Source organism: Sciurus carolinensis, chromosome 6, assembly GCF_902686445.1.
Source record: "Sciurus carolinensis chromosome 6, mSciCar1.2, whole genome shotgun sequence".
Lineage (NCBI taxonomy): Eukaryota > Metazoa > Chordata > Mammalia > Rodentia > Sciuridae > Sciurus > Sciurus carolinensis.
The window spans coordinates 33,399,463-33,623,566 of record NC_062218.1 but is presented as its reverse complement, the minus strand read 5'-3'; the positions used below and the strand labels follow the sequence as shown (position 1 = coordinate 33,623,566).

General features: G+C 36.4%; 2 protein-coding genes and 1 non-coding gene across 3 annotated transcripts; 1 reads left to right on the top strand and 2 right to left on the bottom strand.

The window, feature by feature from the left end:
- The first annotated feature begins 1,687 nt into the window (after positions 1-1,687).
- Rictor (RPTOR independent companion of MTOR complex 2) lies at positions 1,688-127,767 on the top strand. The gene is given in 59 exon segments (XM_053743412.1): positions 1,688-1,770; positions 1,942-1,989; positions 56,596-56,693; positions 68,834-68,898; positions 69,976-70,107; positions 75,971-76,034; positions 80,434-80,560; positions 83,765-83,934; positions 89,095-89,162; positions 90,172-90,239; positions 93,813-93,895; positions 95,039-95,126; positions 95,625-95,715; positions 95,827-95,893; positions 96,032-96,112; positions 97,817-97,917; positions 99,852-100,017; positions 100,286-100,387; positions 100,502-100,548; positions 101,627-101,762; positions 102,139-102,338; positions 102,780-102,906; positions 103,303-103,467; positions 103,636-103,712; positions 104,271-104,349; positions 110,449-110,455; positions 110,458-110,529; positions 110,532-110,556; positions 110,859-110,946; positions 112,139-112,201; positions 112,203-112,232; positions 112,629-112,641; positions 112,644-112,697; positions 112,700-112,733; positions 113,224-113,237; positions 113,240-113,281; positions 113,284-113,321; positions 113,323-113,352; positions 113,354-113,398; positions 113,400-113,457; positions 114,571-114,592; positions 114,594-114,684; positions 114,686-114,765; positions 114,767-114,900; positions 114,903-114,981; positions 114,983-115,037; positions 115,039-115,068; positions 115,070-115,174; positions 115,176-115,274; positions 115,276-115,296; positions 115,298-115,347; positions 115,349-115,570; positions 117,952-118,129; positions 118,873-118,957; positions 119,678-119,911; positions 124,253-124,408; positions 124,691-124,814; positions 126,293-126,431; positions 126,573-127,767. Coding segments are annotated over 59 exon segments (5,091 nt in total). The 5' UTR covers positions 1,688-1,721; the 3' UTR covers positions 126,648-127,767.
- Positions 22,416-22,489, bottom strand: Trnag-acc (transfer RNA glycine (anticodon ACC)). The gene has a single exon. It is a non-coding gene; the product is annotated as a tRNA-Gly (tRNA).
- A 7,918-nt stretch (positions 127,768-135,685) lies between the features above and the next one.
- Osmr (oncostatin M receptor) lies at positions 135,686-199,133 on the bottom strand. The gene is given in 19 exon segments (XM_047555389.1): positions 135,686-136,144; positions 136,577-136,649; positions 137,107-137,188; positions 140,071-140,238; positions 140,745-140,834; positions 140,837-140,917; positions 142,440-142,544; positions 143,546-143,731; positions 146,614-146,836; positions 147,966-148,042; positions 150,855-151,008; positions 151,341-151,483; positions 165,188-165,339; positions 166,255-166,390; positions 167,633-167,908; positions 169,681-169,852; positions 175,086-175,258; positions 184,536-184,621; positions 198,626-199,133. Coding segments are annotated over 18 exon segments (2,379 nt in total). The 5' UTR covers positions 184,609-184,621; positions 198,626-199,133; the 3' UTR covers positions 135,686-136,129.
- Between the last annotated feature and the right edge of the window lie 24,971 nt (positions 199,134-224,104).

Sequence of the window (224,104 nt, the reverse complement as noted above, 5' to 3'; positions counted from 1 at the left end):
ACTTAGAATATACAGACAGTGGGTTGAATCCTAAGGAAGCAATGTTCCTAATTTATCTTCCTGGTGATGCTCCTTTTCTTTTCTTTTTTAAACTTTTACTTACTTTACAAAAACATACATAAACAACAGGACATTTAAACGGTATAGAGGAGCAAATAAGCAAAAACTGCAAAATGCAATCACAACTGAAGGGAAAAATAAAATGACATTTTAAATATTTAAAAATACATATCTTTGCAGACATTTTCTACTTGCAGGCACGTATAAAACATTTTCTAATGTATACTGTTTTATATGTATTTAAACATTTATAAAAACAGTAAATTTATAATCTCTTGTGATTTAATATCATGAACTATCAACACACTAGATCCATATCATCATTTTAAATGACTGCCATACTTTACACAATTTCTACCTTTGGTCATTTGTTTCTAATTGTTCACTACTGTTAATAACTGCAGTAAGTATCTTCAATATTGTTTGCTTCTTTGTCTCTTTTTTAAGCACGAAGAGCATTAAAACAGAGAAGGAATTCAGGGCTTTTACTCATCCAACAGCTATTTATTGAACCACTATTTGTGCTGGTCATGGTATTAAGTAGGAGCAGGGAAGAGGTGGACAAGGCAAGCTCTCCATTTTCAATTAACTTTCAGTCTCCTGGAAAATAGGAAGAATTGAGGAATAGGAGGCAACAAATGCTCACCCTCGCCTTAAAGTAAATGTAGTTTAAGTGAAAGTTGTCGGGGTGCGACCCAGGTGTCTATCTACTAATTAAACCGGCTCTAGAATTAAAATCCCTACCATTAATAACTGTTAGGCTTCCGTATAGGAAATGTTCACCCACAACATCTACGTTGGCCACTTCTGTAGGAGCGCAGACAGAAGACGCAGACACGGCCCGGCAACCTCTTGGTTCCAGGCTCAGAGGAAACCCTCTCCCGAGGCCTCCTGGCGCTGGCGCGCGCGGGGAGCAATCGGCGCCGGGAACGGCCGCGCTGCTCTCCCGGCTGCTTCACCCCCTTCTCGCCTTTCATGACAGGCGGTCAAAAACAATACCCCCCATCCAACCCCTTCCACTTGGAGAAGGCTCCTGGCTGAGGGTGGCTTTGTCGATGAAGTGCAAGGCTGCTTAGCACAGTGGTCAGAGCGTGGGTGGAAAACAAACTTTGTTACGTGTTAACTTGGTTGGAGCAAAACGATTCTGGGAAGGGATTTAAGTAAGACTAAAACTGTGCGCGGCAATGTCTATAAAAATCGTTTCCAATAATGAAAAATGAAGAGCGGTCGTCTCTTGCAGGGCTCGAAAGCAAACCCGAGACTGTGGCAGGACGGTTTCAGCAGGTGGCCAGCCGCCCGCATCCCGGACTCCTCCACCCCAGCTACGTTCGGACTGCGGATTCCGCGGCGGCTGGAGGGGAAGCATCTTCCACGATGCACACACTCATCAATGGGATTTCCTTAGTGGAAAATGTTCTCTGCCCGCAGGCGTGTGCCGGGACCGCCGGGTAGGCGCCGCAAGCCGCTTCCAGTGGGCGTCACACTCCCTCCGCACCCTTCGGGGTGCGGGCACCGCCGCCGCCCGCCGCCCGCCGCCCGCCGCCTGCCGCCGCCGAGGGGCGGGGGAGATGCCGCGGGGGGCGGGCGCGGCGCGCAGGGAGGGGAAGGGGTTCTCGCGCGATTGGGCGAGGTTTCCGGTGTTGTGACTGAAACCCGTCAATATGGCGGCGATCGGCCGCGGCCGCTCTCTGAAGAACCTCCGAATACGAGGTAAGCCTGCTGCAGCCCTCACGCCCCACCACCCGGCGCCCGCCACCCTTGGCGCTTGCCTTCCCCAGGCTCTGGGTGGGGGAAGCGAGCCGGGGCGCTGGCCGGAGCCAGGGCAGCCGCCGCTGGCCTGCGAGCGAATCCTAATTGGGGCTGTGTGTCTGTTTCGCGCAGGGCGGAATGACAGCGGCGAGGAGAACGTCCCGCTGGATCTGACCCGAGGTAACGCGGGGCGCCGCGGGCGGCGGCGAGGGCGCGTTCCTGGGGAGGAGCCGGGGCTGGGGGCCGGGGGCAGGAGGCAGGGGCGGGCCCCGCACGGGACCGGCGGGGGAGCAGGGGGCAGAGCCCGAGCCCCGCCTGCCGGCCCGCGGGAGCCGAGCCCGGGCTGCCTCACCGGACCCATCCCCCTTTCCCGGTGCCCACTTGGCTCGCCCGAGCCCTTCTCCGGGTCTTGGGTGTCGAGGAGCACGGAGCGGAACTCGGCGAGCCGGCGACCCCTCTGGGTTCCGCGGACCCCCGGGAGCGTTCACCTATCCCGGAGCTCGTGTACCGAACCCTGGGGCGGCGGGAGGGAGGTAGAGGTTGTTGTTTAGGTTGCTAAAGGGTGTTTGTGGGAACAGCGACCACATCCTGCCTTCCCCGTTCCCCGGAGGAGATGCCGGACCTGCGTGGTTCTTACTGACTGCGTGTGACTTCTTTTTTCTTTGCCCACCGTCCCGTGGGGACCTTCAGCATTGATAACTCGATAGTGAAAACCGGTCATTACTGCTAAGTGTGTGTTTTACTCTGTATTTCCCTCTCGCTTCCCTTTCCTGGGCCGCTGGTTTGTAGTTGGCAAAAGACCGCCCACTCACCCTGCTGCAGGTTCATTGTTTACCTTCTGCAGTGGAGATGGGTTTGTTTACACCTTCCGAGCAGAGTAAACCCGGGTTATATTTTTAAGGCCCGAATCCAACTACGTCTTTTTCCGTCAGTCACCGTACTGGAGTTTTTTCGACAGTGACTTGATGAAGAATTTGTAGTTGCATGCAAAATTCTTTTCTCTTTCATGATAAGCAGGATTTGGTCTACTGATTCCAACGGTCATATTTCACACCGGCTATAGCTTGGAGTGTAATCTGGTTCATTTTACAGAATCAGTTTCTTTTTGCGATCTGTGGAACACCTTAGGAAGTTTTTTAAAAAAAGGTCGTTGTAAACATTCCATGAGATCAGTTTATACCCCGTGTTGTATCAATGCAATGAGTGTTATTACAGTGTTTGTTAGACATGGGTTCATTGTTGAGGCCCATCTCTGTATTGAAAGCATTCTAATTTATTTTGTATATCATAATGTAAGCTTACTGGTATATAACAGGCCAGTTTTCATTTACTACAAGAGTACATTTTTGCAACTTAATATTTTATTCTGAAAATTTGGGGACTTGGCTTTAGTGGAACCAGATCCTTTTAAAGGCAGAAGAGTTTTTTTAATTGCAGTATAGTAGGGCATTAAGTACTGGAAATGGCAACTAAGTAGATCACCAGTGCATTAATTTGGAACATTTTTTTCAGCAGATAGATTTTGAGAATCAGTAAAGAAAAATGTGAAGTTTGTGATTTTTGTGCAAGTTTGTAAACTGTATAACACATGTATGAAAAAGTTATATAAAGTAGATTTTCTAGTAAACTTTCTTATAAAATAAAAATAATTCCTTATAGACTTGAAATTTGGCATTTCAGTTCTCTAAGAAATATAGTTTATTAGTGATCCAATTTATATGCAAGCATGTGTTTCAGATGGAGGCAAAAAAAAATAGGTAAACTTGAGACTAGTTTCTACCTTAAAAACCTTGGATATGGTGCTGGAAGTAAATTATAGTTGCACATTGAGTTGAGTTTGTTGAGTGATTTCTCTGGTTAGTGTCAAAATTTTGGGTTGTAGATGAGCTTGTATACAAGATTGATTGATACCTATGGTTTATTCCCCTTTTACTCAAGAACACAGATAACACCAAATATTTACTGCTTAAAGTGCTACATTGGCTGACAGTAAACACCTGACTATGACCATAGGTGTTTCCAGGATTATATATAAAGTGTAGAAAATGCTATTTTTTCTTGCCCTAACAAAATGTACTTCAGTTTTGAACAATATATACATAGCCAATTGAAACTGATCTCAAAAGCTGGATACAACCAAGAATGAGAGGTTACATGAGAACTGAATTCTAAATTATAAGGAAGTTTAGAATAAAAAAGTAATCTGAGTTAGTCATTATATAGTGACACTATTGTTTAGAGAAACTGTTATTCTGACAAACATTTCATTGTTCAAAGGCTTGTGGATCTAATGTGAAAGTTCATGAGGAATTAAACTGTAGTAATCATTTAAGAACTGTGAGGAGCCCTGGGTTGCAGCTGAAGGGCAGCTGTTTACGTATTGGATTACAGTATGTAAAAATATAAAGTTTGGGCAACCAAAATTTTTGTTTAATACTAAGGTTAGTGTTTGCTCTTACTCTAATTTTTTTTCTGTAATTTTCAAGAAATTAATTGAGTAGATATTCAATAGAGTTCATTATAGAGACTAGGGTTATTGTAATCTCCAAAGCAGCCATCAGTGTGTAGTGAAGAGAGAGCTAACTATAAAGTCAAATAGTTCTGGGTTGTGATCTCAACTGTCTCTTTTAACAGCAACCAAGACAGTAAACATTTTTATTCTTACTAAAGGAAAGGTAAAGGGATTAGATTATCAAAACTATAAAGCTCAGTAGTACTTTTAATAAATTTTATTCCAATAATTATATTTGAATACAGGTTTGTTCCTGTTCTGGGAATTCACTTTGCATTGTAAGAGGGGCTTACCCAGGAATAACACTGTGTCTATTCAAGTTAGAGTTCAGTTTGAGGGTGATTTGGGGCAAGTTACTTGACCTTGCTTAACCTCTGGTTTCCTTATCTTGAAAAAAAGCCATTACTTCAAAGAGTTAGTAAAAATGTTAGAGGTAAATGAAGTAGTTCTTAAAGTATTCAGTATAGGATTTTATGCTTTGTGATATTTAATATTAGTTGCCTTCCTATATAGTAAAATCAGAATTCTTTAAATCACATTAAAATATTTCAAATGATTATTTTGATAATTATAAGTTTATTAACAAGGAATCACAGAATTCAGACTTACTTTTGAGACTTTCTATTGTATTGATAGCTGAAACAGAGTTTTGAACATAACAATAGAAAGCAAAACTTTCAATTTAAAAGTGATTACCAAAAAATAGAGATTACCAATAAATGAAGTCTAAATAAAGCACCTTCTGTTATATGCTCTTAAGATAGAGTATGATGTGTTCTTTTACAGGACCTCAGAATTTATCTCCCTGACTTTGGAAAATTTCTTTCTAATAATGACTTGACTAACTTTTCAAACTTCTTAGGACTCAGGAAAGTTCTAAGGGTTTTTTTGGGTTTCTTACTGGTGTTACTGCTGTACTTCTTACAGAGTTCCTCAATGAAGATTTGTTGATAGATTTAATTTTGACCTACTTTAGGAACTCATTACAGTGAATTTTATAGTCAGCTTTCTGGTACTTGTTGTTTTCAGTTTTGATCAGACACCTACTCTGTTTAATTTGTAAAATTCCCCAGTATTGGCTGTTAATATATTTAAATACTTTGTACATTTCATGCCAAAATATTATTTGAAACCCACATGCTTCTGTTAGCTACTTCCACAGAGGGGATAGACTTTTCCCCCCAGTTTCTACAGTAGTGCATCTTTTCCTGACATTGAACTCTCACTTGAAAAAAGTCAGTGTTATTCCTGGGTAAGCCCCTCTTGTTATAGTGTTCAAAGTGAATTCCCAGAACATAAACACTTATGTATTCAGACATAATTATTGCAATAAAATTTGTTCAAAGTACTGTTGAGTTTTATAGTTTTGACTTTCTAATCCCTCTACTTTTCCTCTAAAAGGAATAAAAATGTTTACTGACTTGGTTGTTTTTTAGTACCTAGAAGAATAGGAAAGTCATTCGAAATTATGTAGATTTGGACACTTAACTTTTTGTTTTCTGATTTCTTGCAGTTTCATTTATTAATTGCTTGCTTCAGTTAGACAAAACAAACATTGACTGAAAGCCTATTATATACTAGATGCTGAATTGAGTGCTGGAGGAATAAAATGAGAAAGGTTTTATCCCCTTTTGAAGAGTTTATTGGTACAGACATAAAGAAGTGTTCGGGTTATGGAACAATAAGTAATCGAACTATACAAGGAATAGAAGTAGCCCAGTAATAGCCAGAGAGAATGATTGACTGGTAAGTAAAGGATCAGAGAAGTCTTACAGAAATGACTGCATAAGAATAGTAATGGACAAAGTGGCTGTAGGGAATAAACCACACCTTTGTAAAGGGAAAGTTAGGAGATAGTGAAACTAGTTAGGGGGCTTCTAATATAATATTAAGAGACACTGGAGGACTGGACCGGGCTGAAACAAAATGAAATATGTGTTAGAGTGGAGGAATCAACTAATTTAATTTCTTTGGATTCCAGACTGATTTTGTAGTCCCTCTATACTGTGTAGCTAACTGCTTTCTTTCTTCTCTCCCCCAGTACTAGGGATTGAATTCAGGGGTGTTCTGCCACTGATTATATCCCCCGACCTTTTTCACAGGCTAACTGTGAACTTGCAGTCCTCCTGCTCCCTCCTCATTTCAGCCTCCTAAGTAACTGGAAATACACACTTGTACCAGCACACCTGGCTATTGTTTATTAAGAAGGTAGAGGCTGTCTAATGTGAATTCCGTACGCTTTTCTTCTCCTTATGCTTACCTTCTCTTTTCCTGAGTCAGATAATAAAGCATCTCTGTTACTAAGAGTAATTTTATGCTCTTGATACTGTTTCCTCTAAGATTCTTTGTAGAACTAAGATTTTTCTTTTATTTCCTTTCTTCCTTCCTGTTGGTTTAGTTATTTTCGTGTTCAGCAAGCATTTATTGTATCCTACGCTGGGCATGAGCTAAGGGTGGGAGATAAGCAATAAAGATTATGAAACAGTTATTTTTTTTTGTAGACACTGTAGACAGAATAGTTTATCCTTATTCCACAACTTTATATCTTAAGTGGTACAATTTCTTCTTACACAGATTTATTTTTTAATTTCCATAGTGCTTTTTTTGCACTTTCCACTTTTTTAACTGGTAGATTATAGTTGTGCATAATGATGGGATCTGTTGTTACATATCTGTACATGTTTACCTGTTTGCACACAGTGTAACGGAATTTGTTCAGCATCTTTCCCCCTCTCTCCACCTCCCTCTTTTTCCCCTGCTGCTGATGTCCCTTTGATTTTCATGAGATCCCTATGCCCCCACCACACCTTTCTCTTTTTTTTCCCTCTGTAGCTTTCACATAGGAGAGGAAATATACAACTCTTGACCTTATGTCAGCTTATTTCACTTAACATAATGTACTCTAGTTCCATACATTTTCCTGAAAATGACATAATTTCATTTTTCTTCACAACTGAATGAAACTCCATTGTATGTATATACCACATTTTCTTTATCCAGTCATCCATTGATAGATATCTAGGCTGGTTCCATGGTTTGGCTACTGTGAATTGTGCTTCTATAAACATGAATGTGCATGTATCACTGTAGTATGATGACTTTACTTCTTTAGGTTAAATACCAAGGAGTAGGATGGCTGGGTCATATGGTAATTCCATGCCTACCTAGTCTTTTGAGGAATCTCCATGCTGATTTCCATAGTGATCGTAATCATTTATAATCCCAACAGAGTGAAAATGTTTCTTTTATCCACATCCTCTTCAGCATTTATTATTATCTGTATTCTTTTCTTAAATATTCTTTTTTAGTTGTAGATGGACACAGTGCCTTTATTTTTTATGTGGTGCTGAGGATTGAAGTCAGTGCATCATGTGAGCTAGGCAAGCGCTCACTCTATCACTGATCTACAACCCTAGCCCTATTATTTGTATTCTTGATGATTACCATTCTGACTGGTATGAGGTGAAATCTCAGTGTAGTTTTGATTTGCATTTCCTTAATTGCTAATGGTGTTGAATATGATTTCATTATTTGTTGGCCATTTGTATTTATTCTTTTGAGAAGCGTCTCATTCATTTGCCCATTTATTAGTTGGGTTATTGGATTTTTTGGCGTAAAGTTTTTTTGGGTTCTTTATATATTCTAGATATTAATATTCTGTCAAAAGAGTAGCTAGCAAAGGTATTTCATATTCTATAGGTTCTCTCCACATTCCTTGTTTCCTTTGCTGCGCAGAATGTTTTAATTTGATGCCATCCCATTTATTAACTCTTAGCATTATTCCCTGAGCTTTAGGGGTCTTATTGAGAAAGTCATTGCCTATGTCTATACATTTGAAGCGTTGAAACTTAGTTTTCTTCTAGGAGTTGCATAGTTTCTGGTCTAGTTTTTAAGTCTTTGCCAATTTTCAGAAGACAATCTTTCCTAGGAATTTTAATACAAACCACTAGAGTGTTACAAGCACAGCTCTCTCCCTATACTGAAAATACTTTCTAAAGGGATACTAATAATGTCTTGCAGAATTCATTGGCATTTTTAATTTCACATTCTACTGCTTGCATTAGTAATTTTGTGCCAGGCACTAAAATATATTATCTCACTTAATCTTCAACAACTATTTGAGAAATTCTGATCTCTTGTTTTTATAGTTGATAATATAAGCTTTGAAATATTGCAGGATTGAAACAGAAAGCTATAATTTAGCCAGAGTGCCCAGACTAGTTAATGACCTTTATGTGTCTGGTAATCATCTCAGAGTCATGGTGTGTTAAACTTTGTACCCCAGAGATTACCCACCTTTCACTTTTTTGGTACCACCAACATCTAGATTCCAGCTAGAGACTGTTCATTCTCTTAGTTATGTTCCTTCAATTTGTCTTTGGAATAGCTGTTGAATTCAATCTCTCCTATTCCCATTGTCCATTGGTCTAGTTCACATTCTCATTATCTCATTTGGGTGACAATAAAGTCTTGTAGCTCAGTGATAAGAGTAGTTCTTTACTTCCCGTGTGGATTATTTTGCTCTAATCCAGATTTTGTCTTTTTATTCCTTTAAATTAAAAGCAAAACAATAATAAAAACTTTCCACACATACACATATACATTTGTGCTTACAGAATGAAGTTCAAATTTCTTAGCTTGGCATTCAAGGCCTTTTATGATTTATTCTGTATTATTTTCTTCTGTACTACCTTAACCATACTAGTTAATATATCTGTCTCTGCATTGTTCATGTGTATAACATATTCCCTCCTGTCATTACACTCAGTGTTTCTCAAAGGGGATTGGGGAGAGTTTGCTAGTTTTAAGCACCAACCCTACATTCCTGCTCTTTCCCCTTGGAAACTATGCTCCTAGAGAATAATTGCTTTAGTCAAAGAAAATGCTATTCTTAAACACAGCATGCAGTTTCATATTTACTTGACCTTGCATAGGTTTTTGTTTTATTTTTTGCATTTCCAGTACTCTCAATATAATTCTTTAAGGTCAAGGTTACATGTCATTTCTGGGAATCCTTCGTTATCCCTGTTGGAATTTATCTCTTCCTCTTCTACTTTTCCATGTTATTATCCTTTCTAAACAGTACTTACCATTGTTTTAGTTTTTTGTCCAGGTTTTTGCCCTTCGTTAGATCTGAAGCTTCTTGAGGACAGCAGTTCTCTTTTGCTAAGTTTTAACTATCCACTGTCCCCACTAGCCTCTATTATATAATAATCACTGAAATTTTGGGGTTTTTTTGTTTGTTTGTTTTGTTTTTCCTCCCAGTGTTGGAGATTCAAAGCAGGACCTTCATGGGCAGGTGCTATATTACTGAGCTACATCTCCAGCCTCTGAAGTATTTTTTGAAAGGAAAAAAAATGGAAAAAGAGATGAGAAAAGGAATAGTAGTTTTAAGTGGAGAAGAGAGTAAGAAAGCACTTAAAGTTTGCAGTCCCGAGGAACAATGAAATTGATGGTGCCATAATATAAAGAAGTCATTGTTTTTTTTTGTTTTTTTTTTTTTTACATAAAATTTGATCACTGACAGAATGTTTAATGATATTAAAGAATTAGTTTTATTTTAATATCATTAATGCTATATTAACACTAACATTATAAAATATAACAAGTATACTATTAATAGATATAATATAGCATGTAATAATGGTATTGTGACTATGTTAAGAAGTCTTTCTTTAGTGATCCTGAAGCATTCACAATTAATATTTTGTCTCAAAAAATAAAAATAAAACAAAACAAAAACAAAAACAAAAAAAAAAAAAAGAAGTCATTGTGGGAGAGATGATAATGAGTCCAGCTTTGTATTTCAAATTTAGGTGATTAATGTTGACAGAAATATGTAAGAGGTAGGAGCAAATACTGGACTGGGGGCTTAATAGTTTTTCTGATTTGTGATCTGAGTATTGTCTGCATCAGGTGTTGTGAAATATTAAGTGGAGACTTAGTATTTTGGTGCTGGAGATTGAATCTAGGACCTTATACATTCTCAGCAAGTATCTTACTATTGAGCTTGACCCCCAGCTCCTAATTGGAGAAATAGTTAAAAATTTGAGTGTTTAAGGATAAGATAATGTGGGTTTATGTCAGAGTAATGAACAAGAAAGGGACCAACAGAATAAAAAAAAAAAAAAATGAGGACAAGAAAAAAACTTTTAAGTTGAAGGTGCCATGACTGTAGTATTGAAGTTGGTGTCTGAAGAACTCAGTTCAATTCTTTGTTAACCTCTCTGGACTTCAGTTTTCTCACTTCTAAAATGCGTATTTTATATTTACAGTACTTTCATCTTCAGTCTTTGTGATTCTCAGATATTAACATGGGATATTGAAAGATTAAAAAGAAAGCATTAATCATTTATGACTTTGTTAAGTCACTCTCAAAAGTATTCCTTTTTTTTTTTTTTTTTATCCCCACTATTAAGAATTTGGATTTGTAGTGATTTTCTTAATGTCAACCAGTTTTTTTTTTCCTCTAGTACTAGGAATTGAACGCAGGGCCTCCAGCATGCTAGGTAAGTTCTCCCCCACTGAACTATACCCCTGCCCTTTTAAAAATCTTATTTTGAGGTAGGGTTTCTCTAAGTTGCCCAAGCTTGATCTTGTGATCCTCCTGCCTCAACCTCCCAAGTAGGTGGCATTATAGGTATGTGTCGCCATGCTTGACCAACCAGTATATTTTTGATGAGTATATTGTCACACTGGATAGTGCTGTTGTGTTGTGGAAGGCTTGACTCTGCTATTAAGGACCTTTTATTGTCATTAGTACATTGCCATATCAGTGCACTGTGTAAGACAGAAGGATTTGGAATATCTGCCAATTACCTCTATAAAGGAGTCAAAGAGCTTGAAGAATTCAGGGGAAAAGAATGGGAGATATGAAGACAATAGACCAAGAAGGAAGACTTCATAGAAATGAAATAAGAACACCTATAAGACTTTTGCATAAAAAGGTAACATTTAAATAGGTGAAGCTTTGGGCCAAGGTTTTAAAAATCACAACTTATTGTTGAATATAAAAATTCCTGGCATATTATTTAGTATATCATGATAATGTTGAGAAAAGTTGGTAGTAAATTTTTTCCTTTTATCTCTTAACCATTAAAGACTGATTATATTTTAAACTTAGGCTTTTCTGACCTTTGCAGATAGTGCTGAACTGGATTGGGAGATATGAGGCATACTATGAAATAATTGTATACTTGTGACTATGAGTATGTATATGCTTACATTCCAAACCATAGCATACATTATTTTTTTCTTCTGTTATTTTATAGTACATCTCTTTCCCCTTCATTAATATGGCTAATATAGGGTAGTATTCATGTTCAAGAGGCTCTGTAAATTTATCAAACTTCTTTCTAAATGTATGTAGTCTGTAAATAGAGAGTATAATGAGATGGCAGTGTTTTTGTTATTTTCTACACTAAAATGACTATTTTCTGATCTCAAAATGTGACCATGTGATGAGATAGAATATTTGAAATGAAGATCATAAAAAATGCAGAATGTTTCATTGCCAAATCCAGACACCCTACCAAACCCTCTAGTGATTTGAGTAAATGATAAATAATATTGGGGGAAATTATTGCTATATTAGGGAAACAATAATACTTGAATTTCCACTTGCAGGAGTTTTAATAGTCTTGCTATGATTTCAGTGTAATTTCACGAGTTACTCATAATAAAGAAAGTGAAGAGAAACAGAAACTGTAAACAAAGAAGATTGCCAAGTAATTTACTTACTAAGATGGAACAGCTTGCCAGATAATAAGTGTATTTAACTGTTTTAGATGTGTGCACATACATATTTTTATCAGTAGTTTCATACTTCTAGAAATCACATCTTAAAATAGTAGTGCTAATTATTTCCATGCTCATCCTTCATATACTAAAACTTTTTAATTGCCCTGTTTTTTTCCACTCATAATTCTATAATACACTCTGATATCTGATATTCACCACACTACTATTTACCAGCTCCCTCTCTATAGGTGGGAGTGAAAGCAAGAAAGAGGAAGGGAAGGAGGTGGGGTGGAGAAAGGAAGGGAGTGAGAAAAGAGGGAGAGTAGGAAGAACAGAGGGAGTTAGAGGAGGGTGGAAGGGCTGAAGAGGAAGGAAGGGAGAAAGGAAGAAAAAATAGAGAAGGAAAAACTGAGCATAGTATTACAGGGAGAAAGACTCCGGTGGTTGGAAACACATTTTCAGATAGTGTTAAATGCTTAATAGTAGGGTCTATGGTATTTTTTGTATTTATCACCAAATGATAACTGGAATGTGTGGAACTTTAAGTTATAGATGAGAATTTTATAATTATATCCATCTCATATGATATTAATATAAAATAATGATGGTATGTTTGAATACTATTTCCTGCCTTGTTTAGAATGATTTGTGATTTTTATTACAATGCACTATAGTTTCTAGTGTTATTTTAAATAACATGACTTGGTATAATGCAAGTCACATTAATTCTTATGTAAGATTTCATAAGTCCTATAAGAATAATTCTTACATAAAATTTTATAGCTATTTTTAGTAGATTAAATTTCAGATTATAATGCCATTAAATGTTTACATCATTTAAATGCTTAAAAAAGAACCTTAAAATTGTCTTTTTCCTTTCTCATGGGAGAATTCAGTGAACATGCAAATTCTGTTATTTTCCATAGCAAAAAGGAAGAAGTTATTTAAAAAATGCTGGTAGTTTTTCAAAGAGAAATAAAAAGGAGATGAATAAGAGTTTGGGATAAAACTGGGCAGTTGCTTGTGTTATTGTTTCTTCTAATTTTGTTTTTTATTTTAAAATTTGTTATCGGCCTTGATTTTTGAGTCCTAGGAAGACTTTTTCACAAATATCAGTAATTCCTTCTATATTGTAAAAGTTCCACAGAAAAATAGTGTAATTATCATTAAAAAAAAATTCTTGTTTTATTTTTTATTTTTATTTTTATTTTTATTTTTTTAACTAAGAATTGAACCCAGGGGCACTTTACCATTGAGCTATATCCTCAGCCCTTTTTATATTTTATTTTACTTAATTATTTCTTTAAATTTATTTTATTATTATTTTAAATTTATTGTAATAAATATTAAATATTTTATTATTTTTAAAAATTTATTGTAATAAGATAATAAATTATTTTTTTAATTTATTGTAAACAAATGGGATACATCTTGTTTCTCTGTATGTGAAGTAAAGGCATACCATTTGTGTAATCATACATTTACTTAGGTAATGGTGTTTGATTCATTCTATTTCCCCCCCCCCACCTCTCCCACCCCTCTTTTCCCTCTATACAGTCCCTCCTTCCTCCATTCTTGCTTCCCTCCCACCCCTCATTATGTGTCATTCTCCGCTTATCAGTGAGATCATTTGTCCTTTGGTTTTTTGAAATTGGCTTATCTCACTTAGCATGATATTCTCCAGTTTCATCCATTTGCCTGCAAATGCCATAATTTTATTATTCTTTATGACTGAGTAATATTCCATTATATATATATATATATATATATATATATATATATATATATATATATACCACAGTTTCTTTATCCATTCATCAACTGAAGGGCATCTAGGTTGGTTCCACAATCTGGCTATTGTGAATTGAGTAGCTATGAACATTGATGTGGCTGTATCTCTAGTATGCTGATTTTAAGTCCTTTGGGTATAAACCAGGAGTGGGATAGCTGGGTCAAATGGTAGTTCCATTCCAAATTTTCTAAGGAATCTCCACACCGCTTTCCAGAGTGGCTGCACTAATTTGCAGCCCCACCAGCAATGTATGAATGTACCTTTTTCCCCACATCCTCGCCAACACCTGTTGTTGCTTGTATTCTTGATAATCACCATTCTAATTGGGGTGAGATGGAATCTTAGGGTTGTTTTGATTTGCATTTCTCTTATTACTAGAGATGTTGAACATTTTTTCATATATCTGTTGATTGCTTGTAGATGATCTGTGAAGTGTCTGCCCAGTTCCTTAGCCCATTTGTTGATTGGGTTATTTGTATTCTTGGTGTAGAGTTTTTTGAGTTCTTTATATGTTCTGGAAATTAGTACTCTATCTGAAGTATGATTGGCAAAGATTTTCTCCCATTCTGTAGGCTTTCTCTTTACATTGCTGATAGTTTCCTGCTGAGAGAAAGCTTCTCAGTTTGAATCTATCCCAGTTATTGATTCATGCTTTTATTTCTTGTGCTGTGGGAGTCCTGTTAAGGAAGTCTGATCCTAAGCCGACATGTTGAAGATTTGGACCTACTTTTTCTTCTATAAGATGCAGGGTCTCTGGTCTGATTCCGAGGTCTTTGATCCATTTTGAGTTGAGTTTTGTGCAGGGTGAGAGATAGGGGTTTAGTTTCATTCTGCTGCATATGGATTTCCAGTTTTCCCAGCACCATTTGTTGAAGAGGCTATCTTTTCTCCTTTGCATGTTTTTGGCACCTTTGTCTAGTATGAGAAAACTGTATTTATTTGGGTTTGTGTCTGTGTCCTTTATTCTGTACCATTGATCTACCTGTCTATTTTGGTGCCAGTACATGCCATTTTTCTTACTATTGCTTTGTAGTGTAGTTGAAGTTCTGGTATTTTTTTTTTTTTTCGCATAAATCTAAAGCATTTTTTTATTTATTTTTTTATTTTATTTTTTTTTTACGTTTACATAGGGTAATGATGTTTATTTTATTTTTCCCCTCCCCCCACCCCTCCCACCCCTCTTTTCCCTCTACACAGTCCTTCTTTCCTTCATTCTTACCGCTCTCCTTAGCCTAACTCTAAACCTAACCCTAAACCTAATGCTAGCCCCTCCCACCCCCCATTATATGTCCTCATCCGCTTATCAGTGAGATCATTCGTCCTTTAGTTTTTTGAGATTGGCTTATCTCACTTAGCATGATATTCTCCAATTTCGACCATTTGCCTACAAATGCCATAATTTTATCATTCTTCATTGCGGAGTAATATTCCATTGTATAAATATGCCACAGTTTCTTTATCCATTCATCAACTGAAGGGCATCTAGGTTGGTTCTACAATCTGGCTATGGTGAATTGAGCAGCAATGAACATTGATGTGGCTGTATCTCTGTAGTATGCTGATTTTAAGTCCTTTGGGTATAGGCCAAGGAGTGGGATAGCTGGGTCAAATGGTGTTTCCATTCCAAGCTTTCTGAGGAATCTCCACACTGCTTTCCAGAGTGGCTGCACTAATTTGCAACCCCACCAGCAATGCATGAGTGTTCCTTTTTCACCACATCCTCGCCAACACCTATTGTTGCTTGTATTCTTGATAATCGCCATTCTAATTGGGGTGAGATGAAATCTTAGGGTAGTTTTGATTTGCATTTCCCTTATTACTAGGGATGTTGAACATTTTTTCATATATCTGGTGATTACTTGTACATCTTCTTCTGTGAAGTGTCTGTTCATTTCCTTAGCCCATTTATTTATTGGATTATTTGTATTCTTCGTGTAGAGTTTTTTGAGTTCTTTATAGATTCTGGAAATGAGCGCTCTATCTGAGGTATGGTTGGCAAAGATATTCTCCCACTCTGTAGGCTCTCTCTTCACATTTCTGATAGTTTCCTTTGCTGAGAGAAAGCTTTTTAGTTTGAATCTATCCCAGTTGTTGATTCTTGCTTTTATTTCTTGTGCTATGGGAGTCCTGTTAAGGAAGTCTGATCCTAAGCCAACAAGTTGAAGATTTGGACCTACTTTTTCTTCTATAAGATGCAGGGTCTCTGGTCTGATTCCGAGGTCCTTGATCCATTTTGAGTTGAGTTTTGTGTAGGGTGAGAGATAGGGGTTTAATTTCATTCTATTGCATATGGTTTTCCAGTTTTCCCAGCACCATTTGTTGAAGAGGCTATCTTTTCTCCATTGCATTTTTCTCCTTTGTCTAGTATGAAAAAATTGTATTTATTTGGTTTTGTGTCCATGTCCTCTATTCTGTACCATTGATCTACCTGTCTATTTTGGTACCAATACCATGTCGTTTTTGTTACTATTGCTTTGTAGTAGAGTTGAAGATCTGGTATTGCAATACCCCCTGCTTCGCTCTTGCTACTGAGGATTGCTTTAGCTATTCTAGGTTTTTTATTCTTCCAGATGAATTTCATAATTGCTTGCTCTATTTCTGCAAGGTACATCATTGGGATTTTAATTGGAATTGCATTGAATCTGTATAGCACTTTGGGTAGTATAGCCATTTTGACGATATTAATTCTGCCTATCCAGGAACATGGGAGATCTTTCCATCTTCTAAGGTTTTCTTGAATTTCTTTCTTTAGTGTTCTGTAGTTCTCATTGTAGAGGTCTTTCACCTCTTTTGTGAGATTGATTCCCAAGTATTTTATTTTTTTCGATGCTATTGTGAATGGGGTAGTTTTCCTAATTTCTCTTTCTGAAGATTCATCACTTACGTATAAAAATGCATTGGATTTATGAGCATTGATCTTGTAACCTGCTACTTTAATGAATTCACTTATGAGTTCTAAAAGTTTTCTGGTGGAATTTCCAGGTTCCTCTAAATATATAATCATGTCATCAGCAAACAGGGATAGTTTGAGTTCTTCTTTTCCTATTCGTATCCCTTTAATTTCTTTGGTTTGTCTGATTGCTCTGGCTAGAGTCTCAAGGACGATGTTGAATAGAAGGTGAAAGAGGGCATCCCTGCCTTGTTCCAGTTTTTAGGGGGAACGCTTTCAGTTTTTCACCATTTAGAATGATATTAGCCATGGGCTTAGCGTAGATGGCCTTTATAATGTTAAGGAATGTTCCCACTACCCCAATTTTTTCTAGTGTTTTGAGCATGAAGGGGTGCTGTATTTTATCGAATGCTTTTTCTGCATCTATTGAAATAATCATGTGATTCTTAACCTTAAGTCTGTTGATATGGTGAATGACATTTATTGATTTCCGAATGTTGAACCAACCTTGCATCCCTGGGATAAAACCCACTTGATCGTGGTGCACTACCTTTTTAATATATATTTGTATGCGATTTGCTAAAATTTTGTTGAGAATTTTTGCGTCGATGTTCATTAAGGATATTGGTCTGAAATTTTCTTTCCTCGATGTGTCTCTGTCTGGTTTAGGTATCAGGGTGATATTGGCTTCATAGAACGAGTTTGGTAGGGTTCCCTCCTCTTCTATTTCATGGAGTAGTTTGAGGAGTATTGGAATGAGCTCTTCTTTAAAGGTTTTGTAGAACTTGGCTGAGAACCCATCTGGTCCTGGACTTTTCTTTGTTGGTAGGCTTTTGATGACCTCTTCTATTTCATTGCTTGAAATTGGTTTATTTAAGTTGTGTATGTCCTCCTCGTTCAGTTTAGGTAGTTCATATGTCTCTAGAAATTTGTTGATGTCTTCGAGGTTTTCTGTTTTGTTGGAGTATAGATTTTCGAATAGCTTCTAAGTATGTTTTGTATTTCACTCGTGTCTGTTGTGATGTTTCCTTGTACATTCCGAATTTTAGTAATTTGAGTTTTCTCCCTCTTTCTTTTTGTTAGTGTGGCTAAGGGTTTATCAATTTTATTTATTTTTTCAAAGAACCAACTATTTATTTTGTTAATTTTTCCGATTGTTTCTTTTGTTTCGATTTCGTTGATTTCGGCTCTGATTTAACTATTTCCTGTCTTCTACTACTTTTGGTATTGGTCTGCTCTTCTTTTTCTAGCGCTTTGAGCTGTAGTGTTAAGTCGTTTATTTGTTGATTTCTACTTCTTTTTTTGAATGCACCCCATGAAATAAATCTTCCTCTAAGTACTGCTTTCATAGTGTCCCAGAGATTTTGATATGATGTGTCTTTGTTCTCGTTTACTTCTAAGAATTTTTTTATTTCCCTCCTGATGTCTTCTGTTATCCATTCATCGTATAATAGTGTATTATTTAGTCTCCAGGTATTGGAGAAGTTTCTGTTTTTTATTCTGTCATTTATTTCTAATTTCAATCCATTATGATCTGATAGAGTACAAGGTAGTATCTCTATCTTCTTGTATTTGCTAACAGTAGCTTTGTGGCATAAAATATGGTCTATTTTAGAGAAGGATCCATGTGCTGCTGAGAAGAAAGTGTATTCGTTCTTTGTTGGATGGTATATTCTGTATATGTCTGTTAAGTCTAAATTGTTGATTGTGTTGTTGAGATCTATAGTTTCTTTATTCAATTTTTGTTTGGACGATCTATCCAGTGGTGAGAGAGGTGTGTTAAAATCGCCTAGTACTATTGTGTTGTGGTCTATTTGATTTCTGGAATTGAGAAGGATTTGTTTGACGTACGTGGATGAGCCAATGTTCGGGGCACAGATATTTATGATTGTTATGTCTTGCTGATTTATGCTTCCCTTAAGCAGCATGTAATCTCCTTCTTTATCCCTTCTGACTAGTTTTGGTTTGAAATCCACATTATCTGAAATGAGGATGGATACTCCAGCTTTTTTGCTGTGTCCGTGTGCATGGTATGTTTTTCCCCATCCTTTCACCTTTAGTCTATGGGTGTCTCTTTCTATGAGATGAGTCTCTTGCAGGCAGCATATTGTTGGATTTTTCTTTTTAATCCAATCTGCCAGTCTGTGTCTTTTGATTGATGAATTCAGGCCATTAACATTCAGGGTTATTATTGTGATATGATTTGTATTCCCAGTCAATTGACTCATATTTGTTTTTGACATGATTTGGTTTCTCCTTTATTTGGCTATTCCTTTAGGCTAGTGCCTCCTGTTGCTGATTTGCATCGTTGTTTTTCATCTCTTCCTCATGGAATATTTTGCTGAGAATGTTCTGTAATGCTGGCTTTCTTTTTGTAAATTCCTTTAGCTTTTGTTTCTCATGGAAGGATCTTATTTCATCGTCAAATTTGAAGGTAAGTTTTGCTGGGTAAAAGATTCTTGGTTGGCATCCGTTTTCTTTCAGGGCTTGGTATATGTTGTTCCAGGCCCTTCTAGCTTTTAGGGTCTGGATTGAAAAATCTGCTGATATTCTTATTGGTTTCCCCCTGAATGTAATTTGGTTCTTTTCTCTCGCGGCCTTTAAAATTCTGTCTTTATTTTGTATGTTAGGTATTTTCATAATAATGTGCCTTGGTGTGGGTCTGTTGTAATTTTGTATGTTTGGAGTTCTATAAGCCTCTTGTACTTAGTTTTCCATTTCATTCTTCAGATTTGGGAAATTTTCTGTTATTATTTCATTGAATAGATTGTTCATTCCTTTGGTTTGTTTCTCTAAGCTTTCCTCAATCCCAATAATTCTTAAATTTGGCCTTTTCATGATATCCCATAATTCTTGTAGATTCTGTTCATGCTTTCTTACCATCTTTTCTGTTTGGCCAACTTTGCTTTCAAGATTAAATAATTTGTCTTCAATGTCTGAGGTTCTGTCTTCCAGGTTTTCTATCCTATTGGTTATGCTTTCTATGGAGTTTTTAACTTGGTTTATTGTTTCCTTCATTTCAAGGATTTCAGTTTGTTTTTTTTTCAGTATCTCTAACTCTTTATTGAAATGATCTCTTGCTTCCCGTATTTGGTCTTTTAACTGTTGATTGGTGCGATCATTTAATGCCTGCATTTGCTCTTTCATCTCCTCCTTCAATGCCTGCATTTGCTCTTTCATCTCCTCATTAGCTTCCCTGATCGTTTTAATTACGTACATTCTGAACTCCCTTTCTGACATTTCTTCTGCTGTGCTGTCATTGGGTTTTATTGATGTAGTATGTAGGTTTGTTTGGGACATTTTCTTCCCTTGTTTTCTCATATTGGTCAGTTGTCAGTGGGACCCTGAGATATTGCAGTTTTCCACTATTGACTTATAGTGTCCCAGTAGATTTCCAGTGTATCACCTCCCAGCCTTCAGTAGCCTGATGTCTTGGAGGAATCTGATAATGCATCGCATCCGAAGAAAACTGCCCCTAGCCCCCTACTGGTTCCATAGTTTGGAACTGGCTCTGTGCGGAAATGCTCTCACTGTGGGCCTGCACCGAGCAGCTGGCCGTGTGGGAAGAGCCCACTGCCGGAGTGTGGAAGGCTACCTTGGGAAGACTCTAGCTGCCCTGCCCGGCTCCGCTAAGCCACCTCTATCTGGGCCTGCCACCCGGGCTGAGCTTTACCCAGTGGGCAGACTCACCCGTGGCTCTATTTCAGTCCGAGTCTCTCAATGCCTCCCCCTCTTAACTCCTGGGTTCTGGAGCGACCGGGGGTGCAGTCTCCCTCTAGGCCGCCATCTTGGATCGCCCCGTGAAGAGAGCCCGCAGCCGAGTAGGCAGAGCCGCCTGAAGAGGTCTCTGGCTGCCCTGCCCTGATCCCTGAGGCTGCTTGCAGATCGAGGCTCTCCGCTGGTTCTTTGCCGGAGTACACTGCGCTGCAGCGGCTCCGGGACTCGGAGCCTGCTCTGGTCAGAAAGGCTCTCACTAGCAGGCCAGTTCCGTTCCGAGAACCTGGAGAAGCTGGCTGTGTGGGCGGGGCCCACCGCCGGAGTGCGCAGGACTGCCTGTGGATGACTCTAGCTGCCCTGCCCGGCTCCGATAAGCCACCTCTATCTGGGCCTGCCACCCGGGCCGAGCTTTACCCAGTGGGCAGACTCACCCGTGGCTCTATTTCAGTCCGAGTCTCTCAATGCCTCCCCTTCTTAACTCCTGGGTTCTGGAGCGACTGGGGGTGCAGTCTCCCTCTAGGCTGCCATCTTGGATCGCCCCGTGAAGAGAGTCCGCAGCCGGAGTGGGCAGAGCTGCCTCAAGAGGTCTCTGGCTGCCCTGCCCTAATCCCAGAGGCTGCCTGCAGATCGAGGCTCTCCGCTGGTTCTTTGCCGGAGTACACTGCGCTGCAACGGCTCCGGGACTCGGAGCTTGTTCTGGTCAGAAAGGCTCTCACTAGCAGGCCAGTTCCGTTCCGAGAACCTGGAGAAGCTGGCTGTGTGGGCGGGGCCCACCGCCGGAGTGCGCAGGGCTGCCTGTGGATGACTCTTAACTGCCCTGCCCGGCTCCGATAAGCCACCTCTATCTGGGCCTGCCACCGGGGCTGAGCTTTACCCAGTGGGCAGACTCACCCGTGGCTCCACTTCAGTCCGAGTCTCTCAATGCCTCCCCCTCTTAACTCCTGGGTTCTGGAGCGACCGGGGGTGCAGTCTCCCTCTAGGCCGCCATCTTGGATCGCCCCGAAGTTCTGGTATTGCGATACCCTTTGCGTCACTCTTCCTGCTAAGGATTGCTTTAGCTATTCTGGGTTTCTTATTCTTCCAGATGAATTTCATGATTGCTTGCTCTATTTCTGTGAGGTACATCATTGGGATTTTAATTGGAATTGCATTGAATCTGTATAGCACTTTTGGTAGTATGGCCATTTTGACAATATTAATTCTGCCTATCCAAGAACATGGGAGATCTTTCCATCTTCTATTTTGAGACAGGGTCTCTCTCACAATGTTGCTTAGGGCTTTGCAAAAATTGCTGAGGCTGGCCTCAAAATGTGATCCTTTTACCTCAGCCTCCTGAGTCGCTGGAATTACCAGTGTGTACCACCATGCCTGGCTGTAAGTGTCTTTTAAACAAATATTCTCCAGGATAGTCACTAAATATTTGTTGAATACTGTTTATGGGTCTAGCGTTGTTCTAGTTCCTAAATGTTGAAGACATGGTCTTTGATTATGAGGAAAAGCAGCAGTGAACCATATTGTGTGTTGGGAACTCTGTTAAGAAACATTGCTTAAATTATCTAATTTAATCTTTCTGCATATCTAGAAGATATGTATTAACTTACCTACATAATTGATGAGGAATGCCTAACTACTCCAAAGGGCTTACAGATATTAAAGTAAAGTAAGGTGATATTCAGGTGCCTTTCATTATTTTTGATGCTAAAACCAATGCCCTTAAGCCTTTACAGTCTTTCCCAAAACAGAAGAAAAAAAAAATAACACTACTGGTAGAATATTCATTTTGAACCCTCAGGATCAAGTTATTAAGTGAACTCAAAAGTGTACAGTTTAACTATTTTGGATGAAATAATTTCTAGACCTATTACATATTTCTCTCTTACCTTAAAAAAATATACCACCTCTATTCTAACTTTTCTTCTTTTGCTTAGGTCGTTATTTATTTATTTATTTATTTTTGGTGGTGCTGGGGATTGAACCCAGGGCCTTGTGCATGGTAGGCAAACGCTCTTACCAACTGAGCCACATCCCCAGCTAGGTCATTATTTTAAATATCAGTTTTTGTGTTGGGGGTGGGAGGAGGACAATATATTACGATCATATATAATATCCAGTTGCTCTTGATTTTTTTTGTGTGCTGCTTCATTGCTTTCAACTGTCTACATTATAATTATTGTTTCTATGTTTAGACAGATTAACAGGAGAAAAGGCATACAAATTTAACATACGTATAGGGGCATTGGAGGGGAGTGCTCAGTGAGATTTAGAAACTTATATACTCTTTGAAAGAGGGATGTGGGTGATATAGGCAGTTTTAGAGAAAGAGTAAATAAATTTTTAGGGGAGCTGAATGACTTGAAGAACAGACAGTAGTCTGGGACAGAGTTTATCTGGGCTCTGGGTGTGGTGTCAATGGTATTCTTCCTTCCTGACTTATGTATCAGTCCTGTGTATCCCCATCTTCTTGATGAGATCTGAAGGAGGGATTTTCAACATTTGCATATATTCTAGAGAATCATGCCTTTGAGGTAAGGGAATTTCAGAGAAAGTTCTCCTTGTATTTGCTACTCTCCAGATCCTTTCATATCCTTTGGAGATAAGACTTATTTGAGGAATGAAAGATGTTTGAAAAGTATACATTATTGTTTTGGCACATAGATATTAACAAACAGATACTGGTGTTCTTGTTTGTATCGTCAGCAAAAGCAAGAGATGAGAGAAGAGAGAGATCAGTGTGTCTGTAAAAACTAGTAGAAACTAGGACATTGTTTAAATTTTGAAAGGGTAGAAAAAATCAAGAGGAAATAGGGCATGAATAAAGGCCTGAATCATTTATTGAGAGAGGAACAATAAGGATATGGAATTTTAGTTTATTGGATTTATAGGATAGGGCTAAGTTATTAAAACTGAAGGATAAATGTTATATTAAAAATTTTGTTGAAAAATAACTTGTCCAAAAAAATGCTTGTCCTAAGAACAATTTTGTGAACTTTGGCAAATTGAACACAGAAATTATCAGAATTCACATCAAGAGACATAATACTGCTATACCCTAGAAGCTTCCATTCTGCTCCTCCTAGTCACTATTGCCCCCCACCAAGGAAGCCACTATTCTGACTTCTAACATTGTAGATTAACTGTTTGTAACTTTATGTATATACTCATATAATATATACTCTTTTGTGTCTGGCTTCATTCACCCAATGTTATTTTGTATATATAATTAAAATTAATCCTAGTCTTTTCATGTGTCCGTATGTTAAGATGTGGATGAATTTTTTCCTTTTAGCTGGGCGAGTAGATAGAGTTTGAAAAACAATTTTAACTCGTGTTCTCTTTATCTTTTGCCTCTTCAGCCTGGACTTTTGATTTAATAGGTTTTAACTAGTTAACACATCTTGATGGGTGAGGGTTTTGACCCCTCACTCCCACCCCAAATGAATGTTTAAATAAAAAATAGGATCAGATTACCTTTCTAGGTAAGAAAAAATAGGATTCCAATCCAGTAAGTTTTTTGATATCCTAATATAATTGTTGGTAGAATGATTACCAAAGCTGGTTTAGTATTTAGAAAAACGAAAGATAGTAAACATTATTTGATCCTGAGTTCGATAGTATGCTCATGTGGAAATATCAACACGTGTTAATGTGGTAGATTTACAACACATAGTTGTAATTGTGCAGTAAAGTTTTTAGGGTATAAAATAAAGATGCTTCTCCTTGGGGCTAGTGTTGTGGCTCAGTGGTAGAGGACTTGCTTTGCATGATGGTTGAGGCACTGGATTCGATCCTCAGCACACATAAAAATAAATAAATCAAAGGTATCATATCCATCTACAACTAAAAATGTTAAAAAAAAAAAGATGCTTCTCCTTGAAAGCACATACATACACATATGGTTAGATGTCTCGTCTGATCCTCTTTTTTAAGAACTCAGAAGAAACCATTTTAACTGTCTAATCTCACATCATATTTCATTCATGAGGAAGTCATAATATCACTGATTTTATAATAGACCTTTATGAGACTATCTAAAGTCTTATTGATAGTTATAAACTCTCTGTGAGATTGTTTCTTATTTTGATCTTCTTGTTCTCAGTTTCTTTCATTGGTTTCTGTTTCTCTTTTACTCTTTTCTACTCTTGGTGTCTCTTTAACAGAACATACTATAGAGATGAATTGTGTTTTCTTTTGATTTTGATATTCCTAATATAAAATAAATTTTAATTGTTGGAGTTGTTGTTGTTATGTAATAAATCCTCTGTTGTCCCCCCCCCCCAAGAGTTGGTGATGTGAGAGTTGGTAATAGAAGATTCCACTGCCTATCACTTGACAGTGTCCCCAAGAATTAGAATTAATAGGTGATTGAATAATTAAAAATAACTCAGCAACACTGTTAGCATAGATTTCTAATATAAAGGAAAATTTACTTTTTTCATTATGCAAAGGCAGTAAATATGAAAATAAAATGCATTGTGAGCTACATTGCAGGTTAAGTTTCTGATGGAGTACATTTGCTAAATGCTGATAATTAAGTCATTAGTATTAATTTTAAGTATTTGAAATGTTTAAAATTTTTATGCATACACCCTTTGCAAGTATGGAAAATGATGGAGTTTAGAATTTCCTGAAGATGGGAACATTTTATAACCTTGAAAGATCCTTGCCATTTCTGATCTGGACTAGTTCATTGAGCAGATTTATTAAATAGAGTATGGATTGTTAGCTACCAAGAGAATAATTGCTTTTGATGATGAATTTCTTTCTTTCTTTTTCTTTTCTTTTCATTAATTTATTTTTTTTTGCGGTGCCAGGGATTGAATCCAGGACCTTGTGCTTGCTAGTCCAGCATTCTACCAACTAAGCTGTGTCCCGTGATGGTGAATTTTAAGGGACTGGTTTTTTCTTTCTTTTTAGAATGACACAATTCAGTAAATATTTTTAACCAGGATTATATTATTTGGAGATTATATTACTTACTACTCTTGTGTATATTGGCACTTCATTTTTTTCCTCAACAGTTTTAAATGACTTCCTAGAAGAGAACCACTGTCCACCACAAGCATAACTTGGTTTAAAGATATTTCGATTAACATTAGCAAAATGTAGAGAACTTATAGACTGATGTGTTGTCTTAGCAGATATTCCAGAAATTGTATGTTTATACTTCTAAGCATATATTGTTTACAACATTTTAAAAAACCTTCTGAAGATTACTAAAACTTATTTTTCTTCAAATTGCTGTTTGGATTTTTCTTTGAAAATGAAGTTTGGAGAATGGTTAAATATAAATTGGGCTCAAATCTGGGAAATAATTAAAATTATTAATTTATTCACTCTTTAGTTTGAAAAGAATACATATAGCATCTATTCTATTATTAACAGTGTATTAAATATTGGAATTTTGTATGTGCAAGACCGATAATTTTGTTTTAAGCATACATCCACTATAAGTAATGACTTTGAATGTGGCCCTATCCCTGGTTACCTCTACAACCATTTTCATTTCTTAACTCTTTCCCTCTTTACTGTTTGGTGAAATGACTTATTTGCTGATTATTCCTAATCATATTTTCTTTGCAGAGTCTTTTTACCTCTGTCATAATCTGTCTGAAATGTTCTTCCTGCAACATTTGTATGGTTTTTTTTCCCCTTCATTTCATTTTTTTTCATATATTGCTGTTTTTGTTTCTTTTTGGTGTATTAGGAATTGAACCCAGGGCCGTGCACATAAAGGCAAGTACTCTACCACTGGGTTATCCCCACGACCCTGTTTCTTTCACAACCCTTGTTACTGACATTATATAGTATGTAGTTATTTTCTCCCTAGAATAAGTTTTGTGAACATAAGTACTTTGTTTTATTCATTATTGTATCCTCAGTGGCTAGAATAACCCTGGCACACTGTACATGCTGAATAAAAATGTTTGTTCACTGAATAAACAACTATCAAATTGCATTTGCTTGAGAGCGTCAGACCAGTTTTACACTGCTGTTCAACCCCTTAACTGTGTAGGCAAGTATACCAGACTTAATGTTTCAAACTTTCTAATTATCTTATTCTAAAAATCTTTCCCTATTTCCCATCTGGGTTAAGAACAATACTTTAATTAGGCCAAATCAGACACCCAGGAGACATCTTAGCCTCTTTCCTTGTCCTTATTCCACACATCAAATTTGCAACCAGATGGTAATGATTTTATCTTTGAAATTCTTGTAAAATCTGCTTTTCCACTTCCATTGCTGTACCATTGTTCAGGCCATCATTTACTTTTCTGGATGATTGCATGGCCTTCATAACTACTCTCCCTGTTTTAGTTCTATCCTTTCCCATTCTGCTTTTTCTTCTGTAGCCAACAAGGTTTCTAGCCTTTTCCAGCAGGGTTGAACATTTTCATTTGAGATATATGTTACATTTTTTTTATAATATGCTGTAATTTGTTCACATGTCTGCCTCTCAGTCATAGTTGACAGATATTGAATACCCTTGATATTTTAATGTACTGGGTCCTGATTTCTTGCTGATGATTCCCTGATGAAAAAGATTGAATCTTTGCCCTTGAGAAGCTTATATTCTAGTAGGGAGAACACAGACTGTAGCATGTGAACACAGAATTTTAGGTACTAATAGACACTCTAAATGTAAAATTGGCTATGTGAAGGAGAATTTACTGATGATTGTGGGGGCGGGGTTTCAGTGGAAACTTCTCTGAGGCTATAGTATTTGATTCATACTGAACTAATGGGGAAACATTATGTGAAGATAATGGGGGAAAGTCTTCCAAGTAGAAGGAATAGCTAGTACAAATGCCCACATATAGGATAGAATCAGTAAGGTTGGTACATGATAAATCAGAGGGAGAATGGGAAGAATATGAGATTATAAGTAAGTAATAGCTTGGAGAAAATGGTACAATCGCAGAGGGAAGTCATATAATCTGATTCAGAAAGATTGATCTTTGGCGGTTACTCTATAGCTCTTGGAGCAGGCTGTGCATGGCACATGTCCCTAAATGAATTGTTAATTTAATGGATCAATTAGTGAATTAATCCTTTCATTTTGATCACAAGACAGGCAGAATTACTCATTTTGAATCATTTGAGACTTAGGTTTTGTCTTTCACTAGGAGAAGGCAGCAAAATCAACGTTGTAGAAATGATAGTTGTACTACTATTTTAATTATAAGCCATGTCTGTTTAACCCTATTGCATTAGTGTTTTACAAATTATCAAGAAATGCCTGAAATATCATTGATTTTAATAAATTTTTTTTTCTCTATTGGTGGAAATGCTAAATTTGTTCACTTGTTCTTTCAGTTAATTAATGAATGCATACCGTAGTGCATTCTTCCAGGTCATCTTAAGTTTCAAGGTTATGATTTCAAGATAACCTTGTTCTTAAAGAAGTTTCATTTAGTTGCATGTCATTGAAAAATGTTCTATGAACGGATAGTTAAGCTAGACTAACAAATCAGGAGGCTGGGGGAGTTATTCTGTTCGTTTCATCTAGATTGCTGCTGCTACTAGGTGCTTTCATTTAGATGTTGAAGCTAGTCTTGGGTATATGGTTAAAAAAAAAGAGCAAGAGAGAGAAAACAGAAGAATGGGTCAAGTTAGTGTTGCCTTTATTCTGTTAAATTTTATTTTGAATGAAAGAATGAATTTTTCCCTTCCTCTTCTGATAATCTATCTTCTCATTCAACTGCATTCTGCCACTGCCCTTCCACCTATTCAGCACCAGAATATGTGTAGTGTGAGTATTTTGGAAATAGTCTATTTCTTGCAATTTAAGCAGAATGTCTTGTATGCAAAATTTTGGGGCAAATTCATGACTTTCATTTCACAGCATTTAGTTATATACCATTTGTACTTCTTCATTCCCCCGCCCCCACAGTGCTGGGGCTGAAACACACAGCCCCACACATATTAGGGAGATATACTTCCCCTGAACCACATTCCTAGCCCTTTCTCCCATTTTTTAAAAAATGATCACGATTCTTTTATCTGTTCTTTAGCATTGAGATTTTCATTCAGTTGTTAAAGCTGAAAATCTTTATTTTTGTTTTTTTTACCTATTCTTGTTCTCCAATTCTGTGGAAAACATCTATTCAATAAACATTTATTTTTATGTGCCAGGGTATGTGCTAGATTCTAAAATTTTTAAAAGAGATTATTGCTTTGGCAAAGTAAAATCATAGTTAGGGTTAGCCGATGTGGCAGAGATTGCTCAGCAGTCTTTCCTCTGAGTGACACTGAGGCTCATAATCCTCAGTGTAGTATTCCCAGTAGCACTAGGACTGACATTAGAGTTGAAACCTGTTTTGCCATAAGAAGTATAATTAAGTAATGTCTACTTTTTGGTTTCTGAATTGAGGGATGTTTTGCAAATAGAGAAGGTGGATTTAAGTGCTTAATTGAATTTTACTGTTTTTTATTGTTGGCATTTCCAAGAGAAAGTATTAGTTAATTGCATCAGGGCTATTGAAATAGCCTTAAATAAATTATAAAAAAGATTAGGAAAAATTGGGGATAGTGATTTGTCTTTTAAAACAGTAATTTGTAGATAAAAGTGTTTACATGTAATCCAAGCAATTGAACATTCTTGTATGCTTTGTAAATATAATTGCTAGAAGTTGTATTTAACTGATAGTATTGTTTATTTTTTCCTTTTTTTAAATTGGTACATTAGAGTTGTACAAAATGTGGTGGGTTTTGTTGTTACATTTTCGTCTATGCAATATAATACAATTTGGCCAATATTATTCCCTAGTATTTCCCTTTTCCCTTCTCTCTCTCCCTGGTCCCCTTTCTCTACTCTACAGGTCTTCCTTTGAGTTTTATGAGATTCTTCCCATGCACTTTTGTTTTTCCTTTTTCCTCTGTAGCTTCCATGTCCTAGAGAAAACATATGACCCTGTCTGAGTTTGGCTTATTTCACTTAACAGAATGATCTCAAATTCTATCCATTTTCTTACAAATGATGTGATTTCATGATTGAATAAAATAACCCTGTGTATATTTACCACATTTTCTTTATCCATTGGTGGGTATCAAGGCTGTTTTCATAGTTTGGCTATTGCGAATTGTGCTGCTATAAACATGGGTATGCATGTATCACTGTAGTAAGATGACTTTCATTGTTTTACATAAATCTGAGTAGTGGTGTATCTGGGTCATATAGTGGTTCTGTGCCTAGTCTTTTGAGGCACCTTTATATTGATTTCCATAGTGGTTGTATTAATTTATAGTCCCACCAACAAACAGTGTAAAAGTGATCCTTTTTCTCCATGTCCTCTCTGGCATTTATTATTATTTGTATTCTTGATGACTGCCATTTTGCCTGGTATGAGATGAAATCTCATTGTCTGCTTAAATTGCAAGAAATAGACTATTTGCATTTCCCTGATTGCTAATGATGCTGAACATTATTTTCTTTTATTTGTTGGTCATTTGTATTTCTTCTTTTGAGAAGTATCTGTTTAGTTCATTAGTCCATTTATTATTTTTTTTGGTATAAAGTTTTTTGAGTTTTTTAAAAAATATTTTTTAGTTGTTGATGAACCTTTATTTATTTATATGTGGTGCTGAGAATTGAACCCAGTGCCTCACAAATTCGAGGCAAGTGCTCTTCCACTAAGCTACAACCCCAGCCCTTGAGTTCTTTTATATATTCTCCTCTGTCAGAAGAGTAGCTCGCAAAGATTTTTTTCCCATTCTGTAGATTCTCTTTTCACATTCTTAATTGTTTCCTTTGCTGCGTGGAAGCTTTTTAATTTGATGGCCATCCCATTTATTAACACTTGGCATTATTTCCTGAGCCTTAGGGGTCCTGTTGAGAGAGTCATTGCCTATACCTATATGTTGGAGTGTTGACCCTGTGTTTTCTTCTAGGAGTTACGTAATTTTTGGTCTAATAACTAGATTTATGATCTATTTTGAGTTGATTTTTATGCAGGGTGAGAGATAAAACCATACATGTGGACAGTGGTTTTTCCAGCACCATTTCTTAAAAAGGCTGTCTTTTCTCCAGTGTTTGTTTTTGGCACCTTTGTCAAGGATCAGATGACTGTATCTTAGTGGGTTTGTCTCAGTGTCTTCTGTACCTTTGATCCATGTGTCTGTTTTTATGCTAGTATTATGCAGTTTTTGTTGCTATAGCTTTGTAGTATAATTTGAAGTCAGGTATTATGATAATGTTATTTATTATACATTTTTCCTTTGATCTAAACTGAGCACTAAGTAAGGGCTTCATGAGTTATGAAATTGTGTAGTTGAATGTTATAGGTATGGAATCTTAAAGCTGAAGCTGAATAAGCACTTACGAGTTTAAGAGCTGGCAGAAGGACTGGGATTGTGGCTTTGTGGTAGAGTGCTTACCTTGCATGTGTGGGGCACGGATTTGATCCTCAGCACCACATAAATAAAATAAAGACATTGTGTCCATCTACAACTAAAAAAAAAAAAAAATTGACAGAAGGACTGAGGTTGAAGTTGTAACTCAGTGGTAGGGGACTTGCCTAGCGTGGGTTTGAGTCTCAGCACCACACAAAAAAATAAACAAAATAAAGGTATTATGTTCATCTACAACTAAAAATATGTTTTAAAGAGTTGACAGAAACATTAGAGATGAATTAATATAGTGAGATTTCAGTAAGGAAGAGGTCTCTCTACATACTAAACATAGATTAGCTGTCAGTGTACTTTGAGGGGACTTTGACAATAGTAAGAGTACTTCTTGAAATGAATTAGCCATCCCTTTCCTATTCTCACTGATTTTTACATTGTTTTCACACATGTGCACATGTAAAATAGGAACCACAAATGATGGAAAACTTATTATTTTATACCTTACACCTTATTGGTAATTTATTCAGGTCTAGATTAACCAGTTTACCTTTGTAATAGTTTGAAAAGCTTTTTTTAAAAAAATGTATTTATGCATGTACAAACATATACACACACATATAGATTTTAAGCTATTTTGCTTTAGAAGTTAACCTGTTGTTCCTTTTTTTGAAAAAAAAAATCCTAATTATTACTGTGAAATGAAAACTGAGTTTGTAGTAGTAAAGAGTGAGGTTCAAATTCTTGCTCTATAATTTGCAATTATTTGAATATATTTTTTCTTATTTGTGGGAAAGGGTATAATTGTACATTTTACGAGGTTGTTGTCAGCATTAAGTGAGGAAATTTGTTCAAAGACCTCTCAGTATAGTGTCTTGCAAATGCTTAGGTGAAAATTCAGAAGACAAATGTTGATAAATAAATAACAATTGATCATAGAAATTTGGGCTATTTAGAGTTTCTTGCTACTGTAAACCATAATTTTATACATAATCTTGTTCATAAATCATGGTACTTGAGTACATTTCTCTAGATTGGTATGAAATTATTGGTTATATAATATGCACATGTGTGTGTCCATGAGAGATTGATTATTCATTCATCTGTATATCTTTATCTTCATAATAGCAATATGTAAGAAATACTGCTGACCCATACATTTGTCACTTGGAATTATTAGACATTTATTAAAATATTTAATTCAAATTTTCAAGCAGAGAATTAGAGAAAATAGTATAAGGAATTCTCATGTATCCTTTTCCTTTACTTCAACTAATATAAACATATAGGACAGCCTTATTTCATCTATATATCCTCCTCCTCCCTTTATCAATAATTTTAAAGCAAATCTCAGGCATTTATTATTTCTCTGTAAATATGTCAATCTCTAAGGGATACGGGCTTTTAAAATATATAACAATAATGCCATTTACACAACTAGGTAAATTAACAGTAAATTCTTTATGTTACCTAATATTTAGTCACTTCAAATTTTTCTGATTTTCTTACAGATATATTGAGTCATGATTTGTACAAGTTTTAGCACACTTTGAATTTTTTTTTCTTTTGGTTTGTTTAAAAAAAAAGGTAATCTGTCTCTCAAATTTCCTTTCTCACATGTAATGTCTTCTTTGTCTATATTAACTTTAAAAATTTTTTTTGCTTTAGTCTTAAATATTTTGAATAAAATGTGTTATGATTGTTATTTGTCCTGCTTTGGAATTCATTGGGCATCCTGATTCTACCTATTTTAAGTCTTTGAATTATTCCAGAAAATTCTCAATACGTGTCTTTTTAAGTATTGCATCTCTCCCAGTTTCTCTTGTTATCTCCTATAGGAATTTCTATTAAGTGTATGTTAGACATTCTCATCTTTTCTTGCATCTTAAACTCTTCCATGTATTGTATCTCCCTTTTTTACGGAAATCTAAGTTCTGTAGAATATCTTTATATGTGTCTTTCAGTTCATCAATTCATCCTTTGGCCATGTTTATTCTTGTTATTCCTTCCATCGAGTTATTTTAATTATGTCAAGTTATCGTTAGATCCTTTTAAATTTTTTAATTTTTTTCATGTTCTCTCCAGTTTTATCTTTTCAATTATCTTTCTTTTAAACCAGGTTTGCAAATTACTACTTGCAGATCTGGGTTGCTGCATTTTTAGATTATGTTTTATAGAGACATGGTTATACTTATTCGTTTAAGTATTATTTGTGGCTACTTTGTTGTTACACTGTGGAGTTAAATGTTGAATTAGAGATTGTGCAGTCTCCAAACTTAAAATGTTTACTCTGTGATCCTTTCATAGAACAAGTTTGCTAACTCCCCTGCTTTATTTAGATATATAAAATAAAATTATTTCATTGTTTATATTCTAATAAATGTCTTTTTAGATTTTTTTATTGTTTCTGCTTGTAATGTCTTATGGTTTCCTTGTGTGTTGTCTATTTTGGTTGTGCACTTACATTTGGATGGGGTTGTTACTTGGTTGTGTGGGTGGTTTGTAGTGGGTGGTTGTTGGTTGAAATTGCTTGTCAGCTGCCTGGGGGCAGTGTAGACTAGGGACTACTTTTAATTAAAATTCTTATCTTATTTTTTATTTAATATTTGGGGGGTCAGAGCCTGGGATCAAACCCAGGGCCTTTTGCTTGGTAGGTAAGAGCTCTACCACAGAGAAGGCTCTTTTTGTTTGTTTTTACAACTTTACCCCAAATTACTTTACTGTCCCTCTAGTATATGAGTATTCTTTTTTAAAAATTATTTTAAAAAATTTGTTCTAATTAGTTATACATGACAGTAGAATGCATTTTGACAAATTGTATACAAATGGAACACAACTTCTCATTTCTCTGACTGTACATGGTACAGAATCACACCAGTCTTGTAATCATACGTGTATATAGGGTAATAATATCTGTCTCATTCCATCATCCTTTCCACCCCCAAACCCCTTCCCCTCACTCCCCTCTGCCTGATCCAAAGTTCCTACATTCTTCCCTACCTCCCCTGTGCATCCACTTATCAGAGAAAAATTTGGCCTTTGGTTTATTTGATTTGGCTTATTTCACTTAGCATGGTATTCTCTAGCTCCATGCATTTATCTTCAAATGCCATAATTTTATTCTTCTTTAAGGCTGTAATATTCCATTGTGACTATATACTACATTTTCTTTATCCATTCATCTGTTGAAGGGCATCTATGTTGATTCCATAGTTTAGCTGTTGTGAATTGAGCTGCTATAAACATTGATGTGGCTGTGCTACTGTAGTATGCTGATTTTAAGTGCTTTGGGTATAAACTTTTGAGTATTCTTCTAATTCATCCTTTTTCTTAGGATGTAGTCTTTCCTAAGATCTTCACCTTATGTACAATGGATTCCTTTTCTCAGTAGATTTCTTCTTGTAGTATCCCAAGGTTAACTTAGTCCCGTACTGCTTTTAAGCTCTGGAAATAGGATTCTATATGGACCTTCTAGAATAGAGCCTCTGAAACTTCAGTGTTGTATTGGAGTCCTCAAGACAATCTCAGGTTTAAGGATTCTCTAGGACATATAAAGCAAAACCAGCAAAGAGAAAATATGCATGTGACTAAGTCTTGGGGAAACGAGGCACAAGTTCCTAGTGAAGTTACACATGTTTAATTCCTTCCAGCAGTGAATTGTGACAAGAGGTGAAATGTTGTCCACCAGGGAATCTGAGAGACTCGGTGCCAGGATTTTTATTGAAGACTTTCCAAGTAAGCAACCTCTGCTTGGCAGGAGCAAAATTCCAAACTCACAGAAGGAAAGCAATTGTTCAACATAAATCATATTGTTTGTATATTAACCAGTTAGGCCCACTGGAACCCCTCTTATCATCTAAGGAACTTCTCCCATTTTAAGTTCCCTTAAGACAGCAAAGGGTCAACCTGATAGCCAGGCCTTCTGAAGGATAAGCCTGCTGAGTTTACTTTTTTCTGTATAAATGAATCCCTGGATCTTGGTATAATAAAGTCAGGATCTTGGTATAATAAAGTCAGGTTGAATAGGTATGGGAGGGCCCAAGATCCTGCATTTCTAAACTGTTCTTAGGTGGTATCCATGTTGGTTGTACTCAAATACTCTTTGGTAATCAGGTAGGTGTTCTGAGAACAAGGAGACCTTCTTTCCATTTTACTTTTATTCTAAATAGCCAGAGTTTTAAATTTTGAATTGGGTAGAAAAATCCTTTGTTGAGTTCTCTGTGCTCATAAATAGTGTCATGTAGTTAATTTCATGTTGAACTTTTTTCAACTTAAATAAGGAGATCTAAACATATTTCAATATTATACAAATTTTGTGTTTTTAAGGGAATGGAAAAAGTAACAGATTCAGTGACTTTGGTAATATTAATTTGGTAATATTAATTTGGTAATATTAATTGTATAGGCCACTTTGGAAACCCCAGAAGTCTATTCTATAAATAATTTGACCGAATAAAACCTGACCTGACCTAAACTCATTTGGTAGCAAAGCCTAACTGGAATTTGTATTCTTTTTCTTTTCTTTTCTTTTTTAAATACTTTTTTTAGTTGTTAAAGAATCTTTATTTTATTTACTTATATGTGGTGCTGAGGATCAAACCCAGTGCCTCACACATGGTAGGCAAGCGCTCTGTCACTGAGCTCTACCACTGAGCCCCAGCCATGGAATTTGTATTCTTAATATTCATTTTCCTAACTGTATCTAGTCATGTGTTTTATCTAAAACAAAATTACAGTTTGTGAATAGATAGTGCTCCTCAGTGCTCCTCCTAACCCTGTTTGGGGGTGTTAAATCTATGGCAAATTACATTTAAAAATAAAAAATTTTGAGTTCTTAAACCTATTTGGTTCCAAAATTTCTGATGAAGGATCATGGCTCTATAGTAGAAGTTGGAAAACAAATATGTATCAAAAACATTAGAATGTGAAGACCTCAAAATTTATAGGCTGAAATGTGTTGTTTTAATTGAGGATAAAGTTTAGAATTGAAGTTTTAAGACACTTTATGTAAAGATTAAAGCTGAATTTGTTAAAGTTGATGTGGACAGTGAAGATAGAAACCTGAGAGAAAAGAATAAAACTTTAGGTAAATGTTAAAGGATATGTAACAGGAGGAGTGAATACAAACCTATGAAAGAGAAACCTGAGGAACAGTGAGAAATATATGTAAAAAGGACCTAGACTTTGTAGTTGTAGAACAACAGGAGAGAAGGTGAATTTGACTAGCATTGACCAGTAATATAATGGAAATGTCAAAGGGTTTGAAGCCCTGAGGAAAAAACCAAAACAAACAAACAAAAATAACAATAATAAAATACTACTTTTTGAATTGGGCAAATGGTAAACTTGAGGAGGGTGGCTTCAGTAGACAGGTTAGATACTAGGTTGATGGAGGTTAGGAGATGATGTGGTTAGAGTAAATTAAGTTGAGTCTCAGAGAAATTTGGCAGAAGAAAGTAATGTTTCAAAAATAGGAAACAAATTATTGTTATTATGTGTTTTGTGCATGTACAAATGTGTAACAACAAATCCCATCAGTCTGCACAACTGTATTGCATCAGTTAAAAAATGTTGGAAAAAAAAAAAAACAGGAAACAGTGAGCAGAAGCATGTTTTTTATTTAGGCAGATAAAAGAGTAAAAGAGACTGACAATGCATGAAAAATAGTGAATACTTAATGAGAGAAGTATTAGAATGAAATCACAAGATATTGGATAAAGAATATCATTGGAGCCGGTAGAGGTGGTGTATGCTTTAATCCCATGTACTTGGGAGACTGAGGCAGGAGGATCATAAGTTTGAGGTCAGCCTTGACAACTTAGTGAGACTATCTCAAAACGAAAAAAAGGGCTGGGGATATAGTTCAGGAGAATGTCCTAGGTTCAGTCCATCCCCTGCCCCTAAATTAGAAGATACCATGGCATTTTTCAGGTTTCATACCCATATTCAAATCACATATACTATAGCCCAAGTTTATTTGAACCTTCGCTCCCTTATTAATTTCTAAGAGAGCAGCTCTAAACTACATCCACCACTTGTCAGACAAGTATTCTGGATTATAGTTATGTTATATAGAGAACAACAAAAATGTCAAAGTAGGTATACATTCAAAATGTACAACTAATTTCTAAGTAACTCTGATAAACTGAGTGTATATCACCATCAGTTGTCTCAGCCTTTAGGCACAGGTATTCCATTCTTTTACCTTGTTCATTTAAATAGTAAAATATTATTCAGCCTTAAAAAAAAGGAGTGAAATGGAACTGGAGAATATCTTGCTAAGTGAAATAAACCAGTTCCAAAAAACCAAAGGCATAATGTTTTCTCTGATATGTGGACATTAATTCACAGCGGGGGACAGACTAGGGAAAAATAGAGGTATTTTGGATTAGGCAGAAGGGAGGGAAGGGAGGGGAGGGGGTATGGGGTAGGAAACACAGCAAAATGAATTGGACATTATTACCCTATGTACATACATGATAACATGACTGGTGTGTTCTCTATCACGTACAACCAGAAGAATGAGAAGTTGTGCTCCATTTATGTATGGTGTGTCAGAATGCATTTTACTATCATGTGTAACTGATTAGAACAAAATAAAAAAGTGAATTGTTTCAAAGACAAGTTTTCTCTCATTAGGGAACTGTGAAAACCTAATGATTTTACAAATGTCTTTTATAGAACATGTAGTAATTGTAATCTAAGTAAAAATTGTTTTTAGTTATTTTTACTATCTTAGAAAAGACTGTTCTAATAGCAGATTGTATTTTTCATATTGTTCTTCTGCAGAAAAATAATATTGTATTACACAAATTTTTTTGAATGACAGCTTTTTCCATACCCTGAAGAATGACCTTTGTAACCATTTTATGTAGGTTTGTGTACATAGTAAAGTGCTTTGTGAATTTGATTCAGTTCTCTACTACAAATGATCTTTTAATAGGCATTAAGGGCCCAAGTACTTGATTCTAGATTTATTGTAAAGAAGGGAAAGAGGTGAATTTTAAGAAATCACTTGATACTTTTGTCCATCTAGCAGCTCTTATCCACTTTCCACCTCAAATATTTGTACCACAGAATCTTTATAAATTCATTAATTACTTACCGTGTAAAAGTAGACAAGGACGAAAAGGTTAGATGATTCCTTTATTCAACTTGTGTAACCTTTTTAATACTGTGTGAATATAAATATAATGCTTGAGAGGGTGGTGGAGAGAAGGATCAGGAATGTGATTTTTCTGAAGGTAGGTAGTAGACTTATGTTTTTGTCTACTCTTTTCTTTCTTTTGATATGCTTATACATTGTCATATAAAAACTGTTTTTGACAAATTTTAATGACGTCCACTACTTTGTTTATTGTACTAAATATTTTTGTTCTTAATCTGAGAAAATTAAATTTCTTTTCAGAACAATATAAAGGGATTTGGTTAAGTTTGCAGGGAGAGTTATATTATATCATTTTGTTCCTTAGAGTTTAGAAAATAGATACGTTTCGAAGCTGCATAGTCTTTTTTATTTACTCTTTTATGTATACCTGTACTGTAGCTATCATAAGATGAGATTTCCTTTGTAAATACATATTAAATATTCACAGTTCTGACCTGGAGACTTATTGTTTTAAATGCCGGATTGTGAAAAGTCGATTTAAAGTACCATATTCCTGAGAATATTACTCTATAATATCTGACAATATCACATAAAAATGCTTTTTGTTTTTTAATTATCAAATTACACCTAAAGAGAGGTAAATTAATTAACTAATTTATTTATTTATTTTTGGTGCTAGGGATCAGACCCAGGGTTTCATACATGCAAGTGGAACCCTCTTTTAATAATCTGTGTATCTAGCCCTCAAGAGAGGTTACATTTATCAGGATTATTTTGTTCATTGAATCGCTACACACTGACACAACTGTGAAACAGGCAACCAGATCGAGACAGAGCTTGGTACTTTCCCAAGTTTTTATGTATTTTTTATGAATAGTACATTAATTTATTCAATAAATACTTTTTGAATGGTTAGTGTGTGCTAAAAAGGGCTTTTTAGGTATTAGTTTGTTTTTGTGATGCTGGGGATCAAACCCAGGGCCTTAGGCATGCCAGGCAAATGGTCTACCACTGAGCCACATTGCCAGCCTGGTTTGTTTTGTTTTTAGGATGAGGTCTTGCTGTGTTGCCTTGACTGTTCTCAAAACTCTTGGGTTCAAGATTTCCTCCTGCTTTGATTTCTTGAGTAACTAAGCCAACAAGCAGGCAGGAACCACACTGTGCTGTTTAGGTATTAGTATGACAACAAAGTGGTGAACTAAAGTGTATTTTTAAAGTAAGAAGATAAATGTTGTAGTCAGGGTTTTCTAGAGATACGGAAACAACAGTGTGTGTGTGTGTGTGTGTGTATGTATGATTATAAAAAGGGGACGTATTAGATTGACTTACTCAGCCGGAAACTGGATAGTCCCACAGTGGTCGTCAGAGTCTAGCGAGCTGGGGGATCATCTCAGTCCAAGAATCTGGAGCCTCAGAGCAAGAGGGACCAATGATGGCACCCCAACCCTGACCAAAGGCCTTTTAACTAACTCCCTGGAGAGTCACTGGTCAGAGCCTGCTTTGGAAGAGTGAAGGAACTGGAGTCTGTTTTTAGCAATAACAGCAGCTTTTGCTGCTGCTTTCTTGTTGTTCCAACTTTGTTCTTTCATTCAAGCCCCCAACCTGTTACACTGTACTTTTAGGGTGGGTCTCCACCTCCATTTGCTGTCCCACGTGCCAGTCATTCCTAGAAACACCCTCATTGAGACACCCAGAAGCCTCTTAATTTCAAGTATCCCTCAATCCTATCAAGATGACAATTCAGATTGACCATCACAAATGCCAAACAATCATATAAATAAATGTATAATTACAAACTGGTTTGATCACTGAAGGTACTAGCTCTTATGAAAGGCAGTATAGAAGTAGTCTGTAGCTGTAGTATGTTATTAATTTAGGAATAAAGAGTAGACTTCAGTCATACTGCTCAGATAAAAATCTCATTGCTCCTGGTATTTGTGTGACTTTGGGCAGTGAACTAATGTGACTAAACTTCATTTGTTAATATGGGAACAATAATAATAGTTCTTACTTTTATAGTTGATAATTGTGTTTAAAAGAGGTTATTTATATAAAAATACTTGCACAATATTGTAGGATCTCTATTTGTATTAGTAATTGTAATTTACTAATTAATTTTAATTTTGTGTCAGTGTGTATTACTTGTTTTACATTATAACATTTGAAGATGCAAAATGATATTTCATAGGATAGGTTCTCAATTCTTCTAGAGTTGAAAGCAAGTGATCCAAAGAGATATCATATAGTTGTATGACATTTTGGTAGTCTTTTCAGCATTTTTCAGATTTCAGTATGCATAACAATCACTGGAGTGCCTCCTTTGAATACAGATTTCTGTGGACCATTTTCTAGGCATACTTAACTCAGGGATTGGTATTTTTTAAATCATATGCTATATTCTTTAAGAACATAAGTTTGAAAACTGATGGTATGTAAGTGTGGTTTTGATGCACAACTAAAATAAACAGTTATTTTGTCCCATCATTTTAAAATATAACATTTTAAGGTTTGCTATTTGTTTTTGGTGTATATGCAAGGTTTTGTTATTTGTTTTGGATGTGTATGCTTACTACTAAAGTGGAAACTTCCTTAAAATCTATATGTACTTGATCTGTAATTCTCTGTCATTACCCATTATCATTTTACCCAATCCAGAAATTTGGGATTCATTCTTGATTCTACTGTCTTTCTTCCCTTTTCCAATCCATTATTGATGAAGTTTCTTGCTTTTACTTAAACTTGATTTTCTCTTCTTCCATGATCCATTCTTCAAAGTTGTGTTTATAAAACACAAAATTACTTTTGCCATTCACTTGCATAAATTTGTTCCTTAACAATTACTCATTGCCCAAAGATAGTGAAGTTTTGACATGGGTGCTTAGAATATGGCTTTATTTTCCTGTTTTGGGGGAATGTAGAATTTCTTGCTGTTCATTGAGTCAAGAAAAGTACCATGTTTTTTCATATTTCCATGTTAATGTTTGTACCACTCTTCACATTTTATTATTTGTCAAGAATAAGCTCCAGCTTTAAGCATCTCCAAATGTTTTTCTTGCTCACTCTCTTTCATAGTCTTTCTTTTAAACTATTGTTTATTGAGTACCCACCATGTGCCTGGCATTGTGCTAGAGGCTCTGGATGCAACAGACAGGTTTCCTGTCTTCACTTGTCTTACAGTCTGGTAAGGTATCATCAATATGTGGTTTTTATTTTGCTTTACTTTGCTATTTTATATTACAAAATATTGTACTAGTAATATTATTATAGTAATATTATATTGTTATTATATATTGTTTATGTCCCTCATATTTCCCCAATTAATTTTGATATCCAGGGCTGAGACCATCTCTTATATTTAATATTGTTCTTCACCCAGCAGTTGGAATAGTATATTGCACATGATGAGCACTAAAATTTATGACTGAAAAAAAAGAAATCAAAATACACATGTAGGTATGCAAATCTACTACCAGGTTAGATAATAACTGTCTTTTATAGAGTTTATTTTTTAAAACCTTATATAAGTGGCTGTGTGTAACTCATGGTAGAGCACATTCCTAGCAGATGTGAAGACCTGAGTTTGTTACCCACCTACCCCCCCAAAATATTTGTGTAATAAAATGGGTAAGGAAAATAAAAAGACCTTTGTTTTTCCCTGTATTGATAATATCAGTGTAACAATTTTCTTTTCTTTATAAACTTGGGAGAGGAATAATCTATCATGTAAAGTTTAATTTTAAGCTATTTGTATTAATGTAATTTATAATGTGTTCACAGTAGATTAAATTATAAAGTAAAGCCTCTTATTAAGACTATATCATACAACTTTTAATAACTATTCTGTTAAAATGAACCATTAATTACTTCCAACTCACTTTCTTAATTTTTAGTATTCTATATCTAGATTATTCTTTGTCTTACAACTAACAATCTATTATAACATGCTCATAATAAAACATTTTTTGTTGATAGAATTTAAAACAATTAAATAGTGAACTTACAGATGTTGTTTAATTTATCCAAAGGTACAAATAATAAACTTTCAACAGGTCCTTTTTTTCTTCCATTGATATATATCCTTTACCTCTTGAAATCATTCAAAATGAACAATACTTTGGAATCATAAAAAGGAAATTATATTTTCATGTGAACAGAAAGAGAAAAGTATAAAATGAAGTAAATACATACTCCAGAATTAATGAGGAGGGAAACAAGTCTGAACCCATGCGTCAATGGGATGACAATCTTAATACGTTACAGATCCAAAGAAGTTGCCACCCCTCTTCCTACCACTGCATGGTATGATAGGTGTAAATTCAAACCTTGATAAATCACTTGTATGTACCATGTCATAAGTGCTATGTAGTAGTATGAAGTGTGTGTCATGGGAGCACAGGGAAGGAAGCTTGTAGGTCAGAACACGTGTAGTTTGAACTGTACTTTCAAGAATTTTCCCCCAAGTTGGGTTGATCAACAAAGAACAACAAAGATAACTCAGCTAAAGGGATATAGTCCATCTTGTTGCTCATGTTGTCCTGCCTCTATCTAAATCATTTCCTTATTCTTCTAAAACAGCCCTATGAAAACATTGTTTTTATTTTACCATCACTATTTCTTCTTTGATGCCCCTTTTCTTATCTAAATCTTCTGATCTATATTATTATCCTCTTTTAAAGAACTTCTTTTAACATTTCTTGCCAGGCAGGTCTACTGGCAATACTTCTTCAGTTTTTGTTTTTGTATGTGTTTATTTCTGCTTTATTGTTGAAGGATAATTTTACAGGGTAAAGCATTCTGGGTTTGCAGTTTTTTCCACTTGACAATTAAATATTCACTACATTTTCTTCCTGTTTGCATGCTTTTTGAGGATGTCAATGTAATTCTTGCCTTTGTTTCTTGATAGATAATATGTTTTTTTCTCTGACTACTTTCAGATTTTTTCCCCCTCACCTTGGATTTACTGTGTTTTGGGAAAATGATAAAACTACGTGTAGTTTTTTTGTCATTTGTCCACTTGCTGTTCTCTGGGCTGGATCCGTGGTTTGATGCCTGACATTGATTTTGGGGAAATTGTTAGTCATTGCTGTTTCAAGTGTTGCTTCTGTTCTTTTCTTTTCCTGGTTTAATAATTATGTATATGTTACACTTTTTGTTTTGTTTTATGAACCTGGGGATTGAATCCAGGGGTGCTTTCTACCACAGAGTTACATCCCTAACCCTTTTTAAAATTTTACTTTGGACAGAGTTTTGTTAAATTGCTAATGCTGGCCTTGAATTTTTTCCTGCTTCAGCCTGCCAGGTAGCTGAGATTACAGGTGTGCCCCACGATGCTCAGTTTGTTACACTTTATGTGGTTGTCCCATAGGCTTTGTGTACTATCTTCTGCTTCACTCAGTCTTTGTTTTTCTTTTCAGTTTGGGAGCAGCTGTGTCTAGTCTACTAATGAGTCTATTAAAGACATTCTTTTATGTTACAGTATTTTTGATCTCTGCAATTTGTTTTTCTTTGTGGTGGTACCGGGGATTGAACTCAGGGCCCCATACATGCTAGGCAAGCACTCTGCCACTGAGCTATACACAGCCTTCCAGCATTTCTTTTTATTGCATTCTTAGAATTTTTATCTCTCTGCTTACATTGTCCATCTGTTCTTGCATGCTACCTGCTTTTTCCATTAGTGCCCTTATTGTATTAATCATAGTTGTTTTACATTCCTGGTCTGATATTTCCAACATCCTTGCCATATCTGGTTCTGCTTTTTGCTTGCTTGTGCTCCTCTTCAAACCATGTTTTTTGCTTTTTTAGTATGCCTCGAGTTTCTTTCCTCTTTTCTTTTTCTTTCTTTCTTCCTTTTCTTTTCTTTTCTTTTCCTTTCCTTCCTTCCTTCCTTTTCTTTCTTTTCTTTTATTTCTTTCTTTTTTTGTACTTGTATTGAATGTGGGGCCTTGTGCATACCAGGCAAGTGCTCTACCACTAGGCTATATCTCCAGCCCTTCTTAAAAAATGTATTGTAGTTTGAGGCAGGCTCACTCTAAATTGCCAATGCTGACTTCAAACTTGACATTTTCTTGATTTAGCCTGTCAAGCAGCTGAGATTACAGGTGTGCCTTGTCAGGTCTGAGTGTTTTCTGTTTTTGACATCTAGATATGATGTTTCTAGTCAAAGGAATTGCTATAAATAGGTCTTTAGTAATGCAGTGGTAAGGGGCAAGGGGAGAGTTAACATCCTGAAGTCCTGTAATTAGGTGTAAATCTTTTAGTAAAAGTTTGTACCTTTGGATTATGAACTTCATACATTTCTTAGGGGGTTTTATTGTTGTTGTTTTCTTACTTTTCCCTTTGGTGAGACAGGGTGTCTATTGTGGAATGGAGTTAGGTATTTCCTTTTTCTCACATGAAAGTCTAGAACTAACTAGAGTTAGGGATTTCCCTTCTCCCAGGTCATATGGGTTGTAATAAAACCTTGGCAGATTAAAGTCTCATTAAGCAGTTGCTCTTGAGGTCAGGTCTTAGAAGAAAACTTTGACCTATTTCAAAATGTTCATTTTCTACTCCCTCTGCTGGAAGCAAAAGAGGATTTTTCTTCAGTATTTACTCTGAGAATTGGTCAAGCTCCTAGAGTTAAAACTCTCAAAAGTGTGCCAGTCCAACTTCCAAAGCCTGGGTCCCCCTGGCATTTTTAACTGTTATCTACACTGCTGTTCCAGCAGTCCATCATACTTAGGCACTGGTTGCCACAGTGGTTTTCCCATTTTCATACTTAGGCACTGGTTGCCATAGTGGTGTTCATTCATGCATCTCTGCTTCATTTAAGGTGTAACTCTTTGTATGACTTTCTGATCTTGAGGGGTGATAGTTTGTTATGTGCTCACACTTCTTTTATGAATCCAAGAAGAGTCATTGATTTTCCAGTCTTTTAGGCTTTCTATTTGACATCCAAACTCTTTACATGTGAAAACAGGGACAGTGTCAATGTTCAGTTTTTGGTATGACAAATCTCATAATCAGAAACATAACCCAGTTAAACTGATTTACTTGCAGTTGTCATTGAGTGATAGATTTTCTTGCTGATTCCCACCATTATATTTATATTTAAAAGATATGAAGTTTGGCACAGTGGTGCTCACCTGTAATCCCAGTGACTCAGGAGGCTGAGGCAGGAGGATCTCAAGGTCAAAGCCAGCCTCAGCAACAGTGAGGCACTAAGCAACTCAGGTGCTAAGCAACCCTGTCTCTAAATAAAATACAAAATAGGGCTGGGAATGTGGTTCAGTGGTTGAGTGCCCCTAAGTTTAATCCCTGGTATTCCACCGCCCCCAAACAAAAAGGCATGAGTGATTTAAAAGGTTATTGCTACTACAGTTGGTTGAGAGGAAACTTTTTTTTGTATATGAATGATTCTACATGATGATTACACCAGAATATGTACATACAAATTACAAAGGGGTTAAATTTTGGCATCCGTATAAGGAAAAAAATGTTTTATTACTCTATCCAAAAATGGAATAGACTTTCCCAGAAAGTTTTGACTTTTATTAGAGATATTTTATCATAATCTAGAAGGCCTTCAGGATGCTATCATTGGGATGGATTCTTTCCCTATTAAATTTTATAACTCTTGAAATTAATGATTATTAGAATTCAGGAAATGCTAGTTTGAAGCAACATCTCCTCAGCCTTTGTGCCTGTGGATAAGGATAAGAGATGTACTTACCAATGTCTGCTGGTGGAGGAAATGATTTTTCTCTGGCTTTTACAAAGGTAATCTCAACTATAGTAATTGCCTTTAGTCATTCATGTCTCTGTGCAGTAAGCACAGATAATATTTAAGACATAATTGCATATCAGATTTATGTAGTATTTTACTATAATAAATTATTATACATATTCAGCTCTTCTGATTTCTCAGAATATTTCATGGGAAATTTTAAGGAAGGAAGATAAGGTGACAAAAGTTAATCTGGCAGAGGCTTGCAGACTGGGTTAAATGAAGGGAGACATTTAATCTCTGGGGATTCATTTTGCCACTTTTGCCGTAATTTATCTGTGAGATAGAAGAGAAATTGAATTGTGATAAAAAGAAGGAATCAAGTCAGAGAATTTGGAAAGGGGTGAATAACTCTTTGGAAAACTGAAGATGGAATATCAGGAAGAGAAAAGAAAACCTCAAAGATAACTTTTAAGGTGAAGTTTTCCCATAGTTAGAAAAGGTCTTAAAGGACATTATCCACTTAGAGTTTACAACTGCCTTTTTTCACATTAAGGCCACTATTGAGAAACTGGGTCAGTGATTAACTGTAAAACTGTTTTTGGACAGTTATTGATAGAGATAATAAGTGGAAATATAGTTAAAAACTTGTTTTATGATTTTGGTCAGTCTGTAGCCCTTAAAAAATCATATTAATGGTTTTAATGAAAAAGAGCTCATGAGTATGTGAAGCTTTGTATTGAGAAATAGAGATAATGGGAGACACTAAAACTTACTTAGGTCCATGTTGTCTGTTATGCTATATGTCCCCCATTCTTCATACATTGCTTTCATAATTTTTTTTCTTATCTTTCTGTCCTCTTGCTACTTTGCTTCATAGGTCTACTGGAAGGGGTAATAAGCAATATTTTGTAGAATTAGTGTATAATCAGACATGCAGTTACTGCTCAATAAATACTAGTTAGGCTTCTTTCCTCTAGAGTACTTTTAGCAGTAACCACCTGGTCTTTCTTAAAACTAATTTATTCACATATATTTATTCTTTAACATAGAAAAGTAATTTTTGAAAGCCTAGTATGTGGTAGAGACTACTAGGCCCTTGGGATATAGTTGTAAACAAAATGTTGTTCTTACCCTCATGGAACTTAAAACCCTTAATAGATCTTGGTTAACGTTATAAATTCTCACCTAGTTTCTAATTGTCTCATTTTTGTTTATGTTATACGGGTTCACCTACTTTTCTACTTTCTTATTTTGGAGTGAAAACATTGGAAATTATAGGGCTAAGCAGGCATACACAGATAATACTCTACTGTATACTCCCATTCACACAAAATAATGAGAGTTTAGGTAAGAAGAACAGCACATTTTTAAAAATCATACACCATGAACTATTTGTTTTCATTCTAGGGATGCAAGCAAGGGTGGTTCAATATACACAAGTCAATAAACATAATAAAGCACCTTAATAGAATCAATGATGAAAATCATCTTTGATGGGATTCACCATCTTTTCATGATAAAAGTCCTGAATAAATTTGGTTTAGAAGAAACATATTTCAACATGATAAAGACTATATATGACAAACCATAGCCAACATCACATTAAATGAGGAAACACTTAAAATATTTCCTGTAAGATCAGGAAAAGACAAGGGTGTCCACTCTCAACACCTTCATTCAGTATAGTACTAGATATTTTAGCCAGAAAAAATAGAAAGAGAAAGAATAGAAGGTATACAAATAGGAAAGAAGTCATGTTATTCCTGTTTGCCACTAATTCTATACATAGAAAATCCTAAAGATTACACGAAAAGATTTTTAGAACTCATAAGCAAATTCAGTAGAGTAGCAGGATATCCACATACAAAAATCATTTCTTTTCTATATACCAGTAATGAAATTTCTGAGAATGAAATCTGGAAAGTAATCTCATTCACAATAGCCATCTAATAAATAAAGAATAAAAATAACCAATACCCAGGAATAAACCTAACTAAGGATGTGAAAGAACTCTACAGTGAAAATGACAAAATGCTGAAGAAACTAAAAGGTAGAAAGTTAACTTCCCTTCGTCATGCATTGGGCAAATCAATATTGTTAAAATGGCCATATTGTGTACATGTACAATTATAATGCACTAATGAAAATATAGAAAAATAAACAAAATGTCCATATTCCACAAAGCAGTCTGCAGATTCAGTGCAATCCCCATTAGCATGCCAGAAACATCCTTTACAGAACTCCAAATAAAATCCTAAAATTCATATTGAATCACAACAGACTCTGAATATGAATAAATAGTGCAATCCTGAGCAAAAAATGTTGATGGCATCACAATATCTGATTTCAAAATATACTACAGAACCATAGTAGCAAAAACAAAAGCATTGACCAAAAAAATAGGCATGTAAACCAGTGGAGCAGAATAGATGATCCAGACATGAACTCACACATCTTTAGCCATTGATTTTTGATAAAGGTACCAAAAACATTTGTTGGAGAAAAGAAAGCCCTCAGCAAATGGTGCTGGGAAAACTGTATATACAAATGTAGACAACTGAAGCTAAACCCCTTTTCACCCTGTACAAAAATCAACTCAAAATGGATCAAAGCCCTAATGTGAGACCTGAAACTTTGAAACTTTAAAATATTGGCCCAGATATTGGTTAGGACTCTACTAACTCAGGTAACAAAACCAAGAATTAATAAATGGGATTATGTCATATTGAAAAGCTTATAGCTAAGGAAACAGCAAAGTAAAGAGAAAAACCTATAGAATGGGAGAAAATCTTTGCCAACTACTTATGTGATAGAGGTTTAATATCCAGAATATATAAAGAACTCAAAAAACTTAACACAGAAAACAAGAAATCTTACATGAAAATGATCCCACAATATGTATAATCAGAAAAATGAGAGATTACACTCTATGTATGATCTATCAAAATGTATAAATGTATTGTCATGTACAACTAATTAGAACAAATAAAATAAGAAATTTTAAAAAACCAAGAAATCCAATTAAAAAATGGGCAGATAAATACTTCAAAAAAGAAGTAAAAATGGCCGGAAAATATGTGAAAAACAAAAAAACAAACAAAAAAAAATACCTTTAGCTTTCAGGGAAATACAAGTCAAAACTACATTGAGGGACTGGGGCTGTAGCTTAGTGGCAGAGAACTTCCCTAGCACATGTGAGGCACTGGGTTCAATCCTTAACCCTGCATACAAAATAAACAAAGGCAAGCTGTTAAAAAAAATATCCACCCTTTAAAATAAAAACAAAACTGCATTGGGATTCCATCTCATCCCAGTTAGAATGGCTGTTACCAAAAAATAAATTTCTGTTGAGGATGTGGAGAAGAAGGAACTCTGATACACCTTCATAGGAATGTAAATTGGTGTAGCTACTATGGAAAACAGCATGGAAATTCCTCAAAGAATTAAAAACAGAACTATATAACTTCTGGGTATATATCTGTAGGTAACGAAGTTAGCATATAGAAGAAACATCTGCATAACCATGTTTATTGTGGCATTTTTTACAAAAGCAAAAGTATGGGATCTGCCCAGATGCCCGTTGACAGATGAATGTAATAAACAAAATATGATAGATATATACACATTGGATTATTATTCACCCATAAAAAGGAACAAAATCTTGTCATTTGCAGGAAAATGGATAGAACTGGATGTCATCATTAAATGAAATACATCAGTCAGATACAGAAAGACAAGTATTACATGTTTTTTCTCATATGTGGAAACTTAAAAAAAAAAAAAAGCCCTGAAAGTAGAGAAGGGACTATTAGGAACAGAAAAGGGGAAGGGAGGGGAGGACAAGAAGATAGAAGATAGGATGGACATGATCAATACATGCATGATATATGAATGTATTGGGAATGTTAACAGTGAAATCCGTTAATTTGTACAATTAATACATATCAATTTTAAAAAAAGTAAAGGGTAGGTAAGTGGTGAAATAGTGGATAAAAAATTGAGAGTTCTTAGAAGTAACCACATGGTATTGGGGAATGCATTCTAATACACTTAGAACAGCGTCATAGCTGGTTACCATGTTTGGCATCAGTAAATGTGTATGGATGTTTATACACTCTTGTATGACTTAAAAAATGAGTTTAGTTAGGACTATGTTTGAGATTTTATTTAATAACAATTTTAGATAGAATTAAGTATGTCATTGTTTTATTTAAGCAAAATAAATTCTAACTGCCTATTAAATAATGATTTTGTGCCACTCACACTAGATAAGAGAGGGTCATAATTTCTTAATATTTATGGAATATTTTATGGTTAGACTCTGGAATATCTAGTGTAATCATTAATATATCTGTGAAATAATTATTTTCTCCTTTAAAAATGAGAAAACCTTGGATTATAAAAGTAGTACATTAAAATTGTCCCATAATAAAAATTTATTAATTTAAACAAACATGAACTAAGCATTTGCTTGGTCTGACCATGTAACTTTCACATGATTGATCCATAAATATAGTTCTTGCTAAACAAAAACTTTGAATTATAGTTACTATTTATTGAGTAGCTGTTACAGGTTAGGCACTAAGTCACATCTTACATTTTTCTGTAGTGTTTTTAAGGGAGGCATGCATTTTTAATGCTATAGATATGAGAAAGTGGATACCTGTGGAGCTAAGTGACTTAGCTGAGACCATGTGGTTTGCAAATGAAGAAACTAGATTTAAATGCAGTGCTTTTTCATTCCAAAGTTCTTGTTCTTTCTGTTACTCCCAGATAGCATCTGTATGCCAGCAGTTTTTTGTTATTAGTTTGCTGTATTTGAACTCAAATTTATTTAAAAATACATTTCTATTGTATATATTTATGGATAAAGGTTAACAATATAATTCCAAGTTATAATGTACAGCATGTGGAAGCCATATTAAAATTAAATGTTTATACACATGTGTGTATGTGTGTGTGTGTGTGTGTGAATAAGTATACACAAGTACATACACACAGAGACTTGAGCAGGAAATGAATGTACAAATGAATGAATATGGTTTAATTATTATAGTTTTAGCCTGACACCTTTCTGTATTTCTGTATCTCTGTATATATGCATAAATATTATTAAAAACAAAAAAGTTATTTACTTTGGGTGTTGCTTGTGTAGGTTGAGTATTCCTAATCTGAAAATCCAAGATACTCCAAAATCTGAAATTTTTGAGCATCATTACACTACAGGTGGAATATTACACATCTGACTTCGTGATATGTCCTTGTCAACATACAGGTGCATTAAAAATGTGTGAAATTATCTTCAGGCTATGGGAATAAGGTATATATGAAACATAAGTGAATTTCATATTTACACTTGTATCCCATCCCCAAGATATCTCTTTATGTGTGTGCAGATATTTCATTCCCCTCCTCCAAAATATGAAAATCAAAGCACTTCTGGTACCAAGCATTTTGAATAAGGAATTCTCAACCTGTAATGTTTATGGATATGGGAAGAGCTTTCTCGTTATAATGCCAACTTTCTGTTGAGCTATTATTAACATAAAATAAACTGCACATTTTTTGTTTATATTTAAGTATGCATTTGATACGTAAATACACCATGTAAACACTGTCTCTAAACAAAGTAAAGAATATTTTCATCCCCTTCTCTAAAACCTTCAACCTGTTTAAAATTGATTACTGATCACCCAGCAACCACTATCTGATTTCTATCATCGTAGGTTGATTTTGCCTGTATTTGAAACACATGTAAATGAAATGATAGTAGACTATGTACCCTTTTTGTCTGACTTCTTTCTTTTGACATTTTTGGAGATTGATTCATATTGTATCAGTATTTTTTTCTTATTGACTAGTATTTTGATATGTATGTGCACTGTACAGGGTCTCAGTGAGTTGCTTAGTGTCTTGCTTTTGCTGAGCCTGGCTTTGAACTCACGATCCACCTGCCTCTGCCGCAGGAATTACTGGCATGCACCACCACACCTGGCCATGTTTAATTGTTTTTAGTAAAAAGAGCCTTTGTCTTTCAGAGGTACTCGTTGAAATATTTATGAATGGAATTACAAAATGTCTGGGATTTGCTTCAGAGTAATCCAGTAGTGACAGTAGGAGAGTGGATGAGAATGTTGAAGACACAAGACTGGCCATGAGCTGATGGGTTGACACTGAGAAAATGGTACCTGCTTGTTGGTTCATGTTACTGTCAAAAACAGAGGGGCTTGTTCACTGAACCCACTGAGAACGAGATCAAAATCTGCTCAGATATATGAGAAAAAATAATAATAAAGAAGTTTCAGCTGCTCTTAGGGAAGGCAACAAATGTTTCAAAACCAGTTTGAGCCAGAGTGTTTCTGGAGAAGCTAGCGTGCTGGAGAAGTACTAGTCCACACTTCTGTTACTGGACATTTCTGTTTTTTCCTGTTTGGGGCTATTATGAATAAAGCTATGTTCTTGTACAAGTGTATTTTTGAACATATATTTCTGATAATGAAATTGCTGGGTCATAATGTAGATAACCTGTATGTTGCCAACAGCTCTCTACAGTGTTTGTAATATTTTATACACATTCAGTAGTGCAGAAAACTTCTAGTTGCTCCACATCCTCTCCAGGTTTTGGTGGTGTTTGCATTTTTGATATTAATCATTTGTATAGGTATCTAGTGGTACATCAGTGGCTTTAATTTTACATTTCCCACTACATTTTCCATTAATTTTTATTAATGATGTTAGGTATATTTTCTAATCTTACATACTGGACACACATTTATCTTCTTTTGTATTTATGTCTTTTCTGTTCAAATCTATTAACCATTTTTAACTGGGTTACCATTGTAATATTGATTTATAGAATAAATGTATTCTTTATTAAAATCTTACCAGATATATGTACTGCAAATAGTTTCCTCCCAATTTTGTGGATTGTATTCTCTTTCTTTCTTTCCTTTTTTATTTTTGTTTTGTACTAGGGTTTGAATCCAGGGATACTCTACCACTAAACTACATCCCCAGTCTATTTATTTATTTATTTTAATTTTTGAGACAAGGTCACACTAAGTTGCTGAGGCTAACCTTGAACACTTTTGATCTTCTTTCCTCAACCTTCTGAGTTGCTGGAATTACAGGCATGTGCCACTGCTCCTGGCTTAGATTCATTTTCTTAATAGTTTTAAATAGCAAAATAATTTCACTTTGATTATACCAAATATAGACATTCCTTGATTTTTGCTGAGATTATGTCCTGATAAACTGTCCTAAGATGAAAATATCATATATCAATGTGCGCTTAAGTCTGGAGTAGCTACTCAGTAGTAGCATTCTTGCCTACCATGCACACAACCTAGGTTTGATACCTAAGAAAAGAAAGAATAAAGAAAAACAACAAAAGAAAGAACACTAAAAGAAAGGAAAAGAACAATAACAGCAACAACAAAGCATTTAATACATCTAACTTACCGAACATTATAGCTTAGCAATGTAATACTCTATGGAGAATGAGTATTTATTCTCTTTGATTGGGTAACTGACTAGAAACAGTGGCTCCCCATTAGTGCTGCCCAGCATTGTTATCATATTATGTATCACTAGCCCAGAAAAAGATTAAAATTTGAAGTGTGGTTTCTACTGAATATGTGTAACTTTCACATCATCATAAAGTTGAACCGTTGAAAGTTGACAACTCCTGGGTAGAAGGACAGGAATCACATGCAAGATAATTTAAATCAATTGTGTTTAGCTCTACCATTCCAGATAAGAAGTTCCTGGCTATTTACAGTTGACTGCAGTTATTTCATTACCTCCAGAGAAATTAATCAGCAACACACATAGGATTTATGAACTACATGATAAGAGGAAAAGGACCACCATAATTCTCAAAGTTCTATTGTATTTTACTTCATTTGAGTGACTGGTCCTCTTAGCCAACTACCCACAAATCTTTTCATTTTCCCTTTTCTCCCTCATGCAACCATAGGTTTCTAAATTTAAAGGCTTCAGAGACTATCATCCTAGTAGATCATCTCCCTTAGGCTTTATGCTTCTCATATAGTAGTATTATCAGCAGACAGTTTTGTAGATGGTAAATTGGAAACTAGAAGTGCATTATGAGAAATAAAGATAGCCAAATCTCTGCTTAAATTTCTTTTTGCTACTCTACCATCTATTTTTCCTATACCCCATATAAAAATCTCACTGATCTTAGCTTCATCACTTTCTGATACAAGTTTTGACTATTTAGCATAAGGATTTGCAAATTACAGCTCTTTAACTATGTCTGTTTTGTTAAAAGACTGCAATGGACACCGTTTTCATATCCCTACAAAATTTATACTTGAAATCCTAACCCCCAATGTGTTGGTATTAAGAGGTTGAGCCTTTTGGAGATAATTAGATTATGAGAGTGGAATTTTTATGAATAGGAGTAATGCCTTTATAAAAATTTGGGACCCTTGAGAGTTCTCTCACCCTCTTTTTCTCCACTATGAGCACTTGGAAAAATTGATAAGTCTGCAACTTAGAAGATGACACTCATCAGGACTTTACTTGCCTGATTCCCTGATCTTAGACTTGAAGATTCTAAAACTGAGAAATTAATTTTGGTTGTTTTTAAGACATACAGTCTCTGGTACTTTATAGCAGCTAGAACTAATAGCTACATTCATTCATGTGTTTTTTACCCTTGCTTTCTTGGTGCAACAGCAGACAAGTAGTTGTAGCAGAGACCTTATGACCTGCATTATCTGAAATATTTTTTACAGAAAATGTTTCCCATCTCAGGATTTAACAAGTAAAAGAAAAATGAGACATTTTTCATTTTGTTACTAGGAGAACTTTAACCTGCTATTTCAAATTGAAGTTCCTCATGGCAACTTTGTAGCAAAGGAATGTTAGATAGTATTTCACACATCTGAAATGTACTTAATAACGTTTTAAATTGGTTTGGGAAGTAACATAGCTTTTGGGGGGAAACATGTTCTATCTTTCAGAAACTTATGAAGAAGCTTTGAAATCCATAATTTGGGTTCTTAGTAATTGAGTACATAAAGGAGAGAAGTCGAGGAAAGCACACCGGTTGTTTCCTTTTGATTTGTGTTGACAATTATAACATCTTAATTTGGCAAACTTTTGACTGGATGTTAGATTATCAAGACTCATCAGTTTTGAAATAGTGTGCATAGGTTATATGTTGTTGTCAGTTGTCAGTTTTCTTTGTTTTATGTGATATATGTTAAAGAGAGATTTGTCTTGTTCATTGCTGTATTCTTAGCACCTATAGTAGTACCTTGTCATAGAGGCATTCAGTGAATACTTACTAAATGAATGAACTCAGATATAATATTTTATTTTTATAACAAATTTATGGTTTTATAAAAGGATCTGTGATAAATTTGTATCTAGAAAATAGGCAGTAATTGAAAGTCTACAAACCTTTGTGAGGAATATATCTCATCTTAACTTTTAGTCCTGTGTGATCTTTAGATAGGAGTAACTATATTGTCACTTTAGTAAAAGGTTTTGTTAGGTGCCTGACAGTCTTATGTTAAATTGATTTGAAATGTTTAGGTAGTTGCACTCTGTCTTTAATGATTCTTTTTTTTCTTTCTTTCTTTTTTTGTTGGTAACAGGGATTGAACCCAGGAGTGCTTAACCGCTGAACCACATCCCCGGTCCTTTTTTATTTTTTGAGACAGGGTCTTGTTAAGTTGCTTAGGACCTTGCTAAGTTGCTAAGACTAGATTTGAAGTTGTTATCCTCCTGCCTCAGCCTCCTAAGGCACTGGGATTACAGGCATGCACCACCATGCCCTGCTGTTTAATGATTCTTAATCTTGCCTTTGCAGATTACCATAAGTCTTTATCTTGCATTGTTATAAAATTTTATCAGCTTCTCAAAATATAGTTAAATTATTTAACACCATTGGCTTACTTATAATTTTTTTCCCATAATCTTTCCAGATGAAATTTATATGAAAATGGTATTACAAAATACTAACATTGACCTATTCATGATCCTTTATGATTGTTTTTAATGGAATCTGTTCTCATTCAGTGGTAGACTTTAATTCTACTTCCTGCTTCTTAACATACCTGGTAATTTTCAGATGACTGCTAAACATTATAAAGTTAGTCTTTAAGATTTTTTTTCTTGTTGTTCTTACAGATCTTAAGCTTTGGTCTTAAACACTGTTTATAGTTATTTGGAAACAGTTGAATGTATCATGTCTTGCTTTTAAGATTTGGTAGAAGAGATCAAAGAAATATCAAGTCTAATTGTTCTCCACTACTGAGTCAAATCTTTTCAAAATACTCATTTAATGCCCCATGAGGTTTTCAATCTGTCTGTAAGGAAGAGTTATTATTTCTTGATCTATGTGATTACTCAGTGTTCCTACCTTTTAAATTTTTTGAGTTATTCTTTCCCTAACCTTGGGTAATTTCTTCACACATCAGTGATCATTACTCTACTGAATACCCACAGGGTTCCTTGCTAGATCGCCAAAGTTTTCTTTATGAATGGTGCTTTCCTCCAGTAATTCTTGGTCTTAAACTCTTAGCTCTGTCTCATCAACTCAGAGAGTTTGGGAAGGTTTTTCTTCCCAGTGCTAGGACCTGGAAACTCTTAAGGCAGTGAGTGGATATAGTGATAGAGCACACATTTTTTGGAGATCATTGTTTTCAACTGCATGATGGCTAGTGTCTTTTGATTGATTCAAACAGAACAGCATATTTGGTTCCTGCTTCCCTGTTGAGATTTATGATTTTGTGGTTGCATAATTCCAGACAATGTACAGAATTGGACATTATGTAAGAGCTGAGTAGAAATGTGAAGGTAACTGATGTCATTCATATGGTATTTGAAGTCTTCTAAATGTATTTATTTTGAACAAACTTTGTGAAGTTTTGGTACTGCTTGTCTTGATGTTGATGAGGAAAATATTCTTAAAATTATGTTAAATTGTCTTTTTTTTTTCTAGAACCTTCTGATAACTTAAGGGAGATTCTCCAAAATGTGGCCAAGTTACAAGGAGTATCAAATATGAGAAAGCTAGGCCATCTGAATAACTTTACTAAGGTAAGTAACTTGAATCTTTATTACCTTCTAAAATTCTTTGTTCTTTACCATCCTTACCATTAGATGTTTCCTAGTCATCATTAAACAGTTCTTATATATTCACTTAATGTTAGTATTTTTCTCCATCTCTTCTCATGGTTTTTTTTTTTCATGTTTTTTTGTTTTTTGTTTTGAGATGGGATTTCACTATATCACTTAGCTTGATGTTGAGCTCCAGGGCTCAAGTGATCTCCTACTTCAGGCTCCTGAGTAGCTGGGACTCTAGGATGTCATTTATTTTTAATTTCTAAAATGTATTTTAATAACAAAATACACCACACCTGGATGTCATGTATTTTTAAATTTTAAAATATAGTTTAATAATAAAAATGTATGCATGGGGTAAAAAATATGATTTGGAAGACAAAAAACTACTAAGTTCACTATCCATTCCCCACCTCCACCCTGCACCCAGTGTTGGGGGTTGCAGGGACACTTTACCATTGAGATACACTCCCCAGCCCTTTTAATTTGTTTATTTTGAGACAAGATCTTTATGAGTTGCTCATGAGACAAGATCTTTATGAGTTGCTCGGGCTGGCCTCAAATTTGTGATGCTGATTCTCCTGCCTCAGCCTCCCAAGTAGCTGGGATTATAGGTGTGCACCCCTTACCCAGCTCCCTTATCCCTTTCATTTTCTCTTTCCCTTTCTTCATCATTCCCTGTCCCATTTGTCTTTCTTCCCTGATTCCTCCCTCCTTTCTCAGTTTCCTTTCTCTTTACCTTCATCGTTGTACCACTGTGTTTTGTTTGTTTGCTTTGCAGTGCTGGGGATTCAACCAGGATCTTGCACATGTTAGGCAAACAATCTACCACTGAGCCACAACCCAACCCTGAACCACTGTAGAGAATAGTGATTTCTGTAATAAAGGCACTACACATTTGTGTATTTTGTACTTTTTTTTTAACCATATCTTTTAAAAAATAATTTTCACATTTTACTTTGGCTGTGATGCCAGTTTATAGCAGCATTTTTATTTGCAATCTTAAATCATCTATGGATTTAACAACCAGATAGCCAAACTTATTAGTATTTGTTAACACTGAAAGTAAAAGAGATTTATACCATGAGATGGGATCAGAGGGACTGTCCCATTAATAACTTTAGACTTGATTAAAATTTATTTGGGCTGCTTAATGATGTAATAGGAAAAGTGTGAGCATTAGATCAAATACATGGAGACTTGAAGCCTACCTCTGACTAACTTGCAAGGCAAATTATGGAATGATTTCTTTACTTAGAGGTAATGTTTTGTCCTCAGAGTCAAGGTCTCTGTGTAGTTCTGTGTAGTGCCTGGCATGCAGGATATCCTTCATAACAGTGTATTTCAACCTGCAGTTCATTTTTTGTTTTGTTTTGTACTTTTTGCCACTTTTCTTGTTTTTTTTCCTTAGTGAACTCTAAGAAGGTTAATCTGTTTAATAGTTTGAGTTGCAGATTAATAAGCTATTAAAGTAAATCAGGGTTATCTTCAGTGTCAGTACTATTGATATTTGGGTAAGTTGTCTTTACATTGTGGGGTGCTTAGCAGTATCCCTGGTCTGGTATCCTACTAGCATACACACTCTATATCAGTAGTCCCTTCCCCAACACATACATACCAGTTGTGGTAAACAAAACGTCTCTAGATGTTGCCAAATGTTCCCTAGGGGACAGAATTGTCCCTGGTTAAGAATCATGCTGTAAATAAACATCTGTAGATTTATTATAAAAATTATTCACAGATTTAGCACAAAACATTTATTGAATTTAATTATCATATCTGAATTCCATTTTGTTAGAGACCTAGGTTTATAAATATTTTTTCTATGATTTCTTTATTCTAATTAGTTATGTGTGACAGCAGAATGCATTTCAATTCATTATACATAAATGGAGCACAACTTCTTATTTCTCTAGCTGTACACAATGCAGAGTCACACCATTGGTTTATAACTATTTATTGAGTTGTCATTCCTATAAACTTAGTTTCTCAAACACAAGAAATATGTTGTACTTTACTCATATTACTCTCTACCCCAAAGCTTGTCACCTAATAGGTGTTTAATTACATTAGTTTGAGAAGACTCTACACTTTAAATATGAGCTTTTGTTTTCACTATTCTTTGTTTTGTTATTAAGTAGAACCCTGGCTGTTGGGGTTAAGTTACTGTAGACCAGTGATGCTAAAATATTTTGTAGGGCGAACTTCATTTCTACAACCTCCTTTTAAGGTATAAGGAGAGGCAGCTAGTGATGTGATCCTTTAACCATGTGAATGTCACATACCATGCTTGCTTTCTGACATCATTTCACTAGATAAAGTACTGTGTATAGCACACTGATGATGACTATAATCTTAGGATTGTGTTTTTAAAACTGGACAAACATGCTCATAATCTAAAAACCTAATTTTTAAAAATTAAAATATTTCATCCCTTTTATATTATAAAAGTTGTCTTTTCCTATTTTCATGGTAAAAGCTCCACAGGAATCTTTATTTTGCCTATTTTTAAAGTGAAATAGAAGCTAAACATAAAAAAGTGCTACAGCAGAATTTACAGTACAAAAAATGAAAGTTCTCTTTCACATCACATCTTTTCCTATCCTTCTCCTCACTCCAAAAAATGCTATTTTCCAAAAGTAAATATTAGTAGGTACTTATCCTTTTCTGTTATAAATAAATATAAATAGGGATGAATAATTATTAATTTAATAATTTTAATATGTGCAATCATACTGTTTTTTGTTTGGCTTATTCTGTTGCTTATTTTAGGGAACTATTCATTTCATTTTTGGAGCAATATTAGTAAAATTGGAAAAACACTAAAAACTACCCTTATTATACTTTTTAAAAGTTGGTCATTTTAATAAGTACCATAGAAAAATATCTGTTACCTAGAAATGATTTACAATTTAACTTTTTCACAATATAATATTGTTGAGATAACCTCTTTTGAATATTTTAGTGTTTGTGTAATAGCATCATGTAGATTAACAATAACAAAAACAAATTCATTCCCTGATGATGGGTATGGATTTTCTTTTTTATTATTATTATTATTTTATTTTGGCAAACCAGTGATGTCCTATCAAAACCTTTACCCCATTTTAGTTTATTTTCTTGTGGTGGTAGAGATCAAACGCACAGCCTTGTTACCTAGTCGGCAAGTGCCCTACCACAGAGACATATTCTTGACCTTTTGCTCTATTTAAAAATAATATTTTCACAATAGTATTTGTTTTGCTTATATAAAAATAATTAAATTTAAAATGCTATCTTTATAAAATAATTGTGAATTTCTGATGATATTGAATGCTTAACTTTCTTCACAAGTAACAAATTCAGTAAACCTAATTCATCTTAGGTGGAGTAAAATGAAGTTATTTCCCAATATAATCAGGAAGACCAAATGTTTGGTCCCAGTTTCAAGCAGAAGAACCCAGGAATTGGAAAAGCATCCATTATATTCTCATTTGTTTTTTATTTGTTTGTTTTGTGGTGGTGGGGATTTATTGTGGGACCTTGCACATACTAGACAAGTGCTCTACCATTAAGCCGTACCACAAGTGTCATCGATTGTATTGTCTTTTCATTTCTCAGTTCTGCTTTTTTATTGACTTAGTTATCAGATAAGTTCTTTCCATATGACTAAGATACATCATCTTTACAATTTCCAGTCTTAAAAAGAAGAGAGTAGCCCTCTCATAGCATCTTGTACATGAACTCTGATCCTATAACCGATTTAAAAACCACATGACATGGTGAGTGCTTGCCCTAGTAAGAATGTGATACATAACAATTTAGCATTTCATGTGCCAATTGTGATGCTAATTCTTATATGTGGTAAGGTCTTTAACAATATCTAAATGTAGTCAATTATTTATTCTTAGTATATAATAAAAATCTATGTGATAGGGTAGGCAGTTATATTTTAATGACATATTAATACAGGAGACAATTACCAATAATGGCTAAGACAGTAGTGAAGAAACTGCTAATGGTTGGAGATTAATTATGAATTTAGTCAGTTGTAGAGGCAGGATGAGATGCTCATTGTTTAAACTTTCCAACTCTGTGTTCTGCCATTTCTTTACATTGAGAAAAACAGCTAGGGTTTGATTGATACTTTAGGGCTTGGTTATGTAAATTAGGAGATAACAAGGTAGTAAGTTGCCACAGAAATTTTGTATTAAAATAATTTATTTCTTATATTTTGAAACTTTCATGAAAACTCTTGGTGATTCTAGTAGTGCAAGTATATTTCCTTAATAATCCAAAATTTAGAATTCTAGCACTGTCTTCTCTAATTTCTTTTTCCTGATATATGTGAATTTATTTACACATAGAAAATTAAGTTTATGCCTAATTAGCTCATTTAATTTAAAAGTAATATTTTCATTTATTCCTACTGTAGCAGAAGAATGGATATATTGCTCCTTCAGAAATTGAGTTGATATGTATAAATTATAGATAATGTAACATCTTCCCCATTTCAGAAGTATAAAATTTTATGTTTATATAAATAAATCTAGCCATCATTTTTCCATTAAGATTATGAGTTAGAATATATTCAGGATTTAGCTAGGCATGGTGGTATATGCCTTTAATCCTATTAAGCAGGAAGATCGCCAGTTCAAGAACAGTCTCAGCAACTTAGTGAAACCCTGTCTCAAAAAATAAAATGGCCTGGGGATATAGCTGGGTGGTAGAGTGCCCCTTGGTTTGATCCCTTGTACTTACAGGGGAGATGAATATATGCAAGTTTAAATTAATCATTGTACCACAATAAGAGACCTTAATTTTCTTTTTTAATTCATATTTGCTACTGCACAGTGACAATATTAGTAATACCAATAATCTGAAACACCAGGGGACTCTCAAATAAATGTTAAATTATTTTTAGTGGTAAAAGTGTAGTTTTTTTTTGTTTTAATTCTTTTAAATAGGCTATTTTGTATTCTGGAGAAAATATTGCTTAACTTCAGTTATTCATTTTATGTATATATAGGCAGAGTTCAGTTCTCTAGACTCTTGATTCATTCCATTTTTTGAGATGAGATGATAATATTCAGTTGGAATTTTTTATTTCTTTGTTTGTTTTACTTCTCTCCCCCGTGCAAAGAATTTCAATACAAAATTGTAGTGATACTTTTTATAGTGAGCTCTGAACTTGGATTGGTTTGGTCTGGTTCCTGATTCCATTACTGAATTAGCTTTATGGCCTTGGGAAGTTATTATTAATGTTTCTATGCCTCGGTTGTCATCACTTGTAAAAATATTACCTACTTTCTAAGGATTGAGATTAACAGTGTTACTTATGTTATTATTTATGAATACCACATATATCTAACTTTCCCTAGATTGTGTAGTAATACATATTCAGAGGAATGTGTATTACCTATTTAGGCATGGTGGCACATACCTGTAATTCCAGCAACTTGGGAGGCTGAGGAGGGTGAATAGCAAGTTCAGGACAACCTCAGTTGGTCTCAGAGTCTTTGCGACCCTGTCTCAAAATTAAAAGAGGTGGGGGAGGGAGGGAGGAAGGAGAGAGGGAGAGAGAAGAAAGAAAGAAATAGAAAAATAATGTAAATACATTACCTATTGTGTTAGCTTTTCATTGCTGCAACAAAGTACCTGAGACAATTTACTTACAAAGAGAAAAGGTTTATTTTGGTGCAAAGTTTTAAGTATGATTCGTCCCATTTTTTGGCAAGGCTGCATATAATGGTGGGAACACATGGTTGAACATAAACCACTTAAATCAAACCAGGGACCAAGAGAGAACAGGATCCCATAGTCCCCTTTGAGGGCAGGTCCCTAAAGACTGCTCATTAGACCCTGACTCCTGAAGATTTTTTATTTGCCAGTAGGTTCTACAGGGGATCAAGATTTTGACACATGAACTTTGGAGCAATATTCAACCTCCAAATGATAGCACTGTTTTAATCAGATTTTTTTCATTTGTCACCAAAAGACTTGACGAACAGTTTTAGAGGAGGAAAGTTTGTTTGGCTCATGGTTTCAGGGGTCTCGTCCATAGATGGCCAAATCCATGGCTCTGGACCCAAGGTAAGGCAGAATGTCATGGTGGAACGGGTGTGGTAGAGGAAAGCAGCTCAGGAAAGAGCAATCAGGAAGCAGAGAGAGCAGGCACTCTGCTTACCAGGGACAAAATGTATGCCCCCCAATATATGCCTCCAGTGACCTATCTCCTCTAGGCACACCCTTCCTGACTATAGTTTCCACCCAGTCAGTCCATACCAGTGGATTAATGCACTGATTAGTTTAGGGTTTTCATGATCCAGTCATTTCACTGCTAAACTCTATCATTGTCTCGTACATGAGCTTTTGGGGAATGCCTCTTAGCTAAACCATTATAAGCATGTATGGTTTCACTTCCCTTTTTGTTTTTAAGTAATTTTGTTGTTAAATTTTTGATGTATAGACTTTTTTTAAGTGTGTTTTTTTTAAAATAGTATCTTTTAGAAACTTTTTCCCACTCAGCAAAATATTACACTATTTCCCTTATGATTATAAATTACATAATATTAATAATGTGTGTGTTTCTTCCTTTATGAAATTTCAATTTCCAGTTTTTTGCTATTTATAATGGCATAGCATCTTGTGTTAGAACTATTTATGTATTTAAGATTATTTTAGTAATATAAATCTCCAAAAGTAGGTTCTGATCCTGGTGTATATTTCCAATTTATTTTTTATTTTTGGTTTATAATCCAATCAGTAATCTATCTTCTTATCTGGTACAATCATATTTTAAAATGATTTCTTGCTATTTTGGTTAAGTTTTTTTTTTTTTTTTTTCTAAATGGAATTTTTTATTTATTTGATTCAGGATTTAGGAAACATGAATGTAATATGTTTATTTGTCCATTTAATTTCCTCAGTATATTCTTTGCATAAGTCTTCTTTTGGGTACTTAGAATTTTTCCTCCAATTTATTTGAACCCTTTTCTTTAAAATCATTTGTATTAGTTTCCAGCAGAGGATGGAATGCTTGAAGTCCTAACTCCAATAACCTCAGAATGTGATTTTATTTGGAGATAGGACCCTTAAAAAAGACAATTAATGAAAAATGAGGAAATATAGGTGGGCCTAATCCAGTATGCCTGGTGTCCTTCCAAAATGAGATTAGGACACAGACAAACACAAAGGAAAAACCATGTGAAGACACACCAAAAAATGGCCACCTATAAGCCAAGGAGAATCTTTCCAAAGAAATAACCCTGCCAACACATTGATATTGGACTTCTGGCCTCCAGAATTACAAGGAAGTAAATTTCTGTTGTTTAAGCCATCCAGTCTGTAGCCTTTGCAATCCATATATGAGCCTTAACTTTTTGACTGTCATGCTTATTGCATGATTTTAGGTGTGCAAATGGGTTTTCAGAGGTATAGCAATTTTTTTCTTCTAGTTTTAAAACTTAGAAAATTTTATATTGTTTTAAGTTATAATGTATGTATAAAAAGTTCTTATCCTTTTCAGTTTTTAAGTACTTGCAACATGGCACATCAAACAATAAAAAGACAAAAATATTCATGCTCTTTGGAAAGTGAGTATACTGTGTTCATATTTTAAAATTTTAAGGATTTTATAGGAATATCGGTAAGCAATATCTGCAATATTGCCATAAATGAGAGCAGCTCTTCCTCTTCTATCTCTACTCTCTGCTCAGTTCTACTTGTAACATTTTTTTTCCTTCCTTTCTCTCTCTCACTCTGTGTGTTTTGCTTTTTGAATTTTTTTCCTCTAAAGAAAAATTAGGAAATTTTCCAAGTATTATGAACTTATATTATTAGATGTGATTACCACTTTTTTTGTATGGTTTTGAGTTTTGTAATTTCATACTAAAGCAGAATAATACCACTTTGAAGATCTCTCTATATCTACAATGTTAACTGAATGGTTTACTTAACTCTTTAATCCATTTCATTTAACCCCAGTATATAACTTGAGGAAACTTTATATAACTTTTAAACTCAAAGTATAAAACTCTTACCTAGGTTAAAACTATATATAAACAAGCTGGAATCTAGGTAGCTAGTATTAGACCAGTGCTCTCAGTGAAGACTACTAAGAAAACCTATTTGAAGGCAGCAAAGAACTTTATAGGCAAGGGACAAGAAAGATAGGAGTCAAAATTTCAGAGAAGAGAGAATCTTACATAAGTGAGTTTACTTCTCCAACGGTTTGTACTCAGGCAATGCTTCCTGATATGGAATAAGGGTAGAAAACTGAGAATTAATAGCATTAGGAAAAAACACAGAGCTTTGGGTACATCAAGCATAAGAAGATTCTCCCCTCACTACATTTGTTGAATGAATTCTGGCTGCCTAGAAAGGGAAACTGAAAACTTAAGCAGAAAATCTTTGTAAATCAAGGGTGGAGCTTTTAGTATTTTTATAAGACAAAAATTAAATCTGTTATCTCTTTGTGACAAAGTCTTTTACCAACAAACTTTCAGTTGAAACCTTAGGAGGCAAGGAAAAAGGAGGTCAACTAAATCTTACCAGGACAGCTACCTAACCTGGACTCAGCACTGTGCAGAGATCTAATAGTGAGAGAGAACATCGTTGGGTATCTGAAAGTTTTGTATATGAGCAAACTTATTAAAGGAGCCACCAAGGGACAGGACTGATTACCTAACTAGAACAAAAGAGAAAATAGCTAATAAGAATAGCATTTTCAATAATTGTGATAATATGTCAAGAAAATCAAGGAAACTATGGAGAAAATAGACAAAAGTTTAATATTTTCCAAGGAATATTAGAAGATCTAAGATTAAATGGAAATTCAAGGAGAGAATAATATATTTTCTAGAATTAAAACTTATTAGAGGGCTTGTAACTCAGTGGTAGAGTACTTGCCTAGCATGGTTGAAGGCACTGGATTTGATTCTCAGTACTGCATATAAATAAGTGAATAAAATAAAGGTCTGTTAACATCTAAAAAATTATTTTTAAAAACTCAGAAAAAATTCATTAGATAGGGATAATACAAAATTAGACATTTCAAAATTTAGGTCAGTAGAAAATATTCAGCCGAAGTATCGAGATAAAGAGAGAATAGAATTAAGAGAATTTAGAGATTCGTGGTATTCATGAAAAGATCTGACATATATTATAATTGAATTACTGTAAGAGAATAGAATTAGGGTGATGTAAGTTTGAAGAGATAATGTACAGAATGTTCTAAAACTAATAAAATATATCAACTCAGATTTAGTAATTCTTGTTTACCCTAAGCAGCATTGGATATAAAGGAAACCACACCTGGACCCATCATAGTAAGATTGCTGAAAACCAAAGATAAAGAAAAAAGCCTTAATGAGTGAATGGAAAATGTGGCGTATATACACAATGAAGTTTTATTCCACCTTAAAGAAGAATGACATTATGTCATTTGCAAGAAAATGGAGAACTTGAGAGTATTATTTTTTATTTAGATATTTTTATTAATGCATTTTAGTTACACATCCTAGTGGGGGTTTATTTGAACATAAACAAACATGGATGGAGCCGAGCGTGGTAGCACAAACCTGTAATCCCAGGGACTCAGGAAGCTGGTGTATATTCATATATGTATATAGTGTCATTTTGTTGATTTTATTCTGCATTTCCTCCCTTTGCCCATCTCCCTCCTTCCTCCTCAGTCCCCTTCATCTTTCTTATATTTTCATGAGATTTCCCCACCCCATTTTATCCTCTTATTTTTGTTCCAGCTTCCATATGTGAGAGAAAACATTTGACCCTTAACTTTCTGAGTCTGGCTTATTTCATTTAGCATAATGTTCTCCAGTTCCATCCAACTACCAGCAAATGCCTTGATTCCATTCTTCTTTATGGCTAAATAAAACTTTGTTGTATATAGATACCACATTTTCTTTATTCATTCATGTATTAACAGGCACCTGGACCATTTACAAAATTTGGCAATTGTGAATTGTGCTGCTGTAAATATTTACTTATATTATTATAATATGCTGATTTTAGTTATTTTAGTTACATGCCAAGGAGTGGGATACCTGGGTCATATGATTGTTCCACTCCTATTCTTTTGAAGAATTTTGAGAGCATTTTGATAAGTAAACTAAGCCAAACTCAGAAAGTCACGGGGTTGTATGTTTTCTCTCATCTGGGAAAGCTAAAAAGAAAAAAGGAAAAAAGATGGAGATCACATGAAAATAGAAGGGAGATCAGTATAATAAAGGAAGATAACCACAGTGAGGGAAGACTGGAGCAAGGAAAGTACTGGGAAACAAAATTGGCCAATATATTGTTATATTGTCTGTATGTGCAAATGTATAATGATGAATTCCACTGTTATGTATAATTATAATGTATATAAAAAAAGAAAAGAATAAAAATAATGAGAAAAGTAGAAAAAAAGTCTTTGAAAGAACCTGAGAAAAAGATTATGACTTTTAGAAGGGCTAACAGTAACACTGACAGTGAATTTCTTTAGAGAAAGAATGGCTTGAAATGGTTGGAAGAAAATGTCAGCTAACTTAAAATTCTATATATCCAGCAAAATATTCTTCAAAAATGAAAGTTAAAAAGAAAAGTCATTTTCAGAGAAACAAAAATTAAGGGAATTGTAACTAGGAACCTGAGCTAACATTAAATCAGAATACTAACAAAGAATGTCAATAGCAATAACAAACACAATCCTCGAGTTAGAAGGAATAATATCACATGAAAGAACTACCAAAATGAATAATAATAAGAGGGTTAATATGTAAATATAAGTTGATATTGATTAGTGAAAGGGTAAATATAAGTTGATATTCATTAAATACTGACTTCAAAAAAAAAGTAAGAACAGTAATGCCTTATGGCGTTTAAAAGTAGAAAAAGCAGAAACAGTGAAATGGAATGTGAGGACAATAAATGTAGTTAAATTGTTTTAGGATTTTAACATTATTGAGAACATGGTAGAGAAATGATTTCTGTTAGACTTATAAGCCAGGAATATATGTTGTAAACATTACAGTAACCACCTAAAGAATAGTTTTTTTAAAAAATGTTTTATTTAGTTATAGATGGACACAATACCTTTATTTTATTTATTTATTTTTATGTGGTGCTGAGGATTGAACCCAGTGCCTCACACATGATAGGCAAGTGCTCCACCACTGAGCCACAAACCTAGCCCCCTTAAGAATAGTTTTTAAACAATAAAATTATTGTGGGTAAATGGAATAATAGAAATGACTTATTGAAAAATAGCAGGAAAAGAGGGTTAAATTTAAATTTAATAAGTCAAATAAAAAACAGATAATAGAAATAAAGCTGCATAAACCACTCTGGAAAGCAGTATGGAGATTCCTCAGAAAAAATAGAATGGAACCACCATTTTACCCAGTGAATTCCTCTCCTCAGGATATACCCAAAGAACTTAAAATCAGCATAATATAGTGGTGCAGACACATCAGTGTTTATATAGCAAGTGGCTCAGTTCACAATAGCTAAGTTATGGAACCAGCCTAGGTAACCTTCAACAGATGAATGGATAAAGAAAAAATATATATATTTTATATATTTTTATATATTATGGAATAGTACACAGCTCCAAAGAAGAATGAAATTGTAGCATTTGCCAGTAAATGTATGTTACTAGTAACTATCATGCTGAAATAAACCAATCCCCAGAAACAAAGGCCAAATGTTCTTTCTGATGTGCAGATGCTAGCATGCAATAAGGGGTGAGGGAATAGAAGTTCATTAGGTTAGACAAAGGGGGGGATGAAGGGAAGGCAGGGACGGGAATTGGAAAGACAGAATGAATTGGACATAACTTTCCTTTGTTCATATATGAATGAACCAGTGAAATTCCACATCATATACAACCACAAGTATGGGAAGTTATATTCCATGTATGTATAAGAAGTCAAAATACATTCTACTGTCATGTATAACTAAAAAGAACAAATAAAAAATTTAAAAAGAAACAATTGCATAGTTTGATGGTAAAATTATATATTTAAGGAAAAGTTATTAAAGAAAATGTCTGTTTTCCAACTTAAAAATATAATGTATAAAATACATAAATTCACAACTCCTGTATACATACTTTGTTTTGTTATTCCTAACAGCTTCTTTGTGATATTGGCCACAGTGAAGAAAAACTGGGCTTCAACTATGAAGATATCATAATTTGGTAAGTAGAGTTCAGTTACCTCCCCATGCCTTCCATGCCTTAGTAATTTTAACTTAGAAATAAAATAATGTAGCCCCTAATATTTTATTTCAAAGTAAGCCACTTGAACATTAGAAAAATTCAAAATCTTCAATGGTTTTGTTATCTTGTAAGTCTTAGTTGAAAATTTGTAATTTTCAAACATAAGAACCAAAGCTAAAAACATCTGGATTTTTGTAATTTAAACTTCCAAATTAAATATAAAATTCCCAGACTGAACTTTTCTCATATTCTGCTCAGGAATAAGAGAAACCTATAACTCTAGGTCTCTACGAGAAAGTATACTTAGGGCAAACTTGATTTACCCAAGCACATTGATAGAGGCATAATTTAATGTAGTTTCATTACCATCTTTTTGGTTCTCTTAGGAATTAAAATTGAAACAAATCGTCTGTGCCCCCTGTCATTATAAAGCGTTTTTTATTTTTGGTTTAAACAAATGATTCTTTTAGAAGGATAGAATCAGGTATACAGATGAAGGAGATTATTATGGGGCATATATGATATATCTCGAAAAAGGTATATTTAGTTTCCTTTTGTTTATATAATACAGATATAGAAGATAGAATAAAACTCAGAAACATTTGTTTGATTGTAAGAATGTACCAAGGAGATGCAGATTAAAACCACCACTATCGCTAAGTGAAATTTACAGTTTGGAGTGAATGATTTTTATATAAGCAAAATGTAGGTAGAATTTATCATGCATAATTAGAAGTTTTGCATATCTCCACTGAGGAATAATTTGATACAGGTTGAGGATATCTAATCCAAAAGTCTGAAATTCAGTATACTCCAAAATTTGAAACTTTCTTAGTGTCATGTCAGTGTTCAAAAGTTTGAGATTAGGAAAATTCCAGATTAGGAATTTTCACTTAGTATGGTCTATACAAATAACTCTAAAATCCCCAAAACTGCAGAATCCGAAACATTGTTCATCCCCAGGGTTTTGGATATTGGATACTTCTTAGCCTATAGTATAATTTTATGTGCTATTGAAACTCATGCAACAAACTTTTTTTGTTTGTTTTCATACAGTTTGCGCTTAGCTTTATTAAATGAAGCAAAAGAGGTGCGAGCAGCAGGGCTACGAGCACTTCGATATCTTATCCAGGACTCCAGTATTCTGCAGAAGGTGCTAAAATTGAAAGTGGACTATTTAATAGCTAGGTAATTTTCTTAGAGTTGTATATATTTTGTATGTTTTTAAAATTTTATATCAGCTTTTGGCATACCTGTATAAAGTGTACAGATTTTTTTATGTAAAGGTTGGCAATTTTTACATGCATGTAGAGAAAGTAAGAAGACAGAATATTTTCAGCATGCCAGTAGAGCTCTATTATGTCTTCAACCAGTAGTAAACATTATTCTGACTTTTCTCACTGTAGACTAGTTTTTCATGTTCCTAAGTATCAATTGGAAGTATACAGTACTCTTTTCTTTCACTGAACTATGAGATTCATCCATGTTAATTCATTTTTGTTTGTTTTTGTTTTTTAGTACTGTGTGGTATTTCATTTTATGATTAGACCACAGTTTATTCTGTTGATTTTTTGGGTTATTTTCAGTGTTTGACTATTTTGAATAAAGCTGCTCTGAACATTTTTATTCAAGTCTTTTTGTGGACGTACATGCTCCCGAATCTCTTAGGTATATGAAGAACTGGAATTACTAGGACATACACTTTTTAACTGTCGAATATTTTTCCAAGTGTTTGCCCTGACTTCATAGTACTTCCACTAATGTGTGAGAGTTCCATTAGCTCCACATCAGCATTTGCTGTTTTTGGTCTTAATTCTGGCCTTTTTGGAGTAGATTTCATTGTGGTTTCTTATTTTGATTTAGTTCACAGGTCCTTGGTGAGTGATAACCTTTATTTGCTTGTTACCAATTTGGTTATCCTATTTTTTTTCCATTTGTACATTGGATTGTCTGTCTTTTGTATTACATAGGAATTCTTCAGGTTTTCTGGACATAAGTCTTTTCATAGAATATATATTAAGACATCTAGATTGAGTTTGCCTTGCCTTTTCAGTCTTTTAATGTATCTTTGATGAATAGAAGTTCATAATTAATGAAATTCTAAGTACTTAGTATGGATCTCTTTATTTTTCTCTGTTCTCTTTAGTTGGTCAATTTATCTGTTCTCTCACTAGTTTCTCAACTGTTTCAATTACTTTAGCTTTATAATTCATCTTGATATCTGTTAATGTGAGTCTTCCATCTTTTCTTCTTGAAGACTATATTGACTATTCTGGTTTCTACATTTACATATAAATTTTAGAATCATTTGTTCATTTCCACTTAACTTTTGGGGATTTTAGTAAAGATTGTTTTGAAACTGTAGTTTAATTTGGGGCAAATTGAAATTTTAATTGAATCTTCTAAACATTATTTAATTTATTGAACACTTCGATTTCTTTTAACAAAAAATTTTTTTTTTTTCTGCAGAGGTCTTGAACTATTTGTAAGGTTTATTCATATACATTAGGTTTTTTTTTTTTTTTTTTTTTTTTTTTTTTTTTTTTTGCGGGTGGACAGGGACTGGGGATTGAATTCAAAGTTACTTGGCCACTGACCACATCCCCAGCCCTATTTTATATTTTATTTAGAGACAGGTTCTCACTGAGTTGCTTAGCTCTTCTTCGTCACTAAGACTGGCTTTGAACTCATGATCCTCCTACCTCATTATCCTGAGCCCCTGGTATTAGGTTTTATGCCACAGAGCCTGGCTGGTATTAGGTTTTTGAAAAATAATCTTACTAACGTAATTAAAATATTTTTCTTTACTGTTTTTAGCTACTACTATATAGAAAAAAATTGGCAGGGGGTATTGACCTCTTATCTAGCAACCCTACCAAATTCATTATGCAATTTTACTTGTTTATAGATTATATTGAATTCTCTGTGCACATAAGCATTAATCGTAAATGATGAGTGTTTTTTCCTTTCCAATCCTTTTAGCCTTGTTTATTTTTGCTTTACTGCATTTGTTTGAATGTACCACTTAGTGGAAATAGTGTTTCGCTCTTGAACTCAGGTAGAAACTATTTAATATTTTGCTTTTGTTTGTACTTTCAGTAGGTTTTTAGTAAATTTTCTTATATTCCTGGTGGGTGTTTTTGAAAAACATGCTACTTGTTCATGTGTTTTCTCCCTTTTTTTGGGGGGCGGGGGGGGGCGGTACCCAGTGATTGAACCCAGAGGCCCTTAACCACTAAGCCCGGAACCACATTCCCAGCCCTTTCTTCTTTCTTTTTCTTTTCCTTTTTTTTTAAATTTTTTTTTTAGTTTTTTTTATTTTGAGATAAAGTCTAAGTTGCTTAAGGCTTTATTTTACTAGGTTGCTGAGACTGACTTTGAACATTTGATCCTCCTGCCTCAGACTCATTCCCAAACCAGGAGATTACAAGTGTGTGTGCCACTGTGCCAGGATGTCTTCTCCTTTTTTATAAATGAATTTGATTTGCTAATTGCAGAATATTTTAACTGTTTTCATGAGAAGTATAGGCTGTTTTTTTTTATTTCACTAATAACTTTTTTATTTTGATATTACGAATGTTTCATAAAATAACTAGAGAAGTATTGCCTTTTCTTATTCTCTGAAAGAATTTATGTTTAAGATGTGTATTAATTTTTCCCCCTACATGATAAGTAGAATTCACTATTAAATTTCACTTGCTGAGTTTTTGTTTTTAGGAATTTTAAATATTTTGATTTGTTTAATCAATATAGTACTGTTGAGAATTTTTTTGCCTTAAATGAAACTTCATGTTGCATTCATGTGTAGACATAGCATTTCTTTTATTTATTGTTTGTGTGGTGTCTTTTTTCCATTTTACTTTCTTTTTTTTCTCCTTACATCTAAGTTTTTGCCGTTAGTATCATAGATTTTTCTTATTTAATGTCTAGTTCAACCATGTGTATCTTCTAATTAAAGTATTTATACTATGGGTAGCTGTTTATTATGTGTATAATTTATGAACTGTATCTAATGTAATTATTTATGAGTTTGCCATCTTGCCACTAGTTTTCTAATATATGTTTATCTTTCTATTCATATTTTTTTTGTCAAAACTATTCTTGTATTTTATATTTCTCTTGTTGCTGTTATTTTTGAATAACCAAGAATATTTTTTCCCTCTTGAGTTAATGTCTTGTTTATATAGTCTTTGCTTTTAATAGTTGCCCTAGAGATTGTCATATACCCTCCATATATTAAGGTCTGCCACTTTTGTTACTATCAGAACATTGCAAAAAATCTTTTACCATTACTATTACTATTACTATTACTATTACTATTACTATTACTATTATTATGTCTTCTCTCTTACGATTTTTATCTGTTGTTATGACTTACTTCTTACATATATTTTAACCCCACAAGATAGTCCACTTATTGGTTTATATTCCAAGTATATTTTCATATTATTTTCCTGTCCCAGTATTCTTCCTTCTTGCATTTCTATGCTTTCATCTTGGATTGCTTCCTATTTGATGATCTTCTTTTACCACTTTTTGTAAAGAAGGACTACCAGAGATGGATTTTCATATGTTTAATTTGCATATAAATACTTCTTTTTTGCCTTCATATTTGAAGCTACTTTTCCTACCAGTTACTATATTTTATTACTTTTAAGTTATCGTTTTGTGACACTTTGGTATTCCACCTGTGCATGTGTTGAATCTTTTCACATTCCCCTGTCTCTGATGCCCTTATTCTATTTTTCAAACTTTTTTGGTGGTAGTTATTAATTTATGTACTTCAGAGTTCTCACTTTCTACTTATTATATTCCATTCTATCCTGCTAGTAAGTCAGTCTCTTGAATTCTTAATTTTAGTTATTAAGTTTTATTTTCTTTATCCTTTAAAATGTTTAGGTCTATCCTTTATTTCTCCACCTTTCCTTCTATTTTCTTGAATGTATCAACCATAGGTTTTTATTGTTTGTTTTGGTTTTGGCAGTACTAGAGATTGAACACAAGTCATCCTGAGCTCTTTTTATTTTATTTTGGGACAGGGTCTCCCTTAGTTGACCAGGCTGGCCTCAAACTAGAGATTCTTTTGTCTGTCATCCCAGCCTATTTGTGCCATTATACCCCGCTAACCATAATTTTTTTTTGTTTTGTTTTGTTTTTCTTTTTGGTACCAGGGATTGAACCAGAGGTGCTTTACACTAAGATACATTCCCCAGCCTTTTTATTTTTTATTATGTATTCAATCTCTAGTATTATGTACCTACTGACATTTCTGCTCTCTACCTTTGCTTTAAAAAAAAAAAAATTCATTTTTTAATAATGTGGTGCATTTATTCATTTTTTTTTTTTTTTAAATAATGTGGTGCTGAGGATCCAATCCAGTGCCTCACACATGCAAGGCAGATGCTCTACCACTGAGTCACAGCCTCACACCCTGGATCTTTGCTTTTGAGAGTAACATTTTGTGTGGTTTCTTGGATTCTCACCCTGCTTTTGCACAATGTAGAATTTGACAAGTGGCTTGAAGAGAACATTGTATACATATTTTAACTTACTTCCCTATGCTTTTTTCTGTTTGGGATTTTGCCCCTCAACTCCCAGCCACTTTAGGTGCCATAAAATTAAGCCTCAGTCTTTCTACTCCAGCCGGACTTTTATTTTCTGCTAGAACTCTATGTCCCTAAGACTAGAGATTCACAAATACCTCCAGGTTAAAAACCTGATTGAATGTAGAGCTCCTGCAAGTTGCAGTGGTGTACTCTATAATCCCAGTGACTCAGTAAACTGAGGCAAGAGGATTGCATATTTAAGGCCAGCAATTTAGGAGACTTGGTCTCAAAGTAAAAAAAGGTTTGGTAAAGTATTCTTGTATTAAATCCTCAGTAAAACACACAAACATACACAATGTAGAACTCCCTTTGCTTTCTTTTCAGGCATTATTCTCCGGAATTCCCACCCCCCTTTTTCTTTTTCTTTTTGGTACTAAAGCTTGAACCCAGAGTGCTTAACCACTGACCAACATCCCTAGGTTTATATTTTTTATTTAGGGCCTCACTTAGTTGTAATCCTCTTGCCACAGCCTCCCAAGTCACTGGGATTACAGGCATGTGCCATGAGGTCCAACCTCCATTGCCCTTTTAATAATTGTTTTTAAAAGTTTTTTATTTTTTTCAACCTTTATAGTTGGTTTTGGCAGAAGGATTGGTCTTATTCAAGCCTCTCTGTAATGAACAGAAATGGAATTGTACATCTATTAATTTTGTTGTATTTGGTATGCTGGAGCTGTAACCTGACGCTAAGCACTCTACCTTGAGCTACACCCCAGCTACACCCACCCCCCACTTTACTTTGTAATAAATTTGCCTTAGATTAATTTCACTTGGACTGTAAAAGCAGCACTTTTTAAATAGTAAACGCTCTACGTGTTAAGTATTAGAATCCTGAACTACCTAAACCTAAATTTAAAAAAAAGAACTATACAGCTATATTAAACAAAGACTCTTTCAGATTAGATAATTTAATAAATTTTACATGGAAATGTCAGCTAAGTGATATTTGATCAAATATTAAGTTTTGAGGAGATATTAGAATTCAAGTTATACTTTGTTAAAGTAGAATTTTTGTAGATATGTATAAGACAGTTATGACACATAAAGTTTAAGCCTTGGTTAAAATCACAATTACACTAAACTAGGCTTAAAATATTTTCCCTTTATAATTTTTATAAAATAAATTTTATCAGATAATTTTTCAGTTGGTTTCTGTTACTTTGCTCTATAGGTATGGGTATGTGGATGAGCCTTTCTTTATAGCTAGATGTATTCCTATTAAGTACTTACTATATTTTTTCCCTAAAGTTTTAAATGAAATGGTTGTTTTTTTAAGTAATATTTTATCACTAGAGCTATATAAAGTAAGTAAAGTATTTGCTGGTACTGGAAAAATATGTTTTCAAGTTTTAATATATATTGACATTATAAAGATGATTTTGATCTAGAGGAAAAAGTTGTTTAATAGGATTTTATCAATGATTAATATTTTGTGTATTATTTAGGTGCATTGACATACAGCAGAGCAACGAGGTAGAGAGGACACAAGCACTTCGATTAGTCAGAAAGGTATGCTCTATGTGGGAGAGTAAAGGCAAGTTATGGTTTTTGTGTTAACTATTCACATTTTTAGATTAGATTGTTGTGAAATCTTTCTATTAATATCCCTTAAATTTTCTTTAAACTTTTTAATTTTGTTAAAGTAGTATGAATTAAGTAGATCTGTTAATTTTTGAGGTAAGCATAAATATTTTGTGTAATTAGTCTGTGTGATTGGGAGATAGTTACAACATTTCTTACACAATATTCATTCTTTCCTTCATTAAACCTGCAAATGTAATTACTGCTTTGATAAGTTATTAGAGAAAGTTTCCTGGTTTTCTCTTAATTGCACGCTTATACTACTAAGTTAATTCAACCAAGTAGTTGTCACAAGTAGTTACAAGTTTGTTGTTTTGAAGATGAATTTGAATACAATTCATGGGCAACTGCAAAAACAACTCAAGTCATTGTATAGGATAAAAGGTTACAATTTGAACTCCTTAGGGAAGAGTGTTAAATCCATCAAGATGCTTATGAGAATTATTTTTTTTTGTTGTTGAATGTTATGCCCTAATGACCAAAGGACAGAGTGAACTGAAAGTAAATTTTGTTGGGACACACAGCCTGAGACAAGAATGGTATTTCCTCCTTATAAAAGCTGTGTATTTATGTTCATTAATGTACAAATGTCTAAAATTATTTAACAGTTGAAATTTATAGTTCTTCCCCACTTTTTCTACCTTTGAATTCAGTGCATTCTCCAGAATTATGGATTGTTGAGTTAGTATATTAACTGCGTTCCCTCTTTCTCCTTCCAGTTGTGAACCTTTTGCTTAGTAATAGTTCCTGCAGTTGACCCTAGTTAAAAACCAAATAAATAAATAAGTTCAGTCTTAAGTTTGAAAAGTAAAAGTGATATTGGAGATGAATTCTGAAACTTCTGTTATAGGTAAACTATTATCTCAGGACTGATTTGGCTTTTCATATTTCAAATTTAAAAATGAATTCTAATTTTTGTCTGTTCGTATAATCCCTCCTAATACTATGAGTATTCAAGCAAAGAAAGCAGAATTTCTGAAGAACACAGAACAACTTTTTGGGCTTGGTGGTTATGTATTTCCATATTTATAATATTATAAATGTTAAAATAATAATAAACTCATTAGTTGCAGATAATATATTTTAATGAAATAACTGTTTTCCAGAAAAAGGAAATTGAGTGTTCCATTGTTTTAGATTTTTGCCAGTCTTTTAAAATGAGTCTTGAAAACAGCTAGGTTGTTACAATATGTTCAGTCTGCTGTACTAACATGCAGTGGAACCTCTAGAAAATTTCAGTATATACTTGTGAGATAATAAGAGTTAAAAAGACAATATCTTTGGTTTATGTTACTATGGAAAGTTGTGTTTTGTTTGTTTTGTTTTGTTTTGTTTTGTTTTTGGAGCACCAGGGATTGAACTCAGAGGCACTTGACCACTGAGCCACATCCCCATCCCTATTTATATTTTATTTAGAGGCAGGGTATCACTGAGTTGCTTTACCATCTTACTTTTGCTGGGGCTGGCTTTGAATTCACAATCTTCTTGCCTCAACCTCCGAACCACTGGGATCACAGGCATTTGCCACCACTCCCAGCAAAAATGTTTAGTTTTACAGAACTTTTGAAAATATCCTTGGGACTCTCAAAGATTTCTGGCACACACTCGATAAAAGTAAACGTTCTTTAAAAATAATAGTACCATAACAGAAATATCATTTGTCTTCTAATAGGCATAGTAATTTGAGTTAAATATCATTTGTGAATCCAAGAGCAAGAAAATTTCATGTGCCAAATGGCTCAGAGGAAGAGTTGTGACCAAGGGTTTTTCCTTGCTTTAGCCAAAAAGGTTAAAGATAAAGAAAATTTGCTAAATAAACAATGACCATTATAGGCCAGAGAAACTAACTTCATTTGTATTTTTAGTATCTGAAATACATGTTTATTCTTTTTATTATCATCTTGACAACCGAAGTAGTAGGAATCAATGTTTAATATTGTAATTGCTAGGTCACTGATTCTTTTGTATGTATTCAAAAATTGTTTTTTTCTATAAATAATAAATACATATTAAAGGAAGAGCAGAAACTTTTGAAGGGGAAGGGCTTTAGGTTAACTTACTCTGAGTAATTAGGGAGTACTCAAGTCACTTATGCTTCACTTTCACCTATTGCATTCATTTGGAGATTATCTAATTTTTTCTTTTAGTATCTCTAATTTTTTTCTTTCCCCTTCTTCCTTCTATCTAGTCAATCCTTTCTGATTTAGTCTCACACATTTTCTGTGTACTTTTCCTGCTGATCAGCTTTTCTACACTTTTTCCCAACCAAGTTATTTGAACTATCATTTTCTTCATATAAAATTTCTTACTACAAAGTAAGGAGATTTCATTTGGTAGAATTATATGTCCTTGATGCATAGCCAGATAGTGGCAACCCTAGAACAAGGGCCCAGTATCCAAATTTTCAAAGCCACATTGAGTAATGAGTATTAAGTACAATCTGCCCACATTGGCATTTAGAGTTCACTTTTGGTCTAACCATCTGTTCCTGTCTTACCTGTCTTACTATGTCACCATGTTTGTAGGCAGACTGCTACCACTACCTCAATTCTTGTTTCCTTCCTACTTCTGTCTTTTAATTTTCACCTCTTTCCACATTGTATCCATCTTCCAGACTCAACTCAAATTTCAGATAATACCCTTAGAGAACTTTGATAATTTCTTTGTATTAGTTCCACAAATTTATTACCCAGCCCTGATCTTTAATTTACTTTATATATGTCTGTCCTATCATGCCAAAAAGATGATTAAACTTAATAATTACTACATTCTATGGCTTTTCCCTTAATTGTTAGCATTCATTGATTTCCAAGGAAAGCATTCTCTGCTTTACAAAGAATGTAAGTTTCCTTGCATATATTTCCCTGGAAAATGAGAAGAATGATTCATTTGTAAAAAAAATTATATTTATGTGTTTGTTCATAGCAGAATCTATTGAATTAAGTAAGTATATGCTTAGTAGACATGTGAGATCCATAGGGTAAAATCTTATTCTGTACGTGAAAATTCTATAAACCTTCTGGTCATACACATGTTAGTTTTACAAATGAGCAAACAAAGGCACAAAAGGAAAGGATTAATTTGGTAAAGGTAACATTGTTTATTAATAGCCTGTTTAGCTCTTAAAGCCAAGTTGTCTGATTTTTTGGCCAGTTCTTCTCAGAATATATCACATGTGTTTTGCTATTTGGATAAATTTTCTTATAAGGTCCTGATGAGCATAGTAATAGACTGGTCCATATTAAAATACAAATTGATACAAGAGGTTAGAATTTTTCCCCCAGGGAGATCAGTTTCTCATATCCCTTTCTACTTTCTTCTCTCTTTCCTTCTCACCTTTTTTTTTATTAATATAAAATAATGATTTAGAAATGAATGTGAAAACTTCTTTAGGTTCTATAATGATTAAAAATATTATATTTATTTTATGGTTGTGAAACTATAGTCTGTAATTCCAGTTGAACTGAATAATGCTTAAGGAACATAACTGTCTACAACAACTCTAAACATATACATCTTTCCTTTGATCCTCTGTAGTCTTTAATTATATGTCTTTCATTTAGTTATATTATATCCTGTAATTGTTTCATAGCACATTTTAATTTTTCCAACAGGCTTATGAGTCCCCTAATATGCAGGATAGTTTAATTTTTTAACCAGGCATGGAAAACATTGAGATTCAGCCATTGTTTTATCACCAGATATGTAATACTATTTCCATCAGAATTTCTGAAATATTAAAAATTTTTTGATTATTCTCCCTTCTGGCATAGCAACAAGTTATTGGTGAATAACAGTGTACCTAGAGATTAGGGAGATCATGGGATGTCTATTGTAGTAAAATGAGAAGTATTAAGGGCCCAAAATAATTAATTTGATGCAAAAGGAGAGTTAGGGTTAAAGATGTTCATGAGGTAAGTTGGGAGGACTTGGTTTTAATTGTATATTAAGAAAGAACTGAGGGATGTAATATGTTGACTACTATTGGCATCACTGATTTACTTTAAGAAATGAAAAGCTGTATCAGATATAGTTCCTATTCTAAAGTAATGTAGACTCTCAGAAACATTTAATCTTTGTTGGGAAACTAATTTATAGTCTGGACCATTAGAAAAAAATCAAAAACTTTTTTTCATAGTAATGATTGCTAACATTTGTTATATCAGTTATTATAGGAATCCTTTGAAATATCCATATGAGACAGAATGTTGAAATTGGTACCTGGATTTATAAAGATTCTATGGTCTTTACCTTTTTCTTAACAAAATAAGTTTAAAATATGTATTATGCAGAAGTAACTTCTTTTTCCAATTCCTCTCTGTTACAGATGATTACTGTGAATGCTTCCTTGTTTCCTAGTTCTGTGGCCAACTCATTAATTGCAGTTGGAAATGATGGACTTCAAGAAAGAGACAGAATGGTCCGAGCATGTATTGCTATTATCTGTGAACTAGGTCAGAATTTTCTTCAAGTAATAAAAATGCAGTATTTTATAAGGAATATGTAAATTTCCTAGTGCCTTTTATATATATGTCCTTTAGTTACTGACAAAAAATATGAAAAAGTACATTTCTGGTAGGGAACTAGAGGAGTTGTTATTTAATAGATAATTTTTAAATGACATTGAAATTGTATAAATCTTAAAGTTTTACTCATCATGAAGTCTAGTATAGGAGTCATCTAAAATCTAGTAATTATAATAAAATCCCTTGAAGCCTGACATTCTGACATGAATTACACTATTTCTTGATGTGGGTTAAAATAATAAGTAATCCATCACGTACCAGAAATGAATTCTAAATGCAAGGGGATCAAAGAGTTAAATGAGGAAAAACTGGCGGTAAAATATGGGTGAATGTTTAATTTGCCATTTGTGGAAGTAAATCACCTCAGATGTGGATCCTCCAGTCCTAGCAAACGTTTGGATGCAGCCCCAGCAGACACTGGACTGCAACTTCAAAGAGTGACCCTGAGCCAGCACCTTCAGCTGAGCTGTTCCTGAATTCCCCACCCACGGAAATTACAAGAAATGTTAAATGAATATTGGTTAAAGCTGCTAAAAAAGAAAAAAAAAAAAAAAAACTCAAGCAAACAGACAAAAACATGAGTAAATGTTTATCTTATTGTGAAGAAAATGAATTTTGAATTATCAAAAGAAATCACACAGGGATTTCAGTAGCTGTAGATTTTTATTCTAAGAAGTCAAGGAAACAGTGGTGCCAGAACAAACGAGTAAAACAGCAAATGTAACAAAATTAACCTATTGAATACAAATCAATAGAAAAGCCAAGTAATCCTCAGATAAATATCTGGCTAATTAGCATATTTTAAAAGTTCAGTTTCACTTATTGTCAAATAAATGTAACTTTCAATGACAAGAAAAGATGACATTTTTTTCTACTACCTAAAATAGGAATGGTGTAGGTCACATTCCTCTTGAGATAATAAATAAATTAATTAAAAAGTTTAAGTTAAAGAACTAAATCCTAGCATTGGAGTTTTTAAAATACTTGCTGCAGTAACTTTTGGTTTAGGGACAAATTCAGAAAGTTGATTAAGGAAGTTGAAACATAATAAAAATCTGACTATATTCCAACATATGGAATCTCTGGAAAGCTATACTCAGAGTTAATGAGTCAACATTTAAGGACTTTTCTAATTAAGCAAAAAGTAAATGGGTAAATCACTGTAAATCAAGGAACAGGAAAAACAAGAAAAAAATTAATTTCATGGAAAGCAACAAAAACTCAATAACCCTAAGATAGATTATTCAACCAAAGCTATAATAGTTGAAAGAAAAAAAGTGAAGCACACATTTACATTTTGTTTGGAAAACTCAAAGATCAAAAAAACAGAAATGAGAAATACAGTATTTATGAGTTTTTCCTAATTACCAAAGACTTTTAAATATATGTGTATTTGAAAACTTCAGATAAATGAGTTTTCAGGATAAGTATTAATTTCCAGTTATTCAAAAGTAGAAAAAACATCTACCTCAAAAATTACAGAACTAGATGGAAACTAATGAAATGATTGCCTCCAAAATGATTTATCAGCATAGCTTTGTTATTTAAAAAACAAGAAGCAATTCTTACTTACACACAGATATACATATATCCATATATATATTTAAGCAAAATAATTAGATGCCTATTTTGTGAACATTCTAGAATATTTATCTCTAACCAACACTTGATATTATTGTCCGTAGTAGATCTTTTCAAGTACTACATCCTTTTAACTCTTAATTAGCATTGCTTAAAAACTTTTAGCCATGTAATTTGCAAGGCAAATTAATAAATAAAACTTACATGTTAGAAAATAATATTACTGTACATACACCTAGAAAACACTGAATCCAGTGAAAAACAGAAATTCAGTAATTTTAACACAATGGAATCATGTGAAAATATAGATTTGATAGATTTATTTCAGAAGTAAATAGAATAGGGAAAATGATACTATTTTCAAAGTAGAAAACAAATTAAGAAATAACAAATTTATATGATTTTTGTGTGTGTTTAGGTGGTTCTTTTTAGTTTGTCACACTGATTCTCAAGAAGTCACAGCTAATCTATAAGTCTAGAGATGAGAGCAATGGTTTTCTGCAGTGGAAGGAGACTCATTGGGAAATGGTGCAGTGAAACATTTAGGATGATGGAAATTCTGATCCTAGAGTGGGGTATTGGTTTAAAAGCTGTAGGCATTGTTCAGGGTCTGTTGAACTTTATTATTAATATTTGTGCATTTTAAGTGTGTGCAATTATACCACCTTTTAGAAAATACAGGAGAAAATCTATTTCTAAAATTCACTAGAAAGAACAACCATGAAAAACTTTTTTAAAGAAGAATAAATGGGGAGTAGAAGGGAAAGATTTTTTTTTCATTTCTTTAAAAAAATATTAACCAAAATTTTTGAGAGAGAAAAACTGAAAAAGAATAAGAGTTGCAGACCCTCATATGGGGGGCGGGTGGAAACACCTTAGTTTATGGTTAAGTATAAAAAAGCAGTTTGAGAACCGTGCTTAGAAAATTGATTAAACATTTTTGGGAAAATTGAGTTTATCTTCTTAATGAAGTTCAACTTTCTCACAGATTGAAAACTAAGATGTAAGTACTCAATTCAATTAAATCATACAACTTGTGCAAGCACATGCAAATAAAATCCCTAGTCTTTTGAATAAGAATTCTGAGCATCAGATTATCAGTTTGTGTGTGTGTGTGGGTTTGTGTATTAAGCTGTATTGAATGCTTGAATGTGTGTGTGTATATATGTGTGTTATAAAACAGAGAAATGAAATATATTCTTTTAAGCAAAATTTAAAATTACAAATTATATAAAACATTTGAAACAGATAAATGGTTAATGTTTCCACTGAGTAAAACAAAATCAAACATAAAACTCCCTATAGATAATAGGAAAAAACATTCCATAAAATATGGACAAAGGATATGAAAAGATAATTCAAAGACATTTTAAACATCAGATATTGGGGAAATATATTCATTGATTCCTTATTAATATCTTTCATCTACTCTTAAATATGGTTAATCAGAAACTTTTCTGAGTTGAAAATTAAATTTTAAAGTGAAAGCCAACATTTCAAGTAACTTTTTTTATTACCCCCAATATAATTTATTATTCTCTTTTATTTTAGCACTTCAGAATCCAGAGGTGGTGGCTCTTCGAGGTGGACTAAACACCATCTTGAAAAATGTGATTGATTGCCAATTAAGTCGAATTAACGAGGCCCTCATTACTACAATTCTGCACCTCCTTAATCATCCAAAGACCCGACAGTATGTGCGAGCTGATGTAGAATTAGAGGTAGGAACTTCAATATTCCTTTATTGTTTTTTAAAAAAAAATTATTTAAAAGACTGCATTTTGATTCATCATACACAAATGGGGTAAAACTTTTCATTTCTATGGTTGTACATGATGTAGATTCACACCATTTGTGTAATCATACATGTACATAGGGTAATGATATCTGTCTTTGTCCACTATCTTTCCTTCCCCCTCCCCCCTCATTTCCCTCTACACATTCCAAAGTTCCTCCATTCTTCTCCTGCCTTACCCCCAACCCCACCATTATGTATCATCATCCACTTACCAGAGAAAACATTCGGCCTTTGTTTTTTTGGGATTGGCTTATTTCACTTAGCATGATATTCTCGAACTCCATCCATTTACCTGCATGCCATAATTTTATTCTTCTTTATGACTGAATAATATTCCATTGTGTATATATACGACAGTTTCATTATCCATTCATCTATTCAAGGGCAGATAGATGATTTGTTCCACAATCTAGCTATTGTGAATTTATAGTTGTGAAGCAACTATAGACATTGATGTGACTATGTTATTATAGTATAAACCGAGGTATAAACTGAGGAGTGGGATAACTGGGTCAAATTGTGGGTCCATTCAAGTTTTCTGAGGAATCTCCATACTGCTTTCCAGAGTGGCTGCACCAATTTGCAACCCCACCAGCAATGTATGAGTATACCTTTTTCCCCACATCCACACCAACACTTATTATTGCTTGTGTTCTTGATAATAGCCATCCTAATTGGAGTGAGATGAAATCTTAGGGTGGTTTTAATTTGCATTTCTCTAATTATAGATGTCGAACTCTTTTTCATATTTGTTGATCACCTGTGTATCTTCTTCTGTGAAGTGTCTGCTCAATTCCTTAGCCCATTTATTGATTGGGTTCTTTGTAATTTTGGTGTAAACTTTTTTAAGTTCTTTATAAATTTTGGAGATTAGTGCTCTATCTGAAGTATGTATTGCAAAGATTTTCTCCCACTCTGTAGGCTCTTTTTTCACATTTTTAATTGTTTTCTTTGCTGAGAAAAAGCTTTTTAGTTTGAATCCATCCCATTTATTGATTCTTGCTTTTATTTCTTACGCTCTGAGAGTCTTGTTAAGGAAGTCTGGTTCTAAGCCAACATGATGAAGATTCGGGCCTACTTTTTCTAATATTTGGTACAGGGTCTCTGGTCTGATTCTTAGGTCTTTGATCCATTCAGAGTTGAGTTTTGTGCAGGATGAGTAATAAGGGTTAATTTCATTTTACTGCATATGGATTTCCAGATTTCTCAGCACCATTTGTCGAAGAGGCCATCTTTTCCCCATTGTATGTTTTTGGCACCTTTGTCTAATATGAAATAACTGCACTTATGTGGTTTTTGTCTCTGTGTCTTCTATTCTGTACCATTGGTCTACCTGTCCATTTTGGTGTCAATACCATGACATTTTTGTTACTATTGCTCTGTAATATACATTAAGCTCTGATATTGTGATATGTCCTGCATCACTTTTCCTGCTCAGGATTGCTTTGGCTATTCTGGATCTCTTATTCTTCCAAATGAATTTCATGATTACTTTCTCTAATTCTATGAGGAACATCATTGGAATTTTAATTGGAATTGCATTGAATCTGTATATCGCCTTTGGTGGTATGACCATTTTTGACAATGTTAATTCTGCCTATCCAAGAACATGGGAAATCTTTCCATCCTGTAAGGTTTTCTTTTATTTCTTTCTTTAGTGTTCTGTAGTTTTCTTTGTAGAGGTCTTTTATCTCTTTTGTTAGATTGTAGTTTTAAAACATGATTTTAATTGCATACTTTTATTTTGAAAATTTGAAGTTAATAATACAGAACAACATTACTCATCCATCCTGTGTTCATCAAAACTGGTTGATCCCCACCTTATTTTATAACTATCAGTTTGGAATAAATTGAGTATGTTATTCCCAAGAATATTTCATCAACATGCAAAATAAATTTTATTTTTTTATGTATGAAAAGTTTGCTGAGCAAATTAAGAATAAGTAAGGTTACATGAAGATATTTACCTATTCAGGAATGCCATTTGTTTTTAAGAACTTTGGTATGTTGACAGTGTTTGAGTATATAGTATTTATTTATTAAACCATACTAAAATTCTCAGAATTTGGAGGCATGTTGTTAACAACTATCATATATGCTTAAAAGAAAGTAGGTACATATATTTTTTTCATAGTACTCTACATTTTTAAGTTTTTTACTGATTCACATAGTATTTTTTACAGTTAGTCTAATAAGGCTACTGTGTTCTCATAAAAATGTATAGTGGAGATTGAAATAAGAATTATTACTGTATTTTTAGTTTATTCATATGAATGTGCTACATTGCCCATTACAGGTAGTATTCACAGTAAGTTTAAAACAAGATTTATTTGTATTTGGATATGAAATTAATGAAGGCATAAAAGATTTATTATTTCCTTAATAGTTTTTATAAATCTTTTTAGGAAACTTGTCTTAAATGTTATGCTTCTGTCTTATTAGGACCTGCCTTCCTTCCTTCCTTTCTTTGTGTCTTTTATTTTTTTGAGATGGGGTCTTGCTGTGTTACCCAGCCTGGCTCAAGTCATCTTCCTGCCTCTGCTTCCCAAATAGCTGGGAGTACAAGCGTTTGCTGTGCCCAACTTTGAAGACAATTTTTAGAAACACTTCATAGTATAAAATTGATATTAGCCCTTGTCATTAACTAACATGTAAGCACAATATTCTCCTTAATAAGTAATTTCAAACACATTATTCAGTTTTGTAGGTATAAACTGTCATTGTTGATATTTTGTAGTGTGTTTAGTCTTTTTCTCTTTTTTCTTTATCCTGTAGAAAAGCTTTATTATTAAAATTGAAGATGACTAATAAAAGAAGATAATATGTACAGACTCTTTTTTAGTCCTATATAGTATATAACAAATTAGCAAAGCCTTTATATAAAATGAAAAAAAAAACAAATATTTTGGTAGGTTTTTAAGTACACTACTGTCTTTGCTTATATCTTGTTCTGTAAAACCACAAATATCTTTTTTTTTCTCCTTAACAGGATCCCACTGAAACCACGAGGGCAGATTTTAGGCTACACAGATCAGGTTTTAATTTTTACCCTGTGCCCTCCTAGCTTTATGACCTTAGGCAAGTTACTTAGTTTCTCTTAGACCTACTTTCTTCATAGGTAAAATGAAAGTCATGCTTTTCAACCTTAAAAAATTGTTATGAATATTAAATGCTATAAATAATTGTAGTAGTAACAGCAGATAGAACTCATGTAAAGATTGTAATTAGTAAGACTATATTCTAGGTACTATACCTCATTAATTCCAGTTTGTCTAAAATGTCTTACATAGTACTGGGACATCATAAATATTCAATAAATACTTGTACCTTGGATATTATTTATTATCATCTTCATCATTGCATTTGCCGTTAAGAGATTATGATCCTTATTTTTATCAGTTTTATTTTCAGTCTAAATAAATATTTTGATTTCCTTTTCTAAAAACCAATGAACAGTGCTCTCTGTTAGGCCCAGACAGCCTTCCTGTTAAAACAGATGTGTTAATTAACTTAAATATTTTTTAAAATCCCTTTTTTAGTTTACTCTGGTGTCTGTTTCTAGTGAATGTACACTAATATGCAAGAGCTTTTTTTCTAGAGCTGCTTGTTGTTTAGGGTGTAGTTGTTGGACACTGAAAATACAGGTAGGCTCTTGCATGCTGGATTCAGAAAAACTAGAAGAGCTTTTGGTTGTAGTATGGTGCTAAAATGAAAAAACTGGATATTTCTTGGCTAATTTTCTGTTCTTGACATTTATGCAATTCTTGATGCTCTCTGAATGATTAGCTAAAGATCTCAGTTCATAATTTGTGAAATATGTTTGAAAATATCCTACTCTCTTACTTCTAAAGAGAAAAGTACTTGATAAGATCTATTGAAAACACTCAAAGGACATAATTAGAAACACAGGAAGGCCAGAGGTATACTTAATCTTAACAAAATTGCCACAGGAGCATACCTTAATTTTAACTCACTTAGTCATTAGGATAAAGTGATCAGCTGCTTTAATCTACTATATGGCAGGAAAGGATAAATCATCTTTGGTGGAATATAACATTACTTGGATCCTTATATAAAATGCACAGTGTCAGGTAGTCAAAAATGTGTAATCCTCCGAAAAGACACAGGACCACATAGATTGAAAACCCCAAATAGAAAACATTCCATAGATAATACATAATTCAGGTTAGAAAAAAAAAAAAGGTTATTCAGGTTAGAAGAAAAAGACTTTAAAACAACTATGGCAATTTGTTCAGGAAGAGGAAAAAATAGGTGAAATAATGAAGAAACTTCACCATATAATTGGATCTATAAAAAGAATCAAAAGGAAATTCTAGTAGTGAAAATTGTAATGCCTAGAATTAAAAATTCAGTGAAATTGAAAACTCAATTTGAACAAGGAAATGTGGATAGTAAACTGAAAGAAAGGCCAATAAATATCTGGAGTAAAACATAGAAAAAAGGAAAATAAATAAACACTGCAAAAGGAATAAAATTTAATCTTTGGAAAGGAGAGAAAATTGACAGAACCAAATAACCAAAGAAACAATGACCCAAACCCTATTTTTAAAACCAGCATTACTTCATGATTATAAAGCTCAGAAAACCCCATATAAGAGAACACAGAAGGGAAAAAGATGTAGGCACATCATGGTAAGACTGTTGAAGTCAAGACAGTGAATCTTAAGAATCACTTGTGAGGTATGGGGAGTAATTTCCTTCAAAGGAGGAAAGTCCAGCAGCTTATTTTCTCGGTAGAAATAATGGAAACTAGCTGTAGAGTTTCATCTTTATAATGCTGAAACAAAGTAACTACCAAGCCAACCTAGAGAAAATACAGTTTTTATTCAACTATTTGTGTACTGCTTTTTATCTGTTATATCTCAAGTTAAATGTTCAAAAATTCAATTTTTACTTTAAAAAGTCACCTAACATTTCTTGATGAATTTGAAGAAGGAAGTTTAAATGGTAATCCCAATTAAAGATATGGAGAAATGAAATTAATTTAAGCTTTTTATAGGTTGAATGCTCTTTATATTAAAGACTTCATGCTCTTTGTTACTTTTTTTTTTTTTTTAATTAGCGAATTTTAGCGCCCTATACTGATTTTCACTATAGACATAGTCCAGATACAGCTGAAGGACAGCTCAAGTAAGTACCACTGGTTCCTAATAATTTATAAAATGTTATATGTATTAATAGTAAAGCTTTTACATTTGCCTGATTGCATATAGAGCCAGAGAAATATGAATTTAAATGAATTTCCTATTTCATTGAATTATATGAATTTTTCTCTCATTAACTATAGTTTAAAAAGTAAAAGAAAACTTTGGGAAATTTAAAGATAAATTTCTTATTTCAAAGAAAAATAAGATACAATACAATGGAAGCCTAGATCTTTATTTTTGCATTGTATGTATTTTTAGCATAATTACTTTGAGAGACTAGGAGAATGAAATAATAGTAGACCATTGTCTCTCTGGATATTTGGAGGATCATAAATTAAGAGTTACCAGATTACTGTAAATCATTGAAACTGACCAGAACTCAACCATGAAAAATATTTAACAAATATAAATATGTGTTTAACAAATAGAAAAATAAAATTAACTATTGTTAAATAATTAAATATACAATTGTAGAAAGCTGGTAATAATAGTATCTAGTTATTTAATAACATTTCAAAGACTATATAGATTTTTGAGCTTCCTCATTGAAAATGCTCAAATTATTTAAGTTTGGGGCAGAACTTTGAAATTTGTATAAAAGAATGCAGTAACAGAGATTTCTGTGGTACTTTTCTTTGTTAAGGGGCAACGTTGCAACAGAGATGGTTATTAAGTATATTCCTTTTCTCTCTAATGTTTAAATAAATCTCATCTAAGAATAGTTTTTAGAAAGGCAGTGACTATAGAACTGAATAGGAATAGCAAAATTTATAATTTATTTAAAACTATGTGCTGAGTTTTAAATAGAAGTGCATTTTATAGCTGGGTAATTGGCTTTGGGGTAGATATCTTTTTTAACATCTTGTTTTTTATTTCATATGTAAATATTTAAACATCAGTGATAGCTCTTATTCTGATGATGAAGCTGTAAAAACTCATTTTATTTTAACATAGTATATATACCTTTGATATCCTTCCCCATTTCCCAACAGAGAAGACAGAGAAGCCCGGTTTCTAGCCAGTAAAATGGGAATCATTGCAACATTCCGGTCATGGGCAGGTATGTTACTCCACATTAGTAGTCCATAAAAGAAGAAAAACTTGACTGGTGTTTTCAAAAGTTAACTTATTATTGTTGCATCTAATTTAAATGTTAATATAATCTTACTATTAACATTATTTGAACCAAAGAATTCATACAAAAGTATTAAAACTAGTGGAAGAAAACTTGTAATAGTGAATAGGAAACAACTAGTTTTTATTCAGTATACATATTTGTTAACTATTTACAAGTCACTGTGCTAACTGAAGAAAAATTAAGCAACTTAAGAAAAAGTTAAGGGACAATTCAAGAAAAGTTAAGCATGGTCTATAACCCACCCATCAAAACACAATGCCCCCCCAAAAAAGCAAAATTTTCATGTTAGTTAGATATGTAATTAAAAATTGTTACTTAAAAATAATTGTAATATCCTGAATATGCAAATAAGTTATTTAAGAAGCTTGAGAGTAGGCATTTTGCCAATTGTATTAATTTCCGTGGAATAAAAGGCAAATGTTTTTTCATGAAATAATACCACCATTACATTATTTTCTATTAACAATTAACCTTCTTCCTTCTTGGTTTCATAAAATAATTGATGGCATAGCCTAGAAAAGAATTAAGCAATTTACCTAAACATTTCTATGTACTTAGTAACCCTACCTGACAAAAATATCTTTTCCATCCAAATGTTTATTTCAGCCATAGACTTGACCCCTCACCAGTATATTTCCAGGGACTTCTGTCCTCTAAGCACCTTGGTAAAAAGCACCACCTTGCTATATGTCATAGCTGCCTATTCCCATTGCCTTCATAGGCAAACGAAGGATTTTAAAGGACCTAATAGTAATATTTCTTTTTTATATTTATTTTAACCTGTTTTCTGTTGCTACAACAAAACACTGAGACTGGGTAGTACATAAAAACAATTAAGTTTTGTTTAGTTCACCAGTCCTAAAGACTGAGAAGACCAAGAGCACAGTATCACCATCACATTGTGAGACAGAGCAAGTGTTACCTTGGGTCTCTCTTCCTCTTATAAAATCATTGTGCAGACTCCACCATTATAAGCTCATGAAATCCTAACCTCACAAAGACCCTTCCCCCAGATACTCAGTTTATGAAGTTGAATGTTAGGTTTCTGACACATGAACCTTTGGCAGACACACTCAACATAGAAACCACCTCAATCATCCTGCCAAGCTTAACTTTCTCTTACTCCAAAACTCAGTATAACTTTGTTTTTCTATAGTTAAATCATCATCCTTCACCATCTCTTAGAGTTTGAGAAATGCCATTTTGATGATTTAAGCAACTAATTCTACATATTACGTTTTAATTTGAATTTTGATTCTGAATCCAGAGAGAACATACAGATTGTTCGTAAGTATAGATGTGCAGATTGAACATCCTTAACACAAAATCTAAAATGCCCCACAATCCAAAGTTTTTTGAGTGCCTGCATGACACCACAAGTGGAAAATTCCATACCTGTCCTCATGTGATGAGTCATAGTCAAAACACAAATATACTAATAATACTATATTAAATTACCTTCACACCTGCCGGGCTCGGTGGTACACGCCTGTATCCTAGCAGAGGATCCTCAGGAAGCTGAGGCAGGAGAATCTCAAGTTCATAGCCAAAATCAGCAATTTATCAAGGCCATAAGCAACTCAACGAGACCCTGTCTCTAAATAAATTTTTTTTAAAAAGGGGGGTGCGGCGGGGCTGGAGATGTGGCTTGGTGGTTAAGCAGCCCTGGGTTCAATCCCCAGTACCAAAAAAAAAAAAAAAAAAGTTACTTTCATGCTATGTGAATAAGGTGTATATGAAATATAAATGAATTTCATGTTTAAACCTGAGTTCCTTTCCTAAGATACCTCATTAAATACATGAAAATGTTCAGAAGTCCAAATATTTCTAAAGTCTGAAGCACTCCTTGGTCCTAAGCATTTCAGACAAGAGACGCTCAATCCGTATATGCTTAGCTAGAAGTTACAGGAACTTTACAATCCTATATGACTTTTTTAAAAAACATTTTTCCTGACATTTTACTACAAAAAAATTTAAAATAAATTTTTTAAATTTACAGTGATCACACATGTATGTGTACCACATATTTGTTTTGTTAAATGTCTGTCCCTCTTTCATTCCTCTGTGCCTTCATGAGTCCATCTTAAATAACTTGAAGTAAGTTTGAGATACCAGTACTTTTCACTCCTAAATACTTAAATATGCACACTATTTATCTTCAGTATAAAGTACTGTTTTATACTCCCATTAGCAATAAGTATAAGTTGCAGTTGCTCTGCATCCTCATTATCATTTAATATTATCTTTAATTTTAGCAAGATTAGTAAGTAGGTATGTAATACTATTTCAGTCAGCTTTTTCACTGCTGTGACTAAAGGATCAGACCAGAACAATTGTAGAAGAGGATAAGTTTATTTGGGGGATCACAGTTTCAGAGGTCTCAATCCACAGACGGCAGACTTTATTTGTTGGTGCTCAAGGTGAGGCAGAACATCATGGCAGAAGAGTGTGGCAGAGGAAAGCAACATATATGGATGATCAGGAAGCAGGGGGAGAGAAGTCTCCACTTGCCAGATACAAACATATCCTAAAGCCTCATCCCAATTCCAACCTCCTCTAGCTGTACCCCACCACTTCAGTTACCACTCAGTTATTTCCTTTCAGGAGATTAATTCACTGATTGGGTCAAGACTCTTACAACTCAGCCATTTCTCCTCTGAACCTTCCTGTATTGTCTCACTAGTGAGCTTTTGGGGGACATTTCACATCCAAACCATAACAAGTACTGTTTCATTTGCATTTCTCTGATGAATAATTATATACATTCATTGTTCACTTTGTTGTTGTTGTTGGTACCAGGTATTGAACACAGGGGTGCTCAAACCCTGAGCCACATCCCCAGCCCTTTTTATTTTTTGTTTTGAAATAGGGTCTCACTAAGTTGCCTTGGGCCTTGCTAAACTGCTGAGGCTGATCTCAAACTTGCAGTCCTCCTGCCTCAGCCTCCTAAGTTGCTGAGTTTACAGGCATGTGTCAGCAAGCTGACTCCTACATATCTTTTGGGATACATGATTTTAATATGTTCAAAATTGTTTTAGTTCTGTAACTTAACATTTTTGATCCATATTATTTAAATCTATTGCTTACACTCTTCTGTGTATTCAATAAATTTTAGAATTAAACTTTAAAAGACAAATGTCATGCAGTTTTCCACTTTAGACTGGGGCACATTAAATAGAGGAGACACACTATTGTCTTATTCTCTCCTGAGTTCTTACTTCCAGAGAAGGAGTATCAGCCAACAGGGCTTTTATCAATTTCTGAATATGAAACAGAAATTGAAAAAGGAATTTATATGATAAAGTTATTGGTAATCTCTAATCAATAGGAAAATACAGAGAATGATTATAATGGACTTCACTTACATGATTTTAATTATGATAACAAAATAGTATAATTTAGCTTGGAAAAAGGTCACATTTTAGGTTAAGGTACATTACTATAGGATTATTTTTGAAATTTATGTCTGGCTTTTTTTCTTTTTATCATCCTTAGGTATTATTAATTTGTGTAAACCTGGAAACTCTGGGATCCAATCTCTAATTGGAGTGCTTTGCATACCAAATATGGAAATAAGGGTAGGTAAAAGTTATTGAGATTGTTTCATTCCTGAAATGAATTAAATTATTCAGGAAATCAATGATTTTTTTAAAAAATTTCAGGTGAGTTTTTTTTCCCTCATTGTTAATTTGTATTGTAGAGCATTTTGAAAATACATGAGTGTTTAATACTTAGTTAAACCCTAAATACCATAGTAATCACTTAGAATTCTGCTGTTAGGAATGATGATTATTTTAAAAATTAAGTTGAAAATGTAAATTTAATTATGCTTCATTCATTAATAATGCAAGCAAATAGAAAGGTATCATTATAAAAGGTTCAAACACTGCAGAAATACATTTAGCAAAAAACTGATGTATTTAGATGTCTGTGCCTTGAAATTTATATTATGTATTTATACTATGAGTTTTTATTTTGAAGATGGTGATTTTGATTAAAATTATATATTGATTTATTAGCCATATCCCTAAATTATTGATATGTAGGGAGTTTGTAATAAATAGGTAAAAACATATGAAGTTTAGAGCTAAAAAGAATTAACTCAAGTGATTCTTTTCCTTTCTCCTTAAAATATTTTCATTTTAATTTTTTAATTTTGTTCCTTCTTTTTGCCCTTTGAAACCAAACCTGGAGTGGAAAAAAATTAGAAAATTTTGGCCAGTTGTGCCTTGCTTCAAGTATGAAATAAAAAGCATTTAGATAATAGAAGTGAAAAGATATGATTATAAATGTGGAATCTCCGAGTAAGGAACCAAAAAGTGGGGGTTATTTGTTTAACTTTTTTTTCTTTTCTTTTCTTTCTTTCTTTCTTTTTTTTTTTTTTTTTTTTTTTTTTTTTGTTGTTGTTGTTGTTGTTCAAACCCCAGGGCCTTGTGCTCACCACTGTACCACACCCCAGCCCATCAGTTAACTACTAACCTTGTAGGTGGGAAAGAACATGGAATCTATTTTTCATTGTACAATGGGGAAAGATTTTTTTGAAAAGATTAAATGATGTATATAGTAAGAATTCCATAGTTACCTCTTCATTAATATAGTCTTGGTACACTAATATTCCACATAACAATAGTTTTGTTTTTATTGTTTGAATAGGATTTTTAAAAGTCTTTGAATAAAGATATATTCCATAAAAATAAGTAACTATTTGTTTGCTGTTGTAGCGGGGTCTACTTGAAGTGCTTTATGATATATTTCGTCTTCCTCTACCTGTTGTAACAGAGGAGTTCATAGAAGCACTTCTCAGCGTGGGTAAGTATTGAAGAGCATTTAGATCTACTTATTATAATCTTTAAAGTGACTTATCTAATGGAGATAAAATACCTAAAAGGTGTAATACTAATGTTGAACATCATTTTATTTTCTTAGTGCACAAGTATGGCTTGAAATTAACATAAATTCCTAACACTAAGAAATTTTAATTTCTTCTTTGCCATCCTATCTCTTACAAGTGAGCAATGAACTTAGGGAAAGCAATGAAAGAAACTAAGAACAGAGAAACCTAAAATTCTTCTGTTATCTAATTTTTGTCTTATTTTAACCAAATGACTCCTAAGTTCCAAAACAAAGGAAGTTAGATGTGCATACTTTATATAAATTGTTTTTTGTATGTCTTTTTGAGTGTATTGTTTCTTCATCAGAGAACTCTTTGGGATTCTTGATGTAGTCAGGCTGACTGATGATTCTATACTTAACTGAAGTGTTTCAGTGTTATCTAATCTTTTAACTATGTAATTTTAACAACTTTAGATCCAGGAAGGTTCCAAGATAGTTGGAGGCTTTCAGATGGCTTTGTAGCAGCTGAGGCAAAAACTATTCTTCCTCATCGTGCCAGATCCAGGTAGAATTTAAATATAAAATATGGTTCCAAATTATTACCTTTACTGTTTTATGTAAGACAGTGTAGTATATGAAACATTCTTTAAATTATTTATGTGCTGTTTTTTTCCAGGCCAGATCTCATGGATAATTATTTGGCATTGATACTCTCTGCGTTTATTCGTAATGGACTTTTAGAAGTAAGACTTAAAAACCTCATTTTATTCTATTTTGTTTATTTTATTTTCTCTAGCAGAATTCTTTCAGAGTAAAAAGCACATCTGATGAATAAATATGTTCATGTATATTATTTTACAATAGTATTTTAATTTTCATAGGGTTTGGTTGAAGTGATAACGAACAGTGATGACCATATCTCAGTTAGAGCTACTATCCTTCTAGGAGAGCTGTTACATATGGTAAGTTTAGCAACTTCTCATTGTATGTTTCATACTTTTAATGTTATGATTTATAAAAGGGATCATTTTAGTGTTGCTTTATAGTATGTCAAAAAATAAAGTTTTGCATTTTGTATGTTTTTATATATACATATATAAATATATCTCAGCTGATTTTATTAATGGAACAAATATAGAAAATACAAAGTACTGAATGTTATATTTTTATACTAATTTTTGATATGGATATTTTAGTTCTGTAAATCTTGGTTGCTTTTAGAAAGACTTCCTACCTAAAAAAAAGAAATTATAAAGCTGTAGATATTATTTCAGTCATCTGGAAATATAATCAGTACATTATAGCCAGTGCCCGAATTTTAGAATCTTTTTTGCAAAAATTTCATAATTTTCATGTTTGGATATCAGTGTTATTGGTGAACTTTTAATTTGAGGTTCAGAGGATGAGAATTCTTTTAGTTGGGACTGGGTGGCACTATGATTTTCTGACACTAGGTACTACTAATAATTATTACTACTTATTATTAAGTGCTAGAAAATTGATGTGATCATTCTCTCAGCAAATTAAGCAAAGAGGAAACTCTGCTCATTTGCATGCTATACATAATAGAAATTTATATTTCTAGGTCACCTACTGCTTGGTAAAATAAAAGAATCACTTCAAATTCATCACAAAAATGATCCAGTGGGAAAACTTTTAGAATTTTTTAAAAAGTTTTGTTTTGTTTTGGCTTGTGTTCCCTCCTCTTCTTTCTGTTGCTATCTTCATGCCTCCATAACAGTTAGCCCATGTATGTGAGTAAGATAAAGAAAATTAAACATAGTTTAATGTTAACACTTTTTTTGATCAGCGAATTATTCAGCCACTTGTTCTATTTTCCCTCAAACCATGAATGAATTAAATAGTATTTCAGGTTCTTAGATCTGATTATTTTAATTCTTACAATGTCATTTCCTGTAAGGAACCAATATCCAGAATTATTTGCTTTTATAAATTTTATCTCTTTCCTTTTGCTCATATACCAGAATTCTGTGATTCTCTTGAAACATAAAAGCCAGCCAATTTAAAATATAGCAGTACTAGTTCATTCTGTATTATTCTTATATCTTTTCTCTTACATATTTAATTAACTTACCTATCCTCATTGCTAGAAAGCAAGTTGTATGTGAGATTTTGTTTGGAAAGCAGAAGTTAGTTTCTTTATTTCAAGATTGTTGATATGTGAGACAAACCTATTCTGAGAAAGTGTTACTTAAAACTTATGTCAACTCCTAAGTTTTGATATTGCATTTGGCATTTTAAATGTTATTTTTAACATGAATTCAGTACAGTTCTGTAATGTTTTGCTATATAATCCTTGCAAATCACTTAAGAATTGAGTTTAATTGACTGCCACTAAGAAGTCATAATTTAGTAAAGGATCTATTAAAATCAGTGGTTTTATTAATGTCTTTCTGTGTATTTGTTGTATTTCATTGTTAGTAAAAGTAGATAATATAAAAATGATAAGTATTGGGGAAATAATTTAATTAAAAAAACCTCAGTTTTCAATGGTCTTGAATATAGTATCTGCAAGTAACTTTTTTTTTTTTTTTTTTTTTGCAGAATAAGTTTAGTGTAATATATGGGAGCAAGTAACTTTAAATGTAAAATATTTCTTTTTCTAAAATCTTGTTTTATTTCCAATATATCATGTTTTATTTTAGGCAAACACAATTCTTCCTCATTCACATAGCCATCATTTGCACTGCTTGCCAACTCTAATGAATATGGCTGCATCCTTTGATATCCCCAAGGAAAAGAGACTGTAAGTATCAGAGTTCTTGCAACACTTATGTTTAGTGTATGTAATTTCCACTTAGGTTACCTTCTCTTCTTTTTTTAAAAAAAGTAATAGAAATGGGTTCTTTGGAAATTCCTTTAGAGAAGCCTTATAAATAACAGGTAAAATTAATGCTTCTCAAGTATTTAATAATTTGTATTTTAGAATACAAAGTATTAATAGTATAGTAAAATCACCTTCTTTTCCTTATGTTTCTGGACAAAGATACAACTTATTACTACATGACTTAAAATGTTGGTTGAGAGTTTTTTTTAAGTAATTTTACGTTTCAAGTAGCAATTTAAGCTCTTTAAAATGTGTATGAATTATTTCAAATTTTCAGATCACAAAGTCTATCAGTATATTGTTTTACTTGTGTGGTTAATAATGTTGAAATTTAGTAGCCCCTATTATAGGCATAGCAGTCAGTTGAATTCTTGATACAGAAAGAGATATTACAAACACAGAATTTATAAACAAAAGGATAGTGATATAACTATAGCTGTACTGGAATTTTAGTACTAGTAATACAGTATAAAAGATGGGAAGTGCTAATAGGACTTTTAAATTTTTGGTAAAGATTATGTCTAATAGGTATGTCTGCACTGTTTTTGGTTATTATATATGTAGATACTTTTTTTCTTGATAGTAGCGAAATGTAGTTCATTAGCTATTCAGACTACAGATTTGTATTATTTTGTATTCTTTAGAAGTTTAATTAGATTAGCTGTATTGATACAAAAGTACACATATGAATCTTTCTATAAGTAAATAATAAACTATTAATTTTGTTAATGAAAATACTATTACTTAATAGACTGAAGTTGTATTATAAACTGAGGATATTAGGAATTATCTTAGCTCTGACTTTAGACTAACATCAATAATGGTACTTTCAGGCTTTATAGTTTCACAATGGGAAAAAAATTGTACTTTCTTAGAATTTGGTAGACCTACACTATAGGTCAAATTATGGTCACCACGATACTATTTATAATTACAAATAAATGCAGAAAATGGAGACCATTCCCTTGATACTGGGCTCCTTGATTAAATACAGTGAAATAATATTGCATCCTCACCCAATAAACAAAAAGTCACTTTGAAGTGGATTAAGGACTTACACATAAAAAACAAAGCATTAAAATTATATAAGAAAATATAGAAAACTAGGTTTTTGACTTTGTGAAAGGAATTCTTAAAAGCATTATGTAAGAGGGGCCTGTCACCTTAAAGAGGTTAGTAAGTGCATGTTTGAGTCTAAGTAATCAGTGTTTCTTCATGTAAATCAGCAATCTTTTGTGTTTTAAATTTGCCCTAGTATTTCACATTTTTAATAATAATCTCTATCGCTGAATTTATGTAAGTTTTAATGAGTTGCTGTGTTAGTCAACTTCTTGTCACTGAAAAATACCTTAGAAAGACAACTTAGAAGAGGATTTGGGGCTCACAGTTAACAGCGGTTTCAGTCCATCATCTGCTAGCTCCATTGCTTTGGACCTGAGATTAGGCAGAACATCACAATGGAAGGACATGGTAGAGGAAAGCTGCCCAGCTCATGGCAGCCAGGAAGCACAAGTAGAGTCTGTGGGGACCAGGCACAAGAAATGCCCTTTCAGAACTTGCTTTCAGTGACCTACTTCCTCCAAATAGGTTCCACCTCCTGTAGTTTCCATCACCTCTCAATAGCATTCAAATTATTAGTCCATCAAATGGATAAATCCAGTGATCAGTTTGGAGCTCTTGTGAACCAGTCATTTCTTAAAAGTCTCACCTCCAACCATTAGCGCATTGGGGACCCAAGCCTTCAAGAGTCTTTTGGGTGAGACTTCATATCCAAACTATAACAGTTACCAAAATAATTGCTTTAAAATTTTGCTAATCTTATTGTAGTATTAATTGATTTTTTTTCTCATTAGGCGAGCCAGTGCAGCACTAAATTGTTTAAAACGCTTCCATGAAATGAAGAAACGAGGACCTAAGCCTTACAGCCTTCATTTAGATCACATTATTCAAAAAGCAATTGCAACACATCAGAAACGGGATCAGTATCTTCGAGTTCAGAAAGATATATTTGTTCTTAAGGTACTAGCTAATTTTTAACCACTGAAGTTTAGTATACCTGTACTTGTTTTAGTTTTCCTGTTTCATTCATATGAATTGATTTTCAGATGGCTTTTAGTTTTACAATGACTGGGCAGTTTAGAACTGGGTTTTTATAACCCTTTAAAATTAAAAACTTTGATAATCTCTTAAATGAAACATCTTTTTTTTTATTTTTAAAATTTGAACTTAGTTTTCTGATGTGAGGACAGTTGGCCTTGATTATCCTATTACTTTTTGGTGATTTTAGGACACAGAGGAAGCTCTTTTAATGAACCTTAGGGATAGCCAAGTCCTTCAACATAAAGAGAATCTTGAATGGAATTGGAATCTTATAGGGACCATTCTTAAGGTATGACAAGAAACTTCATGGTGATGAATTGATTGTCTTCATTTTATTATTATAATTTATTACAGTTATGTGCTTGGGAGTTGATAAATAACATATAATGTTATTTTATTTTAGTGGCCAAATGTAAATCTAAGGAACTATAAAGATGAACAGTTGCACAGGTATGTAAAAACTATTGTGCCTTTAAATAAAGAACTTAGATTTGGATTATATTATGCATAATACATGCTAAAAGTAGAAATTAGTGTTTTAAAGAGACAGACATAGATACATACATTTTAATAATTTGTTTTTAACAGGTACATCCATACATTTTTATGTGTAGTCTTATTTTAATTAATCAAAACACACCAACTAATTCTTTTTCTAGTTATATATTTCTGCTCTTAGTTTTGGGTCAAAGGAATTTGTTGAGATAAGTATTTTAAATTGGATTAATACCAACTGTGTAGTGGTCTTAACTCTAACAAACGAGAGTGATTTGATATACAATATCTACTTTTACTTATGTCGGACTTTGGAGAGTTATATATTCTTCTTCGTCTTAACACTCTCTTTACCTAAACCATTTGTAAAACATACTAATGGTCATATCATATAGAACACTTCAGACTGTGCTGTTCTCACCATGCTTTTTTACTTTTGAATTTCAGCTAACCAGCTGATCCCATACTGATCTCATTGGATAAGAGGGCCTTACTTTATATTTGAGAAGTTGTCATTAACATTTTTTCAGTGTGTTCATCTTCTCATGATATATAATTTAATATCTGTATCAAGTTCTGAGGAATACACAGAACATAAAAAATACACTGAAATTAAGAAACTTAGTACTAACTTTTCATACTCCTTGAGAACAGAAATGATGACTTTTTGAAATTTGTTTTCCTAATGCCTTGACCTAGCTCTGCCTATTGGATTAGATTGTAGTGCATGAAATTAAAATGAACTAAATTAAAAGGAAGCCTAGAACCCATAGTTGAAAATTATTCCAGTATTACAAATTATGTCCATAAATTCGGTTGCCTGTAAAATTCACTGTAAAGTTCTTATTCCTTAAAGATATTCTTTACAATGAAAATTTCTTTTTGGTAAAATGTACCAAATGTGTTTATTAAGTTTCCTAACCATTTACTCCAGTGGTTCAGACACAAAACATATTCTTTGTGACCTTTGGTGAAAATTCTTAAAACTTTTTGGTATTTTCTCACTTCGTTGCTAATTTTATTTTGATTTTAGGTTTGTAAGAAGACTTCTTTATTTTTATAAGCCCAGCAGTAAATTGTATGCCAACTTGGATTTGGATTTTACCAAGTCCAAGCAGCTCACAGTGGTTGGTTGCCAATTTACAGAATTTCTTCTTGAGTCTGAAGAGGTAAGAACTCTGAATATTTTCAGAGCAAATTTTTTTTTGTTCAGTTTGCCCTTCTTTTACTGTTACCACCCTCTTTTTGCCTTTATTTCTAAGTAGACATAAGGATATATTTAGAAACATAAGAAATTAATTCAGACCAGACCTAGATTTGAATTTCAAATTAGTAATTAGCTGGAAATGAGACAGTTAGCAATTATCTGCCCTCTAGGAGACTTGTTTTACTCTTTTGTAAAATGGAGAATATATCCATCTACAGGTAGTCTTATGTTAAATGGGATTGAAAATAACAGGGACCCAGTGATTATTGTCTCTTATTAGAAACTCATGATTGTTATTAAAGTTTTTGCACTTGATTTTTTTTTTTTTTTGGTTATAGGATGGGCAAGGATATTTAGAAGATCTTGTAAAGGATATTGTTCAGTGGCTCAATGCCTCATCTGGAATGAAACCTGAAAGAAGTCTTCAAAATAATGGTCTATTGACTACTCTTAGTCAACACTACTTTTTATTTATTGGAACACTTTCTTGCCACCCTCATGGAGTCAAAATGCTGGAAAAATGCAGTGTATTTCAGTGGTGAGCATCCCTAGATTTTGTTGTATCTTATACCTAAAAATGTTTTAATTGTTCTATTTCTTAAAAATCAAAATTTGTTTTAATTCTTTTATTTCTTTAAAAAAGATTATAAATTAGTTTTATGTGATGTTTGGCTTAAATGTTTTCTTTCACAAATCCTTATTGATACTAGGAATTTAAAAATATATGTTGAATTGTCTTCATACCTCCTTACCCACACACAAAAAAATTGGTAACTATATGATGCATGTATTAATCTCATTGTAGTAATCAAGGTATATATATTCTCTTGTCACCACATTATACACCTTGAATATGTGAATATTTATATTTTTTTATTTCTCAACTACATTTTAATAAAGCTGAAAATTTTGTTAAATTAGTGAATTATTATAGTAATTTCTATTAACCTTCATTATCTTTTTCCTTGTTTTTTTTAAGCCTGTTAAATCTTTGCTCCTTGAAAAACCAGGATCACTTGCTAAAACTGACTGTTTCTAGCTTGGACTATAGCAGAGATGGATTAGCTAGAGTCATTCTATCAAAAATCCTAACAGCAGCTACTGATGTGAGTACATAGGCAATAAAACTGTATTTTTTATAACCAATTAATTCAGTACTTTGTGAATTTTAGACTAAGTAAAATTATAAATTCTAAGAATACGGGATGTGAATTCAGTGTACTTTAAAATTCTAGTTCCTCTGAGGAACTCCTCCACATAATATCTGTGTGTATGTGTGTATATGTATATATGTATTTTTTTAATCAAAAAGGATGAAGCTACTAGGTGGAAAGAGAAGTATTTTATTTTACTAGTAGTAAATAAGTATTAAGAACTAGACCATCAATTCCATTCTTTCTGCCTTTTTCAAGTATCAGAACTTTCCCAAAATAAAATCAAATAGGCTATACATGGTTCAAGTCTGTGTGTGTGTGTTTTAATGTATTCATTTATCTTTATAGGCCTGCAGGCTATATGCAACAAAACACTTGAGGGTATTATTGAGAGCTAATGTTGAATTCTTCAATAATTGGGGAATTGAGTTACTAGTGACTCAGCTACATGATAAAAACAAAACAATTTCTTCTGAAGCTCTGGATATCCTCGACGAAGCTTGTGAAGACAAGGTGAAGGTTTATTTTTTAATAATGAAATACTTAGACATGAATTTCTATTAAAATATTTTATTTTAATTGACAATTTTATGAAAGTAAAATGTATATAAGATATGCATTTTGGAAAAAAGAACGTGCTATCTTTGTATAAATGTTAATTTGTCAAATAATCTCTTTTAGGCCAATCTTCATGCTCTTATTCAGATGAAGCCAGCTTTATCCCACCTTGGGGACAAGGGTTTGCTTCTCCTCCTAAGGTAGATTTTAAGTAAATTTTCTTTGGCTATATTTTCTGTTGTCTTCTCTTTGGTAGTGTATATTAAAGCTGGGTTCAAATCTGAATAGGAACCCTACTCTGAATTAGTTTACCTCTTATCTTCTGAAATATGCCTATTTTAATCATAGACATTCTATAATATTGAAACTCTGTTCATTATTTTTCTTAAATGTTTTGTATTTTCTTTTTCTCATACTTTTCATGACATTGTCTTTGATTAGGTTTATATGATTTGCAAAGATTGGAAAATTGTTTATAATTGAAACCTGGTAAATTTATCATTGACCTTTTCACTTTACAGGGTAGCTGTTCCTAAAATCTTTTAGCTCCTTAATCATATTTTTTGTTTGAGTTATTTTAGCTCTTTAAAAATATTTTGTCATTACCCTGTTTACGTGTATGACTACATGAACGGTATGCATGTACATCTTGAAAAACTATAGAAACAAAAAGTTGTACCCCATTTGTGTGCAATGAATCAAAATGCAGTCTGTAAAAATTAAAAAAAAAAAAACCTATGTCTTGTTTTAATTTACAGATTTCTCTCCATTCCAAAAGGGTTTTCCTACCTGAATGAAAGAGGTTATGTAGCAAAACAGTTAGAAAAGTGGCACAAGGTAACTTGTTATTGAATAAGGTTTAATTTGCTTGTTTTTATTTTGGGAAATAGATTTGTGAATTTAGAAGGTTTTTTTCATATCATCAGTGTTTTAAAACTAATGAGATTAAATATTTAAACATTCATATTTAAACACAGTCCTAATTTCTATGTATTTATCCATTTTTAAGTATAATTATTATTATATAGTAAACTTTTAACTTGATCCTATTGAAATTTTCCTTTAAACTCAGTTGATTTTATGTATTATTTTTAATTTGTCAATCCTATTTTACCATTATTTCTTTTATTCTTGGGTCCTTTATATAGACGACAACTTTGCATGTGTGCTTTTATGCTGAAACTAAAATAGTGTTCCAAATGAAGGAAAATGAAAAACTGTTATAGTTAAGCAAATATAATCATCTAATTTAACTTTCTTTTAGGATGCTACTTTATATGAATCAGAACAAACTTCTTGTTGTAGGTAGTAGGGAAACCTAGTAAGAATGGAGTAGCTTGAAGCTATTAGATAATTTCTTAACTTTTCTTTAGCTGGTTATCCCTGTGGCTTCATTATTTTGTTTGTGGCATTATGTTAAAGCATCTTAGAAAACCCATGAACAAAATAATCTATACCATTATAAATATTTTTAGATTTCTATCATTTGAGACCATTTATCCTTTTTTCCTTCGTTTAAATAGTTTTAGGGTATTACATCATGCCGGTATTCCCAGTGACTCAGAGGCTAAGGCAGGAGGATCCCATATTCAAGACCAGGCTGGACAACTTAGTTAGTGACTCTTTCTCAAAATAAAAAATAAAAAGGGCTTGGAATGTAGCTCAGTGGGAGAGTTCCTTTGGGTTTAATCCTAAGTACCAGTAAAAGCAAACAAACAAAAAGCAAATGAAAAGTACTAAAACTTTAAAGCTTACAGTTTCAGGCATGAAGTCTTTCAAAAATTGATGAATTGGAGAGCTGAGACAAGACATGATCATTTTTTATTTTAAATAGAATACATTTAAACTTAACTGTTACTGTAAAATAAAATTAATTGTCGTGTTAGACAAATTAGGAAATAATTTAGCAAATCTGGTTCAATGCTTAGGTAATAAGAGTAAAATGAAAGTGCTATAGCAAAGACATGTACAAGTGCGTATGGGAGTGCAAAGGAGAGATTAATGATCCTGCCTTAGGGACTAGCAAAAGAAATGTTGGACAGGCTCAGTGGAGAATGTGATATTTCAAATAGTCTTGAGGAGCAAATAAATTGTAAAAAGAGTACTCCAGGACTGGAGTGTGGCTCAGTGGTACAGCAGTTGCCTGGCATGTGTGATAGATACCCTGTGTTCAGTCCTCAGCACCACATATAAATAAGTGAATAAATAAAATAAAGATCCATAGACAACTAAAAAAAATTTAAAAAAAAAGAGTACTCAGAAAGAGGAAACAGAATACATTTGTATAGGTTATTGAAACTTCGTAGACTTGTGAAGAAAGCCATATTCCAGTGTAGTTGGGGCTAGAACAAGTGGGATTTTCAAGCTACATTAAATCATACTAAGGGATTCAATTTTATACTATTTAGTTAAATCATTGTAAGTCTTTAAATAGTTATCACAGTCAAAAGTATGCTTTAGATACATGATGGATTGCAGCGTAGAATCAGAAGTCTGATTATCAAAGGAAAGGTCTAGGCATATTGACACTAGTTTATAAGCAAGAATTGATGAGGGACTAAACTTTAGTGATAGGTTGATAGGCAAGGATACATTTTCTGGGCATTTTAAAAATAAGATGGACAGGCTTTGTGAGTTGGTTGTATACAGTGAGCGAACATTTGTGAGCGAGGATTCCAGTATGATTTAACAAGGTTTCTAATTCAATGACTGAATTATAATGGATTATCATTAAGAGATCATAATTACAAAAAGTGGTTTGCTGTATGATAGGGAATTTTGAATACGTTGAACTGTTTCCTGTGGGATGACCTAATGATGGTATCTAGGAAATATTTGAAAGTATAGGTCTGGAGTTTAGATATGTGTAGAAGATGACAGTATATAGTAGTAGTTGAAACATGAAATGAATGAGGTCACTAGAGAAACGTCAAGAACAAAAAGAGAGGACAGCATTTTCCCCTAGGGAACACCTGGCTTAATAAGGGGAAGAAAAGAACAATGGGAAAAAAATCATCAGAAAGAGTGGTGTCAGCTGGGCGAGGTGGTGAACGTCTGTAATCCCACAGGCTCCGGAGGCTGAGGCAGTAGAATCTAGAGTTCAAAGCCAGCCTCAGGAAAAGTGAGATGCTCAGCAACTCAGTGAGACCTTGTCTCTAAACAAAGTACAAAATAGGGCTGGAGATGTGGCTCAGTGGCCAAGTGCCTCTGAGTTTGATCCTCGGTATCCACCCACTCCCCACCAAAAAAAAAAAAAAAAAAAAACAAAGAATAACATCAGTGAAGTATGATTCAGGAAGGAGAGGCCAGTGAAGTCACATTAGATGAAAACTGTAAGATAGGCTGTTAAATTGGATGATTAGGTCATTGGTGAATTTTACTATTGCAGTTTTAGTAAAAAGTTGTAAATTTGCTGAATTGCAGATACATTAGTTTAAGCAGCAAATGGAAGGTATAAAATCATAGTTAAATGCAGTCTCTTTATTAGAGAAGGGAAGAAAACATTGCTTACCATTAGACGTAGCACTTTTGAAGTGTTTTTTTATGTAATCCTCACAACAGTCCTATGAAATGCATTCTGTTATTTCTAATTTTGTGAATGAAAATGTTGAGGCTGACAAGATCATGCTAATTAATTCTAGATCACCAAACATGAGCATAAGAGAACAGGCACTAACTCGTTCTTTCTGAGCCCAAAGCTCATGCTCTTTCTACTCTTGATTTCCTTCAGTAGCATATAGCAGGTCATGAAGTAGGCAAACGGTTTAAATCTTTTATTTTAAGAAGTGAGGAAGTTGGAATTATTTATTTTTTTACCTAGTGAGACAAGAGAGACTAACAGGAAGAGAGGGAACAGTTGATGAAGTGGATTCCTGACTAGGAAGAGGATGTATCAAAAACACAGATGAAGAGATTTGTCTAAGAAGTAGAGAGAACTCTTCCTGTTAGAAAGGTTGAAGATTCCATAGAGAATTGGGAAAGTCAATTTGAAGATAGGAGGGAGGAAAACACTTTTCTTTCCTCTCTTAACTAACTTAGAAAGTTGACTTTTAGGGTAGCTATCAACTTTTTGGATTGGTTAGAGTGGACTGTGGTGACATTAGCGCGTTCAGCCACATATATGTGTCCTGTAGATGCTGGTGTAATCACAGTAATAAGGTATCTAAGATCACTTTTCTTCTCTTTTCTATAGTTCAGAGGAACACTATTATTCCTGGTATTTTCTACCAATTAGAGATTGATTGGTTTTCAGAAATTTTGGTTAAATATGAATCTCTTCCTTTAGTTTACTTTTAATTATTTTATTGAGACTTTTTTTAATCTGAGATCATTGTTTAGTCAGAGATTGGCAAATTATGACCCACTGAGGCCAAAGAATCCACTGCCTGTTTTAGTGTAACCTGCTGAGCATAGTTTTTATCTTTAAATGATGAAAAAAAATCAAAAGAATAATGGTACTTTGTGACAAGTGAAAATTATGAAATTTTTATTTCAGTGTATTTAAAATGCATATATTCTTATTTCTTTATTACCTGTAGCTGCTTTGTCTCTAAAGTGATAGTTGATAGGGGTGACAGCTGTATATGGCCTACAAAACCTAAAATATTTACTCTCTGGCCTTTTATAGAAAAAGTTTGCCCATCCTGAAAAAAAAAATGGAAAGACATAATTAATATAAACAGATAGTTCATGACTCAAAACCTTAGTTAAATCATTGTTGACACCATGACATAATTATGATGGTGATTTGGTATTACCTTTCTTTGATCTTCTGTTTTTGACTCTTGCTAATTATGTCTATTAGTGGTATTGTTTTGGAAAGCATTTTATTTTATAGTTACTTCTTATTTCTTTGATTTTTTTTTACTCTCTTTAACTGTTTTTTTTTTTTTTTTTTTTTTTTTAACCATCTGGACTCCAACATGAAAGAAGTACTCTTCTTTTTCACCACTGTACCTTTAAACCTGTTCTGTGTGATTCTTTCTCCTTGTTCCTGAATGGGCTTTTGGACAGATCATATAGCTTTTCTTTTCAGCTAGTAAACATAAACAGTTTGTTTCTTTTCCAAAGTAATAAAATATCGAAGCTAGCATAGTATTAAAATTCCACTCACTCAGTTTTACTCCTCTCATCTAGTACAGGCTGATATAGACTAAAAAACCTACAGTGGAGGAAAGATACGATTAATTTCATCACTCTTTATTGCTCATTTTTAACCCTCATTTACTAGCTGTAACTCTGTGACCTCTCCAGGTTTGAAGTAGGAGGAGAAAGAAGTAAGGGGTCAGAAACAGTATAATAATAATAATAATAATAATAGTAATAATTATGCAGGGTTGTTAGCCATGAGTGTAACAGATTTCAAATGTTGAGTCTGTTATTTGAGGATTACTTTCATGAATTCCACAATAATCTAACGTCTAGTTATCTCTCATTTGCAGTTCCCTTGACAAGAGCAGTGGTCTTTTGGCTACCTACTTAGCTAAAGGTCCACTCCTCGTTGTAGGGTTGAGGGTATACAGATAGGTGGGGCAGCACAGGTCTCCTTGTCCTTCCATTATCTTTTGGGCAGAATCCTCAAGATGTTCCACATCAGCAGGGCAAGGTAGCACACGTCTGTAATCCCAGTAACTCAGGAGGCTGAGGCAGGAGAATGCAAGCTTGCCAGCCTAAGCAATTTAACAGGGCCCTAAGCAACTTAGACCCTGTCTCAAAATTTAAAAAGAGGGAGAGTACTAGGGATGTAGCTCAGTGGTAAAGCACCCCTGGGTTCAGTCCCCAATCCCTCCCCAGAAAGATGATCTACATCAAAAACTTAACCCATTCCACAGTTTTAAACTATGTCCCTGACTTTCATTAGTGTTTTCCAAATGCCAGTGGTTAAAAGATTAACCAAGCATTCCATAAGGATGTAACTAATCCTATAAAAGTTCAAACACTTACCTCAATAAGATTTATACAGAGGAAAGTATAGTGATAATATATAATTAAAACTTCATTACTATTGCAAAGTAAATACAAAACTATAAAAATAGAAAAGGTTTTAAAGACTGTAAAAGTAGGGCATTCAGGCAACTCCCTGAAATCAAAATAGTATTCTGCCCCCTTATTTTCTGGAAGTATAATTGTTTGGGCAAAAGATATATTGGAATTTATTTATTAGTTTATTTATTTATTTTATTTACTTATTTGTGGTATTGGGAATTGAATCTAAGGGCACTCTTACACTGAGCTACATCCCCTTCCCTTTTTTGTTTTGGGACAGCCTCTTCTAAGTTGTCCAGGCTAGCCTAAAATTTGGGGGTCCTCATGCCTGAGCCTCTGAGTAACTGGAATTACAGACATATGCACGCATACCCAGCTTTGAACTTTTAATTTCTAATACATACTGCCAAATTGCTTTCCACAGAGGTTCCACTGATCCCTCTTGAAGTTTGAAGTGGAGATATTTTGTAATAAAGACAGCAGTGCAATGGGCTTAGTTTAAAGGATTTAAGTAGTTCTTCAAGTGTTAGAAGAAAATATTTTTTATATTTGACCTGATTTACATCAGTTGGGAGAAGCATCTTAATGGTGTTGAAATGATAGCATCATTTGATTTCCTTTTAAAATTTCTATTGAATATCTTCATAGTTTAACACAAAGAGATACTTTTTTAAAGGGAAAAGAATTCAAATAAGATAAAAAATATTTATTTACTCATTTGTACCCCAAAACATTAATTGACAAGGGAAAATTACAAGCAGAAGGTTTGGGATGTGATAGAACATTTGCATTCATAATACTCTTGCTATCCTCTTCCAAAAATTTTAAATTTCTGAACAGATTCTTTTTATTTTTCTCATATTCATTCTTCTGAAATTTGTTAAGTACCTAACCAATGTTTTGTGAATGTCATTATGAAACTGTATACAATTTAAAAGTATTATCTTCTAGGAATATAATTCAAATATGTTGACTTGATTGAAGAACAACTTAATGAGGCACTAACTACATATCGGAAGCCTATTGATGGTGATAATATGTTCGTCGGAGTAACCAAAGGTATATAGTCCAATCAGTGGAATAATTTATTACTAGTCCTCATTGTCAAGTTAAACCAAATTATAATCAATTTCTTTTAAGTTTATGCGTACTCATATGTTTCATAGGGGTCACATTTTTCTAGTCCGGGCTCTCTTACCAGAACTGTGAGAGCTGGTAAGAGATTTCTGGAGAAATCTTCATGCCTTCACACTTCCATATTTTATTTATGTTGGGGAATTGTATTTAATCCAGTACATTATTAACATTTTAATTAACATATAAATAAAGCAATGATATCTCAAACATCTTTCTTATACTAGATTACAGCGTCCTCATGTCTACCTGCCTGTACACCTTTATGGACAACTGGTACACCACAAAACAGGCTGTCATTTATTGGAAGTACAGGTAAAACATAATTGCTTATTTTAAATGATTATGATATTAAAAAAATTCTTAATGTTGCTAAAATATCATCTTTGAAAAAAAATTTTCAAAAGTTATAAAAGCAGTGGTGTAATTGATTTTGTAGTTATCTGTCCTGTAATTGACTTAGTCATTCTGTATTTGTAGTCCCTAAAAATATTACTGGCTTGCATGCATTTCCCTGTTTTGTGTGTGACTTTTGGAAAAGCTAACTTATTGTGGAGAATAAGCAACCCGGTAAAGAGCTGAAATGCTTTCCTTTGTTGTTTATTGGAAAAATTAAAATCTCCTTAAAAACATAATAAAAAACTAAGTGTTTCTTTCTAGCTCTCACTGGGAAATTAAACTGAACAAATTCAGTTACCACCAGTGAACAACAAATTGAAAGTGTAATTTGTGAACATCCCTAGTCTCATATACTTCATGGAATGTAATGGGTTTGGGCAAGAATTTATTCTTTATATAGTTTGTATGTTCACCGTATTTATAGCTGTATGTCTTGTAACTTGGTGTTTTCAATAAACATAACCTTTCTCTTATTCAAGATATAAATAGTTGTAGAAATATTTGTGCGTATGTGTGAAAATGATAGTAATCTAGCAGCTTAGTTCCTTTTTGTATCAGTGTTCATCTCAAGAATCCAAAGTTTTACATAATATAGTTTCATGTTTTTATATTATGTCTGTGAAGACTGTTGGGAAGATACCCTTATGAATATTTGAAAATAGATTTATTAAAATTTAAATGCATTGTTCAGTGTTATCTATAATATGATGAAATCTAAGCATTAATTTCTATGTAAAATAATAATTATGATGTTTTACAATACTAGGTGCCACATACTTTGTTAAGCACTTTATATATAATTATTAAATCATGAAACCTTATGAGATATATACTGTTATTATCCCTTATTTGGAGATTAGGACATCAAGGCATGGAGGGTAGGGGTAAGTGACCTTTAAAGGTAACACAGCCTAATAATAATATGAACTCAGAACCTATGTACTAATGTTTCCTAATAAGATATTTTCCTTTAAAATTACTTTAGAATTTTAAATGTGCAGAAGTAACCTAAAAGCAAATCTTAAATAGATTTAATAATACAATAAGGAAGTACACTAAGAAGTACACTCTTGTTACTTACGTGATTTTTTTTTTTTAATTTCTTTAGAATATTATTACAGAACTGTGTCACAATGTTCGAACACCAGATTTGGATAAATGGGAAGAAATTACAAAAACTGAAAGCATCTCTTTGGGCCTTGGTTTTGTAATAAAAACTTCTGTAAGATCTTCGCAATTTTTAGATGTTTTTTCATTTGTCTCAGTAATACTAAAATATTAAAATTATTTTATTTAGAACTTGCTTTAATCAGTATTCTAAGACCAGCATTTTCTGCCAATTTAAATATTTTTACACTGAAAGAATAAATGGTTAAACTATTATTTTTTATTATTTTTATGACTTTAGTTCTCTTTGCTAAGATAAATAGAATATTAATTGATTCCTAACATTCCTTAGATGAGATTTTTTTTCAGATTTTTCTCTTCATAGCTTCGTGGATAGTTTTTAAATTTGTTTCTTGGTAGCTTGTCAAATCTCTTAAAATAAACCTTGTATTTTCTTTAAAGTATTTTTCTTTTCTTTTTTTTTTTTCCAGGGAAATATTGGCTCATCAATTGGGGTCTCAATTTGCTACAAGAAGAAAATGTGATTCCTGATATACTAAAACTGCAAAACAGTGTGAGGTTCTTTCCATCAGAGGGTATGTCATTTAACCCAGAAATCTTTTTAATGCATATATTATTATTTACAAATAGATATAAAGCGAAGTATTTTGTGGTTCATAACTATTAGTTCACTATAAATTCTAACAAAGATTTTTAATGAACTCTAATATTATTATTCCATTTTTATTTTAATATTGATATTACCTTCTAAGTAACCAAGGAAAAACCACAGTATGTGTTCACAGAGTCCAGTAATTCAATGCCCAAATTACCCTGTATTTGTACTAAGAACATGTTTTAAAATTTTGTTCTAATATTACCTTCATTAGGAAGATTTGCATGCTTTTATTGCTGCTTATTTATTTCTAAGTACTTTTAGTACATTGTTCTGTACAAACTAAACAGCTTTCAAAGTTTTTTGAGGAAAATTCAGATATACATATAGCAAATTGGTTATTCTGTGGTTGTTCCAAGAATTCTCAGCCTGAAATTGTAAACTGTCATCATTGCATTTTTTACATACAGGACCTGTGTATATGTTCTGGGCTAATAGCTAAAACCAAACAAGGCTGTGATATTCTGAAAGTCACAACTGGGATGCTGTGAGGCATAGTCGAAAACATTCTGTGGCCAGTGGTACCAGATGATGTGGAAACAACTCTGTAATGAGCTCTCATCTATCCCAAGCACCCTGAGCTTGAAACTCAGAGTCAACCAGCTCTAGGCATAATAGTGAGAGTGAATCCGCACCATGAGTGAGTATTGGGTTAAGTTCACGTAAAGTTAGCCAATATTAACATTTGTGTTTGTAATTTCAAAACTTAAATGTATTTGTTGCATTCATAATTTACTTTTTTTCTAAGATAGTTATTTGGCATTGATAGACTCTTGGATAATGTGTATCTTTAACAAAGTATAGCCACCAGCCTACATTGTTTTCTCCCCTTGCTTTCTAAATAGCTTCTGGAAAGACTTATATTCAGAGATAGAATAATGCATGTGCCAGAAGAATCAGTTCCCTTTTTTGTCATTAGAAAAAGATAAATCTAAAAAGTCTTTTGTACTTTCTCCATTTACTTAATCTTTGTACTCATTTTTCAGGATATAGAGACTTTTAAAATTTTTTAAATTTTATTTGTTCTAAATTAGTTGTACATGACAGAAGCATTTATCACTTTGATAGATCTTATGTAAATGGAGTGTATCTCTCATTTTTCTGATTATTTTTTGAAACCAGAATATATTTGCTAAGAGATACTGTATTTCCACTTCTTCGTTTTTTTTAAATATTTTTTTAGTTATCAGTAGTTATTTTATTTATCAATAGTTATTTTATTTATTTATCTGCAGTATCGAGAATTGAACCCAGTGCCTCACATGTGCTAGGCAGGTGTTCTACCACTGAGCTAATAAACCCCAGCCACACATCTTCATTTTTGAGTTAAAGCAAATATATTTTAAAATAATGGAGGGTCTGATATGAGGTACCTCAATGATAGAGTGCTTGCCTAGCATATAGACTCTGTACAGCTGACTAAGATCCATGCTCAAGTATCCTTTTTCCCTTAATTTCATCTTGAATATTTGGAAAATCAGAAGGAAGTTATGGTAACTGTGTCTTACTGATCTTATAGCTTTGCTTTGGAAATAACAGGAACTCCTCATAATGACGTAATTTTACATTTTATTCAAATCCAAATGAGTTTTCAAGGAAGCATGTTTCATGTGGCTAATGGTTTAACACAATTAAAAACAATTTTTTCCCCAGGGACTGATTAATTTTTTTTAATTTTCCTGAAATGTGATGTCACTAATAATGAAATGAAATTTTTATTTTTTGTGTGCTTTAATTAATTGACCCTTCAATCCTAGGTATGTTCATTATGGAGGATGACGTTTGGCAAGCAGTTCTACTAGTACCTTTTCCTTGACATCAATGAAGATCAGAGCCAGCATTTTATGACAGACCTTGGACACATCAAGGATAAAAAATTCATTTCCGTTCTTTGCTTCTAGTAAACTTGTGAAGAATCGTATCTTAAATTCACTTACTTTGCCTAATAAAAACATCGTAGTGCAGTGATCCAAAAGGAGGAAAATGTTCATCTGAAAATAAGGACAAGCAACAGACGAATCAGAACACTACGGAACCCAGCGTAGACTTTAATCATGGTGATGATTTTACACCTGTATCCACAGTTCAGAAACATTACAATTAGAAACTTCATTGTTGGGAAAGCACATTGATGACATTGGTAGTACTCCAAGTATTGGAGAGAATGACTAAAATTCACCAAGAGTTTTGTACAGAGAATCACAAAGAAAACACAAGCCGAGAAAAGGTTAGTTGTAGAAAGTTCAACAAGCTCAACATATGAAGATCCGTAGCCAAAGTTTTAATACAGATACCACAACAAGTGGCATAAGTTCAATGGTTCAAAGTCCTTCACGAGAGACAGTAGGTGTAGATGCTGCAAACTATGGACACAGGACTGTGGAGTATGAGTACTGGTGGTAGTACGAAAACTGTTAAGACAAGCCACTATTTGACACCACAGTCTAACCATCTGTCTCTTCTCCAAGTCAAACTCAGTGTCCCCTGGTGCCTCCTGGTTCTTCTCATACACTTCCTAGAAGAGCACAGTCCCTAAGCACCTTCTATTGCTACAATTAAAAGTTTAGCAGATTGTAACTTCAGTTATACAAGTCTAGAGATGCTTGGCTACGCTACATTGAAAAGATTACAGCAGCAAAGAATGCATCCATCCTTATCTCACTCTGAAGCTTTGGCATCTCCAGCAAAAGATGTGCTGTTTACTGATACAATCACCATGAAGGACAACAGTTTTGAGTCCAGACTAACACCAAGCAGGTAAGCAAATATTTATTTTTAAAATGAAACAAATAATGGTTGCATTTCAACAGATTTAAATGTAAAACATTACTCAGGTTAGTAACACCACATAAGCCTCAGAACTTGTTACTATGGTAGGCTATAAGCTCCTTGTTACCGATATGATTTGAAAATGGATTCTTGCAGCTGCGGGGGGGGAAAACAGACTCCATTAGGCCCTGAAAATAAACATACGTGCTTTATAAGAACACAAAAAGTCACAGCTTTTTTTCATTTATTCTGCTTCTGCAAGGATCGATTTTAAAAAGAAGCATGTCGGGGAATCAGGAGCTTAAGACCTACAATAACAAACAACCTTTTCAAGGTAGGTCGCTTTAAGGCTCCAAAAGTTGACCTCTTTTTTTTTTTTTTTTTTTTTTGTTCTTTTTTTAAATAACTGAATATTTCAGGTAATTATTTCAGTTTAAGTATTTGTAATTATTAAGTAGACACTTAATAGACACTATATGAATTATTTTGCTCCTTGGGACTCAGCAGGGATTTTTCTACCACGTAAACTGTTCACAAGGAACACTTCAGCTTTATCTTAAAAGAATGCAATATAATTTGTTGTAAAAATTTCCATAACTGATTTTTGTTGCTGAGCCAGTGGCTCCTAAACAAATTTTTAGCTTTTAATTGGCATTCATACTGATTTAATGGATTTTTATATATCCATTACTAAAATAGTGTCTGACACATAGTAAGACCTCAATAAAAGTTAGCTAGTATTAATATCATCTTTGGCAGTGGCTTTATGAAATCCATCTGTCTCTTACATTAAATTCTTAATAATGATAAGCACATTAAGCACTCTTCTTTCAATAATGACACATTTAATACAGGAGTGGGTTCCTGGTAGCAGGTTTTGAATTTTGTCCCCACTTGTAGAATATAAAAATTACACAGTAATGTCTGTTCTAATTGAAGCTCACTGGCTTTGTGGCCCTCTCATAATGCATAACAAAGGCAGGCATGCTTGTCAACGGCCTGTGATTACAAATGTATGCAGTGTTGTTCATGAGTTTGGAATGTCTAGCCTTCAGTTACCTAATCTAGTGGAGATTGAACTAGATCAGTGGTTTTAAGCCTTTTTAGTGTTGCTTTTTAAGCAGAGAGACCCTTTTTTCACAAAAAGGTTTCTATGGAAACCTAATACATAGAAAAGATTTTTAAAAATGGAGCAACACTGGTTAAAAGAGGAATTGGGAAGGAGAATAATTCAGTAATTGTTCCCCACTGCTGCAGTAGTCTTTGAAGAGTTTTTGGAGTTAGAAAAGTATAACAGTATAATCTGGAAACCACTGACCTCTTTTATGAAAATCATAAATTTAAGAGTGGTTTTTAGATGAAATTAAGAATGGTTTCTGTTTTAATAATCTTAATAACTATAGTTTATGAAGCATTTTTTGTGTTTTGTGAAATAATTCTTTGATTCACTATCAGACTACATGAGTGTATTTTAAAGACTTGATTTCCAAATAACAAAATATATACATATGGAATTTTGGATAGTACCTTGTGTATATAAAGCATATACCAAGTAAATATTTTTATATTTTGTTGCATGAGTAAGAATCTGGGGGCTGGGGTTGTAGCTCAGTGGTAGAGCACTTGCCTAGCGTGTGTGAGAAACTGAGTTCAATCCTCAGCACCACATAAAAATAAATAAAATAAAGGTATTGTGTCCATCTACAACTAAAAAAAAATTTTTTTTAAAGAATCTATATAACAAAGGCATATCTTATGGGCAGTATGCCTTATTTGCTATGGAATTACTAGTAAGAGTACATTGTAGAAATATCAGTACTTCATATTGGGCTCTCCCTTATAATGTTTATGAATGGTTCCACTCCACTGTGTTGGATGTACCTTCTGTGTTACATATATCTTAGATCGATAATGAAACTATTAAAGTAATAACCCCACAAATAATGATAAGTAATTGATCTTATTTTTCCTAAATATGATATTAAACGTTAATAAATATATCATTAGCTATATAATAGCAAATTCAGCAATCCCAAGTGATTGCAAAAATAGTCCTTGAACTGCATACCTCTATCTCTACGTCAGTTTCTTTTTTACTTCTAGATGGTCAAGTTATTCCAGTAACCTACCTTTTCACCTTTACCTGGGAGACCATAACAGTTGTTGTTGGTAATAGACAACATTACTGGTGATCATTTGTGTATCATCCTATAACAGATAATATTTTGAAGCGTTTATATATTTTTAGTAAACATGATGGTACTGCTTAATATTTGACTAGCTACTTTTCTGAAGATATAAGTGTTATTTTCATATGATTAATATTAAGAATCTAGAAACTAATGTAAGTTTTTTTTGTGGTATTATAGGTTCATGAAAGCTTTAAGTTATGCATCATTAGATAAAGAAGATTTATTAAGTCCCATTAATCAAAATACCCTGCAGCGATCCTCCTCAGTTAGGTCCATGGTGTCCAGTGCTACATATGGTGGCTCAGATGACTACATTGGTCTTGCTCTTCCAGTAGACATTAATGATATATTCCAGGTATCATCATGATTTTTATTATTTCCCTATGAGTTGGCTTCCTGTATTTTCATATTCTGTAAAAGTTGTTTCCTAGAAATTAAAGAGTAGACACTAATTTTGGGAAAAATGATTTTTTTTTTGAGGCAGTTTCTTCTAAAGAAATCTTAAGATGAAAATTCACCTTTTTCAACTATTCCATACTCCTTTATTCACACCATACTCTTTTATTTACACCTCCAGATTTTTAGGACATTATCCCTTCTCTTCACAAGTTAAATTGGCATATTGTTTCATTTATTTATCTGTATATTATCTATAGAAATTTAATAAATTATTAACCTTGCTTTTTGGTCTTATTTGACTTATTCCTTATTTTTTCATCTTTGATCCTGTTTTTGCCTTTCAAAGAAGTTTTGTGGTGCCCAGCCATAGAAAATAACTCCAATCCCATGAGATACCTACAAATCTCTAGATGTTATATGGTAAAATAAAAGAATACACATTTGCTCAGAAGTCTAAAGACATTTTAAATAAATGCTAAAATAATTATTTGTGTATATTTAGTTTATCAAGAATATAATGAAAAACTTTAAGGGTTGTTATTCTTTCAAGTTTTGACAATTTAACTTTTTCTTAGTAAACTTTTCATTGCAGGTTTATATACTCTAATAATTATAGTTGTATTTCACTTAATTTTCTTAGTAGTCATTAGGTGGACTTCTTTTTATAACAGAATTTACCTTGATTTGTATCTATTGTAGGTAAAGGATATTCCTTATTTTCAGACAAAAAACATACCTCCACATGATGATCGAGGTTCAAGAGTATTTGCCCATGATGCAGGAGGTAATGCTTGGACTTTGTTCTCATAAAGTTCCCATTATATGAAAAATAAAAATTATTAATTGTCTTAGTAGGAGGACAGTAAAATTTCTGGTATCCACCTTGGATCACTTAAAATACATCAAAATAACTATTTTGAGTCAACTTAGAATTAAAACCATGGTTTTGTTTTTTTGGAATACTTAAAGTGTTTTTTCAACTAAATACCCAGTCTCTCAAAAAGACAAAAAACAGATTTGTTGTTTCTGTTTCTTAAAAAGGTGGTACATGTAAAATTTATGACACTATTTTCATAGGTTAAAGAATCAGTTTTCCTTTGTTATGAACTATTATAATTTAATGAATGTATTGCATATAAGCCACAGGTTTTATAGCTTCATAATCTTGACTTTTTTTTAACAACTTAGAATTATTACTTTTCTTTAGGCATATTTTGAGGATCATTGATATGATACATTAATTAGTGTCTCAGTTTTCCATTTTGTATTTAAAACCCCATGTTAAAAGTAATATATGTTCTGGCATTAATTATTTTCATAATTTTAAGCAAAGTGTTCTTTTTTTTCTCCCTAGTTAAAATTAAGTGTTGAATCATAAAAAAAGTTCTGGTTGTCATCCCTAGATTCCCTTCTTTAAAAATTTCATATGGGTTAAGGTACCTTGAAAAAAGGGACCTTGTTAATACTATCTTTATCTGATCGTTATATGTTTACTTATGTACAGGTCTTCCATCTGGAACTGGAGGTCTTGTAAAAAACTCTTTTCATTTGCTACGACAGCAAATGAGTCTTACAGAAATAATGAATTCAATCCATTCAGATGCATCTTTGTTTTTAGAAAGTACAGAAGATACTGGACTACAGGAGCATACAGATGATAACTGCCTTTATTGTGTCTGTATTGAAATTTTGGGTTTCCAGCCCAGTAACCAACTAAGTGCAATATGTAGTCATTCAGGTGAGTGATTAATTATGTCCTTTGAGATAAGTCCGCCTGAATTTGAATATGCTCCAGTCAGCAGTCATTTACCAACGCTGTGGATGACCTCTTCTTACTCCATTCTTACTGCTGCATACTTAGGCCAGACATGTTTCTTAGACATGCTAATTTTGATCCCTCCCATTCATCACTCATGCTATTGCCCATGATTAATTTGTTTATAATACTTTACTGGCTACTTAAGCCCTACACACAGGACTCTGTGATCGATCTAGTGGTTTTCATCATTCTCTCTTAAAGTTGATGTGCTATTACTAAAACTTGCTTGAAGTTTTGAACAACTTCTTGTCCTGTAAAACATGTTTTCCTTTCCTTGCCTCTTCCTCTTCCCCTTCCCACACAGATACAAGCTCACACACAGACACACTTGGTCTATCTGGCAGGTCCTCATCCTATGTGTCAGCAGTATCATGTCTACAGAGTGTTCTCTGACTCTCTGAAGTCAGGTGTTGCACTCCACTTTTGCTCTCATTGCCTTTTGCACACAAATATCTTCTGGTAATTATTGCTGTTGTTACTTGGTATTTTTTTCTCTTCTACTCAGTAAGTTCTGTAAGGACATACAATCTGTTGTCTTTTCATTTTTATATTTCTAATATTTAGCTTTGTAACAGTAGATCCTCGATGTGTATTTGGAGTGAGTAAATAAAATGGCCCCAGATTGAACATTTTAAATGTGTATCAACAGGTGTTATATTTTAACAATTTCAAATTACTATATATGTTTTTAAAATATGACCTATATATGCCTTTTCTGAGAGAAACCTAGTGATGACTATAGTTTTCTTCCAAATTTCTCCTAATTTAGAGCTTCCCAACTGGTTATGGGTGACACACCAGTGTGGCACAAAAGGATAAGGTTGTGCTGGACTGTTGATACCCTCGGTGGTTCCATGTCTCAATGGGGCCTGCATTTTACAAATTCCTAGACTTTGCCCTTCACACCATGAACAGCCCTGTCCAGGTCCTGAATATGCTATAATTATTTTCTGTTATTTATAACTACTTTTCATGAGTTTTGGAAACTTTTTATCAGTTGTATTACACAATAGAAAAGGCTATAATCATTTAGCTACATTGCTTATGATTTTATTCCTGCAAATTCAACAAATAAATATAAAAACACTTACTATATGGAGCATTGCTATACTATTTTACTTACTAAATAGAAGGGCTAACCCCCTAATTATCCAGTTGCAGGGCAGTGATAGCTAGTTCTAATCTATTGTGATTGTGATCAACAGTGAGAGGGATCAAGCAGGATGTTGTAAAGTTTAGAGCTGGTGAAAAGCTTGCTATAATCAAGAGACATGCTATTCTTTTCACTTTTTTTAGTTTTAGAAGTATATTTATGATAACATGTAAAGGTTTTTCTAAATGAGTTAATATTTTTGAAACTCAAATGTGGTAGTTATTGATGGCTATACCCCACAAAAAAATAAATAGATAAGCTTTTGTGGGTCCTCAATTTTTAAGAAAGTGAGGAAGTCCTAAGACCAGAAAGTTAAAGAAAAAAGACTTCTATTAAACAAGTGCTATATTCTTGATTTAATTTTTTTTATTAAATAGTTCCTCCAACAACAAGCAACCTACACTTCTCTGCAGCACGTGGATTCTTCTCTAAAATAGACTACATCTTTTGCCACAAAGCAACTCTTAGTAAATATCAAAAAATGGAGATAATACCCTACATTCTTTCAGATCATAGTAGAATGAAATTAGAAATTAGAAATCAATGATAAAATAAAAAAATAGAATGTACTCTAACAGTTGGAGACTAAAGAATACACTATTGAAAGATGAATGAATAGAAGAAGAAATCAAGAGTGAAATAGAAAAATACGTAAAGGTAAATGAGAATACCTATACAACATACCAAAATATCTGGGACACTATGAAAACTAAGAGGAAAGTTCATTGCATTGAGTTTTTTCATTAAAGAATAAAAAGTCAACGAATAAATAAACACTAGAAAAACTCAGGATAGTAGGAATATACCTCAACATTGTAAAAGCTATATATACTAAACCCAAGGCCAATATCATTCTAATTAGAGAAAAATTGGAAGTATTTCCTCTAAAAACTGGAACAAAACAAGGATACCCTCTTTCACCACTTCTATTTAACAATGTCCTTGAAACTCTAGCCAGAGCAATTAGGAGAAAGAAATTAAAGGGATACAAATAGATTACATTTAAGATTACATTTCAAAGCCCTAGAAAAAGAAGAACAAATCAATACCAAAAGCAGAAGATAGGAAATAATTAAAATCAGAGCTGAAATAAATTAAATTGAAACAAAAGAAACTTATTTTAAAAACTGACAAAACAAAAAGTCAGTTCTTTGAAAAAATAAATAAAATTGATAAACCCCTAGCCATTGCTAATGAGAAAGCGAAAGAAAATTGAAATTACTAAAGTACATGATGAAAAATTACTAAAATATATGCTGATGAAAATAAACAAATACATAGTATCACAACAGACACTACTGAAATACAGAAGATAATTAGAAACTATTTTGAAAATTTACATTCCAATAAAATAGAAAATCTTGGAAGATATCGACAGATTTCTAGAGACTTATGAACTATTCGAACTGAATCAGGAGGACATACACGATTTGAACAGATCATTTTCAAGCAGTGAAATAGACGCCATTGAAAGCCTACAAATCGAGAAAAGCCCAGGAGCAAACGAATTCTCCTCTGAGTTCTGCAAGACTTTCAAACAAGAATTAACACCAATACTCAGGTTATTCCGTTCCAAACTCATTCTGTGAGACTGCTATCACCCTGATACCAAAACCAGACAAAGACACATCAAAGAAAAATCTTCAGACCAATGTTCCTGATGAACATAAATGTAAAACTTCTCAATAAAATTCTAGGAAAATTGCATTCAAAACCGTATTTTAAAAAAACAGTGCACCATGATCAAGTGGGGTTCATTCCAGGGATGCAAGGTTGGTTCAATATATGGAAATCAGTCAACGTAATTCATCGCATCAGTAGACTTAAAAACAAGAATCATATCATCATCTCAATAGATGCAGACAAAGCATTTGACAAAATATAGCACCCTTCCTGTTCAAAACACTAGAAAAACTTGGGATAGTAGGAATATACCTCAACATTGTAAAAGCTATATGTACTAAACCCAAGGCCAATATCATTCTAATTAGAGAAAAATTGGAAGTATTTCCTCTAAAAACTGGAACAAAACAAGGATACCCTCTTTCACCACTTCTATTTAACAACGTCCTTGAAACTCTTGCCAGAGCAATTAGGAGAAAGAAATTAAAGGGATACAAATAGGAAAAGAAGAACTCAAACTATCACTATTTGCTAATGACATGATTCTATATTTAGAAGATCCAAAAAATTCTACCAGAAGACTTCTAGAACTAATATATGAATTCAGCAAAAGTAGCAGGATATAAAATCAACACCTATAAATCAATTGTGTTCCTATACATCAGTGATGGGATCTACTGAAAGAGAAATTAGGAAAACTACTCCATTCACAGTAGCCTCAACATTTCTTATAGCACTAAGGTTGTGTAATTGTTTTTTGGTTGCTCAGTGTTACTTTGTAAAAGAATAACCGTAGATGTCCTGATTTCCATTTGCTCTAATTATTTAGTGTAATTCCGCAAGAAATTTTTAAATCAAAAAAAGCATTTGAACTAGGATGTTTGCTTGACTTTAAAAATCCCTTGCAGGAGTACCTTCACTATGGATGGGTACTATAGAAAATATAATTCTAAAGTATGAAGTAAACTTTAGATAAACCAGAAAAGTGTGATTATTATATTCGTACTTATTAAGATGTGGGGAGCAAGTCATAGAATAATAAATTCAGTAAAAGCCTACTAACCTAAGAATAAGAAGATAAAATAGCAAAAGATCTGAAATTATATATGTGAAACTTTTAATGGCATTTACTATAAAGAAAGGTATTTAGGTAGGGGTAGGAAGGGTAGAAGAGTGTAGAAGATAAGAAGGTACTCTGAACTTTAATTCTGAATACATCTTTACTTGGATTTTTAAAATAATCAAATATTCTTATTTATTGTGGGAAAATAAATTATTATTTATAAATGTCTTTAGGATTTAACAGAGTTCCCTGAGTAATCACTATCTGAGCCGTATAGATCCATTCTGAAAATACTCATCATGGGGAGTAATTATTGAAAACTGAAAAGAAATTACAAGGATTCCTCTCTTTTAGAATGTACAGTAAAAACACAGTAATTAAGCCACTATGATGCTTTCATTGAAACCATTTTTTTCTTCAGACCTTCAAGATATTCCATATTCTGATTGGTGTGAGCAGACTATCCACAATCCCTTAGAAGTGGTTCCCTCTAAGTTTTCAGGAATTTCTGGATGCAGTGATGGGGTATCTCAAGAAGGCTCAGCTAGCAGCACCAAAAGCACAGAATTATTATTAGGTAAGTTTTAAGATTCGCTTCCAAGTATTATTAATAAAACTATATTGAGTTGATTTTGTTTCTCATAATACTATAAAGTTGTCTCAAAAACTATGGCCAGTCAGTTTTAGTTGTGCAGTTTAGCAGACTTAAATATTGTGCCTGCATCTGCCACTCACAAGTCTGCAGATCGTGTAATTAATCTCAGTTTTAGATTTCAAGTAAAGTTCAAAAACAAATTTCATGAATTGTAATCATTTTACATTATGATAAAATAACTTCACACTGAAATTTTCTTTTCAGGTGTCAAAACAATTCCAGATGATACACCAATGTGCCGTATACTCCTTCGCAAAGAAGTTCTAAGATTAGTAGTTAATTTGAGTAGTTCAGTTTCAACTAAATGTCATGAAACTGGACTTTTAACGTGAGTAAATTATATTCATGAATGTTATTCTGCTTTTTAAGGTGAAAAATGATGCTTGAAGTACTTCAAAAGTTAGACAAATTAACATCAGTAATTACATTGCATATCCAAGGCTGGATTTTCTTATACTTATTTCTGTATATTCTCCTCAAAACAATATATTGAAGCAGAGAATGCAGAAGGAAACATGAGAATTACACTATCTTCTTTAAAGCCATACTTTATAAAAGATCTATAAAAATGTAGAACTATAAAAACAGTGTTAGTGACTGGGGTTGTGGCTTATAGATAGAGCACTGGGCAGGCCTGTGTAAGGCATTGCTTTTGATTCTCAGCACCATATATAAATAAATAAATAAATGCCCATTGACAACTAAAAAAAAATTTCTAAAAACTAATGCTATTCTTCTCATTTTTTTTTTTTTTAGTTTTAGAAAAACTTGTTTCTTATTGAGTATATTTATAATAACATATAAAGTTTTTTCTAAATGAGTTAATATCTTTGAACCGCTGATGTGGTAATTATTGAAGTATACCCAACCAAAAAAAATAAAGAAATAGATAAGCTTTTGAGGGTCCTTAAGAATTTTTAGGAAGGTGAGGAAGTTCTAAGACCAGAAAGTTTTAGGAAAAAAAAAGACTTCTATTACACAAGTCCTATATTCTTTAATTTTTTTTCTCTTAATAAAGTTGTAGGATTTTTACTGTTTTTATAAATTAGAACAACATGATAAAAGAAAATTCAAATTAAGTCTTTAGCATTTTTATTTGAACTATTTTAAATAGTGGTTCTCAAAGAAATGCACCTCAGGGTTTCCAGCAAGGTTTTTTAAAAGGCAATGCAGGTGCCAGGGTCTCACTATCCGCCTCTGAGCTGAGCACTGTAGTTTTCATCCCCTGCCCAATCCCCCAGCTGATTCTGAGTGCTCCAGCTAAAAGCCACTGTTTGAAGTGTCAGAAGATCTAGACAACCCAAAGTTTTTAATAACTTTAGTCTAAAAACATTTCTATTTTAAAACTTGAATTTGAAAATATTTAAGTCATCCTAGGCCGATAAATAAATACAGCAATTTCCCATGTTTGTGAAAAATACTATTTCTATTTTACAAGATCCATTCAGGTTTTGATAATCTTAAAAAATAAAAAACAAAACAAAACACAATCAGTTACTTGGAGGCTGAAGCAGGAGGATGGCAAGTTCCACGCCATCAAGCCAGCCTGGGCAACATAGACCTGACTCAAAAAAAAAAAAAGCAAAACAAAACAAAAAACCCAGTTTTAAAACAAACCTAAAATTCAGAGTATCTAACATAAGTGTTTAATAGGAATATTTAATATATTCTTAAGCTGTCACCCCAAATATGACATCTAACCAATATCTGGAGAAGAAATGTTTTTAAAGTCAGTGATACTTTGGAGGAAAAAGGGTAAATAATGATTATAGTTTTATCACACCACAGTCTTTTCTTTCATTTTAGAATCAAGGAGAAGTATCCTCAAACATTTGATGATATCTGCCTTTACTCTGAGGTTTCTCATTTGCTGTCACACTGCACATTTAGACTTCCATGTCGGAGGTTTATACAAGAATTATTTCAAGATGTACAGTTTTTACAAGTAAGTAGAATTTTTACTGCTGAAATTTTTCTTCCAAGAATAATTCTGTTTGAATTATGTTGAAAGAATTAATATATCTATATTACATTAATATATCTACATTGTGTAAAGGTCATTAACAGTTTACCATATTTTTTCTAGATGCATGAAGAAGCAGAGGCTGTGCTAGCAATACCACCAAAGCAACCTATAATCGATACATCTGCTGAATCCTGACCTCATATTTATGATGTGTATAGATATATACTATATATATTCATAGTTGTGGATTTCCTGAAAGCCTCAGAAAATACTGACTGACTGGGCAGCAAAGACAGGAGTATCTTCTGCACACTGTTCCAGCAATTACTGGTACATGAACAGTTGGAACTGCTGATTTCCCTAACCAAAACAACTTCCTTCTCTCCCCTCTTGAGCCCTTTGAAGGGTTTATGATTCATTACACAATTTTGAAAATTTCAGTTACCATCATATGCAAGAGCCAAGCACTGAATACCTACATGGGTTTTCTATTTTTTCATTTTAAAAACATAATGACAGTGGAATAATAATAGGATATGCAGAAGCGCCCTTCACATTGTTGTTTCTGAATTTTTTTTTTAGAGTAAATATAAAGATGCCTTGTTTGTTAACTAAATTCGTGGAAACCAGGAATCAGTGTCTCTAAGTCTGCATCCTGTTACCACAATGGGGTGTGCTGTAACTGCTGGTATTAGAGGGGAACTTTGGCCCTTCCACATTTTCTTAATGTTTGTAACACTACTTCAGAGGTTTATAACCTCAAAGCAAAAGAAGAGCCTCAACAACCCAGGACTTGTAAGTTATTTTTATGTTATTAGACTACATAAAGATTCTTATTTCTTTTCCACCTCTTCAGTTTTGTTGCAATGTGTTATTATAGGCTATTTGAACCCATTAAGGTTTTTCACTACAGTTCCTGATTAAAATTTTAAAATCATTTGATAGGTCAATTGAAAGTATTTCCCATTTATAGAATGCATATATTTCCAGAGGACTTCCATTTTCATCAGTTTCCTATATTATCATTTTAAACAGGAACGTGAACAAGCACTATTACTTTAGACCCAGAGTAAAGGAAAGCATTAAATAATACTTCAGAAATCCCATGGAAGATAAGTTTGCCTGCAATTTACACATTCCATGGGAAAAGAAGAGCCATATTTCCTTTTAAAAAATCATTAACAAAACTCATTATTAATATTAAAACTTGTAGTGAAAAGCCTTAAGTCCTAAATTTTAAAGCAGCAGTAATTTAATTTTTATATCAGTGTTCTTGTTTTGCACAAACTAAATAAATGCAGTGATTTTGCCTTTATCACATTTGTGAAGTTGTTAAGTTGATGAGGGCAAGGTTGTATTTGTCTGTCTAATTTGTATATGTATAAAGATATTTGGAAATCTTTACAGGAATTAAACATATATGCAAATTTGTATATAAAAATAGCATGGCCATCATCATTAGAATGCCTGTAAATGAAAGGATTATCTTTTTTGAAATCTATATATAAATGGAAATAGAAAAAAAATCCAGCTGGACTGATTAGGACCCTTTTTGTGTAGACCATTTTTACAGTCACACATCAGCTTTGACACGGTCATAGAACATTGGTTAATATTTTCCCAAGTTGCAGATCCTTTTTGTAATGTGTCTATTCTTTGAGATCTCTGTTAGAGAACCCTGTGAACTAGAAGACATAATTCACAGAGATAGTTTTTGTTTGTTTGTTTGGTTGATTTGGGGGGGGGGGGTTGGGGGGGTTGGTTTTTTTTTTTTTTTTAATTTACTGGCACTGAAAATTCCCATTGGGATGAAACCTTTCATCTCACTTCCTTCCTAACACCTCTTTGACTGCACTTCATTGAATTGTTCTTATGTGCACTGTGTAGCAACTTACATTATAACAAAGCAGATAAGGACTGTAAGCTGCTGCTTATATTAAAAAGTGGTTCTTCAAATTTTCTCTCATAAAATTCTATGAAGGTAAAACAAACAAAATTTTTAACTTTATCACTGAACCCAAGTGTTTATTTAAATGTCAACAGTACTTCTAAGAAAGTTGCCTGTCACCTTGGTCTTTGGTCCTGGATGATTAAACTGCCTTTCCAGAGAACCAAATGTCAGAAATACTTGACCAAATAGTGGTTAAAAACTCCAAAGGAAATAGTATAGTATTCTTGTTAAAAATGGGAATAAGGTTTTAGACATTCATTTTAAATACTACCTCAGTTAATTTAGACTATAAAATCTGTGGTTTAATCCCTCAAAATTAACAGTAATTTTTTTTTTTTTTTTTTTTTTTTTTGGTCACATACACAAGACCATCCCTGTGTCCCTAACTCGTCCATCCTGAAATTAAGGCTGTTGCTATTAGCCTGAACAGAATTTTTTGACTGTTACTTTGAAAGACATGTTTGTGTGTATTATGTCGGCCTATAGCACTTACTTTGGGAAGACACTCAGAGCTTTGTGATCATCACTGCACTAAGAAAAAAATCTATATTTAAATTTGTAGTGCTATTTGGTTTATCCGTAGTTTTACTGACAGGCAGGTCTAATACATTTTCTTTGAGTACTTGTTTGTATAAAAATAGACTTTTATGATGAAAATACATGCAGTGCCAAGTGATTAACATACATGTTTAAGAATATTAAATTATAGCAGAAAAGATTAGGAATGGTGTAAGTGGTAATAGAAATGAGAAATTCATCTATAAATAATAGATATTACCAGATTATAGAATACCAAAATAATACCAACTCTATAGTTTTTCAAGATTTTAGAATTAATCTTAGTTCACATAAATTTGTACTCTTGGTAATTATTGAATAATTTGGAAGAATTTGAACAGTTAGACTGGTTGTAAACTGTGAATTTCTTATGTAAAGTGAATTGTCATTTCTAATTGACTTTTTTTCAAGAACAGATTTCTGCTTCACTTACTGAGTAAATACGGATAAATAAGGAAATTAGAAATTTAGTATTCATAATTAAATATGCTCTAAAATTTCTTACATTCTTATTTCCTGTTTGTGCTTAGGTTTATTTGAAGGGAGGGAAAAGTGTGTTCTCCCTAATTAAATTTTTTTAATAAGGATTATTAGCATAAGGACATTCTGTAAGACAGTGACATTAAAAAGAGGCTCTTTGGAAGTACATTATTATTATAATGTGTACAAGTCCTTTAGAAATGGTGGCTTTAGTAGTTTTTGGCTCTTTTGACTAGAGCTTGAGATAATTAAAGCTGAATGTTTCAAGGCATGTCACAGTGGCAAAGTGTACAACAGTGAGGTGTCAGTGCTTATTTAGATTTGTCTGTTGCTATTTATATAAAATTTTATTTCATTCCATTCAGAGAATGCCTTTTATCCCCATATTAAAAGCACAGATCATTAAGCAATAAAAACCAAATTGTCTGTCATTCAAATTATAACTGCAGTTATTTTTTGCATGGTAAGAGTGAGGTGCTAATTTTGTGTGAGAAGAACTTGTAAACTACTTTGGGAAATGTTCTTTGGAAGTAAGATGTTTTTCCCCTTTAGTCATATACTTCCAGTTTCATCTCAAATTCACAATCCATTAAAACATGGGAAGAAAGAAAAGGTAAAATTAATTGAGAGACTAATAAGAACTGCTTAGAATGAATGAACATTTCAGATTTTCCAAATTGTAAGTTGGGAAAGGTCTCCATTGTCTCTACATTAATGAAATACTTTATTACCATCAAGAGTTTCACTACAGAGTTTGATTTAAAAGCATACCAGTGAAATTAATAGCAGTGCTTATCAAAGAACATTGAAACAAGTACATCTTTAAGACTCTTTCTAGGAACCTTTTTTTTTTCTTCTAGTTCCAGGTTCCCAGGGTAGTTTTCATTCATTATAGATTTATATGACTCCCAGAATGTTGAATTTTACCCCCCTTGGAGTATTTTTGTAATGCAGGTGAAAAACTATGCCACAGCATGCATAAATTGCACATTTTGTTTGACTTTCTTTATAAATACTTAATTTGAAAAATATAATTTATGCCAAAAAAAAGTATATCTTAAACAATTTTGCCACTTAACTAGGTTAATTTAGCACAGAATGCAAAGTCTTGGGTGGAGAAGGGAAGTGAAAAAATTTTATAGATGATTGTTGAAAAGTGTTCCAATACTGGTCTCTCAGAAACCCTAAAGATGCATTATAAAACAAATGATGTAAATTAGTTTTAAAAAGTGGTAAGGGATTGTGAAAAAACTCAGACTTAATGCTCTCTAACCACATGATTTTCTTTTTTTATTTAGTAATCGCTGCTACATATTTGGAGGTTCTGGTGTTTGTAGGTCACTGAACAGACATTGAAATCTGATTTATATTGTATAACTGTAACATAGAAAGAAAAAGTATTTATATATTTTCCGTAAGAATATTTCATTGAGTTGTGTATAATTTAAATAAGATTTGTCCCCAAATGGTTTTGCTCACCTTGATTTTTTTTGTTGTCGTTTTCTTGTTTTTGTATAATGTATACAGTTTATGTCAAGGGCATTACAAGCCACCTGAAGCATAATATTATCAAAGGGATACATTGTTAATAAAATGTACTTAAAATTCTTAAACTTGTGGTTGTATTGTTTTATTTGAAAACTTAAAACAATTTGTAGTCACACAACCTTGACTTGAATCATGTAATGCTGACAACATGTCATTCCCGGTACAGGTGACTTTTCTGTACCACAAGCAGCGGGCTAGTTCAGTAACACATAGAATGTCTCTGATAACTAAAAGAAACGGTTATACTTTTTAAAATTTCCTCTATAATTTAAACCAACACCCCTTCAGTTTTCAAGTCTCAAGTTCTGATTAAGGGTTGGAAAACAGAAATATCTGTAAAAATAACTGAATTTTTTGAGGAAATTTTTATATATAAATGATAATCCAAAGATACTGACGTGTGTATGAAAACTTCTCACACATTAACTGGCATCATCAGACAGGCTAATCCGTAGCGCCCAGTGGCAGAAAATATTATGGAGAGATTTACAATTCTGGAGAATAAAATTTAGCATCAAAATTAAGTCTATTATAGTTGTTAAATATGGTAAAATATAGTAGAATGAATGTGGCATAACTTTCTTGTAAATGTATATGAATATGCCACTGTGAATCTCACCATCATTGTACATCCACATGACTGCAATCCTAATTAGAATAAGATATTTGCCATGTTTGTGTAATTATATCAAAATGGACTGTACTGTCATGTATAACTAAAAAGAACTAATAAAATTATATAACACACACACACACATATATGTAAAATATGTGTCTTACTTTAAGAAACAGATTGCAGATAGTTTGGTTTTTAAGCAGGTTTCTGCATATTATTTTTCCTTTTGCCCTCTGCTATGTATCAGAAATGTAGTTGATCCCAAAATAAGATTTAAAAGAATAATTAATGTTGTCATCATTCAGCTGATCTTTGGAAAAAGTCACAATACAGCTGAATTTTTTAAATATTGGTTCATGGGACTGGGAATGTAGTCCAGTGGTAGAGCATATGCTTACTATGTACAAAGTCCTGGCTTCAATTCCCAGCACTAAAGGGGAAAAAAAAGTTCCATTTAAAAATCTTTGTGTATAAAAGCAAAATACTACTTTAGTATTGGCTTATTTTTTTCAAAATTTTGTTTCTTTAATGCTTAAAGAACTAAGACCATGACCTGTTCTTAGACCTTCAAATTGAATATACCTGTTTTTTTTTTTTTTTTTTTTGTAGATATCAGTTCAACTGCTAATTCTGAAGTTTTTTCTTCTGTTATATTTCTTTCATGATTATAAAAGTTCTACTTCATATGCAATGTTTTAACATGTTTTCTGAATTACTGGAGATGAAGCAAACTTATCTTTCAACAGAGCCCTTAGAAGCAATGTTACCTGAGTCTAATTCGATTTGATTTTCTTAAGCACATTCTATTAGATTGACTGTAATTAATATCATAATGGTTTGGATCTGGAACATTCCCCAAAGTCTCCTGCGCTCAGAGGTGTGATGTTGGGGAAGTGGTTAGATCCTGAGGGCTCTGACTTCACCCATTGATGGCCAAATGGGTGTACTGGGAAATGGGACCTGCTAGGAAGAAGTAGGTCATTGGGGACATGCTCTAGAAGGGTTTATCTTCTCCTTGGCCCCTTTCTGTGCTCCCCAACTGCTATGGACTGAATCCTCTGAAACCATGAACCAAAATAAACCTTTGTTCTTTTAAGTTGCTCTTGTCAGGTGTTTTGACATAATGACAAAAAGCTGACACATATATGGACTAGGAGTTAGAATGTCAGCAAGCATTTTCACCAGATTTGTGACTGTTTTGTCAACAGATCCTTGCTCCCAGTCAGATGCCTTGTGGTTCCCTGCACGCAACTGATTATTGCTGTGCAGGCTGATGCAGCATTTATAGGTCAAGAATGCCAGTCTAGCCCACCACCAAAATATCCTGATATTTCAGTGAATTACTACTTGTTTGGTTTTAGTTGCAAATTTTTTAAAAGACTTTAGGGCTATGTTAGGAAAAGTAGAGCTCTATTTAGAGAAACTCAGACATTTGAACTGTATTATTTGCTTCAAAATAATGTAAGAAGGAAGAGTGAAAAGGGGTGTGAATGAGGCTGGAATAGCCATGGATGGTGACTGTTGGAGCTAATGATGCTACATAAGGTTCATTGTTCTATTCTTGTATATGTATTTAAATTCTATGTTGTGTATGTTTATATAATCCTGATATTTCTTCTGACACATGAATATAAACTTCAAAGTTTCTGAATAGCACTTCTTAAGGCAATGATAAGATTGCACATAGTATTGAAAACAAAGCTTTTAGAAACCAATGTATTCGGTTGTTAGGACCATTGAAGAAGAATGTACACATGTATAGTTCTGTAGAGTTATGGCTATAACTATAGGTCACAGTGGTATTATAAACAGAAAGCTGTTTCTAGGCATTTCCTGCTAGACTTCAGAAAGACTTCATTCAGCACAGGCCATTGTCAAAGTTTAGTGTGAGTCTAATGCCTGGGAAATGAGAAATAGGGATTCCAGGTCTCATGCTGCAGAGACTGATTAGGAGGATTGAAGTGGTAATCAGAAACTGACATTTTAGTAAGTTAATGAGGTGGCTTATTGGCTATACTGATTGTTAGATTTTCATTTCACTGATACAGATTAAACAAAAATGGTGAAATGTTTTAATTAAAGCTTATTGCAACAGCAAAAACAACTTCAGGGTTTGTGGATTATGTTTTAAACAATCTAAAGGAAAAATAACATTTACAAATCAACCCATGTTGACATGTGCATACAAGTTTCAAAAGAAAAGCATAATTGACAAAGGAGCATAAATAAATGATGACAATACTGGCCCCAAAGTCTTCTCACAACTGTTAGACTAATCAAAATACTGTTTGTTAGTACATAACCAAATTTTCCAGCAAAGGTCTTGGTTATGTGTAAGGAAGAGGTTGGAAAACTTGAACACAACAGAACTGGCTTGTATAGGTATATTTTAAAGCCACATGAGATGTGGAGACTTTCTATAGTGCTGACATTTGGTGGCAGAGCCATGCGCCTAGGCAGTCGTTTCTACCACACTGACAGCAGTTGACAATACTAAAGCAAACCCTCTTTATGCTTGTTTAGAAGTATGATAAATGAGGTTGGTTGGCAGGCAGAGGAAAGAGAAAGGAACTACCATGTATTGGACACCTGTTAGGTACCAGGTGCTTTGCATATACAGTTATCCTGAGGTGTTCTTGGTGGGATTGGTTCCGGGACCCTTGGGGATAACAAAAATAGTGGATGACAAGTCCTTATATAAGATGATAGAGCATTTGCATAAAACTTGCACATATCCTCCCAAAGACTATCATCTTTAATGTCTAATTCAGAGTAAATGCTAAGTAAATAATTGGTATACTGTATTATTTAAGGAATAGTGACAAGAAAAATGTTTGTTATATGTTAAGTATAGATGCAGTTTTTTTCTGAATATTTTCTCTCCATGGTAGGTTGAAGCTTTAGCTGCATAAGCCAGAAATATGGACAGCCAACTACATTGGTTCAAAGGCAACAAAATGGCTCTGATGCCAACATAGATTTCCCCCTCCATAGAACTCTTTACAGTCTCTCTTGTAGCCAACGCTGAAGTTCCTTTTTATTTATTAGTTTAGCATAATAGGAATTAAAATGAGACAATTCTCTTGACCCAAAGGTTGCTAAGTAGAAACAGGTCATTTACACATAGTTCATGGGAAAAAAAGAAGAGGAGCCATAAAGTGTGAGTGGAATTACTCAATGGCATATTTTTCTATTCTGAGGTAGTCAAAAATTAAGGAAAAAGACTGATGTCAACTGAACAGGAATACTATTGACTTGATACCAAGGCAGGTGTTCTTGGCTAATCCTAGTCCTTCACTGTATAAAGTTGACAGAGGAAGAATTGTGAGAATCTTACTTCACACATCTTACCTATTAGGTTAGGTCTGTGTCCCCAAAAGTGTTAATTTTACTGGGTCAAGAAACTATAAATTCTTAACAATTTCAAGTCAAATCTAAAAGCTGATTTGATCTCAAACACCTCTATTAAGTTTTTTATTAAACAGCAGATGAACGTTCACAATTTATGCTGTAGTGCTAAATCTTCTGTGGCCTTTATCCAAGCATTCTTCCTATTTACTTTACCCTTAAGATATTAAACATGGGGGTGAACTCTAATGGAAATGTTTTCTCACTAAAGACTGAACTTCTAGAACCACAGCTACCCTGTACGGTACTGGGGGTTTGTGGAGTGAGTGGTTAATTCCTATCCCTATGTCAGGTTCAGGTCTATCATGAGAGAGGTGAGCCTGGAAGAAACAGCAACCAGGTCAGCATGTCCCTATGATTCTGCCATTTCTACAGTAAACCTGCAAGGAGAATGTTAAAGAGCTTCTGGCCTTTAGCCAGACTGTAGTGGTCTTATAAAAATAAGCCTGTAAATAGTGACAGCTCACTGGGACTAAGGGCCAGGACAGGTGATTATGGAATGGTGCCAGCTCTGCAACCTGTAGCATTTGTGTAGTGTATGTACTGGGTCTGTGCTGGTTAATGGTAGTGTTCACCTTGACCTCAAAGGGTCATCGAGGACTGGCTGCTATTCTCATTAAGGGGAAGTGAGGCAAGGCATGGGGGCACTGCCATTTGCATTTTATACTCTGAACAGTGTGCTGGCACTGGTGGATTTGTTGGAAGACTGTCCTTGTCTCCAGGTATGGGTGAAGCCAATTGGGACACATAACTCAAACTGGTTTCTTCAGCTGGCATTTCTCCCAGGGAGTTCATGTAGTTTTTTCTAGTGTCTTCAGTAAATTATTGGGTGAGGGCAATAATCCCAGCTGACATGGTGGGTCTTCAAGCGGTACTGAGACATGGCCCAGGAACCAGAGTCAGAAGCTGACTGATTATAGGTAAAGTTCTCAAAACAGATGCAGGGGCCGGGGTCAGAGGAATCCTTTCCTTCTGGCAGGAGGTAAAGGTAGATAGGCTTAGTTAATTCGTTTTCTGTGACTGGCTTCCTAGTCTCCAGGAGTTGTGTCTTGGTCCCTTCTGGTTTATTTATAACTTCAATAGCATCTGGAATGCAGTCTTTGACACTCATTATTGTTAAGTGAGGGTCTCCTGGAAAGGAAGCAAGAAACATATAATGTAAATGTGTCAGGAGATGTGCACCCAAGTATATAAGCATGTGAAATGCACTTGGAGCTTCGATTTTTAACATTTCTTCCTGGTCACAAATTAACCCCGAAGGTGGTGCTGAAAACCCCAAGGATTTCCCCCCAACAGAAGAAATCAAAGCTCTAATCATTTCTATCTTTCTTCCTCTCTCTTTCTAAATAACCACCCCTAAGCCCCTACCCTCTCCTAATGCTGGGATGGAACCTGAGGCTGCACACATGCTCAGCAAGCACTCCAACACCGAGTTTCACCCCCAACCCTCCATCCACCTATTTCATGGCTGTGGGAGCAGAGGTGCCTCTAATTTGTCATATTTTCCTGAACAGGTCTAGGAAAGTGCAATTACTGTGGCCCCAATCCACAACGTGTTCTTACCTTGGATTTTATTAATGACAGGATGCTGCTCTTGTAAGGGTCTGGGATGTCAGGATAACACTTCTCTTTCACCCTGGAAAAACAGTGATAATGAGACTGAAATTCACATTTTAGTGGAATCATTAAGAGTGAGAACTCGGGAGTCAGATTCCTGGGTTCTGATCCTTGCTCTATCCCTTATTAAGCAATTTAGCTCTCCCCTCTGCTTTAATTTCCTGGTTGGGTAAGTGGAGATAAACAGTGCTCACAGAGCTGTTGTGAGGATGAAGTGGGTTATTCTACATAAAGCACTTGGAACACCACCAAGCACATGGAAATAAATATGAAAAAAAATTCACATCTCCTAATTTTAAGTGGTCATTACTTTCCTCATGTATTGACTTGGAAAGCAAAACCGTCAAAACACGTATGCTTCCTTTTTCCTTTCCCTTTTCAGAGCTTTTGCTCCTATTATTCCATGTCATTTCCATCCTACTAAACTCCTCAGGTTTTCTCTCACTTTCCTGATAAAACCTTCCTCACACACTTACCAGTCACTTTTCCAGTAGCAAGATAGCATGATGAGCAAGACACCAAGAATCATGGGCAGGATGATGAGGATCATCATATGGGCTGGAGAAAGGAAAAGAAAGATATATTTGTAATGAGTACTTCTACCTCCTCAAAAGAATAAAATAAATTTGTGAGCCAGAATAGTTTTACATGTTTATTACTCCTCAAATGTTCGTTTATTGCATGTTTCAATATAAGTTTTACCTAGTCAGCGGGGGAAATTGACCAATCAGCCAATACTTGGTGATGCAGACTCACTACCTTTCTGATAAAGTGGACCATACCTCCCACTTCCTCAGTTGCTCCCAGAATTAGAATTATACTTTCTCCACCCTTCCCCAAGCTTCCTGGTAGGTGGAGAGCACCTTCCTGTCCTTGACTGGGGATTCAAGCCATATGCCTTGGCTTGGCCAATGAGACGTTGGTAATTGTGATGTGGGGAAGTAGAAGCTTGGGATGTGCTGGCATATTCTGTCTGGTCTTGTGATCCTGAGATCCGCAATGAGAAGGGTTCACCCCAGGCAGCTGCTGCCCATTCAGCCTGAGCTCCAGAGTGAACTACTATGTAGTAACCTGAACCCCACTGAAGCTGGAGTCCAGTTTGGCTCAGCCTAGCCCAGCCACAGCTGACCCATGAGTAGGCAGAAATAGTCATTGTGATACTGCCACTGAGACCTTGAGATTGTTACATACTAACTGATTAGTACAACTCTTTTAGTTAGCCTCAGATAAAATTAGCAGAATATATCTTAACCTGAGAGAATCATTCTATTTTTCATTTACTTCTCAGATATGTCAGCAACCTTCCTTTTTTTTTTTTTAATTTGGTACTGGCAGTAAGACCCAGGGCCTCACACATACTAAGCAAGAGCTCTACCACTGAGCTACAGCCCCAATCCTTTTTTATTTTATTTTGAGACAGGTGCTCACTAAGTTGCCTAGGCTGACTTTGAACTTGTGATCCTCCTGTTTTAGCCTCCCAAGTAGCTGGGATTATAGGCGTGGTGCCACAGTGCCTAGCTGTGTGCTTTTTCTGAAGATCCATTTTCCTGTTCCCATTCTTGCAATTAGGCCAAGTTAATCACGCATCTGGTTTGGTAAATACTCAATGCAAATTGCTCAGGGGAGGTGGGGGCTAACAGTTATTCCATGTACTTATGATTCTGCTCAATTCATTTGCCTCCTCTTGCACACCCCACTCCCTATCCCTATACCAGGCTACCCTGGAAAAGTGGAGCTTGGTTTGAGGGTAGCAGTGTTGTGGGTGATGTTGCAGCTTGGAAAGGAGAGCTGGCTTGGGCAAGTGCTTTGCCCAAGCCAGGGCAATGAGGCAACACAGGGTTCTGGAGAAAAGGCCCAGAAAGGTAAGAGGCCTAAGCAAGCACCTCAACACCTGGCCTCAAATCAGCCTGGCACCAGGGCAGGGGAGAGGCACTCTCTTCCTGACTCTGTCACTAAGAACACCTTGCTCTCCAGATCAGCCCTTTTAACTACTACAATTGAGTTAAAATTTGGTTAAATTATGAATGTAGTTAGAGCAAACGTGGGACCTAACAATGTTTCCAAATTTTCTACTAGTTTACTAAACTTTTTAGTGAGGCATAATACAAGTTGAATACCCTTTCCTTAAAATACTTGGAACCAGAACTTTTTGGATTTCAAGTTTTTTTCTCATTTTGCTATACTGCATACACATGAGATTTTTGTGTTTCCTGGGCACCTGCCAACCCGAAGGTAATTTTACACAATATTCTTAGTGCACTTGCACTTCAACTCAAGGTCTCTTCACTGAGGTGAGGCTATAGGTATGCGTGTCAGGACTGCTGAACCTAAGGGCCCTTCCTGTTCATGGGGTTACAGAGCTGCAGAGGCAGGTGGTGGATGGTATTTCCTGCCAGTTCACTGCTAGACCATCACATGACCATCCGTATCCCGAACTCAAATCAGTGTAAGATTTGAGCCCATGATTCATATTAGTGGAGCACTTTTGTCATGTTGGAGTTATTTCCAGGTTATTTTCCTTCCCCTGCAACTATGTGTGCCCTTATCACCTGTCAGCACTCTGGGGTCAGCAGTTCTACAAGATGTGACCTTTCTGTCCTCAAAATTCCCCTTTCAGAAAAGAGACCTTGCAAGTATCAGGAGTTGGTGACCTCTGGCAAGACTTTTGAGCCTGTTTACAACGAAGGGTGTCTTCAAGGTCCCTTTCAACATGAACTTCCTCTGAGTCCCTCCTGGCAGACATTCTTTTCTCCCCTCCCTCCATCAGTGTCTATCTTCTCACCACTGGATCATGGGATTTCGGGGTTGGCCACAGGGATATATTTTTCTACCAACCAGTTATTTCCATTCTTCTTTCTTGCTTTCTCCATTCTTCCAGCCACACGCATTTTGAAAAGACCCAGCTCCAGCTCACCCTTTCCCAACCAAGTACACAAATGTGGAGCTAGTGAATGTGCCCCTGCCTGGACTCTGTCCCACTGACCTCCAATTGCCCCTGGAGGCCTGGCAAAGCAGGAGGCTATCAGTTTGCCACCAGGAAAACAGTCAGAAGGATGACTGGCCTCAGAAAGCAGTTCTACTGACAACCACTAATGTCTGCCTGCTCCCTGTGGCTCTTTCACTAAACACTAAAACATACTGTGATTTTCAAAGGATTCTGACACTGATCTCCAGAGAAGGACCTCAGGGTTGGCTGAGAGGAGCAAAAGGAAAGTTCCAGGCATAAATTGGTCAGAATAACTCCAACTCAGGGTTCTGTGTAATGATTTGTGTGTGGGGGGTGTATGTATAATAAAAAGAGAAAGAGGAAGAGGAAAAGGGTTGGAGGAAAAAAGTTTGAATATTCCTGATCTAGAAGAAGTCTAAGGCAACATTTCTGTAACTTGCAAGTTTCTCAGAAACTCCAAAAGATAGACTTTTGATTTGGAAAAACAACTCACAGTGCTCATCTGGTGTTGTGACCTCTGTGAAGGTACCATTGGGACCCTCGCCAGCTCCTGTGTACGAAGTGACGAAAAACTCATAGGAGGATTCCGGCTGTAGGTTTTCCACAACGAATGTCTTTTTTTGGGGGTCATCAATGGTGTACTTGCAATATATTGAAACACCTGTGGTTTTTAGAATTTTTTTTAAGAAATAAGAGTTATTATTTTTTTATGAGCATGGTAGAGATCTCATGACAGAGTTAGACATATACTCCTGTTGCCTCTGCAACAACCAAATATCACATTCATTCCAGCGCCCTGGGGAAAATTTTCAAGAGATGGCGCAGTAAGCAAAAATCCACTAAACAGGCATTGTTGGTGACCAGGCAGAGCATAGAAATCTGACAGAGTCAGCAAGGCTTTGCAAGAGACTTAAAAAGAAGTTGTAATAACATTTGACAAAGTTGAAGTAAAAAGGGTAAGAAAGTTTCCCGAGTGGCAGGATTCCTTAAGGAGCAGATGACCAGCCCCCCCCCCACCCCTTATTCAGCCCACTCGCTTGTCTAAATACTCCTTTGGATCGTTAAATCATGGGGGAAGGACCATCAACCTTGCCACAGAGATGGTAGCCTTTGTAATGCCTCTGAATAATAAGAGCTCAAAACTGTAAAGGAACAAATAAATGGTACCTGAAAGAACCACATTTTCAAATCCTGGGTGGCATTGCCTGGCCCTGGCTTTCAGGTAGACACGATACCCTTGTATAAAACCAGGCTGGACTCAGTGGAATAATCCTTCCATGTCATAGCAAAGGAGCGGGAGGTCAAGTTAGCGATGGCCACACGAGGGCTGTCCAAAGGAGCTGCGAAGGGAAGTTAGTTAGGTAAGAAAGGAGTCACGATTTGAAATAGTCTCAGAAAAAAGAACCACAGCGAGTTGTGGAGGCTATAAGAACTTAAACAGTTTTATCTGTTACCCTAGAGGATTTATGCCTGGACATCCCTTGTGAGAGCTGAGGAGTTGAGCAATTTACCTTTTACAGATGAAGAAATAGAAGCCCAGGAAGACTAAGAGAGACTAAGTAACTTGCACCAGAAGAAAAAATGGGAAGAAAAAAAAAAAAAAAAAACAGATGAAATCTCTTTCTTAGACTTGATTCTGTCCTTGATTTCTAAGTAATGTTTGAGGGAGGACCCCACCGGAGAACCTACTGAAGGGAAGAGGAAGAGAAGGAAGAGTCACGGTTATGCTCAAAGAGGAAGCAAGGAACTGCAGAACTCTGGATCCCAGGTTGAGGCAATGAAAAACTACCTAGGTGTCACTGAAAAAATCTGGGTTCATTTATTCTGAAGCCTTCTTGGATCTGTTTCCACATGCAGTTAGCCACATACGAAGACACTCAGGCAGAGGGCACACCTGCCTGCCTCAGAGCCCGCTGTGATCTGTGGATTGGCTGAGACTCCTTCTAATGTGCATGAGAGGGTCAAGGGCCAGCTGTGCAGCCTTCAGCCAGCCCGAGACCTCGGATGCCAGAGGAGGTGAATAAGCACTGTGAGGGACAATGAAAATTCCCCACACTGCTGGGGACCATGGTGGTGGGAGCTCATGGGGCGATTTCACAACATGTCTGAAAAGTCCTAAAAATTGTAAAGAGATAAAAAAAAAAAATAGTTAAGAGAAGTTCAAACCCTTGGACATAAGTATTTCACCTCTGGGGCTTCACTTAAAAACCATTATCATGGATATGGACAAATAGCCTTGATGTTGATGTTGTTCCGATGTTGATTCTGATGTTCTGATGTTGATTCAGGAAGGACACAAGAGACTGTGCAACGGAGGAGAGAGGGAAAAGGGCTTGAGAATTGGCACTTGGGCTATGAGATACTGAAACTGAAGTTTGTTGTGAAAATTCCTATAATCATTCTAAATTGTTCAACATGCATATATATATATATATATATATATATATATACACTGAGGCACTTTTTGGTCGTGGAAATGATGTGGTTCAATAATGTTTAGTGAAATGGATCAAAAAAGTAATTTACAAACTGCACAGATTAAGATCTCATTTGTATTTAAAAGTGTCTATCTCTAGAGAGAAAGGAATACCAGGATATAAATAAAATATTCACCCTGGCTTTATGTATCTGGATGTTAAAATTACCAATTACTTCATCTTGTTTTGCATAACAATTTGTAAACCACCTTTAATAAAAACGTCTTACATTTGAATGATTAAAATATAATTTAAAAAGTCCAATTCCCAGAACAAATAGAGTCATGAAAACGAAGGGTATAAAATCTTCCTAAACCCAAAGCTAAGAATCTTGGATGGTTCTGAACTAATTTTACAGGAAGCATATTCAATTCTTTAAACTTACCCAGTTCCTGGGAGTATCCTGTTTTATACTCTAGTAAATATGCAGTCTTTTTCGTAGAGATTCCATAAATTCTGAAGTTATATCGTACCCCCGGTCTGAAAGTATCTAGAGAAGAAAAATAAATAACTTTCAGTAACATAGAATGACATTCTCTTTTGCTCTGAAAAGAAAAAGAATGAAAAAATGAATTTATATTCCCCTAATCATTTTCTTTCCTGGACCTCTGCTTTTTCTCCACCATCATCCCTCCTTCTGTTGGGTGATTGAGTCCCCTGCCTTGCAAACACTTGGCGCCATGGTGTTGCCTCTAACAAAGCCTGCAGGGAGTGTCATGGACTATGTCCTCTTGTTAGAACCCTCAAACATGTCCTTATCCATGTGTAGAAAACTGGTGCAGAATCAAGTCAGACACACAAAACCAGTTCAAACTCTCTTTCAATTTTGACTCTCCTTGTAGTTATTGCCTTCTTTCTTCTCATGAAGGTCCAATGTCAAGAAATCTTTGCTTTTACTTCCTTCTTTCCCCTGCAGTCTGCCTCCAGAACCCACCGTGGTACTAAAACTGACAGGGGACCCAGACAGCTCCCACACTGTCCCTTAGCCTAGTAGATGGCACTTCCCACCCTCCTACTTAAGCCATAAATGGGCTCCTTGGACTTTGGTAAAGTAGCAGTTGTTAAGTTATAAATCCAATGTGGAGATGAGAGTTCCACTTCTACAAGTTTTTTTACATTGAAAGTTGATGATTGACTCCAAATCAAATCTGTTGTAATCATCTCCCAAATCCACATGCTTCTCTGCTTTTGTAAATGCTGTCAGGACAACTGTTACAAGGTCCCTCTTCCACTCATTTGAGATGGCTAATGTAGAGGAACAAGTTCATCAAATCTAAAACTGATCCAACCTTAGGTCTCCACACTTTGCAAAAACAGCTCAAATCTTAGAATACATTCTTGTAAAATATGAACTACTAGCACCCATGCTGGTTTTGTGATTTCAAAACTATTAGCTTAGCAGAGTCAAAGCATCTGTGCGGTAGACCAGAAATCCTGGTGAACTCACTGCAAGGTGGATATGCCAGATGTTAATATGGAAGTTCTCCTCACCTGAGCTGATGAGTGAAAATGTGGTATTGGGACCCAGTTTCTTCCACTGCAAATCACAGAACAGGTCCTGATGAGGCTCACACCAGTCCACAACATAGCTTATGACGTCTCCAGACTGGGGTTTCCACGATATGAAGAATCCATCCTCTTTGCCAATAATTCTTTCTTCTTCAACCTCTTCTGTTCCTGTGTAGAAACACAGCAAGACTTTTGATTTAATTAATTGTAAGTTTTAAAAAGTTAGTAAGGAAGTAAATAAACATGCATGTGAAATGTATCTGCTATACTTTGGGTCTGAAATAGCCCCAAAGCCCTGTGTACTGAAGCCTTGGTCCCCAGAGCGTGCTGCTATTGAGAGGTGATGAACCTTTCAAAGATGAGCCATAGTTTGAAGAAGTTGAGTAATTAGGAAGGTGCACCCTTGAAGAGTCTGTTAGAACCCTGGTTCCTTACTTTCTCCTTTCTCTTTCCCTTCTTCCTGGCCCCCATGAGGTGATCAGCTTTGCTCCACCACACCCTATCCACCATGGTATTCTGCCTCACTATAGGCCCAAAAGCATTGGGCCAACTGACCATGAAGTAAAACCCCTGTGAGCCAAAATATACTTTCCCTCCTTATAAGTTGTTTATCTCATGTATTTTGGCACAGTAGCAGAAAGCTGATTAACACAGTAACTGACTGGTAAGAGCCTATCTCTTCAATGGCCACAGGGGCTTGAGTGGGACTTATCATGTCCCAGAAAATACACCTGTATCTCACATGCACCTCATCCTGACCCTCTTGGATCCAACCAGACTTTGGCACCTATAACTATTGACAGGATGATTCTGACTTCTGAGGCTGAATTTTACTATGACCCTTGAGAAAAGAAGGGTTTTGTCAAAGAAAAACCAACAAAGAAGACTATAAAATATATGACATTGTATGACCTGCAAAGTCTATAATATTATTATCTGCTTCTTTACCCACAAAAATTTGCTGAGGGTTGAGGATGTAGCTTAGTGGTGGAACACTTGCCCAAAATGAGCAAAGCTCTATGTTCCATCCCCAGCATGGAAAAATAAATAAACAAATTAATTAATTAATTTAAAATGGTTGCTGATCCTTGACCTCGACCCATTGCTGGTACTCCATCTATTTTCAAAAACTACCTGTTGAATGAATGACCAATGCAGCTTTGTTCCCCCACAAAAATGTTAGCTATCCTTGTACAAACTGCTGTTTCTGAGCTGTTAGGGGCAGGATTGGAGTAGAGGACCAAAAAAAGAAAAAACCACCAGGTAGGTCCTGACTTGGGTCAAGCAAGGACCAGCATAGGACGGTGGCGTGGCCTTGCTGAACTACCAGTTCTACTGATTTCAAGCAGGGCTATGCTTTGACCCTGAGGCAGAAGATTTTACTCTATTTCCACCAACTTCCTCTAAAATCTAATTTGTACAATTCAAATTTCACTAGGCATGCTGCCTGCCTTCTGGCAGTTCTGATTATTGAACACTGGTGTGAAAGAGTGCGCTACTGATTTTTCTAGGCCACCAAACTGTAAAATGGCTGGAGACACCCAAAGGAATGGATAGCCCTATGGATGAGGGAAGACCCCCGCTAAATATCCTGCCCATGTACTTCCTTCCCTTCCTCCACCAAAGAAACAAATCGCCCTCACACAGAGGCTGACAGTTTTCACTTTGCTTATTCATACCGACTGACATTGAATCCAAACTTCGGGCTATAACTCTGAGCGAGCTGCTTCTTGAAAACTGCAGGTATGTTTTGAGAGAGGGAGGTAGAGGAAGTCTTTTTTAATCATTCACACTCTGGTGTGAATTGGATTAACCTTGTTGATTTTTCTCATCGCACATGAGCCACTTGACACACACTAGTGATTTAAGAGCACAGGCCAGTTAAGGAGGGCTAGATGGAGCCTAAGGTGGGAAGGTCGAAAGTCTGAAGGCAGGGCAATGGAAGCTGTGGTAGAAACCCACTGACGAGAAGCCCCCTGAGTTGGTAATGGCACTCAGCAGTGTTGTTTGGACTGGCTGCTCGTGAGACATTCTTTAATCTACCAGCTCCACCAGCTGCACCCAATGTCCACTTCCCTCTTCTGGCCTTAATGAGGTCAGAATGCAACTCTTCATCTCCTCTCATGGCTCTTCACAAAGCAGTCACCTTAAACACTCCTGGAGTTTCTCTTCTGGAGCACAGTACTAATTGCTTTTTCTTATCTGACACACACTGGATAGTTCTTTTAAAAGTTAAAAAAACAAAACAACACCACACTGTAATCTGGCCCACTTCACCCAAATTTAAACCAGACTTGAATCATTGTTAAAACACAACCTGCCCCAGCCTCATAAGCTAGGGCTGGAAGTTTAACAGCAAGAACTGAAGAGTATCATCATTACACAGTTCATGAATGACCTTAGGGTGCCAAGTACCTATGGCCTTATATCCTCGTGTGTATTGTTCCATGGCATGTGACCATCATGATTTACTATTTCCAAACTTTTCTGTAGCTGTCCCAAGGACATTAATATCACTATTGACTTTGCGGCCAAGGTCATTTCTACCTTGTTTGGCTCTTTCACAGGATGAGGGAGTGGCCAGTTATCATCATTCACTCTATGCAACTGGCAAAGCACCTCAGGAAAAAGGACACCAGTTCTCCTTACAAGTCTGGGAAGCGTTCCTGGGCCTTTCATAAGTGACAAGGACGGACCACAGTTTTTCAACGCCATAAATGCAACTCATATTTCACAAATCACAAGGCACAGAAGTGCGGACCCTACTTCCTGGTGAAGACTGTCTGTGGGGTTGCACTTAGTTGAATAAGTCTGGGATACTTTCCTGAATGTGCTTCTCTGGCCATGGCTAAGACCTTGTCACTGTGAGGGGCACTGTCCCACTGAAGCCTGTGGACACACCTGGCCCCAAAGGAAATGACTCACAGTGTTTGCCCCTAGATGTTTTATCTTTCCAAGTTCACATCTTCTCAGTCTATCCAATGCTACTTAGTCATATCACCAACATTTTCCTAGAGAATGAAAATGAAACCAACCAAAAAACAACTCACTGTTTCCAGAGTCTTCAGGGACCATAATCACGGATGCCGGGGAAGTGCCCACACTGTTGTTGGCTGTGATGTGGATTCGGTAAGAACACTGGTCAAGGGTTAGCTTTATGCCTCTGGCAGGTGCAGGAATGGCATGGAGCTCTGATGTGGATGGCTCGTCGAGATTTTCTACAACCACATTATAGAATAGGATCTTGCCATTGGCATGAAGTTTTGAGAGTGGCTGAAAAAAAATTGATGATTATTTTAAAATGGGCTTTACTTTGAAAGGACTTTGTATAATTATTTTGTCATCTTTTCTGGTCCCTCAATTGCCTGACACATATGTGTTCAAGAAAACACAAACACACACACACACACACACACACACACATCAGTAAATTCCAACAATTTAGTAGACAAAATATCATCTTCACCAATTTTAGAATCAGACATTCTAACCTATAACTTAAGAGAAAGGGAGATTGTTCAGCCTGGTGAGAGGGACTTGGAGGCGCAGCAGAGAGGAGAAGACCCATACACAGAAACGGCAGCGCCCGCAGCCTTTGCAAAAGAAGCCGAGCCCTGGCCGCCTCTCTTGTTCAGTCCGCAGTTCCCTCTTCTAGAAGATCCTTTAGGTTACAGAGAGTCTCTGCCCACAGTCCCAGGCCCAGGTCCAGGTCCAGGTCTGTTCCTTAGGCTCACCCTCCCTAGGACAGACTGTGCTCGGGTATGTGCATCCCTAGACCAGAGACCAGGAAGTGGCTTTCTGCTTGAGATGTAGACATAACCTGGCTGTCGGAGTGGCAGGTTCACACGTGTGAGCACAGAGGTCCTTGCAGGACAGGGAAACTAGAGGTGGGAAGAAAAGCAGGATGGGCTGTGGTTTGGGGCTGACCCTCTCAGCATTACCATGCTTTGGTATAAAACACTCTCTCACTCAAAGTTCTGAAAAGAAGGCTGGTCTTCCAGGCAGCCAGGAAGGATGTTAGGCCAGAAACCATGATATTTAATATTATAGTTTTATGTTTATAAGTTTTAAATATAAATAATATTAATATTTAAATATAATTTTAAAAATATGGTATGTGGGTTCCCACATGTACCCTTCCCCTGGGAGCTACAAAGTGAAGGGTGGGCCTGAGTAGAACTTACAGAGAGGAAGGTTCTAGCAATCAGAATCGGCCATCAGTGGCATGGGCCGCCAGGAGAGGAGTAGTGCTAGTGTCAGGACATGAAGGGGGAGCAGGATTCCTCGGCTGGGGAAGCAGTTCCCTTGGACTAGTGCTGAGATCACCAATGTTCACAATTTCACTGTGAAGGACACAGTGGAAGCAAATCGGGTTTTTTTTTTTTGAAACTGCACCTCTTACCTTCCAGAATAAGGTCACAATATGACTTCTATTCTCTGACTTCACTGTTCTCCAGACATCAGGAGCCTCGGAAGGAGCTGCAATCAACCAAAGGCAAGTTCTCAGGTCATAATGTGTGTGTAGAGTCACTGCTTTCTAAGGCCACAATGAGCACCTGCCCTCCACAGGCCTGCTTCTCGCCCCTTCAGTCTCTGCGATTTCTACCCAATTATCCACAGCCACGCAGTTCACACCTCACTCGGTGCATTTAGTAGGAGTTTAAAAAAGCGTCATCTGGCCCTGAATGTGACACCAAACCAGACATCTTTTTAAACATCAAGTCTCAGAGCTTTTGGCAATCATTTTCTAGATCAGTTCTAGGAGGGGCGTTGGGAAAACTTCGCACGTGTGACTTTCCAGGTGCGGGTCACGGCTACTTGCTTGCGCCATCTACAAAGGCTGCAGGGGAGGAGTATTAGCAGACAGCGCCCTAGGGACAGGAAACACAGGCTCTCCCCTGCATTCCTGATTCCACCTGGCTGGGCCCTCACAGGAGTCACCAGCTGGAAATGCCTCCTGGTTCCCCTCTGTGGCCCCAGCACCAGTCAGCTGCCTGAGGACACACAGGGCACCTGCTGCCCCAGTTCCTCTATCACGACTCTCACCACACTGGTAATACTTTGATTCCTTGTCTCTCTGTCAATAAGCTGTGCGATCCCTGGGGCCAGGGGCTTTGGCTCAGTTGACTTTAAAACCTCAGCACCTGGGAGCCGTGGTTGGAGCTCAGCAGTACAGTGCTTGCTAGCATATGTGAGGCACTGGTTTAATCCTCAGCACCACATAAAAATAAATAAAATAAAAGTATTGTGTCCATCTACAATTAAAAAGAAAAAACACCCCAAGCATCTGGCTCAGGGCCTGGTACTTAATGGAAATTTTATATGCACTGTTCAAATGAATAAAAAGCAAACTAAGAAGGAACACAGAAAACAACCTGCTTAAATGTCCCGATCTTTTCTTGTCCCCATCCCTCCCTCAACTGATTGGTTGATTGACTAATTGATCATATTGTACTGAATTTACCCTTGCTCATTCAACTTATCATGAGAAGAAATCAGTCTTCTAATCCACATTGACCCTTGATACCTCTGAATAAAATTATTTAAGGGGAATCTCATTCTTACAAAAAATGGAAAAACAGCTAATATTTATAATATTGGACTCCAAGCTCAATGCCCAATCTTCAGCTGGTTTGTAAATTACTACTCAAAATCAAAGAGTGCTGTAACATAGCTGATAGCACTATGCATTTATATACAATATAGTTTCTACTGAGATGTCATTAACTCTGTGGTGGTTTTTCTTATGATTGCAATCCACCAAACATTGCGCTTTCCAGCATTAAGCAAAGTGCTATCAGAGGTAAATATCCATAGAGACACAGATACATCTCATTTTCTTATCATCATCAAAAACAAAGAAATGTATTTCAGTTTATTACACCACAATCTAAAGACCCTCTCCCCTTTTGCCATTTTCCTTTTGCACAAAATTATAGTTATAATGTTAGCCTCAATTTGCAGCAAACAAAAATCCCAAAGCAAAACATTATTGAAATTTTTTAATAAAGCACAGCTGAGGAATACATCACAACCTATCAAGAATAGGGCTTCCCACAGCAGGGATCCATGGGGAATTTGTATCCCTTGGAAAAATTACTGGCATCTTGGTGGATGAGAAGCCTGGAAGGGTTGGGAGGGATGCAAAACTCACTAATGGTCATCTCCACGTGTCCATTCTGACCAGCTGCCCTGACTTGTGCCCAAATTAGAGCCACTGCTTTCAAATGGCTCTTATAGAATGAGGCAGAGACAGCTCTGCCAAGCTACCCACAAACAAGAAGATGGAATGGAACACATAGTGTAATCCTTCCTTTGGCCATAAACAGCCAGGGCTTGAATAGACATGATCACACAGCTGTGATCACAATACCAAGAGAGAGGACACAGGGAGCCTAGTGCTGGTCAGGGTGGAGCTCTGCTGCCTGGGCATTGAGTCACAGCTCAGTCACTTACTGACTGGGCCAGTGAGGTCACTTCACCGCTCACTGCCTCACCTATTAATAGCACCTGCACATGTAGTGAGGATTAAAAGAGAACAACTGTGGGCACAGAGAGCTGTGTCTGGCACAGAATAGACGTGAACTGCTATGTTATTCTCATGTCTCTGCCTTTCACTAAGGTTGCAAACTGGGTAAGTCTCTTGAATCCATGGATGCAGGGTCCCTCATCTGGAAAACAGGTAGTAATAATACTTCATCATCATGCACTGGAAAGAGCTGGATGCAAGGCCAGATCATCTCATGTCTCTGCTCTGGGACATAGTTATTTGGGGAGAAAGTCCTGTATCATCAATACTCAGATGCAGAGGCTCCCAAAGCACCATAACTGGAGCAAACAACTGACTAATAAAGATTAAGGGCCCAAGTATCAAGATTACATTTCCAGACACAACGTGAAACTATTCAGTATGAGACCAGTGCTTTCCATGACATTAACACTTCTATTTGACCCCGGTTCTGAATTAAAGGTCTATGCTAATTTACACAGACCCAGATCCAATGTGCATCCAGCAATAGCAGTGGCTCAGAAACTATTTTAGAAGAATGAAAGGGAAGAAATAAAATGTATGCTAGAAATAATACTGATGTCAAATGTTTGAAATTGGCGTCTTCCACTCATTAGACATTGACCGAATTTTTTTTTTTTTTTACATTGACCCAATTTTAAAAGATGGTATCCTGTTTTCATACTTGCCTCTTAAGAGTTTAGTACACTAAACACTCTTAGGGAAGCCGGCCCATCTCTGGGGTTTAGATCCATGGGTTAAATGCCAGGGGGCTGAACATACCAGCTTCAGGGGTGGTAAAGTTTTCAACCGTCCATTCACTCCATTTCCAGAAGTGCTTGGCATTAGCACAGCGTACGCGGGCCATGTACTCTGTACCAGGCACCAGTTCCCCAAAGAGGAGCTTGCCATTCACCTTCATGTCAACACTGTGCTGCTTGATTGAAGAAGAGAAGAAAGGAAAAGGAAAAGAGAAGAAGACAGAAGCATTGGTGAGCACGTCTCATTGCAAACCCAAACAGGACACAGTAAATCCTGATTTGGAGTAAGACCAGGTCTTCTTCAGGCAAACAAAGAAAAAGAAATCCCTAAAGTCTTCTTCCCTTCTCTAAAAATCTACGATTAATGTCTTGTTCCTTTTTAAACAGATGATCCACCCACAGAACTCACAGGCGGATCAGAGTTTGAAGTAATTTTATTCAGCAATCTCTCCGTTCAGGGCATAAGAGGGATGTGGAAGACAGACAGACGACTAAGCAGGGTTCTTACTTGTATCACTTTTCCATCGCCTTGCAGTTCAACCTGACACTGGAGTGTCAAGTAATTCCCAAGGGCATGCACCTTCCAGCTCATCAGGACAGGCGTGGCACCTATACTTTCAAAACGGACACTGTGGGGAGCCATTGGATGAACTGCCAAAAAAGAAAGAAAGAAAGAAAGAAAGAAAAGAATTAAACACAGATCCAAAAGAACTTTGGTAAGTTGGCAGTTCATCTCTCCACTGAAAAAGTATTTTTTGTTTAAGAACATAGTCAACAAAACCAGACTTACTGACAAGATATAGCATGCCAACTCACAGCTTTTCTCTTTCATTGATTATATTAGATTCTTAGAAAAAGACAAAAAGAAATATCCTTAGCAATCTTAGAATTAGACATAAGCAGGCAGATTGTGGAGGGGAGTTAAAACTTAGAGAAGAAAGCCCAGGGAGGAAGACTAAAACAGAACTCAGCTTTTAATAAAACTAATATTAATAATGTCAGGAATATAATCCCAAATGTTCAATGTATAACAATTTTCCAGAAAAATGTCACTGATTCCCAAGAGAAGACAGTCAACAGGTGGCAACCTCTAGATGATCCATAGGAGGGCACTGTTAGAGACTTCAGAAGAGCTCCATGAGGTAAAGGTGAGAAGGTCTGAAACAAACAGAAGAGAAAGAGCAACTATTGAGAGAGAGAGAAAGAGAGAGAGAGAGAGAGATTGGAGAAGAAGGAGGAAGAGGAAGAGGACTGAAAATATAATATCTAAAATAAAAAACTGGACGAAATAAAGTTCTGAAAAGATTGAAAGAAGCACATTTTGTCCTGTATATTCCACTGAATGCAGTGGGCATAATTCACAGAGTGCTACCTGAGAAATTTGAAAGGTAAATAGCAGCAAAGATATTGGAAACCAGAATTGGAAGTACTACTTGAACTGGAAGGGAGTTTACCTTGTTTCTTACTTTTTTTTTTTTTTTCACTTTCTTTCTTTTTGCTTTTTTGCCCCTCTGTTCTCTTAATACTTGGCCTTATATGAGGACACAGTAGAGGAAGTACCAGAGTGGGATAGTCAAAGTCCCAGATTTCTGACTGGAGAATGAAATGAAGAGAAACCAAGAAAGCACAGGGAAATCATGGAGGGGAAGGTGCTAGAGAACATGACTCCATGGAATTATTCAGGAACTCCCATGCTTACCTCTAATGCATACCTAGATTTAATCTTACACAGCATACCAAAGACTTTGAGTATTGAGCTAACAGACCACTATCTAGACCACTGTCTAGGTCCCAGGGAGAGACATGCATGAAACAGATTTTTAAGCCACTGCAAAGTCCTTGAAAAGTTAACTGATATTGGAACCACAGCCCACCTTAGGTTGGTTAAAATGCAGCCCAAACCCAATCAGGTTAATTGTTAACTAAAAACTATCAATAACCCCCAGAGGATCCAAACATCTGGGGTCCTAAAACCTAATACTCAAAATGCCCAGGATAAAATCCAAATAACCAAGAAAACTTCAGCTCATGGGGGAAAATACTGCTGACAAATGGTAATAAAAATGTGACCAATAAGTTGGAATTTTCCATCAAACGCTTTTAAGCAACTATTATAAACTGTTTCAACAAGTGACCATGAACATTATCAAAACAAATGGAAAAACAGAAAGCCTTAGTAAAGTCATAAAAGACAAAAAGGGAAATTTTAGACCTGAAAAATATAATCATAGAAATAACAAACTCATGTGGGAAGAACAGTAGCCAAAGAGAGAAGACATGGGAAAGTACATGATCCTGAAGGTAGATCAGTAGAAATGACCCAACCAAACAAGTGGAAGAAAACGGGGTGTTGAGAAGTGAATCAGGCCTTGGGGAGATGTGGGATTATAATAGCAGAAGTCCAATAATTGAGTTCCCAGAATGTGAGGAGGAAAAAATGTGATTCTCAATAAATACTGGCTAAAAACTCCCTAAATTTGGTGCAAGACATAAATCTACAGATTTAAGAAGCTTAGGATAAAGCCACAAACAGAAAAACCAAAGTGTGTATCCTAAACATATTAGAGCCAAGAAGGTTTTGAAGATACATCAACACAAATTATTCGACTCAAAGACCAGAAAAAGATTGAAAAAAAATGAAGGGTCTCAAGGCCCTTAAACAATGCAGTAATTTGTGTGTGCATGTGTGTACACTGGGGATTAAATCCAGGGCCCTACACATGCTAAGCATATACTCTACCACTGAGTTACAACTCCAGCCCAATTAAAAATAAAGTTACAACACTGTCAAAAGTACCAGAAGAGGAGAAGGAAGAGACATGTTCAAAGTAATAATTGAATAAATATTGGTGGAAAACTCCCAAATTGGCGAGTTACATAAATTTTCCTACTCAAGAAGTTTGGAGAATGATATATTCAATGAAAACTATACCTAGACCTATAATAATTTTATAGACCTAAAATAATTTTGTTGAAAACCAAAGAGAAAAAATTTAAGCGTCTAGATAAACAGCATACATTGTGTACAGAATGATTCAAGGGATTGCACATTTTATAGGGGAAACCACAGAGGCCAGAAGGTGATGGAACATCTTGAAATTGCTGAAGTAAAGTCTCAACCCAGAAGTCAATACCCAGAAATGTCAGCTTCAGGAAAGAAGGCAGATAGACATCACCAGATGAAGCAAAACCAAGCATGGCTTACTAGCAGAACTGCTCTAAATGGAGCGCAGACATGCTAAGTGGAGAGCTTCAGATTGAAGGGTAAAGATATGGGAGGAAAACTCGGTCCTTCAGGTAGGAAGGAATAACAACAGAAATTGTAACTATCTAGGTAAATATAATACAAGACTGTCTTCTCCTCTTAAATTCTTTGAAGGATGTGTGAGTGTTAAAAGCAAAAAGCATAACAGTGTCTGGTGGGGTTTCCACTATATGGAAGTGTAGCACATAACTATACCCTGCCATGGTGGGACAGTGTAAAGGATAGAGAGTTATTGGACTTCTATATGTATTGGACTTTCACATGAAGCAGCGAAATATTAAGTTGAAGATACAAGATCAGTTCTCTAGAAGACATATATTGACCCAGTTCTCCCCCCATTCTTGTTTCTAGTTATCAAGAATAACTAAAATATTCTGGGAATACAAAATTCTGAGATAAGGAAGCTGGGGGGAGTGCTAGCTGGAACAGTGTGGGCTCTCTTCCAGTCCTTTCTGGAAACAAGATGTCCTGATCAGTGAGTCATATGTCCCTAGGGTATTAAATCCAGAGCAGGCTGCTTTCTGAGGTCCTTCAGCTGTAATGTGAGAAATTCAAAGATGATATTCCAGCTGCCCAGGGCAGCTTTCCTGAGCCCTGGGGGACTAATCAGCCATGAATTCCAAGACTCTCATGGTCCTTTCTGCTTATCTTTGAGTAACAAATCTATTTCACATAACTTGCTGTATAGGAGTGTGTTCTATCTCACTGGACTCAAGTGGATAACCAGTCAGTGAGCAGGATACAGTCTGGCAGAACCATGGTTTATTGGCAAAGTGGGAGGGTCCTCTCATACCTGGCTCAGGTGGAAATGTCAGCCTAGGGGTGCAGGGGATGGTCACACAGCTGGATAATTTATGGGAAAAGAAGGATACTGAGGGGGACATAGGTTGCTCTCTCTAGTACTCATGTGCGCACACACACACACACACACACACACACACACAAACAAGCATGTGTTGCATGGATTAAGACAGAAAAAAAAATATGTAGAAATAGGGATGCTAAGTCACAATTCCCTGTCAGGCACTTATGTCATCTTTTATTTCTGGAAAGCTTGGGCAGTGAATATTCAGATGGTCTCTTAGGCATCTGTTGTGGTTTGGATACAAAGTATCTACCAAAAGCTCCTGCTTTAATGCAAAAATATCAAAGGCGAAATGATTGGATTGTGAGAGCTGTAACCTAATCAATCCATTCTTCTTTGAATGGAGTAAGTGGGTGGTAACTGTAGCCTGGTGGGCTGTAGTTGGAGGGGGCGGGTCATTGGGGGCATGCCTGGAAAGGTACATCTCCCCCCAGCCCCTTCCCCTCCCTCTCTCTCTTTCCTGGTCCCAAGAGCAGAGCAGTGCTCCTCTGCCATGTTCTTCTTCCACGATACGCTCTGCCTCACCTTGGGCCCAGAGCAAGGGAGTTGACTGTCCATGAAATGAATCTCTGAAACCATGAGCCAAATAAACTTCTCCTCCTCTAAGTTGTTATTGTAAGGTATTTTGGTCACAGTGATGAAAAACTGACTAACACAGCATCTGACAGGGAAGAAAGAAGTCCTCCAGTGATCCTTAAAACATCTGGAAGGGGGCTAACATGAGCACTGCAGCCTGCATAGGAAGGAGACTCAGGATCTAAAGGACAGATGTGGACAAAAGCCAGGGGAGTCTCCTGCAGCCTAGTGGTAAGTCTGGGTCATTGCAGGCCCAATGTCTCAGGCTGAATAGCCTATAGCTAGGAATGGGGCCAAAGTTTCTGGGTTCCCCATGAGAAGCCAATGGCCCTCAACTCCTGTCTAGATCAAAGGGAAAAGTATGAAATTCAGAATATTCTGAGGTTCTTGGAAATTGGAGCTCACATGAAAATACTTCCAGTCCCCTTACAGGAAAAAAATAAATTGAAGACTTTGGGAGTTTTGGGGGCAGATACAATGATCCATGATGCTTATCTGCTTACGGGTAGGGCCCTTGGGTCACTTGGTGTATTATAGATATTGGCATTTTGTTTGCTGTAGCACAGAATGCTTCTTCCACCGGAGTGGTAGCTCCCTCACAGCCGAGAATTCCACAAATAACAGTGGTTGCGCCCACTCCTTCTTCCACCTAAAGGGCCATAGTCCTAGAGGGGTATTCCTCAAAAGGAGTACTGCATACTGAGCAGAAGAGATTAGTTACTTTGTTAATATAGGACTTAACACAGAAATGTCACAATGTTACAGCCTAGTCTCACTGGTCATAAAGGTCTCCTGGGCTTAGAGACTAACCATGGACCACTAGAAGTTAATTGCCAAAGCCATTTGGGCTGAGAGTCAAAGAAATATCCCAAATACCATCAAACAAAAATAGCTGGCCCTGCCTGCACCCACTAATAAAAAGGAAGCACAATAGCTGCTGATGGGTTTCTCTGGGTAATGGAGACAGCATATGCCCAACCCGGGTGTCCTTTTGCTCCCCTTATTCAAGGTGACCAACAAGGCCATTGTCTTTAAATGGACTCTTTGCAATAGCCTGTTTTGAAAGTCATTCAACAGGTTGAGGTCTGGGCACTGCTTTTCAAACCTCTGGAGTCTGCTAGCCAGATAGAATCGCAGATGTCTAAAACCTCCCACTTCCTGATTACAGAATGTGGCAAGAGAAAACTGCCAGCAGGGTGAGCCAGTCTCTTGGATTTTGGACACCTACAGTACCTGAGGAAGCCGCCACTTTTAAATGGCAGTTCCTTGCTTGCTGGCAGATAGTGCTGTTTGGAGACTTTGCATTTTATGGTCAGAGTGCCACTTGAGAAGCTAAAACTGCACACTCTTACTTGGGTGCATGCAGATCCCACCAATAGCATTGAACAGGTTCAACAGAGTAAAATTGGAACATTTCAGATCAAGCCCCTCTGGGAACTCAAGAGACCCATAGGTTTGATAAATTAATAGCTAACTTTCAGGACCAAGTGACCTGAAAAGCTTGTTTTGGCTCCTCCTATGATTATGTGGAACCCCAAATTCAAAACCATGCCTTCTGCTGGCATGGCACAGTTTACCAACGGCTCTGCAATCTAAAAGCAGACAGTATGTGGGCTGTAGCTGCCATCTGGCCAGTGGATGGCCATCTTTTGATTGAGTCTGGACTTGGATGTTCTTCCCAAGAGGCCAAACTTCACACAGTGGCAATGGTCATACCAGTCACCCCTACCACCATATCTTGATCCCTTTGCACCAACTCATGGGCCATTGCCTAGAACCTTGCCAACTGTTCAGGAGAATACAAAGGAGTAACTAAAGAATCCACTGTGTAGGGACAAAACAATGGCAATCAATTTCTGCCTAGAAGGGATAAATATATGTTGCTTACATGGACCTGGTTAGTACCAAAGCGACCCTTAAGAGGAACTGATGGCATCTTTTAGGATACCCCATGAGACTTTACCCTGACCAAGAAGCATCCTCATCACCCAAGCAACACAACAGGCGGACTTTCCATTTGTTATCCACAGGCCAATGGAGCCATTAGACAGTGGAATAGCCAACTCACACAACACCAAAGAAAGGATATCCATCAAGATGACTGCTATACAGGATGGCATCCTCATCTGGCTAGGGCAATGTGGGCATGAAACACTGCACTCTAGCAAAAGCGGGGACATGGCCCTGAAGTGCATGTTGGGAAACACTGCGCTTGGTAGGGGTGGAGGTGGACCAGGCAGCTGCATCTTAGGCTGCACCTACCAAATTCCAACCTCAGTGTTCCCAGTCATTATTTTTCCTTCATCCCATTAGTGCACATGTCATGGAGTGGTTTGTGGCTCAGGCACCATAGTACTCCAGCAATTCTCCCCCAACTCTATAACGTGGAGGTGACACTTCCCCAATATGCAACCCCTGTGAGATTCCAAGCAGGTAGAGAATGGGACCAAGCAGTACCAGAGTCCTTCCAGTTGTATGGACATTACCATACATTCCAGGTTTGTATAGGACATTGTCTTTCTCCCTGGACTAATTGACTGAGGCCAGGAGATCTGGATCAGGCAATAAGGACAATGGGTACCCACAGAGGTAGTAGGGACAGAGAGACTAGGCAACTATACCGACTAGGTCCAATCCCTGTCCTATACATAGGGAATACCAAGTCCCCAGGAGGGATGGGAATGGGACACAAGCCTGTCATCTGCTTTCCCCACAAGGACACAGCAGCAGAGGCCTAGAAGGACAATGCCTTCGTTAGCTCTCCAATCTGGTGTCACTGCGGGTAACCAGGAAGCCACCCTTGGCCTTGTGTCACAGAGCAGAGCCACCTCTCGTCCTGCCCATGGTAAACTACAGCAGTATTCCTGATACCACAATGTTTACCCAAAGAACATGAGCCCAAGTTTACCAGGTGAGAACTGGCTCTCAGCGCAGGGAAAGAAGCTGGAGGTGCTCTCTTTAAACTCCAGGACTCTGTGGCAAGATATCACAACCACAGCCAACAAAAACAACTAACACTGGGCTAGTGTTAGAAAACATTTGTTTGCCCAGTTAGTTAAGCCCAAATCCCAGGGGTCATCCTAAATTCTCTTTCCCTATTAATCCCGCCATGACTTCCTGCCATAAATCCTATCAGCTCCATTCCAAACTATGCTCCAAATATGCTCTCTTTCCACCAACTCCATTACTGCAACAGCCCCTACCATCTCCCTACCACCACCCTACCCTTATGGCCCAGCGTAAGGGATTTTTTCTGCACCTAAATCCCATCATGTCTTCTCCTGATGAAAACCTTCAATCCAAAAGTCTCATCCTATTCCATAGCTGCTGTGATCTGATCACTGCCAGCCACTCCAGTCTCTTTTTTATCTTATAGTAAAGACACAAGGACATTCTTTCTGCCCCTCGAAACACCCCTAAACTTGTTCCACCCCACAACCTTTTCAAATCCTGTTCTTTTTTGCATCAAATTCTCCTCCCCTGGATGTTGGCTCCCTTCTGCTCATCCTGCAGGACACTACTCCTTCAGAGGAGTTTCCCCCAACCATCCTGAGGAAGCAGCATCTTAGGCCTTCTGTACACCATTACTTGCATGTTATCTTGTGAACAAGAATTATCAATACTTAAAATTATTCCACTTGTTTACATGTTTGCCACATCAACACACTTCCCATGATCACCATGGATCCCCTTGACACACATTAGCATTTGAGTTTATTAGGAACACTTGCTCAGTTTTGCTCACTCTATACTGGAAGGTGGCATGGTGAATAAGCTGATCTACAAGACATGTAAGAGTCAAGAAGGTAAAAGGAGGCTGGGAGTAGAAGGGAGGAAGGGGTGACAAATTTAGTTTTGAGATGACCACCTTTGCCAAGGCTTAAAGAACAAGAGACTTCTAGACCTGGTAGGAAGTCATAGCAGTGAGGAGGGTAGTGGATTAGACTAGGAATAATGGTACAGATGGAAAAAAGTAAGTATAAGACATATTTAGGCAAAAAATAAATAGAAATTGCAGGTAGGAGTAAGTGTGAGTGGTCAGAGAGAGAAAAGTGCAAGGATGATTCCCATAACTGACTTGTAGAAAGCTGGATTGTAGGCCTTGTCATTCACAGAGATGGAACATGCTAGAACAGGACCAAATTGGAGAAGGGAGTAATAGCATGAATTCAACTTTGTGTTTGAGGTGTCAAGAATATACTCAGATATACAAAATTACAGCTAAGAGAACCTCATTAGTATGCAGGAAGTTATTAAAGCCACAAGCATGTTAGATCTTCCAGTGGGCAAGAGAAAAAGCATATGGGCAAGACTTAAGGTACTCCAAATACTGGTGTCTGGCAGAGGAGACTAAGCCTTAGAAGAGACGTAGGAACAGGAGAGGTAAGAATAAAACCAGGAGATGGGCATCTCTATCTAAAAAGACAACCTGATTTGGGATCCTAAATAAAGGGCCACTTCTTTATTCTAGTTAAGGAAGCATAGCAAAACCGTTGTTGTGATGGTTCTGCCATAGTTGAAAGTCTTTGGATATGATATCAAATCAAGATCCGGTCTGGTCAATACAAATGCCAGTTGGTAATAGTTGGACCAAAGATGACAAGGGAGATAAAAAAAAAGGAGACCTTCAATGAATTGCTCAACCAGGACAGGATGACGGCTCCCTCCCCCATACACACTGGATGAAGATTCAGAGAAAACTAAGGAACTCTGCACACCCTTACCTCCACACACACTGGTAAAAACTCAGACCACTGGAGCAGGTATCCCCAGGAGGAAGGAGCACTACAAGCAGTCAAGGAAAACCCATGGAGCCAAAAAGCCTGAGGAGTCCCTTCCCCATGCCTCTCCCCTGAATTCCCAGGCCTGGTGGATTGCCATCTAACCTTCCATGCTGCTATGTGAGGGATAAGTATGAAACCTGGAACTGAAGAGCTGTTTGGTTCAGGGAGGAGTGCTTAATTCTGGTTTCCTAGGGTCTCTAGTTACTGATCCTAGCTCATCCCTTGCTGAAAAGACTTGGCCTGGACTATTACATCTTCCCCTGATAAGTATGTTCTGACAACATGGTAGAAGTCCAAGTTGTTGGATACTACTTGTAGGAGAAGTCAGGCTCACGTGCCAAAATAACGAGAGACCTGTGCAACAGGAATACAACCATCTGGTTTACAGACTACAATGTAGCAGTGATGCTAGTCAGCTCTTCATCACTGTGATCAAAATACCTGACATTTTAGCTCATGGTTTCAGAGGTTTCAGTCCATGGTGGGCTGGCTCCATTGCTTTGAACCTGAAGTGGGGCATAACATCATGGCAGAAGGGCATGGCAGAGGAAAGTGGTTCAAATCATGGTAGCCAGGAAGGGTAGGGGAAGAAGGGGGAGGCAGAGGGAGAGAGGGAGAGGGAGAAGAGAGAGGAAGCATCCAGAGACAAGATAGAGTCCCCAGGGTCATGTCCCTAGTGACCTCTTTCCTTCAGATATGCTTAACTGACTATAGTTTCAAGCACTTCCCAGTGGTCCATTTAAATTATTACTCCATCAAGTGGATTAATCCACTGATGAGATTAAGCCCTCAGATCTAATCATTTCCTAAAAGCCTCACCTCTGATCATTGCTGTTTTGGGGACCATGCCTTCAAAACATGAGACTTTTAGGGACATTCCAGACCTAAACCATGACAAGTGGTTTTAGAAAAAATAGAATTTTAAGTAACAGAAACATTATTTTTAAAGCTATGGGAAGTCTCATACAAAAGATAGAACAATTTTAAAATACAAGTTTGATAAAATATCCTCAAAATACTTAAGATAAAAATTAATGTTACTATAAGAAGAAATGATTCTATTATATAAACAGTGGGTAATTTTAATAAATCCTTCCCAATTATTGATAGACTGATAAGCAAAACTCAAGGACATAAAAGATGTGAACAACACAACTAACACATTTGATCTAATAGATACACAGAACAATTACAATTCATGCATGCTAGACTGATGACTGAGATTCTGCACTTCCACAAAGATCCCAGGTGACAGACATTTCCAGTCCACAGACCACATGCTGACAGCAAGGCATAAGACCACAAAACAAAACTCAACAAGTTCAATGAACATGCACAACATAGACAACTTTACTGACCACAGTGAAATCTGTTAGAAATTAATAATGAAGCGACAAAAATTATTCTATTAGGAAAATTTTAAAACACAATTCATGGATTATAGATGGTATCACATATAGTTCATTATACTGAAGGCATTCCAATGCCAACATTTACTGGATTATTTTGGATGGTAAAAACTGAAATTTAAATGAAAATTTATATCTGAAAGCACTGTATTTGTGAATCAGTATCCAACTTAAGAAAATTAAAAGAACACAGAATAAATTCAAGGAAACAAAAGAGCACAGATAATGAAAATAAAAGAAGAAATTCAATTAGCAAAGAAAGATACAATTAAAAGAATATTTTAAAGTCAAATTTGCTTGTTTGTTTTTTGGGAAAAAAAACCACAAATACTTAAACTTCTAGCAGATTGAGTAATGAGAGCAAGGGCACATGCAAATACCACTGTGTATGGAAAAGAGGGCATAACCAAGGGTAATGAAGAAGCCAGTGAGATAACAGACTACTTCAAAACAGACTAGAGACTTGGGAAAAGTGATGCAAGATATTAAAGAATAATAAAACTCAGATTTAGAAAGAGTCATAACTGAAGTAACAACTCAAGAAAGAAATAGACATAAAATTTTTAAAAATGAATGAAAAATGAAAACTAAACTGGAAAAAGATCCAAGAGTAAATAAACACAACAGGTAGACCCTTGAGCGAAGAGAAGGTATAAAAAGACAAATTTTAAGAATCTAAAATAAATGAAGAGATAAAAAAATAATTCAAGAGAAAGTGGCCCATACTGAAGATTGGAAAGAAGACCTAATAAAGGGAAACTAGGAATTTCTGAGAAAGAAAATCAAAAGAAGAGAACTGACAAGACTGGAGTCTGTCCTTTAACCTCCACCTGATCTTTATTGCCTCACAATATGGTAGATAGTTTAGCAAATACAAAAAAACTATAATTAAAATACTTTCATTTAAGTCTTTGGAGCTACATACTGAAAAAATACCAACTTACCAAAAATGTCAACTCGGCCTAGACAACGCCAAGACAAACTATTGTAAAATTACTGGGTTCTAAAGAAAAAAAAATTCTTTGGGCACTTAAGCAACAAAACCACATGGCTTTCTAATGGAAAACAAATAGATTACCATGACCATGAGTTCTTTGTCAGCATTGCTATATGGCAAGAGAAAATGGAGAAATGCAATTTATGACACTCAAAGAGTTAAAAGATTTTATATCCATTCAAACTGACCTTTAAATACAAAGACCACAGCCAAAACTTAGTACTGACACTGGAGGATTCATAGGCCCTGCTCCCATAAGTATGAACTTCAAATAACTAAACTGGATAGTATTTGCATAAGAACTGGTGGTAAACTTTAAAAATACATAGTTACTTATAACCAAAAAGATCCAGTAAGGGTTAAAAGGAAGATGATATAATATGTAATGCCTCCATGCTCTGATGGGGAAGATGGACTATGGTAAAATTATTGGATTTTAAAGAAAATAAACAACTATTTTTTAAAATGGAGGGATTTCGGAATTTTTTTTAAAAAATTCAAAATGAGAGGAGAGAAAATGGGAAGATTAAATGTTTAAAATAGTTTAAATTGTTTTTGGAAGTTGCTTTAGTGATTGTAGCACAAAAACCATGCAGGAAGACATGGGAAGATTTTAAAACTTCTTGAACAGACATTAACAAAGGCCGAAATATGTGTAAAAAATACCATGTACATGCACAGGAAGACTTGGTAACATAAAGATAGTTATCCAGGGGGCTGGGGTTGTGGCTCAGTGGTAGAGCGCTTGCCTAGGACGTATGAGGCACTGGGTTTGAATCTCAGCACCACATATAAATAAATGAATAAAATAAAGGTTCATCAACATCTAAAAAATATTTCATAAAAAAAGATAGTTATCCAAATTACATTTGTAGATTAATTACAAATCCAATGAAAAAATCAACAGGGTTTTCAGAAGAGACTCAAGTTTATACAGAAGAACACAGCACCAAGATCAGTGAAGATGCATTTGGCCAAGAGCAAGGAGTTGACTCACCTTACATCAAGACTCTAAGCAAACTAACCAAATGAAGTTAATTTGGTTGATCTGATACTGGTGCAAAAGTGGCAAACTGACCAGTGGAGTTAATAGTCTACAACTCCACTGAGCTGTCATTACAGTGAGAGCTGGCACATCAAATCACAGGAAAGAAGAGCTACTCACTCAATGGAAATGAAGCAATGGTGACTCATAAGAAAACTTCAATGTTAAATCCCTATCTAATATACAAAACAGCTCCACTTGCATTTAATTGAAAAAAAAAAAAAAAAACACCCAGGGGTTTAACTTTTTAAAAACAACTTTAAAATTCTTAGTAAAATATTATAGGTGACTAGATTTCTGATCTTGGGATAGGAAAGGATTTCTTTAAAAATTTTTGGCATGATTATATTAAAGTTGAGAACTTTTATTTATCAATAGTCATGTATAAGAGAATGAAGAGTTACAATCTGGGAGAAGATATTAGCAATACAGGTGCACAAACAAAGCACCAAGAATATACAGATTGTCAATAAAAAGTATAAACAATCCACAGAAAAGTAGACAAAGAACATGAACAAACATTTTATAGAAGAGAAAGCAGATGTGTTGAAAACATAGGAAGAGTTATTTAGTCCTAAGGATGTGTAGATCGAAACCATCATCACTACTATTTTACACCCACTCAGTTGGCAAAAATGAAGAGTAAGAATAACCAACGTGAAGAGAATGTGCGAGCACCTAAGGTGAATCTATTGGCACTATTTCTTTGGAAATAATTTGATATTATCTCATAAAAGGTGAACATTCAGATACTCTACAACTTTGCCAATTCTATCCTTAGGTATATTACTTAAGAAAAACTATTGTATGTGTACTAGAACATGTATAAAATGCTCAAATTAATGAAAACAGTATTCAAAAACAAAAACCTGGATACAACTTGAAATCTATTAAAAGAGGTAAGTGAATAAAATATTGTATATGTACATGAAATGCTATATAGTAGTAAAATGGAAGGACTAGCAACACTCAACAATATGAGCAATCCTTTGTTTGCCATTTAATATGCTATAACAAGCAGTTACTAGATTATTATGCACAGCTGGACCTCCTTCATATACATTAAAACCATACAAAATTAAATTTATTTCTTATAAGAAATAAGAATCACACAAACACACCTATACACAATTTAAATGAAAAATAATCTTGTGGAAGGAGACAGGTGGGGAGGCAGTGGAATAGAACATCAAATAGTTTACGTCAGAGTCCTAGTTTTTAAGTTGGTTAGTAAGTTCACAGGTGCTTAAAATGTTATCCAGATAAACAATAGGGATGTTTGCATCTGGGAGGGCAAGCGTGGCGAGACCAACAGGTATGAAATTTAACTTTGAGTTAGGCTGTGAATTAGGCAAAAATCTACAGCACATTGACTTGTTCATGGCACAGTAGGCTGTAAGGACTCTAGTCTCACCTCGATGAGTCAGGTTAAAAATAATATTAACACTTCTCTTCCTAAAGTAATTGGCTGTCGTGAGAGTAAAATTATATGTTTCTTGTACATCTTGAGTTATTTTCCAATTGCACGAGTTCTTGTGTTTGCAATTTTGTTTTTTTCCAGAAAATCTTCAAAACAGAACAAAACAAAACAACAATTAAAAGAGTTTACTCTCGTCAAAGCAGATATTTCCCTATCCCTTGGGAGTGACTTTCAAAATACATTCCACATATTGTCATTGATCCATAACTGAGATACCAGTAACGAAAACACTATTTCCGTGTTTTTGCTGTATTTGATTAAATGTATTAACAATGAATTGCTGATTCCCCCTTGTAAGGGGTGAGAATACATTCAGCTTTGTGTGGTTGCTACTGGTGATTTAGCCCAGGGGTGCTCTACCATTGAGCTATGTCCCCAGATCTTTTTATTTTTTTTATTTTGAGACATGGTCTTGTTAAGTTTCCCAAATTGGCCTCAAGTTTCCTTTTTTTTTTTTTTTTAGTTTTTAATTTTTATAGACTGCATTTTGATTCATTGTACACAACTTTTTTTTTTTTTTTTTTTTTTTTTTTTGATGCTGGGGATCAAACCCAGGGCCTTGTGCTTGCAAGGCAAGCACTCTACCGACTGAGCTATCTCCCCAACCCTGTACACAACTTTTTGTTTTGATCCTCCTGCCTCGGCCTCCAGAGTAGCTGGATTTACAGGTGTGTGCCATCATGTGCAACTCAATCAATTAAATTTAAATGGTCTTAAAAAGTTGGAAAAAGAGGTAGAGACAGATCATCAGATGGGATTACTTTCACATAAGGATATAGTATGAACTGTCTTTCTTGTTTTTATGGTACATATTTTTGAAGAAAAAGAAACCCCTCAGGCAGAGAGTATTATACACCTATAATCACTTAAAGATTTCCTCCTGACTCTGGCAGGTAATTTGGAAACATTTCTATCAACTTTCTGCAACTTCTAAGTGTTGCTTGTTGTCACATACATCTCAAACAAGGAAGAATCTATCAATAAAACCAGAGCTAACTTACGATTCAAATAAAGTGTAGCTTTGGGAAGGCTGCATATTCCAGTCCAAGCCAGTGTCCACCCCAGGATACCAAGTACATTTCAAGGTCTTGAAGTCCTGAGTTTCACAAGAAAAGTTCTTGGGTTCCTCGAGTACTTCTGCCCATACAAAGAAAATAAACAGATGAAAGACCTAATTAAACCCCTTTATTGAAAGAGAAGTCAAATGGAAAGCTTCTAATTGGGCTCTGAAGCCATGGGGTTATTCAGAACAATGAAGAAAAACTCAGTGTGGAAATCCACATATCAATAGCCTAATCGAGTCACATCACAGCATTTCATCATTCTGAAGCCCCCTCTTCCATGATTTTCTGGGATATGATGGGAATGGATAGTCAGTGTTGTGCACCATGTCTGTTTGAGAGGCTGTCTCCCTAGTGCCTGTTTGGTGTTTCATTTTGGGTGATGTGGCTTATAGAAAGCCCAGGAGTTTCTAGAAAATCAGACTCTGTGAACTGGATAAACTCAACAACTGGAAGCTCAGAGTCCCAAGAAATAGCAAAGCCACTCTAGGATGCTAGAGTCACTGCTCTTCCTAGTGCCCATGTTAAGGCGCACAGATGAATTAAGCATCCAGGAGACTGGAATTACCTGCTCTGGCGATGGAAGCAAGGAGAGAGCTGTTGCAGACATTGTCCTACTGTCCAGGAAAATGGGACTCAAGACAAAGAGCAGGAGGCCACTGAGTGAGCACACAGAGAGCTACAGAAATATCAACGTGTTCCCCACTCCACTGATATAGCCCATGGAACAAATTTCCCCCACAGTTTAGAACAAGAATGGCCACCATTTGTTCGCTTTGGGTACATGCCACCATGGCATTGAGGCCTGGCACTGTACGTGGTCATTAATCCCCCCAACCACCATCATCCCCATACTGGTTCAGAGAGGCTAGAAAACTTTGCCAAGAGCACAGACCCAGCCAGGGCTTGAGCCAGGGCATGAGTGAACCCACGTCTTCTGGACCACCACCCTGGCTATGTTTCAGATGGTCCACGGCCCCCCCACCCCCCACCCCACTCCCTCCATGATCCTGAGATAATTCCACCATAGCTGAGGCAAAGCAGGCTATTTTCTCAGAGGTCCAGGTCATGACCTGAACTTTCTCTCCTTTAGTACTGTCAGTTTTTAGGAATAAAATTGTTTTTAAGGGCAAGGAAACAACAGGAAATCCTGGAAATACTGCTTTGGAATTTCATTTTCAGAATCTCTCCTAGAAGACTCAGGAAACAAAAGGAAACTAAGATCAGGCACGGAAATGTTTACTTGTCTTCTGGTAAAGGAGAGTCAGCTTGTTCCACAGGGCACAATAAGAGGGGGAAACAAAATTGATACACTTACTTGACACAAAGAAAGTGGTGCCACTTTTAATATCTGTTTGGTTCACCTCACAAAAGAAATTTGTCCCTGATTTTCTAATGAAAGGAATATTATTCAACTTGAATGCAGAAGCATTTGAATCAAGTTGTACTCCATGAATCAGTTTTTCATGCAAGTAACAGGTTATGTTATTGTGATTGATCCCAGAAATATAACAGATGGTGATACTGGAGCCTTCTTCCACCAGCTTATTTTTAGGGAACACTAACAGTGTATTTGGTCCAAGAGAACGTTGAACTGCAAGACAAAAAAGTTTGATTAGAATTTCATTCAGGACTTGAGACAAAACCCCTCTACCTTACCCTCAGAAGATGGCTTTTGGCTTTTTCTATCTCCTAGGAAAAATAGAAGCCTAAATTTCCACACCAAGCTGACACCCGTTGGTCCATATCAGGCACTCCTTTACACCAGAACCACTGTTGTTGCCATTATCGCCAAAGATGGCACCATTATCAGTACCACTGGTGACTACTGTACTGTTGTCATTGTTAAGTGAGCATAACAGCTCTATAGAGAGCAGTTCTATGGAGAGGCCCTGAGCCAAGCGCATCTGTACCTCACCTCAGGCCACTCTCCCTACCTTACAACAATAGGGTGGGTAGACTTTCTGAGCCTAAGTGCGCTCAATCAGTGGTAAGCAAACTAGGGTCTGCTGGCTCTATCCAGCTCCCAAGTCACTTGTCCCTCATAGTCTCACTATTCAACTAGATCACCTCTCTTTCCACCTTCCCCGAAATACCAGTCATTCAGATATCTCCTTTTGCTTTAGTTTTCCCACTATGACCCATTTGCACCTCAGTCTTCCGGCTCTTTAAGAAGACTCAGGGTCCCCCATACCTCCCTCCAGTCACCCCTGCTATCCTCTCCTCCCACCTGGCCTGAAGGAGCTGAAGGAGCTGCCCACCCTTGTGCTCAAGATTCACCACCCCATCCACTTCTCATCCTGCTGCAGGCTGGCTGCCTGTCCACCAAGATTAGTTCCATTATTTAGTGGTTTGATGACTTTGCCTGGGTTCTTTAACCTCCCTGTGTCTCAGTTTCCTCATCTGTGAAGTGGGGATAAGAATAAAGCATATTTTATGGGGCTGGAGTGGGGACTAATTTCTAGTGTTTCAAACAGTAGCATGTAGATGTAATTCTATTATTATTAGTCTAAACACTAGGCCACTCAAGTTAAAGGGCTACCAGTTTGAGGTAGTACATCTTCATAAATGCCTCACAAAGGAATGATTCTTTTGGCAGAATTTCAAATAATTTAAAGGGTAAATAGTGAAGAGATAAATGCCATTGCTGTAGAACTGGGCTGTATTTTAATCAGAGCATGAGAAACTATGGCAAAAACCACTCTAAGTTTGAATTACAACCAACACAAAATTAAGGGATATTTAAAACATATTTGTCCATAACATTTCAATACTCTGATGAAAAACTGCTTTCATTTTTCATATTTCTTCCCTTTTCTCTAGATTGGGGATTGGCAGGCTATGGCACATGGGCCAACCCAAGCCCACCATCTTCTTTTTTAAATAAAGTTTTATTGGAACACAGTCACCCTCATTGGTTCAAATATTGTCTGTAGTTGCTTTCCAAAGGCAGAGTTAAGTACCACAGTTATGACATAGACTATTTGGCCCTTTATAGAAAAAGTGCCCCAAGCTCTTTTCCAGAGATATTCATATTTTGTGTTGTTTTAATGAAAACATAAACAATTTATGTTCTGCTTTGTTCACTTAGCTTTCTATAATAGGGACACTTTACACAGTTGGCAAATGAACACAAAATTGTCTGAATTGCATAATTAATTCACAAAGTTCAGAAGTAAAAACCTCAGCCATCTATCTCCCCATAGTAAATGTTACAACCTTGCTTTTAGTTCTAATACAAGACAAATGAAAATAATGTCAGTGTCTACAAAGGGGTCCTCATGGCAACTTCCACTATTTGACTGTTGATCCCTGAGTAGAACTAAGTATTACATTATTCACTCTTAAAACCACCTCACTTCTTACCATGAACTTCCTCCCATGAGCTCCAATTGCTCCAGATACTCAGTTCGGGGAACTTGGCATCATCCGCCCTACTCTGTATTCTTACAAAGTGTGTTGCGCATTCTAAAGGGAGCTCGGATTCCCAGCTCCAGTGCAGAACTTGGTCCCGCTTCACAGTGGTGCTGTAATTCCCCTAAAAGTAAAGGAAATATTTGAAATCACATAGCCATCCCTTTCTGGAAAATAAGTCAGCCTGCTTTGCCCCAAAGCACAAACTTAAATCCCATTACAATTCTACCACACATACAAATGAAGTCTGTCTCCAACTAGTCAACCCCCTGACTCTGATGTCTCAGCATCCTGCCTCTCGAAAACCCAGCTCTCAACCCCTATGGCTGTCCAATTCCAGGGGTTCATGTGAAGCAAGTGGAGAGAAGACAGAAACCGATCAAGTCTTGGGAAGAAGTTCGGTGACAGAAGGTGTTCTCAGAGCAAGTTACAGAGAACCTGCTAAGAAAATTCCTGAAAACTAGATAATTGAATCTTTTTAAAAATAAGTAAGATTGATGGTTGTTTTTAAATATTCATTTTCAACCAGCACCAGATCAGATTGGCCAAATCTCTGTAGAAAGGACAGCCCTTCATGGCACCCTGGAAGTCTGATTGTCTCCAGAAGTCAACAGATGACGCTCCATGTCACCCTTGGTTTTCTATCTCTTGTCTTTTCAGATATGGTTGGCCCCCTGGACCACACCCCCTCCAATGAGCTTCATCTGTAAGAATCTTAGACCCAAGAGATGTCAATAACATAGAATGTCTTACACTGTTGTTTGAGAAGTTTGTACAGGTTGAACCATAATTTGGTCTTTTGGCACAACCTTTCGTCTTAATCTTTCCAAGACATTGGCATCTCTCTTCTCAAATTCATCAGGCTCCAATGGCTTCAATACATCTTATCCTGCCATTCAAGGTCCTCTACAAGCTGGATCCACCGATCTCTCTCTTTCCAGAATCTTCTCTCTGGACCCATATCCCAACACATCTGGGATACGCTTTGTTCTTTACGCCTCAGGGTTTGTTTTTTGTTCACGCAGTGCTCCTGGTTGAGTTCACCCTACTTCCCTCCGCATTAGGAATCAGTGTCATCCTTGACTCCCAGGTCACACCCTATCTCCTTGATGAGATTTTTCCCCAGTGGTGCTGGGCATGGAACTTAGGGCCTTGTTCATGCTAAGCAAGCACTCTACTACTGAGCTTACCCCTAGCCCCCATGAAGCCCCTTTCCTCTTAATTCCTCCCACCTTTGCCTCCTTGAAGTTCTCATGAACATTGTGTTTAGTTCTCGGTAATGATTTGTGACTCTAGGGTGGTCCTGAGACAGCAGGGACTATGCTTCCTTATTGTTTGTGCCCCCTGTAGTTTTAGGCCTCATTCTTTTCAGTATGCCTCTCCTAAGACTCCTGCTTTCTGCCCCCACAGCTAGGAATAGAAACAATACATACTTTGTACTTCTTGGGGGAATCTGAGTCTGCATCTGTACCCACCTATCTAAGGGAAAATGATAAATCCTCAATGAAGGGGACAGGGTGACCTGCATGTCACATACCACCTGGAGGCAGCAGCTGGAACTTTTTCCCACCTATGCCTGTGCCCTTTCCAGGTGGCTAAGTTTAAACCAAGTCCATGGTAGAACTAACACAATCCTGGAATCAGAACACCCTGGTCCACTCAGGTGTCATTTAATTATATACTTCCTTTACACTCCATAACGAACTGTGATTTTTTAAATGCTTATGCTTAATTTCAGCTTATTGAATTATTTTATTCTTAGATGACAAAATGCATTTTTAATCTAAAAGCAAATATAAGAAGAAAGAACAGAAAACAGAAAAGAAAATGAATGAAAGAAAGAAAAAGAAAGAAAGAAAGAAAGAAAAGGAAAGGAAAAGAAAGAAAGGAGGGAGGGAGGGAGGAAGGAAGGAAGGAAGGAAAAGAACTTTAAAGAACTATATTCATGATAATAATATCCCTCTAAATGTCACCAAGTCACAGACTGGATCTGGCCTCCTGCAACTCCCTCAGATTCAGCCCCTTCTCCCACCCCATCTCCGCCTGGCCTGGACCTGAAGCCCACTCCTACCAGTCAATTTCCCTGCTTCTTCTGTTCTCCCAACTGTTCTCCACTCTGCCGCTGAGTGGGCTTTTAAAAAACAAACCAAATCTTGCCACTGCCCTTATTCTTACTGCTCTTGGATAAGAAGCAAAACCTGAGTGTGTCCTATGCAGTGAGGCCCAGGCCCACTTGTTCTGGCCTGTCCCCACATGCTCAGAGCTCCCAGGCAGCACCCTGCATCCAGGCCTGGCAGTTCTCCAGCTGACACCCGACTTGAAGGCCTCTCCTCCCACCCATCAGCTCTTCCCAGAGAGCCCTTCTCCACATTCCACAATCAATTACTATATTACTCTTTCATATTTTGGCTCAAACAAACCTTCGCCCAAATTGCAGGAGGTCAACCCCAAGCCCACAGCACCTTGCCCGTGACCTGCACACACCGCACATTCAGAACGCTCTGTTTGTATGTGTATCACCTCTTTTCTGCTGGCATATCTCCCACCTTGCACAATGCTTGATCTGGACCCAGAGTCTAATCCTGGGTAATGAGTGACTTAGTCACTTCATTAATACGCAGTGATGTGTTTCCTCAGACACCTTGTGTGGATTCTGTGTAATCTTAACTTGTGCTTTGTGGTCTTTGCAGACTTGCAAGTGAAGGAGATAAAACAATCCTTGGATTCAGCAATTCAGTGATTTGACAAAACATGGTGACTGAAGGTGGTGACATACATCTGTAATTCCAGTGACTTGGGATGTTGAGGTAGGAGGATCATAAGTTCAAGACCAGACTGGGTAACTTAGTTAGACCCTATCTCAATAAAAAGGACTGGAAGTGTAGTTCAGTGGTAAAACATCCCTGGGTTCAATAATCCTCAGCACCAAAAAACAAAACAAACACAAATACGTGTGTGTTTTGTGCATGTGTGTGTTTAATGAACTGCCTTTAGGCCATTTTCATTCACTGAAGAGGCAAGTGTAATTTGGCACTGAGCACCATTAGTAATGTGTAGAGACACAGTGACACAGAAGTCTAACTGGGGTCACTGATTCATTGCCGAAGCGTGAGCTCTATCCCTAAACTGACTCACACTCTGGGCTTCCTTCCAAGCTTGAGCCGTCTGTCACTACGCCTGTTCCTGCTGTTGACAAAATCACATGGCAACTGGTTGGAAGAGAAGGGAGGACCTTGGCCCAGGGCAGAACCACATAGTGAGTCTGCCAGCAGGGTTCCACATGGCCAGCTCTGACCAGGGGGTGGCCTTGGTCCTGCTCTAGGCACCTGGACCAAGATGCCTTTCCTTTGTCTCACTTGGCAACACAGTGATCTGAGACAGTGAGTCTGGCAGCTGTCACTCTCAGCATGAGGAGGTGCTGTCAGCCCTGCGTTGTAGGATCTGCCCTATGGAGAGGAGAATAGTGTCCATATGGACGCATCTTCTCTCGCTCAGCTGGCTTTCTTCCTCTTCCATAACTGGGGAAGAATCTGATGTCTCGCCTCGTCGTCAGGCATGAGACGGGGCTTCTCATGGCAACATCAATTCTGTGGTCTTCTGATGGCCTGGAGAGGCTGCACATAGCCATGTTCTGTCTCAGGGCGTGGGGAGAGTGTGACACTGGCCTGTCTGTCACCTTGAGCCACACCACGCATCTCTCTGGACTGTGGCTCTCTCCTCTGTGATCCACAAGCTGGGCTGTGTGTTGTGAGGACAGCACAACAGACAAGGCAAAACTCGACTCTTAAGCATCTGGAGCCCCAGAACATTACAGAAGTCGGTTCCAGAAGCTGCTCCACCTTACGTAGAGACTACTGCATGAATCTAATGTGAAGACAGATATGAACAACTGCTTTGTGGGAAAAGAGGGGGATCCATGTGGCTGACACTATAACTGATACGACAACAGACCTGAACTGTCCTTTGGAAAACTACAGAATAAGACACACTTGGTTTATGGTTAATGTTATTTTTGTTAATAGCAATAGGGCTGGTTTTCCAAAATTCCTCCACCACTTCCCCCACATTTATTTTTCTAGGACAATTCTTAGTCTCAGTAAGGCCTTTGTTCAATGTTTTTCTGGCTCAAATCAACAACCAGTTTATCCACCAAAACCACAAAAAATAGATTTTAATGTGAGGGGGAGGTGGAAAGTCGTGTTCATGGCGGAAGTGGACAGCTACATCTAGTGTTACTATTGCTTAAAATCAGCACACTAAACAACTCTCATTGTGGGAAAGTGCCTTCTGAGTGGTCAATTATAGATCTGGTATGAATCCTACGTGGATGGGGTGAGCATTTTATTTATCACAGGCTCTTGCTTGGACCTCAAATACAATAATGGATAAGGGAAGTAACTGAAGCCTTGAACATTGTGACCTCTGGGCTTGACGAAAGGTGCTAACATCCTGGGTCACTGCACCCACGTTTTCCTCTGCCTGAGAGAAGGTGGACCTCCATGGGGTTAATGGAGATCCCAAGCACAGTCTTGGGCCTCCAGGAAAAATCTTAGGTTCCTTCAACAGGAAAATGTTCCACTGTTCTTAAATACCCCATGATAATAGTACACCCTTCTGTTATTGAGGTTTCCTAGAGCAGAAATGGTAGTGGGAAGAAACCATCAATGTGTCCAATGCACTAAACAGAGAAGTGACAGGCACAATAGGCATGACCATTATTTGAACCAAGTTGAGTGAAAATCTATACCAAATAATCTAAAGAGAAAAAGGGTAAAATTAAGGATTTTCTTAATTTAGTTTTTTATTTTTATTTTTCCTAGAAAACCCACATGGAAAAAACAAAAACAAAAAATAGCACTGATTTATTTTCCAACTTGGCCCATGGAGAACCTCTTTGCTGACTGGAACATGAAGTAGTGGTACTTACTCTTCCTCGCATTTCAACACAGTATAAGCAAAGAAAGTGACAGGAAGCCAAACTGGCAAGAAAAATGTTGCCAAAATATAACACTCATGAAAATCTCTGGTGGACAGAGAAGAAAAAGGGAAGAAAAATGAGATGCTTGATCTTCACGGATCTTAGGAATCTGGTATTCACAAGATGGGCCTAATAGTCCTCTTAGGGGAAAGAGCAGAACTGGGAAAATAATCTGTTTTCATAAAGCATCCCAGCAACCCAAAGTGGCCATGTTAGTTTGTCCTGAATATTCTCCTAACCAAAAACACAGAAATGCAATTGTTTAGGAAAACTGTTTGGTGCTGCTAATGTGTTGGCACAATGAAATTTCTTGGATGTTACAAAAGATAAATCATGGAAGGATCTTAAAAATATTGAGCCAAAAAAGAAAAATACTTACCACCCAGATGACATTGGATGGTTTAATTCTACTGATCTCCATCTGAAATAGCATTTTCAATTCCTGATGATGAGGAAGTTGGTGGACACTCCATTGTAACTGCAGACACTGACAAGTAGAATTGGTGGAGACTTTAAGTGATTCAGGAGTCAATGATACATATTCAGCCAAGACTGAAAGCACAAAGAGAGGTATGAAATAACATTAGACAGGAACATGATGAATAGTCACAGATAATTAAACTGTTCAATTTCATCATTATTTGGTCTTGAAAATTATTCATACAGGCATCCTAGAATCAGATACTTTGAAAATCTGGGAAGGAATTTAGAAATCACTTAGCAGAGGAAGGAATTAAGAACTTGATAAACAAAATAACTTGCTCAGCTGTATAGAGCAAGTTAATAAACTGGTAAACAGTTGAATAAGGGAATTCAAACCAGACAATCCAACAGGTTTGAAATTCATAACAGGGCTGAATAAAGAAAGAAGATATGTTGGTATAAATTTCATATTTCCAGAATTAAAATGTTTATGAAAAGCTATAAAGTGGATGCATATCCTATCTCTAGACATGATCCCTTGTATTTCAGGGTACTGAACTTAAAAGCCCTCTGGAAAGAAGCTACTGAACTTTTGGATGAGATCAGCAGTATATGAGGCACTTGGTGTGAAACAAATGCTTGTGATAAGATTCCTAGCTTACAGAAAGAACTTAGTTGGAAAGAAAAGACAAACTCACATGAAAAATTAGAGACTGTAAGTTTAGAGAGTAGTTGGTGGTATGATAGAGTTTGTAGAACAATAGGCAATTCAGGTCTAAGGATAAAACTTAGTGGTATAGTGCTTACCTAGTATGTGTGATGCCCGGGGTTTGATCCCCAGCACAAAAAAAAAAAGAAAAAAAATTCAAATTTGAATAGATTTGTGGAGGTCATTTATTAACCTTGGGAAGTGGCCCAATATTTCTCAAACTGACAGTTTAAACCATCAATGGCACCAATGCCAGTGACCACTCTGCTACCAGAGAGAAGATAGGCCCTGAGCGAGTTGCTCATTCTTAGAGATGCAAAGCATGGCTTTCCACGTAGGAGGAGGGTACACCATATAGATTTGAAACGAACTGTGTGTTTCTGATTCAACTATTTGAATTGTTGGACTGAAAGGGTCTGAGGTAAGCTGGGAATGATAGGAAGATATTGAAAGATAAAGACTTGACACAATCAGCTGGTGACTGACCACCCGTGGTATAACAGGTATCATCTCCTAGGCATTCATTTTTTTTAGTACCTTAAGAATTTGCTCTAGTGAACTGAAACTCTTTGGCATGTAGTTTAAAAGGCAAGAGAGGGGCTGGGGATGGTATAGCTTAGGGGTAGAGTATGTGCTTAGCATGAGAGAGACTCTGGGTTTAATTCTCAGCATCCCCTCCCTTAAAAATAATTGAAGAGAATGTCTCTTTGTACAGCAAAAATGAATGCCATCTCCAATACTGAAGAAAGTCCCAAAATTGCTGTGATATGCTTTTTTTTTTTAAACAGGGAAGTAAACATAACAACACTATTGAACATGTACTATTTGCCAGGCACAGTGCTACTGCTTTACTTATATGGTCTCATGTAATACTGTAAAACTGTAAGGCAAGAAGGTTTTTTGCTTTCGTTCTTGTTTTGAGGTACTGAGAATTGAACCCAGGAGTGCTCTACCACTGAGATACTCCTCCAGCTCTTTTGATGTATTTGTTTGTTTGTTCATTTATTTATTTATTTTTAAATTTATTTTTATTGTAAACAAATGGGATACATGTTGTTTCTGTTTGTACATGGAGTAACAGCATACCATTTGCGTAATCATACATTTACATAGGGTAATGATGTTTGATCCATTCTGTTATTTTTTTTCCTTCCCCCCCACCCCTCTTTTCCTTCTATACAGTCCCTCCTTCCTCCATTCTTGCCCCCCTTCCACCCCCCATTATGTGTCATCATCCGCTTATCAGTGAGATCATTCGTCCTTTGGATTTTTGAGACTGGCTTATCTCACTTAGCATGATATTCTCCAATTTCATCCATTTGCCTGCAAATGCCATAATTTTATTATTCTTTATAGCTGAATAATATTCCATTGTATATATATAACACAGTTTCTTTATCCATTCATCAATTGAAGGACATCTAGGTTGCTTCCACAGTCTGGCTATTGTGAATTAAGCAGCTATGAACATTGATGTGGCTGTATCTCTGTAGTATGCTGATTTTAAGTCCTTTGGGTATAGGCCGAGGAGTGGGATAGCTGGGTCAAATGGTGGGTCCATTCCAAGTTTTCTAAGGAGTCTCCACACCGCTTTCCAGAGTGGCTGCACTAATTTGCATCCCCACCAGCAATGTACGAGTGTACCTTTTCCCCCACATCCTCGCCAACACCTGTTGTTGCTTGTATTCTTGATAATCGCCATTCTAATTGGGGTGAGATGGAATCTTAGTATAGTTTTGATTTGCATTTCTCTTATTACTAAAGATGGTGAACATTTTTTCATATGTTTGTTGATTGCTTGTAGATCTTCTTCTGTGAAGCTTCTGTTCATATCCTCAGCCCATTTGTTGATTGGGTTATTTGTATTCTTGGCATAGAGCTTTTTGAGTTCTTTATATATTCTGAAAATTAGTGCTCTATTTGAACTATGAGTGGCAAAGATATTCTCCCACTCTGTAGGCTTTCTCTTCACATTGCTGATAGTTTCCTTTGCTGAGAGAAAGCTTTTTAGTTTGAATCTATCCCAGTTATTGATTCTTGCTTTTATTTCTTGTGCTATGGGAGTCCTGTTAAGGAAGTCTGATCCTAAGCCGACATGTTGAAGATTTGGACCTACTTATTCTTCTATAAGATGCAGGGTCTCTGGTCTGATTTCAAGGTCCTTGATCCATTGTGAGTTGATTTTGGTGCAGGGTGAGAGATAGGGGTTTAGTTTCATTCTGTTGCATATGAATTTCCAGTTTTCCCAGCACCATTTGTTGAAGAGGCTATCTTTTCTCCATTGCATATTTTTGGCACCTTTGTCTGACAATGAGCTTCAAGTCTCCAGCAGGCATCTCAGGATGGGATTTGCTCCACCTAAAGATCAGAGCTACGGCTTCCAGGATTATCCAAGATGGCCGCTCTGGCTTCCAAATGTGTTGGCAAATGGGAAGCTGTAGCTCGGGGTTTGGCCGTGGTCAGCAGGAGGTCCTGAAGGCGGGATGCAATTGGTCAGGCAGGTCCTGGAGATCGGGTGTGTTTGGTGTGGTTGTGGGATCCTGGAGGCCGGTTGCAATCAGTCAGTCTGGGGTCCTGGTGATAGGGCACAGTCAGTTGGTCTGGGGGTCCTGGCGGCAGGGAGCAGTCAGTCGATGTGAGGGCCCCAGCGGCAGGGAGTTATCGGTCGGGCTGAGGGATCCTGGAGATGGGGCTCAGTCAGTCCGGCCAGGGGTCCTACAGGGCCTGGCTGTTGTCTCAAAATGGCGGCAGCCACGTGTAATCAAACCTGCAGGTATCGTAACAGTGAACTTCCGGGCAACAGCAGGCAGCTGGTGCTCCACTGGCGGTCTGTGATCAGTTTGCTGACTGTTGTCGGACGATTGGGAGCTGAACCTCGTGCGTTGGATGGTGGATAGGTGTAAGGCAGGCGATGGACAGGCGAGAGGCAGGCAAATGGCGGATGATAGGCGCCTGACAGTGAGCAATCTGCACTCAAAAAACGCGTCAATATGTTTGCTGGCAGACTGCATGTGATCACAGCAGACAAATGGGTTAAAAAGCAGGGGATCGATAAGCAGCAAAAACTGCCTTACCAAGAAACAGATATCCTCTGTTTGAAACCAGAGTTATGGAGTGACAAGGAACGCAGCCTCCCTCTAGTCCGCCATCTTGGATCTCCCTGTTTATTTATTTTTGAGATGGAGTCTTGTTAAGTCACCCAAGCTGGCCTTGAACTTGTGATCCTCTTGCCTCAGCCTCCTGAGTCACTCAGATTATTGGCATGTGCCACTGCACCCAGCTGATAATACTAAGGAAACTGAAGATCCATGAGGTTCAACAATTTTAAAAAGTTTATATGGAATTTAAATAGTGATCTATCTAATACTGAAAACTGTGCTGCCCTTTGTTCTACTGTTCCCCAACAGTTCAGACAGGAACAATTATCCAATCAAAGGTCTCATGGGAGGAATGTCTGAGAGATATGCTTCGTGACTCCAAAAATGTCCTGCCACACTCAGGAAACAGATGACAGATGGGGCTCTGGATGGAGCCAGATAAGCTGAGGAGCTGAGAAAAACATGTAGCTCTTCAGGTGATAGGTCCAACTGGTAGAAAGCTTCAGATACAGACAAGGAATTACCTTCAGAATGTGGAAGAAAACTTCACACAATAGATTCTAGTGAAGTCGAATTAATAAGAACAACCAAAAAATGAAGGACACTGGCCATCAACAGCTACTTTCACAGAAAGTAACCCATCCCTTGCAACATTTTGTAAATGCAATCATAGGGAAGGTGAGAGTGTTCAAGGAGGACTCCATGATCTTGGATTTGGCGTGAGTCCAAGATGTTATATTAAAACATGAACAACAAAAGAAAAGTGGACAAATTGACCTACATTAAAATTAAAAAAAAAAAAGACCTTTTGTGCATCAAAGAGTATTATCAAGAAAGTGAAGGGATGACTTACAAACTGGGAAAAAATAATCGCAAATCACATATTTGCTAAGGTTCTAGCAGCCAAACAATATAAACAAGTCTTAGAAATCAGTAACAAAAAGATAAAGGACACAGTTTAAAAATGGGTGCAGGACATGAATGGTCAGTTCTCCAAAGAAGATAAACAAATTGCCAACAAGCACAGGAAAATATGCTTACCCTCATTTGTGGTGAAGGCAATGTAAATCAAAACCACATTGTAATACCATTTCATACTCACCAAATGGTCGGAAGAAGAAGAAGAAAGTGGAAATAACAAGTGTTGGCAGAAAATGTGGAGAAATTTGCAATATTTGTACACTGTGGATGGGAATGTGAAATGGCTCATCACTGTGGGAAACATTTTGGCCAGTTCTTCAAAATATTTAAATAGAATTATAGTACACTCAGCAATTCCAACCCTAAGTCTATATCCAAAGAATTCAATGTAGGGATTCAAACAAATACTTGTCCATGAATGTTAATAGTAGCATCATTTATAACAGTCAAAAGGTAGAAATAATTCAAAGGTCCATCAGTGGATGGCTGAATGAATAAACTGTGTTATATACAAAGGACTATTATTCATCTGTAAAAAGGAATGAAAATGATAAATGTTACAAACTGGATGAAATTCAAAAACATGCTAAGTATAAGAAGTCACAAAAGATTACAAATCATATGATTCTACTTAAGTAGAATGCAATATCCAGAATAGGTAAATCCATAGAGACAGAAAGCAGACTGGTAGTTTCCAAGGGCTGAGTAGAGAAGAACCAGTAATTGCTTCACAGGGTTTCGTTTTGAGGTAATGAGTGTTTGGGACCTAGATGTTATGGTTATATAATATTGTGAATATAATCAATGTTAATAATTTGCTCACTTCACTATTAATTGGTTAATTTTATGTTATATGAATATAACCTCAAGAATGTTAAATCATGATAAAAATGTTGAAATGATATAGAAGTTGAATCCCTTCCCTATAATCCTACCAACTCTATTCTTATTCCATTACCAAGTTTAAATCATGTTTTTCTTTTAATACCTTTATTTTATTTATTTATATGTGATGCTGAGAATTGAACCCAGTGCCTCACACATGCCAGGCAAGCGCTGTACCACTGAGCTACAACCCTGGCCCTAAATCCTATGCTTTTCTCAAACTTTTCCATCCTGCTATGGTTTGAGTATGTCCAGCAAAGGGCCTTGTATTCAAAGCTTGATACCCAGTTTGGCAATGTAAACAAGTGGTAAAACCTTGAAGAGGTGTGGCCTATTGGGAGGATGTTACATAACTGGGGGTGCTGCTGTTGTAGGGCATTAATGTCGTTCACTGGGACCCTAGTTAGAATGGCTCATTATAAAAGAGTGAGCCTTTTCCCTGAATCTCTTTGGATTCCTGTCAGACTGTGTAATCTCTCCTCTCCTCTCGTCCCATGGGGCTCCCAGATCTTAGACATTCTGAAATGGGCTAATACACATACAATTCTAAAAAAAAAGATTGGGTTATGCACCCCATCTTATGTTTTTAAAAGTAGATGTCATTTTTTAACTTATAAAGGAAAATCAAACTGAAATGTTAACAGTCTTTATTTCTAGACGATGAGGTTGAGTGATTTTTAACTTTCTTCTTCATACTTTTCTTTAAATGTTTTGGTAAATGTTCTTCGGAAACATGTATTAGTTTCAGAATCACATAATATGTTATATTTGAAAATAAGTATTGTTCTAAGATATCAGGATACTTCAGAATACACCATTCCACCGTGGTTCTTCTCACCCCTTGTTTGCAGCACTGAAACAGCATGCCATAACAGGCTGTCTCTGTTTTTGTCTCTAGTAGACTGTGACCTAAGTAGGGGTGTGACTAAGTCTTACTCAGCTCAGGGAAACAGAGACTAACAACAAACCAGTGGCAGTACAGACATTCTGTGATTGGTTGCTGAATGAGTGAGTCAATTTCCAGTGCAAACTTTATTTCCACAAGTTCTAGAAAATAATGATATGTTGCTTTTGATAAAGGGGAAGCTCCTTAAATTAACATATGTGATCAGCAAGTACTCAGGTTCTTGAGTAATATCAGTCAGAAATTGGTCAAAAGTAATAGAAGGCCAGATAAAGTCAAAGAGCTAAAAGGATCATACAGATTATTAAATCCAATCCCATTGTTTTGCAGAAGAGGGAGTTGAGGTCAAAAATCAGGACATGACTTTGCCAAGGCCAAGCACCAGACCAGACCCAGGGCTCCTGGTCACCTGCCCAGTTCTCATTTCATTACGCTGGAGTGTAGCCAAAAAGCCTGACTTGTGAATCAGACCTGGACATGATCACAGACTCTCCTCCTGCTTTCCCACAGTTTCTCTGGCTGGCCTGACACTGCTTGAGGAAATAAGCCGTGATCCACTCACAAGGTGGGGTGCCATGTAGCACTGAAATAGCAGGTTATTTCTGGACGGGCATTTAATATCAAAGGGAAACACTCACCCAAGCTGCATTCATTGTTTAAGTAACCAAAACATCCCAAGATATATATAGTGTAATTTAACTTTCATTTTACAAACCACATATGCACATTTCTATCTCTGTGTGTACACAGACACAAAAGTGGAGGAAAATACACCAAAATGCTGAGGTCCTGATCTCTGGCTAATGGAAACATGTGCCCAGGCTTCACTAAAGCTGGCTCTTTGGGAGTAGTTAGGCCAGGTTATTTGAAATAGATTCTCAGACCTAGATGGTTGTGGGGTAACCCAACTAGTTGAGTGAAGGTTTAGTAGGTACTTGGGTAAATGCAGCAGAAATTGCAACAAGAAATCCAAACAGTACAGATGAGACCAAGACTGACTGACCAAAGAAGTCCTGTTTAGCAGAGAGGGCTGGCAGTCGAAACGAAGCCTGACTGATAGGAAAACAGGGAAATGCAAGACTGAGCTAACCAAAGGAGCTGGGAGAGCGGGCACTAGGCCCTGCTCTGAAAGCAGAGGGCCTTAGTGCAAGGCTTGATGTCAGCAGTTGTGGAATCAGATAGTGCGACTTCACTAGCGAAATAGGCTGTGCCAAAAAGCTGGGGTTAATGGCTGGGGTTGCCTGGAGAGCATGGAGTTGGGGAGGTGGGACAGTCTCGGAATCTGGAGCGCTGGCTGGGCCAAAGCAATGCTTACTCTGCGGACTCCACCCTCCGCCAGGCTGTAGCACACTCAGATTGCAGCAGGCAAGCCTAAACCTGCTCTTGAGTGAGAGGTAAATGTGCTCCAAATGAGAAATCCTAGTCCCACCTCATCGCCCCAGATCATGGAAGAAATCAACAAATTATGATTTTTAAGAAGTCATAAGAAGTAGTATCTCCCCACGTGTCCTGGACTGAAAATAAGTCAGATCTAAAGCATATCAGAAGAGACTTGAGCTATTATCACAACAAAATCTCCTTTTTCCAATTACCTTTTTATGGAGTTTTAAGAAGTGATGAGAAATTCTGTGCATATTCTTTGGAGGCATCATTTCCCAGAATCCACGGACAGGATTTGGGTGAGTAATTCCTAAGAGGAGATAGCTGTATTCTCTATTATAAAGCCAGGACAGAATAAACACAGGCAGAGGAAATGTAAAGCTTTAAAAAATAGGGATGAAGACAATGATAATTTAGGAACCAACAAGTTCCTAACCAACAAGTTCTCAAATCTAAGGATCTACTTTTAAACAGGTTCAAAGTCCATAAACTTTTGAGAAGAGTTGAATTCTTCTTGACCTGATTTACAAAGTTGATTTATCTCAAAATACCCTGTTGGGAAGTATCAAAGGGACAAATTTCATATTCTTTATTTATAAACAGTATTTCAGCACTGAAGATAGTATCTTGTGGAGACTCGACTGGGTTTCTTTGGGTTCATGAAATTTTGTTGCTTTCACACATTTTGCAAAGCTAACTAACTGCTTCTGAATCAATGTGGCTGGAAGACACCATAAAGAAAAATCAAATTATGGCATTTGCAGGTAAATGGATGGAGTTGGAGAATATCATGCTAAGTAAAATAGGCCCAAAAAACCAAAGGCCGAATGTTTTTTCTGATAAGTGGATGAAGATACATACCTGGGGTGGAGGGTACAGGGCGTAAGAGAAGAACAGAGGAAGGATGGATTGTGTAGAGGGAAACGGGGAGGGAGGGAGTGAGGGAAGGATGGACAGTGGACTGAGATAGACATCATTACCTATGTACATGTATGATTACACGAATGGTGTGAATCTGCATCGTGTACAACCATAGAAACGAAAAGTTGGACCCCATTTGTGTACAACGAAACAAAAAGCAGTCTGTAAAAATAATTAAGTAAATAAATAAATAAATAATGTGGCTGAGGGACAACAACATGCTCTGACTCGGCAGCCAGTACTGGTCTGGCACATTCCATTTCTTTACCCAGTAAGGTAAGAAGGAACTACTTTGGCAATGGCCTTGGTAAATACGTTAATCATGAACTTCACCCACATTAGGTCTAATCACGAGTGTGCTACTGACCGAGGCGTTGACCAGGCAGTCGGGTTGAGGCGTTGCCATAGGAGGAGGAAGGAAGACAAAGGCAACTGCTGCTGAGCCTGACACATCACGACGTGTGAGCCACTCATCAACTGCAGGTAATTCCCAAAGGTGGCAGGAAGCTGCTCAGCTCTTCTCCAAAGCCCCAGTGACCTCAGCTCTTCTCTAAGTGACCCGTTTCCTTAGTTCTTTCTACTGCTTACCTTCACTCCAGAAAGTCCTCCAGGACAGCAATGCTAACAGGAGTGTTTTCTGAAAGACTGCAAAGAAAGCCATAGGTCCAGGTATCCTGAAAAAAGAGGAATGATAGAGAATGAGATTTATTTACTTCTAACAGGTCTCTTAGAGCCAATCGTGGTAGATGATGGCATTAAAAGTTCCATTCTCCCCCATCCTGGATCCACATCTCTTGTCAGGTGATTTTGGAGTCTCCCAATAGAGGCAAAAAGCATGCTCCTGTCCCATTAAACTTTTTGTTTTAACTGTAAATAAGGCACAATCGAGAGTGTGCCTGTTAGGAGGCTGGGCCTCCAAGCCCTGGTGTGTTTCTGCTTGCTCCAATGTTTCTACCTTTGACGTGAAGAGGGCATTTCTGTGGAGCCAGAAGGAGAGTGAGCAATGAATGGAGTGGAGGTGAGTCATCTCAACTGAGGCCAACCTACAGCAACCTGCAGGGGGCCAACCCCAGCTCAGAGCACTGACCCCAGGCGTAAGAGCAATGACGATGATGACTTACTGCTGTGTGACACTGAGGCTTAATGGCAATGGATAACTAGTCAGTTTCTTTGATTCATTCAAACTGAGCAAAGGTTGGATAAGAAGGGTAAAGTTTTTGACCTTTGACTTTTTGGGTCTGCCTTATTTCACTCAGCATGATGGTTTCCAGTTCCATCCATTTACCAGCAAATGCCATGATTTCTTCCTTCTTTATGGCTAATACTCTATTGTGTACATATACCACATTTTCTTTGTCTATCATCTGTTAGACTGGTTCCATAGCTTGACTATTGTGAATTGTGCTGCTGTAAACATTGATGTGGCTGCATCCCTGTATCCTGATTTTAGATCTTTTGGATACAGTGGAATAAATTCGACCTAACGTTCCCATGTACATATGTGAATATACCACAGTAAATTTCACCTTTATGCATATCCATAAAGCACTAATTAAAATAAAACATACTATAAGTAAATAGCAGAAGGATCACTAGCGGCAAGGGAAGGGAACAGGAGAAGGGAAGACAGGAGGGAAAAGGGAAGTCCCAGGGACTGAATTGGAGCAAATTATATTCCATGCTTTTATAATTGTGTCAAAATAAACCCTAATGTTTTGTATAACTAACTAAAAAGAACTAATGAATTAAATAATTGGACCAACCTAAAAAATTAATTTAAAAAAGAATGGTGGGCTAGGGTTGTGGCTCCGTGGTAGAGTGCTTGCCTAGCACGTGAGAGACCCTGGGCTCGATTCTCAGCACCACATAAAAATAAAATAAAGGTATTGTGTCCATCTACAACCAATATATATGTGTGTGTGTGTGTTTGCCTGTGTGTGTGTGTGCACATGTGTGTGTGTGTGTGTGTGTGTGTGTGTGTGTAATGGTAAAGCAGAGAAACAAGAGTGAATATGAAAAACAGCCTCCGATTAGGAAGAGAACAAATACCACAGTTTCAAAAGAGCTAAATTTCAATTACGTTTTTGCAGGGGAGTGTTTCCATTCTTCTCTATCCCCCTCGTTAACACTCAACCCAGGAAAAGTTAGCACATTCTATCAGGAAACAGTCAGTCTTTCATTGTTCAACATAATATTTCCGGTTCTTCTTGCCTTAGAAGAGGGCTGTAAATTACAGGCCACAGCACTTCAGTGATTCATCAGGCACTTGGATCACAGGACAATCTGAGGGCATGAAGTGTGAGCCTGGGTGACCTCAAAAAGGCTAATCTGTTCTTAATTCTATAATAAATGTGTTAGTCAGGAGGAAGCACTGGATTTCACTTTTCTACTGCAAACTGACTCAGCAGAGTAGCAATGAAACATATCACTGTAATTCAATTTTTACCTCTGTTCAGTCACCTGGATTTCATCAAAAACTAGAAATACAGCAAGCTAGATCATCAATTTTCACTGCCCACACCCTCTCTTTTTTTTTTCTAAGTAGCATTTTAGAGGTAAATGTGAATAATGAAGACAGGAAAATTATCCCAAGGTGATCAAACCCTTAGGGATGAGTCTGTCTGACACAGAAACCAAAACCTGCAAAGCACGGGGCTTGCTCGTGCTTCTTTAGGCACTACTTTCTGCTACTTTTTAAATTTTGGCAAACACATCAATTCAAACCTCCCCCAAATCTCCACTTAAAATCTTGAATAGTTCCTGGTACCAATAAATGTCAAAGTCAGAATCAAGGCCAACTCAAGAAGACATAATTTCTGCCCCAAATCAAGGGGAAAGCAAAGGAAAATGCCCCCAGTAAAGAGCCTGCACCCCCCACACCACAGAGAAGCACAGAGACCCCTGTGGGAGGAAATCGCTCAGTTGCCTTTTTTTTTTTTTTTTTTTTTTTTTTTTTTTTGCGGTGCTGGGGATGGAACCCAGGGCCTTGTGCATGCAAGGCAAGCACTCTACCAACTGAGCTATCTCCCCAGCCCAATCGCTCACCTTTCCAAAGCAAATGATTGGGAGAGGGAGGCGCACATTGCCAGATGTTCTCCTTATGACAGTATTATTTTAGATATTTCCCAAAGCTTGAACTTTCCCCATTAAATCAATATCTCATGTCACAAAGATATAGGATCAGAAATGCTCAAAGGTACATTTCAGGAGCCACCTACCATTTAAGGGGAAGCAGATATTAAAGAATAAAAGTTGTCATGTAACACCTGAATAATCTGTGCATTCATGAAAGAGTGGTTTGGATGTCACGGGAGAGTGTAGGAATTGACGGGGTAGTCTTCCCCATCGCACCCTGCTCCCCATCTCTCGTACCCACCGGCTGACTCCCAGGCTAGCTTCAGCAGCCATTCACATTTCTTGCTCTAGGATCCTTTCTGACACGCACTGGGCAGGTGGCACCCATGATGCAGTGGACATTGCCCATGAGCAACGCATCCACCGCAGTCCCACTTAGCTGTGGTTTCCCTTGCCTCAGTTTCAGTCACCCACAGTCAACCACAGTGTGACGATACGAAAGGGGAAATCTCAGAAATAAATATTTCACTAGTTTTAAAGGACTTTTATTACAGCGTATTGTTAGAGTTCTTCTGAGCTGCTGTTGTTGGTGTTAATGTCTTACCAGGCTTAATTCATGAATTAGAGTTCATCATAGGTATGTATGTATGGATAGGAAAACACTGTAGATATAGGGTTTGGTGTTATCACTGGTTTGGGGCATCCCCTGGGTGTCCTGGAATGTGTTCCCAGCAGACAAACTAGGAAAGCGGCATCGTTTCCAGTGATTTGACTGGGCAACCGCCATTTTCCATGTTTCCGGCCCCAGAGCACCTAAGGTCCCCAAGCAGCAGGAATATGGGTCCTAGCTGCTCTCTGAAAACCTGGCAAGATCCATCAAGTCCCTTAACACTTTCAGAATGGAGGTGATACTGAAGAGCCTAGAGGCACCATGGAGCTCTCTTTTGGAAATAACACAGGAATAGTTGTCTTGAGAGCCCAGAGGCTGAGGCTGTGTGACACAGATGGCTCCAGACAGTTGCTTCCAAGTCTCAGGGGACGGCCCACCCGCCCATTATAGGAAAGCCTGCTCAAGCCACCCTCTTCTCAGGGTGCCACCAGGGTCCTCATGGGACCCTGGATAATGCAGCAGAAACCTGGAGGTGACAAAGCAACTATGCAGAGACCCCCAAGGTGGCACAGTGCTCCACAGATTCGAGGAAGAGCTCAGAGTCAGTGTGGCCAGGGTAGGGCGAGCGGGCAGGGTCAGCACTGGCACACCCTGGACTTGGACTCAGGGACGTGGGAGCCCCTGGAGGATTTTCAGCAGAGGCGTGACCTGGGCTGACTTGAACAGAAGAATCCTAAAATGAGGAGAGAGAAGGGGCGAGCGTGGAAGGAGGTGGAGAGCTCGGGTCGTCCCGGTTAGAGTTCAGGTGGGGCTGGGAGAGCCTGGGCCAGTGGGAGTCAGTGCGGGGCATGAGGAGGGTGGAATTTGGAAGAGGTTCAAAGATGCAGCTGGCCAGACATGAGGCAGCAAGCAAGTGAGACACCTTGACTGGCTCTAAGAATTTCAGCCTGAGCCTTGAAGAACGGAATCACCATCGAGGAGAGGCAGAAGGCTGTGGGAGGAACAGACTGGGTGGTCTGCAGGGAGAACTCAGTTTCTGACACAGTTTGACATGATTTTCTTCTCTCCTAGGGGAGACGGCAAGCAGTCAGTTGGATATACAATCTGGAGAGTTCCTGGCCAGGGTATAATTCAGGTCTCTTTGGGGAATACGTATGGTTTTTAAATCCACAGGACTAGATTGTCAAGATGGATAAATACAGAAAAGAGTTCAAATCAGTGCTCTGGGTCTCTCCTCAGCCCACAGGAAACCACCCTCCAACACACATGTGCATGTGCACACACACACACACACATACACACACACACACCATGTCCACTCAGAATAAAAATCCAGGCTTAAGCCAGGCTTTCCTGCACACTCAAGGATGCGGGCCTGTGACTGAGGATGTGACTCAGTGGTAGAGCTCCTGCCTAGCACGCGTGAGGCCCGGGTTCTACCTCAGTAGTACAAAAAAACAAAATAAATGTAATTTTTTTCTAAAAAAAAGGTGAGGGCTGTGTGTTTGAATGGGCAGGTAGGCAGGCTCCAACCTGTGGGGCTGCCAGCTGCAGCCAGCTGCTGCCCACGTTCGCCTGCCTCGCCACTGCTCGGGGCACACCAGACTTGGGCCAGCTTTCCTCCACAGCCCTGCTGGTGACACAGAAAAGCCAGCCAGCCCTCTCATCCACCCCGCAGGCTTGCTCCCTCTGCTACGACCATGACCGGCACCACCGCTTCAATTCTCAGTGAAAAAACCAAGACAGGGAAGTGAGAGGCAGCAGACTTCAGAAACACGCCCAAAGTGCTCCCTGCCTCCGTGGCGCGACCTGGCCCCTTCCCCAAGTCTCCATCACTCCCCAGTAAACGATGAGCCAGTGGTGGACAGGCCTGGGTCTCCTGCCCCACCGTCTGTCACAGTCCCGGAACACAGGTGCCACCCAGGAAATAGCTGGGAAGTGAATGTAAAGTGGTTTCCATTTTCTCATGTTCTCTCTTCTTTGCTTTGAACCCTGTTTTCTGTAATGAAAACAGATTGCTTTTCAGGCCTCTCTACTTCTCCTCTTGCCAAACATTGCTTCATTCATGGTATTTCACAGACATCCCTCTTCTGGGGGCAGAGGGGTAAAAAAGGACGGAAAGAAAAGAAAAGCGGCCTACTTTTTTGGTAGAACTTCCTACTCAAATCTTGTCTCTTTGCCAAATCTCGTTCTCAGGGAAGATGCTCCTGAGTGTCCCTCAGTGCAAATTCTCCATGTGAATAAACACGACTTTTAAAGGGAGTGTGAGTCTGCCCTCCCCCACCAGCACTTCTCGTCCTGCCACAACTGAAACATTTATTCCTGGGACATTGCCCCATCGCAAATAATCCCCATGTGATGCAGTGTGATGAATAGTCAGTTGCTTCCCAAGAACTTGGGTGTGTTGCCAAATTCTTTAAAACTGGCTGGGTGACCTGATGACGTCACATGCAAATGCTGTTTTAAAGAAAGAAGCTGTTCACGGAGGGCACGTGCCCGGGTGTGTGCACGTGTGAAAGAGTTCTCTTCTCCACAGCACACTGAATGCTTTCCAGGAGGGAACATATGGCAGGCCACAGAGCAAACCTCAACAAATTTTTAAAAACCAAAATCATATTGAGAATTTTTCCAACCACAATGCAATAAAACTAGGAATCAATAACAAAAGCTCTGTGCTTCGGTACAGAGTTGCTTGCCATTTCTTGGAGGTTACCTACATTCCCTGATTCAGTTACCTTTATTTATTTTTAAATAGCACTGCATTTGCACCTGGAAGCCCCTTTGGAGGGGCCTCCATCATTACAGCTCGGGTTTGATTAGCTCCAAAGTTTCACCCCAGTTCCTTCCTCCTCAAGACTCCACCGCCAGGACTTCCACCCACAGAGTTCATGTGCTTCTCCCCTCCACCTTGAACCCATCCAGTGGGTAAATATTAAGTGCTTCTACCAGGTTTACAAAGTATATCCTGATTTATGGGATTGAATTACTTCATACACAGCTGATTTTTTTAAAAACCATGTTCAGTGAATGATTGCTGGAATTCGTGACATCGGCTGGGTTTAAAGTTGAGTCTCTGAGTCTCGAAGGCAAAGAAAGGAATGGAAAACCCAAATCCAAGGAGCAATCTTGATGAAAAAAATATGTAGGAATTTAGTATACTCTAAAAGTGGTATTTCAAATAATTTGAGAAAAGATGTATTGTTCTCCCAAATGACTTGGGAACAATAGCCCTGGCATATATGGAAGAAACGAAGGTGTAATAGTTAAGTACATGGGTCATACTAACTAGGGTCAAATCCCTACTCTGGCACTTAATATCTGTTTCACTGAAGCCATGTTATTTACTCCTCTAAGGTTAAATTTTATTTTTTGTAAATGAGAATAAAAGGATCTACTTCACAGTATGGGCATGTGGATCAGATGACATTATGAGACCCTCCACACAGAATATCCAATTAATGTCAACTTAATCTTTACTGCTATTACTTCATTCCCTTCAGCAAGATAAATTCCAGGTAAAGATATACATGCAAGAAATAAAAACTTGAAGGGTACTAGAATAAAACAGGGGTGAACATTCTTATAATCTGGAAGACATGACATGAAACTCAGAAGCGATAAAAATAAAGAGCACTATGCTGATTACATAAACATTTCAAAATTTCAGTGCTATACATGAAAATGATAACTTCTATATATTAAGCAAAGAGCTAGTATCCCTAATATACAGAGTTCTTAAAATAAGTAAAAAAGGCAAACAATTCTGTAAAATACACAATTATGTGTTTGATGAAAAGAAGAAAATACACATACCCAAAAGAAAAGTGAAAAACAAGGCAAGATCATGAAGAATTAAAGAAACGAAAGTTAAAACAGCAATCATGTGTCTGTATGTATATGAATGTCTATGTGGTATCCAACTGGCAAAGCTAAAAAAAATATTAATGCCTCTCATTGGCAAGAGTTTTTAGAAATAAGTAGAGTCATTCATTAGTGAAGAAAGAGGACAACTTTATAGAGATCTATTTGGACATATCTATGAGAATTTTAGTGTGACTTTTCTTTGATCCAAAAATAATTCTGTTGCTGGAATTTTGTCCTACAGATAGTACAGATACACATATGTAAAAAGGTATAGACATCAAGTCATTGATATCACTAAAGCTTGTGTATATTAAGAGAAAAACCAAAAACTGCAAAAGTCCATCAAAAGGAACTGCAAATGCAATAATTGGTCATTTCTACAAAGGAAAACTGCAATTTTTGAAAAGAATTAACTAGGTCCATGTGGGCATGGAAGAATGTCCAAGCATAAAGTGACAAGGCAAGTTGCAGAACAGTGGGTGCACAAGAACATCCCTGGGAGAGAAGTGTGCAACTATGCGGCAGGCTCAGAGCTCCCTCCAGAAGAGCCTCCCCACTGGAGTGTGCGCTCACAAGAGCACAGCTGACAGCCTCCAGCACACTCACCTCATGCCAGTGTCCACCGGACAAGGACTCCTCTAATTGGAGGCTCCCTCTGCCCACTCCTGCATCCTTTCCCCTCTCCTTCCCTTCCTTATGAGTGCTTCCCTCACTGCGTCTCTTATGCACCCATTTCTGTCTTGCTGTTCTCTATCTGAAGGATCCCAACTGCCCCCAAACACACACACATTTACTCATAGTTATATGTGCAGAGCTGGGATAGGAAAGGCTGGGTGGGCAGGATGAGGGAAATTACAAATAATTCTTTTAAGCAATTCTATAACATAAAACATTCTCTAAGGTGATGTGTGTGTGTGTGTGTGTGTGTGTGTGTGTGTGTGTGTACATGTTTTAAGTATACTGGATACAATCTTGTGAAAGTAGTGGAAATTCTATTATTTTCACATTGGACCATAAGCTCCAACAGTATTAGGCTAATTGACAGTGTTTTGCAATTCAAATCTACTGAACAGACTGACAAAGGTTAGTATTGTTTTTTTTGTTTGTTTTGGTTCTGGGGATTGAACCCAGGGTCTTGTGCATGTGAGGCGAGCACTTTACCAATTGAGCTATATTCCTAGCCCCAAAAGTTAGTATTTTTAAAAATATTTTTTAAGTCACAGATGGACACAATATCTTTATTTATTTTTATGTGGTGCTGAGGATTGAACCCAGTGTCTCACACGTGTGAGGCAAGCGCTCTACCACTGAATTATAGCCCCAGGCCCTGGTTAGTATTTTTTAGGTACTGTATAAACCCTGGAGGCTGTCACAAATTTCTGTACAAAATACGTGATCTCTTAGGTCCTGAGTGCAGATATTTTAATAATGCACTTACAAATACAAAAAGTAACCAATGTCCTATGCAGAAAAACATTCTACCATCTCCTTCTAGCAAATGGGCATGCTGAGATATAACTATGAAATTAATAGGAAGATTGGAAGTAGAGAGAAGTGACAAGACACACTACAGGAAAAGTTTACTTACAAGCAGATTCTGTTGATTTACTTCTCAAAAGTTGGTGCACATACAAACAGCGGGACTTTGTTCTGTGTTTGCCAAGCACTCTTTCTGGTTTACATTTTTCTAAGTGTTCTGGATGGCTGGATTATATTTTTCTATTTGCAAAACCACTTGAAATTGTGGCTTTCTTTCTATGACTTTAGATTTTATACTCAGATTGGATATATTTTATAAGACTTTCTTCATCTTAAGCTGACAGTTTTAAATAATCAAGATAGTCAAATGCCTTGCTTATTTCATATCTAAGAACAGAACTAGGTATTATGATTTAGTGCTTTCATTAAAGGCCTTTCTTTAAAAAACAACTGAAAGAAGGTAGGGAGGGAGAAAAAGGAGTAAAGGAAGAAAGGAAAACAAGTATGATTTAATTCTTTAGCACCTGGTATTTAAAGAAAGCAATTTACAAGTCCTATTAATTACATGTATTACAAATAGAAAATACTATCAGCCGCAATATAATTTTAAATGTCAGTGAAAGAATCTACACACAAACTGGACAAAGGACAAGGAGCATTGACATCATTTGGTGGCTTGCTAGAATGCAACCTCCCAGGCCACATTTCAGACTTATTGAACAAAAAAAACTTCATTCAAGCAAGGTTCCCAATGATTCATATGTGCACTGAAATTTTGAGAAACACTATTACATTGGATATTTATTACATATTTTTTCTCCTAGGATACTAACAATAAATAATTGACTAGTTCCTAATATCAATGACTCTCCAAAAAGCCCAGAGAAGAATATAAAAATAAATATGAAAATGATCACAGAGGCTAATTCTCCAGCTGATGCTTTGCTAAGCTACTTTACAGGCATTAAATAATTGAATCTTCACAACTGTCCCATGAAAGAGATTCTTTTATTATCCCCATACACAAATGAGGAAATTAAGGGTAAAAGAGGCTAAAAGTAACTTGTCCATGTTGACATAGTTAATCTACCGTGAAGTCAGAACTTGAACCAGGTGAGTCGTTTATGGAAGCCCAACCCTTTACTGTTAAGGCACTGCTTCCTCAATGCGTGGAGTTCATGTTAAAATGAACAATAAGGAAGAAAAGACTGCAAATGATTATGAACTCAATAAAATCCCAAGAGACTCCAAGAGGAGCTTATTAAACTTGACAAACTAGCCGTAAAGTTTATACGACAATGAAAATGTATACGGACCACATAAACATTTTTGTGTGAAATATAATTATTAGATATAAAACATGACTAAAGCTCTAGTACTTACCAGGATGATATTGATATGAGAAACAGAATAGAGTCCTGAAACAGACCTTTGTATAAAAAGGAATTTATTTTATCACAAAAATCAAATTTCAAATGAGTTAAAAAACTATTAAAGAAATTGGTGTTAGATTGACTGTCTAAAATGTAAAGAAAAAATAAATTACATTCTTACCTTTCATTTTATTTTGAAAATCTGATGTTTTAAAGACCTAATGTAAAAACCAAAATAATAAAAGTATTACAAGAAAATAGGATAACTTAATTTTTAAGTGGAAAAAATCTTTCCTAAGTGAGACAAAGCACATAAATCAAGATATTGCTGTATTGATTACACAAATATTTAAATTTTCTGTGCAACAAAAGATAGTTAAAGACAAAATCAGTATGACTTAATGAGCAAAATGTGGAAGATGCATATGATGGAGTACAAATCTGCCTGAAAAATGAAAGAAATTCTGGAACTTGCTACAACATGGGTGAAACTTGAGGACACTATACTAAGTGAAGGAGTCACAAAAAGATCAATAGCATAATTTCACTTATATGAGGTGTTTATATTAGTCAAGTTCAAAAAGACAGAAAGTAGAATGGAGTTTGTCAAGAGTTCAGGGAAGGCAGAATTAGTGAGTTATCATTTAGTGGGTCCAGAGGTTTAGTTTTGCTAGTTATAAAGAGTTCTAGAGATGGATGGTGGTGATGGTGGAGTAACAATGGTAATATATTTAACAGCACTGAACTATACACTTAAAAGTGTTAAAGTGATAAATATTATATGTGGTTTGCCACAGTAAAAAAAAAAAAATGGTAAAAGAGATCATTATGCAGGCTGGGGCTGGGGCTCAGTGGCAGAGCACTTGCCTAGCATGTGTGAGGCACTGGGTTCCATCCTTAGCACCACATAAAACTAAACAAATAAAATAAAGACATGCTGTCCACCTACATCTCTAAAAATACTTTAAAAAAAGAGATCATTATGCTATAAAAAATATTTGCATCATCTATAAGAGACACAGGATTAATAAACATATAGGTACAGAGTTTCTGCAGTAAATAGGGATGAGAAAAACCAATTCAATAGAAAACTGACAAAGGACAAGAACAGCTAACTTATAGATCACAAATGATCCATAAATATATACAGATAATTAAATCACAGTAGTAATCAGCAAAATGCAAATTAAAGTGCCATATTGGATTTCACTCTCTTACCAGATTTTAAAAATTAAAAAAAAAAACAAAACAAAGATAACAGTTGGTGTTAGGAAAGATAGAGAGTAACAGATTATCATGTGCCCTGTTTAAATTAGTACAACAGGAGGAGGGGCAATTTGAAGGACTGTTGTTTACCAAGTAGAAATACAGGGAAATCTTTGGGCTCAAGAAAAGTTCTCATGACCGGTGTAACTCCACATCATGTACAACCACAATTCTAATTCCTAATTAGAATGTCATACTCTATGTACATATAATACACTAGACCGTCAAAATACACTCTACTGTCATGTATATCTAAAAAGAACATAAATAAGTAAGTAAATAAATAAATTAATAAAAGCTCTCCTGGGATTCCAGCCCATAGAGGTACTCACCCTTGAACCCAAAGATGGATAAACAATCTTCCCTGAAGCAATGTCACTAATGCTGAATTATTTTAAAGAACCCAATGTGCACTGACAAAGGAAAGGATGGATAAATTTTATACTATCTCTGCTTTGGAGTAACAGGGAGCCATTAACAAAAGAGGCGATGTACAGATTTGGAAAGCTCTCTAAGGGTTGGAAAGTGAAAAAGGAAACTGTACACTAAGTACAGTAAATTGGAATGTTTAAACAAACTTAAAAGCTTATGTGTATATATATATACATTCTGCAAGTCTTTAGAAAGAAAAAAGATCTTAGAGTGACAAACTTAAGCTCTGTGCTTCTAAGTGAAGCTGGGGAGATGGTGGTATGCCTAGATATCATTGCATATACTTCCACATTGTTTGAATGAGAATGTATTGTAATTTCTTGTGTTACTTTAAAAACATACCAACCCAATATAATCTGGAGAGAAATCTTGGAAAAGAAACTCTCCTTCTGTAACTCTGAGGAAGCTTGCTTGGAGGGAGGGGCTTTCTCTTGCAAGACTATAATATCCTATTTGTTTTGTTTTTTCCATTTCACATATTATTTTAAAACTAAGAAAGACTTCCTCTCCCAAGGAAAGGAGGCCAAGGCTCCCTGTTACTGTAAGTGAGCAAGATGAAACTCACCAAGAGACCTTTCTACTGGGGACAACACCCATCCCAGCCCAGTTCCCACAAGGAAAACATGCTCCTTCCTCTTGTCAAATACAATATCACTGGTTCCTCTTTGAGAACCACAATAGTTTTCCTGAGTTGGTTCCTTTCTCAGGACAAAGGGATTACAGAGACCAGCCCCCTCTGTATTCTGCTGTAGATGCTCCTCTCCAGATAAAGGAACCTGAGGAGGAGGGTGGTCCAGAGCCCAAGGGTTCTCTCCATGAGGCTCAAGTCCCTGCTGGACACCCACACCAGCTCTGTTCTCTCACAGCTGCCTTTGGTCTGAAAAGCTTAGACAACAGGAGGCAGAACTGGGGCCAGGCCGTAGTCCCAGGGAGACAAATGGTCACTGAGCATGTGCCCTGTCCAGCAACGGACAGGTGGTGAGTATTCTGCCACTGAAGGCGTTCCAGCAGCACTGAAATGCTGCCGGAGATATTCAACGGAGCATCCCCGAAGCTGCTGAATAAGTAGTTGTGGTTGAAAATTTTCAGGAATGATTCTCAGACACAGCTCAGTTTGAGAATCCCTGGCCACTGTTTGAGGCCTTCGATCTCAAGGTTCTCAGAATATACTTTAAAGCAGTACAGGACAGAGACAAAGCAGTACACTTAAAAAAATAAATAAAAATAAAAATTATAAAGCACCTAGTGAGTTTAAGAAAACTCCAAAGCCAAATCCTGACTCCGCCAACTGCTAGTTGTGTGACCATAATACTCAACCTCTCTGATGTTCATTTTCTTCATTGATAAAATAAGGATAATAGTATTACCTCATTTATTCACTGGTGAAGTTTAAATGAGCAAACATATGTAAAGTGTATATTTAAAATAAGACTTGGTCCACAGAAGGAAACATTATTATTTAACCAACAAAGAAACTGAAACCAATAGGTGCAAAGTAACTTGACCCAAGTTCCAAAGTCAGTTTAGATCAGTTTGATCAGTTTAGATCAAATTAGATATCACATCCAATTCTATCTTTCCCCTGCCCATGTCCACCCTTGCCTTTAGCCCTCTTGAATTAGGAATAAGCTTGTTCTCAAAGTATTTCCTCAAAGTGTTCAACACAGCTCCAGAATCAAGTGGCAGTTCTCAGCAGTACCTAGTACTGTGCCTGCCGTGCAACAGGAGGATGAATGGACGGATGGATGCATGGATGCATGGATGCATGGATGCAGGAATGGATGCATGCCGGGGTGGGCGGATGAGAGGTAGGACAAGAACTAACTAGAAGGGAATCTCAGTGTTGGCAAAGAGCTCTGGCTTGGGAGACGTGGGCTTGCGGTATCAGCACCCCCATGTTACTGACCCCACACCTAGGTTCCTAGTCTATAGAAAGGTACTGCTTCCATTCACGTGACGGGAGAAGAGGTAAATTACGGCCTACCCCTGCCACCACCTCAGGATTTCCTTTCTCCAACTGTACATGAGTGCCCACGGCGCTTCTCACTTGTCTAGCTCAACAGACACCTGGTAGCAGAAAGAGACGGATTCCCAGAGATGAGGCACTGTCAGGTGGGAGTTAAGGGTCAGGAGGAGTAAGAGCTGGAGACAGAAATTAACTCCACACGCTATGTTAGGAGAGAGGCAAAAGTGGACCAAACGGGAATTTTAACTCAAACGCTTCCCCACCACTTCAGAAACAGGCGATGGGATGGTGAACTCAAAAGCAGGCTGGGAAATGTCCTGGCGACCGGCAACCCGCGTTAAGGCTGCAGTCTTTTAGTGTTACCTGCCAGGTAGACGCGCCAGAGACCCAGACCCCTGGAAGCACCGTCCCCAGCAAGACTGAAGCCCAAGGCCAAGCAAACACGGGTCCCTGGCAGCGCGGAGCACGGGGCCAGGAGCACGTCCAGCGGGAAAGGCCACAGAGTGTGGGATTCTTCCCAGCGCCGCGGGGTTCGCCCGCCGGACTGGTCACCGTGGGAGGCGGGGCGCGGGGCCCGCGAGCGGAGCTGGGCGGGCGGGTCGGGGGTACTCACCCCGCGGGCGGCGGGCTCCGCGAGCCGGGCCCCGTCCTCAGCGGCGCCGGGGGCGCCCGTGCGGACGCCGGTGTGGACGCGGGGCGGACGTGCTGGGACGCCCCCGCGCCCGGGCTATGAATCAGCTGCGGGGCGAGCACCGAGGGGCGGGAGTTACGGGAAAGCCGCGGGGGAGGGCAGAGGGGCGAGGACTTTTGCAATTTCCCGTCTTGCGCCGCACTCTTGGCACTCCTGGGACCCGCAGGAATTCGCCTCCCCTTGGTCCCGGGGGAGGCGGACGGGACCCTGCGGGAGGCGCGGCCCCCGGGACCCGGACTGAGCGGACGGGAGGGGACCGGTGGGAAAAGGAAGTGGGAGAGGCTTGAGAAGGAAAAGGGGAAACCGAAAACGCGCGGCCGGGCTTCGAGCCCCACGCGCGCCGCTCCTCCCGCGGAGGACCGGGCACCGCAGGGGCCAAGTCCTCCCACCGGCCGCTGGGGACCCCAGCCGGAGACCCCAGTCCTGGGCTCCCGGCAGAAAGTCCGCGGGCAAAAGTTCCTTATCCAAGCTAGTGACCGCGCTTCCGTTTGGAGTTCAGAGCGACATAAACATGTGCGAACAAGTTTCCAGGATCCGCGTTTCTCCGCCACTCGGTCCCGTCCAGTTTCTTCCGATGCGGCGGCGCCGAAACTTTGATTTCACAAAGCTGCAACACGGTGGTTTACTTTTCTTTTTAAAAAATGCCAACCCGTCCTTACCGCCCAGGCCTTTTTGAAAGACATATTTGACTTATCTTTATAGTTACGTGATAGAACAACTGGAAGCCAAATCGACCTTAAGAACTGGCACGAAAATCCTCGTGATAACCGCCTCTTCCATGGCAGCCTCTGACGTGAAGTCCTGCGCTCCCGATGCCCTGTGGCTCTGCAGGGTTGCTCGCATGGGGCCTCGTTCTCGATCAGCTAAACCTGATTTGGTTCAAATTTGGGACCATGAAAAATGTCACAAGTGGAAAGGAGCTGAGTTCAAAGCCGGCCTCAGCAATGCGAGGCGCTAAGCAACTCAGTGAGACCCCGTCTCTAATTAAGATACAAAATAGGGCTGGAGATGTGACTCATTAGTTAAGTGCCCCTGGGTTCAACCCCTGATACCGAAAAAAAAAAAAAAAAAAAAAAAAAAAAAAAACTGATCATGAATCATGTCGTAGGATCACTTCTTGAATCTACAGTATAGCCCAAAGTAACGTCAGAATAATTAACTATTACGAAATGTTACTTTTAGTGTTTGTGCATATTTTTTCTCCTCCCTGATGTCATCGTGGGAAAGAAGTGTTTTAGACCCTAATACATTTAAAACTTAATGGTGCCACAGACCATGGTGCATAATAAATATTTGATGATAATGAAGAAAAGGTACATTTTGCTTAGTGAATAAATGTATGATCCTTTGCCACACCTTTCATTACTTAAAGAGTTTGAAAGAGTCCATTAGTTTAGCCACCTGCCTGGCTATGGAAACTCTGTCAACACAGGTCTTTAGGTCCTTAAGAGCGGGAAGGCTTGCTGATTTTATTATTTCAATAGGAGCAAAGGAGAGAGAGAAAAAAGAAAAAATGATGTGCTGATTTTTTATATATAAACAGTGACAGATATCTCTCTTTTTTGGGGTGAGGGTACTGGCGATTGAACTCAAGGGGCATTTGGTCACAGAGAAACATCCCCAGCCCTATTTTGCATTTTATTTACAGGTCTCACTGAGTTGCCTAGCACCTTGCTTTGCTTTTGCTAAGGCTGGCTTTGAACTCTGGATCCTCCTGCTTCAGGCCTCCGGAGCGGCTGTGATAGAGGCATGCACCACTGTGCTGGGCTATAGATGTCTCTTAGAGCTAATAAGATGTAAAAAAAAAAAAAAAAATCAATATGTAGAATTTCTACAAAATGACTCTTAAAATGGACTTCTCTTACAACTGAAAGAAACTAAAGTGTAAAAATTTGACCCCCACATAAAAGTCATCCACTTTTGTACCTTTCCAAATTCTTAAGTGTATCGCTTTGTTGGAGAGTTCTCTTGCTGTAACATCTATATATTTGTGATCCTGTCCTAGGGCTGGTGTGTGGAGTTAAATAGTGTCCTCTCCAGATTCATATCCACCCCAAACCTCAGAACATGACCTTATTTGGAAATAGTATTTTTACAGATTTAATTAAATTAAGATGAGGTCATGCTGGATAAGTCCAGTGACTGCTGTGTTTATAAGAAGAGGGAAATTTGGACAGACACCCGGGGCACACACCATGTGATAGTGGAGACAGAGATTGGAGTTATTCTGCCTGAAGCCAAGGACTGACAAGATTACACAACCACCAAAAGCTGGGATAAAGGTAGAACAGAGTTTTCTTCTGAGCCCCTAAGAAGGAACCAGCCCCCACGACACTTTGATTTCAGACTTTTGGCCTCCAGAACTGTGAGCAAACAGCTGTTTTAAGGAAACCGATACACGGGTTCTATTTCAAAGGTTAAATTAAAGAGTTTGCCTGAACACAGCTGAAATGAAAAATAAAAATGGCTTATTAAGTTACAAGTTGAAATACCCATCCTTTCTTAGCATTACTAAGATTGTGTTGCAAAATCACATATTTATTCTGCATCATTTACCCTCCTCCTCGATGCTCTCTTTGCCTTTTGATTTCAGGAGCAAAACTCTCTTCACTCATTATGTCCCTGACTTTTTCCCCATCACTTAGGGCTTCTTGTTCTCCTTGCCCCTAAGAGGTTGGTGTGTCCTGAAGCCCCATCTCTAACATTCCCCTCTAATTTCAGAGTTTCCTAAATGACCCTGTTCACACCCATGATTTCCATGATCACTGTGCTTTAATGGCCCTCAAATTGTCCTTTCCACTGCAATTATTTCATCCCTGCTTCAAAACACTTTATTTGTACCTCAAATTCAGTATGTTCACTCTTCAGTTTTCCTCACGCGATTCTCTTATAATACGTGAATGGTCCAACCTAGAATTTGTATTTGATGGCCAGTGGAGCCCCAAACCTGGGATTCGTTCAAATCCAAAACCTTGAGAATGATCCTTCATCCATCCTTCCTCATCTTTCACTTTTCACCAGAAAACCTCATAGGTATAGCTATATCATGAGTGTAATGTTCAACCAACCTGTCAGAGGAAAATTAGCTCTGTAACTGTCAAAACCATCATTTATTACATATCCCTTTATATGCAACATAAAGATATACACATAATATGAAATCAGCTATGTAAACTGTGAAACACAACTGATTGCATTGGTTCAATGACCGTAAATATTTATATTTACATATTGGGAGGTATTTGTTTACCAAACTGATGAAATTTGAAGAAAGCGGCTTCCTCAACTAAGCAATGGATGATGGTTTAAAATTACCCTAATCTATAAGAATTCTATTTATGTATGTGCATGAGTATGCATGTTTAACCCAGGGGTGCTCTACCCCTGAGTTATATCCCCAGTGTCTCCTCACTTTCATTTTTGAGACAGGATCTTGCTAAATTGCTGAGACTGGCCCTGGGTATTCATGCTGTAGCACTGCACCCTGCTACAAGAATTCCATTCTTATCTGGCTTATTATACCACATTGTCATTTTCAATCCTTGAAGCATGCTTCTGTGAGTATGATTGGTGGCGATCTTGTTATTATATCTAATGAAACTGCTATTTTTGCAAATGTGTCCTTCTAAGGTGAAAAATGAAATAGGTCTGCCACAAATTTTCTAATCTGAAATATATCATAAAACTTAAAGAGTCACCTATCACTTCTAAATATACAAAACAGGAACTCAGCAATGACAAGGCAAGATGTTGAGTGTAAGGAGGCCACCTGGAACTTTCTTGTTTTTTCTTTCAGAATTTGTAAAGTGAATTTAATTGAGGAATAACATCATTTAAAAATTCTGAAGTAGATATTATTTTTAAAGTTGGCTAATTGCTTTTGCTTGGTCCATCCTTTCCTGAGTATTGTAATGGAGCTCACATCTTGTTGTAGACATCAGAAAGCAGACAATGAGGAGAACTCTTTGGATCTTTTTTCCTTCCCCCATGGGCTTTAAGGAAAATGTTGAATGTGTTTTTGTTTAAATAGCTGTTTTTATTCTCTGGGCTTATCATTATAGAACTTAATAAATTTGAGTGCTCAGTTGATGGTAAAGCACAGAACACTAATATAATGAAGGGGGAAGTACTTTGGGGAGAATTAGATGGGACCTTGGGCACTTTGGAAAACCGTTTGCTTAAGGGTGAACCAAAAAAGGTGTATATCTGTATTTATAAGTTGATCTCTTTCCGAATATAGTTGGAGCTGAAAAGGAAACCCATTCTGATAATCCCTGTGATTTAATTTGATAAGAAGTGTTTAGTACACTTACATTTAAGGCAATTGATACACTTGTGCCAAGCCTTCCATTTGACTATATATTTCCTTTTTCTGTTCTTTCTGGTTTTGTTTTTTCTATTTTTCCTTCTTTGGATTATTTTGAATTTTTTTTTTTGGAATTTGCCTTTCTTTGTTATTTCTCTTTGCATAATGTTTTAGTGCTTTCTCTATGGATTACAATATATATTAATTTTTACTTCATATATTAGTGTATCTTTTTACATAATAGGTCCATTTGAATCATGCATCCACCTATAGACAAGATAAAACCCACAAAGTAAAGAAATTAAGAAGAAAACTAGACTTTTTTATTAACCCACATATTTATCTTTCCCAATTTTTTTTTAATTCTTCATAAAGATCCAAGTTTCAATATGGTGTCATTTACCTAAGCTTAAAGAATTTACTTTGGCATCTGTTTAGTGAAGGTCTGTTGCACACACATACTCTTAATTTCTTTAACTGAATATGTTTTTATTTTACTTCATACTTGAGTGATATGTTTGCTGGATATAAAATTCTAAGTTGACAGCTTTTTTCTTTCAACTACATAAATATGTTATTTTCTGGTCTCCATTGGTTCTGAAGAGAAGTCAGTCATTATTTGAATCTACTTTCCTTGTTCATAAAATGTGTCATTTTATTTCTCTGATTGCTTTCAGTATTTTAACTTTATCTTTGGTTGTGAATAGTTTATCAGTGTTGTGCTTAGAAATTTTAATATATTACTGTTAATTATCCTGCCTGGCATTTGCTGAGTTTCTTAAACCTGTAAATTTATATCTTTTTACCAATTTTGAGAAAATTCCAGTCAGTCCATGTTCAAATGTCCCAAATGTCCTTGAAACTTTGTTGTTTCCCATCTTTTCTTTGTGCTCTTCAGATTAGATCATTTCTATGAAACTATCTTTAAGTTTACCTATTCTTCCCCTATCGACTTCATTCTGCTATTAGAAATATCTACTAAATTTTGTATCATAGGTAGTGTATTGCAGATCTAGAGATTGGATTCTTTTAAAATATATTGTTTATGTCTCTACTGATAATCCCTATTCTTTCAGTCATTATAGGCAAAGTTTCCTTTCAAACATTGAGAATAGTTATTATAATCACTGCTTTTACAGCAGTGATTTGTTATTCCAGCATTGGGGTTAATCTATGTTGATTGCTTCTCTTATGAGAGATAATGTGACAAATCACATTTTTCTGGTTAGTTATTTATCTGCTTTTGGATTGCCAAGAAATTTTGCGGTGCAACCTGGACAGTATTTTATAACACAATGAAGACTGTGAATTCTTTCTGTTCTATTCTTTTTTCTTTTTTCTTGCTTATTTTTTGGGGCGGGGGGTACTTGGATTGAACCCAGGGGTGCTTTTCCACTAAGCTTCCTACTCAACCATTTTATTTATTTGTTTTTGTGAGGCAAGCCTCAAACTTGTGATCCTCCTGCCTCAGCCTCCCAACTGGCTAGGATTATAACAGACATGTGCCATCACATCCAGCTGATTCTGTTCTATTCCTGCAAGGACATTGATGTTCTTTTTAAGTGGACAATTGGTGTGGTTAGAGTCTAACTGCAAACTTGATATTGCTTACAGTAAGTAGCAGCTGAAATCTGAGTTCATATTTTTAGCCTCAACAGAGCTACTCTGAATTGCATGAGCATGGCTCAGACATTTGCCAGTAATTGGTATAGACTTTAAACACAGAATTCAACTTCTTCCTCACTAGCTCTCTCTTTTCTGTGATTTCCCCCTTACATTCCAGAGTCTGTGGTTGCCCCAAACTCTGACCTTTGCTTTTATGAACCAGAAATGCTGTGTATTGTCTAACAATTTTAACTACCCCTATACAAATTCAGGCTAGTGTCAGACAAAGGGCTATTAAAAGTGGGCAGCTCACTGCATGCCAAGTGCCAACTCCCCTCCAGTCTGCCTGATGTTCGTCACTTTAAATCCTCTTTTTTTTTTTTTTTTTCAAATATCTCTCTAGCTTTTTATATTGCTATACGCAGAAAGGTCAGTTTAATAAAAGTACACAGCTGTGACTGGAAGTGGCACTGCCTACATTAGATCTACTAAGAAAACACCTTATCAGGAGGAAATAGTATGAACTCTTTCCTCTGCTAGGTTAGATTCCTCTCCAACAGAACTTTCTTTTGGACATGTGTTAGGTGTTATTATAATAATAACTTGAGACAGTCAACTTATAAAGAGAAAAGATTTATTTTGGCTCACAGTTTTGTTTTGGCAGTGCTGGTCCAGGGTGGGTTGACATGATTGTTTTGGGGCCTTGGCGAAGCCATAACATGGCAGGAGTATGAGACAGAGAAAAACTGCTCACCTCATGACCAGGAAGAAAAAGAGGAAGGGGCTAGGGTCCCACACACTAAGTCCTCCAAAGGCACAGCCCAGAGACCCAGAGACATCCCACCAGGTCCTGCCTCTTGGAGGTTCCCCTACATCCCAACATGTGTCACTCTGGGAATCAAATTTTCAATACACAGATCTTTGGGGGAACATTTAAGATTCAAATTATAGCAGGATACAATCCACTGTTTTGAAAGATTGCCTTATACCTTACTTTGGAAATTAATAAAAACAAAAACCTGCTGAAATCATGGAAGGCTAAGCTATCAGAATGAAGACTGCTTATAAGCTTTGATAACACTATACTACAAGGAAACAAATTGTAAACTAAAGGGGGAGTTGTTAAACTTGTTCTTGAATTTCCTGTGAACTTTGTTCCAGCACTAAACACAAGATTTATTTGAGGAGGTTACAGTAAGCTACATATCTATCTTTCTGATTCCATTGATGCTTAAATAAGCTCCACTTAGATTGGAATGAAAAATTCTTAAATATTCAGTCTTTTCAGCTTTCTAAGTGTAACCTCTGTTATCCAGTCCTAACTCAACAGCAATTGTTTTGTCTACCATAAAATATTATCATATGATGCTTGATCACTTTGGAATAGTAGGTAACTTCCATACTCCTAAGGGAACAGATAAGGGAGAAATGTTGATTCAAATTCCATATGAAACAATTGAGCTAAGGGAGAACAAGAAGGCACACCCAGGAAAAAAAGGAATGTAATGATATCAATTTTCTGAGCTCTTGTAGCAAAATCAATAAGTATTTGTCTTCCTAAATTATTGGAATATGATACTTGAAGATGTAAATGTTTTGAAAAAGAAAGGATAGGCGTATTTCTTCTGAAACCCTCTCTTGTTCTTAAAAAGAAAGGTAAGGAATATTTTACCTATCTGGAAATTTAGACTCTATAATATTCATACTTACAAGATTATAACACACATACTGTGCATAGACTATGGCTCATTAGAAGAATGTTATAATAGCAAAAATCTAAAAACAATTTAATAAAAAAGCAAGAGTTGGAACTGCATATATAGCATATTCTTCTCATCTTTCTTAATATTTATGGGATATATATTCTGGGTACAATACAAGAAATTGGTAACCAGACCAGGGTTATTCTTGGGGAGCTGCTAAGAATAAGGGGTGAGGAATTTGAACTTTTCATTTAAGACCTCTCTGTGCAGATTGCCTTTTTATCATGGACTTATTTACTTTATAAAATAAGAATTTTGGAAGTCTAAGTATGTCCTGCTAGAGAGGGAGCCTCATTTGTTTTTTATTTTGGATGATCTGTTCAACTTGTCATCAATAAATATTATGAACCCTATACACAAGGTAGCATGCCAGGTCCTTTGTGCAATTCAGGGAGCAACTTGGACCTTGGTCTCTCTCGTGAAGGAGTCCAACTGTAGATGGTGACAGTAAAAGGCAAGTATGGTAAGTGTCACATGAGGAGTACAGACAAGAGGCTTTATAGGAGTTCAGAGGAGGGGTGGCTTCTGACTGTAGAGGTAGGGTTAAGAGTTGTGGAAAAGAAAAAAATACGCACATTGGAGAGATGATAGAGGTAGCTAAGGAATTACATAAACTCAGTAAGAGGATAGACCTCAAAAAGGACCCCTGATGTGTTGCAGGGAGTGGGGTGGGCAGGGAGTTGATTTCTCTCAAGGGAACAGCAATCTCCTTTGCTAGAATGCTTTGTGCCAATCCTTGGTCAGTACCATCCAATTCTGTGTGTCTCTGGAGGGGTGGGGAAGCTGGTGTGACTGACCTCTGAATGGGCTTCTGAGCTGCAGAGGAACCAGAGGGAGGTCCATGATGCACACAGCATAATCTTGTCAGAGCCTGAAGGAAGGTGGTACTTCCTTGTTCAAGAGCTGTGCCCTCTACATTAGTGATAGGAGGCTGGCAGGGCCAGTTAGTTACTAGGCAGAAAGGCAGGTGTTGTAGGCTAGGAGAGAGAGCTGCATGAAAGAAAATACAGAGGTTACTGGAGCGGCGGATCCCAGGTCTGACAGAATAGATGAAGAGTCGTGTACTGAAAGGAAATAGAACATCCTTCATAAGGAAGGTTTGGAGCCAGATATAATGACAGATATTGAATGTCACCTGATGATTTTGCATTAAATTGTATGCAGTTCATGCATGGTACCATTTTGAAGGAAAAAAAAAAAAAAGGGTAGAGAAGTCCCTGGCTGGCTAAGTGACAATCTCTTCTATTTTTTGGCTAAGTGACAATCTCTTCTATTTTTTGAATTTTTATTATAAATTCATTACTTAGTTAAAACTATAATTTAAGAAATGATGATTAGCAAGCAGAGAGAGTCTGATTTAAAGCTCTGGGTGTATGGGCTGAGTTTATCAACAAGTGGGCTTCATGTGACAGAGAGGTCTTAAACGCCATAGCCTGGATGCAGATGCAGGTTGTATAGCAGTTGTCTGAGAATGCCAGTCCTTAGCACAATTTTAGAAATTAGATGCACAGAGTGAGAGGGAAGAGAGCCCTTCACCCCAGCGCGGCCGCAGACCCTGCCATGGGGAAGAGAGAACCCTTGTTGTAGGTCAGCCCACTGCTGGAAATGTCAGAGGCCACTCAGCAGACTGTTATCTTAATGCTACTGCTTTCTCTTCTCCTCCATCTTCTTCTTTTCTTATTAAAGGAGAGCTCTTGGTAGTAAACTATAAAGTTTTATAAGAAGAAAATAGTAAATATCACTTTTGTTTATTTGACATAGGAAAAGGTTATCTAAACACTTCTTATTTATTATAACTGGAAAGAACCAAAATGTTACCTTTACTTACTATAATGGAAGATTGGAAACAACTTACATGAGTGGATTAACTGAGGCGTTGCTGGGCAGGACAGAGGTTTGTTTCTCTCTGGGGTCATGGTCTGATGATCTTTCAGCATTAGTCATATTCCATTGGCTGGAACCCAGTCACATGACCTCAACTGAGCTGCAAGGCAGCCTAGGAAAGGTGAGCTTCCAATGTGCTCAAGAAGGGGAAAAGGTAAGCAGAGTGAGTTAAGGCATTGTCCAAGCTCAGAGAAACACTGCTAATAAATTAGAACATATCTTTATAATGGAATGTCATTTAGCCATCAAAAATTAGGTTTAGGAAGAGCATTTAATGATAGGAAAATGTCAGTGATAAGTGAAAAGAACAAGATATAAGTTTTTATAATGTTAATTTTTGGAATAAATACTATCATACGTGTGTATAAATGCTTGTAAAGATAGATTGGAAGGAAACAAAATATATGTTATTTATGGTTATCTCTAAATAGTAGGGTAATAAGCCATTTTTATTTATTATATTGGCTAAGAAATTGCTAAATTTTATTAAGTGATCACATATTTCTTTGAAAACAATTAAGTTTAATCTGAAAAACAAGTTTTTTAAAAGTGAAATCCTCAGCTCATCTGGAACCAGAGCTGACACTTAAAATTCCTTAAGTGGAAGACAAAAGTTACTAAGGACTGTGAACCTGAAGTTATGCTAGTAAGCTCTTTTAATCGGCAGAGGGCAAGCTTGTGGCTTTAGTGCTTATTTTTCTTCATAACATAACTGTTAGCCAGACTCCCTGTTTTACACATTAGCTGTGGTCAGAATCACGTATAAAATTTATCTTGGGAAAGAGAAGCTAAGTCAAAAATATATCCTTGTCAGTGGCAAGACTTATTGAACAGTGTATGTTTTGCTGAACAAAGCAAATAAGTAAACCAGGTCTGCCCCTTCAGGAGGTTTTAATTGAAAGCAGACAGAACTAACATATCTTCAGGTTCAGCCACAGAACTATGAAAACGCTGAGCTGTCACACAACGGATGGACACTCTTCACAAGAAGCAACCACATTTTGTTTGGAAGAGAATCGACAACCAGCCCAAGGTGACTGGATATTCTGGTAGGAAAGGGCTACCCAGAAACTGTGTTTCCTTTGTAGAGAGAGACTTTGTGGATTATAAAATAGCATTTTGAAATGTCCATACAGGGAAAAGAATAATTGACAGAATGTGAACTGATAGAATATAACCAGTTAATTAAAAGCAGGAAAATGAATTCAAGCTGTATTTTTAATCCATCACGTTGGAAAAAATTTACAAATCGATCATGTCGAAAATTGATGAGGGACTGGGGTTGTGGGTCAGTGGCAGAGTGCTCACCTAGCATGTGTGAAGCATATAAATAAACGAATAAAATAAAGATCTATCAACAACTAAAAAAAATTTTTTTTAAAAAGTTGATGAGGGTGTGGGTCAACAGTCAATTCTCAAATGCTGTTGGTGGGAGTATAAATTAATCAGCCTTTATACTTTCACAATTTTGGGGTGTATCTACTCTGATGGAGAAAGTGCATACTTCGCCCTGAGGCAACTCACTGAGTAGAGATAATGCCCGAGGCCTCTGCTGCCCGGCTGCATACCTAGTCTGGAGGATATTACCGTCCTTACTCAGCTGGTTTAGGAACGACTAAAGTGACTCAGGAAACCTCTGGGCTTATAGAAGGGCAAGCTGGGGAGGATGGAGAAAAAAAGAAAGAAAGGGTGGGGGAGAGAAAGGAGGTAGGTGGGAGAGACTCTAAAGAGCCCTCTAGTGGCTGCTTTTTAGAAAACAGGTCACTTAAGGAATTTGCTACAATCCCGACATTAGAGGGCATGAGACTTGGTCACTCCCTTCCACCCAACCTGGTCTCAAACAAGCCAGGCACAGTTTTTGGTCTGACCATTCCCACAATGTGCATTCCCCTGGTGGTACAATCACAAATTCCTTCCCTTTTATTATTTTAAAAAATGTTTGCTAAAGCGTGGTAAAGGTTTTATTCAGGACCCTTGCCATAGGTAAAGGGACCAAGACAATGAGTTTTGCAGTGGGGAAGAGAGACTGGGCTCAACTCCAAATACAGACAGCATGGGCAAGTGGAAATTTATAGCCAAGATGCAGGGTGGTGGTCAGCGGATGGAAAACCTACTAAGAGAAAACATGGGGGATAAGGAGGATTATGTTAAAAGGGACCTGACCTGATTCTTGCTGAACGTGGACCTAGGTAATCAGACCACCTAAGAGGTGGTGTATGATGCGAAAGCTGATCAGAGGTCCAGGATGATCAGATATCAAGGGCAGGACACTTTGCTAAACTAACTTTGCAAGTTTCTTTGCTAAAATGACTTTACAAGGAAGTACAAGATGAATTGAGGAGAAGGTTCTGGAGCCTATCTGGGTGGACCAAACAAGGAATCTTCATCACCATGTACCAATGCAGATAGCGGAGGAACCTGGCAGAATCCTCACATGTGGCATCTTATGTGAACCAACCCCACACACCCTCTCCCCAGTTACACAGGGTAAGGCAATTAGGTTTCCAATCGCTTCTTTGAAAATACACAAATTAACTTTTCAAGTGGTCTCCAGTTATACAAGATTGAACAAGTAAGGAGAAGGGTACACAGATAGGCAATAATGGTGGGGGTGGTGGGGTGCAAAAAGGAACAATTGCATTTACAAAGCCAGGGCTACTGCTTGCAGTGATGCCAAGTGCAGGATCACTCACTCACCAACTCCAAGGCCCCTCTGCACATCAGCCAAAAGTGTGTACAGGGCTTGGCAGAGAGATGGAGACTCCACGGGAAGCCCTGTTCCTGCATATATGTAAGTGCGTGCTGAGACACATACTTGGCAAGAAAATGGGACTTCAGTCTGGTTCCCACCCATCTCCACCCTGTTGGCAGGACATCTAGGTGGCATGCACCAACTATACAGATGTGGAAGCACCAACCACACAGATGTGGAAGCAGCCCTGAGTTTTCCTGATGCTTCAGGCACCCAGCAAGGGGGAAAATAAAAGCCAAAATCTAGTCCTTGCTCCTCTGACCAGCCTCAGAGTCCTAGGTCTGGAAGGTGACACATATCTTTGTGTTGGAAGCTCAGAGGCATTTTAAGTGCTAGTGGTCCTGGGTGTATGTTTTCATCTCCTGATGACTCTGTCAGAGAGACAGAGGTGGATTTACTGTGAAGCTAATGACAGATTTTTCCAAGATCCAGGTAGAGGCCCAAGGACTGGGTCACATGATAATATTTCATCCTAAAACTTGCAAAAGTAGGATAATTTAACTATGTCATTTTAACAATGGAAACCTGTATTGTAATTTCACTTAAAATTATTGTCGTAGCAACTTCTGAAGACATGTATGATTATTTTCCCATCCTCCTAACTGAGTCACAGAAAGCATTACTCTTACGTGGTAGAGCTTGCTTTTGTTGCAGACTCTAAAGTTGGAAGATCATGGAGAAGATATACATTGTTTCTAAGGAACCAGATTCCCAGGAGTGTCCTGCAAGTTCTAGACATTCTTGCCTCAAACTCCAAATGTCATGAGACATAGGTGAGAGACATCTTTAGAAGTTCTAGTCAAAGGAGACTGTAATAGGCAGAAAAAAAATTGTGGATGTCGTGCCAGAAGGAGGCGGACACCATGAAGCCAGTCCCCGACGGTGTGTGGCAGCTGAACCATGCAGCCATAGTTACCTAGAGAATCGTGTGCCTTGTGAGCACAGTATTATTGAAGTCCATTGAGGAGGAAGGACTTTCCTTCTACCTCCTTAGGTTCAATATTCGAAGACCCGTGAATTAAACTAACAAAAGACACATCAGTGGGGAAAAAGGCAAGCACTTTGAAATTAGTGTTTACACATGCAGGAGTTCGCAGAAAAGAAGTGAAACGCAAAGATATGGTTAGACTCATTTTAACAAAGTGAAGTTTGGGCTTTCAGGAATGATAAATCATGGGGAAGTGACTAGGAGATAAATGGGGGAAACTAAGGGAAGATAAGAGTTATTTTTTTAAGGTTTGTTTGCGTAGATTCAAGTCGGTGGAAACTCTCCGTGTCTGGTGATAAGAGCGATTCTCCTCTTCCTGGGGCAGGACACGAGTCACATTCACAAAGCGAAATTTATGCCTTGCTTTTAAGCAGATAAAGGGAGTCTGAGAACACTTCCTGCATCTATTGATTTTTATTTGCCATCCGTTCAACCTAATCCTTTTGCCTAGCATGTACAACGCCCTGGGTTTGGTTCCCAGGACTGAAAAACAAATATTCTTATATCAAAGTGCCATATTTTGAGGTGGCATATCCTGATCCTCTTCAAGTTTAAAACAAAATGTTATAACTTACCCCAAATCTAAATTTAGATTTATTTAGATTTAGTTCTCTTTCCTGTCTTAATAGTCTCCAGGTGACCAGCCTGCATAGGTAGACCAGTTCTAACATGCTCAATAGGTACCTTCCAGGACTGCTCCAACCAGTCACCTCCTTTCTCCAGCCAGGTGAAAAGGGAGGGAAGTGAGAGTCTTTGGGGTTCAACCCTAATCACATGGTCATTTCTGGCTGCATGAGAAGCTGCTAGGGTTTGGATGTGGTGTGAGTGCATCCACAAAGGATTGTGCTGGAAACAGGCCCCAGGCAGTATTGGGAGGTGGTAGAACTTTTACAAGATGGAGCTGAGTGTAAGGTAATCAAGTCATGGTGCTGCAACCCTTGATAGAGTTGAAGGTAGTTCTCACAGGACCTTGGGTAGTTCTTGGAGGAGTGGGTTGTCACAAAAAGACCAAGTTTGGTCCCTGAGTCTCTTTTGCTTCCTATTTTGCCCCATAGCTACTCTTTCCTTTCTGCATAGCCTCCTTCCATGATGCCTTTTGCTATATTGTGATATAGTTAGAAGGCCTTCACCAGAGGCTGGACAGATGCAGAGGCCCGATCTTGGACTTACACCCTCCACCAAAGTGAGCTAAATAAATCTCTTTTCTTTATAGATTATCCAGCCTCAGGTATTTTGTTATAGCAACAGAAAATAGAATAACAGAAGGCAAGATATTAATATGTAGGTAAAACTTGGAAGATCTTTTATTAAAAGGTTCAAGGAAAGATGAATATTGAGAGACCACTAGCAGTATCTGCCAATGTCATGAAGCCAGGAATAGTTTGACTTAGAAAACTGCGAGGCCTGCTAACTATTAATACAATGTGAGAATTAACATCAGTTATGGCAAAAATGTAAGCCAGAAATCAGACCCAGCCAGAGAGTAATGAGATACAGGTTGTACAGAGCAAGAAGAAAAGTGGAGTCACTGAGACAGCAGTTCCAGGAAGCTTTGTAAGCTGTGGACTGTGAGAATACAACAGCAGGAAAATGCAAAGAGAAGCTGAGAGTTATTTCTGTGCCCTCACAAGAAGATTTGGGAGACATAAGAAGAAAGCCACTTTGGTTCAGGGCATGAGGAGAATATAATGAAAAGATATGTCAACGAGGAGAGAAGTGGGACCTCTTCCAGTCAGTCTCCCTCAGCGGGAGTTTACCAGACCCTCACGGAGGAGTGATTCACCATTACGTGGGGGCACATGGATGGCAACCACATCCTCCAATCTGAACCAAGATTCTGGAAAGCGTGTGTGTGTTTCATGATCTCCACTTTCTCATCTGTTCTTCATTCCAACGCAGCAGCTTGTGTTCTGGTCTCCGGGGACATCATCAGTACCCAGTTCAGCAGGTAATTTATATTTTTGGCATCCTTCTGTTTCATTGAATTTAGACAATTAACCACTAGCTTCTTCTCATATTGTCATTATATTTATGTCATCAGTTTCTCCTAATTCTCTCCGGTTTTGTTTTCTCATTTCCCTCCTAAATTCCTCCTCTTCTGCTCACACATTTCTCTATTAGCAAGAGTAGTTTGACCCACTGAAGCTGATCTGAGGTTGGAAAGCTAAAAAACTACCTATTCCAGCTTTCCTTGCACATCTAACATTCCAGATGTGTTTTAGATTCTGCTGATCAGGTGGATTGACGTGGAGACCTGAGGTGAGGAATGGGGGATGAAAGGAAGACACTTGGAGAAGGTGCTTATCCAGGTGTTCACTGGACTTTTAAGTTCATGTCAGCTGGGCAAGGTGACACACACCTATAATCCCAGCAACTCAGGAGGCTGAGGCAAGAGGATCAGAAGTTCAAATCCAGCCTTGGCGTTAGAGAGACCCTGTCACAAAATAAAAAATCGAAAGAAACTGGGGATGTAACTCGGTGGTAAAGTGCCCCTGAGTTCAATCCCCAGTAACAGCAACAACAACAACAAAAGTTCTCGTTTAGTCCATTCAGGATGTTGTAACAAAAATACAGCCTAAGTGGTTTAAACCATAAACACTTATTTCTTATAGTTCTGGAGGCAAGACAGTCTAAAGTACAGGTATTGGCAGATTTGGTGTCTGTGAGGGCCAGCTTCCTGGTTCACAGATGGCTGTCTTCTTGCTGTGTTCTCATATGATAGAAGAAGGGAGGAGTGAGCTTTCTCTTCATAGACCTGATTCCCTTTACGAGGGCTCCATTCTTATGACCTCACAACCTCTAAGGACCTGTTTCCTATCACCAGCACCTTGGGAGCTAGGATTTCAACATTGAAGTTCGAAGGGACACAAATGATTAGCCCATCACAGTCCCCAACCCTATTTAAGGTTGAATTATTGTTTTATACAGGCTTCTTAGAAAACGCAATTGCTCCAATGTTTCGATTTCCTTGTGTGTGCAAATGTTCTGTTTGTCAGCCATTAATGCAATAATGATGCATAAAAAACCAGCTATCTTTGTCCATTTTATGCAGTTACTATAGAATACCCGAGACTGGGTAAATTTTTAAACTAATTTTTATTAGTGCATTATAATTACGAATAAGATGAGGACTCATTGTGATATGTTCATACATGCACACAACATAATCAGATCAATTTCATTCCCCAGTACCACTCCTGTCCCTCCTCTCCTCCCTTCCCCTGAGCCCATCCCCTACTCCTCTGCTCTACTGATTTCCCTTCTATTTTCATGAACACTGTCCCCGCCTCATTTTTCCCTTTTCTTTCCAGCCCCACCCCACCTTCCGCCTCTCTAGCTTCCACATATGAAAGGAAACATTCAGCCTTTGGCTTTCTAAGTCTGGTATTATTTCATCCATGGGGTTCTCCAATTCCATCCAGTTTCCTGAAAATGCCATAATTTCACTCTTTCAGCTGAGTAAAAATCCATTGTGTATACACATCACATTTTCTTTATCCATTCATCCATTGATGGGCACCCAGAATGGTCCCATAACTTGGCTATTGTGAATTTGCACTGCTATAAACAAGGGTATGGGCGTATTACAGTAGAATGCTGACTTGGTTCTTTGGGATGAACACCCAGGAGAGGTACAGCTAGGTAATACTGTAGTTCTATTCCAAGTCTTTTGAGGAAACTCCGTACTGATTTCCACAGTGACTTACTTTCCCACCAACAATGTATGAATGGTTCCTTGTTCTTGCATCCTTGCCAGCATTTATTATTTGTATTCCTGATGATTGCTATTCTAATTGAAGTGAAATGAAATCTCAGTTTAATTTTGATTTGTATTCCTCTATTGCGAAGGATGGCAAACATTTTTTCATGTATTTTTGGCCATTTATATTTCTTCTTTTGAGAAATGTCAATCTAATCCATTAACCCATTTATCAATTGGGTTATTATTATTGTTTTTTGGTGTTTTTTTCTATATTATGGCTATTTACCTTCTGTTGAAATAATAGCTGGCAAAGTCTTTCTCCCATTCTGTGGGCTTTCTCTTCAAGCTCATAATTATTTCCTTTGCTGTGCAGAAGCTTTTTCATTTGATGCCATTCCATTTATTAAATCTTTGTTTTGTTTCCTGAGTTTCAGGAGTCTTTTTGAGGATGTTGATGCCTGTGCCTATATGTTGGAGTGTTAACTGTATGTTTTCTTCTAGTAGTTGTAGAGTTTCTGGTCTAATTCTTAGGCCTTTGATCCATTTTGAGTTGACTTTTGTGCACAGTAAGAGATATGGATCTAGTTTCATTTTTCTGTATATAAATATCCATTTTTTCCTAGCACCATTTGTTAAACAGTCTGTCTTTTCTCCAACACATTTTGGTGCCTTTGTGAAGGATCAGATGACTACATCTATGGGCCTGTCTCTGTGTCTTCTACTCTATTCCATGGAAGACTGGATAATTCATAAAGAGCACAATGTGTTTCTCACGTTCTGGAGGCTGGGAAGTCCAGGATCAAGGCATTGGCAGGTTTGGTGTCTGGTTCCAATATAGTGCCATGTTGCTTTGTCAACTGGAGAAGGGGAATGTTGTGCTGTCCTACTGTGAAGACCGGAAGAGGGAGAGAGTGAGCTCACTCACACAGACCCTCTTCATAGGGCCTTAGTCTGAAACACTGCCCAAGAATCCCTACCTCCCAACACTGTTGCACTGAGAATTAAGTTCCCGACACATGAATTTTGGAGAATACAAAGACATTCAAATCACAGTACCATTGCAAAGTCGGTAGCGCACAGCAAGATTTTGTATTTTTATCCTCGCAGGTTTAAATGCCATTTAGAGCAGCTTTGCTTCAGGTTGAAGGTCACCGGGTTTGCTTTAGGCTTCAGACTGGGTTCAGATCTGCTTGATGTATCTTCATACTCTCCTGGATTGACCATTACTTAGGATATCTTCTTAGTATGACAGATCCAAGAAGCCTAAGAGAAAAGTCATATCACAGGAGCGCATTCAAAACTTCTGTTCCTCTCAGCCTGCTCCCGTTTTGTTGGTCAAAGTAAGATAACTGGCCAATTCAATTCAATGGGGTAAGGTAGTATACTTGCCCTCCAGGGGAAGAAAGGAAATGAATATTGTACAAAAATTAATGAAATCAGTTCCAGCTTCTAATATAAATCTCAAGATGAGAGTATTTCTTGCCTGTGAGACTCCTTTCTTATGCTGCCTGCAAAGATACCTCATGACCTATGTGCAGCAGGTGGGGTGGATGGTGTTTAATAACCGCCACTTCACAAAATGAGGTGGGGAGAGTTAAGAAAGATTGAGTTGGCTTCTGAAAGAGAGGACCCACTGAAAGGAACTGAGCACACATGTGTGGATGACTAAAGATTTCTTCAAATATAGATGGAAATTTACCATTGAAATCCTTCTGTCTAAACTTTGCTGAGTTTTCCAGATTTTTTCCTCTGATAACCCTCCTCTCTATCCCCAAAACTTGTTCAGTATAGAAACTATAATAAACAATATCAAAAATCCATTAGAAAAAAATGGAAGGATCTTTAAATACTGACATTCCCCAGCATGAAAAGATACATTTAATATCTTTTGCCATTTAAAAAGACATAGAATTAATATACAAGCTGGAACTACTTTTATTATGTTATCAAGGTTTTAACTTAATTTCCCAAATTATGTTTTCAAGCACCAACATTTGAATGAATTTTTACCAGGAAATGTATCTGATTTTGATCCTTTTTTAAAGTGGAGATAAATGAGTTTCAGAGCCTTCCACCAACCTCACTTTAGGCTTCTGCTGATGTGCATAACTGCTTCAGACAAAAGCATGAAAGCTTTGGAAAGAACTCTTTTTTGAATGCTCTATCAACGGATGAATGGATAAAGAAACTCTGGTATATATACACAATGGAATACTATTCAGCCATAAATAAGAATGATATTATGGCATTTGCAAATAAATGGATGGAATTGGAGAATATCATGCTAAGTGAAATAAGCCAAGCCCAAAAATCAAAGGCTGAATGTTTTCCCTGATAAGTGGAGAATGAAATATAATGGGGGTGAGGGGGTGGGGAATAAGAGAATAATGGGGGAAATTTAGAATATGTAGAAGGAAATGAGAGGGAGGGGGGTATGAAAGATGATGGAATGAGACAGACATCATTACCCTATGTACATGTATGATTACATGAATGGTATGGATCTACATTGTGTACAACCACAGAAATGAAATGATGTACCCCATTTGCGTACAATGAATCAAAATGCAGTCTGTAAAAAATTAAAAGCTAAATAAAAAATAATAATAATTTAAAAATTCAACTAAAAAAAAGACATTTGGTGTATTCCTTCTATACACAGTTGACTTCTCTCAAGTTGGTCTTAGCACTTCACTGACTCAGGTGAGCACAGCCAGTACCTACCAGACTCAGTCCCCAGGGAGGCCTGTCATCCTAGGAGTCACCTGGAGCAGAGAGTGAAGATGCAGGGCAGGTTGGAGGCCCTTTAGTCTGTACCCAAATGTGATTCCTTCATTTTCCAAGACATTTATTGTGCCACTCCCCAGAAGGATGAATTTTATTCAGTTCTTTTGAAACTACAACAATCAGAACAAACCATCTTAGCTTCATCAACTTCTTATCTCAGAGATCTGATATTATTATTAGTATTTTGGTACTGGGGATTGAACTCAGGGCGCTTAACCACTGAACTACATCCTCAGTTCTTTTTTATGATTTATTTAGAGACAGGGTCTCACTGAGTTGCTTAGGGCCTTGCTAAATTCCTGAGGCTGGCTTTGAACTCCTGATCCTCCTTCCTCAGTCTTCCAAGCTGCTGGGATTATGAGCATGTGCCATTGCACCAGGCCTTGATCTTATTTTTGAAAAACATTTTATCATGGAAAATTTCAAACATATACATAAGTGATGAAAACTAGCATAAGAAACCCCATGTCCTTACCACTCAGCTTAAGTAATCATTTACTCCTCGACAAACTTACACTTTCAAAATGTCTATCCATTTTCTTCCATTCCTCTGCATGATTGGGAAACAAATGTGAAACTTCCTATCACTTTATTTAGAAACATTTCAGTTTACATTTCTAAAAGACAAATATTCCTTGAGAAAGTCAATATAATTTGTGCAGCCACTCTGGAAAGCAATATGGAGATTCCTCAGAAAACTTGGAATGGAACCACCATTTGACTCAGCTATCCCACTCTTTGGTTTATGCCCAAAGAATTTAAAATCAGCATACGACAGTGATGCAGCCACAGCAATGTTTATAGCAGTTCAATTCAATAGCTAAACTACAGAACCAACCTAAGTGTCCTTCAACAGATGAATAGAAAAAGAAATTGTGGTGCATATACACAATGGAATATTACTCAGCCTTAAAGAAGAATGAAATGATGGCATTTACCGATAAATGAATGGAGCTACAGAATATCATGCTAAGTGAAATAAGCCAATTCCCCAAAACCAAAGTCCTGATGTTTTCTCTGCTATGAGGGTGCTAATTCACAATAAAGAGTTGGGGACTATGGGAGAATAGAGGTACTTTGGATCAGGCAGAAGGAAGTGAAGAGAGGGAAGGAATTATGGGGGTAGGAAGGATAGTAGAATGAATTGGACATTATTTCCCTATGTGCATATGTGACTACACAACCAGTGTGATTCTACATCATGTACAACCAGAAGAATGAGAAATTATATTCCATTTATGTATGATGTGTCAAAGTGCATTCTACTGTCATGTACAACTAATTAGAACAAATTTTTAAAAATTATAATGCAAAAGGTATTTCAATAAACATACATTGAATACCTAAAAAAAATCCATATAATCATCAAGATCAACCCTATAAATTCAAAAAGTGTAGTACATAAATTGCTATTTAGGCTGGGTATGGTGGCACATGCCTCTAATCCTAGCATCATGGGAGGCTGATACAGGAGGATTGCAAGTGTAAAAATAACCTCAGCAATTTAGTGAGGCCATAAGCAATTTAGCAAGACCCTGTCTCAATAAAAACTAAAAGAACTGAGGATGTGGTTCAGTAGCTAAGTGCATAAGGATTTAATCTCTGCTACAGAGGGCGGCAGTAGGGAGAAAAGTAACCTTCTTCTTGTTGAGAGAATTTGCAACAATTTCAAAAAATCGCAACACATCACTTTTCTCTGGATATCAGAATGTTTAAAACAGAGAGGCATTCGTTTACAAAACTTGACAATGAACATATCACTTTAACTGCTCACTTGAATTGAAAGAGTTTATTTTAAATAAATTTGAAACAAGAGGTTCCACATTCTGCTTAGCTATCAGCTTGTGAAATTATTCTTAATACTGCTCTTGAGGAATTTTTACAAAATTGTATTTTTCTTAATTATCTGTTTAAAATATCCTATGAACCTTAACCTTTGCCTCTTCCTGCAAATTGACTTTCTTTTCTACTTGTATGGTAAGGGACATTTTCACAGGTTGATTAGCTCATTGTTAAACTTCCAGGGTTGTGCTTTCTATCATTGCCTCTGCACCAAGACCAAATGCTTAAATTCTAAGACATTTATTTGAGATGATGTCAGTATTTCCTGGGTGGCTTATTGATACTGAGGTGGTGGTGGTCTGAGTGTTCCTGTGTAGCCAGGGGAGATGAATACCATGCCCATTTTAGCTCTGAGCACTGGTGGCTCACCTGCCATTTCATAAAATCACCCTAACTGCAAGTATTTCCTGCCACGAGCTACGTCTTTCTTGTTTTTCCTCTTTTTGTTGTGATGGTTATTTATTAACTAGTCATTTAAATCAAGGTACAATTGTCAAATAAACATTGTATATATTTAAGTATACGTTGTAGTGTCTCCATATACATTTGTAAATTACTACCCAAATAAAGCTAACTCACTTACCTGTCACCTCCCAAGTTTACTTTTCTTTTTATGAGCTATTCACTTAGAAAATTTCAAGTACACAAAATTTCAAGTGTGCAAGTAGGACAATTTCATGTCTTCCTTTTTTTCCTTTTGCTTAGTTGCCCAGCTGGGACTTTTAGTACTGAGTTAAATGGAAGTGGCAAGAGTGGAAATCCTTACCTTGTGATCTTAGAGGAAGGGGTTCAACTCTCCACCCCTGTGAGCTAGTCATATGTGGCCTTTACTATGTTGAGGTACATTCCTTCTATACCTAATCTGATGAGTTTGAATGTTTTTCTTTATGAAAGAGAAAGGATGTTGACTTTTATTGAATGCTTTTCTGCACTGATTGAGAGCTGACGTGATTTTTATCCTTCACTGTTACGTGGTATATTACAATTAGTAATTTGCATACATGGAACTGTTCTTGCTCCCACTTGATCATGGTGTTGGGTCTTTTTATTCAATGTGCTGTTGAATTCAGTTTGCTTGTACTTCATCAAGGATTTTTACATCTGTGTTCATCAGGCATATTGGTCTATTGTTTTCTTGTAGTGTCTTTGTCCAGCTTTGGCGTTAGGTACTCCTGACCTCTTAAAATAAGTTTAGAAGCATTCCCTCCTCTTCAAATTTTGGGAGGAGTTTGTGAAGAGTTGGTATTAATTCTTCTTTAAATGTTTAATAGAATTCAACAGTGAAGCCAACTGGTCCTGGATTTGTCTTGTTGAGAGATTTATGACTACTAATTCAATCTTCTTAATCATTATCAGTCTGTCAGATTTTTTTCTATTTCTTCATGAATCAATCTTGGGAGGTTATATGTCTCTGGGAGTTTCTCTGTTTCTCCTGGATGATCCAATTTGTTGGCATATGGTGATTCACAGTGGTCTCCTGTGATCTGTTTCATTTCTGTAGCATTGGTTGAGGTGTCTCCTTTTCCATTTCTGATTTTTATTTGCATATTCTCCCTTTTTTTCTTGGTTAATCTAGCTAAAGATTTGTTAATTTTGTTTACTTTTTTTAAACCCCACTTTTAATTTTGTTGATCTTTCCTAGTCCCTATTTCATTCATTTCTCCTCTGATCTTTGTTATTTCCTTCCTTATGTTAAACTTATTTTTCTTGTTATAGTTTCTTTTTGGGGTGGGTATGGGTACTGGGGATTGAACTCATGAGCACTCAACCACTGAGCCACATCCCCAGCCCTTTTTTGTATTTTATTTAGAGACAGGGTCTCATTGAGTTGCTTAGAGCCTCACTAAGTTTCTGAGGCTGGCTTTGAACTTGCGATCCTCCTGCCTCAATCTCCCAAACTGCTGGGATTACAGGCATGAGCTACTGTGCTCATCTTGTTATAGTTTCTTGAGTTGTGAAGTTATGTTATTTATTTGACTTTTTTCTTAATGTAGGCATCTATTGCTATTAACTGTCCTCTTAGAACTGCTATTTCTACATCCCTTAAATTTTATTATGTAGTGTTTCCATTTTCCTTTTTCTCAAGATATTTTTAATTATTAAGTTAAAGAACTTATTTTCCTTTTATTTCTTCCTTGTCCAATGTTTGTTCACAAATATGTGGTTTAACTCCTACAAATCTGTGAGATTTCCTCCTGTTATTAATTTTTAGTTTGTACCAAAATAAACTATAGATTATTTCACTGTTCTAATGATAGTTGAGACTTATTTTGAGACTGCATTAGTAAGCTTTCTGTCACTATAATGAAATACCCAACACACACACCACTTATTAAATAAAAAGAGGCTTATTTTTTCTCAAGGTCCTAAAGGTCCAAATCCAAGATTGGGTGGCCCCAGAGGTTTGGGCCTTTGATGAGGGTGGCGTATCATGGTGGTATTACACAGGAAGCAAAATGAGAGGACCAAGATTTTCCACAACCACCTTTGAGGCACACCTGCCATGTCCTAAGAACCTTCCACAAGCTCTACTTTTTAAAATTTCAGAGCACCTTTCAATAGTGCTGCACTGAGAACCAAGTCTTTAACTCCTAGATCTCTGGGGGACACTACTTATATTCAAACTGTAGTTTTTATACTTTGTAACAGACAGTGAGTGTTGAGAGTCTGCCTTTTATGGGAACAGAGATGTTATGTGTTGGTAAGGTAGAGTTTAATGCAATTCCTCAAACTGCTGTAGATTAAAATCTAAAGTGGGCACATCTGGCTTGTTAATTTGCTCTGTTCAGCAAAATGAGTACTATTTAGTAAGTGTTGCTACCAGCTCCTACTTGGCTTCTGCTTCCTAAGGAATTATCCTGACCATTGTCAATTAATAAGACAAGCAATTTAACTAATATGCATATTATGAACAAATACATATGTTATGAGGATAAAGTCTGAATATGAACACAAAGGCTCTGGGAATTTATTACAATACTCAATTGTCATCGTGCTGTCTTCACAATTTCCTCCATATCTGTGTATTTTTTCAATATTTTTAAAAGGTCAAAAACCTTGGGACTTGATGTTTTCCCTGATGAGTGGATGATGATACATAATGGGGGTGGGGTGGGGGAGTAAGAGAGGAATGGAGGAGGAAATGAGAGTGGGGAGGGGCAGGGGAATGAAAGATGGTGGAATGAGACAGACATCATTATCCTATGTACATGTATGATCACATGAATGGTGTGAATCTATATTGTGCACACCATAGAAATAAAAGATTGTACCCCATTTGTGTACAATGAATCAAAATGCAGTCTGTAAAAAGAAAAACAAAAAATAAAAAACCTCAGGACTTGATTCGTGCAGGGTGAGAGATATGGATTTCATTTCATTTTGCTGCGATGGATTTCCAGTTTTGTCAGCACCATTTGTTGAAAAGGCTATCTTTCCTCCATTGTATGTTTTTGGCACCTTTGTCTAGTATGAGATAACTGTACTTATTTTGGATTCTGTACCATTGGTCTGTCTGTCTATTTTGGTGCCAATACCATGCCATTTTTGTTACTACTGCTATGTAGTACAATTGAAGTTCTGGTATTGTGATACCTCCTGCTTCACACTTCCTGCTCAGGATTGATTTGGCTATTCTGGATCTTTTATTCTTCCAGATGAATTTCATGATTGCTTTCTCTAATTCTATGAGATATGTCATTGGTATTTTTAATTGGAATTGCATTGAATCTGTATAGCACTTTTGGTAGTATGGCCATTTTGACAATATTA